This window comes from Pseudopodoces humilis, chromosome 9, assembly GCF_049639895.1.
Source record: "Pseudopodoces humilis isolate 2021_Gansu_Grassland_sample_001 chromosome 9, ASM4963989v1, whole genome shotgun sequence".
Lineage (NCBI taxonomy): Eukaryota > Metazoa > Chordata > Aves > Passeriformes > Paridae > Pseudopodoces > Pseudopodoces humilis.
In genome coordinates this window covers 13,082,069-13,351,730 of record NC_142208.1, presented here as the reverse complement: position 1 = coordinate 13,351,730, position 269,662 = coordinate 13,082,069, and the positions used below count along the sequence as shown (strand labels likewise).

The following is a 269,662-nucleotide window of genomic DNA, read 5'->3' as shown; positions in this document are numbered from 1 at the left end:
TGCAGTTCTAACCCCATGTAGAGCAAATCTATGCAGTTCATAGGGGACTGATGGATAATTAGTCCTCAGAGCTGCTGGAAGCCTCTGATGTGTGAAAAATTAGAACAACTTTCAATAAGCTTTCTTCTGCCACTTCCTTCCCAGTCACACCAGTATGTTCCAGTCATACATGTAAAACTGAACGTGTAGCGAGGCTGACAGCTGGTTCAAAGGCAGACACAAGTAAGGCAGCAACCCAAACAGCTTCCTGCACTGCTGGCTATTATCCTTGCTCTGGCCTGAGCTCCACTTTGCACACTGTGCTGGGAAAAGCTCTGGAGACCTGCCGACAGACTGCTGCATCAGCTTATCGGGATCAAACACAGAAAAGTTGAAGTTCTCTCTTTGTCTTTGAGGGCTCTTTGCTGCCTGGCATAATTCTAGCAAAGCTTTCCCTTTCATTCACACAACCACCACAGCTGAGGGGAGTTTGGAGGTGAAGCCAAGACTCACATAATAGTGAAACAGGAGAAGAAACATAATGGTAGAGCTCTGAGCTTACCCTTCCACAGCTCCAAATGCAGCAAGGCAAGGGAGCCATGACTGGACCCAAGGGTATCCAGACTCAAAATCTCCACCTTGACGTGGCTCCTGGTTACCAGGTTCCTCTTTTCTCCCTTTCATACTGAGGCCAAGGCAGGCAGGAAGCCAGCAATGCCCTGCAAAATCTGGATAGCACTTTACACTTCTGTGTAACAACTATTTTAGTGCTTCTTAAGCTTCTGTGCAGATGAAAAAGAAAATGCAAAATTTATTAGTGAACAAAATGTCTTTATTTTTCTTTAGAAATATCTTTTTTCCTGGCTTCTTTAGACTAGGCAATCGCTCTTTGCCAGAGGACACACACTCTTCAACTCCGGTTCTTTACTGTAAGAATAATACTTATTCAGACTAAAATGAAAGATTCCATCTTCTATATTGTGGCAAAATCTGTATGACAAATGTTCCTGCTGATAGATTCTGTAGCTATGCCAGCTAAGGAGACCACACTACAGCTCTCCACACTCTGCCATCTCCTAACAAGGCTTTCAGCCATGCCCTTAGTGCAATACATAGAGCTCTTGGGTCTCTGCAGAGCTGATAAGGAGACATCTAGATGTACATGCAGTTCCCAAGCTCTCCCTTTGCCCTGCAGTCCAAATACATAATCTAGTACTCCCTGAAGCCCCTTGGAATCCATACTCATTCTATAGGCAGTGCTGTTTTACATTTTCCTGCATAGTATTTTGCATTCACCTTAAGTCTTCAAAAATTCACAAATTGCTTACAGGGAACACAAGGTGATAAATTCACACAGGTACAGATTTACATGAACCAAAAATTCTAATTGAGCAAGAAGGAGACCATGGCAAATTACCAAGGTTGCAGAAAGGCAGTTTACTCAGTGAAGTCAGCTAAAGAACCAGCAGTACAGCTGGTTTCACACTGACCTCCCTGGCTTACATTTCACATTCTTCCTGTTGATGTATGTGTGTGTATATTCACATATATACACATGCCCACTTTAGCAAAGCAGCTGAGATTTTCCATTTTCAGTTGGACAATGCTTATTTATTTTATCATTCTGATCTCTTGTGCTGTGCAAACATTTGCTATTGGAATATCTGGAAGAAAAACCTCCAACAGGACAGTAATATGTCAGAGCCATACAGAACTTCGTAATTCCTAATTTACACATTGTGTGGTATATCTAAGGAATCTCTCTCATCTTACATGAACTTTTTACTTACCTGAGCTTGAAGAAAATGAGAAGAAATAAGAGCACAGAAGAGGAAAGAAGATTCCAACTGCATTAGCAGCCCATTGGGAGACCCCAATTTCCCAAGGGCTGCTTGTCCCCTCCCCTCGTCTCCAAAATGCTCCAAATGGCTGCACGGAGCAGGTCTTGAGTTCTGTAATTTGTAACATGGTATATTTAATAGCCACCCAGCACTCTACTGCTGCCACACCATAAGATTCATGGAGTCTGCCACCATCTACAAGTTGATTATCCCTTTTTATTTGGCTGCACTGGGCTTTTTTTCATTAGAGATTATATATTTTAATTCTTGTGTTAGTAGTAGGTAGCTATATATTTCTTTATTTTTTCTTGGAATATGGCTGCTTTGGGAGTTCTTTCTTTGCCTGAAGTTGCAAGAATTAGTATGATTCATGTTCTCAGCATTTTGTTGGGGATATAAACTGTGAAGCTTACCCTGTACATGACAGAAATACAGATTTGCTGAGCCATAGAATCATCAGAGTAAATCCAAAGTTGCATCATTCCCTAGTCTATCATATTGCTTTAGTCTCTTTACTTTGGTTGAAAGTTATTATTTAACTTTTAACTTGTAAGGCTGGTACACAATCACTTACTGGAAAACACCTTAAGGGAGGGATTATCTGGAAGCACCCAATACCCTTGTGCTCATGCCAGTGCTCATCCCCTGCAGCTCATTTTCAAACATTAAGCTTGTACTGCAGGTTAATGCACACATTCACCCAGCTAAGTTCTAGCCATGTAGCTGCTGCAGACAGATTCAGCTGGAAAACTCGCCCAGGAAGCTAAATAAATATTCAGGCAGTGAGCCCACACTGAGCTCCAGTCTGCCACAGCTCTGTTGATAGCTGTATTTCATTTGTTCAGTTTAAAGCTGGCTGCTGCTTCTTCTGTGTGTGAGATGCAGTGCTTTCAGTGCTGCCAAGAGACAGAAGGACAGGAGGGGAAGGCAGGCAGAGTGTGACCCACAGCAGCGCTCCCGGCTCCAGGTAACCATGCAGGACACACCTACCTCAGGAGGAGTCACACAACATCGGTTCCTTGCCTGTGGCACAGGTCACAGGACAGCACCACAGTAAGAATATCTTCACCATAGGGTGTCTCTGGAAGGGAACAGGAGGGGTCAAGAAAAATCACACCTAGAGCTTAGTAAGTAAAACCTGCTAGTGATGACCCTAGTTAGTGATTGGAGAGATGCAGAGGTGGAGGTGAAAACCTTGCACAAAGCTTAGCAGCCTGATCTGGGCCCTCCCCACCAGGACTGAAGGAAATTGCTTGAAATAAAGAGTGGGTTCTTAGCTACAAATGAGAGGACAGGTTACTGTGAAAGAAATTTGAGTTTGATGTCTAGCTTCTTAGTTCCTGTGGCTGGAAGTGTTTGACAATTTTCTGGGAAATTGCATCCACAGCTCTCTGCCAAGATGATCTGGAATGGAGCTAAACCTTGATGAGACCCAGGACCCCCATTTATTTCAGTTTTGACTGCAGTTATATTTAGCATAGATACACTATCTTAAAAATAATAATAAAAAAATCTCTAAACTACTTGCCAAAGAAAGTTTGTGCCCATATATGTGATTCTGTGTCATAACAACTCAGACTCTGCTCCGTGTCTTAATGACGCTCATGTGATATCAGTTATAAATGGGAACTGTGAGAGCAAGTGACACAGTGTATCTGAGAAGGAGTTATAAAAAAATATGCTAATTCTTGGAAGATTCTTGGAAGGAAATTTGAATATGTTGATGGAACTCTACAGAAAGTAACATATTCTTCCACAAAGACCTCTCTGTTGCCAAGAACCTCTTTTTACCCACCTAAAGAATTACTTTATATAGATGCAGAACTGGTGAGTGTTTTCACAAAAGAAAGAAAATTCTGTCTTAACTGTGTTCACATGCTCTTGGGGATGCAAAATCTTTAATCAGCCATTATGTTATACAGTTTTTCAGATGTCTCTTCATCTTTCAAATTCTGATAACTGAAACATGTTTAGAAGAAGAACAGCTATATCTGTAAAGACTTGTGCCTTTTTGAAAAGTCATGGCTAATGATAGTTTTTTAAAATGAGCTTCTCAGTACTCTGTATCCTCTAGAGGGCTGGTGGGAGGAAGGGATTACATGCATTCATGGCTGCTCCTGCTAGTTCATCATTCTACTTCTGAAAGCTCTTTATGGCTTTCTGAAACTAGCTGCTGTGAAAAAGAAAAAACAAATGGAGAACTAAAGCCCTTTCTACATTCACCATTTGCACATTAACCCATTAGCAAAAATAGAATGCTTTGGAATCTTCTTATGTAGAAAGCCCCTGTGTTCCCTACCTTGAGTAAAAATGGAATGGCCAAAATATTTCAGTTCAAACAACTCTGATCAGGGGATGCTAACTAGTCAGTCACATGCAATTTTTTCAAGAATGCTGAGTTTATGCAGATTGGTTTGGGTTTGTAAGAAAATGCAATACCTTTTATTATTAATTTTAATTTCTTTCCAAAGCATAGTGTTTCATACTACCTGCAGTGTTCTTCAACTTCTTTCGTCCCCCATGGGCTGTGACTCCTCACTATGTGTCTATGCAATGTCCAAGGCTCCCTCTCAAGAGGAGATTGTGCTGTGCAAATTCAATTTATCCAAAACCAGCTGTACAATAACCACACTACTCCATCTCAAGATGGAAACAGAGCTGTTTTCATTCACAATGTTATATGGATTATTTCCTGTGGTTTTCATTAACACCCACAAGGTAAATTGATGATTGTTCATATTGCAGTTGAGATGCAGTGTTAAATTATTCAGTATGGATGCTGTGATATGTAACCACGTATTCATGTGATGTGATTTTCATTCTTCCATAGACAAGCACAAACACTAAAGACCAGTGACAATGTTAATGAACTGAAGCACAGGTCTAATTGATTCCATTGGTAAAATTAAGGTAGTAGCTTATATCTCTCTTTTCTACAGCTTCCAAATTCATATAATCAGTCCAGGGTCAGTACTGTTGCCCCTAGACACCTTGCATTATGCAGCACTGAGAAAGCAAAATATGAAATAATGAAAAAAATCCAGAAATCGATAAAAACCCCAACAACAATCTTGTTAATTTGCTTTAACAGCTAACATATTTGTGCTAGAAATTAAGCCTCCCCCACTTTTTTCCTTTGAAGATACTGATAATACTGTCAGAACAACACAGAGAGCATGCATTTCTATTACCTAAAATACTTGACCAGAGACACTTCCTTCTCCTTTTTAAATCAGTTAACATCAAGACAAAAATGTAATTTTCTTTCATTTATGCTACTCAAATGAGGATGAAGAATAACAAACTGCAAATACAGAATTAGGGAATAACCCCACCATGTCAATTAAATGGACAGTGTAAGGAAAAATGTTAGTGAATTCACTATTTATTTTACAACATTTCAGTTTGAATGGTATATGTGGGAAAGCTTCTTATGTCTACTAGGGTTTTTCCAGAAGAAAACATTTATAATAGTTGTCTTGGCAACATGAGCTCTGTGGAAATATAAATCACAGCTTACAAAGGTTTTGTTTTTAAACTCTGAAATAAAACAGAAGAAAAATAAGATAACTAGGAGAGCAGAATTTTATGATCTTAAATGCATGAAATGACCAGACCCATTACATGTTAAAGTATTCCACCTTGCTTTGTGCTGATAAAACCTTGACTGAGGTAAAGTCTTAAACAGGAGCCAGGAGCGATGCACAGAAAAAGCTGTAACAAGCTGCATTGAGCACACATTAAAACAGGATAATAAGCAGGATAATAAGCTTAGAGGGAGAGAACCCTTAACAAAGTCAGAAGGAATTCAGAGTAGAATGTAGCAGACCGAAGGAACTCATGATTGTGATTTTTCAAAACCTAAATGTTGTTATAAAAAGCACGGTTATAAAACTGTTATAATAGTTATAAAAAGAACAGTTCCACATGGCCATCAGGATCCCAGCCTTGAGAAGCAATGCAGGGAAAGACTATAAAAATTCAGCTGAAATGCGGTGAAATTTTAATTTGTTAATTAATGTCTTTAAACGTGTTAAGAAGTTACCTAGAAAACCTCCTAACCATTAGTAATTTTTGAGACTAAACAAGAGATTTTGATTATTTGTCCGTGTGCAGAAATTGCTTCAAAGGTTTACAGAGCTGTAAAACATTCCATTGCAACCCATCACATATCTTTTTAACTGGAAAACCAGCAATCCCTCCCTCTTCTCTGCTGGGCAAGCCTGGCATGAAGCAGGGTGTTTACAGGGCTGCCATCCGTGTAACAGAAAAACAGGACACAGCTCCAGCTGAGCAGGCACACTGCCTGTCCTCCAGAAGTTGCTGCTGCTATCCTTGCCTTCATATTTACCTTTACTGAGAATCAAGAACTTAGAACAGGGAATCAAAGTCTGGGAAGCTTTCTTCTCCTGGTATTTTAATTACAAGGCTCATCTAGCAGCAATTGAAAGGGAGAGCAGAGGTATGTGTGACCCTGAGGGAGCCGAGCCTTTAAGGGCTGCCCCAACTCCCTACTCCCACCAGTAGTTTTTGTCCAATACCACAAAGAAAATATACTATGAAATTTCAAAGAGGTAGCTGAAACATTTCTAGAAACACAGCATGCAAACCTAATTTCAACAGGAAACAGAAGGTACTAAAATAGATGAAAGACAAATTCACCAACCAGTGATTCCAGTCTGGATACAGATGTCAAGAAAATTTTGACTGTGATTTCTGAAGTCCCCAGCCCTGCCATATCATACAAAGATACTATTTCTTGTTCAACTTTCTGGACAGCAGCAGTAGCATATTTCTAGCTTGGCACCAGCCTAGCAAGGACAAATACAGTTCCTTCTTCAAGCAATTACTAGTAAAATGCTAAAGGAAACAGCCAACTAAAGCCCACATGACACCACAAAGAAATCAAACAAATTTAACAGGAAAAATGCCATTCTTGTGATCCTATTGCTGCTGTTCCATTTAAAGCTCAACTGTGATCTAAAATGAACAAAAAGGAGTAGTCAATGGCTAAAGTTACTCTAAGTCAGTGAGAATTTAAAAAAATTCAGTAGCACTTTTTTCCAGAACTTTTCAGGACTTCCTTGATCTCAAAAACTCATCTCATTATAGCTAATGTTCTCAAAACACTTTCAAGAACCTTGATAGATGAAACCTGTCACAGAAGCAGCATGTCTGGATAGAAATCACTCAATGACCCAGTAGGACACTTCTGCTCTGTCTCAAAGAAATGTTCAAAACCTTCTGATCTTCAGAATGTCTCAACTTATTTCTGTAGAGGTAAAAAAAAATCCAAAAAAACTCTGTGTCTCCCTGCACTTTCCTTTATTGATCTTTCTCCTTTAGCACCTGTTAACCTAAGATGTGATAAATCGTCTCTGTGCAGTAGGGTAGACATGCAATGCACACCTGTGATCTCAAAACTTGCTCTTGTCTTCATCTCAGATGTAGGGAGGGATGGTAACAGCAGCTACAGGAAATGTTTGGAGTTTTTGCTGGTGCTACACATCACACAGTCCTGATGAGGAAATGAGGAACACTGCTCCCAGGCATGACCCGCTCGGCAGAACAGTCAAAGCATAAAGATTCAAAGGACATAAGGACACCTACTGAAGGTCTTTAAGGAAGGAAAGGCTTCCTCTGCTTGAAAGTATTATTTAGGAAGCTGGTACACTCTGAGATCATCCACCAACGCAGGTCAGACTGTTGTCTACTCGTTGCTTAAGAGTTTACCTTGGCTAAACTTGTTAAATTTAATCTGTCTTGAGGAAGCTGCTATCTTTCATTCTTCTGTGTTGCCCATTACAGAAGTATCTATGAAACTTTAAATTTGAGATGTACTTGTCTTCAATGCATCACAGTGAAACAAAGATAAAGTACAATTTCCCCCATTTTATTGATGGTTAACAGAGCTGAGATATTTAAGATTGTACCTAGGATTCCAGGAAAACTGTCAGAATGAAAAAACGAGCTCCATTCTCCCAAATTTTCATCTGATATGTGAAACTTCACTCCATTTAATGTTTTTTCTCTCTTTTCTCTTTTTTTACTATGCCAATCACAAGTCTGTGAGTGATTCTTGATGGAAACAGCAAAAGTGCAGGGGAAATAAAGCCTAAGATACATTTAGAGCTTCTCTATATACAACAGTGTAGCTCCTTATTTGTATGGGGATGGTTTTCATGGCCAGCAAAGTTTGGTTATGTTAAAACAAATCAGACTGTGTTTGAAACAGGTGTTTTTACCAGCATCAGTACCCTATGTACTGTGATAGCTGGATCATTCAAATATTCTGAAAAAAGCTGCAAAATTTGGTTTTCTTTCTCATTTCCAAGGTGGAAGAATGTATACTTATGTGATAGAAGTAAGAAGGAAAATGTTTAAGCTGGGGAAGACAAATGCTGAATTTTCACAATTGCCTGCAATAATGTGTTTTCAAAAGACTCTAGTCTAAAAACTGCTCTTTCACTTGCCATCTTGTCCTCAGAGACAGGTTTTGCTCATGTCGAGGTTGAGTGATCTCAATATCTGAAATGGCAGCATGATGACAAGCACAGAAGAGAATGAGAAATAGAAGCACTCGCTCTCTATTTCAATCTCTTTTCATTTGAAGCTTGCTGCTGATGCTACTGCAGATGAAATCATTATATTTCTGGTGCAGAGCCTCTAGCTGGAGACTCAGAGCTGGTAGTTCTAAGGAAAAAAATAAGTGATGCTGTTCACTATATTTTGTGATTGTCAAGAGATACTTCTGCTTCACTAATAGAATCCAGTGCAAGCTTGTTGGAGGAATTACCAGGCATGGGAAGATATGGTAACTATCAAAAGAATTTTAAGTTTCTTTACTCCAAACTTAAGCTGCTAAAAAGGTGGGTAGAATGTGTATGCATTCTGGAGCAGCTAAACAGCTGCAGGCATAGGAGACCAAACCCAATAGCAGCATTAAGGCTGTGAGCTAAGCATCAGCCAGCAGGAGGGTATCTAGCAAGAAGAGGTAGAAGAAGAAGGAAACACTCTCTTTGACTGGCTGGGGTCTCTCTCCAATGATTATCCCTCAGAAACCTTAATTGCCATTATTAATACTTCTTTTTTATTTCTCTCAAAACCCATTAAAACACCACGCTATAGCAGAGGATATAAAAGCTTGGGTGTCACAGTACAAAATGTCATTGGAAGGGCTGTTTTCATAATGCTTCTCATCATCAGAAGCAGAATAAAGACAAAATCACTTACTGTTTGGGGTTAGTGGAAGAAAACCAGTTTTGTGGTTAAAGTAGTATTTTCTAAATTTTTTGTGCTTCTACAAAGTAGCAACTATTCTTGAAGGCATTTGCAAAGCATAATGTGGTGTGACAGCTATAATCCTGGAACAAAAATGTAAAAGTAAGTTGCTACACTCCAGCTGGTGAAATAGGCATTTAAATTATTTCTCCATTGTTTCTTTTTCTGGTTTTTCTCTATAAAACTCTTCCCCCTTAGATCTTAGAAATTCTATAAACCTCAGAGCACTTCCAAGTGTAGGCATATTAAGTGACTTTTATTAATCCTTTACATCTGCTGATTGACCTTCTGTCCAAGTGATTGCTTTAAAAATATGGGCTATTTTCATCTAGAATTCAACATACTGTGGTGTAAATTTCAGATTTTATTTATTCTGTTAACCTGTGAAATGCTACACAACATTAAGTGCTCTGAAAAAATTCTGTTCCTGTGTGTATGAAAATAGATTGTCAGAACCAAGCAACAGCTTTAGAATAAATAACTGCTTTTCTCAGGTCTTCATCTGTAAATTAGCAAATTAATTGATAGCATTCATTTTATCTCATAGTGACAGCAGTAATAAAAATTAATATTATACATAGCTGAGATATTTTAAAGATGAGCCCATAGAAAAGATCATGAGGGGATATATTGCTATTTTGTCATCAGTAAAGATGCATTAAATTTTATAAGGAAAAAAATATATCTTAAATAATTTTTCATTATGGCTTGTCTGTTGGGAAAGGTCACCATGAAATAAGAAATTTCTATGATAAACTGATTTTGGACAGGTCTGTTGGCTGGTCTGCCTCAAGACAAACGCTAAGACCCCAGACTGCAAGTTCTTCCTGGCATCTCTTTGTTCTTAAAACAAGAACACACCGTGATAAATTTAACATGGAACCTTGTTTCCTTGTCTGTCAAATATTTTGTCAGCGTAGGCTATGCTGTTACAGGTCTGCTACACATTTCTGTGAGAGGGGATTTTAAGAACTGTTCTGTTTGAGCCACATCAAACTAAGTTCTCCAAACCTACGAAAGATATTATTTCTCAGTGTGGCTAATTAACAAGAGATAGGAGAAATCTAATGTTTTACCATAAGTCATTTTGTGTGCAAAGACAGTAATTAAAAAAACCCATAGAAATCATATTTATTGGTAGAATACCCCTCTCCTCCTCCCCCATCCTTCCCCTCAAATCCAATCAGAATTAGTCTTGCTCCATGAAGTTTATGGAGTTAGTGCTTATATGTACAGTAGTCCTGGCAGAGAGCTTCATAATTATTATGAAAAGTTTAAAAACCTTAACTACCGCTGTTCTGGATCCTTCAGTAGTAGTATCTAATGGCACAACAAAACATCTTCTCCTGATTTCAAAAGAATTCAGGATCACACCTTCTGGGAACAATGTTTTCCTGCTAATTATACTATGTATTACACAACATGAAATGAATTAGAGGCTTTGTTAATGGTCCCTAAAACAATGGCATCTTTGAATGTGAAATGAACTCAAAATGAAAAACAGCATTTTAAAATCCTAGCAGCATTCCAAAATTCTAATAGATTTGTAATATACTGTAAAGTATGGAACATTTATTCCTTATGTTTCTAAGACACTGTATTCTGATGCATTTTAAATACAATGAAGATATAACTACAGCTCATAATGGGAAGTGTTGCTTACCAGATATGATTCTGTCTTGATAAAAAACTCATACACTACTATGCATAAAAATCTCTTGTTAAAACACTTGCTGAGTAAAAATGCACACAGAGAAAAACACCCATTAGCTTTTCTCATTATAGCTAATGGCAAAACCTCATTGATTACAACAGGAGTTCTTTTCAGAGAGCATTTCTGCTTACTTTCACTGCAGGCCAAATTATACCTCTGTAATCTCTGGAACTCTCAGTATTTTCCATTGCCACATCAACAGCTGCTAGCAAGCGCTCAGCCTTTTTTCAAGTGCCTGAGTCTCTGCTGATGTCCCCAGCCAGCCTGCTCCATGGGGTCACATCTGAAATACACACATTCTGCTGCTTGAATTGTCATTTCCCTCCCACCTAATAACTAATCTCAGCAAGGATTTATACCAATCAAAGGAAAGATGTGCAGAACATGATTATTTGGGAGTAAATCTCTGCATACACTCATTTTTGGGATAGTAAATCAATTTGGTAAAGGTCAGTGACAAGACTGTTTTAGCTAAATCAAGATTAATTACTGAAATGCTAAGTAATAATTGAGTCACCGATTGAACTTAGACTATGTTTTAAAATATGTTTTCTGTTAATTTGATTCAAATCTGTTTTTATTAGGTATCATGTATGGAAAGGGAATCTATATACATATAGATACTCTTCTATATGTATATAAAAAATGCATGTTGTTTGCCATTTGTTGTGTGTTTTAAGTCAAGAAGCTTAAATTTTGGCTCATTATTTTTGCTTTCTATGAGCATGAAGAATGGGATTTTGAGTTTGTTCACATGAAGATACTAAATCCCAAAACTTCCTATCTGTCAGCATCAGTTGCTTCCCAAAAGCCCCCCTTTCATGGTCACTCACTCCGGAAAAATATTCAAAATATTACAGTTCATGTAGCCGAATGCAGCTATGCACAAAATAATAACATGTACCTTTAAAATTTGTGGTAGATCGTGGAGTAAAAAAATAAGTTAAAATAGTCTTAAAAATCACCCCCCACAAGGGGCTCCTGAAATGCAAAGCTTCCAAAAAAACCTGCAATAAAGATTTACACAAGCTCACAGGGAAATTGCCATTTGAGATCTCATCCAAACTCCCCTCTGATGGCTGTAGATGTAAACACATGTCCTGTTTTAGACAGGGATGTCTGGGACCAGGAAGATGCAAGGAGCTATCTACATGTATGGGGAACTTGTGAAGAAAAAAATGCCTATAATGTGAATTATTTTCATGGCTCTGACAAACTCTTGGCCAGGAATTATTTCTCTTAGCGCTGTCAGGGAAAGGCACTGATTGTGGCAAATTCCTCCTGTCTTCATGCTAATTATTTTCTCCTGTTCTGTGTTAAAGTTTCTGTACACTTTTCATTTGTTATCCTGAGTGAAATATTTTACTTTTTTTTTTTCCTGGAAATTCAGCTTCTTCTATTTCTTTGAAGATGACAGTAAGTTTGTCATTACAATGAAGTGATAAAATGTACAGTTCCTCAGCCCAGGCCATTTGCAGCTGTGGAGCATTACTTATAATGAGACCAACTGGAGATGCCAAAGGTATCATTAACCAAAGACAGAAAAAACTCCACAAAACTGCAGAACAACCAGCAAGATACATTTGCTGTTATTATTTTTCAGTCTCTTTTAATAAGATATGTTTTCAATGAGCCGAGCCAGAACAAATACTATGGCCAAACCTCAGCTACCTTGAAAAGAATCTATCATCAAAAAGACAGTCACAGCATTACCACTGCTGCCTGTAATGACAATGCACCTTGTACAAAGATTTATTTTTTAAGTTCTAACCAGATAAAGAACTGAAGCCATTATCAAATTGTTAAGGCTGCTGACATAAAGTATGCAGACAATTATTTTTGTACATTGATGGCTATATTTCTCACACAGGGTATTTAAACATGATAGCTGCTCTTTTGCTCCCATGTTGGATTTTCATGGACATTTATTAACTGTGCAGTGCAGCATATAAGCTTGTTGGATTCACTTTGCTAAGGGCTGGGCTCACGGTGGATTTTTACTATTACAGGATATGGTCTGTAGAAATTCATATTTTCCTACCTTGCTTTCTTCCATTAGGTGTTTCCGCAGGGCCTGGAGAACTGTTCTCAGTTGCCTGCTGCCTCATTGAAACAAGGGCAAGAGGCCTTGGGGACCCATGATACAGGAAGGCCACCTGTGGAGTTTCCTGGCTCTGCAGGGACAGCAGGGATGTGAGCAGACAGCAACACGAACACGTATGGAACACATGTGCAGAGTTCAGTGGCTAGTGATGAATCCCATCAGCTACTCACACATGCATTGCCTCTCTTTTTGTAAATTGCTTTGCATCTGCCATCTTACAGTTCCTTGTAGTTGGCTTTTGCTGATCACCTTGACTTTGGGCAAGTCACTTTTTCTCTCTTTTAGAGATAACATAGGAATAGACTACTGGCAACCTCCTTCTAATGGAAAACTAAGCACTTCCTTCTCCCCTTTGTTTTCTGTCATTTCTTTCTTAATTCAGAACTGGACTATTCCTCTCATGCCAGGGTTACTAAGCTGCCCTTACAGACCTCATGACAAATATTCTTTACTGCTTTCCTAAAACCCTAATCATTTTGCATTCATACCTTATGAAGCCTTTGACAGTGTTAACAAACACAGAGGAATGAAGTTGTGCCATCCCTTTTACAAAGGTTCTCTCACCTCTTCTCCAGTATATTACAGCTACCTGTGTGTCTACTAATTGCATTCTTTATTACAGTTCTACTAATTTGCCTAGCATGCAAATCAGATTTACAGTCAATCTGCAGTCATCCCTGAACCCAAGGGGGAGAAACCCCAGGCTCTGCCTCTGGTAACATTTTGAGGAACCCATAACATAGCACATTGCTACATGAACCATTTCTATTTAACATATTTTTGAACATGACGGTAAATAACCTTAAATCCTGCCACTCTACTAAGAGAGTGGGAGATTTCTGTAAATAAAATCTCTTTTATGGTATCTTCAATATTTCTCCAATTAATGCCTAGTTTAAAAAAAAAGTACAGCTGGAAGAATTTCTTTGATCACCTTTTCTCTGAATAATGATGCAGCCAATATATTTAGCTTTTCAGCAACGGCTTTTATCTTCTCTGACTGCTCCTTTTATACCCTGCATCAAGAGTCTGTTCCAAACAACTCCCTTAAAACCTTCCTAAGTTCTGATGTGAAAAAAACAGATTTTTATATAAATTTTCATATCTCTAATAGAATATCCCATATTTTAGCTTTAACTAGCAATACACATTGTTCCTTCATGGAAATAATCTCTATTTGGAAAGACTGAGCGTTGGAATTTTAAAAAAATTCTTACTTTACTTCCTTTACATGGCTGTGGAATCATGTTGACCTTTGAAGGTCATTAAAATAAAATAAAATCCTACTGCAGTGGGTTAGTTTCAACATTTCTCCCTAAAAAAAATGTTCTTTTTTATCGAATATATCTGCTAGATCTTGAACACTTCAAAATGGCAAGTCACAGCACAGTATGGAATGCCATATCCCACATTATGCTCATCATGCCATTTATGTAAATGTCATTATATGCCATGAAACAGTGCATTGTTTTATTTTTAATACATAAACCTTTTTTTTTTTAATGTGGTACGTGTTGACATCTCCTTTCTGATTTATTGGATAGCTTGCAATGGAAGTGAACACCAAATTCAATGAAACCATTTAATACAAGGAAGAAGAAAAACAGATAAGCATTCAGCGTACTAATTAGAGGAGCAGCTATTTTTTGGATATATCTCTTAGCCTGGAATCATTTTTCCTAGGATATTCAAAACAGATGCTCTTTTAATTAGAAGCAGAAAATGTGAATTTCGGCTAGCAACACCCAAGAGTACGCTTGAGTGTATTGGAGATAAAACACCCAGTTTACATAAGTTCTACCACCTTCTGTTATGTAAATGTCTGCTTATGTATACATCTGCTCGGTGGCATCGGCTCAGTCAGAACGTGTGCCTCTCCCTGTGGCTGTCACAGCCTCCCCTGCACGGAGGACAGACTGCAAGCCAATAAAACACCATCAGCTGCTCTTCTCCAACAACACTGCTCGAGACCTGTGGTGTTTCAAACAGTGGATCCTGGATCCCGGTGCCTGTGCTGCCTGTATGCAATTTAGATAGCTGTTGCTGTCGATGGCTATATATAGAACCAGATTTATTACTAGGGGTATGTTTCCAAGAGAGCAGATCCAGCCTGATAGGAGAAAAAAAATATTAATTCCATTGAGTTAAAAAAATACCTCCTGTAGCCTGCTTATCCTTGTCTCTATAGCCATGACAGCAGTAATAGATGTCTGAGAAATACCTAAGCCAGAATAAACCTCAGGAGAAAACCCAAAATGAAATGTGACCTCTCAAAAATTTTAATTTTATGACAGCAAAAATACAATAGCACTTTATTGCAAATGACAATTTCATAGACACAAAGAAAGCAAACCCATATTATCATCCTAGTTCACTCCATGTCTAAATGTGGACAAGAAGAATGAGAAGGGAAAAGCACAGCCTTGTTTACAATACTGTCTTCCTTGAGGTTCAGGCAGTCATTCCAAAAATAATAGCCAGCAAGTCACAACAAAAAAGCATTGCCTGGACCTTAACTTCTTTTGGCTCTACATAAGATAAAAGTTAAGTATAGCAGTTTTATTCCTTCACAACCCAGGGTTGTCCATGACAACACAGTTACCACAGTTCTTATCTTCCACACTGTTTTTGACTGCCTGAAGTTGCATTCTGTACACCGCATTTCCAAAGGCAGAAATACCCTAACATTTAAGCTTTCCCCTGGGTCAAGTCTCGGTTGGAGGCTGAGAGGTGAGTGAGCAAGAGGCTCCTTGGTGGTTTAAGATAACACAATCAATTATGAGACTCACCTAAGCTCAGCCAAGGGCCAGTATCAAATATTCTGAGAGCCCTAGAACCAGGGATGTCTATCAAAGACTGATTACTTCTGATGAGAGGGAAAGCCAACTTCTTCTTGAGCTCTTTTAGATATTTTGCAGAATGAAAAGAGGAACGAGATCTAATGGAATAGGGCTTTAATTGGCTCATCAATGCTAATGAGACCTGCAGTAACTAGATTGCTCAGTACCTTCTCACTGATTTGATAAAAAGGATTGGGTATTTAGGGTGTCCTGCCATACTGAACACAGGCACCACACCCAGACAAGCTTGAAGACCCTGGCCCTAAGCAAACCACAAGACTTGGAACACAGACTGTAGCTGCCTGTTACTATAGAGAGGACAGTGTGGGAGGCAAGCTGTAGAGTTTTAAATAGGTTTTTAAGACCTAGAAAAAAAGCCTGAGTCAACTGCAGAGAATAGGGAGAGTGAAGGGAAGGAAAACTGATATAGTGAGATGCATAAGCAGATTGGCAAGACTTGTGACAGTTGGTGCTTTCCTTAGAGCTTCAGCTTTTAGAATTAAGGGACTAAGGAGAGAGATTGATTTAATTTAATATTAGAATACTTTTAGCTCTTGACCAGGTCATTTCAACATTAAATTTGTAACAGCCTCTCTGAAATCACACATTAGAGAAAAGAGTAAATCCTTTAGAAAGGGGAAAAAAACGTTCAGGAGATGCATCATTTATACAACTTATCTATTGAGAAGTAAAATGTTCTTATCATAAATACAATCTTGTTTTGAATGTCAGTACTACTTTGACAGAATCACATGGAAGTATCAAAGGAACCAGCAAAGTTTTGGAGCACAGAGGGCTAAGTGAGAATAAGAGAAAATACGGTGTTTTCCTTCCATTGTAGCTGCCTTGGTATGCATTATTTTAGGGCTAGCTTCAAACTGCATAGTGCTGTCCAAAGTAAATCTTGAAATCACGGTAGTTGGGGCTGCAGTTTGGAAGGTGCACTATACATGTCTTCTTCCCAAGGAATGGCTTCAACTTTTCTATTATAAAAACATTTTTCTTTTAGAATTCAGAGAAATGAAAAGTGAATATATCCATGGCTGCCTGCTGATCACTGGGACAGCCTGAAGACTCCTGAAGCACTCTGCAAATACAAGTTCTTTCATTCACACGCAGGAGTTGTAAAACCAGCCTTATAGCTACGTTACAGAACAATAAATGGTCCTTTGGGCACGCCACAAGTCAAGCTCAAGGTCACACAGTTAAGGAGAAGCAGACCTTGGAATAAACCAGAACAAGCCTATAATTCCTGGTCCCTCTTGGTTGGCATTCTTTCCTATTCCTATGCTCGAGTCTGATGACTCCACAGCACTGTAAATACCAGCCAGTCCTTCAGTACAGAAGGACAGGGTTTGCTTTAATGCTATTTTTAGTTAAGCAGATCCCACTTTTAAATCTGCAACGCCTTCATTTTCAATATCGTGATTATGTTTAATGTTCCATAGGAAGATGAGGGGATTAGTATGAATCAGAAAGCACAATGCAGCGTAGGCAGCACCACGCTGCCTCCTGAAACACCAGCACACAGCAAGCAGGAGCTTCGGAGGGGGCTTTGCACGGGCAAAAGGCATTAGGCAGCTGGACGTGTCAGCTGGGTGCCTCATCAGGCAGCTGGTGCGAGTGGAAGGTCAAGAGCACATTTACTGTTTACTGAATTTGTAAATTACTAATTATTCAGCTCACTAAGCAAGGCAGGCTCATTGCCTGTGCGTGATAGTCCCCCTCCTGTCAAGCCTAAGCACACGTGGAAGAGAAGGAATTCTCAACTATATTTTGATAGATGGAAGTCATTAAAGTACCACAATAAAGGACATAAAGAGCTATAATGGGTAGGTCACTAGTAAGTGTAAGCACACTTCTGTGTTGGTCAGAGAACAGATATAGAATCCAGCTGGGCACTGAAAACAGCAGTTCTCTGTCTCTGCAGAGAGCTCAGGGGCTGCCTTGCTATCCAGGAGATGGTAGGATTTGGTGTCTGTGTCCATGGGAAGCAGTGGCCAAGGAGTCAAAGAGGGGTCTGCATTCACATTCCACTCTGGGAGACAGAGGCAGTAGCCAGGCAGACACCACCTCGGAGCCAGGGAGATTTCAGAGGTACTGGCCAGTAGAAGCTGTGGGAGCTGCACCACAAGGAAGGAGACTGCCAAGAAAGGAAACAAGGAAATGGTCTGCAACATGAGGGTCAGAAAAAAAATTGCATGGTGGGCTGGGCCTTGAACCAAGAAAACAGATTTGTTCTTTCTGTCCTGTCTGTCAGCAAAAGTGGTGATTTTGGAAACGTGCTACTCAGGAATTTGTAAGAAAGAGATCTGAGACAATCACATCATCACAACTAGCAAAATAAATGAACTCTGATGTCTTTTAGTCTGCCTCCATTGGGGCATTCAGAGATGACTGACATAAGGATGCTTGTGGCAGCTTCAACTGAATAAACCCAAATGAGAGAAAAACTTGGTTAGGTTAGCCAAGTGGCCAAATAGGCATGTCTTCTTCTCCAAAAGTGTATCCTTGCACAGGGAAATATTTGCCAAAAGAAGAATCAAAATGTGACACTTCTGGAGTGAATGGGACTAAAGGATACCCTCTCTACCAAGCCTCTGGATATATGCAATATCTCCCAAAATCCTTTATGAAGAGAAAAAAGATTTACCCCCTCCTGTACTTGACTGCTCAGACAAGACTAGGAGTGAAGATTAACAAGGTACTGGATCTTCCCAGGTTAAAGACAAAAAAGGTCAGGTAAAGAAGAATTATATATAAAGTCAGCATTTGTCATGGAGGGATGGAAATAGGGGTCAGCTATAGCAGACAAATGAGGCAGTGCATTTCTCAGAATATTGGAAAAACAGAAATACTCCAGGTGGGAGGGTGGGCTTGGAAACAAACAAAAATTTAAAAATCCTCAGACACTTATTCCAGTGGAAGGAAACAAAGCAGCAATGAAATCAGCTGTTAAATCCAACAGAGAGACTTTGGATAAACTGTACTCTTTCAGAAGTTTTACACCAAGGCCCAAGCACGCCACTCAATCTCTGCATATCACTAGAAGGCAGGCTGTAGGGGCAGTGTTCAGACACTGGAAGCAGGGGAAGTGAGGTAATGCATTGGTGAGAGGGCAGTGAAGACTATTCTGCTACATATGCCAAGAAGAGCTGGGTTTTGTGATGGCAACTTTCATTTCTCAATTCTGGCTGAGAATATTCTGCATCAGAAAAAGGATATTCACCTGAGATGACTTGGAAATGACAACACTACATAGCTTTCTCTTTTTATTTTTTTCTTTCCTTATTTTTAGAGCAGGACTACTTTAATACAGACTTCCATGGAGACAGTTCAAGACTTTTTCAATCACAGTTTGATTTCCAGACCCTGCATTATCCTAAAATGTATGAAATTGCATCTGACATTCTGAAAGATCTGTTTCAAAAGGAAGAGGCATTATCAGCTTCTCAAAGCACTTCATGCAGCTCAATTCCCAGTGGACAGATGGGAACACCAAGGGGCTGCCAAAGCATATCTCCAGTCTTGCAGCAAACAGAAAATGCATATGCATCTACTGGTTTGAGTATATGTGAAGACGTTCCTCTAAGCCTTCTCAGTATCATTTATTATATTAAAGTGTATCTCAATTGTTTCTGTAGGTGCTGTTCAAGCTATGATCTCGTGTCCACACCTGGTTGCCTGCCATGGCACTGGGACCTTGGTGAGGTTCAAATAGTCCTGGAAGGACTGGGGCTTTTAAGAAGATTTGAAAATCTCCCTGAGTCATGATGACATGCTGGGCAGCACATCCCCAGTTCTTGGAAGGTGTTGTTCCTACAAGGGACAGTGTACTCACAGGGTCACGGGTCAGCAGGGCATGGACCCCGTGTGGGAGCTGACTCTGAGGGGCTTGAAGAGGAGGGAAGGCAGCAGCTTACACTCTGCCTGATGAAAGTTTTAACTCCTACTTTAAAAGCTTTCAAGGTTATAAAAGAAATAACATTCCCAAGAAATTACTAAAGAGAACTATGGGACAAATTAAGCTGGCAGAACTACTGTGGAATAAATATGGTGCTGAAAGCAGAGGCAGAAGGGCAGGCAACTATTTCCTATATGCAAGTATGGCTGGAAACAGCTTCTCCCTTGTTTTCATCTTCTCTCAAGCACAAAAAGGGCTAAGTAAAATCTATACAGAGATAAACATCAAACCTAGCAGGCAGTGTCCATATACCCCTGGAGTTCAAGCATTACCTTGACACCCTTGTGCTTTCCACTTTTGTTTCTGTCTGAAATACATTTCAACTCAGTTTGTCTTTCAAGCCTAAAAGAATAATCAAGAAGTGAAACTTATAAGTGAAAAGCAGATTTAGAGATCCTCAGGCTGTTGAATAATGTGATCATGGATCTTCAGTTTTTGGAAGGAGCAGCAAAATGTGATGCACTAAAGACTTTAGCATATCTTTTCAGCAAACTGTACATGTGTTATGCTTTTGATCTGCTTTCTACAGAGAAAGACCAGTCACTCCCATCACAGACTGGAAGCTTCTTTTGAAAAAGAATGGGCAACAGCGAGATCTGGAGTTTGCATGAGTTGCTAGTGACCCCCTTTGCTGTTGTGTCAGAGGCTCTGCAGAACTGCCTCACCCATCCCCACACTGAGCTTTCAGAGGTCTGTTAGAAATCAACTGCAGAATAATTACTGCAGCACTTGGCTCCAGATCTAACTTGGAAAGTGCTAAGTCACCAGCTCTGCAAGATATAAATTATCACTTCTGGTCAGCTTCAATGAAAAGTATGAAACCCACAGCATCTTGAAAGAGCATCTAGACATAGCTTAAGTCCAGTCCAAATAAAATAAAAACACATGATGGAAGTGTGTAATGCAGTGGTTTGTGATGCCTTTAGGACAAAGGGGCAGATAAGGATGGCTTTGAGACTGAGCAGTACTTGTGCCATCCTGTGTATATTTCTTATGGTCTAAACCTGGTCTGAAAAGCCAGAAAGACTTTTATAGTGGAACTTCTCCATAATATTAAAATAAAACACTTTCCTTTTCAGAGTTCCATTCTTAGTGCCTGGCTGCAAGGTAAAAGTCACATCTAGACAGAACTACCGGTCTGGGAGATAAGCACACTAGAAAAAGTATTTTGGTTATGAATTGCTATTGAACATCTTCCAATTCTCACATTTACTAATATTCTCTAAGTGATTTCTGCAATAGGTTTTTGAATTAAAGACTAAGAAATTTAGTTTTTTTAAACCCTAGCCTTGCAAACCACTTGATGAATAGATCATGTGAGCTGTTTCCATTACTTTGAGTGAAACCAGGCTCCTTTTGCAAATAGTTGTCTTAGAGTTCAAGATTTGCCTTCCTTAAATACTTCTATTTGTCTAAGATTAGCTGTTTCCCAAACATTCTTTGCCATGATTTCTTAAAACTTCTTTGCTAAAATACTGCTAAGATGAGAAAACTGCTCATAGATAAAATTCTCCATTTTCTTAAAACAGAGACAAAATGTACTTTCAGTTATTTGTTGTACTGTGCTAACAGGATATTAATCAAACAATTAAGAAGCATTTATCCAGTTATTGTGCAGAAGCCAGAACTAAGTACCTCATAGTCTTATCTAGAAAATGTTTCCACATGGAAAGGGTGGACCAATGCTTCCATTTTATAGCCTAAAAGCAAGACCTAGAGAGGCTGAACAACCATGCAGAGATTGCCCAGAGCCTTTGAGTAAAAGGAAAACATAAACAGGAGCTCCACTGGAATGCCTTTCCTTTCCTGAAGAAAAAGGAAAACTAAATTACCAAGTGACCCTCTCCAAACAGCACCACTTGGTCACAGAGCACTCACTGATGCTTGTTGGATTGTTTCAGGAATATTGCAGGCATGAGTCTTTGTTTCAGCCTCCCTGACGCTTTGTCTAATTCCCAAATCCCAGTGGTACTGAGGTAGGATATATTTTGGCACACCACAAAAAGTTCCAAGCTATTGTGGAAGATTTACTTAGGTAACTTTTTGTAAAATATGCAAGAGTCATTACAAGTATCCCATTTACTTCTAACTTTGAAGTTAAAAAATCACAAATGCTTTAGCTAGCTAAATATTTATAATAGCTTGTCTTTATGCATGCAATGCATAATGCCTTCCAAGTACTTTAACAAGCTAGAAATAGAGAAACATCCAAAGCTGAAAGAGCCATATTTGGGGTGAAAAATGGAAATTGTTTAAAAACATCACATTCAGTTAGAAGAGAAGTGACACATTTTAATGTATGGGCTATTTTGAGTCAAGCAGGCGGTAAGGATTATAGTTAGAATTTGGCCAGAATATCAGACCAGGATATCATACTTGCAAAAGAGAGCAGCTGTCAGTAATAAAAGAAAATAAGCAATAGGAGCCCTCCAAAGAGACATCTGCACCCATGACCAGCCTGGAGGCTGAGCTCAGGAATGATCTGTGTACAGCAATCTCAGTGCTCCCTCCTGCAGTGCCCTACGTTTCCTGGTGAGGAAGCATTCCTTGAAATAAACACCTACTGTCCAAAATTGCCCACAAGATGCCCAGGGCATATAATGTAGTTGTGCTCATTTGTCTCACAAAGTTCTTGGAACATGGGTGCTCATCTCTCAGTGTAGGCTCTCCCTCACTCAAGCAGCAATGCTCCCTTTCCTACAACTTGGGTTTCTTCCCTGAACACCACAGCCCTTTGATATCAGCCAACACAGCAGCAACAGGTGAAAGGCCTGGGTTCTTTCCCAGTTCTTGCCTACAACTGCTGAGGATCTAAAACCTCTTTGTGGGAAGCTCACGGTGCTGGCAGGAACAGCCACAAGATGGGTATTGCAGTGATGATACAAGCTGTCAATATTGCCACTCGACAGCAGCTGGCAGCAAAGCCTGTCACTGCAGGCCTGACCTCAGCCTCGCCTGCTTGGGGTACTGGCAAATCAACTCCCACGTCACTAAATGCTATTTTCTTTAGTGGGAAAGAATGAAGGGGGACACATTTGCTCTGCAATCAATACATTTATCTGTGCTGTTAAAAATTTGAGTAGACAGGCACACAATTAATTTCCCAAAGTGCTTGAAAATTTACATTAAATTAGTTTATGTATATATATTCCATTAGCCAATTTTCTGCAGTTTATCCGTTTATGTATTAACTGTTAGGTGTGCCTGCAAAATGCAAAGCTTTATTCTCTATAAATCAGAAATTCCATTGTGGCACTTGCACCCTTTGGTTTTTTTCTCTGCTTTTAAAGTGTGTTTGCCAAATGCTGTCATTTTGTTTGCTGAAATTTCATGACAGATGCAGGACTGGTAGCACAATGAAAATGCATTTGACCATTTCTGTGGAGTCCCAAAGAGCTCAAACCAGAAAGACACAGGGGAAGGAGAGCAGGGAGAGCCAGCACTTCTCTCATGTTGCTTGGCTCTGGAGACTCTGCTGGGTGCTATAAAGCACCAAACATTCTGAGACCAACAAATAACAACAAATCTCTGTTTTGTGCCTCAATTGCAGCTCCAGCAGCTCCAGACCTCTCCTTTCACCAGACATGCTGTCTAAAAGCTGTTACAATAATGTTTTCATCCTCATATAACAGTTCTGGAAATTTTCCTACCTGGGCTGCTCAGGGGTCACAAATGAGATCCTAACCTCTTTCTACAAGGTTCCATACAAATTTACTGATCAGAAGCTACTGCCTGAGGTCAAAGAAACTGGCAAGGAAAGGCAAGTGGTGTTATTCTTCACCCAAGTGAGACAGAGAATGTCACTTCCTTGGGGTGGGTCTCCTTAATCTAGATGGCCCATGAAGAAAACACACTACAGAAGATATAGACAACCTGGGGCAAAGCTTCTGAATTTGACGTAGATTTATTCCTGTTCAAGGTTATTATGACTGCAATATTTTTTCCATTCCTTTCAGCCCTGAGATTTTCACAGAATACCTAGTGTCAAGCCAGACTGGCTTGCCCAGGATAATAAAAGACACTATTTCTCAGAAATGGGAGACAATTTTCTGAATCCCCACCTGGTACCTTATCATACCTTCCTTCCTTATTTCTGCATCTTCCAACATCACATCCAGTATATTGAAGGCAACCTTGGCTTTGAAAAAAGCTATACCTGTTATTTACAGACAGAATAGCTCTATCCTACCTTTTTCTAGTCAAGATACACATCAAGGGCTTGGACAAAGAAGGAAAAAAAGGAACTGAAGTAACTGTTTCAAAGCTATGTGGCTGACAGAAAACTGACCCATAATATAAATATGATATACATGTACAGATATAAGTGAGCACCTCTTTGGAAGCACACACCTGACAAATCCCTTGCAATCTTCATCTAAACTACTGTGGCTTCAGATGCACATATTCCTCCAGGACTCAGTATATTCACTGACTCTCAGTTAAAATAGAAAGGCAGCTACTATGCCAAAGGGAGATGTTGTGAACTGCTCTCATCTGGGATTCTCATTTATGCAGTTTACAGAAAGGCTCTGAAATGCTGCACACTAACGTGAAACACAAATGCTAACAGGGTACAATGATCTCTCACAAATGTCTCATCAATAAACATCATAAAGGGCTTGCGTCAAGAAATAGTACTCCATCTACACCATAAACAAACCATAATAAATAATGAAAACATAAGTAGGAGAGCAATAAGGAAGGCAGGCAGAAAGTACAAATAAGACCACTGAAACACAAATAAAGCAGCAAGGTTGCTGGTAAAAACAGGATATTTTCTATATAAGAAATTGTGCATATCTTTCTGCTACAATAGACATCAGTACTGGGGTTAGGAGTAAAATGCATGGATTCATTCTCTTATCAAGATGTTGGAGCATAGGGAACCAAGTCCTTTGTGTTTGCAAAGAGTCACTTAGAAAAAAGTAATTTGAATTCATTTTTAAGTGAAGAACTTGCGCATCTCACATTGCAATGCGAGTCTGAATTCAAAGAGCTTTTATTACTGCAGTGTAACTCACTCCAAAAAGCTTCTATTCTTGAATGAGTATATCCACTCAGTCCATTTTGGTTTGTGCAATCAACACTAAATTCACCTGACTAGATTAACTGTCTGAAGCACCTCCACACAGACAGACAGTAAATAAGGAAAGGAGATGCACCACAGACAAAGAAAAGAATAAGAGAGGACTACCAATCTCATTTTATCTCATGCTGCAGGTAAAGCTTGTCTCTAAATGTATCAGGTGAGTGAAAATGCAGTCCTTAATTCATCCAAAAAATGTATGAACCACCCTGGCACAGGGAATTAATAAGTTAGTATTCATAGGAAGAGGCTATTGAAAAACAGTTGAAGATAAAAATTGGAATCTATTTATTCTTGAGTTCGTAAAGGCTAGGCATTTTCTTTAATTAGAAGCAAGCATCCACATAACAAATGCAACCTTGTAACTTTTAATAGCTGGAGCATAATCATAATCAGTTGTGATGGAAATTCCAGATTGCACGCTCTCATCTCTTGACCTTGGAGTCACCATGTTTCTCTCTATCTGTAATTAATACCTTTGTGTTAGGGGGAAATGACTTTGTAGGGAAAGTCAATAAATACAGGCAGTCTAACGTCCTTGGTATTGTCACAGGTGGCAGAGGTTGTGTCTGTGTTTGAAGCTGCTGCAGCCCAGCAGCTGCGCAGGCAGCGCTCGTCCTTGGGGCAGAGAGCACTGACCACCGCAGGTCAGGGAGCAGCACACCCCATTTGCACACACCCTGAGGAGAGCTGACCTGCACAGCTTCATGCAGCTCCTGGTCACAGACTCCCTTCTGCCAGCAGAGAAAGGGAGGGGATGTTGGTACACAGAACCTGCTGGAAACGGAGGCTGCGGTTCAGCTGCCTTTCAGATGTCCTGTGTGCAAAACTGGAGCTACCCAGCAGCTGCACAAGCACTGATCTTCCAGCACCAAGTGGTGCTAGAGCAGAACAAACTGCAGCAACAGACTAAGCACCCACACGGTCCAGACCTTTCTCCTGAAAATTGCTCCCTTTGTTTCACAAAAAGAAAAAGCCAAATATTTACATCTTGTTGGAGAGAGGGATTTATGTCCCTCTCTGCTCTTCTCTGGGTTATAACTAACTGATGACTCCTCCAGCTTTGGCTGAAGGCCATGGCAACATCAATTATGTGGCACTGCCCAGCTTTATACTTGAAGAAACTCAATTTTACCTTAAAAAAGTCCCACAAAGCCAAAACACCCCCAAAACACCCCCAACAAACCCAAAAAGAGAAAGAAAAAAGAAGAAACCAAACCCAAACAAGCTGAAAAGCACCAAATTTATCTTTCACTGGTCTCTCTGCATTAAAAAAAAAAAAAAATCATGTTTGTGTCCCCCTACCCTTGCATTCCTCACAGGTCAGGATTGTTGGGCTGCTGAATAACAACAAAAGGCAGGAACAAGTTTTGCCTTTTGAGCTGCAAAAGAAACATTCTTGCCTTCAGTGGAACACGGGCAAGAGCTCAAACTCTGTTCTGGAAGACCAGAATAAAGAGGAGCAGAATGATGTGAGGAGTAAACTCAGAGAAATGCTGATTGTGAGATACTGAAATGTTATTTCCTGGAGTAATTATTTGCCTCAGTGAGTTCCCAGAAATCAGCCACACTTAAGGTAGTTTGACACTTCACACAGCTTTGTGTAACACAGCTCTCTGGTTAAGCTACATACTTGGAGCTCTAACGTGCCTCTCCTCTTTATAGCATCATTGAAAACATTTTGTTAGCCATATTTTAAAAATCCCACATGATTTCTTCAAAACTGTCTCTATTTGCTTGCTTTCTATCTGTAAAATAGGATACAACTTTCTATCTGTATGATGTCTGTAAAAAAACCATTAAGCTGTATAAAAAGGATTCTATAATCTTCTGGCATAAAGCACAAGCTCTTTCAAGAACCAGAGGCACTCAAAAAAAACCCCTGCAATTGCATCTGGGAATGTGGTGCTCTGTCTCTCACAGAGAATTTAGCTGTTGAAGAGGTTGTTTTAATTATTTTCCTGTCTGAAGGAACAGCTAACCACTCATTGACCTCCCTGCCTCATTCCCTCTCTCCAACACTCGATTTTGTACAAATACAGACAGGTAAGACCCAGGTAATTTTACAGCATGTCCATGGCGTCAAAGCAAATGCAAAAGTAAAGTGTAGCAAAATGGGCTCTGGGGCCTCCAGCAGGGTGAAGGGAGAAGCAAGAAGCGCAGGCAGAGTCTCAGTCCCTTCACAAACAGCAACCCAAAATGTAGAGAGCAAGCACAGCAGGCAGAGCTGGAGCGCAGCCACACTCCTCCTCACGCCAGAGCGAGACTGCTCCTCGTGCCCTTTGATGGTAGAGGTTAGCTCTGGGAGCAGGCACACAGTGCTCCCAAACCTGCACACCGAGGTGCCTGTAACTTGAATAAAGAAACTCAGAAGTGAAAGGTCAGGGCCCAACGCGTGGCTCGCAGAAGGAAAGACACGTAGCAAAGACTCTGGTGAGGCACTGGGACAATTTGCGTACGCCGCGTACAAGACAGCAACACATGGCACAGGAGCTTGTTGACAACTTCATGTCTGTATTGCTCTGGTGGCCAAACAAAAGAAGATGCAACTCTGTAGTTTTATCAAGTACAAGAAAATTCTGTAAGTCTAACTTTGGAAGCTGGTGCCTAAAAGTGTGCATCTTATCAGTGGGAAATATGCTGTATCTGAACCTTTAAAATTTAAAGCTCAAAGTCCAAATAACTAGACACTGGTATAATCTTGTGCCTTAGAAGGTTTCCTCCATAAATTTGTATGAATATACCGTAAAGGACTGCAGAGAGCTCTGAATATGTCATAAAAGGAAAATGATACTCAAGCTGCACATGTTTCCATAATGAGAAAAGCAATGTATTTGTGAAGGCTTATACAACAGTGACTTCTGCTGTGGAAACCTTGTCAAACCAGCATATCAGTTATGAGGGTTAAAACTCCCTGCTATTGCTCCCATTACTCAAAATACTGAATATGCTTTAAATAGAACTTAACAATATGCTTCTGGCAGGGGCATTTGAAATGTGACTGCCTTCAGATCTGGTTTTTGCTCCTATAGCAGGGAGTAAAGTGTTTCAGTGGGACAAGGATGCAGATATAAAAATCCAACCGTTCACTAGTCCCAAAACAAAACCAAAATCTTCTAATTTTCATGAAATTTTGAACACTTAATTTTAGTCACAGGTGGAACCTAAAGAGTATTCAGGACTTGCATCTGACATCTTGATCAGATGCAATTGCAGCTTACCTGAGTTAAAAGCAGAGGCAATTTTAGTGATTTCTGTTGTGCCTGCCTCCTAGGAACACTTAGGGATTTTCCTTCCAAGGAAGAGTGCAACAACATGTTTGACAGACTTTGCCTCTAAGAAAAAAACCAGAATATATTAAACAAAAGGCTTTGGAGGCTTGAAAAAAAATCTCTTGGTTCTTTTATTTTTTTTTTTTTAAATTGAGTGGTTTTAACAAAGAGCTTTACTTAAAATAAAAGAGCTCATGAATCCTCACAAATTCTAATACAGGCTTATCTTCTGGAAAAACAATTATTAATGAAGAAAAACCATCTGTTCCCATAAATTAAAACTGGTTAAATGTTGGAAAGTATTTATTTGACTAAACAAAAGAACTCTCTGCACCCCTTTATGTTTAAAGCCAAATATTCAAGCTTGTGTATTCAGGAATAGGTGGAAAATAAGTATCTGCACAGGCTATACACATTAAGTTAGTCTGCATAAACTGTCACAAAGACTTTCCATTTTAAGTCATACCTTTTATAAGAAGGACTTGACACTAAGCCAGTGAGCCTGATGCTCTCTCGTGCTTTTTGCATACTTGAGAGACTAGATTATTATTGTCTGGTCTCAACTAAAGGTCCGTGGCCATACAAGGCTTAGCATGCCTTCATCAATTTAGAGTGATTGTTATAAAGTAGCCCATAATAGGTGTCTGAATTTAACACACTAGAAATGTTGGATCTACAGATAAGCAATATGCAATACTTCTCAATCCCTTCAGAACCACCAATATTTGAAATCCCATTAATTTTGCATTATAGACTGCCACACACATTATTTTAAGATTCAGTTACTTTGTTTTTCCATGCCTTGCTTGGCAGCTTCTGATTTAGAGTCATCACTAGGGCTGCAAGTTCTCACCATTGATTTTGCTGATACCTTCTGTCTTATGGAAAAGAATGTCTTAGAATACATATAATTTGATTTTCATAAACCTAAGCATGTTTGTCTGCTATTTTTTTGTTTTGGTGTGAAGGTTTTTTCATTGTTTGTTATTGAAGTACTTCATGATTTGCAAAAAGAAATCCAAAAGAAGAATTTACTGCCAGGCTTGTGACCTTGAGGAAGACAATTTAAAACTCTGCTCTTAATCTTTCAAGAAAAACAATCAGTGCTATATACAGCATAAATTGACTGTAAATGAGATGTTGTAACTCCAAAAATAAATAGAATGTCAGAGGTGTTTGATGTGTGAGTTTGCATCAAGGGACAGGTTCTCAGATTTTAAAAGAATAATTTGATAAATGCAAGTCATATTCAACATGTTGCTGAAGAAATACTTTTTAGTGCTTTTTTTCATCTGTTATAGTTCCTGTAGTGCTGTATTAGCACACTGTGAAAAGAAACATTTATTCTCTCTCACATACCAGAAATAATTTTTTTCTCTAATCATTTTACAATCTGTACTACACACAGAAAAAAAATCCCCAAGCACAGCTTTGAATGATGAGCAATTATGTAGGATAACTCCTGTGTTCAGGAGCTGGCTTGAGACATCTTTTAAAGGGTACTTTCTTCTTCAGAAATTACTGATCATTTTTCATGAAAACAGTAAATACCAAGATGAAATAGAATAATGGTTTTCCTTTTCAGGAAGGTCTTGTTTCAATGCTTATTAAATTAAGTACTCCAATGCTTTTATTTTCCAAATGTAACTTTCAGGCTAATAATACCTTTTTAAGGCAGGTTATTAAAAATTATACACAGGGCTAAATAATTGAAAAACAGAGCATCAGGGGTTTGTGGATTTTATGTGACCCATCAGCTTTGCTCTGAACTACTTTGCCATTCTCTGTTTCATACTGACTAACAAGCCATATCTTGGTCAATTACTTATCTGTAGTGCCATTGATTTTCAAGACACATTCTTGGTGTGTGTGGTATCTGCAGAATTAGATTTTTAAAACATACAAAACAAAAAAAAAAAGAGAGAAAAATGCTCCACTCACAAAACTTGGAGATATATATATATGCATGTGTGTTAAAAGGGCAGTCCCATATTGGATAGGTTAGCTGGCCTAGCTTTCTTCCCCACTGAGAAACAGGACACTTCAGTTTAGAGTGACTGTAGAACCATGAATTCACACCAACAGTCTGGATGATGGGTTATGATGGAAAAAACCTTTATTTAAACAAAAAAACCACACCCCATAAATAGCAGGGGGTAACAAAAAGTCATAAATCCCAAGTCATTGAAATAGATGAGTCTTACATCTAATAAAACAAAAGCTCAAAGTAGTCTACATAATGAAGTACATACCCTGAGGCAGAAAAGTTAAAATAGTATTTTCACAGGAACAAGTATTAAGGTGCCACAGGTGCTTTTGGTCTGGACACCAGATTTTTAAAAATAAGGGAGTCAGATATTGAAAGTCTTGTTATCAGAGCACTAAGAACAAGAAAGAAAATAATTTTCAAAACTTGTCTTAATTGTTTCTGTTTCTGAGTAGCTCCTTCTACAATTAAGAGAGCTGAAAAAGGATTTAAGGGCCCACGACTTGCAACATTCACCAGTGGTTTGTTGCGGTTCTTGTTCTTTTAATAGTGTGTATTATAGGGTACCTGCATCTTGAAATGGCTGACATTACAGAGGGTGTAAAATAAAAATTGGGCTTTAGAGCAAGAGTAGGATGGAAAAAAAAACAAGACAAAAATGGCAACTTCTGGCAAATTCCTGCATTTCAGAACTCTTTATATGTCCTCTTGTAAGGTTAAAATTAGTATAATAATAGCTCATTTCTAGTGAAGGTCAGGCACCATCCGTGGATCTCAGTAATTTGCAGCAAGTCAATTCAGCTATGCCTCTGCATACCTTACCAATGCTGTGCTATCACAGAATCTGAACAGTGCAGAGGGAAACCCCAATCCATCCAAAGACCTAAGCCTCTGTAAGCCAGCAGAGGCCACAAAATCTTAAGATGGGTTTGTGGACTTTCTCAAGTTGTCTCCTGTTGCTTACAAAGTATGTCCTGCTACAAATGTGCCGCTGACACTGCTGGAAACACAGCAAGGCATCACTTTCAGAAACTGCAGACATGCAGACCCTGCTAAAACATTCCCTGAAACTGCTGGCTGCTGAATGCTGCAGCAGATCAGCCACTGCTGCTCGTGAGATCATCAACAGCGAGGACAACAAGTGTTTAAAATCAAATCAGTGATTAATGCACAACCACATAGAATGCTTTGTGAAACAAACAGACTTTACATAATGTCCCAAAATACTTTAGCATTAGATAACAGGGCAAGGAAGGGACAGATTAAGTTGCATCAGCAATGGAAAAAAGATCTTTGAGAGTTTAGATGTGTAAGTGAAGCATAAAGCAAGGAATGGGGCAAACAGGAAAGGCTGCACTGGATAAGGGACACACCTTGAAAGAAGATTTATCTACTAGTGATAGCAAGACCATAAAGAAAAGGGAAACTAAAGCCACATGTAGTAAAAGAAAGGGAAAGCTTGCAATGTATCCATAATATAGCTCTCAGAAACCACAGCCTCACTCCTAATCTGAGAGAAATTTCATGGAGCACTTGACAAAACTACGTCTGTGTATGGTTACATAGCAGAAAAGGGACTACTCAAAGGAAAAACACAGCAGCAACTGGTGATCAGAAATCCCATTTTGGCTCTGGAAGGCACAGAAGTGCCCTGTGGAGCCAGGACTGGAAGCATCTCGCCCGAGTTAACGCAGGCAGAGACTCAAAGCTTCCTTACTCCACACCATCAGGAAATGTCCTGAGCAGGACAGCAGAGCAGCGTCAACTTCAGACAGGAATTCAAGCGAACTCACGGCAGCTCCTGTCTTGCAGTTCTGAGGGAAACTCTGCCATGTAAAGACCAGGAGGAGGGGGAGGATATCCAGTTGATTTTTACAACTTCACTTGAATTATTTTGCAGCTGTAAAATAGTCACTCTGGCACAAAATATGTGGTACCACCCTGACAAATGAGTTCTAAATAATTGAACTGAAAATCAGTCAGAGCAGGTTTCAACAGATCACATTATAATTGCAGCTATTAACAACACATTTTTTTAATGCAGCACAAGTCAGGGTATAAAAGTATGAGAATTCATCTGAATCCTAGAAATATATTTTCAGCCAGAAGCTCTTCAAGGCCATACAGTTCACCAGCCTAGATAAAAGAGATACACATTTGCCACCACGGGACCAACCCTGGTGGTTGCTGAGGACGTGCAGTTTTCATCACCTTCCTGGAATTCAGCTCCATGTGTTTGGTTTCTTCAGCAATTGCACTTACTCATCTTTGCATCACAAACCTACTTGTTACTATAATGATACGAGCAATTGCTGGCACTCTCAAATTCTATTTTCACAGCAGAGGACAATTTTCTCTCTCTTACCTTAGGTTCTTTTGGCTGACTTTGCTGGAATTATCCTCTCAAAATGTCATAACTAGCAGTTATTTTCATCACAAAACTATAAAACTTACAATCACGTTTAAGCTCCTTGTACGTATTTAGATTAAAAAGAAACAAAAAAACCAGCGTTTTCAGCCTTTTGTTTCTTATACCAGCCAAAAGGACAAGCCTCTAACTCATACCATAAGTTTATCACAGTGGGCTACAAATATCATCTCAACTTAGTTAAAAAAAAAAATCTGATGATTGAGCTAACTACTGAACTCAAATGGTAAGCATTTGTGGACCAAACAGATTTGTCAAATGAAGGAAAAAAAAATAATTTTAACTGATTGCTCTTATTGCTAACAAGATAAGATTAATCTGCAGCAAAATGAGGTGCAAAAGCTGCAAACAAAAGGGTCACTTACTCTGAAGATCAAAGTCACCACCTTCAAAAAGCTGATCATTCCCTGCCTTCAGAGGAAGGGCATAGAGAATATAACATAAGGAATGTCATTACATTTGCACTGAAAAAAACTGTAAAAGAAAAAAAGCCATTGCAAATATAAGTGTGATTTTATCAAGAAACAGATTTTTTTTCAAGCTGTTGAAAGAATTTAACATTTTGACAGACTTGTTTCTAATTCTGGAGAGATATGAAGTATGTTTGTGAATTAAGAGTAAACTGATGTCTTTTTTTTTTTTTTAATGAAATTCTCACGTATCGTCAGGAAGACAGGAAGGACGTGAAATGAAAAAAGCCAAACTGGACACTTTGGAAGTGGGGTTTGGTGGGAAGGGAATTGTTTTGTTTTGTGCATTGGGTTTGGCAAGGGTGGGGGAGTGGTGTTGTTTCAGGCTTGGGTTGTTTGTTTTTCTTACCCAGCAGCAGCAGTAGTGTAGCTCTTGGACACTCGTTATAGTGTGAGCCAGTGAAGGAAAAGGGGCATAAAATGAAGATACTGAACCTTTGAAAGCTCCTCAGCCCTTGGTGCTATTTTCTTCAATATGGTAGACACAGAAAATATCTCAGTGAACACACACATTCAGCATATAATGTACTGTTAATAAAACATATCAATTAGAGATAATTCACCATAATATGAAGAGATTAGGCTATATAGAACAGAGATTTTTATGATTTGATTCTTGAAACAGTTATTACATATCTTCCTACATTTTTAGAACAAAGACTCATATTTTAAAAACCCGTGTGTACATCTGTGTTAACAAAATTTAGAATCACCTAGATATTCACACTTCACACAGGAGGATGAAACCTCTTCATCTTTAACAGGTGCATCTTGTAGAGGAAAATTAATTAAAATTGCTTAATTGAATGAGATCTAAGGAAATCTGAGAAAATTTTAATACACCTCACTGTTTTTCAAGTGAGTTAAGTACTAAGATTAAATAATTTTTTTAAAAAAAATTAAAAAACTCAAATAATCTTCCACACTGAGAGTCTACAAGCTAACTCCAGACCTGAAAATGTTTTAAATTTCTTTAGTCACAGTATGCTTCCACAGCTAACCACAGTTTATCCACAGCTTGCTTCAAGAAAAGGATCCATATAGACAGATAACTGATGAAGTTGTCTAAATATAAAGTTACAGTCCTCATCTAAAATGAAGATGATGTAAAAAACAACTACTCTTATGAAAGCTTGTAAGGAATTGCTTGTTAAAACAGAGATGAACAATTCCAGATTAAGCTGGTACTTTCACACTTAAGTAAGAGGATCCCCTATTCACCTGGTTTTTGGATTCATGCTTGCATCATCCATGTCGTGTTAGCAAAAGCATCTTAGCATCCTGCTATTCAAGGAGAATACTATTTCCAAGTATTCAAAGAGAGAAAGAAGACAAATTGAATAGCTAAAAGGTTTACTACCAAATGTTATCAAAAATGTACTTTTTTCTGTGAAGACATTTTCTAAACAAAATCACACAGAGTTCCCATTGGAAAAAAGAAACAACCAAATGAGTAAGAAATTCTCACACTCATGGGCACAACAGCCTAAGAAAATTTACAAGAAGAGGCCAAGCACCTTTCTTCTGCTGTTCAGCTTCAACTTCAGTTGTAGTTCTAGAACCTTCACTAGTTGCTGCACAAGACAAAAGTCTGCTCCATTGGGTATCTGTATTTTTCACAATATTCTCTTTAGCTTCCAAGCCAGTGCATATTTTCCCAATGTCAGTCTATTTTAACAGAAACTGTCTGTGTGAAGTGTAGGCACAGAATTGTAGAAATTACACGGAGCTTTAAACATAAGTCTAGAAAAGATTACAGGATTGTATTTTAACCATGAATACATCCATCAGAGACAGCCCTAGGAGAGCTGTTCAAGACTGCTTAAGGCAATGTTTGCATTCACTACAAAGGATTAGGATAGGGCCTCCAAATTTATCAGGCACTGAAAAAGAACCCTTGTCTGAGGTGGAGAGGTTGGCAGCTGTCACAGTGTAATTTTGGATCAGGCAAACACTTGCCCTGCAATTCAGGTCAATGTGAACACAATGCAAAGGTTTGAAAGCAAGCAGATGTTTGTCAACATATTAACAACAAATCATATATATGGGCTGCAGTATCTTCAACCATTTTGTGTCAGTTTAGCTGTGGAGAAATAAAGCTCAAATATTTTGATTTCTAGTTAACTTTACCTGCAGCCACACATGCTCAATTGTGGCTTGTAAGCATAAGGGCGAAATTTTCGGACTTTTTGTTTCTTACATTACTGCTTTGAAACTACCTTTAAAATACCCACGTAACTACATTCTTTATTTAAACACCTGGACAAAATTACTCATTCCAGAACAAGGGCTAAATCTATCTCTGGCATGTAATCCTATAAAAGAAAATGGTATATCAGGAAACACCTGATCTGAGCTAAAGGCATCTCTTCCTGTAGTGTTCAATCACAACCTCAGTTCTGCTTTGTTGTGATCAGATGTGCAATGTATGGCTGTTACTGACATGCCAGAACCTGCCTATTCTCATTTTCTTCGTGCCGTATTAGACGATGTTAGCACAGTGTGGTTTTTTCAAGGGCAGGTAAGGTATAAGTCCTCTCTTATGACTAAAGGCTATTACTAGTTATGCAGATTACAAGAGCAGTCCATTCACCAGCTGGGTTCATGCAGAAGCTGACTATTTGGCATCTGAGAATAAAGAAACTGATAAAGCAGAATAATAAAGTACATAACAATTATCTTCTCTAGGCTTTTGGATAACTCAGTGAACAAAGGAGGCTGGACTGTCTGAAGTGTAAAAACACAGAGCATTCTACAATGTGCCTTTGAGCTAATATTCTCACTTTTCCCCAGTGACACTCCCTTGAAAATATCAGTGAAAAACTCATTCTTCAGTTAAAGCCTCCATCCAGTCAACTGCATTTCCATTTGAAACTCTTAACACCAATGGGCCAGAACATTAAAAATGTGAACACAAACCAACATCTAACTTCTCGTGTCCTACAGTTTGTGAGCATCTCTGGTATTTATGCATCAAAGGATAGGCACGAGCACAAAACAAACTCGTTCTTCTCAGGGTGGGTATTCGAAGCTATCAGGTGGATATGCCAATTTCAGCCAGAAATTAAAACCTTATATGAGGACTCAACAGAGTCAAGAAGAGCATGAGCTCTATGCACCCATTACACACAAGTGAAGTTACAGAAATTGACCTTTATTTAGTAATCAGTTTCTTTAACTTTTTTTGATACAAATTGACATTTTCATTTAGTACAGAAAAATCCATGTCAGAACAGTACCTGTCTGTTTCAGTTGTACCACTGGAGTCTACTCTGATCTCAAACTTTAAAAAACAAACAAAACAAACAAAAAATAGAGATAAACAAAAAACAACTTCTGTCCCTCACCATGAGAAGTTCTTGGACTACTAATTCATCCATATCATTTCATAATTATTAATTTATACATACAGTATTGTAATAGTATGGTATAATACTATATAAAATACTATATATATATTTTTGATGCTTTTATAGTTCAGAATACTCTATATAGTATATAACTATATAAATACTATAAAAAGTATTTTGAACTGTAAAATAGCAACTGTAAAACAGAATTTAAATTTAGGCCCAGATCTTTCTTGAAGAACTGTGCAAGAAGTATCCCTTTTTTCTCTAATTATAAAAGCTGCAAACAGAAGCAAAATTACAGCCTGTAGTGTAAAACATAATGAAATGTTAGAAACAGTGACTGAGAAGCAGGTCTATTCAAATATTTTAAAAACAATTAAAATACAGTACCCAGGAAACATGGCACAAGAGACAGAAGAAACAGGTACAAAACCTGTGTTAGAAACACAGAGTCAGAAGTGCAAAAAACCAAAAAAGGAACTGATATAATAGAGTTTGGTACAACAGGTAAATAAGTATTGCAACCAAAACTAAACAATCACTTATTTTTTGACAGTGAAAACACTAACAATTTAGTACCTTTCTAAAGGCTTTTAATCAAAGCCCTAAAACTGTGTCTGCTCTTAAATAGAAACAGTCTATGTGAATGCTACACACTGAAGTACAAAGCTTAAGAATTACCCTGCAAAATTGCACCAACATAAGCTTTCCATATTTACAGTATCTAAAAGTGACAGAACACAGCATGCTAGGCCTAGTTTATGACTCTACCCCACCAGTATTTAATCCAGGCCCAACAAACAAAAATTATTATTTGTCAACACGTTAAGCTCGGATTGCTTAGATACATTATGACATTTAAATATTAGCTTCATGCATAAAACAAGAAACTATATCTTTGACAGACAAGCATTGACAGGATACAAACAGTGGTCTGCCCTGTGTAGGAGTGTACTTCCTTTTGAGCTTACTCCCAAGACGTACCGATTCAATCCCACGTTATTACCTGGTTGTCAAGTCAACAATGTGCTTAGAAATGGTAAAAATTGTAACTAAGCACATAAACTGTCCGCTCATACTCAGAAATTTCACTCCATTTTGAAGAGTTACCTCATTAAGTGGAAGGACACAGAGTTAAAAAAAGAACAAAAACAAACCAAAAAGACATTCAAGTAAACAGCAAGAACCAAATACTTTGAAAAGGTTTTTGTAAACGTGTCATTCTACAGGGTTTTGCAGCATTGTTAAATTCATTACTCATGGACAAGTACACGCAGGTCACACCCCTCGTGACAACCTGTCATGTGTACACGTACGACGTAAGAGACAAGCTCGGTGAAGTGATCTACCCCTTCCCACATGCCTTGTCAGGTCCTCATGTGTTCAGTGTTATCATTCCCCTTCATGAAACAGAAATCACTCATGGATATCTTTATAAAGACAGAAATGAACTGAGTCCATTGGATAGAAATTTAGTTGGTTATTTACATCTGGAAAGTAGTTTCACAGCAAAATAAATCTACAGTGGGCCAGCTGGGATCCACAGGACCTTGTTCTGTTCTTGGTCGACAGTTGTCATAATCTGAGTGCAAATGCTTGAAAGGGCTCCTCCCTGGACAATGCCTGGAGAAGAAGAAACCCCACATACAAATGAGACCGGGATAAAGAATTATGAGTAATTACCAAGAGCAGTCTTCTGCATTTATCTGCAAAGTGTTTATCAACAGGTAAGAATTAAGCAGCTCAACTTAGTATCTGACAGATGAATGTCTCTATTAAAAAAAAAAATAAACAGAGCAAAGAGGTCAGGCATTCAATACACAGTTTCTTCTGCTAGCTCCTAAAACAATCCAGGGAAGTCAAGGAACTGATGGCTATAATCAACTAAGACAACTGTTTTGTAAGTGGCCTCCATATACTATTTTAAGCGGCATCAGGTGGCAAAGTTTAAGTCTAAAGATGGTCAGAACCTGCTATAATAAACCTTCTCTGCTCAACATGTGGTGTTAAGAGTTTCATATTTACTGGGTAATATACATAGAGACTATAGCTGTAGCAACTAGACACTATTTACAAATATTAGAAGTAAATTATGAGCAGCTCACAGATCGCTGAGCTAAATAAAACAGCAGCGGTTGCTACTCCAATTCTTATTGTCAACTACATTCAAGGAACAAAAGGCCAACAGCAAGCAACTCCCTGAAAAATCAATTCACAAGATAAATGAACACCTTTTATTCTACCCTTGCTAAACATAAAACGTAAAATGCCACCACTGACACATGAGAGAACATATTGTCTTCAATACTTAAAATCCGAGGAACTTCGTGACTTAAGAAATATGTCAGCCAGCAAAGCCTCTGGCTACAGCTACCACTAATGCTGAAAAAGTATGGAAAGTCTTACACAGCTTAAGGCATAATTTTTCTTTTTGAAAAGAGAAAATATGATGTCACATAAATATATAATATTTGGCTCTGCAATATATACTACAGTTAATGATGCATAGTGACTTTGGATACAGAACACAGTAACTGAAAAGGTCTATGGAAAGTGATAAATGGCAGCGAAGAAGTGATTCAGATTACACACTGTGTCCACAACTTGGTAGAGGAAACAAAGCCAACCTGAAAGTCATTAGCCAAAAAGTGAACTCCATGAAGAAGTTAAAGAGCTCTTAGTAGTAGCTCTTACTAATTAAAGAGAAAGTGTGACCTATAGCTCCACGACTGACCTACCAGGTACAACATGCTTACATCTACCTACAGACTTATTTTATGAACAATATTATAACTTCAACAACCTTCAATGTCAGTGCAATTTGAACACCAACCCTCTCTGACTACCAGCATCTGGAAGTGTTGATGACAGCTGGAGTCCACTGCACACTGGCACCAACAGAAGGAGGCCCTTCCCACGGGGCATTTGAGAAGATACACATCAGACTCTCTTGGACTGAATGCCCCTTCCACTGTCAGGGTGAAACTAACATGCCATGAACGACTAAACAAGAAGCAGAAGACAACATGTGGTGATGCAATCTGGCCATGGGCACGTCAAGTTCTCCGTAGGTTCAGTATGTACCATGTAAAAAACATTTGTATGGCTATTACATAACATTTTATTGAGAACACAGGGCTTCTCTCAGGATGCACTGAGAAAGCTCTAAACTAAATACACCCCTGTGTCTCTCTGTACTTGGCAGTTATGCCTCAAAAATATTTCTGCAAGAATCTCATTGTTCAAGGGATGAAAAGTTAAATTTTGGCTAATTTAGGGTGTTTGTTCTTCTATTTAAATTTTATTGCCATGCACATCAAGATACATTCAAAAGAGTGGGGATAAAATTCTAGGTATGTGGAACCACATGGAAATATACTCTGAAATGAACAGAGACAGTCTCCAAACACTGTTTTTGTCCTCTAGTAAAAATACTGCAATCCAAGATTAAGTACATAATTTTATGAAGTTAAAAAGGCTTCTAAAGTTGAATTCAATTATTCCAAATTACAATGCATGCTCAAGAAACCTTGGACTTTTTTTTTTTCCATTGTTGAAATATTTAAAGTATGTCTCACAAATCACAAAAACACACAGAATTACAGAAGGGTTGAGGTTGGAACAGACCCTTGGAAATCATTACTTGTTAGTTTAAACAAGGGGTTTCTGTTGTTTTGTTTGATTTATACCTGTCAAATTGTCAAATCTTGACCACACTTTCTATACTATTGGCTAGTAATAAAACCTTCTCAGAACCTCTTTAGATCATAAAACTGTAACATTCAGAACAAAGGAGATTTCTATCTTGACATTTCCTCTCCTGGTAAAATAAAATAACAGAACATGAGCGTGTCAAAAGGGAAGGCAGAATGAAAAAAACCAAGGTGCTTATTGAAGGGACACTGATCTTTTGAATTAAAATGCAAATGGATTAAATTACCACTGTGTTCCTACTGAAAATATGATTAAATACTAACCTGTAAAGTACTTGCTATACTCCTGTTCTATTTTTTGAGCTGTCTCAAATTGTTCTTTGGAATGCTTCTGTGTAACTTTGTCCCTCAGGAAGATTGGGTCTTTTTGCTCTCTGAAAAAAAACCACAAAAAACAAACAAAAGAGAAAAAAAAGAATGAAACACCTTGTATAAGAGTAGGTTTTTTTAATGGACTTGAAAAGAGTGCCTCTAGCTGGGTGAGTACCAAAGGCTAATTCACATGCAAGCAGACTCCTAGGCCCAGAGTGCCATCTACTGTGTTTCAGCAGTATCAGCAGAGTCATCAGGATCACTTCAATGCCAACAAAATTTATTTGATTTCAGACCAAGATAGTATTTATTTAAAGATTCAGAGACTGGGAGGCAATTGATGAAGAAAGAATATAATTTTTTAATATTGGATCATCATGTCATACATGCCAGTAATCCATACACAAAGCTGGGCACAAGTACTGCTCTTCTAAGGGCTTGTGAAATATCAAGCATCAAGTAAATACAGTATTTCCATGTTATCATATCTATGACACATTTTTGAGATGCCTCTTTTTCTATTACACAAGCCCTTGAAAATAAAATATGAAAAAAACAGAGAAATACAAATGCTAAAATAATTATTTTAAAGCATAATTACTAAACTAACCTATTATTGCTGTGGAGCATTTCAGAGAAAGCCAATAGAACTTGCCAATATCAAAAAGGGAGTTTGTACAAACTTTTGGTGCACATAACAGGCAGACACACTACAGCTTATACTTATGACTGCCAAAAATCCCCACTTGACTAGTCTGACCTTTGTCACTTCCCAAAAAAAGCAAAAAGCTGTAATGGTCACCATTTCCTTTCCAAAGGGGGCCAAGACATGACAGTTCCATGTAGCATTTAAGTGCACAGTCCTATAGTGGTAATGAAATACACCTCATTGCTCTATATCTCGCTTCTACTTTAAAGCAGGGATACTTATCTTCTTTATTAAATAATAGTAATCAAATTAATCTACAGATCAAGAAGATAAGTCTTCAACTTGAAATATGAAGATAGCACAAGTATTAGATCTCATAGTAAAAGTGTTTCTCAATATTCATGTTGGGAGATTATGTTCCTTCTTGCCAAATCAATCTATCAAAATGTGTGAAGGTCTTCTCAAACATCAGGGGAGGGACTGGCATTTGCACATCCTGTGTTCTGTTCCTGGCTGTATTCAAACAGGAATTTCACAATTACTGAAATAACACAGCCTGAGAAGACAGTACATGTACTATGTGGCAAAAAGGGACTTCCCTTGCTTTGTTTACTGGAGAATGAAGGTGGGGAAGCTGAGGTTATGAATCAATTGGCACTGCATCCATCCCTTGGACCTTCTAAGATGAAGAACAGCTCTTTGTCATGGTCAACGCTTAATCCTCATTGGATCTCACCCATATCAGTCCTACATTGTACCACAAAGGTTAGCAGGAAAGATCCTCCTGAAGGACATTCAGTTTGGTCTCCGTGGATTTCTTTGAAATATTCACTTAATTGCCATGCAACCTAAATGAGGTTAAGACCATATACCTCACAGTGGGTTTTCTGAGGATTAATTTCCCCATTTTACAGAATCACAGAATGTTCTGAGCTGGAAGGGACCCAGAAGGATCATTGAGTCTAACTCTTCAGTGAGTGGCCCATACAGGGACAGAACCCACAACCTTGGTGTTATTAGCACCAGGCTCAGACCAACTCAGCCAATCTCAGTGGCCCATACAGAAGAATTATGATTTCTAGGATAAAATAAACAATAAAGGTAAAACAGACTTATTTTAAGCTAGAATAAACATCCCTGAACTATACCCCTCACAGACTTACTTGATTTGTTTAGCATTTTTGTAGCGAATAAAAATTACAATAGGGTAGATATGAACACTGTGGAGCCGTTCGATGGCATGAGGAGCGATGTCAAGCAGACAATGACAATCCTAAGATCAAACGTAAATGCAAAACACTCATTCAGTTAAAGAGCACAAGCACACATGCAAATCCCCCATTTCTTCCCCTAATTAAATCATAGCAACCCAACAGAATTTTGCCATACATGTAGCATTTTGGGACTACTGAGTAATTTGTACCCAAAGGATTTATAACAAAAGACAGAAGATGATAAACTGCAAGAAATTGCATTCATAGTACCAAAAGATACCATGCATTGATAGAAAAAAAAGGTACTTGAAGAACTAATGAAACAAAAACTCAGAGTGAAATATATGCAATACATTTTTTCAAAGTTTAAATATTCCTATTAATTTTCTCTTTCAGAAATCATAAGCAAACACAAGCATTAATAGGACTTTCCATGTGGTTTGATTGAAAACTGTAAGCAAAGAACAGACTTGAGGTAACATCTGTCTCCAGGATTATATAGTTATATTCTATATGACTGCCTTAAATGGAATAGGTAAAAAAAATTAAATCCTTTTTTTGGAGGGGGTACAGGATGGAACTTAAGAAAATTATTTCTACTTTATTTAGGAATACTGTAGAAGAATATGTACATTTCTAGTTTCTATAAAGGTGAGCTCATTTTAAACAGTCACATGCAAAAGTAAGGTTAAGTTTTATTTAGCAGCCTGGGGAACAGTTCTCTGAATGTCTTAAAGGATGACACTGTTAACATAATTTCCATCCCCCAACACAAGTATGTAAATTGTGGCAAGAACTACAGCATTAAAATTGACTCACCTTTTCTGTTATCTCTTTTATTGAAGCTACAGTTGTCACATCAAAGTGTCCACTCCTCCGTTTGTAATCGATAAACAGACAATCCTTCACACCTCGTTCAATGGCTTGCTGGGAAGCTTTCATAACCTCTGTTGCATAGAAGAGATCCCCTTTCATTACTACTCCTTAGGCACAGAACAAGGCTAAGAAGACAATGGCTGCAAATTCAGATTCTTGGGGTGTTATCCATCTTTGTGTTGCCATTTTGTGAATTTATACAGATGTTGCTATCATGTACTCTAAAGCATGAATAAGTTAGCTATATTTGCATACTTACCAAGAGGACATCTGCAAAATTTCCCAGGGGATTCTTTGACCAGCATGTCTTTCACAGCGTCAAGTAAAGGTCCTAGAATAAGGACAGGCCTAGGGGATGTACAGTCCACTTTCTGGACACGCTGATAAGCCAAACTTGCAGAATCTACATACACAGAAGATATTTAGTTGTAAAAGCATACTTTTCCTAGCATTCCTCAAATAAGCAGAAGCATCCTCATAGGAATTATGAGAAGACCTTCTCTGCAAGGGCAAAGGGCCCTTGACAAATACAAAATATGGTCAGTCATTATTTTTCCACTTGACAGCTGAAACTAGACATTTTTTTAATTGAACCTATTGTTCAATTAAAAAAAAATTAAACTCCTCACCTTTCCTAATCACCCCTAAAAGTGTAAACAATACACAATATTTGATATCTCTGGCTTGAAAGTAAGTAAGAAAGGAAGTAAGCATTGTAACCAACATGATTTTTCTAAAGGAGTGAAGAAATAAAAGCGAAGATTCTAAGTGGTGCACAGGATTTCTGTCTAGACTAAGCAACCTGGACAGAAATCAAATAGTTGAAAGGAAGGTCAAAACCATGCATCAAAAAGAGTCTCCCTCTCCAAATGAAATAGTAATGGTAATAGGTCTAGGAAGAAATTATGAAAATATTATTTTGAAACACACTGGTTTGTAATTTAATACAAAACAAAGTTGTTACTAGAGGTAATGATCACTATTTGTATTCAGAGTAATTAGAGAGTAACATCATTTGTTGTGCTGTGCTGCACCTGATTAAAAATGAAAGAGAAGCAAAGGCAAAGCCCTCCCAAGTATAACAGAGGTACTTGCCATCCAAGAAAGGAATTGAGTCTGTACTGATTGTATCTAGAGCCAATAAATCTTTTCCATCTTTGGAACCACTTCTCTTATGTTTATGTTTTCTTCTGAAGAATGACCTCCTTGCTGCTGCTGACAAAGTCTTAGACGAACTATTTTCATCTTTAGCCTCTGACATGCTGTGTCTCCTGTAGAATTCCTGATCCATCCTAGAATAAAGCAGACAAAAAGGCTGGTATTTAAAGTTAAATTTTTAAAATTTTTTGACAGTATCACAGCTGGTGATGCTGTGCCTGATGCACCCCAGGACATTGTCACTTCTAGTTTACTATTTTGCAGCATTAAACTTGATAGAGCAATATTTAATTCAATGTATGTTAAAATATGCCATCCCTAAAATGACAAATCTAAGAACTACTATCTCCCAGAAAGAACAGAAGCAAACAAGTCTTTTATACCACATCACACTCATCAGTCACTATTTTAAAGACAAACACTTTTCAAAGATGAATACTGTAGCTGAGGTTACTTACATATATTTACTGGGAATCTGTCCTCTTTCCAGCTTCTGAGCATTCTCATCCAGCTGCCAAGCCATCCAGCAACCAAAATTTCCCTGTGGTAGAGTGTCATCTACATATAAAATGTCATCTTTCTTAAAGCTTAAATCCTGTTCCATCTCTGCCACACGGTCATAAAGTGCTCTGGAAAGGAAGACAAACAGGTTCTGCAACGGGTCTCCATCAACTCAAGGGAAGAACACACCTTTTCTGAAAAATGTTAGCAGATCAGTGGCATTCTCTACATCTCAGGAACACATGAGTGAAAAGTGAAGACTTGCTATACTAGACTGTGTACTCGCTCTCAGAGAATAGCTGGATAAATTCATCAATTTCAACTTAAAAAAGCATGGAAAAATTTGTGTTCTCTCATATAATGGTCAGCATATTATCCTAACAGCCTTATGCTGCCATTACCAATCATACTCAAATACCTGATGTAGAATCCATCTCCAGGAAGCTCTTTTATCTTATTAAACTCTTCTATTCTGTATTGAGTCTTTATTTTGATGTTTTCTCCAGGCTTCAGCATTTCAAGATAAGCTTCCTCAGCTGTTTTATTTCGCATGTCAATGGACCCATACTGCGAAACACAAAAATAAACCTTTAGATGTGAAATTGTATTTTAATAAGCGATAGAACTAGGTGAGTTTGTAAAACATGCAAAATGAGCTTGCTTTTCTCACTTGCAGGTTTTATATATGTCTTGTCACTTAACAGTAGAGTTTGCACCTTAAGAAAGTCTAGCAGGAGACTAAAACATTACAGTGGAAAACAAGTGCAAACAGCAGACAAGTACTGTGAGAAAGCACCTCTAGAAAGTTTTCCAAGTGTAATCTGAGAATCATAAAATTCACACTGAAAAAAGTTAATATTTTTAGGGATAGCAAGTGGTCTGAAGGAAGTCAAACATGATTACAAAGCAAAATCTGGATACTAGAAGTTCAACGGAAGAGTCTCAGTGCTCACTTGTATCTGAAAAGCTCATAAAGATGTGTGTTTATCACCTTAACAGTCTTGACAAGTAGATAAATATTCTCATTTCAGATACAGAAAGCAGAGTCAAAGACACAATATATGGTTTTCCCTAAACTCTCTTTAGAATTTCACAGTGGTAAAAATCAATATTTTTCTCTCTTTTACATTATCTTTCATATCTTTGCCTTTCTCCTACATACAGCAACTGGATTAAACGCTTCCCATTTAGATGAAGGGAGCAGGTGTTAGTAATTACAGGTATGTAAAATATCTGTATTTGAGTCCTTAAAACTTTGGGGCATCTTGTGCTATCAACATTCACAGTTCTCCAGGTTCACATCATCCAACTCCTCATGTGCTGCAGCTAAAATGCAAGTCTGCTTCCTGAACATTCTTACCCAGGCTTTGTGGCAAGAGCTCACCACTCACAGAACATTCCACACTGTGGGACAGCACAGCACTTGGCACCTCCCTCTTTATACCATCCCAGCCATTTGTCAGTACACTGCAGACATTTCTGAAGTGCTTACCTCAAGTATCATGTCACCCAAGACTAGTCCATCAGGTCCTTTTGCTGGGCTGTCATCATCGACATCTGAGACAAATATTCCATACAGATTTCCACCACATATCTGGATCCCAAGATCGACTTGGGATTTTTTAACAACAACAATTCTGGGTTCAGGGGTCCTTTTGTTTGTGTCCACAGGGCCCCTTTTGACAGAAAGAAATAACACGCATACTAGAATTGAAAAACTTGCGGTGCATAAAATCAGCTTGCCATCTGAAGAATATATATTTATATAAATATTATTCAGAATAGGTCACCTACAGACAAAGTCTTAAATGACAAGCATCACCTTTCCAACTAAACCAATCTTGCAGGAAACTTCCTTCACTCCTTGCAGACTTGATGTTTCAGAAACAGTCTGAAAACTGTTTTTCAGATCCTGGGGTCCCCTGATCTGCTGACTTATTTCATTCAGACTCAGCATTCATAGAAGTACACTTCCTTTTTTCATACCCTTCATACCCACCCTGACCATTTATTTTCCTTTAAGACAAAAGTTTCACTCTCTACCTTAAGGAATTCCGGGGACTGGTAGTTGGAGTGGTTTGTTTGGAAGGGGGTGTCATTGTTCCTTCATCCTGTTCACTCACAGTGTCGATTACGGAATGATTGTCAGGCGTTGCAGCTCCGCTGCCTTGAGGGGTGGAATGATTACTCACAGGTTCCAAGCGAGAGCTATGACAGGGAAAAAAACAGAAGAAAAGACTGGTGGGTTAATGCCAAATATCTTCCACTCAAAATTTTTAATTTGGCTTTAAGTCAATTTTAGAATAAGGGAGATAAAACACAAATTCTGTAACTCAAATGGGCATACCAAAAAACATGTTCATCTTAAGTCTATGAGAAAGACAAAGCTCTGTTTTGAAGTGTGATCATGCATCAAAATAGGATGGGTAATTTCACCAGGTCATACGGTCCTATAGTTAAAACTGGAAATTCAGATTTTGGAAAAAAAATAAAAAAATATTTAAAAATAAAAAATATATGTTAAAATGTTATCATCCTAGAAGAAGTCATCTTTGATTCTAGTTTAATACATTTAGTATATTTAGTTTAGTATATTTAGGGATTATGCCCAAATAGAAGAGAATATAAATATATAAATATATATATATATATAAAATACATATATATATAAATATATAGATGCAGCAAGCATTCTTCTTCTGACAAACAGATATTCACACATTACTTTTCAAAGCAATCACACTTAACAGCACACATGTGCTCATGTTTGCAAACATATTAAGTATATAGAAGTTAGCTACTAGCTAAACAGTTGTGTGGACAGGAGAGCTGTCTTTTTCCAGGTCTAGCCAGCCTTACCTTGACCGTGAGTGATTGCCAAGCTGATACATGTGTGGGTTGTACTGAGCCAGAATAGTGATGGTGTCGCACTGCTGCCCAATGATTAGTCGAGCCTGTTGCTCTGTAGCATTTCTCAAATTTATTCCATTAAACTATGGAAAAATTGCACAAACCAGAATGTCAAGTTTTCAAATGGAAGCTAGCAAGCTCATTCTTTCAGTGTCCTAATTAGTGTGATGTCTAAATGCTCACTTATTCTCACTGGAGAAAATAGGAGAATGAAAATGTTTCTACATAGTGATTTCTAGGGTTTACTTCCTTGGAAGGAATCAGCATAATTTTCAAGTATTTTCTAACCTGACAAGGAGTTTAATAATATTATCACTGTTGAAAGACATATATATTCTGAGCTGTGCTATGAATATCACTGATTAAATACAGGTTGGTTCAGACCAACAATATAAGAAAATTCAGAATTGAAAGGAAAATTCAGAATTGAAAGATAAATTCAGATCTATTCAGGTCTATTTTAGTATCAGAAACATACTGTGCAACAGGTGCTTTAACATGATGTTACATTTATAAAGCAGCTCTGTACTTTACAAAATGCTATTCCATGTGTTTATCTAACACAGTAGGCACAAACATCATTGAGCCTACATGAGTAATTTTTTAACCTGTTATCTTAGCTAAGAATATGGCACAGCAACAACAGCATGAAACTTGGTAAAAGCCAGCTGCTTGAAAATATACTCTCCTTACCAGACAGAGTATGGGATTGGGACTATTCTGTTTTAAGTACTGAAACAATCTAGTTTAAAATTTAATTGTACCTATATAAGACAGGATGAAGATATACCATCTATATATACATACTCCAGATATACAATTATGGAATATTACAATAGAGGGTTCTCTGTTACATCTCACAGTGCACAAGGTTTCACAACATAGTCTTTTTGGGGAAAGCAGTTATGACTGCAGTCTGAAACTGATTTATTAAACCTTAGCAATAGTAAACAATTACCTCCAGTAACTGATCACCATATTCAAGGCCAGCTTGATGGGCAATGCTCCCACCTGTTACTTTAGAAACAAATATTCCACCATTTTCTCCGCTCACAATGGAAATCCCAAGTGGCTCAGAGCCCTTCTGCACTTTCACATGGCGTGGCTCTTCCATGTAGGGCCTTTTAAAGAGATAGTTAAAACTGAGTTGGAAAAAATTGCACTTGAACCATCACAAGATCAAAGTTTCATGCAGTATTTATGCCTGTCTGAACAGTAACAACAAAATAGCTTTGAACAGTTACTTAAAAAACCCCACTAATTGCCAATGGTCTTAAATGCATTCCTTTAACACCATGCAATGTACAGTGGCAGAAGTAAATGTACACCAGGTACGTGACTGCTCCAAAAATGATGGTAAATATGAATTATAAATAGAATGGTCATGAAGTTGATAGGAAAGAAGCTTCTAGACGCATATTATATGAAAGTAATTGAACCACTGTATATAATATGTCATTGCCAAACCATATTCCAGAAGGGTATGTTACAAATACAAATGCTGGGAAGTCTTCATGGCCAGTGAAAATAAACATAATGAATACCAAAGAGGTAAACCAAAGGACAACAAAGCACAAATCTAATATTTGATATTTGTATGCTGGAAAACACAAATTAGTAATGAAAACTAAGCAGTTGCAAACTCAAGCCATTAAGACAGCAGTTTGCATGGTAGCATTACAATTACCATGCAAATTCTCCTCAGGGCAATTATCCAAACGTAAAAAAAGCACAAAGTGCGCAATACTGCTCGAGAAGGACAACCTTAGATCAGGCCAACCTCAAACTCCTTAGTGATGAGAACCTAGGCCTAGGAGCAACAGGGATTCTCAGAAAAGACCTATTACGGAACAGATATCTGAAAGATGTAGAAGATTTAAGAAGACAAGAACACTTAGAACAGGACAAACAGTAGTATGACACTAGTAAGTATAACAAGAAAAAGGCATATACAGAAGAAAACCCTGATCCATTCCCCTTTCCTCCCCCCACATTTGGGATGTATCCACCTGTACACATGGGGCTGGTCCGTTCATAATGTGTATAAACGAACAGTAGACTTCTAAAACGTCCTGGTTTTCATCACTATAAACTTAAGAATGTCTACACAGCAAGAGGCATCACCGGGTGTTAACAGCTGAGCTCACTGTGAATGAAACAGCTTGGGCACCTGGTGTGATGTATTTTTTATTTTAATACCATTATACTGCATTTGACATACACTAATTTGAATGTTTTCTCTCCTAACATTTCATTATGTCATACAGATGTTCCCTAAACTGCACTAAATGCTTAAACTATTTTATTGTGCTGTTCAGAGACCTGAAGTTAACTGGACTTCACTCACAACCACTGAAGTGAGTAAGGCTGAGGAACGGTAACTTTGGGAAAAGCAAGATTTGGGGCTGAGGACAGAGGGAAGGGGACATTGTTTCATAACTATGCATATTGCCAGTCTTTGAAGGGATCCTTTTGGGGCCTTCTGCAGCAGAGGCTTAATAGTTTGCCAGCTTATTAATGCATATGAGATAAAAACTGTTGGCTGCTGACATGAACGCAAGCCTGGAACTCAGCCATCTCACATCACTGTTAGAGGTAATGCCCTCTGCAACTGCTTACCAATGTAATGAACCTATTCCTGATGCTCACATTTTTTGCATGTAACCTAAATTAACTAAATTCTGATAACTTGCAGAAAACACTATTTTATCACTCACTTATGAGCGTGCAAGCAATATTATATGAAGTTTCTTCATATCACAAAATTTACCAAGGTATATTTCTGCATTAGAAACTAAAACTGCATTTTTCAGAGCTTTTTTTATTGTACCTTTCTGCCTTTTCATCTACCACAACCATTTTTAATTTGTTTCATATTAGAGTAAGAAAGAATGAAACCTATACAGAGCACACAGGATCCTATCTGAGAATTCTAGTAAGTACAGAATGACAGATAACTATGCCTGTAGAGAAAATCAGTAATAAAGTAAAAAAGAATGATAACATTAAAAAGGTGTTTTATTTGATAAGCAGTTTTATCAAAATCAAGTGAAGCACTTTTCTATAATATTCAGACTGCCTGCCAGAATCACTAGACATGGAGTAGAGAAAAAGTCTTAATTTATGAGATCTTTTAATTTGCATTTAAATTAAAATAAACATAACAAACAGAAACAACGAATTTTTATGCATCTATGTAATTATTAATTTTATCTGAGGAAAGGCCAAGTGAATTATTTGTATTTTGTGGGAAACAGAAAGTTTATAAAACCCTCCAAAATTTAAACATTTCCTAGGATAGATTAAAGTAGCTACTTTCTTAAACTGAGAACTGTTTAATAGTTTGTTTTGCTTTAAAAGCCCATCACCAAACCTTAGAATGATACTCTTTTTAGAAAGTCAGCTCAGACTATGACTTACACATAAGCACAGAAAGAGCGATGGGGCTGGAATCTGGATGTACTTCAATAACATGATCAGCATTAACAAAAATTGTTATTTCCCAGAGATCAGAACATGTATCTTGTGCTCAAAGACACAAAGGTAGAGACTGCCAAAACCCCAGCTTGCTCAGCTGAACACTCACATCATTAGTCATGTGAAAGAGAAAAGACACTCTGACTTGGAATTTGCAAGTGACAATCAGAGGAACATTTATACGAGAACACGAGCTGAGTACATGCAGTACAAGTGTCACACTGAAGTAAGAAAGAATGTAAATTCACAAAAACCTCTTTACATTTCCTTTCAAAATAACACTGGTCATTGTATACAAGACATTCTATAATTGCTACAATAACTTAGTCACAAATTCTTCAAACAAGACATAAGTTTCATGTAACATTTTATGAACAACTTTTTATTACTACCAGAAAAGTTAGAATACAGAATATCCTCATAATTTATCATTCACATTTTTGTGGTCAGTTTTTTACATAAATTAAGCATACAAAGGGGTCTTGAAGTGGACATAAATGTAATCTAATTCAACACATCAGAGCTCCTTTACACTGCCAGAATGGCATTTAGCTGCCTTATTGGAAATAAAAGTGTGATTCAAATTTGTGTCTTACTGTTCTATGCTTTGAATTTGTGTAAACCTTTTCATACATTCAGTCTAGCCAAATCATAATAAAATGAAAACAGATGTCCGAGACTGATACTATAAGCAATGTATCTTTGAAATATTCATGGTGAGATACAAAGTCATTAAACACACAGCACGTGTTTTTAAGAAAGCTATCACGTTAGATTCAAATTCTGCAAGCAGCTACATATACACTGAATGCTATTTCTAGCAGTGGTCCAGGTACAGCCAAAGGGATCAGTCAGAGCAGTAAAATTGCATCTGTACATGTTCTGTACTGTTTGCAATAAAATTGCATCTGTACATTCCTCCACAGTTATATGCTAATTTTTTATGTTATCTGGTTATATGGAATCAAGGCACAGTGGTTGGAGCAGATATTCTGCAATGCTAAGGCACCTGATATTTAGCTATCAGATGTTACTAAGTCTTAATTTTGTCTAGATTTCCAGAGTACAGAACAAGGCTATCAAAAAGAAGCATGTGAGGTAGCTGAACTTTAAGGGTATATTCCAATTTAGACTGCTCTTACTCGGTGTAACCATTAGTCTGACATGGAAGAAACAAAACCTTAATGAAATCACTTAATTCTTAAAATCCACAAAAAGATCTCTTACATATTTTCTAAAGAAAAAACATTCAGTAACAGGACCTGAGATGCACCTCTGCACCTACATATTTTTCATTTAAATTAAATGTTCACATTACTTCAACTTAATAAAATAGAAACACAAAAAATTTCCTCAGACCATTTTTATTAAAAACAAAAAATGTGGGGACCTTACCTATCTTTTCTACGCTCTCCAACAGACACAGGGCTAATGGAAATCCTAGGTAATGTAGAAAGGGAGTTCTGAGACTGGCTGCTGGTGAAGGAAGACGTTTCCAAGTTAAGAGGTGACTGGGGAGGAGTTATCAAGCTGGGACTGCTACATTCTGAGTGTGACAAGGAGCCTAGGAAAAGTCAACAGTTGAGTTTTAGTATCCTGCATCTGTCATAGCTGGCAGATGTACTCAGACACAGTGAAAGACACCACACCCATCTGAGACCAGAAAGAGGACTGTCCACTATCTATTAGTCATGTAAGGGGCTTAGGAAGACCAGGTAACTCATTTCAGACAAACTTACTGTCCTCAATGACTCTGAGTTAAATTCACCCTCTCTAAGTGTGCAAACAACTACTGCCATTTTCAACAGGAGACAAGGTTACAGACAAGCTACACCATGAGCATGTCTGAAAAGCATGTTAAAGAAAAATAAAAGTCAGGATAGAAGTAAAATAAAAATCTAATATATAGGTTTGTTTTCAAATAAAATATTTATGTGCAGGCCTTCCCTTTATATAGGAGGTATATTATGCAACACCTGAAAAAAATAACAGAAGCCAATCACGAATCCTACACACAGAGACAGGAAAGCTCTAAAATTTCAAACAAGTTTGACATGTTTAGTTTGCATCTTTACCCTGGTTGTACCCTTCCTAAGTAATCTACAGAACAAATGCCCTGACACAGTTTGCTTCCTTTGAAAAGCTAGAGAAAATAAACCTCAAATTATTAATCACAAATGAAAGCTGTTTTTCAGAACTGTATTTGCCCAGTTAGGATAAGCACAGCACACAATACATTAAGGCTGCAGAACATTTGAGTGATGATGGCAGTGAAGAGTTGCTGATTGCTGTCAGCAAACTCCTGATTCTACAGCACTCCAACTACTGCTTGTCTTTAAATATCTTCCACTAAGCAATTTTGAGTGAAATACTGAAATATTTTCACTGCATTTCAAAGTAAAAGTTACAATCCATGATGCAACCATACACAAATAATATACCTAAAGAATGAAAAAAAAAATCCAAGTCACCTCACTGTTAAAATTTTCAAGGCATCATTCTACAAGAAACAACAACTGTAAAACATACAGCAATTCTGTATGTTTTCATTCATTCATTTCATTCAATTCAGCTTATTCTTACTTTTGTCTGCACTTTTACTCAGTGTGCCAGTACTTGAGCCAACTATCTGAAAAAACAACTTTCACTAGAAATTTTCTTTTCTTTTTTAACGTTTCTCTGGCAAAATGCAGATTTTGTAACCTTATCAAAATTGTCCTACTTAGACTGTGGTCCAACCAGATTTAACAACTGCAAGGGCTTTGATTTGATTATACTGAAAAAGTATGACTAAAATTACTTATTAAATAATTCACCTCTGTCAGAGCCCATCATGGACCTTGGATATCTTGGTGTTAAGGGGATCTTAATTCGTTCTGTTCTGTATTGCAAGTTACTTGAAGAACCTATTTTTAAAACAAGGAAAAATTAAAAAGACAGAAATAAAAGCAACTACAATTAACAAAAAAGTATGTTTAGATTGTACTTCTTAAATGACCATTAAAGTGGCCTCTAAATGATCAAGGCCAAACCCTTCATGATTACCCCCATAATCGTGAATATCATAATTATAGCAAATTATCTTGATTAAACAGTCAGTATAAAGAGAAGACAATGCAGCTACACAGCAAACATGCACTGTTCATTCTTGAATGAAAAGATATTTTTAGTACTTTCCAACAAAATCATACTTTACTCCAAGTCCAGGCAAGAACCTAACATCTCTGTTCACTAAGAATCCATGGGACTTTGCAAAGGGCATTCAAAATATTCTGGTTACATTCTGCTTGGATGAATACATCATCACTGATACTGGCTGCAAACTGTTATGCCCCTTTATCCTGCGCTTATAAAGCTACCATGCTCTACTCAATCTTTGACGGAACACAGGAACACAAACACATATAAAACCCCCAGTTATTACATAACTTAAAACTTAAATAAATCTAAAATGTTAAAACATCACTGCTACAAAGCATACATTTGCTTTGGTATCATTAGGCTAGGCATAAAAACATATTTACATGTCGATCGACTAAATGTAAGTATAATTTATTTTCCAAGAATACAGTTTACATTTGGCCATTAATCATCTTTTTGTTCAGGAGTTCTCTCCTTTTCTTTCTTCTCACCAGCTCACTGAACCTCAACCTTTGGCCCTGCTCCCCATCTCTCTAAGGATACTTTTAAAGAGTAACAGGCATGGAAAGGAGAACCCCTCACACACACAGACCATTTCAAAGAGGCTGTAAAGAACAAATTAAACACAGCAACTTCCAGGGAACACCTTTAGTCATAAACCCACAAGAAATGCAGCAAAGGAACACCAGAAGCCTTTAGGCTTTGCCAGCCATGACAATCCTGTAACATGGGTGCTTAAGGAGTTTCCCATTTATAATTTCCTCCAATATACAGGAGTCCCACAGGAAATAAATAAGAAAAGCTGGTTACCAAGTCTGGCACTAGATGGCAACGAGTTTGAGCCATGAGATGCTCTTGTACGTGAATTTTCAGAGTAGTCATTGGAGTGTTTATGACTTAGGTCCAAACTCAGGCGACCTTGATGCTGGGAACTACATCAAAAGAAAAGCAGAATAGGGCAACAGTTAGAACTGGGCAAAGAACCTGAGCAAACAGAAACTGGCCAACAAAAAGTTTTGGTTAGCCCATGTGCTGAATGAAATGAATGCTTCTCTCATTTCCACTTCCACATTGTCCCATCACTTTATAAATTATTAGAAACTAGAAGAAAAATAGCCTCGAAGTACTATAAAAAAGGAGAAAGCTTTGTTTGTTTTGGCAATGACAGAAAAAAGAGATTAGAAATCAGTTAATTAAAAAAAATAATTTCTTTGTCAGTATCAGTCAGTGGGCCAGAGGAAAACCTAATCCATCAGTTACTGAAAGACATGAAAGCAACTAGCACATGATGTATATGCAATAAGGTTTTGAGACCCCTGGATCAAAATAACACACAACTGTAGCATGTTTCACCGTACACTCTACAAAAACTGCTAGAAACAATTTTATCCTAATGAAAACAAAATTTTAGGGAGATATAAATGTTAAAACACCTGGGATGCAGATGCTGATGACATATTTGGCTGGCAACTGATGGGCAATTGCTGGTGTGAACTCTATGGCTCCAGGCAGTATAGATTGGATTTCTCATCACAGCAGTCACTGCAGGACATGGTGCTAAGCTTCTTGGTACTGTTCCTGCTTCAGATGATAAAAGTATATTCTTATCAATATTATTAGCATATAAAGTCCAGATTTAAAATATACTTGAATATTTATAATTATGTATTCTAACATTTCCATGTATGATATATAAAAATATTAGCATACAAATACATTATTAAGCACCATACGACACCTTTTTGATAATACATGCATGTTTAAAATCTTGTTTATAATTCTGCAATGAGTCAGTAATAAAGTGGATTATGTTACCAAAAATGAAGCCATTCACAGCATATGATTTTAATATGAGCTAGTAAATAAAAGATTTTCTGTTTTCAAGTACAGAAATTTTTTTAACCACGAATGAAAATTCTGCATTTAGTCATTCAACCAGCATGCAAAATTTTATTTGGCACTTGAACTGACTGCAGCTATAATTATTTTGGTTCCTCTCTTCTCAAAGAGAGAATTCTCTCTCTTCCTTCTCTCTCAGTGTCCCACTTCTAGTGTGACTTTAAATTAAAATATTTATTTCTGAAACTTATTACTCAAGCTGCTTTTTCAAGTATATTCATCCTTTAGTACTAAACCAAAGTCTATCTTAAAATTTCCTCTTAAATGAGTTGATAGCATAGAACATGGTAGAAAAATCTAGTTCTCATTTCAAGACATAGACTCATGTTGTCTAATATAGTCCAAAGTAGCTTTGACTTGCCTCAGTTATTGTGCAAAAGTATCATGCAAAGATAAAAGTTAACTACAAGGTTAGAAATAATACTTTTTATTTTTTTTCTACTGCCATTAAGAGAGAAAGTGAGATAAGAGTAAAAGAAATCAAAGAATAGCAAAAGCTTCTTGGTCTGAGCTACTCTCGTGCATGTCTTTTCAATAGACTGGGGCACCATTGCTTGAAGTTGTCCATTGTTCTGGGTACACAAATCACTGCCTTCATGTTCTCCAGTAAAAATAAAATCTTCCATAACTTCTAGAACTTACAGGAGTTTGGGACTTTACAAGAAGAGAGGATAAACTCATAAAAATCAATATAATCTGATTCAAAATTTAAGATTAATATACAACTGCTGAAAACTGAAATCTAAAACAAGACACTAAAGACGGAGCAATCTATCTGACAACACATTTCCCAAACGCTTCCTGACTATTTCAAATTAACTAGCATACAATATCCTAATTATCTCCCTAAGCACACCATTTAGTCTGTGCCAATTCAAAACCTGCTAGCATGAACTTCAATACCAAGAACTGTTCGATCAACTGAGACAAAATGCTGGTTTCTGTTCCACCTGATTATACTGATATATGTTGAGCTTCTTGTGAGTCCCCTCTTCAATATCTTAGTATCTCAAACACACTCACATTTAACCTTTCACTTAGATTAAGATCACAGCCAATTTGGGCACCCAATGTCAGATACCCCAAATGTTTCCAACAGGTAGAACTTAATATGTTTCACTTCCTGAATATCAGATTTTTTCCTTGGAAGAATTTCAGAAATGAAGCAGCTAAAGCCTGGGATACGTCCATTTACCTTCAAAAATACTGAAAATATTTTCCTCCTCAAGGACAGGCTACACCTTTTTCCACACTAATGTACTGAGAATTTCTCTGCACAGAAACTGATGAAACACAAATCCTTCAGCCAGAAATTGCTCAGCTTCCTCAGTGATTCTTAAACAGGATTCATTCCTTTACAGTCCAAAAGCTGAGCACACCATGTTCAAACAACAACAGACCATGGAAATGGGTTTTGTGAGCTGTGTTTAACACCACTAATCCCCAATATTGTTCAATGTGGACAAGTGCCTTGGGGCATTCCTAGAAAGCAGTTTGGAGTTCTGTCACTCACCTGCTGACATGCTGCCAGGGTATAAGGCAGCGGGCACAAAGCCATCGCTGTGCCTGGCAGAACGTTTTGGGGAATATGGTGCCCATTCCTGTAGCTCTGGAGACAGATGCTCCTCACTAGCTGGAGCATATTTCTGCACCTACAAGAACACAGAAATTTGATTACAGGAAATTGGTGATTCAAAAGAGTAAACCAGTCAAACTGTGGAACAATAAGCAACATCAAACTGCCAAGTATCTGTTCCAGAACGTGCCACCACAGTGCTTCTTACACATTTGTCTTTCAATGACGTCCTTTATATCCGTTCTTCCTTCATCCTACATTGCTATTTTTTATTATTTGTAATCTTCTTAGGCCAATATTTGCAATTTAACTGATACCTTTTATCAATGAAACACCCAGGATATAGTTACATTTGTTCTTTAAAATAAGGCTTTCACAGGGTATTTCAGCCACTATTGTCGCAAGTGTTTGCTATAGAAAATCTGGCTAAAAAGCCAGAAAGCATTTTTCTCTAACCTGCATTCTCAGATACATGTGGAGTAACCTCTCTTCAACAAGCAAGTAAGGTTTTAGAACTTCACAACTGCTGTTCTGTATATAACAAGTAGACACTGGTGAGATAAGAACATGAGAATAGCTCAGACATTGACAGTGACGCAGGAGAGCTGCGAGTGCAGGGCTCAGCACATGGCATTCACACATTTGAAATGCACAGCACAAAATATGTGACTGATGCATGTCAAAAGTGAAAAATAATTATTGAAAATGTACTTACAGATTTCATGATAGCAGTACTTTAAATGAAGAGTTACTGAGAGCACAAAGACTCTAAAAGGCAGAGGGTGCTTTCTTAGAACCAGTACTTGACAATTTTAATGTCTGCACTAATAATTGTTCCACCTACTATTCAGGAATTAGAGCGCACCTAAATGTATCAACTTATCAAAGTACACAAAATTAACTGTGTATATACACATCTAAGTAAAATGGCAACAGCCAATATGGCTACAAATTAAACTACATTGTCTTTTGCTATCACAAATACTACTTCAGGAGTGAATGCATGCAGACTGGGCACTACTGCCATAACAGCCTGATGTAGTTGCAAAGGACAAGGACAGTTCCACCAGAAAAAAAATGTTCAGAGTAACTGATGTCCTCATTTTGAGGCACAGCATCACTTGTGCTCTCTGGCCAACAACTTCAGTTACAAAGCTCTGCCTATTTTCTGGGTGGACAGGGGAAAGAGAAGAGAAATAAAAAAGAATCACAGAGCCTAGTTTTAATTTAATCCTGGAAACAAAAGTTAACTAATACATAAAGTAACCTTAGAAAAAGAAAACAAAAGAAAAGTCATTATAAATCTATTGTATCATTTTCTTTACTGCAAACCAACACCTACTTGCCACCTGTAACACAGCTTGGGCAGCATGTCGAAGCAACAGTAATGTGTCCCCATATATCCTTTGGTCTCCTCAACAGTGAGTGCCAAAACCACCCACTCTGTTCCAGCTAACAAATCTCCTGGGCATAAGTTCCCACCTACATGTGTCCTTGTTCCAACTGGCAATTCTTTACTCATTTCTCACTGTACAAATATTACTACAATTATAACCAGGGTGGTGCATATGCTCATGACAATGCACTACAATGAAGAATGGAACTCTCAGTACTAATGGATCAACTTGACATTCTATATAAAGCAAACACCCCGTATTCCAATGTGTTCAATATCTTGTTGTTATATACATGCTAAAATATGACATCGGAATATGCCCCCCTTCACTTCTTGCAGTGCAGCTCTTATGACCTTTCTCTTAGCCATACTGCTCCCCAGACCAAATCTGCTGATTATAGCTACAAAATTAAACTCCTGTGCTTTTCTGTCATTTGTTGTGCTGGTTTTGGCTAAGACAGAGTTAATGTTCTTCATAGGAGCTAGTATGGACTATGGTTTTTTGAGTGTGCTGGAAGCAATGCTGATAGAAAGGTATGTTTTAATTTTTTTGCTGAGCAGTGCTTACACAGAGGCCTAAAGCTCTCCATAACTATTTTTCCCAAAAAATGTTTGGGAATGCATAAGGAATGGAAGCAGAAAAAACAAAATGGGAGCAGACAAAAAAAAAGAAAAAAAAGGCATAAAAGCCTGCCAGTTGTTCTCTTACTCTAGTATTTTCGCAGGATATGGCTCTAATCCTGCACTACTTCCAATTCAGCTCTGCCATCTCTATTGCTTCTAAAACTTTCTGAACAGGGTGGGATTATCTCCAGGTATAAACAAGTAAGGGAAAAGAATATGAAAATCAAGTCATTACGATGTAATTATATTTAAAAAAATAACACTTCTATAAGCTTTGGTTTTCAGCTGGAAAATTTAAAAAAACAAAACCAAAACTCTATCTTCTCTCCATCAGAGCAAATCTGAGGCAGTGGATGTGAAATAACACTATTGATTGTGTCACTTTATATAATGCACTCATCTAAATAGGTCCTTCCCAGAGCACAAAAATTTTTCTTCTATCCACTCTGTCAAGATATGATCCACCATCTTCTCAGAAGGATTGTTTATTCTAACAAACTACATGCTGATTTTGAACTTGCATCTTATTCTAATGAACAGCTCACCTTTATAGTGTGAACACCCTTTCAGATAAGATGCACAGAATTATTTTGACACATAGAAAGACTTAAAAAGCCAACACTATGGGTGGTACATCTTCTTCCATTAAATTGTACAGTGACCTGGACAACCAATCTGATTTTTGTGAAATTTCAGAGACCCTATTTTCAGTTTTTCTAAAGCTGATGCTTTGCATTTTTATTTATGTCTTTTCAGGTTGTCAAAAACATACAAGAGCCCAGATGTTCCAACAAGCAGCATTAAAACCCAGGTATGGAAGTTAAGTAGAACACTATCTTTCTGTTTGGTGGCCACCACTTCCAGTTAAATACTGGAACTCCACATATTGGTTTTGTATTTTGTGATACTGCCAAGTGCCAACTGATCCCAACTTCGGAGGACCTGAATTCTGAGGATGGGCTATGCTTCTCCTGCTCTGGTACGTAACTGGGCACCCAAAACCACACTGCTAATACACTTCAAGCTTTCTAGTTTTGTGCTTCAATATACCAAGCTTCTACCTGAAGTGCAGGATTAGGAATGGGCACAGGGGTCATTTTATGTCTCAGAGCAGGAGCCGATTTTGGCCGTGGTCTTTTAATCTCTGGCTCTTCAACTCTTTGAAAACCAATGTCATCTTCACAGGATTTCCTTGAAGATAGGTGAGTGCAGTCAATTCCCTCCTCCCGATAATAATGCCCAGCGTTCCTGCTGCGCCCCTTGAGAGTAGCAGAGTCCTGTTTAAGTGCCAAGGAAACTGGAGCTTGGGCAGTGGCTGGGCTGGTGGGTGGTGATCCTGTTGTTACCGTGGACTCTGATGCAGAGCTTGCCTGCTGTTTATGTTTAAATTTGATGGAATCACTCCTCTTAGGAGGAGTTGGAGGAGTTGAAGCCACTTCAGCTTTTGATGGCTGAGGTGAATGGCCTGTCACCTGATTAGGGGAAAGGTAGTCCAGTTTTGGAGGAGTTGGTGGCCTTTTGAAAGTATCAGGGTCAAAGATAGATTTCCTTTGTTTTGGCTTTTTATACACAGAGAACTTTTCTGCTTCTGTTGCTGAGATATTAACCATGACTTTTGGCCAGGTACCACCACTATGCTTAGTTCCATGTCCTTTGTCAAATGCTGTCTCAACCACCATACAGTCAGTTCCTGTAGGTTCATAAGGCAGCCTCCTGTTGTCCAAGTCAACAGCCCCATAGCTTTGGTCCCCGTATGTCTCTGGGCTGAAGGAGCTGAGACTGTGTTCTGAGTTACTGTGGCAACTGTGCACCGTGTTCCTCCGAGAGTCTACTCGTAATGTGTTACTAGGGAAAGGTTTGTGATCGCAAAATGAAGTGCTGCCCTGATCGCCCTGGTCCTTCTTGCCATCCATGATGTCTGGATTAAAAATATCGGTCTGGGTTGAGCTGTTGAGTTTCAGATTTCTTTTATTTTGTGCTTGTATCTCTGATGCATGAACTCTACAGTTTGGTATTTTTTCTGAATCCTTCAAATTTTCAAATATATTCTGACCACTCCAAGATGAACTCTGAGGAAAAACCTAAAATAAAAACCACACGTGATCACCTTATTATTGTGTCTCATTTCTGTTTAGTATGAGTCATATCCTAGCCTCCTTGATTTATCTATACCTGAATATACACTTAATAATCTCACAATTCAAATCACAGTACATCAGATGAAATGAAGCTAGAAAAATTTTTGTAACATTTTCAGAACAATTCCAAAAGGGCAATCCCACATGGTGGCAGAAGTACTCAACTGTAAGTGAAGGGACATGCATTCTACTTCTGCCTCTGACAAGTGATGCCAATAAGATAACTTTCATTGCCCATTTCCCCTCAAACATTTAATCTTCTTACTTTCTTAAAACCTCAAGCTCTCTAGATCTGAAATCACAACTCAAAATCCATGACAGGCCCAGAACAATGGGATTCTAAACTCAAAAAGCAAAAGAGAATAAATATAGATAGAAATAGATAAAATAAATAGAAATAAGCCTGAAAATCAAAGCCTTGTACTTAATCTTCATGACAGCAAGAGTTCAGTTTTCTGCACAACTCTCTCCTGACTAAAAGCTAACTTTCTTCAGCCAGCAGGCAGTTTATCTTTCATGTACAAAAGTGCTGCAGCTCTGAAGCAAAACCCAAGAAGCATCAAGCAATTGTGATAGCATTCATTTCATCCGATCAGCAAACAAATGGGAAAGAAGACAGTAAGTTAGTCTCATATCCTACTAGATGGCACAAGAGCCTTACTTTGGAAATAACTGTTGAAGAAGTGTACCACCAGAGAAATGCATCCAGATGGTTGTCTTTTTCCCATTTTGACATACTCATTTTTTTCCATATACTCCTCCTCAAACAACTAGAATAATTCTGCCTAAGTTCAAGAGAATTCTGCAAATATAGCTTCTGCTACTCACCTTCATGAGTGACAGAGTAAGGGAATCCCTACAGTTTCGTAGCAGAGCTTCACATTCAGTAAGTGATTTATTATCTAGTGCAATGCCATTGATCTGCAGACAAAAGAAACCACAACAGACATCTGTAAATCAAGGGTAACAGGTAGTGAGGATTTAAGATAGATTCTCTCTGAGACAGGGAAAACACCAGTCTACACATGTGTATGTGACTGAAGTCTGGTTGATGCTTGTGCATTTTCAAGAGTGGAGAATGTGAAACTCCAAAGTCCAACCTGCAGCTCCTGCAGGACACAGGGTAACGCCAGCAGCTCACTCCCCGCACTGTGCAGCTGTACCAGCAGTGCCCAAAGCACACCCATCCCTGGCTGCACACACACCCAGGGACATACTCCTTCCCCAGAGCAGATGACAGCTGTGGAGCCAACAGTTACAAGACAAGGAACCTCTCATCCAATGAAGACATGCCTTTTTGGAACTGACCATTCCTAGTCAATATAAGAATCACAGATATCATGAAATATATGTTTATATATACAAATTCCAAGTGTGAAGAATAAGCTAATGCTTCTGACAAAAATTCTCATATGAACTCAGGAAATAAGCTGCACATTATATTCATCGCTTAGCATACAAAAACATTAATTTGGAATAAATATTCAGTGAGTTTACAAAAAGAACTTAACATTGCAAAAGTGAAAAATTAATTGGAATGGTTGGCATCTTAAAGAGTAGCATCAATGATAACTCTTCAAAATAAATAAAAATTTTAAAAGGCAAATGCATTTTTAAGACTTACAGCAATTATTCTATCTCCTACAGTAAGGGAACCCTCTTTGGCAGCTGGGCTTCCAGGCACAACAGCAGCAACAAATACACCATTTTCTAGACTGACCCCACTATCTGAAATACACAGAAAATAATTTGATTCAATTCAAATATATATGAATGCTCAAATGTACTTCTGATATATGCTCAAATATGTTATTGCTCAAATGGCATGTCTGACCTGCCTGCACAAGAAAGAAATATGACTACCAATCCAGCTGAATTTCAATTTCTGAAAACCTTTTCAAAGAAATAAGACAAACAAGGATTTTGAATATCCCAAAAATTAATATAATCACACGAAGATGGGGTTTAACAGACTTGCTTACACTCCCATGACCATTCCAAACAGGCAGTTAACTAGAGACAAGTATTTAAGAAAAAAAATTAACTAAAACCCACCCAAGGACAAAAGGAAAAATTGTACTTACAAGATAAAGCTATTATTAATAACAGCATTCTTGGTTTGCTTAAAAAAAATTAATGAAAACTCCTCTCTAGGAGGCCATTAACATGTAAATGTGATTTAAGCAAAGGCCCAGAGAACATGCACCTTTATGTCAAGCCTTATTTGGCTAAACAAACATGTGCCATTTACAGCCATCCTTTATAGTCATTACCTTTATGTCCAGAAACATTGATGTGAAGAGGAGTTATCACTCGCCCACCTAAAGACTTCCTTCGTCGAACCACCATATTAATAACACCTCCTCCATTTAAAACAGCTTTTATAACTTGCTTTTTATCCTTATTGGTAAGATCCACATCATTTATCTTCAGCAGCCAATCATTCACTCTGGTAGATACACAGAATTAGGAAGGTCAGTTATAAGCACACTTTGCTGGACACAGCACATGAATAACAATCCATGAAAAGGCATGCAACAGAGCTGATCTCAAGCTCATCCTTCACTACCTGGAGTTATCCATTCCTGAAAAAGCTTTAAATAGCAGCTAAATGAAAACCAGGACTGCTAGTCTGCACTTCACTAGGAAAAGTATATCCTCAAATCACTGATGACTACTTCTTGTTTAAAAGCAATGCTTTGTACTGAGGAGAGTTACTAAAAAGCTTCTATCAACACCAAGAACAGCAGATGTTCCAAATTATCTCTTGGTCTACTCTCCTTATCTCTTGCCCTCCCTCAATAACTTACCCTCACATCTTTTCCAAAATTTAAATAAATAGATCTAGGTTTGAGGAGATAATAACGGAGTAAACAGGGCACAGTGCAACAAAAGAACATTTCAAATTCTTTGAGTTTTAAGTGCTGAGTCAAACAGTGTTTAATTTCTGTAATGCTTTCAGGCATCAGTCTTCTCAGTGTGATTTCCTAACCAACATTAATAATACACACATGGCAAATGATAAAGAAAAAATAACTCCAAAAAATGAAAGTAACAAAGACAATGTCCAATATGCTCATATTTAGTTTATTATGATCAAAAAACCAACATGTATCTTCCAAAGTCAAAGCCTACCTTAACCGACCATCAGCAATACTTCCTTTGTCTACTTTGGTAACGAAGATCCCGCAGTCTCCAGGGAGGTACGGCTCATTCACACCTTCTGCCACATCAAAGCCAAGGGCTTTCAAGTCCATATCATCCTAGTAAATATTAATAACAAATGATTCCACTGCGCTGGCAAACAGTGTCTGTTAGCAAGAGGCATTTCTGCATGTTTGCACTATGTACTTGTATTTACAGGGTTCCTGCCTCAGGTAAGTTTGTATTTTTTTGGTACGTAAATATATAAACTCCCATTTCCATTAGTCTTCTGGCATTAGAACGATCCTTCTCTCTCAGATTAAGGCTTAAATAATACAAATGGGGAACTTCACCAAAGAGAAACAGAAAAGCAGCTGAGCATGTGAAAAAGCCCATTCAGACCCATATAACCTAATTCAAGGTACAGTGTTGGTTGTGTAACGACAAAACAAGATCATGTCTCCCAAGAAAGGGGGAAAAAACAATTGCCAAGGTAAGGAAGCAGCATTGTGTCTTAGTGGTGAACTCAGACAGACCTCTGTGATATGACTAGAGACCAGAAGTAAACAGGAAAGAAAGCTCTAACATTATGGGGAACAATTTCTAAATACAGATTTAGAGGTGATATTCTACCAAGCCTGACCCAAACCAGACCATTCTTGATGTGAAAAGTGACAAAAGTCTTTAAGAGATCATCCATTGAACAAAACATGGAATTTTAATGTAGTGCTTGCTTTGGTAAATTATAAGGTCACTGTAATGAAAAAACTGATCCAAAAAATAGTAATTTGGTATCAACTGACCACAAATTGATTTATTATTGCTATTTGCACTGTTAAATAATACACTCCTAAAAATCAGAGAACTCTGCTTGAAGCTGTCCACTGGATCAACCATCTCAGCATGCTTAAGGGTGATCATACTTGAAATTTAAATCCAACATGAAAAAAATTAGTGTCTAAAGTAGATTGTGAGTACAGTTCAAGTTTCCTTCTCAAAATCAGAAGAACATAATGTCTTCAGGGAGTACAAAAGATGCCTGATAAAAGCTGAGGATAAAACATGCAAAAAGATCAAGGATTTACAGAAAATAAATTGAGCTAAAGCTCACAAAATTATATTAAAATCCTTATAATTCTTCCAAAAGTCCTGTGTAAGACAACAATTTCACAGGGAAGAGCATGAGGCTGCCATAAAATAGGGATCAAGTAGGGAATCACAGTATCATTACATAGCATCAGAACTGAAAAGTGAGTATCATTTCTCTCAGTTTTGAGCTGAGTGATTACATATAACACAAGTTTAATCAGACAGGTGAAGTTTAAGCAAAAATAAAGGGACTGAAATACACACAACTCTATAATCTTGACCCTGGAATTCAAGTGCTGGTAGGTCAGCAAAGACTTTTCCCTATATTTGATCAAGGTTGGCACAATATTATTATTATAATTTGACAGCAGCAAGTGTAGTCCCTATGTTTAGAAAAGGGAAACACATTCAAATGACAAAGTGCACATACATGATCTCAGTGATGCAGACATGCAGAGCAATCTTTGGAGAAAGAAAAATTCAGTAACTGCACATGAATGGAAAATTCATCAGGCTGCAATGTTATTTATAACAGGCATATCATATGCTAGACTTGCTAATTAAATTAACACACAATGGAAAAGCAAAATTTTTAGTTTTCAGTTAAAACAGAGGAGATGGCAAGGAACAAAACTGATGGAGTTGATCAGAAGTGCTGAAAAAGCTTGGTGAAAGGGGAATTATTATTCCAGAAAGAATTTACAGATGGTGATTCTGATGGATCAACATTGGTACTCAGTTCATATTTTCAATATGTATTTCAAAATATAATAATGCTAAATAATATTTTTGTTTCAAAAAAGGAACATATTAGTGATTTTGTAGGGATGCACTGTCAGAACACAGATTGGAAGAGCATAAAGAAAGATGACCCCTGAATACTGCAGTAAAATACAAGGGATTTAATTTGACAGTATTTAATCACTAGAGGTTGTCATTCAGGAATGACAAAGAAATGCTGGTATATACAGAAGCTGTTACAAAAGAATTACAATCTGGAAGACTACCTGTGTATTTTATGTGTTAAAAAAAGTTACCATTAACAATGGGATGTACCAACCAAACATTTCATATAGAAGAGCATACAAGAATTACATACATTGCAGCAAATTAAAAATTTTAGACTACAATGAAATAAAGTGAAATTATATGGAGAAAAATACTAGTAAGATAATGAGAGGAAGGAGTGGTTATCTGGATTGCTAAACTTAAGAACTTTACTTAATATGCCAAAATAGAAAAAGGATTTAATTTTCTCTAGAGACAAGCAAGAGATTAGCATCTCCTTTCATCCCAGATTTTCAAACTGATCAGTAATGTTGCCCTAAAATACATGTTCACCATGAATAAGTACTTTTAATACTTTAAAATTTCAAACTAGCAGATCTGAGCAAAAGTAGGAGAAATAGCTTGGTGTAAAAGACTATTTTATGCATAGATTTTAAGTGTTGTTGCCAGTAAAATATGGGCCTCTAATATCACTGTTTATTTCACATTTTAAGTTTTTTCTGCCTTAGCACTGCAGTGAATCACAAACTTAAAGACCACTATACTCCATGGACCTGGGTAACCTGCAACATTAGATGTAGAAGCTATTTATATTTATGAAGCATATGAAGAAAATGATAAAGCTTGTATATAACAACTTGGTTTTATCAACTACTTTCATGTTGCTGTAACTTCACTTGGTGCTTTCATGTGCACCTACACAGTTCCTTGACAAACAATAAAGAATTAAAAAGACTAAAATCATATTTTTAATCTTACATAGTATTTAAAGACTATAATTAGCTTCAGAGTTATCCAATACACAAGACAATGCAGTGTGTGATTTTACTTACTCTGTCTTTTTCAAATTCTACCACTTCTGTTTCCCATTCCAGAGAATCTGTATCTATGGCTGAGTCATGGGAACTATGGGCCATCAATTGACGAAATCTGGCCTCCTTCTCCAATTGATTTTCCATCTTCTCTCTAGGCAAAGAAAATTACTACTTGCAGACACAGACAACCCCCTTTTAAATAAACTGAAAAATAATGTTATGACTGTGATAGATATTATATTTCTAAATCAAAAATCCAAGCTGTGTTGAAAATTTCCTTCAGCTTCTGTCCTTTCAGTATTATTGGTCTGCTATCAAACTGACTTTCCATTTTTATATATTGTCTTAACATAATCTCACATTTTTTGCAATATTTTTACATGGCTAACTGCACAACTAGGTTTCTCACATCTTCTAAAATGCATTTAATTTACCCTCAGATGATCTCTATCAGTATGTAGGGCATGATAAATACCAATGGCAAAACCTCTCCCATAAACCAGTGAGTAAACAGCTGAGAGGAATTGAGCTGCAGTTAATATGATTTCAGTGAAAGGATCCAATACTGCTTAAGTGCATCTCCACAGCACAAAGCTTACCCTGAGTCTCATTAATAAGATAAAACTGATACTGTCCAGCATAATAATTTCCATGATAACTAAAAATATAGGCAATGCTTCCACAGATGATAACATGAAAGCCTGCTGCCTACAGCTGTAACAACATATGGTTCACTTAATAACACAGCTAACAAAATGAAATGTTCATCAGAAACTTTCATGCAGTTTGGTCATTTCTCTAACATACTTCAGTTCCTTCAGTTCACGAACAGCATCATTTTTCTGCTTTCTCATGTCATCCAGATTGCGAAGAGCTTCAGCCAAGTCACTCACAGCTCGGTCTCTCTCCCTCCTTAAGTTGTCACACAAAGTTCTTCAAAAGAAAAAGGTTTCAATCTAGTTACTTAAAACCCTATTAAAGTAAACTGGTTTTACCACATTGTATAGTTAATGTAAAATTTCAAAGAAAAAGGATAAGGAAGAAAAAAATGACGTATGCTAGGTCTTAATTTTTTATCCCTTCATCCCTTTCAGAACTTTATTTCTACTTATCCTCTTTAAACTAGCAGAAAAAAAACTTATTTAAGTATTTTTCTTAGTCCCTTAGATATATTTAGTAGCAAATACGGTGGATACTTTTTGTGCATGTCCCCACAGGCAAAGAATTATGTGCAGGACTAGAGCTACAGCAGGATTATTAGTATAGCATGCCTAAAAGATGGCACGATTGGCTATTCCTACACAGCAGTGCTGTTAGACTCAAGGGTATTTACTAGAGACATTTTGGTTATGAAAGCACAGAAAACAACAAAGACCTTGTAAGGTGCCCTCAACATTTTTTGAAAAATGTCACATGGTGATGTGACAGCTAATGCAGAGGAAGCGCTGGCAAAACCCAGCCATGCTAGAACCACATCAACTGCGCAGCAGGTGTTACAGAGATCACTCAGGTATCATCTAGCAGTTGTTTACCGTATGCTTTCCCTTTCTGCAACAATCTTATCCCGCTCTTGAAAGGCCCAATCCCTCCTACACTTGGCTACTTCTGCTTCCTGGACAGCTTCCTTTAGTTCTTGTGACATTGCCTCATATTGCTTCCGAAGCATTTCAATTTCTTTGTTTGCTCTTTCTATGTCTAGGGTAGCAGAATCTTGTATCTAGGAATTAAGAAACACAGATAAGTATTTTAGGCACAATTTTTAGGTACATATGCACAAACAGCTTTTACTATCTGTATGTTGCCTGATGTATTCAATTACTATGGTTTCATGAAAAATACTCATTTATTTTAGTAGCAGCTTTGGAGGGTGGGGGTGGGAGGAAAGATTAAACCTACTGTAATGCATTTCATCCAGTAGCACACAAATTTGTTCAACTACATGAATAAGAATCCTCACTTCAAAATAACATCAGTGAATGTTTCATATTTCAGACATGACATTCTGTGCTTCAATCTTGTTCTGCTTAGCAGACAGAAAAAACCTTCAAGTGTACTTAGAAATCAGATGCATATAGAATATATAGACCACACATATTTCCTGCATTAACATCTGTTATTTACCCCAAGACAACAATCCCAAGACTTGGGATTCATACAGGTCCCCTAATTCCAAAGCAGTGAAATTGAAGAGCAATGGAATTTAAAGAAAATTTTTATTTAATGCTTCCTGTTTTAGATAAGAATTACTTCATTCTTAAGTTAACTTGTCACTCCAAAATTCCCTATTTTGAACAAGAGCGATGGTGACAACAGTAAGACAAATACACAAAGAAAACTCCCAAGCTTGCAGCACAATAACATAAGCCAACTACAACAGTACAGCTCACTAGAAGCTGTGGGCCTGCAAAAACTGCGTGTGGTTAATTCCAAGAGTATAAATGAAACTAATTATTCTAGACTCACAGTTTTACAATTTGGTTAAAATGCAAACTTTCTCTATTTATATTTACAATCAGAATCTCAATATGAAGCACAACTGCATTTCCTCCAAATGAGAATTTGTCAGTATGTCTTGAAGTACATGCATGTGTTTATATTTTAGAGTGACTTGAGGAAAAGAGGGGAGACTCCCAATGTGCCCAGATCTTTAATCTCTTGCAAGTTACTGACCTAACTAAGCTAAGAAGGAAAAAGGCATCAGTAAAGACTTGCAATACCTGACGGGCTTGATAATATTCCCTTAGCAGATGGTCTCTCTGGATGATAGCTTCTGTTCTCTCTTTCCTGGCAACATCTCTTTCTTCCTTCACTGTCTCTATATCCTTGCAAGCTTGATCAAGTTCCTTCTGGGCCTCAGCTTTGTCCTTCACTTCATGACAGTATTTTTCCAGTAACTCATTCCTCTCACAAATCGCTCGATCTCTTTCCACTAGAGCAGAGTTCAGTTCCTAAAACAAGATCCATTGTTTGCAGTGGGTTAACTTCAGAAGGGAATAGTTCATTTTTCCAACTGAAGACATGTCATGACACCTTAAAAGTCTAGAGTTTACCACTAAGTTCTGAAAAATAGGGGCAGATCACATTACATACAAGGAGTAGCAAAGAATATTAAGTATGTTATTAAAAGCATCACACAATCACATGAGCACAGTTGCTTTGTCAAAAGTAAGCAAGATTTTGGGAGCACTGATAATGCTGAGGAACCTAAATGAGAAAAAGTTATTAACCCGACTTGGTGTCTAAAAAAACAAAAAAGGTTTTCAAATATGGCAAAGGGTAAAACTATATTGCAAATATTTTCAAACAACTGCTTCAATTGTACAGGACTGAAATAATTTAGACAACTCAGCTACATAAGCATATTACAGCTTCTCCATAAGTTCTAAAGGAACATTAAAGTTATATGCCATTAAAATACCAAGGTGCTATAGAATGTTGAAGATAAAACTACAATATTCTATAAAGCAGAATGACAGTACATCTTAAGTGTGGAATTCAACTGCATTGTAATAAAAACAATAAGGCAAATAGAAGTGTTCCAAAATAAAATCTGCCCTTCTAAAATAATTTAAATTAGACTTCCCATTAGAAGAATGGGTCATTGGAACAATCCAGTTTCATGCCACTACATTTTCAGATGGCTCAGGTCTCTAGAAGCATTCAGTCAATGGCTACAAAGAAGTCCTCTTATACACAGGCACTCCAAGCTGGAAACTACTGATGTTTTGATTCCTAAAAGCTCACCAGAGACAGCTGACATCTCAAAAGCAAAAGAAAGAAAGGGTTGAAGTGCTTAAGGATAGAAAGACACCATGTCATTAACTTGATTTTCATTCTATTTACCTTTATAGTTTGCAAAGAATAAAATTGAATATTTAAAGCACAGATGACAATTGCATTTTGCTGTACTAACAGAATCATTTTTGAGATGTGTATCTAATTAAGGCTATTAACAATGACATTAAGAGTGCCATTTTTGCTGTAGAGTAGCAGACAAGCATTGAATTAATGACTCAGTAAGTGAATCTCAATTACCATCCAAGTGCTTTCAACATCAGTAAGACCTTCCTTGCTCAGTAACTCTGAAGAGAGAAAAATCCCTGAAATATCTGTTGGTGCAGACAAGTTTTAGTATTGAAAACAGCATTTTGCACAGTTTAACTACAGTTTGTATAAAATGTGCATTCAAATGTGTGCATAAAACTTACACAAAAATATTAAGTCTTTTCCCACAAGCAGCTGAGATGAAAGTCACCAAGGCAGAGGGAAAGTTCTCAGCACGACCTTCACTAAACAAGAATTTACAGTCCTTTGAAGTGATTGGAAAAAATACACACTACCACAGTTTAATTCAGCATGCTCAATATAAACCATCTGAACAGGAGCAGCCATTGCCTCCTGTGGTCAGTGGTAAAATTTCACCTGTCTTTTTCCTACATTTGCACAAAATTACAACTACACAGCACAGGGGAACGTGCCATTTGGTACTGACTAGAATAGCTTCTGTTTGAAAACAGCAGAGCAGTTTGAGTTGAATGATTCTGAATTTGTGTATTATTTTTATGTTTTAAGGAAGTTCTCACATCTGAAGATAACATAAGGACAAAACAGAACAGATCTGTTAAACTGAGGGGAAAACTGACTACTACTGAGATGAAACATAACATTCTAAGTATTTCCCAGAGTAAAAGATTACGCCAAACAAAAAATCCACCATTGGAGAAAGGAGAGGAGGAAATCTCTAACATCCAATCCTGGTGGGTTCATGAGAACTTACTCCAAAATTGTCCTATAGTGCAAAATAGTGCAAAATTAGTGCAAAAGTAATGAGATTTCTTCTATCACTTATAAACACCAGAAAAATTGTACATTTTAGATGCCTACTGAACCAATAAGTTTGGGCACGTGTGACTAATAAAAGCTTACATGTCTAACTTGGAAATGAACTGTCTGACCTCATCAGTAGCTGTTCAGATGTAATGCTTTAAAAAATCAACCGCTTCTCCATTTCAGTTGCTTTACAATTTCTCTAGAACAGCAAAGGTACACTAGCAAACACAAGCTTCAGGGAAGGAACTGCATTTAAAATTACGTAAATGGATTCAGTGCTGTTTTTAAACAACCAATGAGCACAGCAAAATTGGGCACTTAAAGGTGCCATATATCACATGGAAAGTGAGAGCCACTAAATTGCCTTTTCAGAGAGCACCAGAACACTTATGCACTGAGAGGACAAGCCCATTTACAGGAAACATATTTCAGGATACTGTTTCAAGTGAATTGATACATTGGTCGATACATTTTTTTAAATGTTTCAAACATTTTTCCTAACAAACCCACAAAATCCTGTATGCATTGAACAGGGCTGCAGCAAGCCAGCACTACCTGACATAAGAACATACCTCTTCACAAGCAAAAGAGCCACAGCTACAGGAAAGAAAAACGGGAACAAAAAGACATCTCAAGTATGACTATTTTACACCTTTTAGAATATTACAGCAGCAGTTATTTCTGCTTTCTGAAGGGCCAGTTCTGGGGGTGAAGAAAAGTACGTGTCTCTGCCTCACCAGCACCACACTCCCCAGTCCTAGGCTCTTGCTGATTCTTGTTCAAACACCCTTTAAGACAATACCCATGCATTTAAAATTTTAATTCCCTGCCCCTTAAGGCACTTTGGCAAATTACTCATAGTGCCACAATGACAGATAGAACAAATTGGAGAAGAATGACTAATTGTGGCTATTTCCGTGAGTATTCCTAACTAACCCTGATCCCACTGAAATCAATAGACATTTCAATTGGCTTAAAAGCTTTGATGAAAGTAGAAGAGGTATGAAACATACTAAAACCTCACTCACTGTAGAGCTGAATTACTGAGCTGACAAATATGAAGGGCTGGAAAATATGACTTCTTAAAACCAGAATTTAGTCATACTTTGAAGCTCTGATGCCACATGTCACAGTCCACTTATGTTCCTCGAAAAATGGTGTTATTTATTTAAAAGAAAGCTCCACCCTTAATTTTTTGTAAGAGTATTTTGTTCAGATGTAATGCTGTGAAAAGAGTAAAGTAAGATTTATAGGCAATGAATACATTTGCTTGTATCTATTTCATGCTGAATTAAGTATTTGTAAACCAAATAGTCAAGTGAATGCATGTCAGCGGAAATGAAAGTGAGCAGAAAACTGTGTTCTGCAAATCATAACAGCTTCATTCTGGCAGGGCTGTGACATAAGCATTTCAAGAACATATTGCTGAAAAATAGAAAGTTCTGGTTTCACACACTTTAAGGCATGTCTGAATTCTAAAGAAAAAGTCTTCAATATATCCTCTTTAACTTAGAGGCAGTAGAAGGGCAAATGAGTAAGAGCATGCATGTCAGCACAGGCTTTGCATAAGTGTTTGAGATGACTTGATCATGTGCCATCCTAAGCCACAGCAGATAGTATCCAGTGGTTCCTGTAGAGGTTAAAAGTTTAAAATAATGAATATTTAGAGCTATATTATTAGAGAGTGCATTACTTAAGAAGATATAAAAGACTAACACAGCAAAGGAAAGGATTTATAATATGCAGGACAGAATTAAGTCAAGTGTATAGCACATTTCAACTGGCAGGTACTCTGTTCAAACATGGAAATTGACAGTAAAAAGAACTGGTATAGGAAAACATCAGAATACAATTTCCTCTTTGCAATGCATTCCTATTTTCCACTAATCAGTCATACATTCCTGATTCCAGCATCAAGAACATATACTCATTTCCCTTCCCCACTAAAACAGTAGCTTCATACCTGTCTTAAAGCTTCCAGCTCTTCACTGGCCACTCGCTTCTCAGAAGAAGTGTTCTTCAGCTTGGACTCGGCGAGCTCCAGCTCTGTTTGAAGCTTATCTACCTCTTTGATTACTTGATCTCTCTCACTCATTATGAGGCGGTACTCATTGAAAACCGAATCCCTTTCTTCCTTGTATTTTTCTGCATCCTTGGCTGCTTTCAGCTGCATTGTTTTGAACCTTGTCACCTCTGACTGTAATCGCTCCATCTCTCTCTGCAACTCTTTGTTTTGTGCTGTGGCGTTGCTTAGTTCCTGCTGTACCGATTCAAACCTAAAACCAAGCGGAAACGCCAGTAAGACACTTGTTACTCATTTTCATACACTAAGGATTTGGCTGTGTAACCAAATGTGTCCATTGGTAAAACATAACCACAGAAGACTTGTTAGAAAATGTATTCTCTGTGCTGCAAAATACCCATTGCTTTAGGAATGTCAGTGAACCTTAAGGAATATTACAGAATCTCTTTAAGGACCGAACCATAACAGTTACAAGGAACCATTTATGAACGTGGAGAAAACCATTTTTTGTCTTTGGTCTGTGGGAGTTGTGTATCCCCCCTAACAGTCAATGAAAACATTCTTAACACACCCACCCACATATGCTCTCTGCAGTCCTTGTGTGTGCTGATGTCCTCCCTACCCCATGTGGTTAATGGTGTAGGCTGGGTGTGTTCTGCCCATAGCAGCTCCCTCTCAGTGAAACAAGACTCCCAAATACCTGCAGCCAGAGAACTCTGCTGCCAGCCCAAAGCCCTGTCTCACAGCCCCCCACAGTCTCCAATTCTAACACCATGAAAAGTTAACTTAAGCTTGAGATGATCTTCATTTGCAAACATTCCCTTATTGATCTGCACTTAGTATTTAAATAAAGAGATATATATGCGGGCTCACCATAAGTTAAAGAGTTTGTTTGGAACAAAGTCTGAGGTTTAACAAAATTCTGTTTGCATTTGACTTCTGTGCCTACAACTAAAAATAAACATAGGTCCTTTTCTCACACGAGTTAAACAATGGTTAAAATTTCTCATACAATTCCAAAACTGTAAATGGGAAACCCTTTTCATAAGAAAATGCACCATTTCTCCAAATCAGTGTCCCCATCACACATTCTAGAACCTTCCAGAAAATTTTATATAAATACACATGCTTACTCATCACAGCAAGATTACATACACTAGAGGAAAACTTTAGAAAAAAGATTAGGAAGGTATTTGTGATTCTAGCACAATGGAAATAAGATGCTACATTAGAACGGATTAGTCAAAGGTATCAAAATTCAGTTATACCTCCTAAGAGAAGATGAATATTGCTGCTGGAAATGAATTGCTGTGTCCCTTTGCTTCATTAGCATGTCAATCTGTTTCTGAAGACGTCTGTTCTCCTCCTCAGCCTGTTCCAGGCGGCTCAGATCTGTGTTGTGACTCGCGATCTTCTCGTTGTACCGTTTCCTCAGGGCATCATAGTCCTTCTTCACACCCTCCAGCTTGTCCATTGCGGTATCATAAAGTTTATTAAGTATCTCTGATGATCCATTTTGCTTCATAACCTTAAAAAAATGCCAGAAACTCTATCAATAACCTTTATTATTAACCAGTTCAAGAAGTTCAATTTAAAGTACATACATAAGAAACAAAATTAGAACAGAAAAAAAATATAGTGACTTGATGACCAAGATGGTAGTGGTAATTTGGGAGATGTCCACGAGGTGGCATTCATGATAGGTTGCCTGTATCCTCTGAATGAATTAAATAATTAATGAGAATAAAATCTGCCCAAAATATGTTATACACTCAGGCATATTATTTTAATATTCATACAATATTTCATCTGAGAACTTCCCACAGAGGTTTGTGTTTCAAAAAGCATACATAAAAGATGAACAGGAAGAGAAAAATCCATTTAAACATGAATAAAGCCTGACCTGAATCTTAGTTTTAAATTAAATTTACATCAATGTAGGAATCTTGCTGTAAATTGCAACACTGATGATACATGACCAGCAACAACATAAGAAAGCCCTAATGAATGTCAGCAAATCTAGTTCTTATTCACTCTCAAAAGGCAAAAAATATGCCTGAAAAAAAGCCTAAAGCTTTTTTTTTATTATTCTATGTTCCTTGTTTTTCTGGTTTTGTCTTTTAAATTGAAATCTGGCCCTGATAGAGCAGTGGGAAGAAACAGGAATGCTCTATGCAGAGAGGTGTCAGGAATTATATAATACTAACATTAGCCTACAGAGGTATATCCCTAACTATCTCAAAATAAAAAGCATTCAAAAACTAGAAGGAAAACAGAAGAAAACATGAGCTCTATAAAAATTTGAAACTCAACACACAGCAGCTATCCTACACAAATTGGTTCCTCATCTTTTGTGTCTTATATTCAGAGTAGGGAGCAGTTCCTGAGCATGGAGGAACCTGGGTGGCAGCAGACCAGAGGGGAAGGGGAGAGCAAGAGGCTGCCCACTCTTCATTGCCCAGAGGTAGAGGCTAACTCCTGTCACTGTTAATAAACCACTTGGCTACCCAGGCAAGATAACAGAGCAGAGACAGAAGTTCTGCAGCCTGATGCTGGTCTCCTTTAACTAAGCAAGATAGATAAAAGTGGCCCTGGAGCAAGACTGCACTTGGGCTATTTCCATGCACATCCCAATCCCCAGTGGATTCAGCAGCACGACCTGCACAGAGCTGGACACATGATTAGCCAGCATGCTTCAGTGAACCATTTCAGATAAGCTAAGCACGTGGTAAACTGCAGGCATACGTAACATGTAAATACTCTAGAAAGCTGTTTTCCTGAACACTACTTCCCAAATGAGTTTAAGAGCAGGTTTGAGAACAAATTATTTAGGAATTCAAACAGAAACAAACCACTTCTCACTGTCTGAAGCATATGAGGAATGTATTTATGTTGACAACACACAAAATAATGAAAGAAAAGCAGGACTAACACACAAGACATTGGATGGAATTTAGCATTAACTTGCTAACACAGATTTGCCAGGGGAAGATGGACACACCAGTGCAATAAACATCTCCCATTCAAAACCCCAATGAAAGAAAGTAAATAGTCCCAGCTGGCCCAAGGAACACAGCCATGGCAACATGAAACTCCATATGTGAGCAGCAGGAACTTAAGCTGGTCAGCTGCTACACAGCAAATCCATGACAATCCCACACAAAGAGTAATTTGATCAAAAGCTTTTGCTCTCTGAGGCCACCAAGATGTATTTTGTTCGCCTGACAACGAAACAACACGTCAGAGGGATCAACACTGAGTTAGACTAATTCATAGGAGAAATTACAGGAACAAGATAAGACTTTTGGCACCACGTCAAGACACCATGAATCACTCTGACAAGCTGAGAAATAGAGTTACACGATTTTCCCACTAAGAATCACATACATCATTTTCTTTAAAGGTTTAATCATGATGTTGACATGAGACTAGATTTCTTTAAATCAATCCTGACAATGATACTTCAGCCTCCTTCTATGCTTCCAGATAATTCCAAACTTCAGGTCAGAATGGCAAAATAGAATAGCCTTCACTCAGAGGTCTTGCATCCCTGCTTTGCAGACTGGGAAACTGAGGCACAGACCAATTAAGTTATTTGCCCAGGCTGACACAGCAAACCATTTCTGTTATCTTCTGAAATAAACCACTAAACAGTTTCAGACTGTAGTTTCTAACACTTGCAAGACAGTGTTAGAAAAATGGATAAAAAGAAAGAACAAACCTTCACTCCTCTTTGCACTACCTTCAAGCACCTCCTAAAGCACCATTCAGCACATCCAGCTTGCTTTGACCTTTGCCCCTCTTACCCTAGCAAATAATTATTTTGGCTCTCATAGATTTTGCTTCTGAAGCCTAATGTTTGACTTGCAAGTTTGCCCTGTGAATCAGCCTACACAGTGAACCCAGATACTCTGTTTAACCATTCCACATGTTACTGTAACAATTCTAACCAAACGAACAGACTTCTTCCTAGGTGAACAGCGGACCTGATACAACCAGTTGCTCCCTAGCATTACTCTTCTTCTAATTTTCAGAGTATGTGAACAAAACTGGCCTGGAGTCAGCCTGTGATATAAAGCTCTGAAATGTCCAACCCCTCCTTTCCTGAAAATTTTGTCATTTTGTTTCAAGTTCAAAAACATTAATCAACCATTTGTGATTCTTCCCAAAAAATCAACAACCATAGCATGCAAGCTTAAAGTAAGCCCCGCTCCCTAAAATACCCTAGGAAAAGTCATATTTTCAATCACTTTGCAGCTTCAAGTTAGATTTCTGATGCCTTTCTACCCATTTTTTAAAAAAATATCATGCAAATACCATCTTCATGTATACTTTTTCATCTCTGCATTTAAATACTCCTTATTCATTTCTTCCAGCTAGACAAAGAAAATCAATTCATAACCAAGATGTCATTGTCTCCCCTAACATTGTACAAGGTGAAGAGGCTTTTTTGGGAATGAGTGAGACACTAAAGGTAGCAATGCTGCATACTCAGGTCTCTCTGGGGAAGGAAGAAGCCCCGATCTCCTCCAGCACACACGCTCCAGGCCGTGGCTCACCTGCTGCTGCTGGCTGCGCAGGTCTGTTATCTCCTTCTGATCCTCGTCATGAAGCCTCTTCATCTCCTCACAGGACTGCTGCAGGTGATTGTGCTCCCGCACCAGCTGCGTGTTCTTCCTCTTCAGGGTATCCATGTCCTCCTTCAGCTGGGACTGGTCGCTCAGCAGCCGACTGTGCAACGTGCTGTCGCGGCACACAAAAAATGCTCTTAGGGTCCAACTTGCAAGGACAAAGTCCCGGAGTAATTAATTTCAAGCACGAGTTTCCTACCAAGAAAGCAACTAACTAACTCAGTTCTGCATATCTGTGTATTGCAAGCACCAGGAAAAAAAACCAAACCCAGAAACAAACAGGGATGTAAGTATGAAAATGCATGGATGTACACAGCACTCTTAAGCCTCATCAGAAGAGATGATGGATTTATGGCACATGTCAATGCCATTTCGTAGCCATTAAAAGCAGGCAGACAAACAAAAGCAGCATAATATGATGATCCTTGAGATAATAAGAATTATCCCACCAGTAATTTCTACTTTCTGCTGAGCTCCTCAGCTGAGCAGTAGCTAAACAAAGCACAGATGAAAATAACAAAAACTCTGTTGTGTGATACTGTTGCAAAAACAAAAAAAACCCACCAAACTACCAAAACACCTCCACAACCAACAAAAACGCACTATAGTTGTTTCAACTACACTCATGATAAAAATTTCCTCCAAAGTTCATTATGCCAGCTATAATTACTGAAAGAAATACACTCTTACTTAAACAACTGAAAGCCACATGAGGAGGCTGTCATTCAGATTAAAATTCAAACTACAAGCCTAAAATTAGACTAAAGCAATGCTGAAAAAGTGCAGATAAGTCAACTGGATGTATTTTACTACTGCAGATCAAAAAAGTAACTTTTGGATACTGACAGGTATTTCTATTGTTGAAACAGAATGATTCTACATAAACTCTCATACTTGCTGGTAAATATTAGAATACGTATTTATATAGAAAAAGTTTGCAACTAAGATATGTTACATTTCTTCCTTATGAAGAGAAATACCAATGTTTCCTGCACTGAATGAACAAAGCATAAAAAAAAGTTTCCTTAAAATTAAAACAACCTGTTAAAATAAAAGCATTTTCATAAATTATATTCCCACAGTTAAGCATATGTAATCTTCACATGTAGGTTATTAATCTGCTGTCATTCAGATTTCAGTGGAAGTGATAAATTCTTCAGAAGGCAAACTTTACTTTTTAAAAAGAACACAGGATTTTAGCAACTATTGCAGGAGAAAATAACAGTTGAATTAAACCTGAGTAAAAACCTCCACAGATTGTCACAAGAGCTATCACAATCACAATATAAGAGAGTAAGAAATTCCATTCTCTTGGATTATATTCTGCTCTCCAGCCTGACAGTAAAACTGTTAGACTGCAACTTCAAATGAATAATCAGGCTTTACTTTTTTCCCAGGAAGACACTGGGAACTTCTGTCTCAAATTCCTAAAAATAAAACAGGCAGTCCATACTTGATCATTTCAAATGGCCAGAAATATTTTATCTGATGCAAACATTGATCTTACAATTTAAAAGGAAAAACAGTATTAAAAAATTACTTGATTACCATGTTCTAATGCTATTTGATCTAGCACTGGTACTGGTGAACTCTTACCTTGTACAGCTTTACTAATACTTACTGATAAAAATCTGCCTCTTTTGCTGCTTCTTCACACCTTTTCAGTGTCTTGGTGTGTTGGTTCTGCAGAGACTGTAGGTCTGACATGGCCTTCATACACTGAATCTTCAGCCTTTCATAATCATGATTTGGTTTTGGACTAGGCCTAGCATGGGAAAAGAGTATGAGGTCAAACATCAAGTACTAAAGTGAATGGGAAATTATTATCCAATAAAAAATGCTATCACACAACTGTTGATATTTAGGTTATAATATTTATTAATTTAAATATTGACCAATTCCCATTAAGATGCAACCACTAATAAAAAGTCACTGACTTGAACTTATATTAGTTTTATATTGAGATGTAACATTTAATAATGGGATAATTTTGTCTAATTATCACTAACATGGCCAAAAATATCACTGAACCTGCATGTCCCTCTCTTCTAAGCAGCAACACTACCCCAGAACAGAACTCCCACTGACACAAGGACGGGTCCATCACAGCAGACTCACTTTCCTGTGCCACCACAGTCCAGTCCCAGTGACAAAGCCCAGAGCTGCAGTGAGGACAGGGCTGGAAGAGGCTGCCCAAGTCAGCTGGGCGTGCTGGGAGACCTGGGCTAAACAAAGCTTCTTTACAGGCAGCAGCTGGAGGACCTTGTTTAACTCCCTAGGAAAACATGCTTGAGAGAAAGACTTCCAATGGGATATCAAACACACACATCTCTGCTGGCTGTTTGACTTGTTTGACCAAGTCATTGTGCTGAATTACACACCTGATTGTGTGCTACCATATTCTTTCAGGCTACTATAAATAATGAGAAATCATGTCAGACTCTACCTTACATTTTCATAAGATAATTATTTTTAAAAAATTTGGGTTATTAGAAATCTCCAATGCAACATAATTCCAACAAGCATTTTTCAGTAAACTTAACAAAATAAAAGCCAAAATGAGGCAAAATAAATTTTTTACTCAAATTTCCTTTGGATGATTGGGAGAGAAATTTTCTAAAATAATCTACGTGGTCAAACAATTGGTAAGCATAGATTATATCTAGAATGTATGGTACTGGTACATGATACCTTTATTTGCAGATTAGAATTAATTAGATTTGGATATTTTGCTAGAAACTAAATTAGCAGGATTATATCTTCTTTCTTTGTAGCACTAAGCATCTAAAAGAGACTCTGAACTGAACTGTTTCTCCTCTGTACAGTCACTGGATTTTTGCTCCATTGAATTTTCGAGTTTCAAAATGAAGCTTCTGACATCTGTCCCTGTATCATCTCCTGGGTTTCTTATAACCCCATAGGCAATGTGAAAAAAACCAAGCAAACCACCAAAAGAGAAAACTAATGGCTCCAAAAGAAAACAATTGCTTTCTAATTTAACTCTGCTTGTTCTCATATCAGATTTGCTCCATTGCTGCACAGAGGACTCTTCCTCCCTCAAACCTCAAACTCCCCCAAATGGCTTCTCTGGAAGCACAGCCTGAAAAGCAATCAGAATTTTCTTTGCTTCATACAAAAAATAGCAACATGAGTTCTGGAACTGAAATGCAGCTGGCAATTGAATCAAAAGGAAAATGGCTTTGCACTACTGCAGTGGTGAGAGTTGTTAAAAAAGTAAAAATAATAAAAGAACAAAACTTAAAAAAAAGAAATGCCAGACACATCTGTTTCAGATTTTCAGGGGTGGGGGAGGTATGATATAAGGTACTTTTTGGCAACTCAGTTGCATCTGGGTTGCTGAATAGTGAGACCTTCGATTGTAATTCCTCCTTCTCTCCTTTCTCTAGAGAAGTGCTTCTGGGGAAAAACAAAAGACTCTTCCTTGATTAATAAACTTTACCAACAAATAAAACCTAAAATAATGTAAAGTAACCAAATGCTCAAATCATGTCCACAGGGTTGTCTTTTAGGGTATTTTTAAATTAATTCTTGAGAGGTACCAAAAGTAGTGTATTACTCACACACTATTACGGACATCACCACAAGTAGTGAAGGGTTATTCCTTTAAAATACAGACGTAGTTAGCAAAAGTTAAACTTGATTTGAAATGTTTACACCCTTGACAGAATCATTAAAATACAAGTTATTGATTTAAATTAGACCTTAGGGTGAAATGATTGAAAGTAGATACCATCTGTCCACCACAGTCTTAAATGACAGCATTAATTGGAGTACAGTTTAGCTCTCAGCTGTAACATTTCGTTTACTGAGATCTATTAACAGATGTTCATATTAAACTATTAGGGCAGTCTGAAAGCTATGGTGAAACTTGTTCTACAAGTCTAACATCTATCACATGTGTTTCATATATTGCTCAAGTAACACTGACACTATTTTTAAAAAATAAAACAAACAAAAAACCCAAAACAAAACCAAACAACCAAACAACCAAAAAAAAGAAACAAAAAAATCCCACAACCAAAACCAACCATCCAAAATGCAAAGCAACATTAAAAAAGCCAACAAACCGTCTATAAACACATGGAGACAATGTTTATTAGTTTATATATTAAAAAAATATATTTATTTATAATAATAATTTATTTCTTATTTAGTTTGCTTATTTAGGGTTTTTTCTCCATTTTTTAGACCATATGGAGACAAGTTAGCCAACCTACACAATGAGGAAGGACCAACAATACCACCAATAACATTCTGCATTCTACCTCATCTACATGAAATAAAAGCCACTTGGATATCCAAGGCCATATGTTCCACATTGATGTTCCAAGGCTTTATTGTCTCAGCAAGAAAAACAGGAGTATGGGAAGGTATATTGGTCAGAAGTCAAGAATCAAAACTGTTGCAAGACAACAGTTCAACTGCATGCAGTGGCTGACTCTTGTTTAAGCAAGACCACCAAACTTTTATGCTAAAATGCCCCAGAAAATACCAAAAATTATGATTTCAATAAAGGAGAAATATCAGTTACTACTTTGGAAGCACTTGTTCAAACATTAACAAAATTTAAAATGCTAGTGTCAAAGACCCAACTGTTTTTCTGATATTTGTATAAGAACTTCAAAAATCCTTTATGCTATAGTGGAATTACCCTGGCCATAAACAAGGCCATGGCAAGACTGACATTTATCTGATGCTCACAGAAAAGCTAATGCCAACCACAGGTCCAATTTTGTGGGCAATCCTACCTAACAGTTTCCAAGGACTTGTCATTTACTATTGTAATTGCAATAACTGAAGATTACAAAAAACCAGACTCTTATGAAAGACAATTTTCAGGATATTTATTTGTGTTGTGGTTCTCTTCTACTGTTACTATTATGTGAGTAATAACAGCAGGTTTAAGTCCATAACATGCAACTTGAGCATGCTAAATTATTTTTAATTAATTACTCATTAATTATGTACTTAATCTCCAGCGCACATGCACACACACAGCCACTGTCAATCCGCAAGCACAGCATGAGCAATCCTACTCATGTCCAGCAGGATGGCACATGCTGATCTGATTCAGCACATCACAATCCACTGCTGTGGCTCCTCTGCCACTGCTCTACACTTAGTCAACATTTGCTTGGAAAACAGCTCTCTGTTTTGCAACCTCCTCAGCCAGCACAGCCCAGACTGCAAATGTGCTGTGAGCTGTTGTGAAGCATCCAAGGTGACATGTCCAGGTCTGCCTCTGCACCACCTGTGTTTGGTACAGCCATAGTTACAGCAGCACACACAGCCAGGAAAATAAAGCCAGGGTAGTAAAAGTCACCATCCACATCATTATCTCTCAGCTTGTACACTTCAGTATTAAAGTTTACCAGGCTTTGACTCCTGGAAGGATGAAGATTATAGTTTTAGAAGAGGAAAGAATCCAAAAAGTAAAACAAATTCCAGTAAGATTTCAAAAACCATAAATGTGTATGCAGGTGGGAGCAGTGGTTGCTTTCACACTGAAGGAAAAGAATGTCAATAATCTTCATTCATTTCTCACTCTTCAAATACTTGATTGTTTGGAAGCCAGCATTCTCCATCTAATATGTATTGTCCAGGGACTGCCCAAATACAAGGTTTATTTTGATGGGTTGTTCTTGGAGCTGTAAACATTCATGCTTTATACAACACACAAATCCTACACTGAAAGCAAAGGATTGATTTGACAAAGAGAAAACTAGGGCAGTCTAGAGGACAGCTCATCAGAACTTTATTAATAGCATCCTGGATTATGCAGAAGATTGTGAGCTATAAAATCCTCTATTCCTAAGCTCTAGTAACTTCAAAGAAGAAATCCTTCTGTTTAACTAAGTAACTGGAAGCTGTGCAAAAGATGTTGACATTTGACAATTTTTTCCTTTCCCATCCCCACAATGCTTTGAGATGGTTACATAGAACATGATGCTCTTAAAGGAGCCCTCAGAACTCAAGGAGGGAGGAAGGGGACATTAAGAAGCTACTGAGTTTATAAAATCCCCAGGTTCTAAAAATGTCAGCTCACTGGTTCAAATCTTAATACAGACAAAAAGTTTAATTAACCACCTGATCACATACAGACACAGCTGATGAAGTAACAAAAAACAACAACAAAACATTAAAGTTCATAAAAGGTACATGATGGCAACACCTCCCAGAAAAACTGTTCATTGCTCTTATTCCAGAATCAGTGACACACAATTTTTTTCCAAGGTTCTATACATATACAGACAAAAAGTGCTCAGTGTACCCAGACACATTGAAACATTAGCAGATCTTTAACCCTTCAAAATAAACTAATTCTATTGCCTACTCAATAAAACCCTTTTTTACAATTAACTCATACTCTGAGTACTGTCTTCCTCATAACATGTCAGCCCCCAAATTGGAATGAGCTAGCCAAGCCTGCTGGCTGTTAAATGACTGAAAAAGAATGCTCAGTGAAGAATTCCTTATTCTTAACATATTTCTGCTACAAGTTTCCCAACGTATGTATACCAGAAAACTGATTTTCCAAAAAACACTTACTCCACTCAGTGTAAATCCAAACCCCTCTCTCCTTGCAGAAGCATAAGAATAGCTGAGATATTTTTCCTCTCCTCATTTCTGTTCTCCAGCCAAGTATTCAGAGCTATTTCTCTTTCTTCTCTCTTGTTTTCCAAACACCAAATACTTCATCCACTGTCTTTTTTCTCTTCCCACAACAAAACCCATGAAGTCTAAGCAACTTCTTTGCTTTCTTTTCTAGTACAGAGATGAGACCTTCTCCCCTCAGTCCCACAGAAAAATTGCTGGACAAAGTGGGGATAGGCACTCAACAGGAAGCTCTGAAACATGGATGTGGGCACTTCACCAGGATGCAAGTACATTACAAGCAACATATATACAATGCAAGCTCCTTATTGCTTTTCAGGCAAGCGGGTGTCAAGACACTTGAAAACACTATTGAAGACTAAATGAAAATGCTACATTTCCTTTCTGTTTACCTGCAGTCATCAAAAGTTGACCCTGGAGATGAAAGTGCAAGTTGCTTGCGCAGCTCGTCCCTCTCTCGAGTCACCTGACGGAGCTGGTATAAAATAGTCTCCAGCTTCTCACTCATTTGTCTCGTGTCTATCACGGGTGGTGGAGATGATGCTTTACCAGTCGTACCTGATGAAGAGAGACATACTTGGCAGTGAGCAAATGCCTCAAAACAACAATGCAACTTCACTAAAGAAATTAATGTTAATTTTAAAAAAAATCCTGTATTTCTGTCTGCAGAATCCTGTTCAAAAAGAAAGCAATTCATCTAAGTTTTCATCAGTGGGTTGAAAGAAGAATATCTCCAGTCAGATCCCATGCTAGCAGAATGGCCCTGTGTTGCAAGTTCAGTTTGCATGGGTAGGTTCCTTTCTTACTCAGGAATTTACAAGCAGCTTAAAAAGCAAGTTACAATTGCAAAGACCTCAGAAACTGACATACTGTCAGGAGTCATAGGTAAAAATGTTATTTAAAATAAAGGACAATGCCCATGCTTAAAAAAACCCAAAAAAACACGCAAAATTCACCCACATCAACTTATTCCAGTGATAGCAAAGAAACTGCTACAGGGCAGGGGCTCTTTTTCTTTTTCTAGCAGCACAGAAATACCATTCTGTCATGGGCTACAGACAACTTTTAATGCAATTCTATGCTTCCACATGTCACAATTTTTCAGTCTACTATGTGAAGTTAAGGATTTCACTGACCAATAAATCATGAAAACTGGGCTTCATTTTTAACAACATTGGCTAACACAAGCACATTACAATCAGTGCAACTGGACTACACATCATGTTTCCTCTAAGGGGCAGTCATACATTCAAGTGGGACTTTTTAATTCTCAGCTTTCCTAATATCAGAGCTGAACAATGATGTCCTCTCAGACAACTGTGAGAGCACAATGTTTCCTTCCCAAGAGAGGAGAGGATGGTATATCAGTTCCTAACAACTGCTGACAAATAATTCAACTCTAATTTTAGTTCTGCTCATTTAAAATTAAGCTGTAAATGTAGTTTTGCTCACATGTCTCACAGACGCATATGAGCAGACTCAAAGATCCAGGTCACAGATGTGAAAGTTAAAGGCTTAAACGTATGCAGGTGTTTATTTTCTACCCAGAAGAGAAATTTTAGAAATAGTTTGCAAAATTATACAACTGAAACAAGTTGCTGACATATGTATTAACTTGTTAGAATGCATCTTTATTAGGCCTATTTTTAGTTAATTAAGCAACAAAAGAAAATGCTCTCCGCTCATTGTCTTTCAAAGAAAGAAACTCCAAATTATTTCACTGGATCAAATGCTAATGAATTGCAAGGATTGTCTTTTAATCCCTAAACACACCAACTTTTCAGCAAAACTACCTGAGCTTTGAAGTTCCCACACCAAAATAACTGCAGTGTCAGGGCTATCCCATGTACAGCACCTACAATAACAGGATCCCTGCTTTTATACCTTCCAGCTGCTACTGCAATGAGAATTTATGAGCACAGACTTTTTAATCTGTTGCCTGTTGCCTAATAATGGATGCAAATGCTCTAATAGCAAACTGAAAAAACAGAAATTGCAGGAAGAATGTGCATTCTGGAAAAAGACACAAACTTGCATCACTCTGAAGAATTTTCAATGGAGGCTGCTTTTCCTACTACTTTGTTTCACTCCTGCATCCAGACAAAGCCATAAGGACACGGATTTCACGCTTCCAACATGGAGTTATCCTTTCTTTTACATGAGAAATATTCTACATATTTTTATGGCAAGAAACCAGTAATACATATGATACAGGGGATACAGAGAATAAATGAAGGAAATAACTAAATAGATCCAAAAAGTCAGAATATGTATTCATCTGAAAGAGTTTGGACTCATCAATGAAAAAGGAATTTCATAAACAAACTAAAAGGTAAAGGCAGACAAATCAAATTCAGGTACCTGGAAGCTGCATGGTCTTTGATAAATTCAGTGGCAACCTGCACATCATCTCACTTGAGCTGACACATCAGAGGATGTGCAACATTGAAAAAATCCCTTTCTCATCCTACAGAGAAGTTCAAAAGCTTATGTCATCCTGGGGCTGCTCGCAAGCAAAACAGATGAACAGGATGCAAGAGGTCAAGAGGAAGGAGGAAATGAATCAGGAAGGCTGCTGTGCTTTCCAGGAGGAAAGGGCACTGGATCTACAATGTCCATCTCCGTGCCAACCCCGCAGCAGTCCCATTGACAATGTCTGCGACACAAGACCTAGACAGGCACCCAACAGCTGCCCTGGGGATCTTTAACCACTGTAAAAGCAGGCCAGAGATCTACCTCTGCTCCTCAGCCTCCCTCAACAGCTTTAACAGCATCCAAGTGACAATATTCTCCAGGCAAGAACATTTGTGCACAGCCCCAAAACTGTGCCAAGAAAGAAAAGTCAGCTTTAAATAAAGACGGGTTAATTAGCCTTGGGAAAGAAGCTTGTTTCACAATTGTGAAACCATTTGTCTTAGTACCAAAAGGGGTTATTTTTCATTAACTTGTCAATTTTTACATCAACTTCCATCTCTAATGCAATCATATTTTTGACACATGTACACCTGTTAAGTGCTGTAAAAACACGGATCAATATGATCCAGTTCTGCCCACCCCTATCCTTAGTAGAAGACCAAAAATTTACCCCTGCTTTACTTCCTAACAGATTTCTATTTTCAATAGCTGTACAAAAGGTCTTATAAAGCTTAAATCAGATTTCTGAATGCTCAAAAAATAAGCACACACATTCAGTAAAACCCTTTTTCACCAGAAAAATTCCTGTCTTGGTTTCTTTTAAAGGAGCTTTTATAGCTGAATGCTAAAATCCTTTTATTGCATCTGACATCTTGATGCAGCAGAAGGAAAGTGACCTGTGCTTCCAGCTTCGTATTCTTTTTCCATCTGACTGAATATTTTACACAAAAGCACTTCCTTTTTGTACTTCAACCAGTCAAACGGATCTTAAAATGCACAAGCCCAAAGGCTAAACCTCCATTACCCAAATTGTGCCACCTTTCAGTAACTCACCTTCTTTCTCAGACAACCTGGATTTCTGAAAAGGCATTTACTGCAGCATCTGCTTTGATAAGCTTCACAACTGATTTCTGAAGTGAGCTGCACTTGTGTTGTGAGGACTGGGCAGGCTCCAGGTGAGCAGCCCACAGCAGGGATGTGTCGTGTGGAGAGAACGCACCTCACCCATCACACAGCACAGTCCCTAAGTCCTCAATGTGCACTCACTGAATCCAAAGTGAGGTTTTGTAGGATTTCCATCACAGGTTGTATAAAATAAATACCTTAAAAACAGAAGCTGGAGCAATCGTATTTCCCTGTTACAGACCAAATGCTGGACTTCACAGAAACCACAATAATCCATTCCTGTAGCACATACTGAATATAATCCTTGATGATTACTCTAATCAACAATGACTGCAGAGATAATAAGTCCACCCAGAAACTAATGCTTAAGAAGTTAGCTCCATATGTGGGGAAGGGGTAGTATATTTCTTTGAAGAATAACAGAACATTTTAACAGAAACAGGGCTGCAAAACTTATTAACCTGACCAAAATGTACTATAATGCCAAATGAGTATATTGTTGAGATAAGAAAATGGGCACCAAGCCATAAACAGCCAATTTTAAGAAATATCATTAACATATTTTGAGTTATAATAAACTCCTTGGTCTTTGAGAAATACACTTGTATGACAGATTCAACTAATTCAGAAGGCAATCTGTCACAAGCTAACAGAAGGCCTTAATTTTACAATGATTTTTCTTAAACTCAAATTTGTGGTCCTTCCTCCTTGAAAACAAACAGGAGACTACTCTTTGTACAGTCAAGGCTTTTACGTTGTTTTCTTTCATAAAAAAGAAAATCAACAGAGATATTCAGGATATTCTTTCTTCATGGCCTCATAAGTCATGACATAAAATGTTACAAAAATACTTGCATGGCATATTGCAAAGCATGATCAACAGGGTTTCTCCCTAAGCTAGGGAAGGTGTCCAGAGTAAAGACTTAAGCCTGATGTAGGAAAATACATTCTAAAATATTTACTTTCTTTCAATAATTTATGAGCTAGAAGAGGGTTACATTCTAAATTACATTCTAGTTGTCATTTAGATACATTTCTTCAGATATATCTTTTGAAGTGATCATGAAACAACAGAGAGCACAGAACAGAGTTGCAGGTGAAATAAAACATGAGGAAAAAAAAGCAGCAGTACACTGAGCAAAGAAAAATGAGAGGTAGAATAATGTACTGTAGAAACTGCTTCATCTGATGGACAGAAAAGCTAATAGATTATGAAAGCAGTGACAACCATGTAACATGCAAGGACAAAAGGATGGGTATAGCATTTCAGCATATTGTTTTAATTCAGAATACAAAAACCTAAACAAAGTCATCAGCATCTAAAATAAACTTTCAACTTCAGTAAATTTAAAACTATAGAAGGAACTGAGCAGTGGTTCTAGGAAGGTCTGCATAAAAAGAAATCCTGAGTCTAATACTACAAAATAGCAGAGGAGATGTGGGACAGCGGGGGAAAGGCACTCATCAGTTTGAGAAGTCCCTGCAGAAGTTTGCTGAGCTGAAATACAACTGAGTAAAATCTGTTACTATGACCAAGGCATGTACACCTGAAGCCTCTGGGTTCGAATTTACAGAAGCTCCCTGGCTCAAACCCTACTTTTGTCATTCTTAAAACTGTGTACTGAAAGTACAGCCTATATTGAAGTGTCCACACTGAACCCAAAGGGGACAGTGACTATGGGCACCAGCTGCACACCAACCAAGGGGACAAGCCTCCTCCAGCACTCCATCCTTCACATCTTCTCCTGTAGGCGCTGTGAGCATTAACTCATCACATCAACTTCACAGCTCCAGCAGAAAACCACTGTCACCAAAAGGATTCCTTAAATGCACAGACTGATACAGGGGCTCAAGGAGCAATGACAGATCCCATGCTCCAGAGGTGCTCTCTGGAGTGCAGGAGATGGGTATTCACATACACTATTTCCATTTTAATCACTGCACACCAACCAAATCATCACAAATTCCTACACGAAGCTGCCAAACGTTAAGAAGATAACATAATAAGCAAAATACTATGAAGCGGTCGGCTCTTTTATTACTGGTTCTCTCACCCCCAAAACTCCATTGTCCCTTCTTCAAAACTGTATCAGTATAAATGAGCAAAGTTAACTCTTTTATTGTTATGTTCCTTTGTTTTTGAAACGGCATGATATCCATGGAGTAAACTCAAGTACCTTTGAAGAGAAAGAACCCTGTGCATGACTAATGCAGAACTGCAACTGCCTGAAAATGGACACCAAAGAAGACAGCAATAACACAGTCATTCAGAATGGTTATTACTTAAGAGGAGATGTTTATTAACAAGCACACTGAAAATCACCTAGAGATTAAGGATCAATCCTAGAGACAATTACATGATTCACAAACAGTAAAATCAGAGAACAAAGTTTACTTTAAGTGTGTGGAAGAGCGTTTATTTCCAAGTTAAAAGTCTTGTTTCAAGCAAACTAAATGGGTAGTTTATTACACAGGAAATAAAGCTAGATGAAGAGTTTTAATTCAATCATTCAGACCAAATTTTACAGGAAAATGACTTCTGAATGGAAAGAGTGATTGGTGAGGAGGCAGAACATGGAAGGCAATTACTGCTGTAGAGAAAAGGACTATATGTGTCCCTTTATAGGATCCTTTTACTAGTACTAGGAACACTACCAGTACACCACATCCTTTTATAGGACCTTTCCTTATTCATTCATGGCCTTTCAGCAAGTGTAATATTGTCACTTCTTCCTTGGGCAAGAAATACAATGAGAGACTACCAGAGGCTGTCAGGGTAAAATAAATAACTCTTTCAGACAAGGATAGAGTGTTTATTTTTGATTGAAAGAGCATCATAAGCCACACCTGCAACTAAACAGTTCCTTCGAACAGTGAAAACAATTACTTTGTTACATCCAGCTGCAGAAAGTATGAAGCAATAAACTGAAATCACAACATGAAAGGACATAGTCAAAATGGCCAACATGAAAATGAGGAGTGAAAGACTAACATTGTTGGGAAGGAACTGATGGAAGGGTGGGAATGTTTGCTTTGGAGCAAGAATTAAGGCTCTCAGATTAAGCAACCTGAAATGTAATTAGTGAAAAACTATCTGTAAATAGCCTGTCAGGCTGATAAGCTAAAGAAGTGTTAAGCAAGGAAATACTGTCAGCTGAAGTCAAAGTTGGACAGCTTGGTAGAGACAGATCTATGACCACCTGATGGATGCAAGGAAAGGCATAAAACTGTAGAGCCAGTGCTCATTACAGACTGCTGTCCATGGCATGGGGCTTCAAACTAGGTGATCTGTAACATCCCTTCCGGCCCAAACCATTCTATGGTTCTGTGTAAGCTCCCAGAGCAAAATGTAGCAAAGTGATATGAACAGAGAAGAATAAGAAAAAACACTCTGGATGAAGAAGTGATACCATTTGCAAAGAACTGAACAGTAATAGCCTGTTAAAAGAGAAAGGTTTCTCTGCTAATACACAATGTGGAATAAAGAGGCTACAAGATTGACAGCTATAATCAAAACAATGCAAAGAGGTCTCGCTCTGGAAAGAAGAAATTTATACACTTGAAAAAAACAGAAGGTCTTTTCCATTCCAAAATTCATCTAATTAGGAATTCAGTATGCTTTAAAAGAATGGAAGAGTATGCAATGCCTTTCTGTTAAAGGAATCCTATTGTGGAGGATCTTCTCAGAGTCACAGCCTGTCACCTGCATTCAAGCTGCTGCGTTCCATTAAAAAACATTTCCTAAAACCAAACCAGAACAAAATCCAAACATCTGTGCATTGAGGAGGGGAGGAAAAAACATTTTTAAAGCACTAAAGAAAAACTCTGAAGCTTCATTATGATACTAGGATAGGTAAAAAATTGTCTTGATTCTAGAAACCATAATCCTGTCACGACATCAAATGTCAAATTATTAAGTGCTTTATACAAACTGACACTTTTAAAAATAATTTTTTAAGAAGGAGTCTTGATTCTGTGTTCTAGTCCTCTCTGTTATCATGACTGGTCAAGTGGGAGGGAGACTTGCCAGGGACTGTCACATATAGCTGTGTTACTGGTTTCTATCCAATTCCTAAGTGACACTGTTGTTCCGTGCTTGGCACGACAGGCACTGAATATCCATAAATAATTGTTCTGATATCAGAGACACAGCACTATAGTTCCGTTCAGAGAGTTTGCTGTGCACAGGGAGTGGGCAGATGAAGGATGCTTTTATTTACACACAAAAATCTTTGTCATTGGCCAAGAGCAAAGAGAAAGGAAATACAGAGAAAGACCATGACAATTTAATGAGGATTTGTTCCTTTGAGGGGACAAAGCTGGGGCTGACAGACAATGGTGTTATTACACCATTACAGCAGTTTATATTCTACCTCTTTTGGAAATAAATCATGAATATTTGCTCTCCATACTCTCAAAACTACCTGTTTTAACATGCATGGCATGAATATTAATACATCAGAAAGATTTGGAGGCAAGCAAAAGAGAAAAAAAAAATATTGCCATCTAAATTAATTTTGAACAATGAGGAAAATACACAAGAAAAACCTGCTGTCACTCTGCATTTTTATTTACATATAGAAATATGTATACATATACAGATACAAATAAATAAAAAGGCAGTTTCTCCTCCAAGGCTGCTAACCTGCCATTACACAGGGGGAAAACTGGCTTCCACTCAACTGCGTATGCTATCACATGCCCTTGAGGATGGAAGTTCATTCTTCTTGCATCCCTCAGGCTCTGCAAGCCCCACAGAGGCAGGGAAAGAGAAAAAAAGCTTGGATGACAACACAGTACTCAGAACAGACTAGCCCTAAGCTCATCTCTCAGTCACATTATGTAAATTGCATCACTCCTTGCTCTGCTCTTATATTGACATTACTGAAGACTGGGAGAACCCCAGAATATCCATCTGTTCCCCATACAGAAGCTGCTGGATAACTGTTCATTCATCCATGTTGCTGCTCTCCATGCTTGTTGGACTCTTGGCTTTCAATGACAGAATCAGAACTGCAAATACACCCAAGACTTGGGTACACCATGGGTTTATATAGTGATCAAATGATGTTGTCTTATCTCTCTTTTCAAAATCCTCACACTATGTTTTATTCATTGCACTGAGGCTGAGCCCATGTTTTCTCAGAACTATTTTTTAACAACAAGCTTAGTTCTATTTAAGATTAGTTCTTAGATCAGTGTTTTTCTGGAAAATAAGGCCATTGTTCTACATCTTAGCTTCATAAATTTACTCAAACCCAGGATAGCTGTAAAAAAGTATAGCAGCATCTCCATTTCACAACTTCCTGACTTACTTGGAAGTATTTCAGAAAAAGATCATTTAATTAAAAATGCTGGCAGCAGAAACCATCTCTAACAATAGCTAGGGTAATTAAGGTTTAGGAAGAAAAGAAGAAGCACATGGACATACAAGTCTCTAGTTACATTTATGAACTATGGAGTCTAAAGACTACATATGAAAGATGGTATTATCTCTCCTAATTAGACGATGCTAAGCTTAATTATCTGAAGATTTATCTGGGCATAATTAGTGGCCCCAAAACCTTTTGCATTTCCCCTAAAGAGTCAAATGTGCCAATCTGTTTCTGAGCTACTCAACAAATAGAATCAAAACCAGTGTTTTGAACACATCAGTAATAAAATAGATCCCTTCTCTTTCCTGTGAGGAAGGTCCGTGTGAGTGGGGAACTAAAAATACTCCTTTATATAGATGTGTGTGCACATATAACTATCCATGTCAAACTGAACATATTTGAAAGCTTTTGCTGTCTCCAGACCATGACGTGTTTACCCTTTTTCACTGCTGCATTCATTTCATAGGTTAAACTCACCATTTCTACTGCACAGAATTACCCTTGTGGAAATTATTTCAGTGAGATGGGGCAGAGTTGGGGGGAAGATGCATGTGAAATTCCTCAAATGCTACAGCATCGCAGAATTTGTTAGGATTCCATTCAAACGAGTCATATGAAGCCTTAGGGGAGCTGGCATGCTGGCAGACTTAGTTATGATAGTTTGTCATTCAAGGAATCAGTCAGTATTAAAATAATCTTTGAAGTGACTTGCAGAGATGTCTATTAGTATATGTCAGTTATTAAGCAATTTTTCTACTGATACTGGATCACAAAAAATATTGTCTCTTGTAGAACAAGACGTGAGGCTGAGAAACAGTTGGAGCAAAAATCAGACTCATTAATAGTAAGTCTGTAATCATAACATAAAATAAACATGCCAGCTTCAAACAAAGAATTCCCCTGGCTGTTACTCTCTTAAATATTAAATACCAAGCTCACATGAATAATTTGAATAAAACAAAATTACAGAGAATAGTAGATCACAATTTTTGTTTAATAGCAGGGCACTTAATTTTCAGGTCATAAAATAACTTTGATCACTGAGAACTCCAAAGACATAAATCAATTCTGAGGACAGCCTCTTATGTCAAGTGCACAGATCCAAATTCAGTATAAACTTCAGGATCTTAAAATACGAACAAAACATAGTTTATGGCAAGGAATGTAAAAAAAAAAAAAAAACAACCAAAATTAAGATTCAAGTGTGCCACTCCTTTTTAAAATGAGAAACATGGAACTAGACAGGACCACCTGCATTTCTCCTATCTGAGCCATCACTTCATCCAATTATCCCACAAATTAACTGGATTTCATTTTTGAATAACTACCTTCTTTAGAAGATGCCTTTCTGAGTCTGGTTGTCCTAAAAATTTAGGAACTTTTTTCTTTCTATTTCCAGTCCCCAGTTTATTCCCAGCAAATTAAATCTACCCTTCCTTCAGGAAGCAGCATACAAGTGCAGTTTTGAATAAAATCAAACTAATTCACAGCTTCCAGTATTTTCAGTAGATAGTTCATTCAGGCCTAAAATCTCGTTCCTGCTTGCTGGAGTTAAAAGTTCAACTCAGTGACTACAACAGATGTCTACCCACATCCTTAAAAAGACAACTGACTTGCCTGATGCTGTTGGGGAAGTCTGCAGATGCCTGACACAACATTGGAACTTTAAATATGCAAGAGGCTGCATTCCCTATCCAGGGCAAATGACTTTTACATGGACTTCACAACAGAAGTAAAAGTAAAGATGAGGAAAACTGACAGCTAATAGAGCTGCTCCATGATCACCTTGCGGACAAAACACCTCTAATAATGCTTCTTATACCTCCCAAACTTTTTCTGAGTATTTTGTCTTTCGCAAGGATTTTAAAACCAGAGAAAATGAAGCAATTAATGGAACACAGGAAAAAAATGCTAAAGCTTCCGGCCACTGTCAAAGGTTTAGAAGGCTATGGCCTTGGCTAACATTATTTATAACTTCTATGGTGCTTTTGACTCTGACCACAATTTTCACATTTACATAAATATATACTTACACATATACACATGCTTATATGTATTTTCTTATGTCCAGACTCGTGTAAACACAATGTTGCCAAGTTTACATCATTTTACTAAGTAACATAAAGCATAGATACATCATTTAATATATCCAAATGTAGCGGATTTTACATGCAGCAACTGCAGCCGGCCCTGAAAAGGCTTAGCTTGCACTACACAAAAGTACACTTGTTCCTGGTGAAGATGGATGGTTACATCTTATAGTTCAACTTCTTTGATTTTACGACCAGGATCCCTCTATCCTTCCCAGAGGCAACCTTAAAAACTCGTTCTCCCAGTTCCCAAAAGACACACTCATCAAGTTCTTATATTAATACTTTACTCACCAATGCTGCTCAGAGAACTGCTGCTTTCAGAGTCAGAAGGCATTATGGACAGCACACTGTAAGTAGACCCTAGAATCAGGAAAATAAACAGTATTAATTCTTCTCCCCCTTTTCCTCTCTCCAAACAAAGCAATGAATAATTTCCTAGATATTGTAGATGCCAAATAAATTTACTAAAATTACTAAAATTATTCCAATTACTAAATTAGAGACAACACACATCACTGAAACATAAAAATCTAGCAAGCAAAGTATAATTTGTAAATGAACATTGCACTGTGCACTAGGTAGAAAACCATTTTGGATAACATGGTAAAAATGAGCTCTGCAAAATATTAAATACGTTGGCTATTTCACACAGACTGAAAATACAGAGTTTCATGTCTATAACAAGAAGATTAGGAATGATACTTGGGACAAGCAGCAATCTATTTTGGTTTCTCATGTCTTTACATGTACCAGCTCCTAATTCATTGTGTAACTGATTTGTATTCTTATTCTCAGACTTCATTCAGACTTAAAAATTTCATTTAATTTGTAAATAAAATTTGCTTACATCAATTTGCAACTTTCAGTATCTGGTCTTAAAAGCAGCCAGTTTTCTCATTTATTAATAGATCATAGTGAAGCCCTTCATTTTAGCTATTTTAGAAGTATGCAAGGTTTTAGTTACCAGAAGAACTAGAAGGACAGGTCCTACTTCAAAACATTAACTAAACAGCTCCAGCATCCCTCACAGACATGATAAACACACCATAGTAAAGGCAGGGAATGATTATGTATGAATCCATTAGAAATCCGGCCTATTTTCAGCACTTGCCAGGATGTGAGAGCTGTGCTCACAACAGCCAAGCTCTAAGGCAGTTTCAATACCTCCAGGAGCTCACTTTCCTATAGTCCCTCCTTCTTATACTCCAGTATTTCTTTCTTCTAGTTTCTTTGAAATTAAGAAATAAAAGCTGAGAAGCAGCAGGAGTAACTGCACAGAACAGACTGAAGGAAGGATAGGCTAGAAAATAAGAAAAAATAGTTTTTGTTCACCTCCTCTGCCTCTTACTAGAGAAAAGCATGACATATGTAACTACTATGGTGTTAGATGGGTGAAAGAAAAGATGTAATAAAACAACTCTACTAACACAAGTAATAACAGAAAAATCAATTAAAAAAAGAAAAGAATTGAAAATAAGAAGAATTGCATCTTGAAGTAGACTGTTTAATCTGATAAATCTCTGTGAAAAATTATTTAAAATATATTGGTTAAAAATAATTCTATTCAGTTGTAGAGGATGTAATTTTTTTGTTCAGATCTTTAAACAAAATAGACAATGAGTATGTCACTGACTGGCTTCAGAAAAAACCTGCTGCACATTTTTGCTTCTATTTCAGACATTTTTAAATAATAATAATTTTATCTGCATTCCTATTTAATTAAAACTTACTAAAAGCAAAATAATTCCACATTAGCTACCACATTAGCTATATTTAACCTCCTTGCATATTCTAAACTCATACAACTTGCAGTATTTCTTGCAGTCTGGACACTGACTAGAATCAAAAGGAAAGTTGGAAAAAAACCAAATCAATATATTAAACAAAGTAGGACATCTTTATGACAAACAATGTGCACTGAGATTGTATCAAAACTGTGTGGGACACAGGCACAACAAAATCTTGTGCCAGGAAGTGACAATTATGCTCAGCAATTTAAGGCAAAATCACCCAGTTCCTCTAAAAGATTACATAGGAGTTCCACACCTAAAGAAACTTGTAGGGATTGTTAGCTGCTTTTGCTTTTAAGAGTAAAGAAATAAAAGACTCTAAATCTCATCATCTTAACTGATCTTCATTTTATTTATCTTCAAGACACTGATCCTCTCTGTCTCTTTGTCCTGCATTACAAACCAGAGACAGGACTTAGAATGAGTTAAATTCTGCTCTCTGCAATGGACAGAAAGGTTCTGTGAAGCTGACTTCATGAATGGAGAAATATGACTCCCCAAAGCAATGTTCTTAAAACATTAGCTCATATTTGTAGACGCAAGATCCGGTATGCATGGCATGCTATCGAGAAAACCTACAATTGTGAAGAGGGGAGGAATCATCTGACCCGTTCATAATTCCTCACTTCCAACAACAACAACCTGCTAACGTTGTTTGGTTTTGTTTTGTTTTTAAACTACACAGGGTACAAATCCATTATCTGTAACAAGTGCCACCTTTGTCATCAGAAGCAGCATTAGTAAGCATCAGAAACAACAAGTAGAGGTCTCAACACAGCTGCCACAGTATTAAAATGCATCTTTAGCTACTGTACTGACACCCATCCTTGTATTAAATCCTGGCTGAAGTGGCATTGTGCTCGGCATATTTTGCTTGCTCGAATTAGCAATACATCATTGGTACCTGCAAATGCTCCAAGAAATATTTCCCCACTCATTAGGATGCCTCCTAACATAAATGAAAACACTCCAAATCATCCCAACAGCAATTCAGATATGGGTAAAAAAAAAAAAAATAAATAAAAAAGAAAAAGGCACAGGCTAGTTTCTACAACCAAAGGCACTAAAACACCCTGTTTATTTGTGAGCTGCACAACCATGGTATTCTAATAAACTTGTTGAAAAATCACCCTTCCCCCAAAAGAATTTTCTACTTTATTTCCTATTCTTCATTTTTTCTGACTGTACATCTTGTCAAATTGCATGAGAAAAAAATAAGATCAGAACACCAAACCCAGTAAGAAGCCATAAATACCATCTTAGATAAATGTTGAAAGTGCTTCACACCTAGTTCACATGCCTTTCACCACACTTTTCCCAATAGTTGACTTCAATATTTTTGACTTTGCATACTGAAATCCCCCAGTGGTAAAACTCGCTACATTTGATTTCAACGAATCAATTTATAAAAATAGATGACATGTTATTAAAGTTCAAAATTACACCTTGCAATGACAGGATTCTGAGAAACACAGTAGAACCTATACCTACTTAAAAATAATAATAAGAAAAAACCCCAAACCCAACAATTACATCAACAATAAAAACCCCAAACCAACCAAACAAACAAACAACCAAAAGCACAAGCAAACCAAAAACCGAACATATCTTTTACAGATACACATTCATATGGAGAGCAAAAATGCATAACCAACACGGCAGACTTGCTTTCTCTTTTACTCATCCAGACATAAGCTTTGGATCAGCTCCTGGCCGTATTAAACAGCTTTGGCAGAGCACAGGGATTTAGAAACTGCTACAGTATATACTTGAGAACCTTAAGAAGCTCATTTCCTTCTGTTTTCAATAACTAGAGCAAGTAAAATTTCTTTAAGTTATTACTGTCTGTATTAATCAGATTACAGGAAGGCCACTTAAGAACTCACAAATTCAGGAAAGGAACTCATTGCTTGAGTGTGGAAACCACCTCCAGGGACAGCAAAGAACTGTGTTCCAGTTTGCCTTCATCTTTCACACAACAGCCACACAGAAAGAGTGATGTGTATTTTCTTTTCTAAAAAAGACAATGATGGAAGAAAGAGAAAAAAACCAAAACAAAACAAAAAACAAGCAAACAAAAACAATCAGAGAAGAGTCCTAAATAAGACAGCAACTGTCTAAACCAGCAATATCGTCATCAGCAATATCAAATCAAGACTGGTGGAATTAAACTAGTTAAACAAAATTAAAACAAAACATTTCTCTCTTCTGTCTAACTTCTGAATTGTGAAACACCACATAACACTGGAACAGTCACCTGTTCTTCAAGGAGAAACTAAAAAAAGCCAAGTCAGCTAACCTCCGAAACAAACTTACACTTGGCACCTCCTGTAGGAAAGTAGTATAAAGGATCAAGTATGATGTCTTCTATGATATTATTGAACGATTTGTGAGAAAAAAATACAGTGTTCAGGTTCAGAAAGATAAGCTGCCAATTGCCAGTACTACATAGACGCTTCTCATTCTCCTCAATACAAATACAAATATGCAGGCTCTGCTCATAGCTCTAAAGCATAGTGTATCCAAGGGGACTGGAGTGGCAAGAGAAGGGATAGGGATTCACCTTTACAAAACTCATTGCACATATGCTTTAAATCTTCTCTTTTTTTCTCCCCTCTTACCTATAATTCGACTCAGAGAAGGCTGTTTCATCTTCCAAGCTTCATTATATGAACTAAACTGTGCTGGAGTAGCTCTTCTCTCAGATAAACACCCTCAGCACAGGGCCAAAGAGACAAGTATACTGAACCTGCTTCAGTGTGTGAAGAACAAGGGGTTTATTCAAGGAGCACGAGGTGCTTTATCCCACAAGATGGGGATTGCTCAGGTCTTGGCTGCACAGCTCTTGGTAGGTCATCCATCTTTGGGGACTGCATTAAGATCTGCAGTATGGCTGACTCCTAAATTAAGCATGTTTTCTAACTAGGAACATGTAGCTTATCGTAGGACCGAGACTAGAAGGAGCCTTTGTCCATGCAAATTTCTTTTGCTACTTCTCTGTGTTTAAGGATGATGTTATAAAACCCCCCATGCTCCTCAGCTGCAAATTTCCATTGTTAATTAAATTCTGCTCTTCCCCACACCTCCCTTTGCAGTGCAGCGACTGTCAGATGATTCAACTTCTTGTCAGCAAATGATTTTTCTGATGGAAATCCAATGCACTGGATGAGAGGGCAGCACAACAAACATTGCTTTATCCACATCTCCATGCACCAAACCAAACTGACATTGGCAGGACTCCTACGTGCTGGGGGGGAGCAGTTGTTTGATTACAACTGGCAACGACCCAGAATTCAATGTTCCCTTTGCCTTTACAACAACAAAAGTGCCCAAGGAGCTCAAGACCGCATGGATCTGCCATGCTCTGTCTCTGAAGCTATTCCTTCCTTGGCAGCCTGTTTTGTCACAAACCACAAGACATGGTCACTGCTTGCAAGCTGTGTGACATTCAGACACTAAATCCTCATCTCATACAAAACCTTCAATTGCTTACTTGCTTCCCTCTGTGTCACACTTATTTCAGACATTTCACAGTCATTTACCTTGGAGGTTATGAGCAACTCCAAGAGCAAAGGTACAAACTTAGCAGTAAAGGTCAAATAAAAGTAGATGCCATTTTGACAAAAGTTTGCTGTTTCTTCCCCATCTGCTTTTAAACACGGCTTTGTAATTTATATTCTGTATATCTATTTTTAGGACACCATGAAAACTAAATGAACATGAAATGCCTTTTTAAATAATTAAGCAGCTAAAAAAATCACATTTTTTTATTTCCTAAATAGCTGAGTATGTAAAAGTTCTACAGAAATGGTGAGGGTCAAGAAGTTTATTTTCCTTTTCAATAAAAAAAGCTTTTTGTAATGAACTATTAATGAAATATTTAGATATTAATATTAAAAGCGCTGTTTGGAAAAATATAAATGCTTTATTAAGTCAGTCTTGAATTCTAAGTAATTAAAAATACACTCTTGTTAAGGACAGAACGCTCCACACATGAAAAAGGACTGAGGCACCTTTCTCTGAAACATTTAGTAAAAATGAACCTAAAGTCATATTTCAGTGATAATTATGATTTAATATGACAATTTATGTTAAGGCCTAGATTAAAAAAGATTACGTAACCTGCCAGAGGCCAGAGACATCAGCAAAGATGCCCTGAATTCAGTTCCTAGCTGTCAGTCAGTAGAGCATCAGATCTTCAACTATTAAAAACAACACTATAAAAATACCTGTAAAATTCCTATTTTCTTAACATCTGAACAAAAGAAATAGTCACTTTTATAGGCTCATACACAAAAAGCAAAGAAAAGAATAATTGATTATGGATTCTTCAATCTCAGTATTTAGTACAGATGGGAAAAATTTACATTTAAAATCAAGTTTTAGTAAAAATGCAGTGCAGATAGATGAAACGAATTGTCCCACATTCCAGTTCATGTGGATTACACAGGTTATACAACTTATTGTCAATGCAGCAGTGCCGTCTCCTGTTCTAAAACATGATGTGGCATTACAGCTGACTATCTTTTCTAACAACTACAGATATTTTTATGAATTATTTTTAACACAGATGCTTTAACAATTCCCATTAATGTATTTGGAGGAATCCATTCCACTTCACTGGTAAAAAGGCAAAGGTAACCAATTTTTCTTCCTTCTAGCTATCAGGAACATTTTAGTTGTTTGCTGGATTATGTATAATAAGCCAAAGATAAAAAAATAAAGAGAAAATGATAAAACATAAAAAAAAGCTTTTTTTACTCTCTGCTGATACTATCTACATTTTCTAAACTCATCTGAATACAGGTTAATCTCATAAAGCTATCTATCTGCTCTGAATATCCTGATTTCTACAACCCTAGCACACTGACATGGGCCAAAATTCTTTTTCTAACAAGAACCAGAAGAAAGTATTTGGATCTGCTCTCAGAAAGCAGCCCATTACTACTGAAGAACCAAACCAGCAACTGATTGAAGGAGTTACTTACACAATACCTCCTCATCCGAGCCTCTTGGGAATCCCTGTTCTGCTACAAGTTACAAAGCAGTTCACATCTACTCCTCTCAGGACTGCAAGAGATATATCAACACAACCCATCAAATCTGAACTATGTGGGAGTCACTGCTCAATGTGCCTCCTTGGAAATTACAGTCATGTTGGGAGATTCGACTTTTCCAAATCATACATCTCTCAAAAAGGTGGTTCATGTTACTTGATGTGAAATCTGGCATAATGCTGAAGAAACTTACTTGCAGCCTTGAAAGGGGATACACACTCCACTCCCCAACTAAGCCCTAAAAAAATGAACTCTCTTTATACTGCTCTTCATAGCATGCTTCAATATTCAACCCTCAGTCAGAAAAAAACAAGGGGGGAAAAATGTCCCAAGATAGTTTCATTAAGGTATGTTACAGAAGGGTTTTAAACTCAGCTTTGTGTTGTTACAGTGGAAAAAAACTATACACACTTTCATACAGAAGAGCACTCATATCCAAGCTTCCAAGCTTCTCCTGTTTCTGTTTACAACAATTGTTACTAAAAATGCTAAGAGAAAATACATATCTAAGCTAAATAATCTAAATCTTTTTTGCCACCTTGGCAAGGTGATTTTATTCCTCAACATGCAACTTCATTTAAGATAGCAAAAGTAAGGATGAACAAAAAACAAAGCTTTTTTTCCCTCCTAGTGCCGTAGATCAGGAAATCCTAGCAGTAATTCCACATTAAATACATATATATTTATTCTATTGGCACAAAGTACAAGACCATGCTCAGTAAAAGAGGTGTCAGCCCTTGTTACCTACAGACTTCAGGCCCAAGTCCTTTTCAGGACATCTGCAGTTACAGGAAGGTCATCAGAACTGTGTGAATTCTACTTGCACACACCAAGTATCATAGACAGGAAATGTCAAACCCATGGCAAAGTGACCAAGAGCCCTCTCTAAACCCAGACAGATTGGAGCTATCATTCTGTGTGCAGCTCTACAGGATCTTTCCAGAAATGTATTCGTTTTCACAAAGCTAATAGCTTAACCAGACAACTCTTGCAACTTCCAAGCACTGCTATGACTTCAGAAGGAGGGGTAGAGAAAGAAACAATATCAATTAAGAATATATTCCACAGACTACTTTTTCAGAAGACAAAAACACACATATAAAAAAGAAACTGCACCTACGCTCTCATCCAAATAACACAATGAAATATGTCCTTAATTGCTCTGCTGTACTGAGTGATTATTACAGGAGTCTATTACCTATGAACTATTTCCAAAAACAGTTTGTTGCAGAAATCCCCAGGCTGAACTTCATGTTTCTTCTGGTTACAGCTGCAGCACCCGCAAGAACTTCTCATCCCTCACCAGAGGTAACCCTAGGCTGTGACGAGGCAGTAACACCACAATAACCTCGTCCACTGGCACAGGCACCGCCAGGCTGTGGGAGAGCAGATCTCTCCCTGACACACACAGGGAATACACAGAAAAACAGCACTTAAGCTTCCTAAAGGCAAAAATAACACATGGAACTAAACAGAGCAAAAAGTCATCTTCCCCCAAGTACCAACTACAGTGCTCATGCATAAAATGTCCACTCTACCTGGGAGCTAAGAGCTGAGAAGGCTGGAAAAAAAGGAACTCATCTGGAAGCAATTATAGCTCGAATTCCCGCTTTTTGCCTCTTCTCTGGAGGAAACAAGTGCTGCTACTTTTCCTTCTCTCGGTCATGGCAGGACAAGGAGGAGACAATGGCAAAAGTTCTAAAGCTTATTGCACTGACAATGTAATGATAAAAGCCTGACATTGCACTCTGACAGGAAGCAGTAGCATTAGCATTACATGATAGCACACACTGAGCTATATGGAGTGAGTGCAGCTGACTGCCTCAGAGCCTCTGCAAGAGACACAGGCTAAAAATGCAGCAAATGCACTAGATGTCCAGCATGCTACTCCAAATGCAAATATCTAGTCCACTAAGATAGCAACTGGAGAGAAGAAAGAAAGAAAACAAGACTACAACACAGAAGTAAGAACATGGCATATTGGATGGCTCAAGTCAGAGCTGTTGAGGGGAGAAAGAGTGGCCTCTCACCCAAGAGAGGTGACTAAGGCAATAAGTAAGTCAAGGCTTGTCATGACTGGGAAGTCACCTGCCTGTCAGAAAGGTCCTGGTTTCTCCTTAACCATCTCTCATCTTCATTTTGGAGCAGAGAAACAAACGAAGATGCTGCCTCCCCATCAGCACCACTTGTCAAGCATGAAGATTGAATGGGGACAGTTTTAACATTCAGGTTCACCTACTGATGGCAGCAGAAACATGCCCTAAATAAACATGCCAGGTGGTTGGGCATAGCAGACTGCAACACTTTGCAACCTCTTCACTTAACCAAATAAACATCCATATTTCACTGATTCCACATCAGCAACAGAAGAGGCTTTGCTGTGCAGACTTCATGGCTGGCTTTGACACCCTTTTCTTCGGAATACTGGCTTTCCCTTACATCTTTTTCCTTGAACAGGTTCTGTAGATATTGGGGATTTTCCTAAAGGAGATGGTGTCAATAAAACCAGCTGCCATCAGGATCGAGTGTTCGTTCCAGTGTGATTCCCATTTCAACAACAGCTATGAGAACAGTGATGTCAAGGGTGTGCAGAGGACAGAAAAAACATGAGGAGAATGGTAGTGGGTTTAAGGAAAACAAAGGGTAAACATTCATTGCATCCATTGTTTTCCTCTTATACACATTTTCCAGCATGAAACACTGACATACAGTTAAACACAGACTAAACTATAATCAAAACCAAGTTCTATAAACTAAGAAAAGGTTTCTCCCTAAACAAAACCACCAAAAGCCAGAAGTGGGATGAATTACAGTGCTACTGCACCCATAACTACCAAATATTTGAAAGATATTACAATAAAGACGAAACTCAACTTCTCTGTAACATGAAAAACTGCTTAGGAAATGACAATGAAGACACAGGTTGAGAAGGATCACTGTTTACCACAGGATTAAAATTTCCTGTCATGAATTACAGCCATCTTCAACACTGCAACTCTTCTCTACAAGACATATTCACTGCTTTTTTCTTTATTCTCTCATAGTACTGCTGATGTTACAGAGATATTCTTATTCTACATTGTCATTCTATAAGTCAAGAATATTCAAGATATTTAAATCACAAACAAGTAGGTTACATTCAATCACAATTTCTCCACATCCACCTATTCTTATGTTGCTGCACAATTTTTAAAAATACAAAGTAGGGGGGAAAAAAAAAAAGAAGTCTAATTGAGTAAACTGAAGTATGTAAAAGCAAAAAGATGACTGGAGCTCAGCTCAACAGTTCCACACTTTCCTAAGAGTGCTATAAACCACAAATTCCTCGTGGGAAATACTACATCTTCTCTCTCTGCTTGGATAGTATCTTCCAAAAATCGACATTTTGAGTACATTAGAAGATATGTCAAAAACAACCGTGAATATTAGTTTGGAGCCATTAAAAAGTAGTTCACATTTCAAAATCCACAATGCAACAAATCCCAAAAGGGTTTTAATTTGTACAAAAGCATATAAGCATCTATTCTCTTTCACAAATAACATCATAGGAAAACTTCAAAGAAAATTTAAATTCTTCAACTGAAAAGAAGATTGATAGCATGTAGCTCTTTAAATCATTGCTTTCCCTTCCTGTGCTACCCTTTATCCTGATGGGAAAATAAATCCTGCAGCTTTTCACTTAAGGGCTAAATTTCCTTTTTAATTAGAGATGCTTGTGCTGATTCTGTTTTATTTAAAATGCAGAGATCCTTCCAGAAATACTTAATAAATCAGTACTTAAAGGAAAAAAAGAATGCACAAAATTAAGATAATTGAAATAAGTGGGGAAAAGAAACCCAAGTTTCTGAAAGTAAAAAAAAAACAAAAACCAAACAAACAAACAAAAAAGCCAAACAACCAACAACTTATTTCCAGCCAGAAGAAACATTTACAACTTCACAGACTTTTACAGAGGTCCAGACTTTTTTGATCAAGGGCAAAGTCAGATTACCTACATGCTACTATCTTCAGTATGAGAACAATGGGATGAACCAGAAATATTTCATCCCATGATCACTCTTATTTTTGGCATGTTCTCTGTATGTATCCAGTTACATATCCTGACAGGTGAGAGTTTCAGGTTGATCATATTTATTTATCTTTTAGCTTCATTAAGCATGCTTTTCTCCATTCTCTAGACAGATTGTGAGAGGGAAGGGTCTCAATGCACAAATGTACACTAGCACTTGAGAAAACAAAAATAAAACCCCACACAAACCCTCTTCAGCCACCCAAAGAGAGCTCCTCTCTCAGCCCCTTGCACTATTAACAGCTCCAAGCATCAGAGTCCTATAAAATTATAAGCAATGCAACAAAGTTGTTACCTTCAGGTAGGTGAACAGGGAAAAATACAAAGCTGGTGACTTGCCACCAGCTCCACATATGTAAAACCCAGAAGCTGATCAATATTTGCAACTATCCAAGACACACTGGGCAGAAACACCCCCCCAGGCATAAGAGAAAAGCTTTACAATTCAAAACTGAGCTCAGTTTGTGTATAAGAACCTGTTCATTCTACATCAAGAAGTTTGCCCAACAAAAAGCACAACTTTGAGTGCTTTTTGGTGATACCATCAGACAGCAATTATGACATGTCAAGAACAACCATCAGGAAAGTTTTGAAAAATTAAACCCTGAATATCTGAGCTACCATGGCCCTTTGAAGAGATGAGTAACACTCCTTTACTAAAAATCTGCATCAGGGAAGTCTGTTGTTTTGAACAAGTCAGAACAAGCCCTGCCTGGTTACAGAACTTACCTCCCTCCTGCTACTTTTAGGCTCAACCCCTGTAATCATTCCTAGAAGTGCAAATACTAAGTAAGCACTACTATTAATCACTTGACATTTGGGCACAGCAGATCAGCATCATCTGGTTTTCAAGGCAGGATGATTCTAGTCACAACTTAAGTGTTTTTAGAATGTCACCTCTCCCGTTCCTCAGCTAGAGCAAAAAAGGACAAGCATTTGCACAGAGTAAACAATCACTCACTGATTCATGCCTGCATGGCAAGTAGTGCTCTCTGGCCAGAATTCATCAGAAACAAAGTGTTGGCAGATTGGGAATTGGGATGCTTTGTCACACACAGAAACACAATTTCACATTTATCACCTACACAAACAAAGAGAAGATACAAATAAAAGCAGTATCCAGAAAATAAATACCAGTGATAATGGACAGCTAAGAAGAACATAAGATACAAAACGATTCAAAGAAATTGTGGAGCTAAACATTCAAACTGAAAGACTATACACAAAACAACCATTATATTTTACTGGCACATCTAGTGAGGCACTGGAATTTGCTTTGTGTTTTCAAAAGTACAGTGGCTCTTCCAAAGCATTCCCCTTCTATTGGATGGGGAAAAAAACCAACTACTAGAACTAGTAGAAACAGGATAAGGAAATCCACACTGGCACCAGCAAAGTTATTCTTGGTCTATTAGGACAATGGAAAGCAACAACCACACTCCATGCTCCCCCTACCAGTAGAAATCAGAGCCCTAAGGAACTTGCTGACTCCAGAACTATTCTCATCCCTCTGAAGTGAAGGTGTATTCTGTCTCCTTACATCTCACTGCAGAAACAGATCTCTCCCAGCTCTTCATCATCATCTTTCACAGCTTTCTGAGACACAGTGTATCTTCTTACTGAAGCCAAGCTCTAGAATTTTCCTACCTTTAATTTTCAGTTTGAATTAGCACAAAAAAAGCCAAGAATTTTCATTACTGCGGGGAGAGGGAGCTCTTACAATTTGTATTTTTGGAGACAAGAAAGAAAAGCTGTATTCTGCAAACAGAAACAAACAGACCAACTTTCATAGGACCAGAAACACCCTGTCATGTCCTTGGCTCCAAACACATGTATGATAATCTTTCAAAGCACCCATCACCTCACCAATATCCCCGTTTCCTACCTAGAAATCCTGTATTCTATTTTCAAAACCAGAAATCGTGCCTGTATTTTCTACTTTTTGAGCAATGAGGTAAGGAAAACACTTGCATACTTTTGGTTTGTTGATTGTTTTTCTTAATATAGAATACTGTATCTGGAGGATGTATGTTCATTAATTGGAAAAACTTAAGTATTAACTGGCAGCACAAAGACAGGTGGATTGCATATTTAATTTAATTTACCAAGGTGGTTTTTCTGTGTTATGCGTTAAACAAAGAGATGTCACTTGGAACAAATGACAACAATTTTCTGATGTAAACCTTGGCAATAAGGTAGCTTGATTAATTTCTTTAAAACTAAATTTAAAAAACAATTAGGAGTGTCACTGTTGATACACAGAAGCAAGATTATGTTTAGGCTTACCTTCCCAAAACTATGAACTGATAAAAAACCATTCTAACCTCCATGCCTGAGGTCAAGATCAACAGTATCTTATGCCAAGAGCTGTAGCCTATGTTTATAAGACCATGAATATGGATCTAGTAATGACTGAAAGTATTATTACTGGTTTTAAAATTTCAGATTAAAATTTGTTAAAACACACTATGTCCCATAGACTATACATGTATTGTTCTACCCATAAACAATGACAATAAAGAAGAGAGACAACAGATGGGTTTCGACAGCCAAAAGTTTTAGCCAGCAATATTAAACATGAAAAGAATAGAAATCAACCTTAGCAACTGTTAAATTACTGTGTATTTTTCCCAAAATTAATGGGAAGCAGAAAGCTTTCTGAGAAACAGAATCACTCATAGTAGCTCAGTCTGTTCTCTAGTGGCTATCCATAAACCATTGCATTTTAGTGAGTGACACAGGCATGGAAAAAGAGGATAAAAAAGAATGGGAAATAGGGTATTTGCAATACTACATGCTAATTAACAGCAGGAATAGGTCTGGAGAAAATGCTGTGGTGTGCAAGGAAATGTTCACCTATTGAGGAGTAACACCAATGTTAACACATTCTTTAGTGTTTTGCTCCCTATGCCAAACTTCCAGGGCGCTTGAAGGAACCTCCTGTGTCCCTGTGAATAGAAGGCCTAGGCACAGATGGCACGAAGTGAAAACAATGCAAAGAACAAGGGCAGGAGGGATGAGTGGGGAAGTTTTCTCAAGTGCACCCTGAATTGTGCTGTGGCATAAGAGCTCTCCTGCCACTGTGACTGCTGTTCTCATTGCGACAGCTCAGCCTGAAACACAGCTCCCAACTTCACACATCCACAACAAGAAGCAGGTATAGCATAAGAAAAATCCAGACACCAAATCACAGTCATTTAAGGCATGATAAATCTTTAAATGGTTGTCACCTTTTTCATGTAGTTTGGTATTAAGCTAAATTATGTTAACACCCAGACAATAAAACACCAGTCTGAAAACCAAAAATTGGTCAAACACATTGACTTTTTTCTACCAAAAAACTTCCAGCAACTCTAAACAAAAACATATCCTGGATAGAACAGCCTGCAGTTGCAATGTAGCATGCATATGCTCTCTATGGGTCTCGTCAAGCAACATTGAAGCTCTAACAGTGTTCTAAGAGGAAAAAGATTCATGACCCAGAAGCCCTAAAGAACAAACCACAACTTTTGTTTTAAAAAGTCCTGTTGCCTCTGTGTTTAGTTGTGAACAGCAGAAAATCTGTCAGCATGGCTCATACATACAAAGAAAACTGGAATGATAAAACTCACTCTTGTTACCAGGACAGACACTCCAGTATGGCAGTACTGTGGTTGTTAAAAAGGCAGGCCAATAAAATTCTGCTTATTGCCTGAATAGAAATACTACAGAGGAAGCTGCAAAAATTTTCTGAGAAGGATATTTAAGAGTGCTTTTAAATTGCTGGACAAAGGGATGAAATTGAGAACCTGGAGAAACCTGAGCTACAACAGAAGCCAATGTTCATTTGTCTCAATATTCCTGTTTCTGCTCAAACAACAAATGCTGTAATGTGAAACATAGCAAAGGCAAAATTTACTTCCCACATAAATTGTATGTCTCACATAAATTAAGTTCTAAGTCAGTGAAGCAAACAGTAAAGGCCCATTATCCCTGTCTCTGCATTTCCCTGCAGGCTGAAAAAGCTGCTGACCTCAAATCTTAGTGTTCACACCAAGGTGACAGAGATCCTCATTCTGTTTATTTTTCATCAAAACAGACAGAAGACCTCTTTATAACTTGTAGGAGACAAAGGATCCTCAGAAGCTGAGCCTCAGCACAGCATCAGCAGAAGACAAACGCTGTGCACCATCTAATGCTTATTTTCATCCTTAGTGATTTTTTTTTTTTGTGTGTGGAATAAGAAGCAAATATGCAGGATGAAATGCTACTCATGTTTCCAAAACTTTGAACCTTGTTAATTTATTGCAATTTGCTCATTTTGAAATCTGTTCTCACTACCGAAATACTACAGCAATTATTGCACCAGTGAAAGAACTGAGAACGGGTATTACTTCAGTTTCATACATCCATTAAAAGCATCATTTCCTTGGTCTGAATGTCTTGCATTGGTGTGTACATTACAGATGTGTCTAGGAACCTGTGTGTGTACACATAGGTACAAAAAACCCTGGAAAATGCTTCAACATCAACTACACATCTCACTTTTCTCATTAGAAGTATTTTTTTTAAAAAAAAGTTCAATTATGAATGACGGTTTCATAAAAAAACAACAGCTCTGAACTGCATCCACATTTATGCCTTCAATAGACCAAGTCTTCTAGAAAGGCTTGACAAGCTTCAGAATTGATGCTTTCAGCCATCCCCCACTTTTGCACTCTGTGCAGAAGCAACATTGTGACAATAAATTAAGTTCCACAGCAAAAGCTATGCCACTCACTTCATCCAAAATATAGGCTGCAGCATGTCCAAAACACAGCCGCTTCCACCTGATTCTACAGCTGCAAGCTCAAGAGTTCCTTACATACACTGCCAATACAAACTCTCCCGTGAGATTTCCAGGAAAAGTTCCACAAGATTTTAAAACAAGGAATAAAATAATCGAGGGTGTGGGAATGATGATACAGAAATGAAAACACTGTGTCTCAGGAAAGTGAGTCACAAGACCTCTGCTTACATACAAGTCGCTTGCAGAAAGCCCTGATGTCAAAGCCAGGTTTGCAATGCTTTCATTTTCCAGCCTTTCCTGCTGCTAAGACCATATCCTCCATACATGATTATAAATGGAGGAAGGTATAAATTGATGCTTCACAGTTGCACACTCAGGACTTCAGCATCACACCTGGAAGGATCTTTCTATCACATTCTATACAACACATATGCAGACCAATTACATGCTTGATATTTTTTCGACATGCCATTTTAGCTATTGGCAACCTGTTACCAGAAATCACTTAGTTTGTCTCTAGGAAAGCTGACTGCCTGGGAACCCATCTAAGACCTGAAAAGCTATCCAACTGCTCCAGGTTCTGTACAAAACTAAAAAGCTGATGTGGTTCAAGAAGAAATTACTTCACAGCACATATATATGACTCTATAACATGTACCCTGGATTGGTGATGACATGAACACAACAAAGCCACAAATATTTGTCTTGGAAGAAAAAAAAAAATCGTTCTTTTCCCCCACATTTTGCTTTTAATTAGTATACACACAAATAAAGGAAGCCCAGGTTGTTGGGACTTCAGCTGAAGAGCTTCCCATGCTGCTGAACGCTGAAAGAGGGAAGTAGGTAATGACACTACCACAATGAAACCACTAGGAAACTCTGATTTTGGCCACAGAATGTTTCACTTCCTCATGATGCACAATTCTTAGCTGGAACCTTATAAAGTAAAGGCTAGATTGAACATTCGACTTTGATTTGCCTGACAAAATGTTTTTCCTTCTTTAAAGGAATTTTGGCAATTTATTTCCATTAGTTTCTGCTTGTAAACAGCAATTTGCTGTATTTCACAGCCAACTTACTCAAAAGAACGGCTGAAATAAATCTATTCACTGTTCATCTAACCACAGATCAATGCTATGAAAAAATCAAACCCCTCAGAAAAGGAGAAGAGTAATATAAAGGAATTACAAAAAAGGAAAAAAGAAACATTACCCCAAATTTTTCACAACCTTTAACCATTTCATTTCCAAAACCAAGCAGAAAGCCAGAGGAATACTGACAAAGAGCCCATAAAGATACTCAACACCAATGCAACCCTCCACTTTCCAATACCTTTCAGTGAAGCTCTACAGTAATCCATTTCTGCTTCTGCTCTCTTCCAACTCATCTTCCTTCTCAGCTCCAAAGATTACAGGTTGATTGTACAGACAATATCTCATATAGGCTGCTCCCAAATCCTCCCAACCCAGCTAAGCTTTGTCATTATCACGTTGTTATTGTCTCATCAAGTCCATCTTCCACAAACAGGTCTCTGATTAAAGACAGACAAGTTTGCTTAATAGCCATAGCTATTATCACCTGGTTTCAGGTGCTGCCTGCACAACACTTCATTTTCCTTATTTCTACTATGTTACAGCTATAATTGTATTTGTTGCCCTCTTCAACATTGCTTTCGGGATGAATGAGATCAGCAGGCAAGCTCATAACATGAAATAAATCTTAAGCTTAAATTAATGCAAGCTTGAAAACAAAAGGTTGGAATAAGAAACTGTGGAAAAATAAAAAAGCACACAGGAAGTGTTATTACAAGCAACTGTATTACTTTTGCCAAGCACTGTATATGGACCAGCATATATTCTGTGACTATGACCAAACAATTGAGCTCAGCCCCTGTGGTTTAAAAATATAAGCTAATGCTGTGGGGTGGGGGCAGAGGGGCTAAAGAAATTATACTTCTGTATGCTCAACAACCAAGTATTACTGGAACACTGCTAGTCAAGCTGCAGAATGAATTTATATTAAAGTTATACAGTCAGCACTAACAATCCTAAGAGCAGTGTCTGAATAAATGAAACACAAATTCATGTCTTGCATGCCAATCAGTTTAGATACAGGTTCAAAATACTTCATGTGCTTCCTGGCACGGCAATATTCTTCTAAAGCAACATCTCTGTAACCACCCAGATTTTTGGTCTTCCAAATATTTGGAATCATAAGACAGTGTGCATATATCAACATTTTTCTGTTTAAAATTTTTTTCTTGATAATAGAACATTTATCAACTCAGGTCTGGAGAAGACATTCCAGTATTAGCTTTAACTATAAATGAGTAGAAGCCTTTGTCCGAAGAGAAGCAGTAAAAAACAAACAAAAAACAAAAAACAAACAACCCCCCCCACAAAAAAAAAAAAAACCACCACAAAAACAAAAAACCCACAAAAATCTCCAAAGAAAGAAACAAAACCCCCACCCTAACTAACTAACCAAACCTAAACCACGTTCTAATCAGCTTTTACAAGAAACCCCACTGGTATAAACTAAAACACAGCAGATCTCCTGCAATAACACAGACTGAAAGGTCTGCTAACTCGCCCAGAAACTCCTGCCACATTTCAGGCACACATTTCTGTGCACAGAGCAGACGCCTTCCCAGCCAAAAGCAGAGAACAGCCTGCAAACATTGCCTGGACTTTGTGCCGGTGCTGGGAAGGTAAGGCAGAGCTCCGGGCCCGGACCCCGCGGTCCTTGAGCAGCGCCACAGCCCGGGCACAACAAAGGGCTCTTGTTCCACGGCAGCGGCAGGCGGCAGCTGAACCAGTTGGCCCAGTACCCTACCGTGGTCTGTGGGACATCAAAGGCTGCCTGTGACCTAAGCAGACAATTAGGATGTGTGGGTGTAGAGTTACAGAGTTCCAAGAGGTCACTCACGGATGAATTTTAGCGCTGCAGCACAACCCCTTTATAAAGCAGTATTACTGGCTTTGCGCAACCAGCCTTCGGGCTGACCCCAGATCTAGGCAAGTGACTGCAACGCTGCTTTATTTTTTTTTTTTTTCTTCTGTATAAAGTTTACTGCAAAATTAAAGCGCAAATCCTGCGATGAGCTAAGTAACTTAAACATATGTGTAACAATTTTAGTTTGCAAAGTATAGATACTGTGTTACCTTCTCTTAAAGAACCTTGTAACCAAGTTCACCAAGACCCTGAAGAAGGAAGGAGGGAACAGCCGCAGAGCAATAAGCAAGGAAAACAATCACACCCTATTGACAGATACTCAGGACGCGGCATAAGGTGCAACACTCCAGCACAAAGTAAGGCTTGTCAGTTCTCTCTGGTGTAAACATAAATTCAAGAGATACCTCCTTACAGAGAAAACCAGCTGTGCTTTGTCCTCTGTTGAAGACATCACCAGCATCAACACCATCGATCCCACCACACAGCACTGCCCTTCTCACCACCTCAATCCCAAGGTGCTGTCACAGGACCATTTCTTCTCTCAGTTCTGCTGCTCCCCAAGACACAACTCTCCTGATTTAAGCACCAGTTCCAAATGTGCATGCCAAACTAATAAAGACAGACCTGAAGCAAGAAAAAACTGGGCCAAGATCACAACACCTCTATACCATACCAGTCATTTAATCACAAAGATGAAATGTTCCTAGATGATGCAGTAATAAAAATATCAGAACATATTTCTTTCTTCTCACTCTTATGGCTCCAGCGCTACAGCTAAAGATCACTTTCTGATCAGAGATTAGTCTGAGTCAGGTACTCTGAACAGTTACACAGATAACAGAACATTTGTGGCAGACCTTCATGCAATCCTGTACTTGGGGACTCACAGTGACAACAATCAGTATACCAATCTGCATAGTTTTGTATTTTCAAAATATATTATGTCTGGGGTAAAAAGCAACTTCATTTTCCCAATTTTTAAAGGTTCTTAAAAATTATTATCCCATTATTCAGGTGCTTAACAAAAGTTTTAAATAAAAACACTGAAATCCTGAGGTTTGAAAACTATCTTCATGCTTTTGCTTCAGTCCAGCACCTTCTATCACATTTAAGATTATTCCCCTGTAGGATAGTCAATAGCAGCAAGGAATCACCAAGCAAGGGCATTTAACTTTCAAATGCTGCCAAACTGGAATGCAACTGACACTATGAGAAAGCAAATTTTGTTTGCAAATTATCGCATCAGGAACTCAGGCACTGGTTTAACAACATCAGGGTCATACTTAATCATCTTAACTCATGCAAGCAGCAAGAACTGAATACAACCCAAGAGACAAAGTGTTCTCTTGCTAAAGAGGAGCATATGCTTATACACCTTGTTAAACTGGACTGAATCTTTCAAGTGATGCTCTTTGAGGAAGGTCTTTAGTATTTCCTTTTTTTTTCCTTCCCCCTCTTTTCTTAAGGCCTAAGAGGTTATCTTGCAGAAACTCACTTCAGCTGAAGAAAAATCTCCAGGTTCCAAACCACTATTGTTACAAGTTGAAAAAAAAGCAGCAAAGGAATCAAACAAAAAAAACCCAACACCAAAGTTACAATGTACTGCTTGACACAAAATTAATCAAAATTAAACATAAGTGTGCACTTTTCTCTTTTTCTTTTCTTACACAACTAATTGAACAGTCAGAATTTTCTCTGTTTTCATCAAAATGCATCCTGAGAGCTTCCAGAATGTTGCAATTGTTAATTCTTGCACATTTAATTAAATACTTCCAAACCACAACTTTACGGAACAGATCTATTTCAGTCAGGACACTATCAGAACAAAAGTTAAATGTAACAACCTCACTGTGGATAGTTCAATCTCCGTATGTTAGTTCAATAACTGAACCATATATTTCTGAAAAACATTCTATTTTGCAGAATAAAATTTGATTAATTACACTAATTAGAATATTATACACCCAACTCAAAGGGATTATGTCAGAGCTATGTTCAACAGCAGTAAATCTCAAAAGATAGAACAGCACTATTTTTCATAGCATTTAATAACCTTTGAAATGTTACTGTGATCACAAAAGTAATTTCTACTGCTTTTTCCTTTAATTAAAAAGCCAAAGAGCAAAAAGCAAGATGACAGAAGCCAAGAGTAAGATGAAGAAAGAAATAAACCAGATGGCATGGGAATATATTTATATATACTTAAGTTATTCACAAATTATGAAAAAAGAAATATCAAAATCTTTTCATTTGCCCTCTAATCAGTGTTCTTTTCTAGAAGAGTTTTCAGATATTTTTATGCAAAGAGGATTGTGAATTCTAATTAAGATATAGCTGTAAGCCAGGATCCTCCATCACACAATTAACCTTAAATCCAGCCTCTAGCCGAGCAGGGTACAGATGGAGATAGACAGATGTAATTACAAAGTCCGTCAGCAGTAAGCCACTGGGAGAGGTTGCAGGCTTTCCTGTATTTCTACTTTGTACAGGGTGGTAGGTTTTTTTTATCAAAATATACCAGGAAGACACAGCTACTGTGACATAGTCACAGCACTTTTATATTTGCTTGAGCTTGCATTGTATACTTTAAGGAACTAATTTTTAAAGAAAATTACAACTGCATTCTCATTTCTGCAGGCTGCACTGTCTCACAGAGCGCTGGAGTAGGTATTGCATTCCCAGCTTCATTTCTGTCCTTCAGGATCAGCTTCTCCCTTCCCTGTTTCAAACCTCTCCAACTGTAAAACTCTATTTTACCACCATTCTGAACCTGTAAAGTGAGATTAATTGTTGGAAAAACGTAATTTTTAACCTAAATTCTAAAAAACCAACCAACCAAACTAACCCAAAAAATCCATGCATTCACAGAAATTCACAATTTTTGTAAATTTTTAGATGAGACAATAATATCATGATCCATCTGTGAATCAACTTTTCCCATTAATTTTGTAACCCTATGTCTAAACATGGTAAACAAGTAGAACTAACTATCCTTCTATAATTTCTTACAGCAGGAGTATTGGAGAGGAATACCAAACAGCAAGGTGCAAGATGTAGTTTGGCATTTTCCACTAATCACAAAACCATGAAGAGTTTCTGCTTAGTGTCTGAAAACAGTACTAAGATTGCACATTTTGAATGTTATTAAGTTTCCATTTAAGATCTGCAAGTAGCATTTAAGCATAGCAAAAAAAGAATATCTTATCTTCATATAATGCAGTCAATTCACATCCCACCACCATACGTGAACCATTTGCTTATCTGAAAGCAGCAGCAAAGATTAAATTTGCATTAACCATTTTACCAGTTATCCCATCCAAGCTGGGGAAATCAGCTACACCTCCCATGCACTACAAAGGGCTTTCTTTAGGAGTTTTACACAGGAATTGAGAAAGGAATAACAAAATTGACAGATGTAATGGTAAAATGTTCAGACCCAAACTCTTAACTCTAGGGTCATGAAGTGACAAATTTAAGAACATGAGAGTTAAGGTATTCACGCACATTTTTAATTACGAATCACTGAATATCTGACATGCCAAAGACCTGGACAACCAACATCCTGACCTTTATGTTCAAAATTGTATGCCAAAACCAGATGTACTTCACTAGAGTGGCAACTACAACAGCAAGTAAACAGCTTTTTTAAACATTTATTATTATGTGTGGAAAGGAATTCTTTGTGCAAACTAACTTTTAGCGAGGACAATCTCAGCTATTTTACTGACTCGGTATCAAAGCACCCCAGAAAAGCTCACAGCCACTATGGCAGAGGAATTTCAACAAGTTTGCTCAGCCACCTTCTCCACATCACAGCCCTGAATCTCTAGGAAGATCATCACTCCACCCATGCCACAAAGCTGAGAGACCCCAATCCCAGGCTGGCTGGTGTGTTCTCCTCTGATCCTGAGCTCATGGAACACTTGATCTGCAAGGCAAGTTGAAAACCCCTAAATCTCACCTCAGCCTGAGCCCATGAAAGGTCACTTAGGTCTGCCAACAAACTCAGGGCCTAAGCAAGCACATATAATTTTCCATTATGCATTTTTTCTCCTCCTTAGAGAACTCCACCTGATTTTCATCATGAAAGCAGTCCTTGCAATCAATTGCCTCATACTTCATTAACAATGCATTATTCACATCCTGCTCTGAATAGACACCCTTTCCTTCTTCCCCATGGCAGAGAAGACCTTTGGAGACGATCATCCTGTGAACATTCTCACACTTACCTCCATGATGTTTGTTCCTTACCTTTGCACTAGGAAACTAATGCAGAGCAATTACCATCAGTAATGCTGGATGTTCAGCTTAGACATCCACAAAATGGCTGAAAAAAAGCATCAGAAGGCAGCTGGCAAAGAAAGCTTCTCTCTGAAGCTTTTTTTTCCTCTCTGCCATTTTTAAAGAGCATTACTTGAAGCTGAAATTGGTTTTCATACTAAGATGAAGTGAGCATTTTTAGCTTAAGCATTATCAGGTTCACTCTTAATGAAGCTCCTAATGAACACAGACCTAGAGCTGTTTGGAAGACTCAGAATGGCATTGTTTCCCCATGATGCCACTTCCAGACAAAAATACAGATAGACACTATATGTTGTAGTGCATACAGAATGAAACTTTCCAAGGCTCCACATTACTTTATTTAAATCCTAATCTTGATCTGGAAAAAAAAATTATAGAGAGAATGATATATATTTCATTGTTTTAATTAAGATAATTAGTCTATTCTTACTGAAAATTAGTCTTTGGGTAATTTCTGTTTAGGAAGAAGTCTGTAAATTTCTCGACACTGATATAAAATTAAGACAAAAAAGAGCCACAAAGCATTTTCTTTGAATTGTTTTTAAAAAGAAGGAAAAAAAACTCCTGTAAGTTCAGCAAGATCCGTGATAGGAATAAACACCTTGGGAAACTTAAATTTTACATTCAGAATGCTGCAGATATTAAGATGCACTTATTAAAACACCCACACAACACAAAAAAAACTGGTGGAGCAGAAAGACTAACTTCCATCATTCACTTCTGTTCTCTTATAAGAGAATTGAAGAGAAATTTTATTTCTTCAAGGGCTTTCAAAAAACCTTTCAGGAAATGCCTAGGCTCCTGATGTACCCTGCAATCCAATATCAGACACAGACAATTTGTTTCCCCTTCCCAACATACCACACCATTTACTACCTTTATTTATAAATGTTCAGAACAACTTCATTAACTAAAATAAGTCTGCAACAGGAACATCAGAAATTGGTGTTTTATGTAATTTTTGCAGGTCAAAATTTATGTAATTTACGGAAAATTATAATTTCTGAGTCTCACTGAAGAAGCTGTGCTTAACATAAGGATCTCTCTTAAGGTAACACAGAGTTATTTGTCCTATTAGGCTCTTTCTTATACGTTTATTTTCCACAAAGCATATAGGTAACAAAGATAACATGTCCTCTACCACAGCCATCATGAACAGACGCTGAGTACTCAGTGGGAAAGCTGAGAAGCCTGTCTTCACAATACACCACATGTGAACTGAAAAACACATGAGGACAGCAGAAAATGGAGAACAGAGATTAGCCAGCCAAATGAGACTCCGCTCCATAAGCTATCAATGTTCTGTTGAAATCAAGCAAATGAAGCACACTTCTGGTTATTTTCTGAAACAGATCACATAAAATGCAGATACTAGCTATATTAGACACTACTTAGAATTAAATCAAAGACCAAGGCCTCATGATCTAATCCATAAGGTCAGAAATCCTATCGCCTCAGTGATCCAAATTCACCTCTTCTCACTGTCATAAAACCAGGGAATTATTCTGAACACTATCTCTCACAAGCTACTATTCCACCACAATGGTTTAGAGTGGTTTTAGCTATTGCTGTGCATTTGCATTTTACACAGTAACAAAAATGTATGCAACCATACTTCAGCAAAGCCTAATTTAGGGGTGCACTTTAAGAACAAGTAAAAATATTTTGATAGGGGTAAACTATTTTAAAAGTCTTATCTACTTTCAATATATATATATATATTTTAAAAAAGTATTTCTCATTAAAAAAGGAGCACGTATTAAAAAGTTCCACACACATGAATGTACATATACAATGCAATTGGTGAGATGAATTCATAGAACTTTTTATGTGGATTTCCTCCATCGGCTACTACAACCCTGAGATAGGATCTGGCTTATGTGCCCATGAGAAAGATAAACAGACACAGGGCAAAGCCAATAAACCCCACACTGTATTGTTGCAATGCAGAGTTGCAGAAGAAGAAAAAAGACCTTCCAGAGATGCTGAGCAAGGTGCTGTGTAGCACCCTGAAATTCCTCACAGGAGAGCACAGTGCAACAAAGTGCTCCTCGCTGTAGCTGGGCAATAGCCACTGCAATTCCTCCAGTTCCACCAGTCTGCCTTTACCTTCTGCTTATCACCGGTATGAAGGAAATCAAGGGCCCCAGAAGACAAGCTCAGTATCAAAACCATACTAACAACCTGGCATTTTGCAGCACTTAAGAAATTTGCTATAGTTGGCTCCAAAATTGAGATTTGACATTCTAGACAATATAATGAGGTACTCCCTGACAAATGAAATTTTATGCAAATCATGTATGCACAGCATATCACTGAAGATCAACTCAGCCAGAGATAGAAAAACAGCTCAGCATTTGCACTGTGTTTTCTTCCAGTCCAGCACACACTACACACGGGTTTCAGCCTAACAGTGTTGTACAGAACAGGACTGCCACCAGCCTTGACAGACAAGTTTTTCTTGTATGTTTTTACTGATTTTCATATTAATACCAATGCTCCTGACTCCTACCAAGTCCCAAAATCCCGAGGCAGAAAGTACCTCTGACCTTAGTAGCAGACACTACTACTCCGTGTTATCAAGGAACGTTCTGCCCAGCCAAAACACTGCTCTGACACTTGTAGCAGTGTAGCCCTTGAAATCAACTCCTGATTACCTCAAAGATGCCAGGAAAATAGGAAAGGTTCATGAACCAGGATAACAAATGAATGTATCTGAAATACAGCATACTTTTAAAGTGCTGGCCTACACATTTTCAAGGCCAGAAATTTAGAAAAATATCTCACAATATATCTCTCAAAGTTCATGTCTGCAGTCTATACCTAAGTCAGCCTTGGGTTACTCAGAAGGGAGGGAGGCAGGGTTAACCCACTAAGGCAAACTAATCAGACTCTTAACCAAAGGTAGACAATACATGTTACAGAACGAGTCCCTTCCCAATATGCTTGAAAGTTAACTAGAAGCATCAAAACTTTAGATTTCCCCATCAAAAAAAGAAAGGACTGCTTGTGCACTGTCAGAGCAGCAAAGGAATGCTGTGGCAGCATATCTAAATAGAGAGAGGGAAATAGGCAACCTGAGCATCCTGAGGTTGATCGCCACAGAAAGCAGAAAAGGGATTGAACAAGTTAGATTTTTAATACACACTTCATTAGAAGAGGGGAAAAAAATACCAATACCTCAAGGTAAAACTAATATAATTGAAAGTGAATGCCCTCTTGAGAATACCTCTTTTGTGATCTTAAGAGGGTTTAGTACTGCTTTTTCTGCTTTCATTATTACTAAAATTCAGGTACCTACAGAGTTTATTCAGAGTCCAGCTCTACATCAGAAGTACATGATGGAACAACTGATGACAATAACAAAACAGTTCATCAATTACAAAGGAAAGCCTACTTTTACGATTTTTTGTTTGTTGGGGAGCTTTTGTTTGTTTTGCTTTTCTTTAAGACCTTAGCATTTTATATTATTTTTAACCACACCTACTTAAGTCAAAGGGCCCTTAAACTGAAAGAGCAAAAACACGCCCTACATTCAATTAAAGCTTAAGCAAGCTCTCAAATAACATCGCTCTTTCTCATAAAAGTGTTCAGGAAAGAAAAACCAGGCTGGAAATTCATGACTACTTTGAGTATTGAGAAGTGAAGTTAATAACTGGGTATTTTTGTTGTGCTGATGCACTTAGCCTCAAATAAAACCTTTAGATAACCTGATGTCACCACCACTAAACACACACTCTTGCTCACCACCTGAAAACACATCATCATGACCTAAATGTGAATTAGACTTTCTTAAAAATCACTGCAATGTTCACAAGATTATGCATGAAGTGTTTAAGAGAACTTTAAAACTGAATATCAAAATTTACTGAAAGAATTCATTAAAACAACATCTGTCAATCTTCTGTCAACTTCTAGTTGAAGAACTCCCAACAATTCCATCAACTCCTCTTTCTGCAAGAGAATCGTAACTCTGGAAGGCAAACTCAGATTATATAAGATTATATAAGTGCTCCAAAAAGAGCTAGATCACATGGCTACCCAAGTCTCAAAATTCCCCCTACAGTGATTTTTCCACAGAAGCATGCAATAGAGAAAAGCTATCCACAAGAAAACCAAATACAAACAAGAAACAGAAACAATAAAGAAGATAAATATAGCTTTATGCTGATTAAAAACCCCTTTGAACATCTATGTAACAATTTAGACAGCTTGGTAATTTTGACAAGGATACGTTCTACACCAGCTTTATTTCCCCAACCCAAAAGTTCTGATTCCTCTACAGAAAACCATACTCATGCTTGTCACCTGGTCTGTTTCAGAAAAAGAGAATATATTTGAAAAGGGATTTTGGTGCACCAGCATCGAAAGAACACAGTTCACTTAGACCAAAGGTGAGTTCACAATTCCCACTACATTTCACATCCATCCTCAAGGGAAGCACCTTTCTTCCTACACCACAGCTACCTCTTCCCACACAAACTCCATTTTGAGCACTACTGAGCAGCAAACAACCATCAGCCTCACTTTCTGAGGTACAAGAGGTACTTTACTGATGACATTGTTCAACCCAGAGAGCTCAGTATGCAACACCTGGATTCTGCCAACATTTGTGCATGCCCGACCTGATACATATAAACAGGGATTACTCACATGCTGGAAGGTAAGTACACGAGTAATAAACATGTTCGTGAATCAGCAATTACGTGCAGGTAGAATAAAAAGCCAAAGCAAAAGGAAATTTTTAGGAAAGCTAGCTCTGAAGTAAATTTAAAGAACATTGTCTTTGAGGGTTTGGAGGTGGGGAAGAAGAGTTTTTTGGTTTATCATCCAATACATAATAAATTGTCAACTACATAAAAAGTCTGCAAAAAACCAACCCCTCAACTCTCCAGTTGAAACACTTCATGGTTTTACATTCATACTTGCTTTTTTTCTCCAGCTGCAGGTCAGCAAATCTTAATCAGGGTGATACAGCCTATTTAAAATACAATGCCTTCATCAGACAAGTAGAAAAAACCCCATGATTTTCTAAAATACAATGAGCAGCTCTCCAGAGCAAACATATTAATGCTGTGAACAGCAAACTACTGAGCAGCTCAGCCCATGAACTCTGAAATTAGAGTTTTTGGAAGCTGTGAGGAAGATGAAGGTGGCATTGTATATATGAAATAGGCTGCCTGTAACTTCCTCTGACACGGGTTTGGGCGAGAAAGACCTTCCAACTGTCGTATGTTATCCTGTACTGCCCAGTAATCACACATTGTCGAGAAAAATATTGTTCAGTGTTCACCCCAAGTGGCCAAGAAGTGCTTTCATCAGCTTCAAGGGCCATCAGTTCTCGCTATCACCAGCTTCTGAAGCCTGGAAAGGGTGCCCCATGGAGATCAGACTCTCTTGAAAAACAGCTGACAACAGGAGTTGATGCTGGTATTACCCCATCAGCACCAACACACCTGCTAGTGCACCACAACCTGTGGTCAGCATATAAATATACCTATTGCACATCACACATTGTGCTCTGGCTATTTTGAATTGTTTTTTAAGTAACAGCATTATGGTCCTCCTTCAGTATTTTAGTAATTATGTTTTCCATTGACAAGATTTAATATACCAGAGTATCACTGAGAACTCCAAAAAATGGCCCTTTCAGAAGAGCTAGGCTCCAACACTTGGGACAGACTAACACTGGTCTCTTGATAGGACAGCATCCTTCTTGTCTGCTTCTATTAGAAAAGCACTGCTAGCCTCAAGCCAAAGCTCAGCCACTGCAAACTTGCTAGCTCCTACATCAGAATGATTCAGTTCTAAATTGCCACCGCTCACAAAAAAGCAGCCAACAAGACTCTCATCTTGAAGGTCACAGGTAATGTTTCACCATGAACTGCTCAATATAGCTCAGTAGCCCAGATGTCTCAACTACATGCCTACAGCTCTTTCCACAAAAAGCTGTATCTACAAACATGTTTTTCTGTCTGCATCAATCCTATGAACAGCTTACATAAAGAAAAGTTTTAGCATTACTATATGTACAGCATTTTACGATTCTTCTTATGAAAAAAAATCCACAACAGGAACTAATTGCTTCACACTAACACCCAATATGTGCTGGTAATTTATCATGGCTTAACCCCAGCCAAAAGCAGGACAGCACTGAACAGCTCTGAAAGATGCCTCTGTCCTTGGGATTTTACAGCATAAGGAATTGTTACAAGTAATTTATTAAGACTTACTGATATCTTTCTAACGACTGAAGTTTTGAGTAAGGAATTTTAATGCCAGAAAGTAATAATTAAAGTAACAATTAACAGAAGCAAGGAAAACTAAGAAGCAAAAACCAGGAAATGAAGATTAAAAAAATCCACAAAGTGGTAAAGGAAAGCAGCAAATGGGGAAAAAAAGAAAAGGATACTTAGCACATACTTAGCTCATACTACAGACTGCTGAGAGAACTGGAAAGCCCAAAGTCACTACCCTGTGTGGTGGCTTGGTTTTCACTAGCTAGACAAGGGGTCCAAAAAAATCTGACAAACCAGGACTGATTACAGCTGCAGGAGAACAGTGAGACTGAGAACAGTAGTTAAGCTAAAGATCTGAAACCTCTGAGACAGGCAATCTCTAAGTTACAGAAAGCTGTTGGCTTTCTTTAGTGATCATGTCTAATTTTGTAAGACACCAAGTCCCGCGTGTGTCCAAAGCAACTTGATAGTTGGATGCATCAACACCACAAAAATGGTTATTATTCCCTTGACTTGATGAAAACAATGTCCCCGGGAGTTTACTGTGGCCAGCTTTCCTTCCACTCCCTGCCTGAGCACAGCAAAAATGTAATTGAGAACTACCACCCTTGGGATTTATGAACTACTAAAACATGCATTTCCTTCTTTGGAATTGAGAGCCTACTTCCATGAACTTACTATTAGACATTTCATTGGGAATACCCATCTGGACACTTGCCAGAATCTTCCTGAGTTTTTTCAGCCTGGCAATTCCATGAGATACCAAAAATCTGAGATCATCAGAAGACACAGGTACTGCTAAACAACCACTGGGTATTTTATCGAGTTTAATTACTGCTCAGTGCTGCTGAGGAGCTGCACTCCTCCAAAGGTGACTTCTGAACGCTGCCTGCATTTTCATCAACACGACTTAAGAAATCCTGCAACAAGACTTGCGTAGCTACCCTGGGAACTAATAACAGGCCTGGAAAAACCCAAACATACTGCTCTACTTCTCCCACTCTCCAATTTTCAGTGACAGAAGGGAGTATAAATTGTACTTAATTGCAAAATTGTCAGTTCAGTCCTTGAGTCAGTAAATCGTGTTTTTACAATTTTTCCTCATTCTCCCCTCTGTCCTTTCCCAGGGAATGCATTAATTCCCATCCCCTTGAAAAGGGTGTCTTCTCCCCCTACCTCACCCAGAGACTCCTGAGCTCCCCTTTCTTCCACCTTGCTCCTACAGGACAGCACATCCTGCCTCCCCATCTCACACCCTTCCTCCAGAGTCTCTCAGCTCCTCACTAGCACAAATTCTCCTTTAGCCACCCACCGGCCGATGTTTTGCAGGGATCAGACAAAACTATGTGAGAGATGGGAAAGAGGAAACAAAATGTGGATGTCCCAGCACCAGGTCCAAGCAATCATGATTCCAGCTCTTCAAGGTCAACCCTGGAATTATTGCATTTCCTGTGGGTCTCCTGTGATGATGTCAGAGAAGCAGGTCCCAGCTGCTATCTCCTATCTCCTAAATTCATACTTACAGAGCTTGCCTTTTGTGTTTGGTTTTAAACATGCTGAAAGACTTGGAAGTATTTAAAACTCTGTGATTTCAAATCCCATAGTTTGAAACAACTCAGTTAATTTTTTTAATATACAAAGCAGACAGAGGAAGTTGAGATAATCCCTCTAAAAAGAGGAAAAAGCTGAAACTTTTTTCCCTACTCTTAAACATGCTCACATTTACTTTTTAACTCAGAATTAACACTTTATGTCTGACCAAACGCAGAAAAAATAAGTCTTAATCAATAATATTAGAAAACTTTTCAAAGTCAATCTACAACCATCTTCTTCCTTTCTTTCCTGCCCTTTTAAGATCTTTTTAATTATGCAGTCAATTTTGAGCTCTAGAACTTAAATTCTCATCTTGAAACTGTTAAAGAAAACACCTTTAAAGCCTAACACATGCTAGGCTGACTGCAGCTGGAGTGGTACAGGAGACAAACTACTAATACAAAAAAAAAAACCTGTGAACCTAAAATTTTATTAACTGTGCAAGCTGTAACAAAGCTTTTGAGTACTCAGTTTCAAGATAAAGTGTGCCTCTGTAGCCCCACAAGCTCATCTCAAAAACAGATTCCAAGCTTAATGACCAAACCTGCCTTTTTTCCATCCTTGTAGTATCACAAAAATGCAAGTATAAAGCTCTACATTATCTGAAGAAATCTGAAGACTTCATAGGTTCCTCAGATTTCTATTCTGGTCTTTTAATTACATTTAAAGAAAACACATCTTCATAGCACTTGTCACAATGAAGTACCTTCCACTGCATTATTGTCATGGACACTTTTTATGAGACAAACTCACATTATAGCAATAGTAAGAATGAAACATTTTCTGGTTAGCTAGATATATAAGAGACAACAGAATGCTCAGAAGTAATTTATTTTCATATTAAAAAGGATATGCAATTCCATTGGGATAAGGATTTCCCAGATGCATGATGGAGGTCATTTGCCAAATCAAGTATTTAATGGTAATCTATAAGTTCAGCCCCAAGTAAATAAACAAGAACACTTAGCACACTATTTAAAGAATTCATCCATGTGCAAAATAGGAGGAGATTTTAAATCAGCCAAGCAACCACTCTCACATGAGCAGAGCAGAGTCAATTTCTCTCAAATGTTTACAAAGAAGTGCAATGTAGTAATCAAAGGTTTTACTCAAGGAAGAACTAAAGTCTCCAAACATGATTAAATGAAACAGAAAACCCCACTTGGTTTTAGCTTCTGCTTTACAGAAGGTAATTTCCTGTTTGATTTTGCACTCTTAAGTAACACTGTTGGCCATATTATGCTTTACTTCTAATTTGAGAAAACTTAAAAAATATACATTTTAGTAGAGAAACTATACAGTTTTCAGTTTAAAAACTGCAATTAGAAGCCCCTACAGAAGTTAAACACATTTAAATGGTTTCTGAGCAGGAGGAAACTCTATAAAGATAAAAAAGCTCCTTGTAAAGTAGAGACAGAGTGAAAAAATCTTTCAGCAGCTACCAGGACCCCAGTTATTTCCCTTGAGCAGTCTGCCCAGCTGTTTACTTCCCTCTGTGTGGCACAGATAAATACTTATAAAAGTGTCAGCTCTACATTGTGCAGCCAGTCACAAGAACTGCTGGTATAAATAACAACCTGAGCTCCCATCAGAGTTCACACATCGCCTTTAAAAAACAAAAGGAGGCAATATTTTAACAGAGAAGGAAAAAACCAAAGTAATGGTACAGCTTGCACATGTTAAAATGGATGAAGAAACATTCAACCTACTTTAGTGAGTGGTCTGTATGCTGATTTCTGAAGCTTTGAACAAGATTATGTTTCTAAATTACCTTCTCACTTCCCTCACAACAGCAGCATGCTGGAAAAAAAAAAAATTAGCAAACTCCACTACAAGACATTACTGATTAAATCATTTTCATCTCCAGCAAGCATTCAGGTGATGTGCATTTTATTAGCCTCCTCTTCCAAACAATACTAAAATTACATGTACCACTGTAAGCTACCATTTTTACATACACTATTGGTAATATAAAAAACTTATTCAACTCTATAGGTTCAATCAAAGGGATGTTTGATATACATATTTTTTTGCTTTTAAGAATCAAGGCATTTTATGTAACATGGACTGTTTCAATTGGGTATTTCAAATATATAATCCAACACTTCTCACTGCCACATGTACATCTTACTTCTTGCCAAAAAACAAAAAGTGTCCTGACTCATCCACCTACAGTATCTCCAGTGTAGAGGAGTAAAACTCCCAAATGGCATGAGAAGAGCAGAGGGGTGGTCAAACTCCCTACAGGGAGATATCAGAATAAAACCAATTACAATAAAATAGCTGAATACATGTTCAAACAAGAATCTTTCTATCAGTCACCCTCAAGCATTAACTCTTTGTAAAACACATCCAGGAAAAACTCACACAAAGACCAGGAATTACCAGAGTGGACACACAAGCAGTCTCATTATTAATTACCCTAACACCTCTTCAGGGGCGTGCTGGAATACATACAACAGAATTTGAAGGTTCAGATTCATTACCTTTCTATGGTTTTCTATTAATTAGGCTCATTGTCAGCAATCTCCTGTAAACTAATTTTAAAACATGTTTATCACAAGGAAAACAAATCCATAAGTCTCAAAGTTGGCTCTTTATTACCACTGATAAACGAAAGCAATAACATTTAAAAACTCATCACATCAGAGAAACACCCTTCCCCACACACAGATGTTAGTTTAACTCAGATTAAGCCTCCTGAACACAGTCAAAGAGGATATAGCTCACTTTGACAATCAAACTATTTTTCCTTCTAGAACTCAGTGTTGTGAGACATTCTTCAATTCCAACTTGCATTTTAAAAATGAAGACTATTACTACATCCAACATATACTTTATTTTTTTCTACCTTTCACGTTTTACATCTTTGATTCTAAGCCTGGGGAGTGCTGGAAGTCCAGCACCATTAATCCATCTCCTCAACAAGACAAGAATGTGCTTTACTCTAACCATACAAAGCCATCATGGGTGCCATTCTGGAAGGCAGTGAGTGCCCTCACCTCCCATTGATGTCAGACCACATAATGTTTCAAGTATTGAGGTCTATTGTTCCATCCATTTCTCCCCCATCTTGTGAGGTCCTGCCATATAGAAAAGGCCATACACAACAGTACACTGAAATAAAACAAAACCTAAGACCCCCAAGCATTTGTGTTTACAGAACTCTTACTATCCACAGCATAATTCAAGTAAGGGCAGAGTACACAGTGCAAGCACACACGCAAGGGCTATTTTCCAGACAGAAGCAGCTCTTAAATGGCTTTGTTTTCTTAAAGGAATGGTATGGTTTGCAAGAGTCGAGAAGCCCTCCCAATGCACTTCCTTACATAAATAGGTAGGGACACTGAAAATCCCAAATGCAGTAACAACACCAAAGAGAGACCCCACATGTCTGGATCAGTCAACTTGGTCGCACTGGATAAGAATGCCCACACATCACTATAATACAGAATTACCATTTACTCCAATTTCTCATTTAGAATCAAAGCTGCACTTGCAAGGCCTTGTGTACCGTCACCTATTGTTATTTTAAAGCTTTGGTTTGTACACATGAAAGTAGGCTGCGACTTGTTTTGGAGGAAGGAGAACAGGGAAGGACCTGTGGATCTAAGCCCAACTTTCCTAAGGAGGTATTTCACACCCAAAATCTTCTCGTCTGGATTTGCAGTTAAATCAATGTTCTAACCTGTTCCATTCAATGATCTTCCCTGTTCTAACCATCAAGAAGAGTTACAACAATATAGCCTCAAACAAACGCACGGCTGTCCGGAGAGAAACAGTTACAGTATTTACTCAAAGGCACATCTGCTGGAGTCCTGCCAGCCGGCCAACTCCGGCAGAGTGGCTGCACGGGGGAGGTTCGGTTTTGCCCGGTCAAGAAGCGCCTGTGTAACACCTCCGGCGTTGGTGCTCAAGGGAGAAAAGCCCCTTCGGGTTCGGTTTTCCGAGTCCCCAGGCGACACGCCACTTCGGGGAACGGCAGCAGCCGCAAGAACCCGGCTAGGCTGGCCTCTCCAAAGGGCAAGGCGCAGCATCCGCGGCACCTCTCGGGGACCAGCACCAGCGCTCCCGCCAGAAAAAGCGAAAGGGTCGGAAGCACAAAACAAGCATCGAGAGCCCGAGAGCAAACACGGGAGAGTTTTATTCTCCACCGGAAAAGGAGGACCCCCGCCCGCTCCTTTCCCACCTTCGGGCGGGGGGCCCCGAGGGGCCCGCACTGCCCCGGCGGGGGTGGGCGGGCGCAGCCGCTGCCCTCCTCCTGCTCCCGCCCCGCGCCCCCGGCCCCACTCACCGGCCGTCTCGGCCGCGGCCGGCGTCCCCGCCACGCCGTTCAGGTAGAGGATGGAGAGCAGGTGGGGCTGCGTCTTCTCCAGGGCCACCCGCAGGTCCTGGAAGTGGTCCCGTTCCTTGCCCAGCAGCAGGGCGATGAGCAGCTCGGCCTTCCCGCCGCCCGCCGCCTCCAGGTCGCGCAGGTCGCGGGGGCCGAGGGCGCCGGCGGCCTCCAGCAGCTCCACCACCTTGTCCACCTCGGTCATGGCCTGCGCCAGGCTCTGCCGGCACTGGGCGAGCAGCTCCTTGTGCTTCGGCTCCATGGCCGCTGCAGGGCCGCCGCCGCCGCCGGCCAAACTTCGCCCGCCCCCGGCCCCGCCGCTCCGCCACCGCCGCCCCCGGGGAGGCGCGGGCCGGGGCGGGGCGGGCGCCGCCGGCCGCCCTCCTCCGGCAGCCGGCGCCCCCGCAGCGGCTCCCGGCGAAACTTCGTCCGGAGAGGAGGAGCGGAGCTGGGACAGGACCTGGGCCGAGGGCGGCTTTGCTTTCTCCTCTTCCTCCTCCTCCTCCTCCAGCAGGCGGGGGGCGAGCCGCCGTCAGGGGCTGCTGCTCCTCTTCCTCCTCCGTCTGGCGCCCCGCTCGCCTCCTTTCCGCCCCCCCGGGCGGCGAAACAACTTCTCCTCCTGCTCTCGCCCGCCCGCGGGAGGGGACGGCCGGGAGCAGGAGCCGCGGGGAGCGCCGCCGCCTCCCGGCACCCCGCACCCCCGCGGGGCAGTCGGGATAACTTCTCTCCGCCGCTCGCCGCAGCCACACGGCCGGGAGGGGGTGCGGGGAGACGGGCTCAGCTCCAGGCGCCTCCTTTCATCGGCGGGCGCACGCAGCCATATTGGCTACACAAAGCTGCCGCCTGCGCCGAGACGGGGCTGCGGCATCGCATCGCCCGCCCCGCGCCGCCCGCCCGCCGCAGCGGCCGCCGCTCCCCCGGCCCGCCGTGGCCCGGCCCGGCTGCCGCCCGCCCCCCGGCCGTCAGTCAGGGGCGCCCGCCGGCCCCCGTGCGGCGCGGAGCGGGGCGGGCCGGGGGATGGACCCGCGGCGCGGCCTGCGGGAGGCTCTGCCGCTCCTCCCTCCGGGGCTCCGCCGGGCCAGGACGGGGTGCCCAGTCCGGGTGTCTCGGCGGCGAGACAAAGGCGGCGCTGCCGCGTTGGTGACGGGCCGGGGCCGGGCGGGCCGTGCCGCTGCCCTCTCCCGAAGGCGGGAGCGGCCGCCTGTTGAGGCTGCCGGCGGTGCGGCGGCGGGGCCGGACTCGGAGTCTGCGGCGGGCGGCAGCTTCGGCCGACAAGATTTACTTCGTTCTAAACCGGGAAAAGCTAAACATCAAAATAATAACAGACTGCTTAGGGGCTTTGTCCATTAGAATTTGCAAAAGCTAAAGTTTGCAAAAGAGATCGAAGCAGTAGTAAGAGCTGTTGGCTCATCTTCTTTGTAAATTTCTTCAGCGTTTCATGAATGACCAGAGACCAGGTGATTTACAAATACAGTACAGATGTATCCGGACTCAGCCGTAGCAGGAGGACGCAATTGTTCAGCAAAGAAATAGGAGAGTTACAACTTTTCTGTCTGAAAGTAAATGGGCTGCCGACATCACTTGCACCAAATGTTACCTTAATTTGCAGACTGCACAAAGGCCACAAGTAGTTCTCTTAAATTTTATAAATTTTTAATAAATCTTAAATTCACATTTCATACGTTTCAATTACACTGAAAGGGTTTTACTGGTAGTGGTGTTAACCAAGAAGGAACCCCAATTATCTGACAGTCTCCGGTCGAACCAACTCCGTGGTTTATTTAGTGTCTAGAGATCTGGACTCAGTAAGGTACAAGGGAAAGCCTTTGTTCTTTAAAATTTCCTGTTAACGCACCCATTGGGAGAATTCAGGTCCTGAACTGAGTTTCAAGCTACTTCATGTAGCTCAGTAGTTGGTGATTTCTTGCATGTGAAAACACTTTGGGTTACATGCATAATTGTGCTATGCATTCTACTTCTGGTCAAGGCAGATAGAGAATAAGAGGAGTTAGGGACTATTCTCAATCTTAAGTCATTATTTACAACAGTACTTGGAACTATGGGGTGATTTTGAATCAAGTATTTTCACAGTTGGTCCATTCATTTTTATTTAATATTCTTGTAGACTAATTCTAATTTTGCATCCATGTTTTTTTCAACAACTTTCTTTGCTACACAAAATACACGGAGATCACCTTTATTGTCTAATGACTAATGTTACAAATTCCTGCAAACTATGTTAGTTCTAGTCTATTTGAATTTATCAGAAAATCTGCCTATTTCTCTCTAGTAAGTTGGGCAGCTTAGCCGGTCAAGTAACTGTACATTCCGCAAGTACTAGTCAACAAGTGTGCATTAATTGCTGGCTTCACAGCACGGGTAAGAAGTGAAAGCTGCCTGGCATCACCCACTCGAGCAGACCGCCCTTGGCCAGTGCCAAGGCAGGTCCCTCTGTGCCTGCCACAGGACAATGCAATGCAATGTGCAATGGAAAGCTTTTGGAAGGCACATGCACAGGAAGACTGAAGAAAGATTGCACAAGTTATTCAAATATGTCTTTTTTTAAAAGGCTTTCTAATCTCAGCTAATCTCTTTTAACAACATTATTTTATTGTGTATGTGCTTAAACAGTTTCCTGTAAAGGAAAGGAAACATGCCATCAAATTTCATTACGATGAATTATGTTAAGAGCTCTCCTTTAGGTCGATGCAGCAGTTCTCTGCTGTTTGAAATAATAAAGACAATCTTGGTTTCTGTCTTCTGCCTGATTGAGCACTGAAGCGCACCTTTCAGCAGGGATTGCAGTAACACAGGAGTGGCATCGTCCAGGCAGGGCATAACCTGACTATCTCAAGTCTCATTTGAAAATCTAGAGGGAAGTGTTTGCTTTAGGTGCTCTACTCCTGCCTCTCCCAGAGGTGAGACTTAGTCCTTTGCCTTCTCTTCAAAACAAAACATTCACCTTCTCTTCATGCCTGCCCCAGCTTTTGCCTGCAGATCCACATTGCCTGTTGCCCTTCTCAGGCAGTGCCAGGTAGCAGGTTGATTGGTAGCAATCCCTGTTGTACCAGGTTCCTTTCTGGCAATGCGGTTTCTGCCTTTTTGTCATATCCGAGTCTCTAACACTCCATTTGTCTTGCAAATAGCAAGTCTGCTCTTGGAAAAATTCAAATTTCTCATTGCACAAATGTCTCTTCCATGGGTCCAGCTGTCAGAACCTTGCCTGTCTAAGAGAGGGACCTTGCTGTTACCTCAGTTACTTAACTCAGTGCAGACCTTCTCTAGCAAGTGCAGGGAAAATCATCATAAGACATAGGTGTACTTTGAAGACTCAAATAATGAAAATTCATTATGCCAAACTTTTATACAGTGACCCAAATTCAGATCACTGCAGTACCCCAGAATGATGGTATTTTCTGATAAGACACCCTTTAGACATATCTAGGCTTTAAAGCAGGCTTCTCAAACTCATTTTAATGAAACTTCTTATTGGACAATAGTCTTTTGTGCAAAATTAGTTGTCACTCCTCTGCACCTGCCTGCTTATTGCTGCCCAAGTTGCAGCAGCAGCTCTGCTGCTGTAGGTTTCCTGGTAAATCCCCTCCTCAAAATCTTCAGTTTGAACCAGATTCTAACGGCCAAAAGTAGAGGGTTTTCTTTAAGATTAAAATATTTTTTAAATTAATTTTAAACACATGGGAGACATTTTGCTTTTTGGTATTGGAGCCCTTAGGATACAGCTTTTCAGGCTCCAGTGGCAGTCATGTAGCCTAGAAATGGTGTTGTAACAAAAGCTACGCTTCTCATGTAATCATATGAATTAAACAACTGTGGTTTAGAGAAAAAAATTGAGAGATTTACCATAAGTTAATGGAAAGAAGGTTATGCAATCTCCAAGACAGGCATATGAAAAATACAAGTCATCACCAAGTTAAGATTAGAGCTCTTTAGGTACAGCATGAACACCACAGGGACTTCGTCATAGGTGGAACACAAAGCACTAGCAGCTAAGCAGTTCTCAACAGCAGCTCATTTTTTCACATTAATGTAACTGATAGACAATCAATTAGCACTTGCAGGATAGGAAGGTGCTGGTTTAATGTTCCAGCAGATCAAAGGATCTCATTTAGCCATTAAAAAAATCCAAAACCATAATGTGAGCAGTCTGGGCTGTGCCCAGAGAAAATATTTCACCTGGCAGTATCGTATCCAGGAATGGGCTATGCCTATAAATTCTGAAATCCTCAGAGCTCCTGCTGAAGCTGCAGACTGAGGGAGCTGCCGTTGGACAGTCACAGAAGTACTAGGATAATTTGTCTTCCTAAATATGTGTAACAGTGAACTTCAGGAAATGGTTTAGCTCTTTCTTCACTGAACTTCTGAGACATGCCATATGAGGGAAAGCAGACCAGAGGATTATATTGCCACTTTTTGCCTTCTTTTTTTTTTTTTTTATGTAGCCATAAAAGCCTACTAGCCACTTCATCTTGTACTGCACTAGGCAGTTTTCAGATAAAAATTATTATGGTCTTTTCCCACTCTGGGCAAATTAAAATGAAGGAGACAGTTATTTCAGTCAGCTTCAACAAGCTTCAAGGGAAAAAAACCACTCTTTTGCAAAAGTTTTTAGATTCTCCCCCCCACCCCAGGCTGTTCAAAAAGCAAATAAAAAATTTGTTTTACTTAATCAACTTGTTAAAAGAGAAGGAAAAATCCTTCCTCAAGGCCAGAACAGCTGGCAGGAAGGGTGTTTGTTTGTTTGTTTGGGGTGAGGAGGGGGAGAAGAAAAGAGTAGGTAAATCTCTCCTAAAGGAGCTAGGAATACACACAATCACTTCTGCTTCTCAGACAACTGCTTCCAAAAACAGGCTGCAAAAGAAAACCAGAAACCCTATGGAGGCACATTGGTGGTGGTCCTGCAGGGGTATAAGATTTTGAGCTTTTGTAGTGAAGACACTGCAAGCAAACCCCAAGTACTCATCTGCATAGAACAGACCAGGGGCATGATTTGATTTTCTTTGGGAGACTGGGCTGGCTTGTGATGTGGTTAACTTCTATAAGCAAGCAGATGTTAAACAGCCCCTTTCAAAGCTGCTGCTTGCAGTTTGTTATTGGTTCAGTTTCTAGGCCTCTTTTCAAGTCAAGGCAAGAGATTATTTACACCAATCATTTGCTTTTACTTCTTTTAGCGCTAATGTAACGGGGAGATAAAAGCAAATGGGTGCCCTAAACATCCACCTGCAACTTCTATAAACAAGCCATGCACAAACAGGGAGCTTGTAAGAAGAAAACCCAAACTACAGTTGAAGAAGATAGTCAAATATAATAGTAAAGACTCCAGAGAATGCCTCAGCACATTTTCACCAGCTTCATTGGTTTTCTGTTAGCAATGAGTATTTTTCAAACCGGATTTGAATTTCAAGGCTCTTGAAGAAGCAAAGGTATTTCCTTATGTTCCATCTCTCAGCTCTGCTAAGAATTACATATTCACTCTTAACATCAAGTAGTTCCCCTGCTCACTGCCGTACAAGGGTTGAAGAGTTGAATCCATGTCAAGTACAAGGTAAATTTTCCAGGGACTCCAGGGGCAGTGCTTTAATCGTGGCACAGCTGAACTCAAACAAAATGGCTCCAGAAAAGTCCATATTCCTCAAAAATTCCAGGGTAGTACAAGTATCTCTAGTCCAAGCCCAAAGAGCTCCCTGAAGAAATGGAGACAGGTGTGATGCAAATGTGCTTCTCTCTGTTTCTCTAGATACCAAGCAACACCGGTCTTTCCTCACAAGCGTGAAAAGCTCATCCCACAGCTCATCTATTTTGCAATGTTTAAGCCAAGGGGATAACAGAGGAGGCAGCCCATTTCCTAAAAAGCCCCAGAACCCAGCAGATCCATATTTGAGAACAGACCAATACTCAGATGTGGTTGGACTGGAAAAGCTCATGCATGGAAAAAGATAAACAGTATTGTAGGGAGCTGGAGGGGATTATTATTGCTTCATAATAAATGCTCCAGCATTCTGAATTCATCTGGATTATGATACAGGAGAAGCATTCCTAGTGTACTTTCATAAATTTTGAGGAGTTTTACAAATGCCTGTGAAAACCAGATAAAGGTAGATGGTCAGAACATTGAAAAATATGCTGGACTTGGGGCAAATCGTGTGTTATAGCTAAGACTTGAACTGCTACCTGACAGTGATACATGGATTTCTGTTTACATAAATACTGCATAAATTTGATATGCTTCTGATTGGAGGAGAAATTTTTACTTTTAATATTGCAGGATATTCCTTGGACAGGAGAGGAAAATTATTTTTGTAGGAAGGAAACAGCACTGGGATGACAGTGAGAACAAAGCCAAAGAGAAACCCTTGTACAGCTTGCTGTAGTCAACTTGCTCAGACAAAGCAGACCATGGATCAAGATGAAACATAAAACTGAAGGGTGTTTAAAATGACAAAAATACTGGGCTTAACTGAAATCAGTTCTATTAACAATACCAAATGTGAAATGAAGTAACTCCTAAATTATACTCTCATTTGAAAGGCAAAAGTACCACAGTCTCTGCTTCAGCCTACATGCCTTGGAGGGATGGGAAAGCCATCAGAGAGTTCCAGAATGAAATAATGTCTCAGCTTGGCACAGTCACAGCTGCATTACCAGCTTCTACAAGGTTTGATCATCCAGTTTAAAACGGACTACAGATCTTCAACTTATCTGTATTTTTCCCCCATGTAACACAAATGTAAAAATTAAACATTCAACAGTTCAAGTTAGTATTTTTACAAGAAAAATAGCACTAAAATAATTTAGAACTGAAATTTTTATAAATTCCAAGATTTGTCAGAATTGAACAACAAGCAAACAACTCCCAAAACAAACAGAAAATCCCCACCTCGATACTATATGGAAAAGAGCATATCCAGCATGGCCCAGAATAAGGAGAAACACCTGAGACAAAGTCCTGAGTGGCACGGAAGTCTTAAAAAGGATTGAGGTTAAAATGATTCTTCTTGAGTCAAGTCTACAGCAATGATATTTAGAGAAGAGTTGCTCAACTGTTTGAAACTTATAAAGATGCAGTAACTGGTGGGAGTTTGATGGATAGAAATATTTAATATAATGCATATATCAAAGCTCATCCAGTTCTGCTGAGTTCTCTAATTGGTTTCCAGGGGATTTGGATTAAGCCCCAGTTTGGTAATAAAGAGACTGTGCAAAAGAATAACCAAAATAAAGTCTCCAAATCTGCTAGGGATATTCCATGAAGGATAAATACACTTCATCAGCAAGGCAAGCCAAATATTATCCTTTTTACCATGGGCTATTTGTACTTTTAGAATTTTTTTCCCTTAACTCACTTTCAGAGCTGCCACCCTTCCCTTCCAACATCATTAATGGCAGCCAAGAGCTTCACTTCTTTACCCTCTCCTTTTCCAGCTGAAGTCAGTGTCTGTCTTGCAGCTGACTTCAAGGGCACCAACTACTAGCCTTTTTGGCTTTTTTTGGAAGATGAAAGAATGAAAAGAACTATACACATCAGATGCTAATCACATTCTTTAATCCCCACATCCTGGCAATGTTGTTTACTAAGTACTCCTTACATGTATGATTCCACAAGCATAGTTCCTTCACTCACCTTGATGATGCTATCAACTTTCACAACCATACTGCTCAGGAGAGACTATTCTGATTTCATAGTCTTTAAGAGAATCTAAAATAAAGAGAGTGTAAAGATTTCCCCAGGTCTTGTAAGTCTGTGGCAGCAACAGTTAACTGATTCTACATTTGCCAGCTACCTCCCAAGCTGCTGTGCTGCTCATCCTTCCCCACGCTTATTTTCAACAGAATAGATAAGCAAGGGAGAAGACATTTGCACCAGCTAAGTAGGAAGGCTGAAGAAGAAAGCAGAAACAGGCTAAAGACGAAAGTAAGTGGAGATCTAAAGGCCTGAATACAGTTTTAGTGCTTGCAAAGAGCCACATGAAACAGGGATGCCTTTCATTTCAGTTTAAAGTACAAATATATTACCTTATATAACAAGGTAATTTTTTTGTCAAAAGTTATTTGTCCATAGCTGTAATTTTGATGGCAGTAAATTTCCACATCCAGATGTGCTGAGGAGATGTTTCTTCCTTGAGTGGTTTAATTATCCTCCAGGCAAGTGTTCACGGTAACCTTGCATGGCTGAGCTGAGTCCAGCCAGTGGCACAGTATGGTTGACACAGCACTGCTGCAGGGAAGCAGTGTCACCAGCAGTGACAGTCACTACAGGTCCAGAAGGGAGGAATCTGGGAGAAACAAGGACAAGGAGAAAGAAATAAATGCAAAGAGAACTAGAAAATGCACAGCAGTAGTATAAGTCAGAAGAACTATGTGACTTCTGAAAAATAAAAGTTTGTAACTGGAAAATACCTGCAGGAGTGGAAAATCTGGAAGAATGGCATAATGGAAAGGGAGCAAGTTACTCTGGGGGCTTGTCAAGGTGCCTACATATACAGCAGACTCTTTAGCATCATTGAATTGGAGAAGTGCAGGGATCAGGGCAGAGTAAGGGGTGAGGTGTGTCCTTCCATCCCGTGAAAGAGATTCCGTACTCACTGTGCCCTACAGAAATGAGGCACACACTGTCCCTGCTTCAAACCTGCACCATGACAGGGCCAGAGCCATCCTCATCACTCCTCATCACTCCAAACACCAGCATCAGCAGTTTACCACGGGGGCTGTCAATCAACCTGAGCCAAAGAATCCCCTGCCTGTGACACATCAGGATGAATCACACCACACTAATCAATTCCCAGAAGCCAACAAATCCTGGAATAGTAAATCAGGAAACAAGTAAAGTCTCGCAACTGATTCTGACATTTTCTGGGACTCCTGAAGTTTAGCAGCACAATATCACCATTGCTTTTGCATTTTTTGGCAGTTAACTTTATTTTGCTTTCAAAAATCTACAGAATTTAACATTTAAAAGGGATGCCCACTGAGAAAATTATCATGTCAAAAGTATAAGCAACCAACCTACACTTTCACAAAGAAGAGAGTAATATGCCTGTGATTAATAATCCAGGTACCTGCTCCTTTTCCAACAGCTTCATTTCTGGCCAACACTGTCTCCACCTGACAAAACACCTCTATCACGAAGGACAACTCGGTATGAAATCTTGAGGGGTACCCTAGCTTTCTGTGGACCCTGAAAGCCACAGTGAGAGAGGCACCTGCATGTCCTCTTTCTCCCATGGACTAAGATTCCTCTGCACTATCTGGTTCCAAAATCAACATAAAAATTAAGACAGTTTGCAATGAGTATCTGCCAGCACAGTGCTACCATCAACAGCAACATCAGAAAAACCTACATAGAATAGCTTTCCTTCCCAGACTTCCTTGAATTACCGGTCTGCTCTTCATAGATGTTGTCACCTCTTCTGGGAAGAGACACAACGAAAGGAATGTACTGGATGTAATTTCTGTCTCTTGTCCCAGTAGCATGACTTACGTATTATTAAAACCACCTCAGGTAAGGATTTTCTAGGAGTATTTCTGATCTAACTGCAGGCATCAAGACATTTTAAAGGATTCCTACTTGCCTGCTAATTATTGCTACAATCTTCCACATGAGCGGTACCAGAACCCATCAGGAACAGCAGTTTTTACACTTAACAGTAACAATCACTGTAGTTCAGCAGCTGTAATTATGCACAGTTGGTTGAAAGAGCTTTATAACTAAAGAGATACAATACCTGAAGGAATTAATTCAGAGTTATTGCTCATTATTAACAGTCATCTACAAAATGAATAATGATTTAACTATTGTTTGTCACAGCCACTAAGAGCAATCCCCAGGACAAAATGACAAAATCTTAGTTCTCAGGAATAAATGAATACCTGTCCTTTCCCCAGCTATTTCCATTACTTCACTAGGACTCCTTAAAGAGATTATGTTTATCTGTGTCACTTTACCCAGCTGCCATCTCCGCTTCTTCTCCAAGCAATCTGAATTTCTCCTCTGCTTCCAAACACATTTGCTTATTTCTGCATTTCCTGTCTTTTCAGCCTTCTTCCCTTTATCCTCAACACCTGCAGAAACCATCATATTCCTGCACAAGATCAGGCCTATCTGCTGTCCTTGCTTCCAAAAAAGTGTGCAATTATTCCTGATCCTGAAGGCTTGGACTCACAGGACAGACTGTTTGGATGAAGAACCATCACCTTTTACCATGTGACACAGAAATAATGGTGGTGGTTAAGGCAATGCAGTGTCAGAGCAGCTCAAGGCCCACAGAACCCCTAAGCACAGCCAGCCGATGCCAGGTTCTCACCACTGTGAACTGAGTCACAAATCCAACAGGAACCAACAAACCACAGACACCCTGTAGCTTTCAGACATTCAAGTGGAAGTCATCTTTCATAGACCTTGCTGGTTTCAGCTGTCTATACACAAATAAGAGCACCTGTTTCATATTATTTCCAGTCCTAACCCTTGGTCTCCTGCATCGATCAGCATCACCTTCAAATGTTTTTAATGCAGCCTCGCCTTGGAGTCTCTAGCAGCTGAAGGATGTGAGACGCTCCTGAGCCAGCTGCCAGAACTTCACGCTTCAGAGCAGCTCTCAGAGCTGGATTTCAGCTGGAGAGACTGAATGCAGATTGGAACAATCTCGGGTGCATGGAAAATGCAGAAGACATGTCCCCACTCACTGCAGATTTGCTGTTCTATCACTTTCCAGGAGCAACTCATGACATTCTTTTAGAAATTACTATAGCCTTTACTTAAGTACTGCTTTTTGATTGTTTGTTTTAAAGCCAGATAGACAAAAGATATGCAAGTGAAAATTTCACCAATTAATGACAGAATTTAACAACAGAATGACTAGGTTGGACGAGACCTCCAAGATCATTGAGTCCAACCCATGCCCTAAGACCACAACTAGATCATGGCACTGAGTGCCACACCATGCTTTTTTAAAAAGCATACATGGACTCTGCTTTCTCCTAAGAAAATACAGACCCTTTATCTCCTTCCTCATGTATGTAATTTTAACAGGTAACTTTCCCTCTCATAGTTACATTTCAGTCCTGATACTGCAAAAAACCCATTTTTATTAGAAGAAAAAAAAAAAAAAAGAAGCTGCCCAATACATCTTTTCTCAAAAGAAAACGCTGCTCTCTAGTGGAAGATGACAATATGTTCTAATTTCATTAGAATTAGAAGGAATGGAATAAATTTTTCATTTTATCAGTTACATGAAACATTGATTCATTTTCAAAAGCACTGAAACACAAAAGTAACAGGTTTGTTTTCTATGAGTCATTCAGATTGGCCTGTGAGATTTTGGTATTCATTCTTCAAGATAAACTTGCTATGCATTTATATCAGCACCACACTCCCATGCAAATAACTTGCCAAGTATTGGTGCATTAAAATATTAACATAGCTTAGAATTTGGTCCCTTTTAGTTTTTGAGTTCTTAGACAATACTATAATAGGCAAATTTTTCCTTTTTTTTTCCTTCCAGCATATTTAATTACCAACAGACTTTCCTAGGTCTGTATATAAAGCTTAGCCAACCATTTCAAAGATAGATTAGCTACCTGCACAGAGTAACTTAGGCAAATATGCAAATACTGCAAATATGAAAATCTGTATCCTGTTTGCTATGGGTTTCTAAAGACATTCCTGTCTACAAGCACCGTGATACAAAATTGAGGAATTCCTGTTGAAGTGGTTCCTTCAACTTCTACTGAAACAGTGACAAATGGTCACACATCAAGGATTATCTGTCCTGAAACAGCCCAATTTTATCCTACTTGTAGTTAATTTATAAAACACAGCACTTCGCTTTTTCTTTAAGCACAGATAAGCAAAAAGAGGAATAGCCCTCTCTACTAAATTTCAAGTTATGGACCAAAGCAGCACTATTCTGGATTTACTTCCAACTTTCTGTAGTCATAAGAGGAAACCTATGTAGCACATGCAGCCCTTTTCTTCTCTCTCTGCAGATGAGATATGTGGGAAGCAATTTCCTCATAAACACACCAACAAAGTATTTCATTTTCATTTAATGAGAAGTTTGAATTTATTTTAAAACAGATGGAAAAAAAATGATGAGAAAGCAGGATATGGAAAATATTTGAAAACTAACTTATTTCTTGAAAATTTCCACTTAACTAATTTTAATTATCACACTAATTAGAAAACAGAAAAATGTGAAGAACAGTGTTTATTGAAAAAAAATTAAACCCAAGCTAAAGCTAAAAAAATTAATAAAAATGTTAATTTTAATATTCAAGAATTCAATTTCTTGACTGTTAAAAGTGACCCTTAAATAAAGCTGCTTATGAGTGAAATCCAACAGCTAATTTGTTTACTGACTGTACAGGGAGCTCAAACAATAATTACTAATTCAGAGTGCTCTTGTAAACAATCTATTTTTGGTTGAAACACTCATGAGGCTCAGAGCATGCTATGAGGACACTACATAGTGACTTTAAGCAATATAGGTTTTATACAATTTATTCATTTATGTTGTAAATACCTGAGATTTAAGCTCAATAATTCTCTGCTGTTACTAACTAAGTAAATAAAAGAAATGGAGGTTAGCTCATCCATGAATTAATTATGCAGAAATATAATAAATCCGTAAATAAACACAAGGTTCACATATTCTTTACCTCCGCCTCTTTTTATTGTTAAAATTAAGACAATGATAAAAGATGTAATTTTATTCTTAATTTTAAAACACACAAGAGTGAACCCAGCTTTTAAATAGGTAATTTTTCTAGATTTACAAAAAACCAAAACCTAACCAACCAAAAAAACCCCCCAAACTGAACAACCAAATAAAAAACCCAACCAACCAACAAAAGGAAAAGGAAAGACATGGTTATTTGTTCCAATACAAACTCCACCCATTTGGACCGTGAGAAGAATCTTTATTCACAAAAATGTCAAGCACTATCAAGTAGGATTTCCCATGATAAAACGAAGTACTTAACCACAGGAAAGGCTCATGGGCTTTCTCTCCATGAAGCCCCTACCCATGTTAAATGTACATCTTGAAAAACAAATAGACAAATCAGTAAGTGGTAATCTCACTGAGATCACAAAGAAAACTTTAATTTATTCTGAAATTTCTATTGCTAAAACAGAGACAGCAAAATATATGTAGCTTTTACAGCAGATAATAAATGCATTAAATTCTCCACCTTCACCCTGCCAAAATCTAGGCAGACATAAATCTCAGCATCACACTGAAAATACAAAATAATTTGAGAATAGCTGTGTTGAATTTGACATGAGATGTTGTCTGCATGGAGGATGAATTAAAAAAACAGACACAGTGGCACCTTAAGACTTAAACCAATAGATTCACAGTCTCTGAATGTAGCCTTACACTTTTGGTGGACATAAAGAAAAACTGCAGCACTAACTTGTTCATCTTCAAATGCTAGAATACTCAACAGCCAGCTTCTACTTCATGAGAGCACTGCAGCTTTTTTCTCTACTCCATTTCTCTCCAACCATGTAATGAGCACACATCCAAACATTGCTAACTAAACACTGAGACACTTTCCCTCCACAGCACCACAGTAAATTTAAATGTACTACACTGAAATTATTTGAGATCTATATTCATTCTGGAAACTGCTTTAGTGGACTACAGCTAGAACTGCTACCAAATTATTTCATGGAATGCATAAAAACAGCATCCCCTTCAATTTCTACTTTATATAATAAAATAAAACTAGGTTGTTAAGATGATCCTGCTCAATTATAAAACCTTCCCAAAACTACAACTGCTGTCAGTTACTGATTCCAGCAGTTCAGCAGTTGCTGTCATACGAAAAGCTATCTATAATATGCAATATTCTTACAATAGTCTTCTCAGAATTTAGCAGCGTCCACAATGTACAGTTTCTTGTAGATATGGTCCCAAAACAGAATCTCAGGGAGGAAAATAATTTACTGGATAATAACTTGGGATAAAGAAAAACCAATTAAAACTACCAAAAGCCAAGAGCAAATATTTCAAACACTTTGAACAGCACTCCTGAATTCACTATGAATTAATCACAGGCTCAGTTCCAGCTTTCTGAAGTTCCTTTTCTTAACAGCTGCATACCTCTGCAGCTCCTGTTGAGAGGACATTTCCAAGAGCAGTCTGGGAAAACTCACAGAACTCTTGCAATTCTTCTTCAATTTAATTTAATTTTTTAATAAAATCTGAATACACGTGTAATAAATACTGAGTTAAAAACAGCTTCCATCCATTAACAGTAAAAGAAAAAGTGAAAATTATCACACAAAATAGAAAATGTTATCAGGTGAAATCCACTGGAAATTTGTTTCCACTCTCTGGTGCACTCTCCTTTCAGGGTCTGTACTAACAGGTGGTGAACAATTGGGGGAATTCTTTTCATATTATTTCACCTACCAATTCGCTCCTATTGATACACATAGAATTGATAATACACTCTTTTTAATTTAAATTACGTTTGCTTACTATTTCTTGTTTTGCTATCTTGTTTTATGTCCAAGTTCTACGTAACAATGGGAATATGAAATTCATTATGATCAAATATCAGAGGCCGCTTGGGAGGGGTTGATTCTTTGTCCGCTTTGTGTAACAGTTTAAAAAGTCCTGTTCCAATATTCATTGGAATTCCCATGATGATGCACTCAGAAACACCTAGGAAAAAACCAAATGAACACGATGAACATTTGAACAGTAAGGATTTACAAAACTATTTTCATTTACCCATTCTGTTTTGTGTTGCCTACAAAATGTTGAACTTCACATGTAAGGACCAAAGCCTGTTTACTAGACAAAGTTAAATGTTATGGCCATCCAACCAGTATGTTACTTAAACAGTGTTAAATTCTACAGCAAAAACTCCACCTAACCTAAACATCTTCTCCAGTAATGAAAGCCCTTCAGGTTTGTTTTTAGAGAAGACTTGTTCTATGCAGTGCCCATAGCACAGAAGATGCAAGGCAAACTTACTTCATGTTCAGTCTCTGACTCAGTACTAAGGCTTCAGTCAGACCTGGCAGGGTTCCCTTGAAACCTCCCTAAGTTCCCAGTGAGAAAGGCACAGAACTACTTGAGCTGTAACACTCCTGGCATTTTCACCACTCAGAAAGAGCTCATTTTGAAGTGAAATATTGAGTCTCTCCCAATGAATTTGGGTGGTTATAACATTTTCACTCCAATGTGCTGGCACTTTTGCATTCCAGATCTACCATGGTAAACAACTGTTCCAAAGAACTTTCCACACACAAATCAAGCTCTCAGATACCAGTATTTCTCAGCATACATTTTTGCACATTCTCAGGAGTATAACTAGATTGTCCTTCACATAAATGTTTAAGAAGGTAACAATAAATAGCTGTACCTTTGAATGCATAAAGGACGAAATCAATTTGCTTAAAATTCTTACTTGATTCATAATTTGAATGTGTACGAATGAAGATTCAGAAAATACTGTGCACAAAGTACTGTTTAAAACTGGCTACACTAAGGTCACCTTGACATACACACAAACTAGCTAACTTTAACATAACACATGCATATTTTCTGTATTTCATTAGCACCCAGAAACTCCCAATGAGCAATTCCAGCTCCAGGAGGGTAGCCATTGCATAAACAGATCTTGAAAAGGGTGAAACCTGCTTTACTTATTTTCTCCGTTTAATCTATTAGATTTTTTAACAATTCAGTCACAAAATATATGTAGCTTAAAAGAGAAGAAAATCTGAAATGAATGGGGCCAAAGGCATTTAAAAAAACCCCAAAATTATTTCAATTCCAAATATTAGAGCACATGGCTAAAATACAAAATAAAGAGACAAACAGAATGCCAGGACTCATTTACTGAGCTTTCTGTTTGCTGTATGTATATGGACATGCATACACTTGTGCATATGTAGCCATGTATTGTCAAAATTTAACAGGTTCTTTCATGAACTCAGTAAGATGATTCAGTGGCTGCTAATGCACTTAAATTTAAAACTCAACAACAGATACATTTAAAAAGAAATTTCTGACAATAGGTATCCTGTCTGCTGTTAATGAACTGAATATGGATAAACAAGGCTTCTAATTAAAAAACAAAGACCCACAATTTTAATCTGTTTAGATTAGAACTAAATGAAAAAGTGAAGAACTTGGCCTTTATTTCTAGGTACAAGTGCCAAGTGACCTAATCAATCAGGTAAGAGTGTCATGTTGATAATCTTCAGCTAGGCTGAGATGTACCTGTCTTTCTACTTAGCAGGAATGAAAATGAAACCTGAATACTGAGTGAGGTACTAGATCTATTTGATAGCTCTAGGTGTTGAAGATACACAAACTTTCACAATTGAAAAAACAGAACTATTGACAGTGGGACAAATTTCCTAGCATTTCACTGAAATGTAAGGTGAGAAGTAAAATCAAATTACTCCAAGTCTACTTTAAGAAACATCAAATACCCAACTGACTTCAAGACCTCAGTCAGAGATCAGAAATAGAACACACAACAAATTTTTAGGATGAATTAGCTTCAGACCTGAAGTTTTTGACATACCAGCTGAACAGGAAGCTTAACAAAGACAAAACTTGAGTGCTTTGAAGAGGTATTACAGATGCTAGCTAAAGATCACAAAGTGAAACAGACTTTGCAATACCTACCACAAACAGAATCCTTCTGTCCAAAGTAGGCAGCATCGAAGAGATGGTCTGCAGTCTTTTCAAAAGAAGCCAGCATCAACACACTTTCCTTCATTTTTGCCAGCCCAAACCTGGTAATGCCCAGCACTTCACCCTTGATTGATGGAAAAACCCAAAGAGTAAGCCTGAGTAAATAAATATACTACCTACAAGTCAGTATTGCCATAATACACATAATGCACATGATTCACAGATAAACATCTGGAAGGTTAATAGTTCGGTAATAATCAATATTTACATAACATATAAGTCATTATTCATATACAACATAAGCTGATATAAATGGTTAATAGATCTTGAATATTGAATAGATCTCGAGTACTGAAAAAAATCAAAAGAAACATGGCCACAAACTGCCACAATTATAACTGGCTGCTGAGCTACAAACTTCAGCAGGATCTGAGAGCACTATGCTGAATCTACTGCCTATTATCTACAGGTAAATCTGACCTCATCTGCCAGGAGATTACAGATGATGCTAAAACTTCATTTTTTCACTCTCCAGAAAAAAAGGTAATTAGTTTTTTAAACTAATTTGACTTGTTTGTGCCTATGTTTGTTAGAAACATTCTGATTATACCAGATTGCACACTGAAGCCTAAGTCAAAAGTACAGGCAAAAGAATGCATGTAGGAGCCCACCAAGTTTGAAACATAGCACTCTGATGCCCTTTTCTACTGCTGTGCTGCAGCTTCACAGGGTCAGTCCTTGTCACTGGTGCAGCTCAGTACAACAAAACTCTGCAGTTTTGGAACAAATCAGAACTCCATCCATTTCACCCAAATTAAACCCTTGCACCCTGGCAGGCAAATTGCAAATTCTTACTTCACTAAGTGCACTGAACTTTAAAGGAAATCAATCAGTAAAGACCAGATATGATTTTGTACTAACATATTGTATAAGACTGTTCATATTAGCTGATTCTATTTATAATGTCTGTATCCCTTGCCTCTCACATACGGTGCAGCTGTTACAAACCACTCCCCGTGGGGTTTTCTGCACAGCAAACCTTGAACTGCATGCATGGCTACCCAGACAGTTGCTTTTCACACCATCATTTTTAGGATTCCTATTTTCAATATGAAATTATTGTTCTCTACTCATTATATCAATTTGTTTTCAGTCAAAATAGATCCTCTTCCCCCAAAGAATTAGAGTAATTAAGCATTTTGCATAAAATACAGATAACAGTATTAGGTCAGTACAACTTTGAATTCATTAAGCCCAGAATTAATTTCCATCTCCTGAGCTCACCCACCCTTCTCAAACATGATAAAATTAATTTTTATAAACAGGCTAATGTAACACTTAGAAAAAATATAGTACAAACCTTGTAAGTCATTAGATCAGACAATAACATAACATGTCTCCTGTCAATGCTCATGCCATGGTTCACCATTGTATATTGAATCTCATTGATAATAGTAGTTCGAGCAGCTTCGATTCCCAGAGTTTTCTCCACCTACACAAGAGATTGTTACATGATTGTTGCATGTTACATGAATGAAGAACCAAGAGCTTGGAGCAAGTATATTCCTGGAATAAATACTATCTGATAGCATATTGATATTCCATATCTTTGACTACCCTTTTGAAGTTCTCCATTTGAAAAATATTTATAGAAACAGCTTATTTGAAGTGAACAGTGCTGCCAGTGATTTATACTCTTGTGTTAATTCATTCTGACACGTATTAGTGAAATCAGGCTTCATTCCATAACAACTGCTGCATCTGAGCATAAACAAGCACTTGTATTAAAGATGCTATGGGGAAAACCCCACAGCACCCATTTAGACATTACCTCATAAGTGTTGTTAGAGGATGTTTTTGTTCCTTTCACTCCATGAGTAGCCATAACAGCTCGAAGATTATCACCTTCAACCAGAAGTTTGTATTTTTCCTTTCCACTTTGTTCATCAACATGAATGACAGCTCGGGAAACCTCTGGTATGCCTTGCACTACAACCTTCACAAAACAAAAGACCCTAGTAACTTTGATGTATACAGTAACACAATATAAAAAGTTAGCAACAGCATTTAAACCTGTGGAGAAGGTCTAGTATGTAAAGGCTCACTCAAAAGAGATATGAGTAAGGCTTCTTGCTCTTAAATACACTAGTGCAAAACTAACACTGTACTATAAACCTTACTCACTATCTACATTTTATATTTTATGTCAGATATTCCCACAATCAGGTTGGGAGTCTGAATGGTGGCAGACACATGCAAATAAAAAGGCAAGCTGCTAACAATAAAGATTCACTCATCTCTGTTTTTTAAGTCCAGAGTAGACAGTCCCTTACAGAAAGCTGAAAAAATGCCAGATACTGTCATGTGGTCCAATTCTAGTTGTAGCTGGAAGCAGATGTATGAATGAAATAGTTACAACTGCTGCACTTGGAGTGCTTGTTGTAAGGGAAATATCAAAGCTTCCATTTTATTTGCAAGTATTAGTAAAGGATGGGTTGGTTCCAACAGCAAGGCAGTACCACTGACTAAGAGTTACTGACCCAGCCTGTCTTCACTGTCAATACTGACAAGAATTTTTTCATCTTGCCACCATGGGATAAATTATTACTACTGATTACCTCCCACAAAAGCATGAAACAGCCTTTGCTTTTACCTTAGGTAGCTCTTCCTTGAGGGACTGCAATACATAATACATGGAACTCTTGCTATTTTCACGAGGGGTCACACACACAACTGCTTCTCCATGGACAGCAACATCCCCAGGCTTCACTCTGAGTTTAGAGATGCAAATCGAGTAGCGCACAGTCTCTGCATTCACCTGTGGCAAAAGGCAACCAGCAAACACCACAGTTATCACAGCAGATATCAATGTGCTCAAAATAAATGCAGAAATCTTTCAACAGATTATAGAATGAAAAAGATAGTAAAAAAAATCCCCAAATATTCTCTTCTAAATTAGTCTTAAAAATTGCATGAAATATGATCCTATGTTGAGGGTACCAGCCTGTACATTAAACAATGGATGGAAATGGCATCCCTGTGTTTAGCAAGACATAAATGTATGTTCTCTCATTTACAAATAAAGGGGAAATTATCCACCTTGGCAGGAAAAAAAAAAAGATGTAATGTAGCCACACAACATGCATCATTTACTTCCTTTTTTCTAGCTTCCCCTAGTGTGATTACTGACACAGGATTAAGAGACATATCAAAAGTATAATCTGTGTAAGAACCGAACAACTCACCTCTAATCTCAGTAGTCTAATGCGCTCTAAAGACAGCTTCACTAGGATGAAACAGTCATCTGGAAGAAACACTTCCTCAATATATTCAGAAATCTTTAAGAGACAAGGGCAAAACAGTTAGCATGCAAAAATGGCTAAAATACCCCATGGCAATTGGCTAATGCTCATATTTAAAGCATCAGCAAAAATACATTTTTTTTTACCTCTCCTAACAAAGTTTTCTCAATTCTTCCTTTAACCAGACGGGCAAAATCAGGATCATCATCTTTGTCCAACTGTGCTGTTATAATAGGGGTGCTACAAGAATAAACACACACACAAAAACCCAGCTAAGAAATTGTTCAGCTGGAGTACAGATGGCAACTTGAATTACAGCCTGCCTTATGGAGTTTCTCTCTTATCTAGAGCAGTATTCAGTAAGATAAAGAGATCTTCATCTTCCCCAGGTATATATAAGAAAAATTACTGTTCAGGTACTTCAGGCTGGTAAAAACAAGCAAACACAAAAGTACTAGCAATTGTTTCCATGGCATATATTATTCTAGTATTATTTAAGCATGGCTTCATGCATTCCTAGAAATAGGTATGCTTCAAGTACTGCTAAGCACCAGAGCCCTTCACAACAGATGAGACATCTAAGGAAATATTATACTTAATGAATAATCACTTTCCTTTATTTGCTTTTCTCTCTGGGCTTAAGTATCACAGTTGGGCAGACATCAGATTCTTCTTGTTTGAGTATTTGCACTGAATGATGCCTAGTAGATTGTTGAGGACAGGGAAATATTATCATGTATTGCAAATTTATCCATCAGGTTTAATTTGGGCAAAGGAAAAAAAACCCCAAACAAATAAAAATAATATTAGTACCTAATAGCCTTAGAAGCATTAATGATTTCTTTGATCCTTGGCACACCCAAAGTAATGTTCATTGAAGCAACACCAGCAAAATGGAAAGTCTTCAGAGTCATCTGTGTGCCAGGCTCACCAATACTCTGTGCACAGAGAGCTCCTACTGCAGAACCAGGCTCCATCTGTGCCCTGATAAAAAATATAGAAAGAGATATGGAACTGAATAATGTATAAGATCCCAAGCAAACAATAACAAACTATTCTGGTAGATATATGAGAAGCTTGTTAATACATTATTTCAGTAAACATACAAGAGAGAGGTTGAAAGGTCACCAATTTAAGGCTGATCTCATGCAAAGCAAGAAGATGCCCTGTTATATAAGCATTCCTCAGATGGAGTATAACTTCCATAACAAATTACAAAATGCTTCTCCTCTTCCTCCTGAGCATCAATCACTAGATCCAGGATTCTCCCTTTAGGGAAACCCCATATGCTAACATTTACTTATTACAGTAAAAATGATGATTTACGTCTAAAAACATTTAAGACAAATGTAAACAAGTACTCCTAATAAGGTAAAGCAAAAACCTGGTAATTGCTTTAAAATAGTAAAGAATCTAACACATTCATGAATTTTCTAGAAGAATAAAACATTAGGAAACAATTGATGCAGGTAGACCACAAAGGAGAGATCACTCATGGCTGCATGTGAATGTCCAAATCCAAGAAGTCTAAGTAAATGAAATAAATCTCAATGGATAAAGAGACTAGAACATCCACACTAGCATTATCCTGGTAAAAACCAAGAATAGCAAACAAAGGATCCTCTGAGTGCATAACAGATCAAAGAACATTTTAGAACAAAGAGCAATATAACTCCTCAGACTGTGTAGATAAGAATAGCTATCAAGACTCATATGAATTTGAAACTCATCTATTCAGACTTTGTTCTGTATGGACTTATTGAAGGTTTTCAAAAACCTTCTGCAAGAGGGGGAGGAAGGAAACATGTCTGGCAGTGGGTGTAAGATTGTGAAGTGTTTAAACAATATCCTCCCTTACTCTGAATCCTATCACTTTTGGCTTTTACCAGAATCTGCTGTCAAAACACAGTCTGTGGATACAAGTAATGAGTAGCTAAAGGCTGAAACTGTGCTTGTTGGTATAACTATTACTTCAGAAGGAAGGTGCTTAAACACAAGCAGATAGCTTTGCATGCTCAAGAAATATAAAATGAAAAAAACATTTTTTTACAGTATAAAAGGATACCAAAGTCTGTTAATGAAAGGATCTGATTTTGATTCAAGACAAATGTAGGAACTCCACCTGTTAGACCTCTAGAACTTTTGCATAAGACTTACAAGACTCAACTCTGCCTTAACAAGCACATCTGTAGACAGTAATTTTTTTTTTTTAATCCTACCTTTGTCTTGTAATGTTTATGTCATTGGAGCCAATTGTTTCTAAGTCTTTGTACTGCATTCACAACAGAACCAGCACTCATACAGTAAAAACAGCAAAATACACCCATAAGTCACCAACAGAACAGCAGCACTGAGAACACTGCAGGGCAAACACTCACCTCATGTATTTGTCTCTACAAGTCTCTAGAAACTTCTCTAGTTGTGTTGGAGTAATCCTATCCAACTGATATAAAACTCTTGGCTGAAAAGAAAATGGAATAGTTGGAAAAGCAACGACTTATGAAGACTGAAAAGAAGTACATCATTACCCCATTGAAACTATTTACCTCTGTTGTGCCATTGTCATTAATTCCATACTTGTCCCTAGTTTTTTTTATCTTCTCAGAAACACCTTTGATGAATTTTTTAATTTCCTGAAATCACATTAAAACCACAGTAAGCAAAGACATTGCCTCCATTTGAAGTCAACAACAGTAAATTATTTACTTAACCCTCCAAATATTTACAATAAATTAATAACGCACAATATGAAGAGAAGAACATCAAAATTTAGACAAGCACATACATTAGAATTTAGCAAACCAGATCGACTTTCATGTAGCCACAAATCAGTAGTAGTACACGAGGACTACGGTCCATGCTGAATAAAAAGCATCCTTCCTAAGCACACACTGACAGTTGAAGATACCTGACTTGATACCTGGGCTGATCCTTCCTTCCTACTTACTGAAAATGATTTAAAAACTTAAAAAAACCCAACTCAAAATTCTTATTTTTTGGCAATACTGACACAAATACATTCTTACTCATATCTCAGTATTCAAAATAGTTGAAATGGAAAGATTGTGGTGAGAGAGGAAGTATACAAAGTATATCTGCTGGATAGATTTGAGATACACTTTATTTATGAGAAAAAACCTCAAAACTATCATATACATGTCAGTCTTTACCTAATATAATTCAAATAACTTCTCTATGCTGTGGAGTGGTCTTGCAGATAATTGCATTTAAAACATCATAGTACACAGACCTTTCACTATCTTACCAGGCTTACCCAAAATAAGTTCTAATGGTCTTTACTGGAACATAACACTGAAACAACTCTGTTAAAAAATATCCAACATTTATTCTACAAAAGATCATTCAGTCATTCCGCTTGGGATATAGACATCTATACATTTCATGACACAAGAAGTCATGAAATACAAGATCCGTGATTAAACTCCTCCACAAGCGTAGACTCAGTGCAAGTCATTACCATAACACAAGGTCATCAAAACCAAAATATAAACAAAGAGCAAAAGGAAGTCCTTCCCATCTATTTCAACTATGTTTTAGGAAAACCTCAATTGAGAAACAAACACTTGGATTTTTTTAGAGTCTTTTTAAACCCTTTCTACCCCATTACTTCTACTTAACAAACAGAGTGATGGTTACACAGTATCACCTCTTCTGCACTAGGTACCGGACTCCTTGCAACCACCACAATCAGACGAGCACTGACAATTACTTGCAAAACTACGTGTCTGAGGGACTGTCTTTTTATTTTTTTTCACAGCCAAGTTCATAAAATCATTATGAAAACACTTCCATTACATTCTAACAGAATTCTCACTCTCAGAATAACAACATTCTTACTGGCATTCAAGGTCTTCCCAGAGAGTACATTATTTTCTGTGAATACCAGAACTGAGTTCAAAAGGAAGAACAGACAACCAAAGTGCTGTTGGAATGGATGCTTCAAAGTTGCTTCCCCACTTGGATGACAGGATGAATACTCAAGTTTTTGCCCCTTTCTTTTGCCCTGCAGTAAGTAGCATAATTCACAAAAAAATACATTTGGACATTTTTAAGGCTTTTGACCCCAAAATATTTGCAAAAACTGATAATGTGATTTATTTCCTAAAATAAGTGTTTAGGCAATAATATGGTATTAGAGAAATTTATCTTTTTATTACAGGTGCACAAAAAAAAGGAATGTTGCGGAACTTGCAGAAGACTTTTCCTCTTTGACAGTGCTTGAGTTCCAAAGTCCTTTAAAAAAACATCCAAACAACTCCAACACAATAAATCTATCATTATATGTAATTCTGAATAAAGTACTCAAATTAGATGTTATTTCCATACACCAGAGTCAGAAAAGGTGGAAGATAAATCTATGAAGACTTATATTTCATTGCCAAATTTTTATTCATGCAGAACACCTAAAAGAGGAAATTACTTATTCTTCTTGGATTTCTGGCATCTAAACTATGGATTAATTTTTTGCTACAAATGGAATGAAAATAACTCATCTTTGCTGAGCCTATCTCTCTCTATGGATTTATAATCTTTAGTGCAACACTGTACTCTATGAGCACAGCTATTTAACTTCCAGAGTGGATTCAAAAAATCATTGATTTTTTTTCACAGCTTCCAAATCCATGAAGTCTTTGTCTGGACCAGATTAACAAAAAGGCACCACAGGGGTTCAGTAAGATGTGGTTCAACACAGGCCTTGTCAGCTCCTACAGAGATGCTGTTTAGCCTAAAGGACGGTTCAACTGCAAACCTCGTGCTCGCAGGGCTTGCATCAGGTGTCCCAGCAGCCAGCTTAGTGGGATCATTTACACACCAGGAGCACTGCTCACATTGCAGTCCTTGCAGTGAAGAAACCACTGGAATGCACAGTGGCACAGACAATACCACGAGATTCAGCCAAAAGCTGCTCCACTTGGCGCAGACCCAGTAGGCCAACTCTGAATATGGCAGCACTGACTGGCTGTGTGCTGAGCTTTTTCTGTGTTTGCAACACACTCCCAGCACTCCCATTCCATCATCTCAAAAAAAAAGCACAGAAAAATAACTGATTTTTTTAATTGTGAGGGCTTTTAAGGATTTCCCCAATTCCAGTCTGAATAAAAAAAAATTCCCTTCACCTATACCTTAATATACTCGAATATGTTAAAATATTACTATAATTAACTGTGCCAGCCAACAGTCTGCTTTCTCATCAGCTGAATTTCCTCCAGCAAGGGCAGACTGCAGGAAGAAAGAATGCTGCCCATTTGGATGAGGCTATTTAGACATGTGTAAGCTATTTTACATATGTAGAACATGCTATGTTCTGGACTGGATAATTATAATAATTAATTCCTATAATAATAATTATAGGAACCTCCTACTAAAATAACAGGACTATAAAGCATCTCTGTTCTGGAATGGAAAAGTGGAGGAAGGAAAGGTAAACACCAGAAAAACATGCTCATATCCCTAGAGACTGAAGGAATGACTTCTAGAATGAAGTGTCAAGTACTGAAAGAAAGCTTCCTCAAAATCCTTCAATTTATTAATTCACGTATCACAGTTTCCACATTAAGAAAGTTAAATAATTGTGATGAACACCTATGTTGTAATTAAACAAGCAGTAATGTATATATGCTAATCAATTACTTTAGCACTATACACACATCTTTAGCTAAAAAGCACTAACATTAATGCTCACACAATGCACACACATGCTACAATTACCTCATTATATTTTTCATAACCTGTCTCAGTTAAAGCCTTCAAGGATGAACAGAAAAAAAAAAAGGAAAGAAGAAAATTTAACTATCTAAAACTTAAAAATCTTAATCTAATTATCACTAAGGTGAGGTAGCCATATGTGTGTTTCTGAAATTAATAACATTTATTTAAACTTTCATGATATGACTTAGAAGATGCATACCTCAAATAACAGCTTTATCCCCAAACTCTGATATTAAATTATTTGATTTCTTTTCCTTGCATTTAAGATTTACAGCATATTTCAAATATGGGTATAACTATTTTTTCAACTTGACTCTATCAATGGACATGCAATTCAGGTTTACCTTGTACTCTGAACCACTCTGATCTATTAAAAAGAAACCCTTCAAACACAGGTCATTAAATTCATCCTGTTCTCATCACTACCAGAAATCAGAAGGTTCATCAAGATAACAGCTTTATATGGAGGTAAGGTTAATTCTACAGGCAGGTTAATTCTACAGTTTTGATCAGTGATTCTCAAGGAAATCTTGAGAGTGGCTGCTCTCATAAATATTAAAATTGCCCAATACTCCTTCAAACAAATTGAATTTTACAATTCAAAGTGCAAGCAGTCATGTGAACCTTCACTCACCCTTAAAACCCATGTAAGTAGTCTCCAAGACAGGCTAAAGTCCTGTCCTTAATTCACAAGGAAAAGTTAATGACAGTGTGATAAGGAAGTGAGATAATTACCTGCAGAAAACTTTCTTGGCAGCAAAGAAATTCATTCTTCTTCATGATGGACTCGGATGTTAACACCAATTCATTTTTGCTAAGGGCTGGTTCACTTCGGCACGGATAGACAGCCTTCACAGGAAAAAACACGACTTCTTCACAGACAGCACATGCACAAAAACTCCATTGCAAAGACACAGAACACATATGTAGAACTGAGTAACAGCATTCTTTATTTCTGGTTGTGTCTTTTCGTAGTTTGCTTAATGAAGACTTTTTTTGGTTGGTTTGGTTTACTGTAGTATACTATATTAGACTATATTATACTACATTAGACTACTGTGTAAAGAAGAGCCACATCCACTCCTACTTATTTCTGCAAATCTGAAGTACACACCCAGACATTTCTAGTTCTACCCATTTATTACACTCATATTACAGAAATCTAAACAGTTATCTCAGCAAAAGGCTTTTCTCTGGTGGAAAGGGATCACAACACACCAACCAGAAAACTAAAACTGAACAATACAAGTCTTCAAACATCACAATATTACTGAATAACCACCAGCCAGTTCAACTCAAGAACATCCACATCTCAATTTAATAGAGAATTAATCTATGCAGTGTACCAAACTAGTACTCAAAAAGTAGCAATTTATCTAGTGAATTAGGTATTAGGCCCTAAAACTATGTTCAAGCACAGAAAGAAATTTTACTTTTCACAGCTTATACATGGTTTGGTCTCTGTACACGAACTGGAAAAAGTATCTATTACTCTTAGAACACACATGCTGAAAAGACTGACCGAGACCATTCAAAAAGGCAATTTGAAAATAAATACTGCCTGAAACAGTTTTCCCCATAATTTACTACTTTCTTCTCCATGCTTAACAGTATTTTCACACTTTCAAAAAGGATTTCAGTAATCCTTACCCTGATATTATCTAGAACTCGCTTGAATTCCAGTGGTTCATCCTTCCCTTCCATAGCTGCAGGATCCAAGCCATCTCCTCCATAAATAAACTGTATAATGTCACCAGTAGAACTTCTTACTGTTAAATCATACTGTGAGCAAAGATCTTCAAGAGATTTCACCAGACGTCTCTGAAAAGGAAAAAAAAAAACCAAGGAAAGTAAAATGTATCTTTTTAAATATAACTGTTGATTTGCAATACAAGAAGTACAGGAACTGGACTCAGGAAATAAATCTGACAGTGATGAGCAGGCATGAAAACCTATTTAAAATCATGCATTACAGCCCTCAGGATTTACTGTACATTGCACAGAACATGAAAGTCAACAAAATTTCACGCAACAATACAATACTCCACATTTAGAATTGCACTATATAGAAAACCTAATGCTAAGCTGCAAAAACCTATTGTAGTTTGAAGGATTTATTTGGGTGGGTTTTTCTGACATAACATTCATATTCTTCCAAGCAGATTTATTTCTCAAGGGATACAATACTCTTGTATATGAAAGCAGAACTACTTGTTTTCACTGAGAAAAACCAAAGAGGTCACCTGCCAAAGCCATTTTTCTATCTGGGTTATTTGCCTCTCCTACATTAACTCCTTATATTGGGAAGTTCCTTAACTACCATATTCCTTTGCATTCCCAAAAGGAAAGCATACTATGAAACATTTTAGGTTAAAAACATTTTTACTTGAAGTATGGACTTCATTGTTCCTTGAAAGTAAATTAGATCACCTAAAGTAGACTATAAATTGGTATTTTTTTCTCAAGCATGATAAAAAAGGTAAGATAAAATAAATGCCATGATTTTTTTTTTTTTAATTTCAAAGTCCAAGTGTTAAAATTCATTGATACTGGAAGAAAGTTGAAGAGGAAAAGTATTTTGCAGGTTGCTTACTATATTTATATACATCTATAAATACTTGCACACATGCCAAGATTACTCCATTAGTTTTGGAGACAAATGGTCTAATTAGTCACCCACCCCAAAAGGTGTTTTTTTTCTGTCTTTGTACAGTTACTTGTGTATCTTGGAATGTGTTCCCAGCCCCAAATTATCTTGGCTTTTCTACTGACTGTTACATTGGGAAGCGGGCTATAATTTAAGTACTACTTAAATGTTGGAACAGAAATCTTGAGACTGCACATAACAGCAAGAAGCTTTGTTGGAGGGACATTTATTTACAGCCAGAGACACTAAAGTCTTACAGAACCAGTCTAAGTCTATACGGCCAAGGTGCCTCTTACCAAGAGAGAACAGACATTGAAAGGGAGCTTTAGCTGTATTTCTGTAATCACTCCAGGTTTAGGAGCACACTACACAGAAAGCAGTTGTCAATAGCTGCACAGAACAAGGACTTTTACAACCCATATCCAAGAGGAAATAGCTTAATACAAGCATGTTATTGTACCATTGGCTAAGGTCTCACAAACTCCACACCTTCTGAAGAACAGAGCAAGCCATGTATTTCACAGTATAAATTTTTCTGTTACATTGAAAACACACAATGTTTGCACTTCTCCCTGATCCATCACCTCGACATGCACATGAGAAATAGCCACATTTTCCAAGACTGATAAAACCCTCACTCTGCTGACAGTTACCTGCATATACCCAGTTTCAGCTGTTTTTACAGCTGTATCAACCAGACCTTCTCGACCAGCCATTGTGTGGAAAAAAAATTCAGTGGGAGTCAACCCAGAGTAGAAGCTGTTTGCAACAAAGCCTTTTGCTGCAGGGAGCTGCAGGGAAGAGTGGGAAAAACACAGTTAAAATGCAACAAGCATTCTGTATGTTACAGAAAGACATGGTGCATGTCATTGGAATTCTATCCCAAGGTTAGCCAATACCCCCACCAACACAGGACAATGATCTCAGCCCTGCTTAGCTCTCAAGTTCCATATTTGTTTTTCAGATCTGAATAAAGGTTTCAGAAACCCTTGCCTAGTTCTTCCAAACTAATTTAATAGTTTCTCTTTCCCCCTACAAACTTTGTCACACTTCGAGCTATTCCTTCCCCAACACTATACCAACATTCCATTAAACTTGAAAAAACTGAAAACACAAGTAGGAATGTTCATTTTGCTATGGTAGTTCAAAGGTATTTGCTGAAGACTAAGGAATCCAGGAAAAATATAACTGGGGATATGTATATAATTAATTTTTTGGAATGGTTTGCCCTCACTCATGAGGATAGTTCTTGCCAGTGAAATTTATACAGGCATCTCTTTAAGTCAAAAATTACTTTTTGTTGTTATTTAACAAGTAATGCTTTCTAAATCAGAAAAAAAGCTAGAGCTGAATTTTTTTTCTTTTTATTTAATCCATTAAATATTGTTTCTTTTTCTACTTATTCAGTATGTTACAGAATGCAGAAGCTGAATTTAGACATTTAATCACATATGCCAGCGTCATAGATACCATCTGACACTTAGCTAACACACTAGCTAGACTATGGGCTTATACCTAGAACCTTTGTAGTGTTCATTAGATTTCAAACAGCACTTTAAAAGAAATTAATCTCACTGAATTCTATATATAAGTGCATGAGAGTCATTATTGCTTCGTGTGGAACCGAACTGAGACATGAAACACTGAAAATAACCCACTGTACCTATCCTGGTGGAAAAGGAGAAAAACCAGAATGGTTTATCTGGCATGTCTCACCTATTTATAAAGACACCAACACACATTCAGCAGTTTTCCTGGAAAGTATTAGTGCAGTCAAATATAACACCAGCAAGAAACTTGAAAAAATTATTTTTAGGAATCTCAAGAGAACCAAAAATGTATCATCACCTCACTTTAATTTTACTAAATTAGAAAGATCAAAGCAAGGCTTAGCTGTAAAAAGTCAAGCTAACTAGATATCCTACAGCAATTCAGAACACTGTTGTTAGCTCTCAAATCACACAAAACACTTGATATTGACCATATATGATCCTTTTCCTTCAGCATGTCACGACAACACATTTTATCATGCTCTCTTCTCAAAATGGCTTAAGCAAACTTGTTTCACTTCCCTTCAAAGTCCATTGTAAACATCCAGAATTACCTTAGAATGCTTCTCAAAGTGAGGCAAGGACCTATTCTCAAACCCATCGGGAACACGGGACCCACTGATAGCCTGCTGCCCCACACAAGCAATCATCTGGGATATGTTAATGAAGGAGCCTGAAAAACAAAGGAAAAGAAAGCCCCTCACTCACAAATGAGGGATATGCTGCTTCCTTGATGAGCTATCTTCACTCCCATGAAAATCAGTTGCTTAACCTCATAACTGCTCAACAAAACAGAACTGCAAGAGTTAGAGAAGTTTTTCTGTAACTCATCCTGTTCATTTCAGCATTTATGCAAAGGCTGGGAATTAAGTTTATGATACAGCCAACAATATTTAACTTTTTTAAAATTTGGGTCAAAGACACTCATGCCGTAATTTGGCTCCAGTCCTTATATTATCCTGGGGTGTATTACAGATTGTGTTTTACATAGTCCATGATCCTAACCTATGTATTTTGCTTCACAATTTCTTCAATAAACATACTTCCAACAATATTTTTCATAAAGCATTCAGTGTCTACCAGGACTCCTAGAACAAACTAAGTCCCAGAGAACGAAGCCACTAATTCAGAAGGTTTGTTTGCTGAGTATGTTGGCAAACAACGCCTCCCCATCACCCCCACAAAAATTATACACCTAATATATTCCTCATTTTAGATTTCAGTATTTCTTTAGAAGACAACATGTCATTTATAAGGCTTTCCACAATTTATTAGACAGCTAAAAAATGCAAAAGTGATTTTTTCAAATTCTTGAAGGAAACAAATGAAAACTCACTCAAGAATTTGAGGGACCTCATAGTACCTTCCAGTGCCTAAAGAGGGGCTACATGAAAGTCAGAGAGGGACTTTACACAAGGGCATGTAGTGATAGAACAGGGGGAATTACTTAAAACTGTCAATTGTTACTAAAATTAAGACACAAGAATGTCAGAACATCAGCTTGATTCTAACTATACCCAACCTGTACTTACTGAGCCACTTAAAGCAGCTATGACATGAACTTGCACAACTGACAGTATAGAACAAGCTATAAGGATGGAACAAGTAAGTTTCATATAAGTGAAGGAGTGAACAACCTTCGTGCCAAGTTCAGCTGTCCCTACCTTTAGAACCACAGAGAGCCATGATCAGGGGACTGTTGCTCTTGTCCAGTTCTCTAAGACAGGCACTGCCAGCATGATCTCTGATAACAGATAGTTCCTTAAGGATTAAGGCCTGAAATACAGTATTTCAGAGGTTCAGAATTTGCTAAAAAACACTACCACAAACAATTCTATTACTCCCAGCAACACCTTCAGTAGTCACAGGGAATTTAGAATACAGTAAAGACAAAGAAACCCAGTTTTTGCTACAAGTAAAACAGTTTTAAATTTCAGCTTGTCTAACTTCCAGTTTGCTGAAGAAAATGTCTCTGTTGGGGTAAGACAGGGGGAATCCAGGAACATGACAATCTCTTATCAGCATCAAAAACATCAGCTAAACTGAGCATTGCACTAAAGGTTAAGTCACACTGTGCTACATGGAAGATAACCATGAAAATCTCGATCAATGGAATCAACTCCATTACAATTACCTGTGTAATTCTATTCTCTTGTATCACCCCATTCCACCCTGGAGGATTTCAGTTGTCCTGTGTTTAGCTAACATTTTTAGATGCACACAAGCATCTTAAGTCTACACAGACTCAGCTCAAGTTACATGCCTAGGGACTGTATATGCTTGTATTTTTAGGTTTCAGAAGACAACTTTAGACTTTACAATGTACAAGAATGTATTTGTGAAGCCTCTACTCCAAGTGGATAGTGAATTAAATTTAAAATTTTACCTCTAGTGTCTCTTCTGCAGTACAACCAGGCTGCTGCTGCAGCTTGCCAGTGTTCAGAGCTTCAATATACTCGTCACATTTCTTATAGCCAGCATTCAGGAGCTCATACTTAGCTTTTAACAGGCCCTGCCCAGGGGTTACATCACCAATCCCAATTGAAAAGCCACGATTAGCTATTATTAAAAAGAAAATAAATTATTTTTATAGCTCAATCTCATATAGAGGAAACAAACCCAGGAAATATTATTGGCAACTTTCAATTTTGCCTCCCACCATGTGACCACCACAAGCACTTCATACCCACAATAAATTCCCTGTCTATCAGCTTCAAAACCAGCTTATTTTTTTAAAAGCACAACATGTATTCAAAGCAAAAATCTGGCTTGCTCTTTATTTCAGCATTAAAGTACTATTTTACAAGGAAATGTACTTACAAAGATAGACTGGAGCAAGTCTGGCCAGACGTGACATGGCATCCGCAGCTTCCACCTGGCCCCAGTCTCTCAGCAAGATGTAGAAGATGTTGTTCTTGGATCCTGAGCCCAGTGTTCCTTTGTCCATACTGCCGCTCATTAACTCGCTGTTTTGAATTGTGACATCTAGAAATGAAAAGGCAAAAAGAATTCACCAGTTTTCTAAAACATTCACTATGCACTACTAATCATTTATGGAGAGAATTTTGAAATACAAGCTTTGTCCATGCTCAATATTTTCAATGTGCATTTAGGTATCATCTTCTTGAAGCACAAATCCCTGCTCTTTAACTTATATCAAATGAAAACACGATACTGGGTTTTCTTGAGACTATTAAGAATTTGCAGAGAACTTTCTGAAGAGAATCACTATGCCTTCAGATATGATTTTTTTTCGGAGAACTGAACACAGTCAACAACAAAATCTGTAAGTTTTCCACATCATGTGCTCCTGTTAAACTCAGAAAAAAGAAACTCTTCCCATATTTTCTAAAATTAATAGACTGTGAAATAAAGATATCTTACGTTCACAAGAGTGTGAGCAGGATTGCTTTGTGACCTTTTATCCCACAGTATTTACAAGCTGAAAAATATTGCTCCACCATGTTTACAACCAACTTCATAGCACAGAGTGTTATTCTCATCTACAGAAATCACTCTTATCTGTAGAAAGGACTTGAGGGCCAACTAGGATATTCTTTCTCAAGACAACATTGCATGACAGTATTAGTGTAAATCAATGACTCCTTAACTTAAACTTGTGAGCAGCAAGGAACCAGCCTAACTTTGCCTGTTCCTTTCCAACAGTCACCACATGAATGATCAATTCATTCTAAGCTAAGTCTTGCTCATCTCCTACAGCCTTTTCAACCACGGGGCTTTGCATTCCATCTGCCACTGATGTCCCTAAACGGAAGGACATGGATGGCTTGATACCCTAGGGATTCATCTTCTCTGCACATTCTAACTCTTTTCAGTGTTTGACTTGCAATTCCTGCATTACTATCCCCCATCAGTAGACTAAATTTTTCCGTTTGCCCTCTGAACAACCACTTCCTAAGCTTTGCTTTCTTCTCTCTCACCTTCAAACACTAAGTTAGCATCATGACAAGCTGAGCGTCATACAAAAGACATTTCAGTTTAAGAAAACATGTTTAGCATGACTTCAACTCTCAAGAAAAACTGCAAGATTTTATTTTTCATTTCAAGAACACTTATGTCAAGTACTGCTTCAATGCCTACAGTGAGCTCAGTAATTTCTATGACTTCTTTGAAGACTTCCAAAACATGGCTTTAGAAATGTCACTTACAGGAATCATTGTAACACAGGTCCTCTCCTTTGCCACAATACTGCTTGCCCTTTGTTCGTAGGTTGGCTTTTACAGGACAATCATCACTGGGTTTGAGAATGAGGCTGAAAACCTGTTTTCCTGTCCAGAGTGTTACAGGCTGAGAGAAACAGAAGAATAAAGATTACAAGTTTATGCTACAGTTACAGAAAAAGAGCAAGCAAGAATCGTAAAATTGCTTTATATACAGAACATGTCTGCAGAGATTCATACCTGTAGAAATGCATAGCAGCATTCCTTTGAAAAATATTATCCACTTTCATAGATTTAAACCCCCTGAGTGCTGAATGGTTATCCTTCACAATTATTTCTTTATGAAGTACCTTTGATTTAAAACTTTAGGAGCTTAAAGATTGATGTAATGTCGCACTATATTGGGAACAGCAAGAAGCACAACACAGACTCTCTTGTGAGTTGAACAGGAGAGCAAGGTTTATTACCCCAGATCTTCTTTCACAGACAAATACGTGAAGGTCTGGAAAGGTAAAACCCTTATTGATCAATGAACTAACACATCACCATCATTCATCAGTGGGGTACACCACCCCTCGACCTTCTCTTGCAAGAAAACAAGAAACTGACAAGCAACACCTGCAAGGCTGTCTTCTATCTCTAAGGATTATTTTGATTCCTCCTTATGATTTCCCAGGCCACTTTCTCAGGTTAGTCTGAGAAAGTTATGTGACTTGCTTTCCCACAGACACTGCTTGCATTTAGCATCCATAATGTAGCATCACCAGGGGTCAAAATGACACAACAGAGAAAGTCTTAGTAACATGAAAAAAATAGTTTGACACACCTTCAGAATTGCTGGGGGTGGAAGACGAACTTTGATCTTTTCATCCTTGCCAACCAGGATAGAAGCAATAATTTGACAGGCTTTGGCTCGATCAAAAAAGGTGTCTTTCAATGTTAGAAGATAGGCACCTGGAATGAAAAAAGTAGCATGACAGACTAAATTTAGATTCAATTTAAAAGCTATTGCATACTCAGTGTCACTTATTTCACTCTAATACTAATCAGCTACTTACTATACAAAACTACAATAGTTTAGAAAGCTTTAGCTATAAATCCTTTCCAGAATTTTTTTTTAATTGCTCCACACTAAATATCTAAAAATTAGGTACAGTCTATTTCTATAACTTATTCTCTTGCTCTCAGACTCGATTTTATAAGTGAAATAAGGCCTTGGCATTTGTTTTTGTATGCTTTCTTTCTTATGTTCATCACACATTTCTCAAAGAATTAAAGACATTGAAGGTACATACTATAGGTCAAAGCTAATGTTTATTGACTGAAATCAACTCCTCTTCCATAATCATAAACAGTTTACTTTGTCTACTGAACACAGACAAAGATTTCAAACTCATTTGCAGAAAAACACAGCAAAATACACTCAAAGGTAATAATAACTGCAGCTACAAAGGTAGAGAGCATCAGAAATTACTCTGAGAGCATCCTTGTATTTCAGGAAAAAAAGGGCCTTTTTAATAATTAATATTTATTTTTTATTTAATAATTAATAGTTTTTAATTAATATAGAAAAATTCTGAAAAAGCAAAGTGATTCTGAAGGAACAACTATTAGATCACACAGCTCTGAAATAAGCTCATACACACCTGTGAGGAAATCTTGAATAGCAGCAATAAGAGGTTCTCCATTTCTTGGTGTTACCAAGTTTGCTTTAGTCTGTGTGACACAAAAAGATATGCATTTGAAGACACTGATATTCCACTTACTATTCAAAATGGAACCTCCCATTTAAGAAATTTATTTTATGGTGAAATGGTCAAAGCTTATTCTAAATTGAGCTACAGCTTTCTTCAAAAAGATAGAAAAAATAAGCCAGAAGTTTCAGTTCACTTCAGTCCATGCATATCTATTGAGAAAAGTTATCAGAAATTACAATTTACATATTCTGTTTCCAAAGCAGAAGTGGCAAGTAACTTGACATGTTTTGGTAGGACAGGGAACAAAGACAACTATAGGGATCTACTGGAAAACTACAAGTTGTGTGGTCCCTTCTGATGGGTAACAATCAAGCTACCTCTGGCCCCATGATCTTATGCTCTACTCAAACTACTGCTCCAGTTAATCACCCCTGCCTGTGGAGCGGTTTTGCCAGAACCCATCCCACACAGACCTGTATCAAACACTGGGGGTGTTCTTTATAAGCCCACAAGTCAGTTCAGTGAGCTCCTACAGGCTGCAGCCAACAACTGTATGGGCACTTCTGAAGCAGGAGTTACCTTTAGGTAACCCTAAAGGAGCAATGGATTGCTCACCTCACCTTGGTGCTACTGACTCACACCACTGATAAAGCTTGCAACCATCAGGTCCCTATTTATCTACCCTCCCTTCTCCCTTTCTGACCCTGCCTTATGAGCCTATTCTCTCCTGCCATCTTTGGGAAGCTGCCTTCTCCAGTACAAGCCAAGGATTGCCACCTCATTTCCAGCTGGTCCATCTACAATTCCCAGGCTGTCAGAGCAGAAAAAACCAGATGGATCTGCTGGTAACAGAGCCACCCTAGTCCGGTAGCAATCACTAAGGACAGTCAGGCAGAAACCTACTGGTGCCATCTACTTACACTGCATTTTCCCAAGATGTTAAACCTCAGGCTATTAGATTACCAGGATGTAACAGTCCTAATTTAATCTGAAGACCTTTTTGCAAAGTTATAAATTATCCACACTCAGTAATCTCGATAGTATTTCAGATTTCACAAGCAAGTTAAGAACTAAAGGGCTCAGCCCATTTGTGACCAGCAAAATCCCAACACGAGCATTTTATCTACCCACCCCCATTAAAACAAGTGCTTCTGCTTTTGCTTCTTCTGTCTGAGGAAGGTGAAGGTTCATCTCATCTCCATCAAAGTCTGCATTGTATGGTGTACAGACACATTCATTGAACCTGAATGTCCTATGTGGTTTTACTCTGGCCTGGAAGAGGAAAAAAATAAATAAATTAATGCACATACAGTCAAGCACGACTAAAAAAATCCATGCCCAAGTGCTTCCCTGAAGACTTCCTTTTTATATTACAAATATGAGTCAAAATTCCTGATTATAGGATTTAACCGGGAACTGACAGAAATTGCACTCACATTCTTTTATAGAAATGCAGCTAATAATTTTCATTATGAAGAATTTATAAAAAGCCCAGAAGACAACGCGCTTTGTAGAGATCACATCAACTCCACAAAAATGAAATGCTCACACAAGAGATAGCGAGGTCAATTATGGCTCTTGGCAGAAGTGTGCACACAGCATCCTGCCTGGGTACACATCATTAACACACACAGGCACAACTGCACTGCATTCATCCTTGCTGCACACACAGTTTCAGCAGGAGCCGTTTATTTTTGCTTGTGTGAGACAGAAACACCATAGAGGTCAAGTGCCTAATATTCCAGGCTGCACTGTCAGTGTCAGCCTGTGTGCACTCACAATGTGAGCCATGATGCTCAGCTTGTGCAGAGAGGGCTGCCGGTTGAACAGGACAATGTCGCCATCTATCAGATGTCGCTCCACAATATCACCAAATTTCAGCTCCTGGGCCATCTTCTCTCGGTTCCCATATTTCAAAAATCTTCATGGGAACAAGTAATAATGCAGTCAGAAGATACACAGACAGTAGACAGAAAGACAACTAAAAATCCTTTCCGATTTTATAATGCCAGCTTTTCCATTAAATGCTGGAGTATTTGTATTACAATAACTAGAAGATGAAACTAGCGTGGACTGAACATCATTTGCTGCTATTTTAAGCAATGAATGTATTTTGACATTAGTCAACAAAGCTACAGTGGTTAGAACATTAAGTAAGAAAGAAGTCCATTTGTAAATACACAGAATTTATTTCAATTGTAACAGAGCATAGGAAGTTTCACTCATGTATAACCCCTTCTCCCTACCCATAAACTGACTGCAGATTAGGTCCTACATGAAAACAGCCAGTACAACTTGCCCAAAACCATCTGTTTTCACTCATGTCTGTACTACACCCTCTCTTACAACTAAGATAGACTCAGTCATAAAAGAATATAAATCTAATTGCAATTCAACATCATTAGTATGTGCACTTTAGTTTAATTGCAAAAGACTACTTAAAAAAACTGTACACTATACATGAGAACAGAAGACAATTCTTTTTCTACTATCCCTTATGAAAGATTCTGCAGATATAACTGCATTCACATAGTAACAAGAACAAGTAGATGGGGAGAAATGAAAAGTGAATCATTACAGATAAGCATGATACCTTTTCATCTGGGTGTGCCTTTGCTGTATGAAGTTTGCTCCAGGGTGAACATCAGGACCATTACAGACAAGTTTCCTCATAAAATTAATATTTGCTTTGTTCACCTGTTGCATAAAGACTTAAATCAGAAACAAATAGAACATGTTTCAGGATCTTGTTTTTACTGGTGGCTTTTGTGTTCTCAAATTTTAGGCTCAAGTGACAATCCTCCTACACAGCCTCTAGCTGCTGAGGGGAACTCACAGGAAGGAACAGAGGAGGAAAATGTCAGCCTATCAGAATATCAGAGGGAAATTAAATTAAAAAACTGGGAGGGAAACTTAAAAATAAAATACCCAACCACTCCTTCATACAAATTTATGAATGAGTTGAAAAAATATGAAGCAAAACTCTTAGTTCCAGAGATGTCACTCCTTATACCACATCCCGTCAGCACTTGCCTATATCCAACACTACAGATCTTTATTTGCCAGCGGCAACTGGCATAGCATCACTAAATGGCATTTCAAACACAATGTAATACATTCATTCCTTTTTAGAGTGAGTAAAGAAACAACACTGACGTCTGACTTGTGGAAAAAAAAGGAATAGAAAAAGCTTCTGAGTCCTATGCTACTTACCTTTTCAGGAAAGGTCAGTATTTTAGCAACATGAATAGGCACTGCTACTTCATCTATTCTTAAGTTAGGATCAGGTGAAATGACTGTTCTGCCAGAAAAATCCACTCTCTTTCCAGACAGATTGCCTCTAAACCGACCTAAGAAAATAAATCAGTTAAAACTCTAAATAAAAATAGTTTTTAGTGTTAATAGTGTTAAGACAGCACATTAGAACAATCTTTTAAGGTACAGCACTGAAGTGCAACACAACGGTAGCAGAGAGACACTTGGCAATAGCAAAGATTTGTGGTTCAATTACAAAAAAATAATTAAAGCAATTTTTTAGACAAACCTTGCTTTCCCTTAAGTCTCTGAACAAAACCTCTGGTCCACTTTTTAGGTGCCATGTTGAGGGGTATTCCAGAGAGCTCACTATTAATATACAGGGCACACTGCAGTTGAAGAAAATCCCAGTCCTCCATAATCATCTGTGTTTTGGCTCCTGATATCCTATGCTAAACAAAATAGTCATCCAATTCAGAAAAGAAATATAACACATATCAAATTAGCCAAGAATTTTACTGTTATGAGTGCAACTCTACCTCTGTAAATAATATCATGAAGCTTCCATTGATTGGAAAGAAAAAGGGAAAATTACTTTGTAACTGGATGCATATTGCTATAGCATAAGGCCCATCACAAGGGAACCCAGCAAAAAAAACCAAAAAACAAACCTTTTGACTAATATGGGCTTTGAATAAATGCTTGCAAAATTAGGTATTTATTTAAATTACATTTTTCCCAATATACTTAAGCTAATATAACTTAACAGACAGGAAAAACAGTAGTTAATAATTTTTCAATCATCAAAGAGTTAGTACTCAATTCATTTTGTCTGCCTGGCAAAGGAACAGTTTTGAAAAGTGTGAAAAAGTATTTTCTGGTAGAAATATAAACAAATGATAAAATATCAAATCATCTTTTAGCATCAATTTGATGACTAAGCTAAATTAAACCTGATTTCTCAAGAACAGATGGTGGAATAAATAAAGCACAAGGGTGTAAAAAAAGAGGCAAGTCTACAAGACAAAAAAGGATGTCATATTTTCATTGTAAGTGACTACTCAAAAGGTGTGACAGTCCTAGAAGAGAAGAAAAAAGAAAAATAAGAAAGAGTTAACAGACCACAGATTAAATGAAAAAACATTTCCCATAAGAATCCCAGCAGACCTTCAGCAGGTCCTACACCACAAGCAACCAGTCAGCCAGCTCCATCTGAAGTGAGCTTCTCCTGTATTTCAGTAAAATGTCCAATGACACAGAAATATAGCACCAGATTGTAAGCACTAAGTCCCCTTGCTACATTCAATTCTACATAAATCTTTCTAAAGGCAAGTCTCAGAGCATGAAGGCTGACTTACCTTTTTTATTACGTCATTGAGGAAAATGATCTCTGTCAGCTTCATTGTCAAATCATCCTCATTGGTGCCAGACTTCAAATCACTCACAACAGAGGGTCTGATGCACAGTGGAGGCACCAGGAGTCGTGTGAGGATCAAATCTGAAGGTTTACCTGCTTGTGGGTTCATCAGAAGTAGAGGGATGTCTTCCACTGGGATTCTTTTAAAGAGGTTCAATACTACCAAAGGATTCAAGTTTTCCTAGAAAATCCATTGGGAAAATGGGGAGAAAAAGCCATCATGTCAAGTTGCAATGCTTCCCCTCCTCCCCTTTACTGAAGTTCAGAAATAGCCTTTTTCAACAGCAAATAGAGAACTGTTCATGCAAACAAAACTATGTTTTGGTTTGTTTATTTTGAACCAATGCTTTTGGCATTTCAAATGTTAACCTGCTATACATTCTTTTCCTCAATTTTTTCCCTATATATGTGTGTTTACTTCTTATCATGTTTTTCTATTGCCTCAAGAGTTAATGGAGAGTATTTCATTATTAATAGACAAAGCAACTCAATTAACATCCTACAACAAACTTACAAAGTGCATTTTTCTGAAATGTAAAATGAAACAAAGTTTTCATTTTATTAGTAAAAGATCAGTATTTTAGAAACTATCAATACTCCAGGAAGTATTACAGTACTTCCTAGATATTTTTCAAAACTTAATTTCGCTCGTCTTAGTACAGCTATTGCTGTATTCACTGTTTTTTCTATCCAAGTAGTACCTGGCGATCTTTCCAGCTTGCAAAGAACTGACAGAAACAAAACTGCATACAATGAAAAACTAATGAAACAAAAAAGTTAGCAAATTAAGCTTCCTCTCTCCTTCTCAACATTAAGAACTTCTGAAGAAAAAAAAAATTGTGTATTGGAATTAATACCAGAGTTACAGGGAATCTATATATACATTCAAACTTTATATGAACCTGTGTTTCTTCTTCCTTGTCTAGTTTACTGAAGCATAACACACCAAAAACATCCCTTTCTTTACAAGCAGGTAATGGTGTATCAGAAGATGGTAATATACTAATTTTCTCAAAGTTAACACTATTGCATTGGATACAAACATTCTTCATGTATCTTTTGGTATACAAAATTCTTGGATCACCCCAAGACTTTAGCTGATACATTGCAAATGTTTAAGGAGTTTTATTTCATGCACAAAAATTAGCAAAAAATTTAGGTTATAACAAAATTCACCTGAGCTCTTCCCAGTAAGGGTTCTACTTCTTTGTTATATTCAATGGCAGTTTCAAAGGACTGGAGAAAAGTAGATACTATTGGATCTACGACTTTCTTATTTGTCTTGTACTTTTCATGTATTATTTTCAACAAACCACACTTCTTCACAGTTCCTGCAAGGAATTAAATATTGATTATCTTGGGATTTTCTTTCAAAATAACAAAAACACCAAACAAAACACCACCAAACCTTAATCAAGTTACAGTTTCAAAACAAGCTAAACCTTCAGTGAACACAAGAATAAAATAAAACTTTATCAGCTTTATTAACCAGTTTCCTAAACTCACAGAAGAACAAAAGGACAATCAAGTTATACTTTTTTATATTTTTATATGGATGGCTTGGTGTATCTACATGATGGTGCAGCTTCTGAGGCTGAAAGTAGGTGGTTTAGCCCACACGTTAATTCAGCTTCCCCTTATTCACAGCACATATTTCTAAAGTAGAAGTTCCTACACTAAAAACAGGACTAAGGAGTGCCATTTGTGAATCATACCAGTACCTTCTGAAGTAATTTTGGAAGTGAATTATCAGAAAAATCTGATAAATATTTTCATGTCATGCAGGTAACATTATTCATGAAACTTCCATAGACTAGTCCAAATGCTCAATTTTTTTTACTGAAGAATTCTGACCCATCATGTAACTTTTCTAAATGCCCCCTATGTGTAGATAGGGCACTTATGATAAAGCAGCTCTCCTTTTATTGAGTGGGTGACCATTTCAACAAAGAACCCACAATTTCCATGAGGTACAAGTGTTAAGTTATGGATTAATCATCTACTATAAATTTGCAATACTCCAAGTCCTTAAACAGCAGTAACTCATGATCTCTGTAGATGAAAAAACACCAAGACATATTTTGAAAACCAGATACAAACTCTTACAAAAATACTATGCCCTGAAGAAAGAATAATCTTAAGAAAGGTAATCTAATACAATGATGAAAAATTATGCTCACTCAAAATTACGAATGCTATCAGTGCTTTTATGTGAACGTATTGATCACTGCCAATAGGTCACAATATCTTTAAAAACAGGTTAAAAGGGGCTTTTTTTTGTCATTATTCAAGTATCAAATATTGGTTACTACCATGAAACAAGCAACTAGGAAAATGTCTATATCCACACAACTGAGATGTGAACAGGCATGTGTCTGGCCCTAAAAATGCAATTACCTGTTTCTTTAACAAAGGTCAGAGAGAATACCCATTAGCAGTACAATGAATGAGCATATCCAAGATTTGGATACTATCACAGCCATTAAGGTAAAAACCATCAGAGCAGATAACTTCACAAACTGCTCATGTCAATACTCACCATTAAAGGCCCCACAGTAAGGACAAGTGGTTTTTTTTCGACACTTCTCAGACACTTTCTTTTTTAGCCCTCTCTTCTGAAGATATGTAAGGCCAGGTCGTTTTAGGTAATCTAAAAATTGCTTTTTTTCTTCCACTGACAGCATGATGTGGCAACAGGTTTTACAGATCATCTTAAATGTAAACACGTATAAACACAGTTGTTTGAGGGACACATTCAAAGATGCAACCTCTTGAACTACAGCTTAAGTTCTCCAAAACAGTGAATTTTTTTGAATGAGATACTACTGTCTTGATTGAAAGACCAATTCACATATTAGAATACACACTAAAAAGCACATGAGGAAAAGAAAAATACAGTCAGTGAAGCAAATTTTTAGCTAAGCTCCACAGGGGTCTCAAAAATTCATATAGCGCAAACAGCTTTGACTTACTGGGGTGTTCTACAAGGGAAATTATCCTTCATATATTTAATTCAAACTGCATAAAAATTATAGATTAAATTTATTGGTCTGAAATTACATATGATATCACTAAAATTGGTCTTCAAATACATGTATTTTACAAAAGAAAATGTACATAAAAATAATTAATAATGCAACCTTATTCTGGCTTTCTCAATTACTTTCAAGCATCACCTTTCCTTTTTTAGGCTAGAAACTGACAAGTCACGATCATGTTTACCTGCAAGATGCCTATCACAGCTTTGAAGTACCCAACATGAAAACAAGGTAGTTCTAAGTCAATGTATCCATAATGCCCTAAACAATCAGCCAGACTTTTCCCACAGGTTTCACAGGGACGGTCTTTTTCACTGGTTCCCTTTGGGAGAAGGAAAACACACACACACAGAAAAAAAGGCAGCTGTAATTGATGGGATAGATACAAAATACAACAGTTTATAAGCTAGTCAGGAATGCTAGTAGCAGAGCCACTCCTTTTCCCCAGCATCAGAAGCATGTCAGTGGCATTATAATCACTCAGATCCTTAAGGAAAATGTTTTTTACACACAGCCCCAGCTCACACCAGTGACCTGGACTTACACAGCTCTTGCAACTGATCTACAGCCCATTAACCTACACTGTGGCATTTTGGTGACACATGTCTCTGCATGTCCCAGCAGTTTAGCAGAAAAGTAACTTCCTGCCTCAAGAGAATGCATTCCTGCCCTCCAAAAGGATGAAAAAGTAGCTGGCACTGTAGCTAATAGTTTATGAAATTCAAGTAAAGACTCATTTGAACTTACTTTGGACAAACAGTACATTTCAGTGACCCCAACTTTTTTTTAACCACTCCAGCAACTCCCCAGATAGAGTTTGGAAAACAAAAGAAAGGTTCTCACCATGCGATGGTCCAGCACTCCATACTGCAGTGGAGAGTGATGGTTGTCCTGACTATACAGATTTTTGCTGACCACTTGAATGTGAGCTTGCTGACGCATCTCTTCTGGAGATTTCATGCCAAAACAGATGTGGCTTCTAGGACAGGAAATTTCAGATGTATGTAAGGGCATATATACACATATATAGGCAAAACCACAAGTATACATGCAAGCACCCCAGAACTACACAACCAATTAGGTTGAAAGACCTCAAAGATCACAGAACCCAATCCATGACCAAACACCACCTTGTCAATTAGACCACAGCATTGAATGCCACCTCCAGCTTTTCCTTAAACAAGGGACCGTGACTCTATCACCTCCCTGGGCAGACCATTCAATGCCTAACTTTCTGTTTCATTTCTAACAATGCCACCCTTTCTGCGAAGAAATTCTCCCTGATATCCAACCTAAACCTTCCCTAGTGCAACTTAAGGCTATGCCCTCTCACCTTATCACTGGCTTCCTGGGAGAAGAAACCAATTCCCAGCTGGCTACACTCTCCTTTCGGGTGGTTTTAGAGAGTGAGGTCTCCCCTGAGCCTATTTTCTCCAAGCTGAACATCCCAGCTTCCCCAGACGGTCCTCCTCCCCCCCGGGCTTGTGTCCTAGACTCTTCACCAGCTTCACTGCCCTTCTCAGGACCCCAAAGTACTCGAAAACAATGCAAAACTAGCTAGAATGATTCAGAATATTGCTGAAACAGGTTCTTCCAGATAACTATAAATAATAAAGCTGCTTTACGGTGAGTTGGTGGCTTTTATCTAAGGGATTTATCGACCTTCCTGGGCATCCCCACAGCTGGACACAGGCATGGCTACTCGTGTGGGACAACCCCTGTCCCAGCGCTCCTAAAAGCAGAGCAGCCGTGCCATGAGCTGCCCACCGCGGCCCTCCACGCCAACACTTTCCCAGCTCCGGCGGTTCTGCCCCGCCGCAATTCTGCTGCTCCCCGCCTCAGCCCGCGGGCACCGCACGGCCCCCACTCACATTTTCTTGGCCACATCCGTCTCCCTGAACTGCTCCTTCACCATCGCGGCGGCGGCGGGGCCCGCGCGGCTGCACGCGGAGCCTGGGCCGGGCCGGTGAGCGCGGCCTCCGCCCGCAGCGCCCCTGCCGGCACCGCGGCTCCGGGGGTACCTGCACGGAGGGAGCCTGCCCCGCTCTCTGGCAGCCTATTCCCGTGCGCCGTCAGCGCGCAGCAAAGGATTCGCTTCTCACGTGCAGGTGGAACTTCCTGAGCACCGCCCGCCCATCGCCCCTTGGCCTATTACCCGGCCTCACGGAGCCGAGCCTGGCCCCGCTCTGTGACACCCCTCCTTGTCTATGCACATGAACGCGGGCCCCTCTCAGTCGTCTCTTCTCGAGGCTGAAGAGCCGCAACTCGCTGAGCCCTAAGCAACTCCTCAGCCAGGGCAGCGCCGCCACGTTCAGTCCGTGGCTCTGCGCGTCCCCACAGCAGCCCTGGGTGACCCGCGGCGGGACCCCCAGGGCGCACGGCGGCGCCGGCACACGGCAGGGCTGACTCGGGCTGGTGTCGCCGCACGGCGGTCACGGAGCTGGGCTTTCCCCCGGCAGGACACGGTGCCACCACCGCCCCGGCTGCCCTCGAGCTCACAACGCCACGCCCCCTGCTCCTTGCCGCCAGGTCCGGCTCTGGAGAGGACAGCCCCACGCACGACCCCGCCTTTTCCCCATCCCAGGGAGGACCCCGCGCCGCTTTATGATTGGCCGCGGGGTGGCGCCGTTCCTTTTCTCTTCCGGTCGCAGGAGCCGCCGCCGCCGCCATGGTGAGTGCCGGGCCCGGGCCCCGCCATCCGCCCCGCGCCGCCGCCATCCGGGCCCCGCCGCGCCCCCGCACCGCCGCGCCCCGCCGGTCCGGCCCGGCCGCACCCGCCCGCGGGACTATGGCGGACACCGAGCCCGGGCTCCTGCGGGCGGGCCGCCGCGCGTCAGTGCCCGCTGATAGCAGCCAGCTGCGGGGTGAGGGCCGCGCCGTGCGTTCGGCTGCACCGTGTCCCCGCTCCGTCAGAGCAGCGCCGGGCTCTGATAGTGCGGTACCAGGGTGCAGCTCTGGTGGTGCTAGGGGGCTGCCGTGGGTCACCCCAACCTTTATCGCGGCTGCTCCTGGCTGAAAGCGCTGTGAAAGTAGTGGCGTTCAGGATTTTAGGAGAGATTTCCACATTGCATTAGGAAGGGCACGGCCAGCAGCTCCAGGGGGCTGAACGTTTTCAGCTCCAGAAAAGATGACAGAAAGACGACCTTACTAGTGTCTATCAGTATTTGAAGGGGAGGTATCAGAGGATGGTGGCAGGCAATAGCATTCGAGGCAAGAGCAGAGGCTGATGCACAGGAAATGCTACCTGTACATAAGAAATAGCTTCTTTAATGTTTCAGTGCGTGGTCACTTGCTCTCTTCTATATCCTCGATTCCCTTTCACCTTCCCCTTTACGCCCAACCCGCTGCCGTGTCCTTATTCTGAGGTCAGGTACTAACACACCGAGTACCATGGTAAGTGTGCAATTTACTGGGAAGACTTAGTAAGCTTCTGTGGACCCACTGAGCTGTTTTTCCTTTCAACCAGGAGCATCCCGAAATCTTGGGTGCTCCCTTGTCCTTAGAGGGTGGGAGGCTGTAGAGGTGGTAACATTTAGGGCTTAGTTTTAGCATTTTAATGCTTCTGTTGCGTTGTATTTGGAATTGAGATCCATGTATTTTATTAAAAGCTGCTTCAGCTTTTCATGGTAGTGAAGGTGTATATGTTGGAAACCGGGAATGAGTTTGTCAGTTTCTCACTGTATTACCTAAAGGTGTTTTCTGTAGTCCAGGACCAGCCCATTTAGGTTATGAGCTCACTGTCAGTATCTGAGGCTCCTGGCTGTTGCTGTACCTACTGTGCAATATTTATGCATGTATCAAGTTTTGGTTGCATTTGTAGCTATTGTTTAGTTTTATTTAATGTTTTCTCTTGCAGAATGACACAGTGACCATCAGAACCAGGAAGTTCATGACCAACAGACTTCTGCAGCGTAAGCAGATGGTAAAAGACAACAGAAAATGGCCTTTATTTGTTTTGTGGTTCTGAGCTGGAAGAAGGTTTAGCCACTATAAATATGGTACCCTTAAAGTCTCCAGGGTTTTTAAGTTAAGAATTGTAAGAATGTATTGATTTAAGTGCGTTGGTGTATGCTCAAGGTAAATCTGCATGGTGAAGTTGTACCAGTTTGAGACTGGATTTTTGGGAAAATTTCTGCACCAAAAGCATTATTAAGCATTGGAGTAGGCTGCCCTAGGAAGTGGTTAAGTCATTCTTCCTGGCAGTATTTAGAAGATATGGTTTAGTGCTATTGAAATACTAGACAGGATTTGATTTACTATTGGATTTAATAATTTTAAAGGTATTTTTCAGTCTAAATGACTCAGTGAAACAAGAAACTTTTGAATGGTTTTGTATCAAATGAATAGTCATTTCTGCTGCTGAAGTGGGTTAGTTTAAGTGTTGAGCTCATGGCAGGATTGTAGCACCTGGGGGGGCTTTGTACTGAATATTGATGTTTTATCAACTTGTTAAAATTCTTCTTTAGGTGATTGATGTTCTTCATCCTGGGAAGGCCACAGTCCCCAAAACAGAAATCAGGGAAAAGCTGGCAAAAATGTACAAGACAACCCCTGATGTAATTTTCGTCTTTGGCTTCAGAACTCACTTTGGTGGTGGCAAGACAACTGGCTTTGGCATGATCTATGATTCCCTGGACTATGCAAAGAAAAATGAACCAAAGCACAGGCTTGCCAGGGTATGTTTTCTGGTATCTTGAAAGCTGGATAGGTTGGAAGTGTTCAGTTACTCAGGATTTGCGTGTGTAAAAACTCAAGTTTTGTTAAAGTACAGTTGCATGAGAGCTCCTAAAATAGCATATGTTAACTTCTGCATTTGCAAAATAGGCTAAGCATGTTTTTATTCTCTAATTGGGAAGGCAAAACTGATAATACCAGAGGTGTTTAACAGTAACTTTTAACAAAGCACTGATAGATGTCTAGAATAAGCATAAGAAATGGGGCTAATCCATGTGCTACTTCAATATTTATCTTCTATGTTGAATCATTCATTAGTTAATGATCTTGCTTTTTAGTTAATATTTCAAATTGAAACTGTATTTGAACATTTCAGAAAGCGCAGAACTTAAATTCAAGAGTTGTTAGTAGAGGAAACAATGTTAAAAGCAACTTTCAATTGTTCTTAATAGCATGGCTTGTATGAAAAGAAAAAGACTTCCAGGAAGCAGCGAAAAGAGCGTAAGAACAGAATGAAGAAAGTCAGGGGCACAGCCAAGGCAAATGTTGGTGCTGGCAAGAAGGTAGGATGAGAATATCTTTTAAGCTAGAATGAGCATATGCCTTTGAAATGTTGATTAGGAATTCTTCATCAGAATAACGTTGTTTTTCTTCCATTTTTTTTCCTGTTCTACTGGATAACAGAAGGTAAACTGTGTGTTGTATATCTTGTCATCAGCTCAGTAGCTTAGTTTTGCTCCTCTCTGCTGCCAGCCTAGCTGATATGACATGAAACAATGCTTCCTAAATTACTGTTTCCTATGTGTCACTTGAACTAAAGTTAAATTTCGTAAATCTAACAGTATTGCTCTAATCACATAACTCAGTCTTGCAATACACACAGTAGATAATCTTAACGCTTGTCACTCAGGCTGCCTAAACCCCTAATGCTTACTCCACCAAGTTACTGTTGGTACACTGTTACTTACCCAGGTAAGTTTGTTAAGGGTGTGTGGTGTAGGCAGTGAGGGCAGGGTGTAAATAGAAATAAGGTAGAATGCCTTGGGGTTTGAGGGACTGATGCCCAAGGTAGTGGAATCCTTCTGTGGTGAGGCTAGACTAATGCAGCACTCCTGGGCTGTAGCTAGGACTTGATACAAGCAGGTTAGAGGGAGGCAGATTTCCTCTATCATGAAACAGAACCAAAGTTGAGGAATAGGTTGGGTAGGAAGCCAGGCACTTTTTTTCACAGTATTCAGTCTTGTGATATATATTGAATAAGCTGTGCAGGCAAGTGTTTTGGTGTTGTTTTTTTTTTTCCAGGTGTTTTAGCAAGGGGAGAGAGAGTAATGGGTTTTGATGCTTATTTCTGTAGATGTGAAAATACCTTGATATCTTGAACTTTAGTAATCTTCACTTTTGCTTTTTTTCCTACTTTCTTGGAACTCTCCATCAGAAATGAAGTATCTGCAGGTACTGGAAATGAGCATGGATTTGGTGCCTGAATTATCCATCACTGAAATGGGTCCATTGTTTTAATTGAAGCATTGTACTGCCTTGTATGCATGTTTGATTTAAACTTAGATCTGTCGTGTGAGGGTTCACTTAATTACATAATGAATTTCAGTTGTGTGACTTGGAAGTAAAATTTGGCTAGTAGCAAACCAGACTTTTTGAAACAAGTGAATCAACTTTAAAATAATTGCCAGTGAGAAGAAATCCAAGAAGCTGGATATTGTTGATTTATGGCATGGGTTCAGTCACTGCAGGATCTGATTCAAAGTAGTACAGTGCAATTGCATGTGTAACTTGACCACTGTGTGAAAGTAGTGGTGTATATGAAAGCTAAGTCACATCAAACTTGGTGCATTTGAGATGGTGCCTGGAAATGGCACAGTTGTCAGCATTAAACTGTATTTAATTATTGTCCTGCAGTATTCCAAGTTAAGACACAAATTATAGTGGAATTGGAAACCTCAGTGAAACTCAATATTGCAGTTAGTATGGAAGTGAAGTTCCTGTTATCCCTGGGTGGAAAAGAACCAGTGTTACTGACAGTTACTAGAACAGGGAACTGCTCTACTAGAAAACATTAGGAGCTTTCTTCCTTTGTGCTTTAATGTGGTTTTAATAATGAAGTCCTACAATGGTTTATGGCACAAAATTAGCATTTGGTATAGTAGTGACAACTAATGTACACTCTTCGGTCAGTGGCAGAGTCATTTCGTGTTGCACCAATGCCTGTAGTTTGGAGGAACTTCTTCCTTTTAAGACTTTTTGAAGATAGCTGTTGTTGAGTGTTAATGAAAAGTGATCAGATGACTCACGTGAATTATTAACAATGTCCAGTTCATAGAAGCTCTCGTAAAGCATATCAACAGTTCAGAAATGGAAGGCAAGGATCATGCCCTGTGGTAATTATGTATGAGACATGACTTCTGTATCAAGTGCTTGTCAAACTGATGTGCAATATTAATCATAGGTGAACTGTGGTTTTGATAAGAGATATTTTGATGTCTTTTAAAATGATCTTACAGTTGATAAGTATGCATGGGTTAGATGTGACTTGTGTACCAGATCTGTTAAACTTTGTCTTGTCACTTAAGATAAATTTTTTTGTGCACTACCTGAACAACTTGAGAAGAATTCTATGCTGCATTATAGAAAAACATTTGTGAAATTCACTAAGCTTTGTCTTCAGAAATCCATGTTCAAAGATCATGGTGTGGTATGGTTCATCATCCTTATCACAGCTCTGTGGAGGAATTTTTAATAGGAGCTCTGGAATACGTTTTCGAGTCCACCTACAGAATCTGTGAGAATTATTTTGTCTTGTAAATGAGTCAGTACTTGATTCTGAGGAATGTTCAGGCAAGTGTATGTTGTTCTGAAAGTTACATGTGATGTAGTCACGAAAAACTCAGACATAACTATGCTGATGTCTTGTTTTCTTTGATGCTTCCTTTCACTTCTCACTCCATTAGAATTGCCATTCTTTTCCCTGCAGTTTCAAGAGAAGTATTCTAAAATATTTTCTGTTATTTAATATATTCTTTGGCTCTAGAGCTTTCTGAGCATGCTAAAATTTGAAACAAGTATATGTGGATGTGCCTCACCTGGTCTTTGCATGCAAAACAGTGATACTGAAATGCAAAAAAAGCCCCGCCCTCCTTTTTAATGTCACAGCTGTAGCTGTGAGAGCCTTTGACTGGTGAGGCTGTCAAAACAGAAGTGTGGATGGATAAGCACTTATAAGCCATTGTAGCCGGTAGGTATTATTGAACAAGCAGTTGCATTCTGAGCATTAGTTAAGTTCTAAATAGCTGTTGAGTTTAAGGGAGTAAGTGAAATCTAAGTTTTCAATCTCTTCAGTAGTCAAAACTTTGAGGGTTTCTTATTACATTTCAGTGTGGTTAATTGAGAAAAACAAGTTGTAGTGTCAGTAAAAACCCTCGAAGTTCAATTTTCTACAGAAGTAGAATTTAGATAAAATTCTTACTAATTGATGCTTTCTCTTTTTCAGTAAATGAACATTCTTTGGGTGGAAAACAGATAACAGGTATGTCTTCAGAATGCTTTGTAAGGGCTGGCATTCAGAAGTGCTGTCATTATGATAACAAATCTGAGGTTGATTTATGCAAAGACTCGAGTGCAGACAATAGAACCCAGTGCAAGAGTTGAGGCTAAGAATATTTACAAATCACTTTTGCACTTACTGCTGAGTTGGTAGCTTATGTGACTTTGACTTGCATGAAATACCTGATTAAGACTGAAATAATGCATCAGGTACTTCACATTTACTGTTATTGAAGTTGCTGATTGTTTAGTCTTACTGTAAACAAAGCTTATATTTTTCATTTATAGGTATGCTTAAGAGAGGATAGACATTTGAGTTTTGTTGTCTAAAATAGATTAAAGTAGCATGAGACCTATTTTTTGAACAGACATACGTTGTTTTTTTTACAGGTACTTATTTCAAGTAAAATACAAACAAACAAACAGGATACTCTTACAGACAAGTCAGGCTACATTTTTATATCTTTCCTGCAGAAACCTAAGTGCTGTGGTCTATAACTGCTCCAGAAAAAACTGGTTTTATTACAAACTATCTGAGTGACTCAGTTGGAAGGAACTTAACCAGTCTGTCTGGGAGCTGATATAGTGAGTGTGATGTCTTAAACAGAAAGCTGTCAAAGCAGTTGTAGCTTGTTGATCTCTTCTACAAAATTGCTGTAATTTAGGCTCATTTATTGCCATGGCAATGCTGGGAAATTTTGAACTTTATGCTCTTACAAGAAAAGCAGTTTGGTTCACCTGACTTGTTTGGGAAACAGTTTTTCAGGCTTTATAAAAGTACAAGTGTAAGAATTGTTTCAATTGTGTGTCAGTGATCTATTTTTTCCTTTACAGGAATCATTCTATGGAGAAGTATAGAATGAATTACTCTGGAAAGCAGAAGCTGCTCATCTGACATCAAATAACATCTGTCATTTGATTTAACATCAAATAAACTCTGTCAATAAAATACTGGTTTGCCTTTTAATTTTGATTCAGAAGCTAACATTTTGTAAAGTTTCAGAAATTCAGTATAGGTGTACTGTTTGCACTGGATTAAAATCTTTTAATAATTAAACAAGTCTTGTTTTGAGTATCAGTTTGAAGTGAACCACTCCTTCCTACACGTGGTAGTAGGAGCCAGTTCAAAGCAGGCAGTGTTGGAGGTAAACATGCTTTTGGTCAAACTGTGGTTTGCAAAGGTCCTTTTGTTTGGCTGCCTGTTTTATATAGATCTGTAGAACACAGTGGAAAGGAGAACAAAACATGCAGACAGACACTTTAGAGCTGCCTGCTTCCATGGTTAAGGTTTTTACTAATGAAGGCATTAGGAATGATTTGTCTTTGGTTCCTGAGTTGTCAGGACAGGCTCTGGGGTCTATCACTGGTCTGCAAGCTATGTGGCACATCTCTAATTTTTCATCTGGTAGTGTTAAAGGAGCCATTTAAGAGAAGTGTGGGCAGTCTGTTGCAGATGTTTTGAGGAGTATGGAAAGCAGAAATTTTGTACTTTAAATAGGACTGAAACAGACTGGGCAGCTCTAGCAACTGTGTTAAATAAAGCTCTGATTTTTTCACCCAAATGCACTATTTTTGAATTGCACTACCTTTGTACTGGGCAGCACATTGTAACAGGTAAAGTACCTCTAGTGTTTGAGGGAGAAAACCAGCCCTACCGCAGCTAAGAGTTGTTAAAGGGTTCAAAAGGGACGTTTTACAAGATCTGCTAAGTATAGATGAAGCACTTAATGCCTCTTGTAGTACCTTCAGTTCGAGTCTTGAACTGTGTTCAGCATCATCACCCTGTTAGCTGTGCAGCTCATAGCTGTGGTAAACCCTTCCCATATGGAATGTTCAGCACGAAAGGAGAGAGGAGTGGTGCTATTTAGTGGAACTGAACAATCACTAGGGGGTGGTGTGAACACAGCAATGCAAATACAAGGAAGACATGTGGCAATTTTTCATAGAATAGGCTGAAAGGAGGCCAAATTGTACCCTGCCAAAGAGGTCAATTTCTTTGAAAACATGCATTTAAAATAGTTGTCTGAAGAAGCTGAGACTTGAAGTAATATGCTTGTTTCACTCTTGGTTTGAATTCAATGGAAACCATCTGTTTCAGTGAAGACCATAAGAGTTAGTGTTTTCCAAATGTTTACTGCTTGGAAGCTGTAGAGTGCTGGCACAAATTCTAGTTGCTCTTTTCAGAAGCCTTACCTTAGTTCTATACAATCAAGAAAGGACCTAAAACAGGTGCTTGCATAAAGGTATGTGGTATAAAGTGCCTTGTGTAGGATTAATGTTTTGAGTTTCCACAGTAAACAGCATTGTTCCAGGGGGGTCTGCCTCTAGAAGAAATTACTTGGAGTACTGAAGGTTAGCTTCTTCACCTTTGTAATGTCTTACATTTTATTTTATACAGATTTGTGTTAACTGCAAAGCAGATGGATTGAAACAGTCACAGCTTGGTGCTGTATTTTGGTATTTAATGCCCCATTTTGATTGAAGATTGACAGCAAAAACATGTAAATCCAAAGAACAACTGACTCTTGTTGCATGGTTGGGTTATAACCTCATATCTATAAGCTGTCCTCTGGTCTTGTAATGTGAGGCAATAAGCAGTAAAATTAGGGAAGGGGTTAAAATGATACAGAATTAACTGATCAAATCACATCAGACTGCTGGAGTTTTTCTCCCCTATTCTGCAGCATTCTGTGTTGACAAGGCTGTCCTTTTCTCCTATCATTCTACCTGGAAAATGTCAACCAACCAAAGAGCTGTCACAGGAATCTTTGTGCTTCAGCAGCTGGGAGTTGTACACAGCTCTTCATGTAAGGTTTGCTCTGCCAATGTTTTGCCTCTGCACTCCCGTCTCAGCAAGGTGTAGCAGGTGTTCTGTAATTCATTTTAAAGCATGCGTTGTGCTGCAAACACTAGGTTAATCCCCTTTCCTGTGGGAGGGAAAACAACTAAGTGGAGCAAGAACCTTCACTTCTTTCCCTTCTGTGTGCTGAAGGAACCCTTTTATTTCCTGCTGATCTTGGCACATCCCATAGAGGTAGTGCCAAACTAGAGGTAGTTTTGTCACTGTTACCTGTTTGGCCTGGCCCTCATATTTCAGTATCTTAAAAATTGTATCTATTTAACAAGTCTGGAATCCAGATTAGAAGATGAAGGAATTTTGGAGAACAACTTGTAAATTAATCTGGTGGTGAGCAATCTCAAATTTATGTATGTGTAAAGTCTTGTATTAATCACCATTTATAATGGCTAGGGCTTATTGGAGTTGCACGCACAGAAAATGTTGGTGTTTTCCTGTAGGAAGGACTCAAAGTTGTATAGCAGCTCAGGAAGAGGAGTGATGCAGAGTCTGGTGGGAGGAGCACAGGTTACTGTCCTGGCTGAACAGAAAAAGAGAGCTTTGATAAAGATGAAAGACAGCAAAATTTGGCACCACCTGAGTGCAATGAGGTGGTTTTGTCTAGGGACCAGCTTGTAAGAAGTTTGAGAACAAATACTGGGGGGAAGAAATGAAGCTAATACCAACAGTGGCTTGAAATGAAGGAGGCATAGTATGCTTTGAGAAGACTGCAGTAGCAACAGTCAGCAGAATGGGCAATGTGGGTTCTTTCTATTGAGAGAAGATGCGTCATTTAAGGACTGAAGTATGTAGGTCACTATAAAATCTGCTTGCAGCAGGCAAAATAAATTGTTCATATTATTCTGGTCAGTTCCTGTAAAAAAAAAGAGTTTCAATGCTGTTGTTTCTTACACAGAATGTTGTCCGGTAGCAGCTGTTGATGATACTAGATTCATACAACGAGTTTGAAACTCCTGCTGTGAATGCTTCCTGCTCCTGTGCTTCTATTTGAGCAAAATGAGATCTAGTTAACCATTTTTTTTTGAATGCGTATTTTGATACTGGTAAGAGAAAGATAAGAGTAGTTAATTATTTTTTATTATGAACGCTGGCAAAATTTCACCTGAGCAGGTGAATTTTCCAATATAGGTGGCAAAAGTTTCTTTTGTTCATCAGTGTCCCTAACAGAACAGCAATAGGATTAAATTATTCCTATGAACATATTTGTGGTAATGCATCTAAGATGTAAAAGAGAAAGATTTAAGTGAACTTTTTACAAATCAGTGACAGGAGCAGGCACATCCAAGTACATTCATGTCTTTGGACACCTTCATTATAAAGGGATTAAATGGAAAATTTGGTTTGTTGCTAACATTTTTGAATTCTAGTTACATCTTAAAAATATGTGGAATTTTGTCCACATCTCAAATTCCTTAAGTTTCCTCTTAATTTATTCCTCCCTGTAAAGGCTGTGGCTAATGAAAGAGCTGCAGAAGTGGCTAAAAGACATCCTGTGTGCTAGAAGGTAACTGTGATTTCCAAGAGCTGGCCATTGGCAGCCAGTACTTCTGACAAAGCTCCATCTCCTTTCTGTGGCTGCTGTTTGTACAGGGAGATCTGAGGTAAAGGCAGGTAATGTGCTGGGGCAGAGGATTCAGAGCACCTGTGCCTTCTCTTAACGCAGTAGATGTTGCAGCAAAAGTGATGAGTGCAGTGCTTCACTGGGGTGGATGATAGCAGTTTGTACTTGTGTTCATTGGGTTAAAATACAGCTGTTATTTAATGAAGCTGGCCAGGCTGCACACTGACCCCCATTAGGAGAAACATGCTTCGCTGCCTTTCATGATGATCTGATTTGATTGTACTGGAGCTGCTGCCCTGCTATCATTTTCTGTCAATTTTTGCTAGCCTGTTTGTTAAGCCAGGCATCATTTGTGTTGATTTGATAACAGGTTTCAATCACTGATAATAAAACTTTTCTGTGACAGATGACCTCAGATCCATATCTCCTGCACAGTGTTGGCTGTAAGTAGAAAATTGGGACTGACACTTGGCTTTTTCAATGTTTTTTGTCTTGTTTAATGTCCAATGTAAAAAAAACCAATCAAACCAGCTTAATATTTTTAAATAAAAAGAGTGGAAGCAGTTGAATTTTTAAAATGTTGGTCAATAGTTCTTGCATAGCTTGTTTCCCTGTTGTCTTCATAGTGTGATGTATCCTGCCACAGCCAAGAGGTAAAATTAAGCTTCTATTTTTTTTTTTTTTTGTTAGGCAAATGATAGGGTGTTAGAAAATACAAAAACTGAGACATTTAATGTTTTAAGTACTTGTTTTAATTGATCAGTTCTAGTTATTGTAGAGAGGTTGATTTAGACCCTACATCAGGGCTTTAGAAAAGGAAAGAATAATGTAAGGAGGACCTAGGACTGGGAGAAACTGCCTCCTATTCACACACTAATATTTAACTTATATGTTTTTTGAGCAGTTAATTAAACTGAAAATTTATTATTCCCAGCAGGGAACTGCATAGTGCTTGTAAAAACAAACACAGAAGGGCTGTACTCATGCATAAACAACAGAAAACAGGGTGAAATTGAATTGTCCAGAGTCAAAAAAATGCTGAAAAATAAACATCTGTCATTAAACAGTAAGTGCAGTATGCATATTTTCTTTTTTCATTGTCATTAAACATGAAAATCTTCATGTGTGTTGATGTCTGTTAGTTGCCTTTTGTGCTTCTGACTTGGGCTTTTGAAAAAAAATAAATCTCCCCTCAGCATGGTGAATGATTGCTCTAAAATCCTTTATTTTGGTTCAACAATGTTTTGGCTCCTGGCGATTCTTTGTTGGTATGAAGTGTCTGATGACCTGGGTGAAAACCTCAGTGTAGGACTAAAAAATGCTTTTACAGAAGCTTTAACATGGTGTGCTGCACAGACAGACCTTGGGGAGCCTCCTTAGCACAAACTGTCCTGCTGAAGACAGGTGAGGCGCTCCTACAGTCCTGGCAGGACGTCATTGGACGACCTTACAATTCCCTGGACAATGCCCTTCAAACCTGCTTTCAGGCCAGCCCTGACTCAGATCATTGGACAAGATGATAATTGTAATTCCCTTCCAACTGAAATAGTCTATTCTATGTATTTGCACAGAAATGTATTTGTACTTATGCCTTTAAAACAGTGAGGCACTTAAAAAAATATCCTCCTACTTTATTCTTCTGTGCTTTGTATGTGAAGTGGGAACGCTGGAACAGTCCAGACACCGTGTGGGGATTAACTTTTGTCAGTGATGATAGATAAACATAGTTTTGTGCCCTTTTAGTATCACAGCTCAGCTGTTCCTATATCTGGCTGCATAACTAGGGGCATTCTTCTCGGAGGTTTATAACTTGTATCCCTGTGTTCATTGGTGAAGTTATTTGGCCCATAGCACAAACATCTTGTCCTTTAATTGCTTTGTGTGATTACTACTGATTTTAATGGTTTAGAAGTGGGGGAAGCTAGTTAGTTCTTCAATCTTTGATCTTTTGCTGTTCCCCTAAAGACTCCTGAGGTTTCTTTAACCCACAAGCCTGCTTAGCCAAGAGAATATCTTGTCTTTGTTCAAGCTGTGTATGGACCCAGTGGCTTTTTGTTTCTTTTATTTGTTCTGCTTGCAGGTGCTTTTTCTATCTTTACATTCCCATAGACCATGTAAGAATGATAATAATCACAAAGCTCATATAAAGCAATTTAATTATCAGTGTCTTTCCTAGTGGTTCATCAGTGCTCCATTGAAACCTCTGTGGGTACAAGCACCAAAAAACCCAGCAGAAACCTGAAGCTGCTGTCTGCAGGGCTGAGGGAAGTTTGTAAAGCATTTTGTGTTGCTGTTATGGGGATGAAAGGAGACAGACTGTATCAAGGTCTATCAAGATACTACTCTTCTTCAGTCCTACATTAACTGTGTTTTTTAGCAAAGATAAAAAATAATTTCTGATGTAGTGAAGCTTCTCTTGCTTACTTCAGCTTAGTTCTCCCAGACTTTTTGTTTTCCTTTTTTTCAATTCTTTTCTTACTTAAGTACCTGTCTTGGGATATGAAGTGCAGAAGCATGTGTAACGTTTTTTTCATGGGGCTTGCTGAGGAATCAAAATGTTTTTATCCAGCCATTTTTAATCTACACAAAATTCAAGAGCAAACACCTTGCTTTTCAGCAAAGGCACATACAAAAAAAATCCTAGGTTTTGAAAGAGGTGGTGCAAAGTAACCCTTTAGCCAGCAGGGGACTGTAGAACCACGTATCACACAGTTATGCAAAAATGTTCCTTCACAAAGAGTAAGGGAAAAACCCATGTACCAAACTATGTAGTCGACATAGTCTCTTAAATATGGTAAAATACTGAAAAGGGAGGGCTCTTTTCATTGTTTGTTTCTCATTAAGGAATTTAATTTGCCTCAGGTTCCCCTTGTCGATGAAAATCTATGGGAATTTTGTTTACATTTTGAAGCACATTGCCAAGAATAGTACTTCATATGGTAAGTATACTGAACCTTTTGGGGAATGACAACTCTACAGAAATGGTGGTGCATTCCCTAAAGGAAAATATACTTCATTTGTAATGAACATTATGTCTGCAGAAACTAATGGCACAACCTCCTATTCAGCTTATGTAAAATAAAACAGGCCCATATGTTGCTGCTTTTAGGGTTTGGGTGTTTAAATTAAATGTTGTTTAATGAATATTCAAGTCCATTTGCTCAGAAGTTGTGCACAGCGTAGCATCTTTTTCCTCTGTCTTTGGTCTTACCTAGAGTATTAAGCCATTACAAGAGGGTGCTAAAGCTGAGGCATCTGCTTCTAACTAAAACTTGGGTATTTAAAAAACCAGAGCAGATGAGAGGGTAAAGAAAGGCATACAGTAAGAGGATCATATTATTTTTTTGTTTTGTAATTAAGACTGAGAATGGTTTGATATACATGGCAGCCTCTGAGAAGCAGGAACATTCACGGTGCTATTACAGCAGCTGCAGTTTGGGTATGTTATTGTGGCGTACTCACTCCACTCCCACTTCCCACAGGAGTTCATTCAGCTTCTTCTGTAGGTGTGGGCTGATGCCTGAGCTGTGCTGGGATGCCTGAGCAAGCTGCTTTCCTGGGACATTTGTGTCCCTGTGGGGCTGAAGGGCTCCACGCCTGGGGTGGGCGGATTGACCAGAGCACTCCGTAAAAGGTGGAGCTCCTGTACTGGCAGTAACAAGGCCTCACCTTTGATCATCTATCCCCTGCTCAAAGTCAAGTAGAAATATTAGAAGTCTGGAAGAGTTCCTCTGGAAGCCAGATCTGTCCTTTTGACTGCCCTGACATACATTTGGCATTGATCATCAAAGGTGAGCAGTTACTTTGAGTTGGGAAGGAGCGACAGCTATAAATGGGTGGTGAATTCACTCTCATTGTGCATTTACTTGCTTCTATTTAATCGATTTTTTAATTCATGAAGGCACTCCTGGATATGTTTAAATTAATATCTTTTCAGGAAAATGTCTCAATAAGACAAAATGTGAAATAGATACTTAAATGTTTTCATGAACTTTATCTCTGAGTCCAGAAATTGACAGCACTCTCCTCTTTTTTAAGTGGCAAGGAAAAAAATCTCATTAGAAGACAGCTGGAATGTAAACACAAATCACAATAATTGGCTTTTATGTATTTTCATGAGTGTTCTTCAGATGTTTGTTTTTACTGCACAAGTGCAATATTGTAGATATACAGTGAAGCCCTCTTCAGAGAATAATTGATACATGGATAAAATACTTAAAAATATTCCCTAATGCTGTAAATCTAAATGAAGGCTGAGACTATTACATGAGAAAAACAAATCCACAAACTCTCAGATTCTTTAAAATTCTGTTATTTGTTACATCTTCCCTGGCCTAAGGAATTCCAAGGTGTCCTCTGAGCTGGGTTGTTAAGCATTAGTGCAAAAGAAAACAAGAAATTGCCTGTCCAAGGAGATGTTACCTGAAGATAGTTAACCTGTTCTGGGGATATTTGCACACAAAAATTCACCACTTACCCGTCTCTTTTAGAGTACTTGTTAGGGATCTCCAATTAGAAAAAGAAATCTCTACATACATTAAAAAAAACAAAAAATGGAGTTAACAATACCATCACTTGTCTACAATGTGAATTTTTGAGATGAACCATACTTTAATTTCTATTTAATTTCTAATTTCAACAGGAAATTACTCTGTTCTGGCTACTGCACAAAAAGCAGTGAGACACAGTTCTACCTTGAAACACTGATTTTATTTTGCATCTCAATTCTGAACTCTTAAAGCTTGAAGTACATAGAAAAATACCTTTCTCTTTTGAAAACTTGATATGGTAAAGGAAAGCTTTAGTAGGATAAGCACTTATTTTTAAAATGTATCTATACGTTAAATATTTTTCTTTTACAGTCTTTCTATGTATATTCAGTGAGTATATTGAGTCACTGTAGTGAAAGAGTTCTTTCTGATTTCAGCAGTTCTTATGTCTTTGGAGCCAACCCAGGACCACAGAGGGAAATGAACTGTCCCACGTTTGTCATCAGTGGGGGCTGTTCAGTGGTTGCCATCAGCTACTCTCTTCTAAACCCTCTATGAGCACAGGGGTTACCAAAAAAATCCCCAGAATGCTGGGATATTTTTTGACCCAAACTGCACTGCAGGTGGGTATATGTGTGCATGTTGAAATTTCAGGTAATCTGCTCCTTTTCACTGTAAGATGAATACAGTTATTCTATATTATATTGATAGGATCAGGAAGTACACATGGCCTGAAATTACTAGCAAATGGCTTTCCAAGTTGCCAGTGTCTGTTTGACTTCAAGTGTCTATACCCCCTCTACCCCACACCATGCTGGTGAATTCAGATTCAGGATTTAACTGACAATTCCCATTTTGTTTTCCTATGTTCCTTCTTTTGAAGGACTCCCACCCTTCACCAGTTACAGTCTGTTTAAATTGCAGAGCAAAATATTCTCCAAACACCAGGAAAATATGAAAGACTTGCCTTTTTTTTTTCCCCTTCTCCTATCACACTTTAAAACAGACTAGCTCTTTCTTCTTCACCTTTCTTCTTGTCAGCTATAGCAAACACAAACTGTCCCTAAGGAGAAAACAAACACTTGCTGTGGTATGCAAACACTCCATGACTTCATGACATCAGTGCTAACATGGCTTGTTTCAGCACCAATTTAAACTCATCCTCCTGCACCTTATGTCTTCTCTTCCTGGCTATCTATCCAGCTTCTTCCAGGTTTGTCATATTAATCTGGCACCCACCCCTTTGAATGCTACAATGCGTTATCCCCCCTTTTCTACAGTAGTCTGCATGTTAAAACATTGAAATATTTCTGCATCCTCCTTTGTGCTCGGTAGGAAAGATGAAAGAGGCCGTGGAGAACAACTGTACACCATGGATCCAGCCCTCAGGATAGGAATGGTACTGATGACAACCTGTCAAAATGCTGAACTTGTGTTGTTGTTTGGATGAAAGAGAGAATGCAAATGAGGGATAAGGAGAAAATGAAAGCTTCAGGATAGGCAAGGGGGATTTTCCAGCAACAGAATAGCAAACACTGTCAGAACACTTGTGATTACAAGTCATATAGCCCTCCACAGTTGGGAGCCAGAAATGTCTCCTCCTCATTTACACTTCTTCCCAAAGACTTTATAATGCCTGAAGGAAAATAAATCTAGACAGATTCCACAAGCTACAGAAGGTAGATCTGCTTTTGAAAGTCTTAGAAACAACTCTTGGACCCTGTTGTGTACTACCTGCCAGGAACTCTCTGGTGTAGACTATGAATGTTCACAAATTTCCAAGACATTTTGGGTTTGTATATATGGAAAATTGGCATTATTAAAAAAATAAATAATTTGGCACATAGTTGAAAAAATTAATAAATTGGTGGAGAGGTGCAACACCATGTTGGTGCTCTCACTTGCTTTCAGATCAACTTCTAACAAGTTCTCTTTGCTAGATTAGACAGTTAAATCAACACTGTTTTCTGTAATAATTGACCTTCAGGACTATAACTGACAGTAGTAGTAAGGCTGCACTTGAGTGCTTTGTGAGACTAAAAGATGTAATAATGTCTAAATTTGTTACATGTATTTTCATGCTTTACTGTAGACAAGAACAAATATGCTGTAAAACCTATAATGTTTTCTGAAACACTGTCAGTAATTATGCTATGTATGAAGAAACCCATTCCCTCACATCTCATGGGTGTTTTTAGGGAGGCAAGAATTCTGTTTCCCACCCAGGTTTTAGACATCAAAGAGCAAACACAATCAAAAAAAAAGGTAAGCAGCACTAGGTAGAATCACTAGAAAAATAAAAGCTGATTCTCTCCAGTCCTGTCTTTTTCTGTGCTATTTCTCCCCACTGCCTTGCAGGTAGGACATTAAAAAAAGCTGTATACAAGGAATTGAGAATAATCAGAGCACAGCAGTCTTTCTTGATTTATTACTTCATTCATTAATCCATATATAAAAAGCAATCTAGGACAAGGTTCAGAAATCCTCAGTCCTGACAGGTTCTCACATATTTGATAAATGATTTTGCTGTAAGAGACTTGTAGGGCATCTGCAGTAAGTTCTGCTAAGATCTATTTCCCAAAACATTTTTACGGTTTCATATCAAATTAGAGGATATCTCATAAATGGGTGATTGAATTTCTATCACTTGGATACAGGTGGAGGAGTATAAACAGCCAGCACCAAAAGAAACCCTCAGCTTCAGGACAGCCCATTTGAAAATGATCCTTGGAATAGTTTCCTCTTTCAGCCCAAGTAAGTTAATTGCCATTGAGAGGTTTGAAGGCACTGATATAAATATTACTTTCTCTAACTGTTAAAAAGGAAGAAGCACTGTGAGATATGCATTCCATTTGAGAACGTGGATTCTTAATATTAATTTGAGAGAGCTGAACCAAACTTTTGTGGCAGTCACACAATCTGAGTGAAACAAGCTGCTTAAAGAAGCTGTGGATGTCCCATCACTGGAAGTGTTCAAGGCCAGGCTGGGTGGGGATCTAAGCAACCTGGTCTAGTGGAAGGTGTCCCTCTCCATGGCAGGGGTGCTGGAATAAGATGATGTTTAAAGTTCCAACCCAAACTATTCTATGATAATTCTAAAATCTGAACTTTAAAAACAAGTGTTACATTAATCTCCTAAGTATATAAGACCCGGAAGCTCAATCTTCTGGTTTTTTTTGACTGTTTTGTTGAGACAGTAACAGTTAAATTTGACAACACCAATGACTGATTCTTTTTCTTATTCTTGGCAACCTTTTAGTTCTACATCCTTTGTCGATTTCTCCAAAAATTTAATATAAAATATCTTCCTGAAGATGAGATGGAAATTCAGGGATGCTGGTTTGTAATGCAAGCTTAGCTGCAACATCACCTCTATCTCTGCAGTGAGTATGGTGTGCTGTAGATCTCCAGCATGTGTTTAAATTCTCTCTGGATATACAGATTATTGCTGCTGTGCAAAGGAAATCTTTTTACTCCCCTTGAGTAATATCCCCCAGCCTTATGCAGCCAGGCAGTATTTATCAGAAAGTCATTACAGCTGTTTTGTTTGCATATGGCTTTCATTCCTCATATTTTAATGTCTGGACAGTATTAGCTCAATTAGTCTAATGAACAAGTAGGTCTTCTGATATTTACTATCTAATTAGTTTATTGGCCTTGATGTAACATGCTAGGTCTATCTGTGCAATGTGTCTAGCCAAGTCTCTTCTGATGAACTTTTCTATTTTGGCTTAGCACTTTTTGGAAAATAAAGAATGGGCTACGTTCTGCATCTGTTTTCCTAAAGGATGTCAAAACAATAAACTCCCCTAGAAAAGATGATATTCTTAGCCTTCCAAACTCCCAACCAGACAACTCAGAATCCCTTCATGTAGGGCAATCTGCATGTGTTGGATTACACCTGTGAGAGAGACTGAAATATAGAGCCATCTTTTGATTTCCAGATGATACATGGCATGCAACAGCAGAAGTGGAGAACAGCACCGTTGAATGTATACCAAGAATCATAAAATGCTTTACTATATGCTCTTCTTTCTCCAAATGGAATAAAAGAATTAATGCTTAATAGATGTTAGTTGTATAATTTATTATCTACTTGAAAGTGCTGAGATCTTACCGAAAGGAGCTCATATCAAGACACATGCTCTGTGTATGGAAACAATGAGAAAAACTGTGATAATGAAACTAGAGTACCTCATACCGTCTCTTAACAAGTAGAACAACAAATTCAATTGCACCTTTTTTTCCCCCTCCCTATTTGTTCTATGAAAAGAAAAGGTAGGTGTTTTATCAAAAGCCTCCTCCCAGCAGGCTGAAGAGCCTCACAGGTTGGCCAGTATTAGCCCTAAGGAGAGGGGTGGTAACTCCATGCAGCTGCAGGTGCTGATTCTGTCCAGGCCCAGCTGCTGCCCCTTCCCTGTGCCCCAGGGGTTGGGAGGGCAGTGATGCAGCACAGCTCCTTTTTATCAGAGCCAGGTGGGACAGGGAGCTTTTCCTGCTGCCAGCTGGGGGGCCTGGCCTTCCTACCCCTATGGCTGCTCAGATCCTGCAAGCCCAAAGGAAGGGGGAGCAGGAGTGGGTGGCTGAACATTCACCAGTTCACTTCTGGATGAGAAGGTGGAAGAGTGACTGCCTAACTGAGATCTTTCTGAGTGCTCTGGGGATTGATCACTTACCCTGAAATTCAAGGAGAGCAGCCCTAAGAAGCCCTGAGTGCAAATGTAGGAAAACTTGGGGATTTCTGTTTAAGACTGCAAGAGCTTCACTGCTTGTATTCAGAAGTTGGAAATTCTTAAAAGAATTTAAAAGATGCTTAAAATAAAGAGCAAAAAAGTTAAATGTGTCAGTACAATAGTGTCTCTCCTTTTAAATTAAAAGAGGCAGCTTCCGGTGCCTCTAAACTTCAAGTTGTCCTTTGCAATGTCAAAAATGAGTAAATCAGGATGTAGTTAAGTAAAAAGGACTTGATAAGTGGGTGAAGCAAATACATTAGGAAAAAATATTTATAAGTAAGGCTGCTTTTTTGTCATTGTTTCTAGTTATTCATCCCTTAGTTTTTTACTCAAAAGGTGGCTTTATAAAAAGGCCTTCTTTGGTTCAGTCAGTATAGAAAGCTAAAATTTGAGCTGGTGAAATTTCTTTAATAAGTTGTTATTTAATTGTAAGCATATCTCACAATTTGGAGGCTGTATATCTCTGCTTCTTTCAAGTTGTTTTACTTGGTGATGCCCTGCACAGCTGTAGGGTATAAACTCAAGACATGTAAGAATTGATGGTTTAGTGCACATGTGACTATAAAATTACTGGTCCTTTCCTTTTTTATTTTTTCCTCAGTGTTGCAAGAAGTGTTGTGAATTCCAGGGAAATCTCAGGGTTTGCTGTATATCAGTGCTAATGGTTTAAGGAGTTTGCCTTGAAGAAAACTTCCATTGCTTTCTGGTCCCGATTTACTCAAACAATAAAAGATATCAAGATTTCTGAAGACAGACATTGGATATTCTTGTTAGTGAGATGTTGTGGTCATAGGAGCTAAAGTTATGGTTAGGCCCTATAATAAGGACAAGAATCTGTTCACAGAGCTTGGTAGTGTACCTAAAAGGTGTTCTGAGCAAGGGATGCTCTGCAAATTTTCCTATTGAAATATTTGCTGGAGCAATTCAGTGACCCATCCTTAAGAGGAATTGGGCACAATGGGCTATTTTAGCTTTGGGGCCTTTTGCTGCTCTCCAGCAGCATCACTGCTAATGATGCTGAATGGGCCATCCCAAATAACTAGCTACTGGAAGCTAAAGCAATTTGTGAAGCTTCTCAGAAATGTTTGCGGAAACCTTGGGTAGATGCACAGATAGATATGAGAGAAAAATCAGCCTCTTATTATTTCATATTTTATTTACATTCATAGTGTACAGAATTGATTAGTGTGTTGTCATAATTACTTGTTTGTGCTGCAGTCATGAAATGAAAAAATGCACAACTGAAGTGCAAAGATGGGAGATAATCCTTGGGTAACTGTTGCTTCCTGGCTTTTGGGTATTTATTTTATTTTTTTGGGCAGGAGACTGGAGAAAGACCTGGCCTTTCATATTACCAAGTCTGAGAAGTCTTGACATTAATTATAAGTCAGGTATCTGATTCATTAAATTGTTAACTGCTGTTGTATTTCACAAAAATGAAAAGAAATATGTACCGAATGCCTCTGTGCTTATGGGTAGGAATATGACACTGTTACTGGTGTTCAAATAGTCATTGCTGTGCTTCAGGATTAAGATAAAAAAACCCAAAACCCACTTTTCTTATAATGTTTCAGAGCACTTATTCTATCATGCGACACAGTTGGAAAGTTCAAAGAGTGAACTGAACCTTTGTAAACAGATACACAGGAGGGAAAGATTTGTCCTGATGATTAAACTTTTTGAAGCTGTGTGATGTTCTAAAGAGGACAGTCTATATTGTTAGGCACTTCTGAAATACTTGAAAATGTGGTGCTGTGTTTCATTCTTGTACAAGTATTTGTTTCTGAGGTGTGCCAGCATGTTAGTGTGTTGGAAAGCTGCTCTGATTGCTGTACTGGTAGTACTGACTGACTGGGATCAATAATGGTACAATCAAATATAGTATAAGCACTGCTTACCCTTCAGCTTTGCATCTGGCTTTAGCAAAATGGGAGCATTCTTCTTTCTGAAATTTTCACTTTTGGTGCCTTTCATTCTCAGCTAATGCTGCTTCTGCTGTATTCCTGGAGTTCTATGTCAGCTACGATGATACACCTCTAAACCAAGTTTGGATCCTGCTTTGTAAACATTTATAGGTGTTTATAAATTTGCCCCAACATTTCTTGTTGTCTCTGTGTGTTAATAGAGTAATTTTTGATCCCTTCTACTTCATCAATATACACTCACATAAATTCATGTGGCAGTTTAGAACCAATTAAAATTTATAAGCCACAAATAGTGAGTGAAATTCTGAGGATTAATTTACTCACTGAAGTATTAATCTGTGTAATGTAGTAGGTTATCCTTCAGTAAACCTGGTTATATGGAGATAGGGGGATAGATTTCCTTGCATGTTTTACTGTAAATGCAGTAATTGGTCCCACTGGGCTGTTGAGCTTGAATGGTTACAGCCAGCAGTACCACTGCAGTCTTGGTATGAACCCTGGGAATGAGTACCAGGTTGTGTTTATCTAGCAGCATCCATCTTGCCTTTCATTCCCTTCTCAGACTTGGAGATCAGGAAAAAAAAATAAAATCAAATTAATAGAATTAATTAAACTTGAAAACAAAGAAAGTCTTTGATGTGAATATCAGGAAGTACAACCTATTATCTTTACCTGTCCCAAATCTCTGCTTTTAAAGAAGCAATGGGGAAGGGGTTGGAAAAGTGCAGCAGTGACCCAAAATTGCATAATACATTTGGCAGAAGCAAGCTCCTCCATAAGGCTTGTGAGTTAGGATCCTTTTACACTTGGAAAACCTAATTGATCAAGCCTAGCAAATCTGACTTTTGTTAATGGGTTTTTAACTATCATTTATTCAGCTAATGATCTTGCTGATAGGGAGCAGGGACAGAAAAAGATTGTGGCTTATGAGGGCCCACAGGAAAAGCTAGTGCCTGATCCAATGGTTTAATTTAGATCCCGTCCTTTCTGCTTCAATATGTGCTTCCTTTCATCAGCTTCTGCCTTCTTCCTGAGTTATTAACTGTGAGCTTGCAATGGAAAACCCACTGGAACTCATGTGTGCTTAAAAAAATATATAAGCTGGGGAAAAAAATGTGACAAGGGGGTCTGGAAAGATAATTTTTTTTTTTTTTCTTCTGGAAAGACCCAGTTGGGGAAAGCAAATAAATAAATAAATATGCTGCAGGAACTCGTATCTTGGGAGGTTTCAGGACTGGCTTGCAGTAAAAGTTCCCCTCATAAAAGAGGATAAGCCTTGTGTTCAGCCTGTCTTCATTGCTGTTTCTGGCTATGATTTGGAAAGCCGAAAGCCAGCATCCCTGTTGTCTCACTTTATTGGGTTTACCTGCCATATTCGCTCTGACAGGGATAATGCTGAAAGACCAAAACCTGCTGAATTGCATTTATCTGCCTGGCATGTGAGTTATCCCTGTCCAATCCCACAGTTCTGTGTGGTGTGTGTCAGTTCATGTGGAACAGAAATACAGGTGTAAAGAAAGGCAGAATGGCTTTCTGCAGGTAACTCCATGTCAGCTGGGAACAAGTTCACAAGTTCTTGGTGGGCCCTGCCCTGTTTCCTAAGCTGTGCCTCTTCCCAAGCCCTCCTTCCCAGCCCCCAAATGTCAGGTCCTTGGGGAACTCTGTCCCTTGAACAACTTGAATCTCAAAGGAGGTAAAAAACACAGTCTGGGTACTGAGCTTACCAGGTCCTCACTGTCAGATGAAAAAGCCTTGTTAATGATGCATATCAAGGAAGTGGGCAAGAACTTGTTGGTTTGACGTCTTCAGGACCCATACTGGAACAGAGCCCAGAATAAAGGTTTAGGATTTAAAAGGGGTTCTTTTAACTGAAGATCATGACACTGTACACTCACTGGAAGACCCTTGATAATGCTGTCCAACTTTAAAAAGTTTTAAGAATTAAGAAAATAGGGTCATATATAACAGAGGTGCTTTTCAGCTGAAAAACAGCAGCTTGAAAAGGTGCAACACAAAATCTGCTGTTAAGAATGGACATTACCTGTTGAGTTTCATATATATATGGTAGAATTGGTAAATTCTGTGCTAATCAGAGTCTGGTTTTTAACAATACTTTGTTTTGTACTGTAGTGGATTGATCCTGGCTGAATGCCAAATGCCCTCCAAAGCTGCTCTCTCTTCCCTACTCTGCTGGAAAGGAGAGAAAATACAACAAAAGTTCATGGGTTGGGATAATCACTCAGTGACTGCTGTCATGGAGAAAACAGACCCAGCTTGGGGAAAACTGATTTAGTGTAATCAGAGTAAGGTAATGAGAAAATAAAACCTAAATATTCAAATGCCTTCCCTCACCTGTCATCTTCCTGGGCCCAGCGTTACTTCTGATTTCCTCTGCCTCTAAAGTGAATTGTTTTTCTCATGTACTCTTGCTGCCCTTTCCAAATGCATTGTCCATTTCCCCTCTCTCCATTTTTGGGTATGCTAACTCAGGGGTGCTACCAGGTGATGTCTTGGAGCTGCCTGGCCTTGGCTCCATCAGGTACGGAAAGCTTCTCTCAGCTTCTTAGAGAAACCACCTCTGGAGTCTCCCTGTGACCAAAGCCTTGCCACATAAACCAATTATTGTCATACATTTTCAAGTAATTTGGGGGAGAAAGCTACCTTGTTTCACACTAAATTGTTAATAGTAATTCTTTCTCCCACCTTCTTTGTCTCCAGTTACTGAAACTTGCACATATAGTATTTTTGTGTGTGCTGCTTTCTAATTACCTGCTATGAGGTATTGCTATTATATTCCTGCAGAGAATAATAGAAGTTGGTAGAGATTCATAAAATGCATTTAAAAACCCTCTAATGAACTTGTGAGTGTGGGGAGAACAGTGCATTTTTTTGTTTTAGCTTTTTAGATGTCTACATCCATTCAAATAGTGGCATTCAGGAGGAGGGGATCTGATTAGTATAGTTCTGTTCCACGGCATTACTTTCATTGGGAGTGAGTTTGGTAAGAATTGTCTTCTCCAAAGATTCCCATCATAAACACTAATGCTTGTTCTCAAACTTGGTGATTTCTTTGTAATTGTTGTTGGTTTTCTATTTTTGTTACTCAAATTGAGTCACTTATATAGATTTTTTTATTGAGTATCAAAAAAGAATTCTCACTTGCTGGAAATAAAAATGGAAGGAAATGGCAAGTATGCAAATACAACTGTGAATACTGTGGACTTAATTTTCTCTTGCAATTATTTCCTACAGTCACTTTGTATTTGAATGAATCATGTTTTTTTCTTGATGACCTGAACTGAAATATTCTCTTACCAAAGACTCTCTGTGACTTTTACTATGAAGCAAAATGAAGATTCTTGCACTTCTAATGTTGAGCCTGAGTGGTTGGTTGGATTCTCTACTGGTGAATAACTTCCTTTTTGTTTGGTTTAGATTTTCACTCAGATGTAACAGGGTAAGGGACCATGACTCTGAAAGCCTTGTCTGGCCTTAAAGGTATTTGCTGTGGATTAAGATGCAGGATGAGCTGGCTGATATCACTCTTGGCAAACATTGCTCTAATTGCCAGGATGGGGAACACATGGAATAATGAGCTTTAATCCTTGTTAATAATACAAATGAAAGATGCAGGTCAGCCAGCCTTGCTTGTTAGAAGAGCCTGATTAATCAAGCCTTACCTTTTTTGAAAGCAAGTGTTGAAGACTGATTACTGCTTTTTGACCAATGATGTTTGATTCCCACCTATTTTGTCTTGACCTTCATTCACCATGAGCTTCATTACATGTTAATAGACCTCCATGTTTTTTGCATGTCAGAGAATTGGGTTGTCAGGCAGTATTTCTTCCTTTCTGCTAGCCTGTAATTGCTGTTTGTGCCCCTGCACTTAGTCTGTGCTTAGACTTGTGGAAGGAGGCATTTATTGCAGGCGTGGGTCTGTGTGTGTGGGCACACAACTGGTGCCCACGGTGTGAGCCATGTGCTCACCTCCCTCGTGGCAGACTCAGACACTGGGGGTTGCCTATAGCCATTGGTCAGTGGAAGCTGATATGCCAGGCTTCTTTCTACAACCCTGGCTGGGTGCCAGAACAAAGGTCCTGACTTGGAAATGTCATATATGCTTTCTTTTTGATGAGGGAGTTGCTGTAGGTCATGTGGGCCCCCCCCACCTTGCCCCAGGCCCCATTCCAGCTGGCTTGTGCCTCCCAGCTGCAGGCTGGTGTTGAAGTAGTCAATTATCATCATGGTGCTTTTGCTATTGTGTCCTTTGCTCTCCTGGGATGGGGAAGATGGTGAATTAACCAGCTGTTTAGGGCTCCTCTGCTGTCCCTTGGCTCTGCCTCGCTCAGCTGCTGCTCACAGGTTTGCTGTGAGGCATGAGAGAAACCCTCCCCAGCACTGTCAGACTCTGTGTGGTTCTGTGTTCCTGCAGTTTGGCTCCTCTGCCATCTGCTGTAGGATACAAATGAAGATCATACAGTACTTTGTACTGTGATAACAAATGTCTTCTGGTATTTCACATCTACCAAAGAAATTTAGGTGTGTGCACATGGGAAAATGTGTTTTAATGGAGTTTTCCATGCAGCATCCACATAATTATCTTAATAAAAATGTCTTTTTAAAGGCTTTTTAATGAGATTTTATAATATTTTCAAAGTATTCAAGCTCAGTGGTCTTCATCTTTTGCAAATGGAGTACATACAGCAGTATGTTCTGCTACCAGACTTGTAGTGAAGGGGAGGCAAGGCCAGCTTTGCCTTTAGCACTTGTTTTTCAAGCTAGAGCTGCTTCTATTTATAGCCACCTCAGAGTTTAAAGGCAGGCTTATTTTACAGGCTGGGTCATGAACTGCTGTGTTAGATAGACCCAGAGCTGCTGCTATTGGTGATATTTCCCTGGTCCTAATTTCTTGTATCATAGAGATCTAGCCAGCTTTACACTTTTCCTAATTGTCTAGGTGACTTCTGGGAAAAAGAAAAACCACCTCCAACAAAAAACTCCAAACCAAAAATCAACCAAAAAAACCCTAACAAAACAAGCCCCAACCTAAAACTGGTTTGGGAAAAAGAAACAATGAACTTCTAAAGCTTTTGTTCTTGATGAATGATAATTGAATTGCATATTTAATGTGAACAAATGACTTGGATTTGCTGCGTTAAGTCTGCATGCAGGGATGAAATGAATATATTGCAGTGGGATTACTTCAGAAGTTTTGCTTTAACAAAACCCAACTTGTATGTACCAATGAGTGTACCCTAAGTTCTACCACAAGGCTCTGTATAAGGCCTTTCAAAACCATTGTTAACTTGAGTTAGACTCTGGGTTTTTAGTTCAATTCCTGTACTGCATGTAAAGTACAAGTACAAATATGACTACTGTAGAATGGAAGGTTACTTTGCCTTTTTTGTGGGGACTTACATATTTAGCTACTGTCAGCTTATATCACTCTTATCAGAAAGCGGTACAATAAAGGTCTGGCACCTGGGCAAGTGCAGAATTCACTACATTTGAGCCTCAGGCTGCTAGTAGCCTCAGGCTCAAATGTCTTGCAATTGAAACAGTTTATAGATTTATTTGTTTTGGTACATGCATATGTAAGGGTAAAAGAGAACTAATTTACTTTTGACTTTTTAAATAAGATGATGGAGAGGCCTGGTGGCAAAACACTGAAAGCTGTTTTCCATGGAAAGCAAGGCATGGGTGTAGGCTTTTCCAGGCTCCTTGGGAAGGCCAAACCCTGATGACCCTGACTGCCACCAGCTAGGAGCTCTAATTGGTCAGTGGGCTGCTGGCACACCTGTGCTGTAGGTTGCACGCTCCAGCAAGTCTTAGCCATGCCAGCTCTGTAATCCAGTTGGCTCGGGGGAAATCGTGTCTTGAGTAAGAAAAATGAGTGTGTGGGTTCTGGAGAGGCCACAACACAGTGAAGTCTTAGGAACAGTTTAAGCTGGTGGTTTTCAGTGGGATTGAAGCATTATCAGTAAGTAGCTTCTATATTTGAGTAACTATTTATGTATATAAATTGATATCATTGCATTTGACCAGGTACTATGAATATGCACGTGGGATAGTGGTTAGGGAAGGCATGAAGGATTCAGAGCTTCACAAAGCTCAGGCTCATGCTCTAGACACATCCCTCACAAATAGAAATATATTTGGGTAACGTGTAAAACTGTCTTGTTCATTGATTGCTCCATGAGACCTTCAAGGAGTCAGTCACGCATGCAACACAGGAGAACTGTACCACTCTGAGTCCTTACAAGTTAACTCTGTGCTGAGCAAAGGTCCCAGAGATCCTCTGTCATCCAGATTTCAATGATTCTTTAAACTCTGCAAGTTGAAATTCTGCCCACCAGAACTGGAGTTCCTTGTGCATTGCATTTCAGGTGAATCTTGGGTACAATTTGAGCTTGAGAAATGAGATGTGTCCTTTCTTGAGCTGCCTGTTGCGTGTCCCAGTGCTAGTCATGATTTCTTAGCTAAATCCTCTGTGGAGAGAATCACTACCCCATCTGCTCTTCAAGCTGCTTGTTTATTTTTAGGTTCATGCTGCACTTGGGCCCCTTCCCCTGAGGCAGGAACACGCTTTGCCTCTGTGACAGAGGCTTAAAACATGAGAATGACAGTACTGGTTCACACCAGGCAACGGCGGCATCGCTCTTTCCCCCGACTGCTCAGTGTATTCTGATGGCCTGAAACACTTCCTTGCCCAGACAAAAATAAATATGTGCTCACATGTAGATCATGGTAAATACTTTGATTTGTCCTTATTCAGGGAAACCCAGATTGGTACCAGCCAGAAAGGTTTAGTTTTTTGACTTTTTTAAACCTTATGTTGTGAGCAAACATAAGTGAACAACTTTCAATCTACTAGAAAAATTAATTAATATATTTTCGTTCTTGATACAGTGGCAAATTACAGGACTATATTTGTCTGCCTTTTCAATTCACTTTTTTAAAACAGTAATATGGTATGCTATTCTGATGCTCTACTTTTACAGCTTTTTACATAAGAAAATAAATATAAATGTGTTGCAATAATAAGGATTCATCATGTTCATCATAGGTGTCAAATGATTGTCCAGTCTTTATGTCTCTGGATGTATGTTAAAAAACATAGAAAATTCTCACAGTTGTACTTCTTGGATTCATTATTGTTTTGGCATTATTATAAAGGGGCTAATTCACTTTTTGGAACAACCTTAAGGAAACTGTGATGTAAATGTTAATTGTTTTTAACTCCCTATTACATGACTTGGTATCATTAATATTTAATGGAGTCATAAGATTAATGCCAGTGTTTATTTCTAAAAAGGCAGAGATGCTGCAGGACAGTCTTTAACTTTGCTACTTCAGAAAATATCACCAAGGAAAATATTCAAGCTTACAAATATGCCTTTCCTTTCCCTTGCCTCTCCTGAAATCTTTCTATTCTCTCATTCCTTATTCCTAAAAATAAGCCATAGGGCTCTAATAGCGACACTGATTAAATATGCTGCTCTGTAATTTATGCAAAAGTGAATCCCAACAGGAATCAGAGACTCTGAAAATCTGTTGTGAAATAATTATCCTGAATGACATTGTAGAAATGGTCCATGAAGATGTTGTCAATAATGCATTACATAAAATTTGTTTGAAATAAACCTTGAAAATTACATGATATTCATAGGAACCCGAAAGAATTATCAGTAAACAAATTTAATCAGCCTGATGTTATGCATACCACTCAACCTCTTATTATCTGATCATCTAGGTTTTAGAATACTATGGGGAATTGAATGACAATTAATACTGAGAGCTGTAGGAGCTCATGTGGTGGTTGCAGAACTACCTTATTTTCTCAATTTTTGCTCATCTCTGTTGATCTGCATTAATTTCTTGCTGCCAGTCTTCAGTGATGCCCACTGATAGTGTCCTGGCTGCTGTTGCACCTGTTCCCCTAACAAGAAGGCACTTGTAAACAAAGAATGAACCCACTTGACAATGAAATTCTAATTTTTCCCACTTATGCAGAAGTGTTTATACCAATGTCTAGGCACTTCTGGTTGTGATATCAAAACTGCATGTGAAAATGGAACTCGGACTCTGAAGTCAAGTGCAAGATAAATTGTGCACTAGATCATGTAGAGGTTTATTGATGCTTCTTTCAGGAAAACACAGGACTGATCAGCACCATTGCACATCAGCTCAGAAGAGAGGATGTCCACTTTTGTTTGCTGAAGTCAGCAGGAATTTTGCCACTGACTTCACAAGGAGAAACAGGACTAGAATTGGATTTCGTGAACTCTGTTGTATCAAGCTACTTCTTACATCTAGCAAGTTTTTCTATAAGGCGAAAAAATAGGCAAGAGGACTTCTTAGGAGCTTCAAAACTTCCTTTCAGTAAATGGGAATACACGCAGAATTCTTTAGCCTGTCTTTCTTATTTAATAATATTAATTACACATGTGCTAGCTTCTGGGACAGAGCAGTGGTATCCACTTTTGGTTTTGGTGTGCATTGCTTAAAGGGATTTTTTGTGAATGTGTTTAGATGAGATCATTTGATATTAGAACTGTGCAATGATGTACCTGTTCAAGATAGTGCTTCACTTAATCCATGAGTTTGGAATATGCAGGTGAGAATGCTGCTAAGGAAAGCAGCATCCTTTCACAGAGACGCTGTAAGATTTTAATGAGAAATTATTCCTTCAGACTGCTTTATGTCAAGACAGCAGAAATGCAGCCACATGCAACTGTAAAAGACCTTGAAGATCAACAGTAGGCAAACAAGTCATTACACAATATTTTCTAGCTTTGGCCAAAGGCTGTCTAATGTTTAGGCAAGTCACAATAGAAATGACTTAAAGAAGTCATTCATTTAAGGCAACTTCAAATGATGAATTTGTGATTTCTAAAATATACTTTATTATTGACGTTAGCAAGATGTGTTCTAGTAATTCTTTTGGGTCTTGAAATGTATTTCTGAGTCATTAAGATAACCAAAGTTTACAGGCTATCTTGTATTTAGAAGCTGTCATATGATAGTTAGAAATATTTTTTCTTGATGGTAGGGTTGTGAAGGAACTTGAATGGAAATACCTTTAGCTGTGATGCTTAGCATGCTGAAGGAGGATAGTATATGTTAAACGTGGCACCTGTCCATAATGTATTTAAGTGTGTACCACTCTGGATGAATATTGGTCAAAACAATATCTGCTTCACAGAATTTTATTTCAGGTCTTTTTCTTTTTTTGTTTCAGTCCTATTTTTGTTTTCCGTGTTCAGTAGTTTTACTTTTGCATCACCTTAGCTGAGTCATGGAAACTTAGAATGAAAGTTAAATACTGCAGGAAAATACTTATTTTTTCTGTTCTTAGAACACTGAAAAAAATCATGATGTCATATTAATTTAAAAAAATACATTCCTTCAGGCCTGAAATCAGTTAAATTGTGAGGGACAAGATAACATTACCCAGATAAAAATGTCTTAACCTGTCTCTGAGGGATGATGACAGAGGCCAACCAGCTGGTATCAGGAGGAGATGTGATTTAGGTCTATATAACTGTATCTATTTGAAGTGATGTCTTTGCTTAAGTGACACAGATTCATATTAATAGAGATAATATTTAGTGCAGTCCAATTCCTGGTTTTGCTAATAAAACCTTTATGTTAGTAAGAAGGGAGAGATAGGATAGGATAGCATTTAGGACTAGGCACTAATTTACTATCACCTGGATGCCTTGCTAGGTTTTGGGGAATCCTTTTGAGTTTTATTATTTATTTATGGGGAAGAAAAAACACATTTAGACTCAAGAGCGCTAAATGTCACCCAAGATGGATAAACTTAACTTTGAGGAAGAGAAAAACTGTGGTTTGAATTACAAGGCTTTTATTTTATATGTACCAAAATCAAACAGCAAATTAGTGCTGGGTTGTTTTGATTCCAAGCTATGGGTGATCCACATGCTTGGAGGTTAAAGATGTTTGTAGCTCTTAGCTTTTGCCAGAAATATCAGTTGATGTTTGCTGGTATCCTTGCAGTACAAAGTTGCACAGAAGCTCCTGTTGATGCATGGACTGCACTGTTGAAGCTAGTAAGGAAATCTCTAAAACTCCCTTTATTCAAGTGTTTTAATGAAGCAATTGGTCAAAGCCCCTTCGATGATGATTGGGGTTGACAGATCAGTACTTTGCAGATGGTGAGGGACACAGTTTTCAAGTCATTTGTATGACTTAAAATATCTACCATTCTTTTTTTTTTTTACCAGCTGAACTGAAGTGCTGTGTATAGAAATAATGTGAAATTAGGTGCTCCTATCTTGTTGCCATTAATTTTTTGTGATGTGCTGTTAAAATCAGTTCCCTCGATGGAAAAATAACTATGCTAAACTGCTTCGTTAACTATGCTTTCTTCTACCTACTAAAATTTGAAAAAAAATTATTGACTGTGAGTATAGATAGATGGGGTTCCTTTATTTTTCCACATCAGTAGGAGAAACTGATTTTAATCCCAAATAAGATTTGGAACAGGCCATTTAGCTAAGTTGTTCCATGTAAAGTGCTCAGAATTGAAGCTCCTCCCATTAGGGGCCATTTAGAAATATCTTGTCTGGTGATTAACATTTTAACTGTCCAGTATTGTTAGAGAACACAAGTCTTAGACTGGGTACCAGACTCTTCTCACCCTGAAAGTACTTTGCTTGTCAGAGACACTTTCATTGCCTTGTTAGCTTCATGAAGTTAATGAGACTTGGCAGCTGTGGCACAATGGTGAATGAGAAGAACCTACTATCAAGGTCATGGTTCACTACTGCGTGAAACCTGAACAGGACATCCTATTGCAGTGTGTATTAAACATAGCTGAAGTATTTGGTTTTGGTAAGGGAGACATGTGGAAATACTGTCTTGAGCAGAACAATGTCATCTTTCAGTTTTAAAAATTAAACTTTCATTTCTTTAATTTTTTCCCCTTTCTTTCTGCTGTGTTAGCAATGCCACCTTCATCAAATTTTATGCATGCTTCCTATATACACATTTTGCCAGACATCAAAAGGGAGCAAAAGAATTTCAGATACTGACAGGCATTTGGGTATTTTGTTCTTCAGTTTTTCTGGACTTAACTAAACCCTTTTGTCTCCCAGTCTTTAGTGCCACTGTCAGCTGGCCTTCCTACTCTGCTACCTTCTATTTGACATCCTGAAGCTTCCTCCCTCCTTCAAACTTTCCTTAGTCTTTCCTGTAATTTCTGCCTGACCTTCCCTTTGAGAAATAATTGAATCCAACAATATGTCTTCTGAGTGAATATGTCAGTTTTTCAAGGCATATCTGTCATTACCTTTGGTATCGTTCAAGTACAAGGCCTTTGCTCGTCTTGGATTTTTGTTTCTCTCTCTTCTGTAATTGTTCTAATTACCATTGCCAGGATTGGCTTCAGTTGAAGAACCAGGAGCCAGGTTTTGTGTGTCATAGCCTCAGAAGGGCTGTTAGCTTGGTGTGCTCTGCCTGTCAGTTACCAGCCTGTGCAACTCCCCATGAACACGCTCTGCTCACCTTTGGATCTGAGGCTCACCCATGCGCCAGGTTAGGTCCTGACACATGGGCCTTTGGGGGCAGGCTGCTGTTATGGCTGAAGTCAAATTACAAACACAGGGGATGAGTGAATCTGCCTTTTCAAAAGCCAGACTTTCAGGCTGTGAGGTAGTGCCATCACTTGGGATGTGATGAGAGTTTGTCTAGTTAAGCAGATTTACTTGTTGCTTATCTAATTCTGTGTTTGTTCATATGTGTTTGTTCTTGTTTTAATCTTATAAAAAAATATGTGAAATTGGAAGTGGTTTTGTGCTTTACACCTTTATCAGACCTATTTATACACATTTTTCAGTGATCAACTGAAACTTAATGCATTTGCAATGACATAGTCAAGGAAAGCATTGTCCTTTTCATGCAATGTTCTTGGGAGCCCAAAGTAAATACTATTCAGGCAGTCGTAGCTGATGCACTCCAGGAAAGGTCAAACCTATTGATGAAGGCCTAAACTATTCAGCAAATTCTTGTTATTAACAGACCTCTGAACAGAAGAACAAGTCAAAATGTGTGTAAATTCATAGAAAAGCTATCCATGATTACTCAGCCACTTGTACTCAGCCTAATATTTCTACAGCAACTGTGTTGTTGCTTCTTCTGTTCCCTGACCCAAAGAGCTAAAGTCATAGTATTCTCTGTCTGCCTTAAAATAAATACTGCAGTCAGCTGTGAGGTGACTACTTTTGAGCAGTGAGTAGAAAAAGTGTTTTATGTATACATACTGATCATTAGCATTTAATTTGTATGCCTGAATGACAGACTACATACACACACATTTAGGTAATAAATGTAAATATATGTAAAATTTGACACACTGATATGAAACCTAGTCCTATAAGCACTTACTAATGCATCAGTTTATCTGTGAAATTAATGTGAATAAAATCTCATAGTAGTAAAAATCTACATTTTTTTTATGGAGGCTTACAGCATCTGCCCATGAGTTTGAGGAAATGTTTCATGCTCTTGAGGGATGACTGTGTTGAACGAGGGAAGTTAATACAGCCTGTGGTAGTAAGTGCCACAATTTGCTATTGACTCCATTATCACTGAAACAAGGTTTTGTACCTTTCACAAACGTGTATATCCAGTTAAAAGTAGCCATAGATAGATAAGAACAAGCATCCCAATTCTTCCACCTTGGTTTGCCATGATTGCTGTTTGGTAACTCAGTAGATGCCATGACCATTGATGTCATCTGAACTTGTGGACTACAAGCAGAAATACTGTAGCAGAGCTGGCATGTTTTACTCCAGGTTCACTTTTGGTTCTTTTGTAAAAACATTGCCTATGTGTCAGTTGTATCATGCTGCATTTTAGTAAGAGATGACTAAAGCATCTAAGTGCTTCAACCAAGTACTCAAGTAGTGAGGATTTTCCTACTGTCACTGGCAGTAGCTCTATGAGAGAACTTCAGGGATGAGAACTATGCTCTCGGTCAAAACTGAGCTTCTGTACTTGGACTTATAGTCCTGTGTAAGAATTGAATCTTTTTCTTTGGGAGAACAGAAACTTGCTAGTGGGCTCAAGTGTCACTTGAGGAAAACATGATGGTATTGTATGTGGCAATGTCATGGTGTTTTTATTGGCAATTGAATTTCAAACTGGTGGAGATGTATGAAGCCTCAGTTACGAGACAAGTGTTGTTCTAATGCCAACTGTCAACAGTTTTCTCTTTATGCTGCAAAATGTGTACCTTTGGAAAAATAAGGGAATAGGAGTGGAGGTAAAGCACAGCACAGTTTGTTCCTGTTTTTGACACATTTCTCATTTGTGGAGTTTGCAATACAAATGCCTGCATTTGCAGAAGCTCACAATGCTGCCTGGTCCTTGTGATACATTGTGAGAATAAGCAATATGTACTTCTTGAGATATTTTTGACCTGAAAACGCTTGTGAAACATGATACATGTATAAAAATGTGTCCATAATACCTCTGAATGATTGGCTGTGGTAAATAATACCTTGTAAATTACAGAATAATTTAGATTGGAGGAGACCTTTAAGATCAACTGTTAACTCAGCATGAACCCATGTCCCTAAGTGCCACGGCTGCATGTTTTCCCCTCCAGGGGTGGTGATTCTACCACTTCCCTGGAGGGCCTGCTCCCATGTTTGATAACTCTTCTGGTGAAGAAATGTTCCCCAATATCCAATCTAAACCTCCCCTGATGAAACTTGAGGTCATTTCCTCTTGTTCTGTCACTTGTTGAATGAATGATATGAAGCAACCCTACCAGTATGAAGATTTTATAAATGATTATGGAAATTCTTGCAAGGGTTTGGCCAGTTACCAGGTTAGGTAATTGTATTAAGATTATTTTTGATCACTCTATTTATTGCTATTGTTTTTAGTACCTGAGAAATTTGCTACCAACTTAAACTTCTGTTAACATATTTTTCCACTGATGGGTAGTATCTGGTTTCCCCTACCAGGTGTAGGATGCTCAAGCTACAAAAAAATAGCATACTTGTTAAGGTGAAACAAGAGAAAGATACCTTGGTAAAAGGTGCAACAGCCAGGAAAGTAGATGCAGACACACAGCATATCTTGCCTCTAATTTCAGATGGCAACTGTGAGGTAAAATGTCCAGGGAGTTCCACCTAATTTGAATGCTTACTGTAAATAGAACTTGTAAGATGTATTTTATTCTGGCACAATGAAAGCAATGTCTTCTAGAAATTAGGACTCTGTACTTTGGGGAAAAATAAATATGCTGGAGAGGAATGAAAACCCTGTTAAAGTGATTGGAGATACTACCAGTCTGATTCTGATCTGCAACTCAGTTCTTAAATGAATATTTTGCAAACCCTTTCAGACTTGTTTTTTCTTGTACAGATTCAAAATCAGGGACAGATTGTGTATAGTCTTTATTAAACCCCAAAAGCTGAGAGTCCCATATCTCATTGTGATATTGATGAAATCTGTGCTTTATCCATGTTCTTATAGGAGGAAAGAGAAACTTAGTTATGTACCTGCAAAATAAAGAATGTAAGGAAAAAGTCACCAACATCCTCTGAAATGTAGTGACTCCAAGGGCTTTAGAGGATGGTATGTGATTGAATGGTGTTTTTATAATCTAGCTTGCTGTTCTGTGTGAAAAATGTTTCTGTATATAAAGTGTATTTCATACTCAAATATACATAGGCACACATCTGAATAGATATTTATATGAACTTGTTTGAGCTGTTAGTGATAGTAACTATATTTTTAATTAAATTAAACCCAGTCTGTATAATTAGTGGATTTTGCCAGGACTTTCTATAACCTGATATCAGGATTGAGAAATACTGGAGGTAAAACATGCGTAAAGATGTAAATTTTTTCTTTGAATTCCCATATCATATATCCTTTCCAGACATCCTCTCAAACATGAACTGTAATTGGATTCCTTGGTTGTGCCTTTTGGGGGAAGCAATATGTTAGATTAATGGCACTTTTTAAAGTAGAGTGCATCAGGAGAAACTCTGAAGACTTCCAAATTCAACACGCTTTAGTGAAAACAGTGGTTGGGTGGCAGAACAACTAGATTGCTAGTGTGTGTTTGCTCATCTCTTTCAACTTGAATTATAATTGCACTGATCTGTTTTGTTCCTTTCCCCCCACTCTTTTAAATAGCACTAAGCAGTTGTTTTTATTTCAAGAAGCGTTTGAGAGACTGACAACCCTATATTTCAGTCACAAGCCTTGTAGGAAAATAACCCACTACAAGTTAAAGCAAGTGAAGATGAAGGTTGGGTGATGCTAACTTGACTTCCCTCAATAATACATGTTAAAACTGGGAAACAGAATGGAGTGTGAGTCATCAACAACAAACACAGCCCAATGGAGAATATAGGAACTGCAGAAAAATATTACCAATAAAAGGATAAGAAAGCTGCTGAGGCAGGAAAAAAAAAAAAAAAAAGACTTGTAAATGAGGATTTAGGATGGGTGGGGTTTTAGAATAAAAAATGCTTAAAAATAATTTGGTTTATTTTCAGTTACTAAATCCAAAGTAATTTAATTACTTGGTGTGGTGTGTGTAGGATGGTAGAAGAATAGAAATAACAAGTGCTGTCTGATTTCCAATTGGTATTACCTGTTTTGACTATTTCCCACCATTCATCAAGCTCTTGACTAGTCCATTACACTGCCACTAAAAATAGTTGAAGATTTCTTCTGTTTCCCACTAGGTATAAGGGGTAACCATTTTTACCTTCAGAATTGCTTAGAAACACTTGCTTTGGAAATAAAGTGGACTACTTCTCAGGACTGGCTGTGGAGGAAAGTCATTCTAACAATGCTTTGGGAATTGTGTGGGCCCCAGCACAGACTGTACACATCACCATGGACTTCACGATCTCACTGACTGAGAATTCTGCAAAACAAGGGAATTCTGATGCTTAAAACTCTGTGTATTTCAGCATCTTGCTGACCTGGCATTCTGGTTCATTCCCACAGGTTGTTCTGATTCACTAAGCAAAGAAAATTAGAAGGTGAATAGCAGAGCAAAGTAAATAGTTCTCACATCTTGGTGTTGTCAATGTATACAACAAAGCTGCAGGAGAAATAAATCCTTTATGAAAAAGATTTTAGTAATTCTAAGGTCCAGAAGTCTGTAATGCCTGGGAAAATGAGTTGGTTAAATAGGAAATGAAAAAATAGTTGGTAGTTGAAGTCCACTCTTGCCTCTGAAATCTCAGGTTTGATGCTTACTGCTCCTAACAGTTCTGGCTTTATTTTATAATTAAAAAAGCTGTGAGCCTGAACTTTTTAGGTAAACATAAGCTCTCTGATTCTAACGTTTTGTAATAAAAGTAAAAAAAATTGTGCATCTTAAAAGCGGAAATGTAAGCTGACAAATTGAACCACAGTGTTGTCAAAATCAGTCTTAGGAATCTTTGATCTTGATCTGGATTGAAGGTTTTGAAATGTGGGGTCTTCCAGTCAAACCCGACAGGGAAATCTTTTTATGCACCTGTGGCTCACTTAACAAATAAGAACCTTTTCAGTGAAATATGCTATTTCTGATGCATATTCTGAATAAAAATGGAATGAGAATGTAACTGAGAATGGCCCTCTTGTCTCCCTCTCCATATCCATACCTGTTTAGCCCACTGGTCTGGCTTGAACGTTCAAGCTCTGCTCTGTGTTTGAGTCAAATTATTGGAAGGCTGATTTTTCCAACCCCAATTGTGTTAAATGATTCTATAATGTTAATCAAAGAAAAGCTGAAAGACACTATTCCAGTGGTTAAGACCTTGCCTGACATATAGGGAGAACATGAATTCAGCTCCAGAACTGGTATATATACTACATCCACAGAAAACTAGCTGCTGATCTGCTTGTTATCCACAGATGATTCTGTCTGTCCCTGTTACTGTCTGGAAAAACACTTCAAAAGGTCCTGGAGCTGATCAAAGACTGAAGAAATCAAGTGAAAGGGGCCCAGAATTTTTGGCAAAATGCACTGTTATCACAGTTAGCCCTTCTGGCAATACTGGATTTCCTGGTTTAAAACCATTCTGGACTTGCTGTTCCCATCACTGCTGATAAATGCATTGATCCCGAGTGCCACCAGCTTGCTATCTCTCATGATTATTCTATTCTCCATTGAGTTTTTCGAGATTATTTAGATATGCATACCAATTCTAATAAGTCATTAATCCATGTACTTGCATTCCTCCGTAAATTTTCTACATGAGCGTTTATTGTGTAGCTGTGAAGGTATTTGTTTACCTATGAGTTAAGAATCATTCTCTTGTCTCTGCTGCTAAATTGCTGTGAGTGATAACTCAGATGATGTATGGATTTAAATAAAAAGTGGAAAAGGGACAATATGTTACAATGGGGCACAAGTTGATTTTCTCTGTTTTGCAAATGCCCACAGAGGTTGGTTCAGTGCTGCTGCCCAGAAGCTGTGTGGGATGGGGGCTGTAGCTGAGCTGCCAGACTAGTCTATTCATCCTCTCGGGGCAAACCTCAGACTTGTTTGCTGTCTTGATGCCGGTGCTTTAAACTGCTAAAACCCTACAAGTCAGTTGTGGACTGTGCCCTGCATCCAAGATGCACAAAAGTGGAGCTTAATCTTGAGTTTCACCATAGTTCATGTCTTGGAGAAGAATTTCTGTGCCTCACATAGTGGAAGGCCAGTCTTTTTTTCTGTGAGATGTAGAGGTTTTTGCCACTTGGTATATAGCAAGTGAGATGGTAAAACCTGGGGGAGGGTATTAAGATAAAGAGAGAAAAAGCTTCCAAGTAGCTCTTGACAGATGGTGCTTGAAAATGAGTATCTCTTTGGCACCATGAATGCTCCCTGAGGGGTTCTTCATTCTCCAATTCTTTCCCCTTTCTTTTTTCCCTTCGCTTGCTCCCTGACACTTCCCTTCATTTGCTGTAATTTAAATGAAAGCACAGAAAAGGCATATTTGGTTTTAATATGTAAAGAGCTACTCCTGAGTTTGAAGCAGCCATTTAACATGCAGGTTGAGTGAAAATAGAAATGGAGGCTGGGGCTGCTGGCTGTCAGTTCCTGCCACAGCAGTCGCTGCCATTGCTTGGCTGCTATCAAAGATTCATCAGGGGGGAAGTCTCTGCTTTGCAGACAAAAATAACAGATGGTCGTTCGTGTTTGCCTTACTCCGGGGGCCTCGCCACAATACACGAGGTCCAAGAGAATTTGAATTACTGGGGGTGGCTGCTTTCTCTGTGTGTGTTCATGCATATTTGAACAGATTTTTTGTTTTTGGATTTTATAAACTTGCTAATGAATTTAATGATGGACCTATAGATTTCCTGAGATGCTTACACGATGTGTTGGTTTTGAAGTGAGTTTTAATTAAATTTTCCAGCACTCATCCACAATTTAGCACTGTTCTGTTGCAAAACAAGCTTCTTGCCACAGGTGGCAGGGCATGGATGTGACTCAGAAAAAAAGCTCTCCCTGCTGCCAACCCAAATAAACATGGTTCATTTTGGAAAACTACTGATCACATTTTTGTCTTCAGAAAACTAAATACTGTATAGGCAAAATAAATGTCAGTTTCAGCATAAGGTAAGTAGAACAGAATAGGATAATTAAATTTTGAAATATCTTACTTTTATCTCTTTAAATGTGGATAATTTTTTTTCTTAAAACTAGTTGGCTTTATCTTTACAGAGAAGTTCTGTTATGTAAAATTTAACATTAAACTCCTCAAAAAGGTACTTCAAATACTGTGCATGACCAAAGAATGTGACCTTTCACCTTTTTGTCTTAAGTTTTTTAAACATTATTGCTTCCAATTAAGTGACTTATTTGGTATTCAGACTTAGGTTTTTAAACCTATCATTGTTAGAGTGTATATGTGAGCGTGCAGTCAGTGTTATGTTGATCAAGTTTATGAATTGCAGGAGCACTGATGGGAAGTCAACCCCAGATCTAGACCCAGTCTATTGCTTGTTTCCAGAAGGATTCTGTCTGAGACTCAAGTACTAGCTGTGTGTATTTGGTCAACTTGTGTGCTGGCAGTTTGTGTTTGGTATCCCCGCACAGGTGGGTGTGGTGGTCATGCATGGACCACATCTTATACTGAGGAGCTGTGTGCCAAGGCAGCGGTTCTTCTTGCTTGACTTCATACTTAAAGAACACTGAGCAATGGCTGGTAATCACAGGATATACTGAGTTTGAAGGACTGAGTTCAACTCATGGCCCTGCACAGAACCATGCTCAAGAGTCACATCATGTGCCTGGGCATGTTGTCCAGACACTCCTTGAGCTCTGTCAGGCTTGGTTAAAACCCTCTACTAAAAAAGTCAATTCGTTGTTTCCAAACAACAGCAATAAGGCTTGGTAGCCTGTTTGGATTCTGTGGGTCCTGACTCCATTTGTCTGCTTTTGCAGTCACCTGATCTGCAATCATACAGAGTTGTGTGAGCAAGTCCAATATATAGCCTACCGCAGGCTTTTGGGATGTTTTCTTCTCTCAAATGGCTGGTGTGGCCTCAACTGGGCACTCCACTTGCTTTCTTCATGGCAGAAGAGGAGATAGATGTATAGACAACTAGGTGGTGGTTGGCTTGCTTGATTTTAGGAGTGAATTTTATGCTAATATAGTGGCTATTCAACCGTGACTGAAAATGCATGTAATTTGGCTTAGATTCTTTAACATGGTTGGCTGATTCTAAAGTTAATTTTGCTAGATGAACTGTGTAATCAAGTTGTACTCTACTATGAGATGTGTACTCTGTGTATAGGTGTTTGGTAAATGAAAGTTATTACTGTAATTTTGAACTCTGTAGACCTTTTAATGTCAGAAGGAGAAAGAAGCTGGTTTTGCTTTGGTTGTTGTGATGATGGCCAAGAAAATCTGTCAACAAAGATCTTAGGGTTTTAATTTTAGATTTGCAGAAGCATAGCCAATTGGTGAAATATTTGTTTTGTTAGTCAAGCTTTTTAAAATCTGTGAACAGACAAATTAGAAGACAACACAAAATAGCAAAGTTGAAGGCTTGTTTGCTCAGTGATGAAATTACATACTCTTTTTAATAATGCTGATATACAGAGTTTTCTCAGTAATCCTGCTCTTAATCCTGCTTCTGGCTCGTACACAGTGATGGTCAAATGGAAAAATCTGATTAACAATTAGACTGATGCTTTGTACCAGTTGTAAAGTTTAATATTTGAACAAGTATTTTCTGGCAAAATACTAGCTTTGATTTTTAGATGACTACTAAGAAACTTTCCAAACTCTTATGCAGATGAAAAAAAAATTACTAACAACCCAAATAAGTTCAAGTAACCTTCAGTGTCAGTACTTATTTAATCCAAATATGATGACAAAACAGTCCACAGCAGACAAGAACATGGATACAGTTTAGAATTCAGACACCTGGACTTCATGCCTCCCTTCAAATAATGCAAATTTCCTTTTTGTGTGTGTGTGTAGAAATGTTTCAAGGAAATATATGGGTTTTAGTTATTGATTTTTTTTTTAAAAAAATTCCTCTCCAATTGGAAGATATACTAAAACCATCTGCACACAGATGATAATTCTTCAAGCATTTCATTGTCCTTTTCGAAGTAGTGTTGACTGTCTTAGTATTTAAATGCTTGTAGAATATTTTGTGACCCTGAGATGATAGGACTGTAAGTGTAGTTTGGAGTAACTTGGCCACTTACGCTGTGGTTGGAGATCAATCCTCCAAGAGTTTACAGCTATCACTGGTTTACTATTTAAATTTTTTCTTATCCTACATAGAAAACATACAACCCCAAACATAACAAAAACCCAACCCAACTAGTTGATCTGTTCACAGAACTCAAACCAGCAAAAAGTGTTCGGGGATAGGAAAACTCTTTATTGTTCATCAGCTTTCATCTGCTAGCTCTATAATTTCTGTCTTTTGAGAACCTTATAGGTGTTGTTTGTGTATTGGTGACAGACTGCTCTGGATCCCAGCACCAGTGAGCAGTATTCATTGATCTGTTATTTGGAGATGGTATTTGACACAGTGTATTTTGAGAAGTTCAGTTTATAGTGTTTATGACCTGAATGCATGGTGGTGAAAGGGTCTGGCAGAAATAGTTAAAGGCTATTAGGTTCCTCACTAAACCACCAGATGATTTCCAATTCGCTAATAAGGATGGGTAGATTAGCAGGTAGTTCATGCAGGAAAGCTGGAAAGGTTCTTTGGCAATTGGGGAGAGCAGAACAGGGAGGGCAGCAGTCTTGAAAAGAATTTTGTAGGTGTAGCAGCTTTTACTTGGAGACAGAATGAAAATTTAAGTCATAAGAGAGTCATAAGATGTGCTGGTCTATCAAGCTGACTTACAAACAAATATCTGATATGGATAAAGCTGTACCGTCTGCTGTATTTGCATTTGTTTAGATTACCAGTCATATTGTCTTAAAAATTCTCTGAATCTTCTAATATGTAAAAGAGTATGTTTTGAAATAAACAATGGTAATAAAGAACGACAGTTTCTCTTTGAATTCAGCCATAAATATTGTTCTTAGCCTCAATCTGCCATACTGGGACAAAGTCAATTACTGGACTTAGCTTTCCTCCTCTTTTAACCAATTATGTTAAACTGCCCATATGAAAGTGGTCCTGTTTGTTTACAAACTAATGGACTGTTATTGAATTTTGGGAGTTAAGAAAATAGGAAAGAATAAATTGCCATTGCTAAAAGATGAAGAAAAACAGCAGTAGGTAAACCAAAGAATAGGACTTGAAACACCTTTGTCTGCAAAACACTTGTGGTGTAATTATCTACTGTGTGTGAGCATATATCCCCTCTGACTGCAGAGAAACCTGTCACTCTCCCACCAGTGGGACAGGGGAGAGAATTGGAAGGGTGAAATCCAGAGACCTCATGGGCTGATATAAAGAGAGTTTAACAGGGAAAGTAAAACCACAAACAGAATAATCAATTCTCCGCTTCCTATGGGCCAACAGGTGCTCAGCCACCTCCAGGAGAGCAGAGCCCCATCCCACTAAAGTTGTGAAGACAAACACCATCATTCCACATTCCCCCTTCATACTTCCATTCCCTTTATATACAGAGCATGATATCCCATGGTCTGGAATATCCCTTTGGTCACTTTGGATCACTTGTCCCAGCTGTGTCTCCTCCCAACTTCCCATGCACCCTCATCTTCCTCACCAGTGTGTCAATGTAAAAAGCAGAAAGGCCTTGGCTCTGTGCAAGCCCTGCTCAGCAACAACAAAAACATTTCATATTATTAACCCTGTGCTCTGCACAAAGCCAAAACACAGCCCCACACCAGACACTGAAGAAAATTAACTGTATGCCAGCTGAAACCAGCAAAGATGTCTTCCAGGAAAAAAATATTGTTCAAATTGGGCTATGGTTCCTCAGACCCAGGTCTAGGGATGTGAAGTCTTATAGAGCTTTGTGATTACTGTTGAGATACATAAGGTCCTTGGGTTAGTCTGAAGGATTTTTAAGATGTTCTGGAATGGGCAGTTATCTAGGCTAGGATTTAATGCAGCTATCTGCTTCTGGGCCAGAGTTTGCTGGGTGGTTCAGGTTACTGAGATGAGCTAAAAGGATGGGAGTTAGCAATGTGGAGGAAATAAAGATGATGTATGTGACCCATCTGGTTCAAGTGACTGGTACCTCTGTGCTGCATGGCCTGAATATAGAAACTGTGTAGATGTATAAGGTTGATGATGTTAATGAAAAGTGGCAGTTCCACATCTCTAGTGCCAAGTGCATTACTGAATAATTCAGTCCCTTGTACTGTACATTTCATTTCATTTCCCTTATAAAGAGATTTACTATTTGGCACAATAATTCTACTGCTGTCCTTGTCACAGTTTGCCCATAGGAACGCAATAAGGTGTGCATGGAAGCAGGAAAGAGATTTATAGGAGATTAAAGCTACTCTGTTCTCAACTATTGTAGACTTTATAGATCCTTGAAGCTAGTCTAGTTTATAGATGAGAAGGGAAGAAGTGAGAATGCCTGTTCAAATCAACACCTCACACAGCAGTTCTTCTTAATGCATGTTATTCAGATTGTGAATTTTTGTAAGGAGAAGTTCTTTTGAGTGTGAAAAGTTATTTCCCCAGGAGTTTTTCTTGGTATTGAATACGAGCTGAAATTTCCACCTACCCAACTCTTTCTGTGATCTTCAGCTTCTGCACTAAATTTGGGCTAATTAGTATGAGAACCAGGTGTCTGAATGCAAAATAATCTAACAGTTCTTTTGAAGCACAGTTGACAGTTTAAACTTACTGGGTTCCAACTTGGGAAAAATCTTAGTAGATCCCACAGTTGAAAATGTCATGCAGGAACTTTTAAGACCTATCAGGTGCTTCTTCCAAGTCCTGAACACCTATTGAAAATACACTGTTGTTTTCCTCTTCAACGTAACTTACTGACATCCTTTGGTATCAGGGAGGAAAGCAGTGTTTGTGCTGAAGGTCATGGCTTTAATTCTTATCCTGCATTGGCCATGGACTTAAACACAGCAGATAACGGGATCTTTTTTGTACTATATTGTACTTCACAGAGGGCTTTTTCAAGGAACATGTTCATTTAACTGTATTATGAAAGTACAGGCTGTTGCTTTAGACGGTGTTGGTGCATTGCTGTTTTACACAGTAAGCTCAAATTATAGTTAAAATTGGTGGAAGGAGGTCTAGGGAAGCAGCTCAAGGTGCTTGTGACCATAGTACTGAGATAATATTGTCTTGCAGTAATCCTTAGGCTTTACCAAAAGTTAATCAAGTTATGGTAATATTTTGATACTTGAGCACTTGCAAGTAGGGAAGCAGTGTTCTTTCTTTTTGTTTTCTTTGTAAATAGTCATAGGCTGTTACATGCCTTTTGCACTGCTAATGGCAGTGTTTTATCTGTAAGTATATAGGTCTCTACATTTAATTTGATGGATTGACACCATAAGTCCTCAAATTTCCCTCAATTTTTTTGCTATTCCTGCCTTTTCAATTGGCTCCATATATCCAACTTTGAGGTTGTATCTCTGTTTAGTAAACAAGTGAGGAGATTAATTTGAGTTATCCAGGGTGGCATTCAGCCATCTGTTCAACAGGATCCCTGGCTTGCAGAGTTGCTCTTCTATTATATGGGTGGTTTGTTTTTCAGATGAATTTTTTTGATAATATGGAACATTTAGTAGGCAGTCTCATGTTTTTCCTGATATTACAGAGCTTGGAGGGAAGGGTATGGCAATATGCATAAAGGAGTCAAGGCAGCACACAAAATGGCTGTAAGAACTTATAAGATGCAGAAGCAGGTGGAAAAGGGAACAGGATTTCTTCAGAGGCAGATGGAAAATGGCTGAGGACTGGAGAGAAGGGTTATATTACTTAGCTATAATCCTCAGCTGGACTCCCTACATCTAGGATCAGAGTAGTGCGTCTTATGTGGGAAAGAACTTTAAATCTTGCTGTGTTCACTTGCTGCTGGCTTCTGGGGAGAGCAGAGGTAACCTGCTAGTTTTGAGTGAGTGAGCTCAGGTATAGGAAGCAATTGAGGCACAGAAGCACAGAGCATCAGACCTGTGGAGAATAACCTTGTTTCTGGTACTAAAATGAAATACAGCTTCTTAAATGCAAGTTCATGTGTTTCCCCACTCAAGGACATTTTGTAGTTCAGACTAATACTCAAGCACATGCTTAATTATCTATCTGCATAAGGGACAATCAGCATAATGAACAGTCAATAAGAAAGGAAAGCATTCTCGACTATTTGACATCATGTAGTGACCCATGTCTGTTCAAATAACTGTTTTGTTAATGCTGCTGGCAAAGTCAGATATTGAGGTTAGCTAACCCATGGTTAGTGAATTGGGAGCTGTACCTTGGACAGCAGTGATTCTGTGGACACTGAGCTGGGAGCTGTATCCTGGACAGCAGTGATTCTGTGGTCTTGGTAACGGATTAGTGACTTGGTATGAGCTCCAAGTGCACTGCAGTGAAAGATGTCCAATCTGAACCTTGAATGGGGGAGAACATCAATTAGGGGTGACTCTGTGCCTTTGACGCAGTTTGCCAGTACTGGAATGCTTTGCACTCAATCCGAATTTGCAATATACTGAGGGGAGGAAGGAGAAAAAAAAGAACCATGATTTATTTGAAATCTATTCTTCAGTGATTGATGTAAGGATTTGTTTGAGTGGTCAGAAGGATTAAACAGTACCTTGGTGGCTGTGTGTGGTACCTTCACTTAAAGGAAATTTTTCTAGAAAATTCCCATTTCATCTAAATAAGCATGGATATCTGAAAGCTGAACCCAGAAAAATTCAAATTAAATGGGGAATTTTTGCTAGGTGAAGTTGATTAACTGTTGAATCAAAGTGTCAAGGGAACTGTAGAGTCTGTTTGCCTTAATTCCCTCAGGTAGGGACTAGAAAGTATAATTTGATCAAACAAGTTTCTGGCTTAAACATACAGGCAATTGGTTAACGTTTTAAGTGCTATCTCAAGCAGGAAATTATATTACTCTGTAATGGCATCCTTTGGTTTTAATATGTCTGATCAGCTGGTGGAAAAAAGAACAGAACATTTTTCTCTGTCACTGAAAAATTAAAATTCATTAGAATTTGATCTAGAGAATAAAATAATTTTTGTAGCTTTTCATGTAGCATTTTGTTTCTGAAGAAAAACAGAATTTCTGTATTTCTGCAGAGACAATCCTATTTCATCAAAAGCTAATGTATCTTGTGTGTGTGTGCATACTCTGTATTTTGAAAATGCATTTCAAAAACAATGTTGTAACAGTGGATTGTTGCATATCTGATAGCTTAAGATCAGGAAGAGATGACTGAAGCTACTTGGTGAAAGGTGTATGGTGTTTGTTTACCACCCACTGCTGTTCTTTTGAAACACATCTGTGAGCAGAATATTCTCGAGGGATGTTTACAAAATAAGCCAGGAGCCTGTCAGCCACTCAGCCTTTTCTCTGTGTTCTGGTGAATGAGTTAAATTTCCTCTGTGTTTTTCTATCCCTCTTGTAACATAAAAAAAATCTGAAATCCACAGCAATGCAGACAGCTGGGAACCTGGCAGCTCAAGTATTCCTTTAGGAAGAAAATTGGCCTGGAAAAAATCTTCTCATGCTGGGAAACTGTGCTGTCTTGCTGGAATGCTGGGAGCCTCTTACAATGCTTTCCCAAGCAACTCCTAGATAACATCTGCTTATTGCTAGAGAGTTCTTCCTGAAGTTCTCAGCTTTGTGCAGAGGGGTTTTTTTGTAATGTGTTTCATCTTGCTGGCCTTAGAGGTTTTCATTGACTCTGTCTTTATTGAAGCACACAATGAGCAAACTGCTTCTGCTTACATGTGATTCTTTCCTTGCTAGTGCTGCTTTCAGGAGCTTTTCTGTTCCTGCTTCAGGAACAGTCCCTGTTTTGAAGATCAACAGTGCAATTCTTCATTGGAAATGAAAAAGCTGTTACTTAAAAAGAAAATAAAGTATCAAACCATCATCGGATACCTTTTGTGATGCCAGCTTTAATGGCACCTCCTGCCTGATTGAAATAACATTAATTATGGGCATTTGAGTTTAAAAATATCAGTCTGGAGATCACTTTTCAGCTCTGGACTTAGTTACATGTAGGCTTTATATTGCATTTAATTTTAATTTCATTTTGTTAGTAAATTTCTGTTTGAAAATGATAAATTACTCAAAGACATTGTATTGTCTCTGAACTTCTGAATTACTCCAGTTTTAAACATGGATTGTCTGCTTTACTATAACCTTTATTATTGAAAGGTGACAACAAAGGATCTGTTTCCTTCATTGTAAATAAAATGGAAGTAGGTGCAATAATTTTCATATAGTGTCCTCTTAGGCAAATGATAAACTTAATTTACCCATATTGTTTATCAGTGCCATTTTGTAACTTGCTGAGTATTTTCTGCATCAAGGGTACAAAAAAGGTGAAACAATAAGCTATAAGAATGAAAAAAAAAAAACCTGCAACAATCCCCTAGCCAAACAAACAAGCAAAAATTTTGAAAGCCTTGTCCTAGACTAGAAACACTAAAACTTACCTAAGTGCTGTGAGAAGTGGAAGATACAAACCCAGAGGAGTGCAATTTCAGCTATTTGATGTCTCAAGTCAGTACAGGGCTATGGTTTTAAAAAAACCTGGAAACATCCCAACCAAACAAGTAAATGATGTGAAATAAGCCCCAAAGCAAACAAAGAAAACCCCCAGCACAACAGAACCAGCTGGCTCCAGTCTGTTGGGCTCGCTCTGACCATTTGTGGTCCCTGGGCTGGACTGGGCAGCTCCCGTGTCCTGCTCTGGCCTGAGGGCAGCAGTGCCTGCAGGCCAGTGCCCGGCGGAGCCTGTGCCAGCCTGGGTAGGCCATGCCAGGAGAAAAAGGAGCAGAGATGAGCAATGGAGGAGCAGAGATGAGCCATGGAAGAGCAGAGATGAGCCATGGAAGAGCAGAGATGAGCCATGGAGGAGCAGAGATGAGCAATGGAGGAGCAGAGATGAACAATGGAGGAGCAGAGATGAACAATGGAGGAGCAGAGATGAACAATGGAGGACAGGTGAGCTCCTTTCCCACAGGAGCAGTGGAGGGTGGGTGAGGCTCCCTCCTCCACCCAGCGCTTGGGTGGTGGAAGGCCTGGAGCAGATGGGGGCTGGGGAGGCTGATGGGGACAGACTGGGCCTGCTGTGTATGTGGGGTTGTGCTGACAAAAGTTGGCTGAGCTGCTCTGGAGTGATGGAATGGGGCCAAAGTGTGATGTCCCCATGAACTGGGTGGGCTGGGGCGGCCTGACGCTGCTTTGTACTGTGGCAGAGCCTGCCTGGCCTCACCTGCACCCTGCTGACAGCAGCTGGAGCAGCTCTGGGTTTCCACTTGCTGTAAACAGGAACATCAACCAGGCGTATCTTTGGCTGTGCAAGTAAGTTTGATCATACTTCTTTTATGCTTGTCAATGTATAATCCTATCTTGGGATGCCCTAGAGTTTTCCAATGATCTGGGAAAGGATGAGCATGAAGGCAGCATGCTCAAGTTCTTCATACATGTGGATTGAAAATGTGTCCTTGTTTGCCTGACCTTGTCAGCACAGATACGGTTCATGAATCAGGTTTCAACCACTGCAGATGTAAAGCTAGCTTCCATCAGAAAAACAAGGCAAATACGGGTATTAACAGTGTTTTACAGAATGTAGTGCTATTAATTAACTTCTGAGCATTTCTCTGACTTTTTTTTGCAAAGGCTTGATGGGATTCTGTCTCGTGGCAGCTGTCGTGTGAAGCTTCATCCTGCAGTTGTCCATGTGAATGAATGTTGTATTTAGTGTCATGAGTCCCAGCTAGGTACTTACTGGACAGTGAACAGGACCAGCACTAATTGAGATGTCACACATCATGAAGCAGTTATTTATTGCATTGATAACAGAGTTTTTTACTCTGTTTCTTTTGTAATAACACATTAGCAGCAACTCAAATGAAATGTCCAAACTCTCAAGTTCTGCAGAAGTTCTGAGGCAAAACCACAGTGATATGTTATTACCTTTATCCCCCACCCAAAAAAAATATGTAGACTATTAAGCATTCAGAATCTTGCAGGAAAGAATGACCTGTGACTGCAGGGGCATTAAAAATTTTATGAGGGACCTTTTACAAGAAACCTTGGGTGCAATGACGCTATCAGTGGCCTTAGACTTCCCTGCATCTCAGTTATTTCTAATTTATTCACCTAGGACCTTGATTTTGTGCAACTAAAGAATTTCAGGACCGTGTAAAGGTGGTGTATCTAAACTACAGGTTGAGCATGACCTTCAGGGCTTTTTTTTTTTTTTTGCAGGCTGGCAAATACTGAAGGGAGGTATATAATTTTACAAAGGTTCACTTGGAAGGAAGCAGTGCCTCAGTCCCAGGTTAGCTGCCTTAGCCAGGCCCTGATGCTTCCTTGCAGATACAAACCACTTTACCATGCCCTAACCTTTGATAGGGTAGAAAACCACATGATGCAGCTTTTACCATTGGAGTATGAAGAACATCATTTCTGGGACCTTCAAAAGGTTTGTACTAGCGGTACACACTTGGAACAATGAGACTCTGATTTATGTTCTGCACATGTACCTGCTATTCCTATTTGTGTACAGAAAAGCTCCAAACAGAAATTGCATAGGCAATGTACAGATGGTGATTTGTGAGAAAAATTGAGATCACAGATTTTCCAGGAGAGAATTTGATTGGGAAATGAATTATTGACTTAGTGTATTAGGAGATTTCTGTTGTGTAGGATTAAAAGGAAGATTTGGTTCTGTGTAAATGAAAGAATATATGGTACTTTTTCCTTTTGAAGATGCTACCTGAACTGGTGAATCAACTCACAGTTGCGTTGTCTATTCATCATTTTTTGCATGAAAAGGTACTATGCAGTCTAAAAATATTCTAGTGATTCATTTTCTATAGATTAATTGCTGTTTCAGTATGAAGTTGTTGCCTATTATGTTGCTGCAGTTTAAGAATACTTTAAATGACACTAAATATTTAAAGTTACAGCTCCTAGTGAGTTGTTTTCTTTTGGTTTGAAGTGTTTGTAAAACGACTTTTATGTGGTTTTATTTGACATATAGTATAGAAAATTCTCTTTTATTGTATAGGAAAAATTATATCAAACCAGCAAAAAAATTTGCAAGAACACAAGCACTTTCAGGAGTTGATTTTGATGAACACTGAGTATTTTCTTCCTGTGCTTTTGGCCATAGTATATCTGAATTGCTGACAGTTAAGTAATGATCTTCATGAAGTTTAAGACTAATATTTCTTTTCCTGCAACTCATCTATCCACTGAAGATGCAGTGTACTGCAAAAGGGTAGTCTTCATCTTCAGTCCTTACTGACTCTTTTTAAATTAATGTGTTGAACTGCTAGTGCTCCTTGGACAACAGTGTCTGCATCTAGTGGCAGAACTAGCCTGGCATAACTAAGAAACAGCTTATTTCTGTTCAGCAACAGAGAATGCATGGCAGCTAAAGTTCCCCAGTACTTTAAGTCTTGCAATTCAAAAACAAGTGCAGTGGTAATCTGGATCTGAATGTGTCAACAGGAAAAATGGATCTGCCTGCCCTGAGCTGATGCCTGCCATCTCACTGCTGTTGGCTACTAAGAGCATCATAGTCACACACACGCTCTCCTCCAATCCCAAAAGGATCTTAATGGTACATTTCTATCATATTTTCCCCACTGTATTTAATCTGTAATTTCCATCCACTTATTATTGCCTCTTCACATACAAGGCCATTCTATGCATATCTATGTGGCTTTAATTTCTGTTACTGAAGAAATATTTTAATCAAAATACCTGGTGATATTTGTTAACTGCCAGAGACAGCGGGGGGGGGGGCATAAATCTTCTCTCTTTAGAGCAAAATGTTAATGTGGTAGCTAGTAAATATTCCAAAACATCCTTTGATCAGAGGGAATAACCTGTGAATTTCAAAAGGTGGCATTTAATCTTTCCTATGTGCCCTACATCTTTAACTCTCCTGGTCACAGCAAAGTCATGCCATCAACTCTGAGATTATTATTTGCTGGCAGATAATGATGTTCAAACCAAGTATACAAAATGGCTTTGTAAATCAGTGAGCAGACTTTATTGCTTGGAATTGTTGCTCCTGCACACAATGGCATTCCCTGGGGTTCCCTAGAGCAGGGCCTCCTCCATATGTTCTTGCAGGCTGCAGGAGCCATCCTTGCAGTGAAAGGGCTGTGCTCTTGACTGGAGACCCAGATGGAGGGCTAAGGCAGAAGTTACTGTTGCAGTCAATGTCAGTTCTGGTGGAAAGAACTTGGACAATGACTTTTTCTATTTTGAGATTACTCCAGCCAATCATTTGTTGTAAACACAAACAGAATCTCCAGAGTACAAAAATGAAACATTTTAGCATAACAATCATGGGGTGGAACAGAGAGTAGGCAGTTTGTTTATACTTGAAGGACCTCAACCCAAAGGCTGTGGTATTGCAGTGTTATTTTGATAGCTTCTTTGACATAAGGAAGTGTGGGTCAGTCTTTAATTTGCCTCTGGATGGAGAAGTACTCCTGTTGGGTATAGCTAAGACGGGAGCTGGTTCCAGGAGTTTGCAAATAGGGAGCTGAGGTTACTCTCTGTGTCACAGGTTCTGAGATAAAGGCATGTTTCAGCACATCTGAATCAGGACAACTTCTGACCAACTTAGTATATAATCCACCCCCCACCCCCCCCCCCCCCTTTTTTTTTTTTCCTGACTCGGCAGCTTTCTTTACTAGTCTGCTTCTAAGATAGATCTAAGTCTGTGTGAATTAAACAAAACAAGCAGACCTCCTTGGGGAAGACTTGTCATGCACTTGCCTGCTCCAGTCCCTCCTAATGGGTGAAGTCCTTCAGGAGCTTCTTGGAGCATGGGTCCTTCCCGCAGGCTGCAGCTCTTCACAAACTGCTCCAAGTCGTGCCAGCAAGCCTGCTCCAGTGGTGGGCTTCTCTCTCTACAAACTTTTAGTGGATCGAGTATGTCATTATGTCAAAGTCCTCAAACATGTAGGTTTCCAATAGAATATTAATCTTATTAATTAATATTAATTAATTATTATTAATCTTAATAAAGGAAAGCTTAAGTCTGAAGATGAGAGTCTAATTTCTTTGTTTTACTTATTTTGCATGGATAGAACTCTGACTTTATGGCTTGAAACGGTCAGAAATCTCCTGTCACTGCCTGTTTTGTATGCCTGTTGATATTGCCGCCCTGCAGTCTGTTTGGTCTCCCATCTTAGACATCAGAAATGGAAACTGGTGAAGTACCTTTCTTAGTTTACTGGAGTGGTGGAAGATCATCTGTAATTGGTAGAGTCTGACATAAGTTTAAAAAAACCCTTGCTCTCAGTGAAAAGAAAGCTTTTCTCTTTGGGGAGGAACAGTTTTTCCAGCAGGCTTGTATAGAGTTATCAGAGTAAATAGATATCAAATGTATTTTCTCTAGAAGGGTGGTCATGGCAGGTAATATTTTCTGTGTTCATATACTATACTGAAGATGACTTTGGAGTCAGGAAAACACCACCATACTTGTTTCCCATGCAGCTGCTGTGCTGTGTGGTTCCTGTTAGAAGACTGGTGAGTCAAATGTGTTAAATAGCAGTAGCACTGCTGTGGATGCTTTGGGAGTGTGTGTTCTCCTTGTACTTCCCAACCGAAGTGGTTATCTGTGTAGAGGCTGCATCTCACTAGCTGAGAAGGAAAAGTGTCTAGTGTAGGTTAGGCTCACAATGAAAATGCTAATTATTTCACTTTTACTAATTTCCTTTTATTTCTCCCCACTTTGTTTTTCAAATTCAACTCAATGTTCATTTTTCCTGGTTAAAAACAATAAAGACAAAAGCCACAAAGGAATCATCTCTCAGGTGAAAAAAAAGTTACTTGTTTCTAAACTACCAATGCATACATTTAATCCCAAACTGTGAGAGAGAAATCTGGGCAAAATAAAATAAGATGGAATGAGGGAATTTAAAACAATGCTTTCTGCTGTACTTGTAGCTCTCCTCCAATACTTGCTTGATAATACTTCAGTTTTCTGCTGCTTCAATATATTGTCCTACTGAGCGTATTCAAGAAGTACATCATGTGAGGATTGTTCTGTGGCACTAACACTTCTGTTGGGATTCTAGGACAATAAAACTAATATGTAGACTTAATATCTTCATGGATTAACTGTTTAATCTGTTACTTGCAAGTTACGTACACTTGTAGGTAATTTATCAAGATTTTTATGTATATGAAACATGAAAAAACCCAGAACTATCTGCTGAATGCAGTAGGAGTTATTTTTTGAGCAGTAATCAGTTTAAGCACGTTTGACAAACCTTTTCTTTAAATTCAGTGCTTCAAGGCTATTAGGCAAGTTTTCACATGGTGGCAATGACAATGAGAAAACACATCACTTGCAGTAAGAAGGAGTGCCACAGTACTGGAAGCACAGCAGCAATGTAGTGATTAAATAGCATTTGTTCCCACAACTCCTGCTTTGCAGCACTCTTTCATTTATTTATTTAATGTGTCACACAATGCCGTTGCTCAGCTAGAGGCTAAGAGGGAATGTAGGTAGACTGCATACCTGCAAGAGAAGCAAGAGGCCTGGAATGCTCCATCTGGAAAACAGTATTTGTAATACAAAGACAGGATCCTACGTCTTGTGGCCCTGGTGTCCTTGTATTTGCATCAAGGCAGCAGCATGGATCAGTTCACTGCGGCAGCAGTCCAGCTGATGTGACTTGCATTATTATCAGATACCTGATTGCAGTCTCTGGGTGGATGGAGGGTGGGACGTGAGGAGCATAACAATGTGTGTGCTGCTGCTGCTGCTGCTGTGTGATAGTAATCTGTGATGAGGACAGAGGCTCGCTCAGCACTGCAGAAAAGTTTTATAAGGACATGATGAAACTGCTTTGTGAAATTCTGATTGTTACGGGGATTTTGAACTCTGATGTACTGGCAGCTTGTCCGGAAGGTGTTTTGACAAACATATTTAGGCTGTGCAAAACCAAGAAGGTACAGTGCTTCAGTTCTGAAATGGAAGGTTTTTTCTGACAGAGACTTAACATTTAATTTGAGACAAACATTGAGATTCCAAGGCTGAAGTAGTCCAAGTGTTGGGTTCCAATGTGGTATTTAATGATTTTTCTTTTCAAAACATTTAAAATTTCTTGCATAACTGTGCCAATAAAATCGGTGACTTTTTACATGCTGTGGTAAATTGTTCAGACGTAGAATCTTGATTTTCTGTTTATTGATCACAAATCTCTGTGGTCTTACTGTTTTCAGTGGAGCAATTCCTGGCCCATACTGATTTCAGACTGTGCAGTGTGGTACTCAGAAAAATACTTTTATAAATGGAATGTAATTGCCAAAACATATTTTTGGAACACTTAGGGGTTAGTAGAAGAAAAATCCTGACATGAGGTCTTTGCCTTGATAATTCCATTTAGAAATGAAGACAACTGGATGAACAAAGAAAACTAACAAAAAGAGAAGGAAAATAGAAGAAATTATGTCATGGCCTTTATATTCAGAGCAGAAGAAGCTTTTCAGATATATAAAGCAGCAGATCAATGCCTCAAACTCAGACGTGTAGAAGTCCTTTCTATAGTGGAGTGCTGCATGTACTCTATTGGCCTGGGGGAGCCAATCAGGGAAGGATATTGCTGGCTTCTAAATTGGTCCCTCAAACACCTATTTAAATCAGAAATAACTCACTTAACAGAGGGAGGACAAAGAAAAACCCTTGCAGTTCCAAACCACTTGAAAAATTTATCTGAGTGGCTAAATTTGCATTGCAAATCCCCTTGTATCTCTTGTGTGAGTTGATACAAGAAATTATGTTAGATATTCAGAAAGTGGAACAGTCATCTGGTAGGAGGAAATAAACTTTCAAATGTTTTGTTTTACTGTCTTAGACATCTGTAAATTATTGAAATGCATTTTTTGGAATGATATGCTCTAAGACAGTTTTATTGCTGTTTGAGTAGAGCAGAATATAGGTGACAAGTTTTCATCTTCTTTACCTTGTTAAAGCTTTTTTTTTACATTATGTGAAAGTGCTGTCTGGGCCTGTGTACCCAAGAGCAGTGTCTTACCTGCTAGCCTGAAAATGTCAAAGAGAAACAGAATTGCTTATAAGGAGAATATGCAACAAATTGTGTGGATCATGAGTTAGGACATTGTCAAAGACAGTAAGTGCTGAAGATGACATGTGCTAATGAACAGGACTTAGTCATAGCCCTTATATTGCGATGAAAACATTGGAATGGGACTATGAAGTTAGCAGTCATACTACAAATGTTCCTTTTTGGGCTTATAATCAATTTCTTACTGTTATTCTAAGCAAGAGGTTTTTTTCCTGACTCATTTTCCCTCAGGTGTTTTCAATTCTATCATTTTCATGAAGACTTCGTAGTTGCTGCTTGATGAACATTTCCAGTGTTACAGCAGGAAAAGGAGAAAGCAGTCATGTAAAGATGTTTCTGTCATGATAACTAAATGACTGGTTTGTTCTACAGTATAAAGTTTACATGTTGTTTTGATAATATATATTTAACATTGGTTTTGTTTTATTTTTCTCTGATAAAACTTGACTGTTCACTCTTAGAGGAGGAGCAGAAGAGAGTGAATCCATACCCTTTAGGAAAGAGGTTTTCCTCTGAGACTTAGGTTGGTTTGTTTTGTTTTTCAGAATTGCATAGACTGTAGATTTGAGTCTGAGCAAAACTTCACTTAATTCTGGAGGAGTTATTTTCAGGTTTGTTTTCAAATGCAAGTTCTGTAAGACTACAATGGCTATATTTTTGAACTCATCCGATTACTGTATTTTGAGTAGTTTGTAGTAAACACAAAGTTATGTTCCTTTGAACAGGTGCAGAGCTAGTACACCTTTTCCACTTGTGCACTGTATTGCAGTGAGCTCCCTGGATCATCCATTCTCTGAACTGTCCTTTGTGAGCTACCCTCTGATTCTTTGCTGAATTATTTATATCTTGATTTCAGCATCCCCCTTAGACAAGGCACTGTAAACTCCATTACTTCTGTTGCATTCATAGTAACAAAGTGCAGGGTAAAACTAAGTGAATATTTCATAGTAGAATTTGAATTTGCATTCTAGTAAAGGAAAGAGAAATGTCAGTGTATTAGGGATATGAAGAAGAAAACCACATTCCATGAAAGAAATTTTTAATTTCTCTGTATTGGGCGGAGCCGTATTTTATTTGTAAAAACCATCTAGTTTGTGAAGGTAGTGTTTCAGCAGAATGTCTTATTCAAAAGTAGGGGTGGTACATTCAGACACTTCCTAGTGTTTGCTCTTTCTCAGTTTTTACCAAGTAAACTATTTGTGCTGGTTCTCAATGCTTCTGTCTATGCTGATAAGGCAGTGTTTAAAAATAATAAATAATAATTTAAAAATGTATAATAAATAGAAAATAATAAAAGCTAATAAATGTCTTCAAATGCAATGAAAATACATCCAGGTCTAGTGAAGTTTTCAAAATAGGTGGTCCCAAGCATAGGCACAGACTTAACCTTAGATCTAAATTCAACTGGTAATCAGTAGATATATCAAGCTGATAGCTGATGAGAAACCAGGTGCACTAGATTGTTTTGCTTTGTCAATATAGACTTAACACACTCTGTTCTTAACTTACATGCAAAGGGAATTTGTCTGTGGTAAGAGTAAAGCCATGATATTTCAAAAACTCAATGCTATGCTTGATCCGTTAGATGCTTATGTGTATGGCACTCCTATTGTTTCAATGTCAGTGTTATTTGCAGTGTTTTGAGAGTACATTATTTTTGTTGCAATGTACATTAACTTCCTATATTTAAAAAAAAGTTACTGATTAGTAGAATTTGATAAAATCCTATTTATTTAGCTAGGGTGATAATAAGTACCTTTTTGTAACTCACTTCAACTGACAGGCAGAAAGCAAGAATTCACCAAGTAACTGAAACATTTTTCAGTTGCAAAGTAATTTTTAATGAGGTACATTTTGTCTGCTAGGAAGAGGAGTGAGGAAGGAAAAATAGCAAGTACAATATACAAAAGGTTCTTTGTGTTCCTAATACTGGCTGACACGAGAAGCTTGCAAAACAAAACCAAATCTTTTGCAATGGAAATGAAGTGCATGTACAAAGAAGGGACCAAGGGTGAATGGGAAAGCAAATGAAGTCGGTCATGTAGTTTCGTTTGTACCTGCTAAAAATGAATCCTTTTAGTTGAGAGTTAGTAACAAGTTGTATGCTTCAAGAATTATAACTAAACTGATGTGGTCTGTTTGCATTGGGAAAGCAAAGAGTAGAAAAGCCATCTCATCAGTACTACTCTTTTTCAAAGCTGGGTGTTAGCTGGGATCTTTGGGAGTTTGTTCTTTGGCAGGGCAAGCCAAACTGTAGCACAACAAATAAAGAGCAGTAGAACTGGCTCCTTGCAGGGATTAGAACAGATTTGTCTGCTATCACACTTGCAGATACTCTTTAAACAGCTGTAGCTTTGCTAAATTGTGGATAGTTCTCCAGTGTCTTCATGGTGTTCGTAACATAGCAGTTGTACAGAAAAACTAAGAAAAGCCAGTGTCCCTAAAGGGGACAGAGGAATCCTCCAACTTCATTTGAATAAAGGGAGAGAGTCTGCTGGGGTACATTCCTGCAGGGTTTTCTTGCTTGAGATTTTGGAGGGTGCAGCCTCCATTTCTCCTAAACTCCCAGCTGCATGTTGCCCTCTTCCTTTCCCCTTTGGCTGAGGTACCAGGAAGGTACAGCTTTCCCAAACTGCCTACCCCATATGCCCCTTTCAGCCTGTCGTTTTACACGAAAGTTCCAAAATTCAGGCTTGTGCAGACTCACTTGTCTGTTTCAGAAGTCAGCCTGCTGCTTGAAGTTAGTAGAGACGTTAAGCCCTGTTTCAAAGACATTCATACCCATACCTTCACCTTAGAATTATTTGTAAAGACTTTATCACACATCTTCTCTATCACAGTGAACAAGGACTGTTCAGTGGTTTGTTACTTTGCTGTTTCTTTGGCTTTGAGACAGAGATGAGGCTGTGTGTGTTATGTTTGAAAAAACAGTTTCAAATTTCTGCAAAAAGAGGTTGTGTAAGTTCTTGGTTCTTATCACTTGCTTTTAGATAGTGTACTAGAGAAAGACTACTCCCAGCTGTGGTCCTGTATTTTCCCTTGAATTGAGCAGTCCTTTCTGTAGCAGTTAGCTAATTTTTGGGAAAGCATTCTGTCTTTGTGTGCATATGTAGCATTCATGCTTGATTTGGGATTTTAAATGATGTTGGTCTTGACAGCAAATTAGTGTGACAGATACACATCCTGGTTTATGAAGAAATAAACCTGTTAAATTTGGCTGTACTGGATTTTAGAAGCTCTTAATTTCTTTTGGACAAAAAAAAAAAGTAATTGGGTCAACTGAAGAGTGGCTTAGATGTGTGTTTTTTTTCAGGTGCTAAGTCTTTTATTAACACAAGGTAAGATTTTTGAAGCAACTTCAGTAATTCAGTCGAGCAGTATCTACATAATCTGTTTTAGTGGTTTCAGGTCTTCTGTGACCCAGTTTTCTTGCATTAAAATTCTATGAGTACTGATGAAGCTCAGTGTTCTTATTTTGGCACAACTGTACCTTCTTTTTAATATAAATTTTATAAATTTTATATAAAAATTGCTCTTTTTATCTCTTCATAGTAATAACATGGATATTTGTGTGGTATATCTGGATTCGTCTGCACTGGCTCTGTTTTGAATGTTGTTTCCCTTTTTGCGTGCCGTGCTTTTTGGAAGCTGCAGCTGCTGGCCTTTCCTGAAGTTCTGCATTTTAATTCCTCTTTGTCACATAACGACCTCTAATGCAGCCGTCGCTAGGTTCTTTAGCCAAGTTGCAAGAATGAACGGGTTCTTTGTACAATTTGCCTTGTATGCTTACCAGAAACTAAGCATGTCGTAGCCTTTTCTGTTTCTTGTTTTGCACTTGTGCTTCAGTGTGCTGTGTTTTTCTGGTGGGGCATTCATTTTGGTTTAGTTTGGGGTTTTTTGTTCTAAAACAAAGCAAAAATTCTATTGAGCAATGTCTGCCATTCTAAATGAGGGCTCAAGTTGGATAGTCTCTCATACTTCCTATATTTCAAAGTGATTAATTTTTGCAAATGGTTTTGCTCAGACAACAGCAGCCGGTTCCTATGTCTCAGAATGTTAGTTTCTGACTGCTGAGCTCAGATTCATTGAGTAGAAATATTAAAGCTTTCTGCAGCTAGCTTTGAAGTGGAAGCTTAACTTTGCAGATGAGAGTTTAATAGGAATCCCAAAGGGTAAGGTTTATTTTTAAAGCATATTTGAGAAAATAAAAACCATCAGAAAATGAATTTAAAATATTTCCTTCAAGATACCAGTGTATTAATTGATGATATTCAATGATATGAATTACTACTCAAAACCATTTTTTTTTTTCTATAAATGATTCCATTCCTGTGCTCTAGGCCCAGACTACTCTTCACAGAATTTCTACCTGGTCTTTAAAGGCCCACTTGTTGACCAAGCTCTTAAACCCCATGCCTTAGATTGTAACTGAGGTTTCTTGGGCTGCAAGTAGATACTCAAGAAACACTTTGTGTCGCCTTGCAACAGGATATCTAGATCTGGTTCTGTCTTGTAACTGGTCAGTTAAGAAAAATGCTTATAGTACCCTGCTTTGAAAAGCCTTAGATCATTGAAATTAGTTTTGGAAAGGGAGCTAATATGGCTCTGAAAACTCTGAAACTTTCCAATTTAAAACTTGATGTTTTAGAACATTAGGCAGCTGTGTCTGTCTAATTCTAGTCTGCAGCATTTAGGGTTTTTTCTGTTTGTTTGTTTTTTAAATTGCAAACAGCATATTGTTTGCTTGGACAGGAGCATTTCATGGCAAGTAGAGATGATGTCTCCAGAAGATAGGAGCTAAACAACTGTGGTAGATACTTGTTTACTTATAGTTGTGAATGCATGAAAATAAATAACCAACACAGTGGGAGAAAATCTTAGAAAGTATTAAAGACATTGCAAGATACAATAACTTAAAATAGGAGTAGTTTAAGGTTGTATTAAAAAATATTATTTCAGCTGCGTAAACACATTTGAAGAAACTACCACAAAATATTTCCAACAAACGTCGTGCTGAGGTTTTTCTGAGTTGAATAGACGATTTTTAGTGGTTTTATTTTCAAAGAGAAATGTCTTCATGGTGAAAAAAACTTTTTTTCTGAGACTATGGCACGTTACAATAGATGTTAGGCTTGCCTTGAAGCAGAAGTAAATAACCCTAAATAGAGAACATAAAGCATTAAATTGTTGACTGTCAGTCCAGTGCCTTCACCACAAGAACTCAAAAATTCATCTTGCATGCTGTAGATAAAATAGTGAAGCAATAAGCTGGCCTTTTTTGGACATGTGCACACCAGACTGAACTGGAAATAAAGAATACTTCAGAGTTGTTTTATTGTTTATCTTGGGGAACAAATAATTCACTGCAGAGGAGAATGAACTTCAGATAAGAGCCCTGACAGTGATATAGTATGATATAGAGTATTACCACTTTATTTTATAGCATCTTTGGTGAAAATGATATCTCAAAGTCTTTGTGTGGTTAGATAATAGATATATAAAGTTAAATGGTAGCAAGGAGAGAGGAATTAAGACTTTTAAGGAAAGAGGGGACAACTGGTTTCCAGACAGCATTTAGAAGATAGATGGTATGGTAGAGACTCTTTTTTTTTAAAAGAAATGTTTTTCTAGATGTGGCAGGTAGAGTGGGAAAATATCTATTTAAAGAATGGCAGGCAGAGATGTGCATGTGTAAACAGACTGCTGAAGTTTGCTCCTGCTTTCCAGTACCCACTTGGTAATGCACAAGCTGACTTTGGCAGTTATTTACCTAAGTTTTTTCCCTTAGACCTAATTTCATTTGGTTATATTTGTGCTTATGGGAGTTAAATAATTTCTGACCCATGCTGATTTAAGTCAAGTAAAAGCAGACTGTTTTATTCATGTGCCTCACTCTTCATGGTGAGTTTTAGCTTTTGCTTCCCTTCCTTAGCTTTTTGGTAAATTTCCCTACAAGACTGTCCTGGGCAAAACAGTCTTAACTTGGAATTTTATTTTTTGCTCAATTTGTTACTGGTTAACATCATCTGCACTTGACACCTGATACAGACTATTCAATTCCTGACCTGGAGATGTTTTTCAGAAGCTTTTGCTCAGCATGACATTGCGCTGCATATCGGAGAGCCTCTTCAAAACTGAAGGTGGATTGAGCTGTCTGACTTGGAGAAAAATGCGAACATGTTAGGGAGAAATTTATTTAACCTGCTGTTTCTTGTCCCTTTAATTTGGTCCTAACTGAGAGTATACACAACAAAGGCCACAGTAAACATAATAATAGCCTTTCAAGCTGTGCAAATGTGTGAAGTAAATGCAATGTGTGTGTTGTCAGGATGTGCACAGTATTGCCTTCTGTGGTGTAGTCAGATGGTCTGTGGCTGCAACTGCCCAGATATCTGCTGCTCACTTAGCTACAGAGTTTAGGTCATATGGGGTACCCTCAGTATTCTATGTCTGTTTCCCTGTTTTGTACTGGGTAGGAGCTTTCCTGCTCCTGCCCATAAACTTCCATTTGGAAGACTTGTCCCAGAACAGGTTCTTTCACCAAGTGCACAAGAGGCCAATCCCCACGAATTTGGGGTATTTGAACAGAGGTTAGCCAGTCTTTGCTTATGAGGTACCAGTATCTTTGTAAACCTGCTTGCACGAGCTGCAGCCTTGCTGTTAACACAAGTATTTGGAATGGATTCTTACTTGAAAAAAAATTTCATGGAAAGTTTTTCTTCTCTGTGTCTTAATGTACCAACTCACTTCTTCAGTGTTTGATGAGAGTGTCAGGGCTTTGCACTTCAACACCATAAGGAATTCTCATGTGATTTAGTGGTAGGGAGAGTGAAGTCCAGGACTAGGGTGTATGAAAGAAAATTATTGTCTCTGCTATTTTAAGCAGTAGAAGTATGATATTGTGCTGTTTCAAAGCTGTAAATCACTGTTAAATATCCATGGACACACATTACATAATTTACAGCTGTTCATTGCTCACTGAAGGCTCAATGATGATAATTTGGTGCCAAAAATTGTTTATATAGAAATTTAGTTCCTAAAATAAGATGACAGTGTTATGGCTGTATCTCAGTTTTCTAATGTCTTAATAATGCAAAGGATATAGCTAATATTGTTTGTTTATTTTCCTGTATATACTCAATCCAATTCCTACTGAACCATTTTTAAATGTGTGAAATTTACTAGCATGTCAGCCTTGACATAAAAACTTATTCAGCAGGTTCTATTTGAATATGAATATGAATATGAATATTCCATTCACTCAAATTCAGTAATAGTACAGTTGCTGCTTCAAAATGAATCCCCAGAGCCAAGCTAGCAAAGGATACCTGGAAAACATGAAACCAGGGTCTAAATGGGGCTGATCTAGCCACATCTGCACTCTTTGACTGACATCCTAGTTCCACAGCAGTTGGGAGATACTGACAACAGGATGAACATGGCACATGTTTTGTGGAGATGATTAAATCAAACGTTTTGATGACAGTCGTGACAAACTAATAATGTGAGAAAAAGAGATCTTTTTCCTTTACCTCTTATTTTATAACATGGCTGTCTAGATTTGAAAAGCAGAATGCAGTTTAAAAATTAAATTACTGGTAAAATAGTTTTCTTCTGCAATTTCTTTCCAAGAATAAAAACTTAGGATAGAGTTGAAATTAATCTTTAATGGCAAATGGATAGAAATGACACCAAGATCTTCTCATAACTAAAGGATATCTATCCAGTGTTTAGCTATAAATCTTCAGTGCTCCTAGGTTCTTTTTAGGAAATCAGCTGTTAATCTATCTAAACATTAGCATTCTAGTGATGGCTGGATAGAGGGGAACCAGGTCACCGAGAAACCATTAAGAAAAGATAAAGATAGCAGATTGTGTATATTCTGTTGAGTATTTTCTGATTTGAATAACACAAGACAGAGAAGTGCTTTACCAAAATGAGTGAACATTTATAACTTTTTTTTTGGTAGTGCCTGATGAATATACTTTGAATATGTGATTCCTTTTATACCCTTTATATATTATATATTTATATATTTATTATATTTATACCATTCATACTGTGCAGTCCGGATCATGTAGCAAACTTTTAGATGATCTGTCACTGTTGTGGTAGCTCTGCTGATACTGGCATCAGTGTGAGAAATTAATGTGTTAGCTGTTGGCATTATTGTGCTTCTTAGAGCCATCTCCAAGTGCTGTAGTGTGTTTATTTAATTTTGCTAAAGGTCGTTAAAGCTTGTTGGTATGTTCTTGTTTCCCCCTGTTGATTATATTGGTATGGTCCCAGTTGTCAATTATGTAAACCCCTCCTATTTTTCCTGAATGTTCCCTGCCAGTCACTTTAGCCCTGCCCCTACTCCCTATCCATCATTGTAAACCCCACCCCTTCTTCCAGACCCTTCTGTGTCAATCATTTGTCCCTCGAGGCCCTACTGGTTAGTGTATCTTGCTCCCTCCCTTTGTGTATTCCTATTGGCCCTGAATTTGTGATCCTATCCCCTGATTCCTCCCCTCGAGATTCCCCATTGGTCTACGGTTTGTACCTGCCCGTGGAGATCGGGCTGTACTTAACCCCCTGCCCGGCAGTGCTCGAGGCTCTCTCGGACCTGATTCCTTCTGGCATGGGTCCCTTTTTTCCCTGTCCTAATAAAACTGTTGCTGAGAACTTCAATCTGAGAGAGACTCCTCTACATTCTTGCCTCCACCTCTGGTGCCGTGCACCACAGAGCTTGGGGCGGCCCAAGACTCTGGAGGTTTCACTGAGGGACAAGCCTGCTCCCCAGTGATTCCCCACTCTTGGTGCTCACCTGCACCAGAGTGCAAAAGAACACCGTGGAGCTAGCCGGAGCTCCAGTGCAGTGCCGCGTCATCCAAGCATCAGTGGGGCACTGGAATTACATTAACTCATGTACACTGCTTTATGGACTCTGCAGTTGTACCAATAAGGCTAGTACAGTCTCAGGAAGTTTGTCTACATACTCACTATTAATATAATCAAAAATGATCTATTTAATATAGAGGAAATACTTAATACTTCACAGAGCTAAAGATCTAGAGGAGATTAAAATATCTTCATGCACTTTAATGCACTTTCAAACAGTTAATTTGAAGATTTTCAAAGGTTCTGCAAAGGGAAAAACTCTCGATGTTCTATTAGTCCTTTGCCATAAGTGCCTAGATGTAATACTCTTGAGAAAATGTACCTCTTTTTGCCAGGTTCTTGTAAGAATGATGGAAGTTTATCCCAAATTATTGTGGCTTTGTACATGAAATGTTAAATCAATTTATCTTAGCATAGTATATAAACATAAGCTACTTCTAAATGTCTACTATAATAATAAAGCTGTGTTGAGGTCTGAAATGGCTGAGGTCTAACTTGACAACCATATTTCTGGTGTGATGACACCTGTGCTCTGGAGAACAGTCAAAATAATGAGCATATTGTTGGTATCCTTGTGCAGGGTTTATCATTTCGTTGAAAAACTGTTCTTGGGGCTGGTTTTAGTGTGCTGATAAATGGTTTCAGATGTCAAAACAGGATCCATATCAGAAAGTAATGGCTTAGCAGTCTCATTCTAGATCACTCTAAACAGTTTTCAAAATGCTGAAGTGTTTGAAATAGCAGAGTATGATGATTGAAAAACAACCTCAGCTTGGTGTATATACTGAAATGCAGCATTACGTGACAGTGAGAGTGGTTCATATGTATCTGTGTATTTGTTTAGCATTTCTATTCCTATTCCTAAATGCTAAGTAAGTGTGGCAATCAAAACTTCTGTCTATAAATTCAGAAGGCAGAAATTAAAATGTGTAATTGATAAGAATAGCTGGACAGAAAGTGAAATTTAGGGTAATTATTGTGCATGTTCCTGTGCATCATTTGGAAGGGTCTTTTTCTGGTTCTCTTGAAATGGAAATATATAGTTAGTGCAATAATTATTTTCAAGACTTACTAATTAATACTTAATTGGCATCTTCATTGATAGTGTTAAAAACATAAGATGTGGCTACTGCAAACAGTGTTTCATCCAATTTGATGAACCATTAGGGAATCCCTTGAAATAGTATTTTTAGGGTGTTGATTTAACTGGTAACAAATTCTAGAAGCAGATGTGTGATCTGCATAGAAAAACAGCTGCTCCCAGTGTTTGTAAGAATACAAAGTCTACCTGCACATCTTGTAGTAGAGTTACCTTAATCCTCTTTTTCAAGTTCTTATTGTCTCCTGGATTTCATGCAGACAAATGAATCAAGCTTCTAAAGACTGGAAGGTGACAACATTCCTCAAGGATGTAGAGAGGAACAGAAAAGGAATGGTTGGGAGGAGCCAACTTGGAGTAGAATGCAGAGGGAGTTTTGTTAGGGGAAAAGAATGGCAAGTTTTGATCATAGGGATGATAAATATGGAAGACAACGTCTTAAGTGAGCCCAGAGGGAAAGATGGACTTCTGGTATAGAGGTATTGAGTAGAACAGGTTTGCCTGTAAGTCAATAAGGCATTGTCGGAATAGCTTGATTATACGTTATTTCAAACATACCATTCACTATTTCCCCATATAAATTAAATTAATAATAGCTGGCTGACATAAGCCCTGTAGCCATAAAACTCAAGATTCCCCCTTAATAGGCATATGAGGGACTCAGAAACAGCATGTAGCCCTTCTGCATTTCTGACCTTACATCTAAACAAAGACCAGCTAAAAGGAGAAGGGGGGTAGGCACTTTGGGACACTAATTCAACTTAATGCTGAGTAAGATTGAAGCTGTCTCTATTGTCAGTAAAGTATATTCTCCATAAGGTCTAGGAATAATGACATGTTGCAAATTCATTTAATTTTAAAAGCTTGATGAAAGGTAGAATTACTAGAAGCACTTCAGGTCTAGTGTGGATCTTGGGTCTGCATTTTTTTTTCTTAACCTACGGACTCACCAGGCAGCAGTTACTCTAAATTAGGGCTTTTGCTTTAAATGTATAACAACCTGGGTACAGATTGTGTTACTCATGTGGAATCACCCAGAGAAGAAAGCACATTAATTATTTTAGTGGTTTGTAATTTTCCTTCGTAATAATTCTGGGTTAAAAAAACTCCAATTTTAAGAAAAATGAATAGTCCTGTGCACTTACATTTCTTTCGTGCGGAGTCTAAATTTTACCCATACAATGGGTGTATAGGGCAGTAGTAGAAAAGTGAAATGTAACCCATTGTCATAGCAGGCATGAGCTCACAGCCTGTGTAATTACCTATCTCTAGCCAGGCTGGAAAAAACCCTGTAACCTCAGAGTGAACTCTAGCCCTGGACCTCTACACTAAGAGTGGAGAAATGCCATGCTCCAGGAGTCACTTCCATGAAACACAGCATCAGAATATACTCTCATAGGCTGATTTCCTCCTGAAGGCATGGACATTGGTTCTTAATTTATATTGCAAATGTAGTTTTCTACAGATTAGTTTTCTCAATGGATTCCTCAAGGCTTTAGAAGGTATTATAATGCTATTTAAAAAAAAACAAAATTGAAGTATAATTTGCTATTAAAGGCAATTATGATTGCTGCTGTATAAGAACAGTCATTCTTGGAGTCTACCAGCACATTAGATATTGCTGTTAAGGCATTTCCACTATCAGAACTCTCAGTCATCCTATTTGTGCTGCATCCCAGTCTCATGTATGTTCCTCTATGCTGTTTTGATACAGATACTGTAAAATCTTCGCTATCAACTTTGCTTTGGCTTTGGGTAGACCTTTGTGCATCTTGTTTCTGTAGCAGACTTCAGTGGTCATTAACTTTGACTAGTGACAAAATAATTTTTCCCAACCATTGATCAAACCTTTCTATTCTGTGCAGCAGTCCTAAGGTGTGAAGTGGTCAAGATGTAGCAGTAAATAATTCTTTGGATTTTCATACGTGATCAGATGTGCAACTAGGCATGTTTGCCACCAGCAGTGGCCTCTGCTATATAGAGAAATTAGAGAAACCCTCAACCAAAAGGGAGACACTCGTCCACCTTCCACCAGGGATGGGTTTCTTAGGACCTTCTCTGTGTGAGCCATAGTGCTGGAGAGGCTATGAGTCTGCTTTTATCAGTTCTTGGCTGTTCAACTGGGTGTGTTGCCCAAGAGATGGCATGGAGATTTAAGGCTATAGAGATTTGGGATGGCTCCTCTTGGGCTCTGCCTGCCTTTTGACCTTATCATTTGTAAGCCACCTTTGCTTGCACTCAGGAAAATGCAAATATTTGCCGAACTTCCATGGTCTTTACATAACACCGAGTTAATTTTTTGAAAGTAATAGAATGTCATGGGAAAGTAATTATTATTTACCTGATTTACTCCAGATAAGGCCTTTAATTAGCACTTACAGAGTGTTTTTTGTACAGATATTCTTAGAACAAAAAACATTGCATGAGTTTTCACACAGCCTGTTTACATTCAGTCTGATGTACAACTGTGATTACAGTTAATTGTGAACTCTGTTTAAAGGAGTAAGCTGTATAGGCCAAGTTTTATGACTGATAAATGCTGAATGTTAAAAAAGCAGAAAATTCATGTATGAGCGACAGCTCACTGTACCTACCACGGAGAGAAGTAGTGATGATTAGATATCTCACAGATTAAGTACTTATGTATTTAACATGTTTCCTGAACAGAGATCAACTTATTCATGCACTTCTGCTAACCATCCAAGGGCATGGGTATATCACAATGAATGTAGTTTTAATGGTGACATATAAAGCTTTTTGTTCAGGAAGGACCAAGGGGCAGCTTGTTTTCAAACGCAGGAGACTCTGCAGTAAGGAAATGTATCTGAATGTAATTCAATAGCTCTTTTACTTCTAGCACCAATGCACTGCTGGAATGTAGAAGGTTTGGTTTTTTTTTACAAGGCATTCATTAAAATATTGTTTTATGTTAGGATTTTGATGTTGTTATACACTGGTAGATCTTTCCTGTAATGTGCTCCAAATGAAGAAAGAAGAAAATTTTGCATTCATTAGCAGTTAGAATTTAAAAGCTGGTAAGAATAAGTTCTGTTAGTCTCTTAAACAAAACCACTGCAACACCAAGAGCTTGGAAAAGTATTCAGACCAGACTTGCATTTTAATGGGAGCTATGCTCCTATTCTGCTTCCTTAGCCTGCCCCCTGCCATACAAACACAGTGTATTGGCTGCTGTCTGGGAAAGGCACCTGTCACCTATGGAGAGAGAGAAGCAACCATAGATAGCTGGGGAGGGGTAGTTGGTGTATGTGTCATTCTGTGCCAATATGTGATTCTGTTTTTCATTAAAAGCTATTTCAACACCCGCAAGTGGCTCTTGTTTTTCTTTTTGCAAAAAGACAAAGAGATCTTTTGTTGTACAAGTTTAACCTAAGAGCAACCCATTGAACACACTTACTTTGTCCTAAAAGTCATAATTAATTGTGTGGTTGGAAATTGTGTTACTGGAAATATCTTTGTGTAGTTTTGTTTCTTGAGCAGAAAATCCTTGCTTCTCTGTTTAAAATATCAGTCCCTACTGAGGCCTAATGACTCCATAATGAGCAAGTAGTCTTTTTTTTTTTTTGGTCCTGTCTGAATAGCTGTCAAGAGTAACTACACGTACACCGTTCCACAGCATGTCTTTCATAGAAGTGACTCAGCAGGGATGTTCAATTCTTTGACCTCTGACAATCCCTTAAACTTGTGTAAAAGAAGAAAAATTTCCAAATACGAATGTTCTCGTGATGGATTTTTATAGCTGCTACTCTATGTGTTTCAAACTGGTAAGTTCAGTTCTTAATTCTAAGGAGAGGATCAAGTGACAAGAGAAGTGAACTCTGTACTTAACTCACAGCTACCTTCTGGAATAGTTTTTCCACAGCTTGACGTTTCCCTTATTGTAAAATATATCACTCCTCATGCATTAGGCTCTTTTAATTTCAGAAGCCTGCTGGGATTGATGTTTCGTAAATCCATCTACATGTGTAATCCTTTCCTATTACTTGGATAAATACTTTGACTCTCCTGCTCCAAGCCAGAGAACTAGAAAAAAATGGATCAGTTCTTTCATAGGAAAGGAAAAAATCTGTCTACAGACAGAATCAGTCATCTCTTTCTAATCTTTTGAAACTATACAACTGAGTAATATGTTTGGGTTTGTTTGGGTTTTTTCAGCGGAACTGAAACAGAATTGGGAAATTATTTCTTGGAAAACCCCCGGCCTATAAAGTTACAGGGTATTTTGCTCCAGCTTCAAGGGATTTTAGATCTGTAGTGCAATTTTAATATGCAGACATCCTTGTCTAGTCATCCCATTGTTGCTACAGGGTGTTCTATGCTTCCATCAGAAAGCTAACATCATTTACACCTGTCTGAGCTAGTACATTTGAATTTCAGAGTGACTTTGGGGTAGCTATGTATACAGGTTGCCAACCGATGTACCAGAGCTGTGGTAAAAAGTTTTCTCTGTAAGTGCTCACTAATTTGTCCTTATGTAAATATGAACTGGAAGCAGTCCCATAATGTGTTGGAGTATAATTTGCATGACCATTTTGTTCACAGCTATTGTAATATGATGCATTCTAAAAATCCTGTCCTTCTCAGTACTGCTTTCTACATAACATGTTTATGTGAGCCCTACCCTAGATAAAAAATGCCAGAGACAAAACAGACTACTCCATCACCTTCTTAACATGTTTATATAGTTATAATTTGTCCTCAAATAATTAGTAGGGATTAAAAGTATGTTTTCTGTTTGTGCCTTCTTTATCTTAACCCATACATGTCCAAATTGGGTTTGTCCCAGGAAAACTTTTATTATTATTTGCATGCTAGTTGATATGGAGCTGGAACCTCTCTGCTAGGCTCTGGACAAGCCTATATTAGAAAAGAATTGGTGCCAGAGCTGGAAAAAATCCACCATTAGACCCATCAACCTCATTTTTCAAGTAAAAGACTCAGGTGGCCCCTTTCTCCTTGTTGGGTGGCACCAAATACTTCCTGCACTTGCAGTGTGATGTGTTGAGTTCTACCTAGGGAGAAGTACAGGAGTGCTAGAGGCCAGTTAAGTCAGAACTTTCCAGAGAACACTAAAATGTAAAGGATCTTATTGCAGGACATGTTTCAGATGTGCTTATGAAAACCATATAAATGGCAAAGGAAATGGGGAGATTATGCCAAACACTCATAGACAAGGGGGTCATGTCTCTCTCCCAGTCACCACCATCTAGTGTCTGATGCACTTGAACTATGTGGTGTGTCCACGAGTTGATTGTGTGCTGGTTTATATGAACACACAGCTCTGAAAAGGGATTTTATTTTTCTAGGTTCTTGTTTTCACCTGTATTTACATTTGGGCTGGTTTTTTTTCTGGGGTAGAATTAATTTTCTTCATAGCTATTATTATTAGCTGTGTTTTGGATTTGTGCTGGAAATGGTGTTGACAATATAAGAATATTTTTTGTTACTGCTGAACAGCAATTCCTCAGAGTCCTGCTTCTCACCCCACCCCACCAGAAACAAGGCTGGAGGTGCACAAGAAGTTGTGAGGCCACAACAGCTAACCCCACCTGATCAAAGAAATATTCATACCATATTGTGTGATGCTCAATGTATGAAGCTGAGGGGAGAGGAGGAAGGAGAGACATTAAGAGTGATGGAGTTTGTTTTCCCAAGTCCTCATTTTGTATGATGGAGCCCTGCTTTCACAGGGATGGCTGAACACCTGCCTGCCCATGGGAACTGGTGAATCAATTCCTTGCTCTGATTTGCTTACACGTGTGGCTGTTTCTTTTTTCTAACTTTTTTATTGAACTTGCTTTGTCTCTACCCACAAGCTTTCTTACTTTTACTCTTTTGATTTTTCTCCCTGTCCCATTGTGTAAGGGAGTAGATGAGTGACTGGGTGGTGTTTAGTGTCCTGTTGGGTTTAAACCACAACATTTTATGAAACAAAAAAACCCCCAAACATTAGTAATTAGAGGGAGGACACAGTTTTTTGCTGAAGGATGATACATTCAATCTATTCTTAAGAGATGTCATAAACCAAAGAAAACACAGGATGAATGAAGGTTTTTTTATATACTTTTTATATTTATGGTGTACAACACTCTTGCCAAAAGTTGCTGCTTCTCTCATCGACCTTATATGCCTCAAACTGACAGTCATTAGGATTACTGTAATAAAGGGGACCCTGAAGAATATTAAAATGAAGCTTGTGCTAAAATATGCCTAAGCTTTATAGATCAGACCTAGCTAGCACTTTAAATATCCTTTTGGAATGAGAAGAGTCCTGTAATATATAAAGCATCAGCTTAAAAATTGCCCTCTGGGGAGAGAATAAGCTTGGATGTTTTGGTTTGGATTTTGATTTCTGTAAAGCAAAAATGCTGTGGGCAAATATGAAATCTGAAATGCTGCTCTGGGAGATAACACTGTACTATTTTTTCAAAAATTGGTTTTGCTTTTTTGTCGGTTGTGTTCACACCCCACAGCCCCCTGCCCATTACACTTGGAGTTTGGTGAGAATGTTGTTCCAGAATTCATGAAATTGGAAGTAGAGATTTCAAAATGTGGCTTTATCACAGAGGAATTATTCATCTTAAGGTTGCTGATGTTTTTCTCTTGCAAACAAGGGGTTAAACGTCATAGGAAGTTTGGCTGTGAATTTGGACGCTGTAGTCTAATTGGATTTCATTTCATGTGCACGTTAACATAAGCTCTAAGTGGGTCTGAAGCAGTCTAGCTGATGGATGGCTTTTCTTTCAAAGGTGGCACATTGCCACTGGTGCCAGAGACTCCTTAATGCACTAGAGGAGATGTAGCAGGTGTGATGTTCTCTCCAAAGGCTTGGAATACCTGCTCTGTGTGGCTGAAAAAGAATGGATGTATCCATATTATGTCTTGTGGTTTCTAGCATGAGTCCTGTGACAGTTATGTTTTAAAATATGACATACAAAATAAATTTTTTTACCAGGTACTGATTTTTCCTCTAAAGTACAACTAATGGCTGAAACTACTCATTCCTGTGTATATTTTATTTGCTATCAGCATTTTCCACTTGGCTGGCTTAGGCAAAAAATAGGCAGACAGAATAAAGCCAGGAAATTGTGGCCAAATTGGCAATATCCTGAATCCACTGCCTGCATCTTTTACATCTGCCTTGAACTTGCATGGCATCAAAACTTGTATGTGTGCTTTCTGAAGAATGATGCCCTTTTCAAAGAATAAAAAAGATTAAAAATGTCCTGGAATTTATTGGAAGGAATGTGCTTATAAAAGGTCCTTGGGCATGACTTGATACCCCTGCAGTTTGAAAACAAAACCACAAACACACTCCTCCTCCCAAAAACAAAAACCAACTGGTCAACCACTCTCCCCCATCTCTCAACCCCCCAGTTTGTTTTTCTCTGCTAATTTAGACATATTTGTATGGCATCAGTTGCCAGTATTCAGTATTTTCAGGAGTAGGAAGGCAAAACTGTAAAAATTGTCACTACTATTACTATTGGAGTTAAATTTCATCTTACCATCACTCTTGGCTCTTTCTAACACTAGCTGCTGATAACTGAATTTCCACTTCTGGTAATTTACTCAAACTGCTTACTAATGCAAAACCAATGAGTCCCTAGGTTTATTGATCTGTTGGAGTAAACCTCTTATCTAAACATGGAAAACATAATGTAATGCTCATTTTTGCATCCTATTCTCTAGTGTACATAAGGTTAACATAATTTTCCTTGTTACTAACTGTTGAGCAGAGAGGGAGAATACTAGAGATGTGGTTAGGCATTCATAGCTAATGTAGATGTATTACAGTTACAGCTTTTAATCTGAGTATCTGTGCACTTCTGGCTTGAAGATGTGCTGATGTTTTTTTCAAGGAATGGGTGTGGGTTTTTTTTTTTTTTTGTCTATGTCCATAGACAGTGAAGTGGTGAAGGGCTCTGCCTGTTTGCTAATGATTTGGACTTTAGACTAACAATGTCTCCATGTATTTTCTGGGTCATTTGGCTGAACAGAGGAATGAAATCTTTGTGGATTGCTACCTTCAGAGGATACACAAATCTCGTTGCATGAAAAATATGAAGATAAAGGACTTGGCATGGTTGGAAGGAAGAGAATGGGTGAATGAATTGAGATAGACATGTTAAGCTAGAAAGTTAGGGAAAGGTGAAGGGTGAGAAAAATTTAAAATAGGAAGAGTAAAAAAAGAGAAGAATTGAAATAAGTGTACCAAAGGGACAAGGAGGATTGACAAGAAAAATATGTGTTTGTGCTCAGTACTACCAGTCTCTGCCCCAGGCAGAGAGCAAGGCAGCAGTGTGGTGATGTAAATTAAGCCTCATACTTCTCTGATACAGGAATGCTGAATGCTATTTCTTAAACTTTTTATATCCATTGTCTTAAAATACAGTAAGTGGTCAGAATGTGCTTTTTAGAACTTGCTTTGGAGTGATGTTGCTTCTTTCTTAATCTTGGAAGTTGTTTTCCAAGTAGTTTGAAGAAGCATATAGAGCCTTGCAAAGGATACATAAACCCTCATAGTCTTTTTTTCTTTTTGTTTTTGTTTTGAGAAAGCACAATTACTGCTTCATTCTTTTTCTTTTTACTTGTGCTTTTCGAGAAAGCAGCTGTTGGAGTATGTGTTCTTAAGCTGCTTTGTAAAGAGTCAGGAATCAAAGTAGCTCCTTTTGACATGCATAAAAGCATTCATGAGTATTCAGTAATCATCACTGCTGTAACATAAAAGTAAAAATTAACAGTTCATTTGTATTTTTAAGACCGTAATCTGAAATACTGATTTGTAGAAACTGAATATGAGTTTGCAATTAAAATCAACTACTCTAACACTTCATTTGTATCTGGAAACATATATTTGTGTTTGTTAATAAACTGATTTCTTTGAACTGCTATTTACAGTCAAGATGAACATTTTTAACAATTATGATTCACATTTGTGATTTGTATTATGGCTTCAATGGTGGTTTACTGCAGTTGGTGATACCCCTTTGCTGCCAATTACCCAACTGCAAACTCACAGGATTTTAAATTTATTTTTCACATAGTGCCTCAGCAGTGAGAGAAAGAAGCTTAGTCACAAACAAATCAAATGGGCTTGGACAAACACTGTACATTTTTTTGCTGTGAGAATTCTGGAGGTAGTTCACCAACTGAAGGCAAGAATTATTTCACCTGATAGCTGTCTTTGAAGTTACCTGCCAGGTGATTTCCCCACTAGACCATGGACATCTTGTAGAATTGACTGCGCAAAAAGGACTTGCTCCATAACCACTCTCTTCTTGTAAGTTGACTATTGAATAAATAAGCAAGTTTTGGGAAGGATTTTCAGACTGGCTTTCCAAGTGGCTGACTAGTAATTTTAACGTGGACATCTAGTTGAGAGGAATCCACAGAATATCTTTTGCACACATAGATACCTATATACACATAAATACATGCATATAATGTATATTCCCATAGGATACAGCAGTAACAAATATTTTATCAAAACTTTAAATATGTCTGTGTATGTAGTGACAATGGGGTTCAATGGGTTTATTAATTTAGTTACTGGATGATTATTTGGATTGTACTATAAAAGTAAAATCCCCAAAGTGCAAGTTAGTTCTGCAAATATAATATTGACAAAGAATATTATAGATACAATGGTCTAGATAAATTAAATTTTAGCTGTAAGAGAAATATGTTACCGTCATTAAAGGCATCAGTACCCAAATTTTTAATGAGCTGCAGGCAGTTTCTCCTTGTTCAAAAGAAGTGGTTTTCTTCTCTTATGCTTTTATGCAGAATTGAAGCTGTGCTGACTGGGGGAAAAGTGTATCCTCTCCAGGTTTCTGTAGGTAGCCATTACTGTCCTGATGTAGGGGATTCATAGGTGCAATGATAATGAAAAAGAAACAATGATCAGTCTAGCTGCATTTTAGGCACTCTCTTTCAGAGGCCATATCAAATACACATGGATTCAAAACACAGATTGTTTCTGTCTTCATCTTAAAAGCAGTGTTAGACTTTTTGTCCTAGCTACTCTGAAAGTGTTCTCTTGCAGGACTAGTTGTGATAATATTTGTGACTAAAGTAAAGCCATTTGATCTGTAATCTGTCTGAAGTGGTTTTTATCCCTCCTTGATATTCATATTATGAAGTCAGATATTCTTAGCATTTATTTTTCTAGTAAAATAAAGCTGTTCACTCTCTACTCTTTGCTGACACTCCCTTTTTCCTAATCGCTGTAAGAGGTCCTCCTTGCATTTCTTCCAATTGAAATTGTTTTTTCATGAATAAATGTGACAAAAACTATGTACTACTTTAAGTGACATGTTACTGAAGATGTATATAGATGTGTTCATTGGATAGGTCCTAAAGTCAGAGTATCAACCTGCATAACTCAGAGCCAGTTTTATTCCTAGTCTGCAAATGAATGCATTAAGATTGATCCTAGGTAGCATCCAAGAATCTTTTGTATTTAGTTGTTGAGTACAAATGGATATTTTTAAAAGTGGTGCAGAGATGGTGGCAATGAGGATTATAGGCAGCTGTATAGCTTTTAGGTCTATGTTCTCTCTGCTGATAAAGGAGTTAAGTGTGTGGTTTATGCTGCTGTGGGTGGTGGCTCAATGAAAATACTCAGAAATTTTAGCAGAATTTTTTTTTTGTTCTTAGTCTTGGATGTATCTGGTATACGTTCATAAAAAGGGGTCAGTCTTTCAATTTTATTTTCAACTTTGGGGGCCTGTTGTAACACTTAGGAAAAACTGCTACTTATGCCAATAGTAATTTTGTTTGATTGGATGTTGCAAAATTTATTGTAGTTTGGAACTTCTTCCTTGAAACCCAGTTACCCTTGTATAGTAAGAATTAATATGTTTCCATTACAACTTGCAGATTTTGACAACTTAGCCTTTCTAAGTAACACTGTTTCCAACACACACATACAATTTCATTCCCTTCTGCACGCCATAGAAAGCAGCCTTTTCTATAAATACTCTTCAGGTTTTTTGCTTTCTTCTAGGTGGCTGGGTGGAGGTAACTTTAGTGTGACAATGAAGGTACCAATAAACTTTTATATAGAGGGTGAGACCCTGAGCAAATATTCCAAGCAGAATTTTGTATTTGTTCTGCCAAGTTGGGGTAAGGAAGGATTTACGTACCCATAATGTGTTTCAGTTCTGTTGGCACACACACTAAGCAGGAGGAAAACACTGTAAGTTTCTCTACTGGGTTTGTACAAGCATACTTATACTGGCATATGTAATAATATATGCTAATTTAAACTAGTGGTGTCATGGACAGTTTTATTAATTGCATTGGAATACACTTTAGCACTCCTGAATATGGGAGGCTGTGGTAATTGCCAAGTGAGTTCTCTTTGGCTACAGCATTGTGTGATTTCTGGGTCACTAGTGCAGTCAAAAATAAAAACAAAACTTGATGTTTAGCTTTTCAAGATAACCTGAAAGCTAGAATTAGGAACTGTATTCTTTGACTGTTTCTTATAATTACTTCCATTTTATTGATGCTTCAAAGAGAATGTTCAAATGTTTTTTAATTGGGGATTTAAAACAGCACTGGATTTAGAAACTTTCACCACATTTTGATCTGTACGGCCACGTGTTCAATCCCTCTTTAAAGGCAGCTATTTCCTCAAATGTGTGAGTTTGTACTCTTCACCTTACCTAAGGTTAAGGATGTTGCCATTAATGTTTCAGTGCCTCATCAGTTCATCCATCTGTATTAAGACATTAGAACTTTCTTCTTTTACTAGGAAGTTTTCAGATTTGATTCCTTTAATATCTACAAAATACTTCCATAATCTTATATGAAGGAGCTAATCAGTGCCAAGTGTTAACAAGCCCAAATGCTCTGAAATCGTCTAGTACTGAACTCCAGGTATGAACAATGCACTCTTTTTAACACACAAGTTTCCAAGGAAATAGTTTACCTGGAATTGTAGTACGTTGGGATTTTTTAATGTTAGTGGGAAGGCTAATTTCTGTGCAAACATGAACTTTTGTATCATAACAGCATGAAGTTTTATACTCAGTCACAGCAATAGGGCTTGAAAGAGTGCAGGGGCATGGAAAGCCTGAAGGCTTAGATCTCACCTAGTGAAAAGATATGAGAGCTTAGAGCTTAGTTATTCAGAATATGAATAACTGTGCAGGGGATATTGTAGCAGCCTTCAGTTTGGTATCTACCTGATTTAGAGTTCCTTTGCAGTGAGCCAGCGAGAAGGGCTCCTTAGGGACATATGAAAATCTGGCCCTCCAGTATTTTCAGCTGATCTATCTTTTTGAGTGAAGTCAGTTCACAAGATGGAAAAGTAGTGCCTTAAAATAAAAAAATAAGGGGGAAAAATTGCATGATAGATGTACAAGTAATTAATGGATGCTTTTTCATTACTGTCATTACTGCTGTGGCTTTTCACAGTTTTACCTGTGACATGACATGTTGAACTGCAATTTCATCACGATTTAGGAAATACAAATCAATCAGCATTTAATCTGTTTTTACAAAATTAAAGCCATTTAGAGGTGTGCTTCAAAAATTAGTGATAGTAGTAGCACAGAAATATCCTTGGTTCTGTTAATAACAATTTACATTTATGCAGCATTTTCCATTTATTTTTGCTCATTTCATTCACATTGTATTTTAACTGCTAGGATGACAAGCTTGTATTGAGCAAGCTGATTCACCTCTTAGGTAGATGTGGTGACCAAATGGCTTGCAGCAATTGCACAGCTTGGTGGAGGTGGAACTTTTAGCCCCAGGTAAAGGATCCAAATGGTGAAAGCAGATGCTGAGAGCTACTCGGTTGTGATTAGATGGGATATCAACCTGATGCATTTGATCAACCTAATACATTTGGTCAGCTTCAACTTTAAGACATTTATGGAAGGGTAGAAAGCTTGTTCTATCCAGATGTGGGGTGAATATGTTGTTTCAATATATTTAGCTCACTTAAGGTGGATTTTACCATCATGGGCATAAAGAAACCTAGATTTGTTTTTAACTCTGTGTGTGAATTCAAATGCATCAGTTCATCTTTCACTGTGTGAAGTGCTATGCTCGTTTCTCAGGATCCTGTGAAAATTGTAGGAAGACCACCTTAAAAATGTCCTGTGTCTCACATCTGAGCTGTGGATATTTTAGGAATTAATATTGTCTTTTGGACATGTGGTAGGTATCTCTTGAACATATTTTAAAATGTTTTGTCTAGTTATTTGTCTCATTCTCATCACCACAAAATGTAAATGCCAGGTTAAAGTTTCCTACCACCCTGACTTATAGTTTACAGTGGGATTTTCTTAGTTGTTTTTAAGTACTGTAGAAGCATCTTGGGAATTTTGCAGTTGATTTCTGTGACACACAGGTTGTGGCAGTGCAATTTATTCTGTTTCTTCAACTGCAAACCCATCAATCTGGAAACTGTAGGAGGTTCTTGTTAGAGTTGCAATAGTAACATATCACAGTTGTTAATGAGCTGTTCATAAATTAAGCTCCTAAAGGCATTCACATGTGAGCCTATCAATATCATCCTATGAGGATCAGTGTTTGTATGAGGATTTTTTAAACACAGATTGCTGCCTATTCACTGATCTGGGTGGCACTACAAAAGCAGATAGACACTAGTTCCAGCGTCTGGTTCAATCAGACTATTTATGTCACTCTGAATGCAGCAGAGCTCTGTTAAATGATGTTTGTTTGTTTCTTTGTTCCATTCTCTCTATAGCTCTTCAGTCTCTCCTTTGGATGAAGGTGTTTGGCTGTGCAATACTTGATTTTGGGAGGTGGAGAACGGGGCCTGCTGGCTGGCACTGTTGGGCAGGTTACAGCAGGTGGCACTATTTGGTGACTTTTGCTTAACACCGTTAATTCTTTCAGTGCATATGTGTATGTTGATATATGATCATTTTTTCAATTGGATTTTTATGGAAACACTAAATAAGATAGCTAGTCTGAAGAAGCAGACACATATGTCCTTACTCCTAAGGAATAGTAACAGCTCCCATATACTTCAGTGTAGATCAAATGCATCTAAGACTGTTCTGTGTTATATTGTTAATAAAGAAAAAACCTATGGAAATAATTTTTGGACTGATGCTTGGACTGGGTGTGCTGGACTCTTGTGAAAAATTCTGGAGGAGTAATCATGTTTAACTTCCATGTATCAAGGGTTAATAATTTTTAAAGGGCTTAGAGGTCTCTACAAAAAGAAAAAAATGGTTTTTAACACATAGCTTTGTTTTTAGGTTCACTTTAATTTTGTCATCATGTCATGTGAGGTAAAGCAAAGCCTGGTCTTGCGAAGATGATATCTCTGTTTATAATGGAGGGGAGATTTGTTGTTACATTGCTTTTCCAGTGTGGAAACCTACACAATAAATGTATATTCTTATTAAATACACAGATGAAAAAATGTGTCTAGGTGTGTGCACATATGTATTAATTTTTAAAGTCTCTCTATCCTCACTAGTTTTGCAGCTGAAAGATTTCTTTCAGCCACTTGACTAACAGGAATGTCATTAAAATAGAACTGATCTGATTAGATTTGCACAAAAAAAAATAAATGCAATTTTCAGCTTATTTCATATTAAGTATGGCCATTTAACAGTTAAAAGTGTCTGAAAATCTACAGATAATTCTTTCTATCAAAAATAAGAAAATGGTGTGTCTGGGGGAGAGAAAGCAGTTGCCAGCAAGCGCTGGTTTCTGCCACTGCTCTTTTTCTAATGTAACAGAGTTATTTTTAGCACCAGAAAGTGCAAAACATGTTTAAGAGAAATAGGCTGGAAAATGTGACATTGCACAACCCATCTTTGTGGGTGGATGAGGTTTCTCTATCTGGATTGCGCTGTTTGCTCTCATTTGCATCCTCTTGCTGAGTGTCATGCTCTTATGAATTACACATGTGTTTGTGGCTTGGAAGCCCTATGCAAGCATAGTGGTATGACAGGAAAATATATTTAGATGGTATGACATACAAGCCAGTGATGATGTTGGGATCAATTTTGTAAGAAATAATTCTTCATTATTTGACTCAATAGTTATATTTTGTTTATCAACCTTACACTAATAGCAGAGTTAGATTGGGAAGGATGCATTTAACATGGTATTAAATTAACTTTATATTTAACAGGAGTGGGAAAAAAAACAAGTACTTCATGTTTACTTCTAAGGATGAACAGAATCATTCAGTACAGAGCAGGGAAAGGGGGACTGGAGATGTGTATTTCCTTGCATCCTCTATTTTCAATTCTGCCACTGGCCTCTTGGGATAAGTGTTTTCATTTCTGTATGAGTTACATGCCTTAACCTTTAAAATGGGAATAGTGGTTATGAACTTTTTGTTTACCCACTTGTACGTGTTTGGATGAAAAGCACTGTGTAATGGTTTATTAATTTTCATGTGTTTTGCTTCTGCCATCTGCCTATTTGCTGGCCTGCTTATTCAAATGGAACGACCTGGGCTACACCCTGAATTTTTTTCATCTTCTCTTCAATGTGTCCAAAATTGAGAGCTTGGATGATGCTGATGAACTTGATGAACTTGGTAACTTAATCTTAGGCAGAAGGAAGCGGTTTCACTGAGGACTATGTATTTACTAGTGGTCAGAAGATTGGGGAGTACACAGAAGGTCTCTACTTCTCCAAACACAGTAAAAAGGAAGTTGAGGGGGAAGATTTGCATGTGTATGGCATCTGCAGTTCCTATGATCTTCTGGTCAGAAAGGGAGCATTTACCTCCTACTTGCAAATACAGCTGTTTTCCTCACTTACTGATTCACACACAATTAATTTACATGTCTTCCAGGTTAGTCTTACGGTTATTCTTACCAGGTGGAAAATGGATTCCCAGTTTGAGCACTGGGAAAGACACTGTCAGTATTTTTCTTGTCACACCATCAGTCACTGTGATAACTTTAGTTCATTCTGCCTCCCGTCCCTGTCCCCATGAATTCCTGAATTAAAGATATTTGACCTCAGTAACCTTAGTTGTATTTGACCATAGTAGTGAGCTATTAAGTGCTTCTAGTCCTATCACATCACCATCAGATGTTTTCTGTTCAGGTATTGCAAACGTATAGTACAGAAAATTTGTAAAATTCTTTCTAAAATAAGATTTTACTTTCCTTCCTCTCTGTTCTTTTTTATCTACACACACTTTTTCTTTTTGGAGCTCTTTTGTGGGGAGCAGGGAAGGAATGATAATCTCTCTACTGGGAAAAGAATCAACATGGCTAATTTCATTCTTTCCTTGAGAGAGTTCACAAATAGGAACGTGACCTTTGGAAGCAAGCTTTGCTTTCCTTGATCAGGAATATAGATGATTTACCATAACAGTATTGAAGAAGACCCAAGCAACACCCATACATAGACACATGCCAGATGCTTAGCAATTGAAATTATTTGCTCAGGCTGCCTTCATGCCTTGATGGGTGAATGCAGGGATTCACAAAACTTCTCCACCAAGAAACCTGTTGTTATTTTGCTTCTTAGCTCTGATGGAGGTCAACCTAGAATATGAAGAGAAATAGAAAATGTAAACCATTGGTTCCTGTCCTATATCTATTCACACTTGGGAGAAGTCATGTTTTTGCTGTCTTTTCCAGTAAGTGGTGTCCAGATGCTGCCTTACATTTAGTGTAGCTAGCTAAAATCAGAACAGAAGTATCTGTGAGGGAACTGAGCAAACAAAGGTAAAACAAAAACAAATTCCAAACCCCAGAAGATAAAAATTATTTTTTGAATTTAAATTCACACCATATTACTTCTTTTAACATGCAGGTTGTTGTTTTATTTTTTTTTAAGTGTTTTGTTTTGTCAGCTTTGGGTGCCCTAATACCCACCACTGCCAGTTGCTCAAGGACAGATGTTTAAATCTTACTGCAAAATTAGTGTCTCCAGTTGGGTGCTCAGACATGCTTTTAAATGCACAGGCCAGATAATATTGCTCACTGCCCATTATTCAGTTTCCTATTTTCACAGCTTTTATGAGAATATGAATGATTAAATCTCAAAAGAATAAACTGACAGAAGTTTGTTATCTTAGAGCCATTTGTAAAATAACCACTTTGAGATGCTTTATGGTTTACATAGCATTGTGAATATTAGTATGAATTTCTCTTTGCTTCTGCAGGTGCTGGTTTGCAGAGACAAATATAACCTCCAATTCCCAGCACACTGATCTGTCTAAACACAATTTGACATGCATTGCTATTAGCTTAGCACCTTATCAAATAATGTGCCCTGATAGAGATAAAAGGTTTTACAACCTTACCGCCTTTGTTTCTGTGTGCGTTCACCCACAGAGACAGCTCTGCAGCAGCTAATAATTAACACAAAAGACAAAGACAAATCTATATGGCTCAGTGTTGGAGGGTCCAATGTGCATGTTAAGCAGCTAGGGAAGTGAAATCTACAGCAAGAGGGTCTAAAATGGGATCTTCAAATGAGGCTTTAAAATGAATTGAAGTTGGGCTTTGTAAGTCTCATTTTTACATGATGGAGCAGATGTCAGAGTGTTGTCTGGAAATCAGCATGGTTCTATGTGTCAGAGCATTTACTCAAGTCTTCAGAGAGGCTCTCTCTGCTCTGTTAGCTGTAACTCTGTGCTGCTTTGCATTCCAAGTGTAAGCAAAGTATCTGAGGAAGGAATTAAGTGTTCTGAAAAAAAAATCACCAGGGTGATGATATAAAATGTTCACTGAACTGAACCTTTCCTTCCTTGCTAACTTTTGTGTCTTTGTGGGTATACACAGTTTTAAGTGGTGGCTTGGGGGACTAAACACAAGGCCATGCTGGCTTTTTCTATTTTCCATTCAGAGGCCAGTGAGGGACCCTCTCATTTTCTTGAGTCATCCAGCATCTTTAACCTCCCTGGCAACAGAACTGTCATCTTAGCCAGACTAGATATTCAAAATAGGAGCTGTTTTGGCACGAACAAGGTAACTGTATAACTGGTCCAGGATTATACAGGATTGTGAAACTGTTTGGTTCCACTCTACTTCCAAAATCTATGCAAGTACTTCAAAATTAAGAATCTTGCTCATGACGGCTAAAGCTCTCTTTCATCATCTGAATAAGTCTCCAGGCCCAGTTAATGAAAACAATGGGATTTTTGTCATTTTAAAAATCAGAACAAAATTCTAGCTACCAGTAAATACTTTTATTTTTTTTTCAGTAAAATCAATTCAAGACAGACTTTTAGAGATATTTTACAATGCAAGTACAAATAGATGCCATGAGGGATTTTCAGAACTGAGTGTCTTCAGGTGCTTTTGAAACTCAATAATAATTCATCTGTGTTTTAATGCTTATGAATGTCTCTACAGTTTGAATCTTCGTTCAGTTCAAAATTTGCTTGACAATGTATTCAGAGGCATGTTATTCTTGCTCCTATTAAATGTGAGCTATCAAAGAAAATGATCCTTAAGTTGAGAGGATAATGCTGAAGTGAAAATATTTAGGAACAAGAGAAACATGGAAATATGTGACTTTGTTCCTAATAAAATGATTAGGAGAAACTTAAGTTTATTATCAATTGTATTGCTACACTGAGTTTTAATTTATCACTGCATCAAAATAATAAAAGGAAGCCAGAAGATTCAAATGAGTTCAAGCTGTAAGTGGACCACAGAGAGAGTAGGAAGTATAAGTCAGGGAGAAAACAGTGATACTTGAAGGATGTCTATGGAATGGACGTTTCACTTGGAAACATTATGGTGTCATGTTGATCCCAACATCCAAATCAGATTTGCATAATTATAATCTGAATATAATTGGCTGAAATTTTTATAGGAAGGCCATGGAATTTTGGTATCCGTTTTCCACTGATTTTCATTAAGACTTTGTAATCCTTTGGAAGTCTTATTGGTGTTGTTTTTTAATTCAAATTTTCCTGTAACTCATCTCTGAACATCTTGTTAAGGTAAATTTGCATGCTGTCTCTTTGCTTCCTGATGTAGCTTTCCAAAGAGAGGTTTTTCCCTGGTGTTTAGCATTTGATGTCTGAGGAAGCTGCTTAGAGATGTCTCATCTTATGTCCTGACTTGACTGACAGTGGTGACAATTAGTTTAAATTTTGTGAACCAGCACAATATCAAGCATGTTTTGTGTGCTGTAGACATGTAATAGTAGGACCCAATCCTAATTTCTGTGGATCTGACAAATGTGCAGTGGAAGCAAGGCTGCGCTGCTGCTCATGGCCTGATTAAAACTTTGGTTTTAGTTGTGTGTATATGTGAAAGCCTTAGTAGTACAACAAATGTGTCAAGCCTTATAAATTCCCCATCCCAGCAAGTGCAGAGGTCTGTGTTTATCAGCAAGACTAGGCAAAATGGTGAAAAAAACCCCTTCTTACCAAGTTCTTTTTACCTGTCTGAAATACAGCAGTTTGGCCTCTTTTTGCTTCCTAAAGCATTGAACAAGATTCAAAAGCTTGATTCAAAAAAAACCAGCTACCAAAGCTGACATATTAATCTTGCCTGAGTTAAAAAGAAAAATGGTAGAAGACTATATGGGCGTGAGTAGCTGCTTGCCTGTGATTTGTGTGTTCAGCAGCTGTCTCTTCTGAAGCACCAAATGTACAGTGCAACAATGTCAGGGAAGGAAGATCCCCCCACAAGGTCAAGGTATAACACAATCTGTGTCCCTGTTCTTTGAGCATGCTGATAAAACCAAGTAAAGGAAGAGGATGGAGAGCAGGAAGAGACCTGCAAGAGCAGTGTTGGGCTGGGCTGATGACAGGCTACTGTCCTGAACCTTCTTGGTGTAATTTTCTTAGCTTCAACTTCAGACTTCAATCACTAAAATTTTCCAAACTGTACAGCAGTGTACAAATTCTGAAGTTTCTGCAGCTTCAACTACTATTATTCTCAGTCACTTTATTTGCAAAGAGAAAGCTTATAGACTTTATACAATCTTAAAAATAATTCCATTAATATTCATTATCAAGATGGTTATGCACCTAAATTAATATTTTATTAATATGATGTATTTTTGTTTTAATATTTTCTGTTCTATTACCTGGTGAAAAACTGTGAATTTTTCCATTTCTGTCATGACCAGCCTGAGAACCTCCTCATCTTTATTCCAGATTTATAGCTCATGGAATGAGGAAAGATAAGTCACTGGGTTGTGATAGTTCCTCTGCCTGACCCTGCTCTGGCAACTTAGCTTTGTTTCAAGGCTTTTATCTTGTGTGTGAAGCTTTTTGGAAGCAAGGTGAAGCATGACATTCTTGTAACTCCAGTGGTCCTCTCACGTGATTTCACACTGCAGGGCAAGCTGTGCCTTGGAAGCATTCAGTCCTAGAGCATTAAGTCCCTGAAGAGAAGATTAATATTAACATCAGTTTCTATTTGCATTGTAACAACTTAGAATTGTTGTTCAAGTGCAGGAGCCCTTTTGTGAACTGCCCATATGTAATAAAAGAGTAACTCCAGCATCTGATGATACATTGAGGCCAAAGTAGGTGAGTGCAAAGTGCTAGAAGCGAAATGCAACATAAACCAGAGGTGATAAAAACTAGTGTAACAGCAAGGTAGAGTGAATCTTGTTGTCTAAAAGGTAGCAAGCAGTAAGAACAGAAATAGAGCCTCAAGACCCTCCCTGGAAACTACAAAATGAAATCTGAAGCAACAGTTGTTTTGCTGTCTCATGGAAAGTACAGATGAGGACTGATGCAGAGGAACATCATGTAGCTTTTGACATCATCTTTTTTGGCCAACAGCCAGATCAAATACATACAGGCCTGTCCCCTGAGCTATTCAGGTTCTTCTGTGACTTTGAAAACCTCCCTGGAGGATGTTGGGATATTTCTTACTTTGAAGAACTAAGGGAGGAAATTGCACACACTATAGCTTTTTTTCTTCTTTTGTCACTCAAATTTTGTTTTGTTTTGTTTTTTATTGAGGAATTATGATTTTTATCTTGTGAGCTTTTTGGTGGATGCCCAGTGCCACCTTGAGCAGTGAAATTTTGGCTGTTAAAAGTAATTGTATTAAGGTAGCACACAGAGGTGAAATAATAGGAACTAATGGTAACTCTAACTTGGATGTTCCTGCTAAGTTTTAAAAACGATTATGTTAAGCAAGGAAGCTTTTGATTAAATTATGAAAGACATGATCTCTGTGAAAATTTTATGATTTGTTGCATTTCAAATCAAGTTAATTCATTCCTATGAATGCTTCTTCCTTTAGTGTCTTGGAGTTTCACAGACATAGTTTTGTGACCATTTGCATAATTATTTAAATGGGCAATTCTTTGTCCTCCATCCTACTTTCCCCCTCAGGATTTCTTGATTTTTTTTTTATTTTTTTTTTTATTTTCTGCAATCTTTTGAAGTCCAGCCCAGGATTTCTGGGGTGTAGGTATTGGCTTGATTAACTTCAAAGCGACACACCGCTGACTATCACATTAGCTTGTCACTTGGCCTCCAGCAGACACTGCAATTGTGAATGGAATTGAGTAGCTCTACTGGAGCTGTATTTTCTTTTTTTTTCTTCCAGAGAAATAGGAAAATAATTAAATATGAAGGTTCAACAATGTCACTCAAGTATATGTTAGCTAATACTATCTGCTACCATGTTAAATGTAGAGAGGTATATGATGCCAAAATATATTTTGTCTCATGTTTACTCTTTTGCTGCCCCAAAAAGAACCCCAAAGAATGTGGAACTTGGCAGAATTGTAATCAAATCCCCTTCCCAGGACTTTGGGGTTTGAAACAACATGAGATGCAGACTTACTTTTTTAATTTTAATTTTTTTTGGTAAACTGAATTGATTGACATCTAATAAACATCTGTCCCTGTTTTCTGTGCAGTACTAAAGATCCAAAGGTCAATGTAGTGTATGACTGTAAATCATCAATCACATAAAATCATTTTTATAAACAACCTCCTAATGTCAGCTGTATGATACAATTACCTTACTTGCTGTACTAGTTTCACTACCTTATTGTTGTAATTAGAGATCTCAAGATATCATCTGGCCCTGGTAATAGATGTCTCCTAATGTTTAAATAGGAATAGAGGTAATCTGTAGGATGTGAAAAATTTTCCTGATACATTGACAAAGATAGCTGTGAGTTTTTAGGGAATGAAGACATCTTCTTGATAGAGACTATTTCAGTATGCTGTTTTGGGATGATATGGCTGTATCTTATTTTACCGAAGAAACCCCTTTTTCTGTCTTTAATTTTTGTATGCAAATGAAAGATACCCAAATGCAAGCTCATTTAAACATGACTAGATCAAAGGTCAGAATGCACAGTCTGTGAAAAAGGTTTATCTTTCTGAGATCCAAAGCAGACTTGCTAGTGAGCAGCATTATTTTTAATTAATCTTCAGAATGTGAATTATATAAAGACAATAAGGGAAAACATGTATTTTGAGTTCCATGAAACTGAATATATAGTGTGCTTGTTTGGATGGTAAATACAGAAGCCTTTAGAAGTACTGTATATGTTGGACAAGAGTATGCACAGGTACTCTCAGAAGTGTTTCTTTTGTTGGTATTTAGAAATTAATGGAAATTAATGAGCTAATTTCCATTAACAAATGATCTCATGACATGAACAAATTTGGCCAATGAGTTTTTACAGGGCACTTTAGGTATTTTGATGATACAAATACACCATGAGTGCCTCTGTCAGCCTGTTACTCATTTGATATATTTCAGTTGTTTTAGAAAGGCTGTCTCTTGCAATGCAGTTCCATGCCCTCCATCTTTTGTGGTTTTCTGTACAAATGAAACTGTACATGTTATGTAATAAAGCCCTGTAACTGACATCTTTAATGAAAGGGGAAATGAGAAATTAAGAATTCAGTCCTAGGAAAGCACTTGCATGTGTCATTCCAGAAACCAGGGCTAACATAAAACATTCCAATTAATACTGAATACTGCATATTATTTGATTACAATTCAGAAAACTTTTTTTTGGTATGTCGCAGTAGGGTGGCTTGATTTAAATCACCAATTTTAATCATGATTTAAGTCAGCAGGCAGGAGCCCTGTATTTAGATAATTAATTTTAATCTGTTCTTAATTATTTTCCTAAAGAAATTTCAGTCCTGTTGGTAGGTATCAACAATTAAAACACACTGATTTGCAAACAGATGCAATCTTGTGGTAATAATTAGTAATATATTTTGTTAATAGAGAAGGTATATTAAAATACATATGTGAGTAATAACATCACATACATTTATTCATATTGTTTGTTTTTGCATTTTTTAGTATTAGGGAATGATGAATTATGTTTGTTGTCTGCTTTGAGGATACTTTCTTAACTAGGTTTTTTTCAAGAAGCGTACTTGGTTCATGAAATGTAAATTAAATGATGGGTTAAGTTACTTAAGGAAAAAACATATAAGGAGATGGACATGATTTAACAAAGTACATACTAAAGAGGTGAGACTTAGTTCTCTTGTTCAGTAACTATTGAATATGCACTAGTTGTAGTGAATATCTATTCTCAGCACACTGTATTTTCAAAAGTGTAGATACTGCAAAAAAATCCATCAACCTATCTTTAGATGTCTAAACAACTTTCAGTGTCCTTACCCATATATTTCAGAATTTTAGAGCTTGCAGTCTTATAGTCTTGTGTATCTTTTATTAAATTTACAGATGGAAGAGAACACCATCTCTTTTGAAAGTAAAATTGACTTAATAAGTTTAACCCAGTGAAGAAAACATTATTTCTATTTTTAGTAAATAAGAAAAGATGTGGCATTAATATGACTGATAAAGAAGGTTGAAATTATTTAACCCTGCTTATTAAAAAAAAAAAAATCAGGAACATCAAGAGAACAGAATGTTTTTGGAAGAATAAAACAAAAAATGACAAAAGTTCCTTTGAGAAAACAGTTCTCCTACAGCTGTGTTTCTCATGGCAGTAACTAAATGGATATGGTAAAAACGTTTAAGGGGAGCTTTATACCATGTTATATCAACAACCTATGAAATAAAGATTCCTGTTTGCAAGTGAGACAGTGGCACCTAAAACCTTGTCATGGATAGACTGGTTTAATTATCTACTTGGCAGCAATACTGTGTAGTTTAATGAGGAAAGAATACACTTTTTCTAAAGTCTGAATTCATGCATTTATTGCATGTGTAATTAAGGAAATTTCAAAATATGTATAATATACTGTAGAAAGCTTTAAATAAAATAGTCTGTGCTTATTTAATAACCATTGTTACATTAGCAACCACTAAAGCAAGGAAACGAATTAGGTTTTAAATCCAAGTTTTGCTGTAGATCACAGCTTTGAAGAAAAGTAATGGGAGAATCTGTAACAGAGAGATGTGCTGTATTAGGTAGGCTGAATGGAGTGATGAAATGCTTTTTTGATCTTTTTAGATGATATTTTTTTAAAAAAAATATATTTCTTATTGCACTGATCTTGATAAGAGAACAGTAGTTGAGTTCCTTCTAGACCTAGATCCTAGGCAAGGCTAGAGATGGCACTGAATTTCCAGGAGCTGTGCACTTTCTCTGTAGCAGTTGGCTCCAAGAGAAGTCCTTCCTACCCATACCCAGGAGGAAGGGTTTGCATCAGGGCTCACTGCTGCCACCCATCATGTCTGCACTTGGACCTTCCCAGCTCGGCAGCCTCGGGCAGAATGAAGCGGATCCATGACACACAGCTAACCCTTCCAGTATCACTCACTGCCCTCTCCCCAGCCCAGCTTTATCACTGCTACCTGCTAAACAGGATGCCTGGGGGTTTTGAGCAAAGCTGTGCATCTTCACGGTAAGGGAGCCTTTCTTTAGGTTGGTGGCATTTACCATCCCAAAGGAATTGCACCTTTTTCCATGAAGTAGTATACCTGAAGGGGGTAGGGTGGGAATATTTTCATCCTTTTTCCCTATGACTTCATGAGAAACCATATCACCTGGTGCTGATTTGAACAGTCTTGTGAGCTGGGGAGGAAGGCAAATCTGCATTCCTTGCACTAAGACCCAGGGAATGATCTCAACTGTCATGTCAGATGAAAATTCATGAGTCTATTCTATCACAATGTGAGACAGCATAATAGAATATGGGCTCATTCGTAAAAATTTCTGTTTTCTTCCCCTGCTACTTGTCTTTTTAGCTATTAAACAGGGTTAAGGGTCCTCTTGTCACTTTTATTAATACAGAGAATCTACATCAAGGAGATTTTTTGCCCTTCTATTCCTTGAAATTTTTCTCTCAATGCTAAAATTAGAAGTGAAGATGAAAGCAGAAAAAAAATAGACATTGAGAAAAGGATAGATACTCAGCAGCTGTTTTTCAGGAAAGAAAACTCAATGGAGATGATATATGTCAGCAGATAGTTTAGAGACACTTCTCCTTCCTGCTGATTGAAGAGAGGGAAGTGAGATGTAAACAGTAGATCAGTGGCCTAACCGTGGAGCATGTTAGAATAGACTACAGCCTAAATCCTTATCAAATGATCTTGAATAT

General features: G+C 38.3%; 3 protein-coding genes across 11 annotated transcripts; 1 reads left to right on the top strand and 2 right to left on the bottom strand.

Moving 5' to 3' along the window:
* Positions 1–36,099: 36,099 nt before the first annotated feature.
* On the bottom strand, positions 36,100–132,465 carry DLG5 (discs large MAGUK scaffold protein 5). 6 transcript variants are annotated; one of them, XM_014250438.2, is made up of 34 exons: positions 132,155–132,465; positions 97,379–97,447; positions 86,472–86,637; positions 81,065–81,208; positions 79,372–79,555; positions 76,081–76,340; positions 74,753–75,065; positions 70,677–70,907; positions 69,492–69,676; positions 68,767–68,892; positions 67,978–68,110; positions 65,039–65,166; positions 64,177–64,352; positions 63,528–63,631; positions 62,732–62,824; positions 60,827–61,846; positions 57,683–57,821; positions 55,704–55,851; positions 55,081–55,202; positions 53,946–54,035; positions 52,525–52,693; positions 49,433–49,510; positions 48,611–48,773; positions 47,602–47,735; positions 46,786–46,950; positions 46,235–46,418; positions 45,161–45,309; positions 44,700–44,870; positions 44,179–44,375; positions 43,343–43,486; positions 43,027–43,154; positions 42,157–42,266; positions 40,297–40,406; positions 36,100–37,942 (listed from the first exon to the last, which is right to left on the bottom strand). In XM_014250438.2, the coding sequence occupies exons 1-34, from the start codon at positions 132,453–132,455 to the stop codon at positions 37,839–37,841; spliced, it is 6,138 nt and encodes a 2,045-aa protein (XP_014105913.1). In that variant the 5' UTR covers positions 132,456–132,465; the 3' UTR covers positions 36,100–37,838. The 6 variants fall into 6 exon arrangements, with proteins under 6 accessions (XP_014105913.1, XP_014105914.1, XP_087915899.1 ...); XM_014250439.2 differs by having other exon boundaries at positions 55,704–55,848; XM_088059773.1 differs by lacking the exon at positions 132,155–132,465 and adding an exon at positions 129,570–129,599.
* Positions 132,466–140,272: 7,807 nt separating this feature from the next.
* POLR3A (RNA polymerase III subunit A) lies at positions 140,273–178,215 on the bottom strand. 3 transcript variants are annotated; one of them, XM_088059821.1, is made up of 33 exons: positions 177,564–178,215; positions 176,536–176,671; positions 175,877–176,014; positions 175,194–175,365; positions 173,831–173,985; positions 172,596–172,835; positions 171,527–171,689; positions 171,196–171,332; positions 170,576–170,679; positions 169,762–169,903; positions 169,114–169,254; positions 167,932–168,001; positions 167,112–167,239; positions 166,274–166,412; positions 164,925–165,089; positions 164,491–164,663; positions 163,769–163,880; positions 162,659–162,777; positions 161,208–161,345; positions 159,558–159,728; positions 158,643–158,756; positions 157,908–157,943; positions 154,724–154,810; positions 154,556–154,638; positions 152,991–153,161; positions 152,324–152,417; positions 152,121–152,213; positions 151,529–151,693; positions 150,707–150,871; positions 150,236–150,367; positions 148,867–148,999; positions 146,698–146,883; positions 140,273–140,484 (listed from the first exon to the last, which is right to left on the bottom strand). In XM_088059821.1, the coding sequence occupies exons 1-32, from the start codon at positions 177,605–177,607 to the stop codon at positions 146,735–146,737; spliced, it is 4,209 nt and encodes a 1,402-aa protein (XP_087915947.1). In that variant the 5' UTR covers positions 177,608–178,215; the 3' UTR covers positions 140,273–140,484; positions 146,698–146,734. The 3 variants fall into 3 exon arrangements, with proteins under 3 accessions (XP_087915947.1, XP_014105754.1, XP_005520540.1); XM_014250279.2 differs by lacking the exon at positions 140,273–140,484 and having other exon boundaries at positions 144,858–146,883; XM_005520483.3 differs by lacking the exons at positions 140,273–140,484; positions 157,908–157,943 and having other exon boundaries at positions 144,858–146,883.
* A 63-nt stretch (positions 178,216–178,278) lies between these two features.
* Positions 178,279–184,872, top strand: RPS24 (ribosomal protein S24). Of its 2 annotated transcripts, XM_088059878.1 has the most exons (7): positions 178,279–178,363; positions 179,549–179,614; positions 180,159–180,368; positions 180,819–180,929; positions 181,802–181,818; positions 183,869–183,904; positions 184,756–184,872. In XM_088059878.1, the coding sequence occupies exons 1-5, from the start codon at positions 178,361–178,363 to the stop codon at positions 181,805–181,807; spliced, it is 396 nt and encodes a 131-aa protein (XP_087916004.1). In that variant the 5' UTR covers positions 178,279–178,360; the 3' UTR covers positions 181,808–181,818; positions 183,869–183,904; positions 184,756–184,872. The 2 variants fall into 2 exon arrangements, with proteins under 2 accessions (XP_087916004.1, XP_014105753.1); XM_014250278.2 differs by lacking the exon at positions 181,802–181,818 and having other exon boundaries at positions 178,280–178,363.
* Positions 184,873–269,662: the final 84,790 nt, after the last annotated feature.

Excerpts from the sequence above, each read along its gene's own strand:
- DLG5 (XM_014250438.2), bottom strand. The coding sequence starts at position 132,455 with ATGGAGCCGAAGCACAAGGAGCTGCTCGCCCAGTGCCGGCAGAGCCTG. Across the intron at positions 46,951-47,601 it reads GGCAATCACTCACGGTCAAG|CTCTCGCTTGGAACCTGTGA; the intron begins GTAAGGCTGGCT and ends TCCCTGTCATAG. Across the intron at positions 43,155-43,342 it reads ATTTTGCAGATGTCCTCTTG|AGGTTATGAAAGCTTCCCAG; the intron begins GTAAGTATGCAA and ends TCTATGCAACAG.
- POLR3A (XM_088059821.1), bottom strand. The coding sequence starts at position 177,607 with ATGGTGAAGGAGCAGTTCAGGGAGACGGATGTGGCCAAGAAAAT. Across the intron at positions 161,346-162,658 it reads ACTTTGAGAAGCATTCTAAG|CTCCCTGCAGCAAAAGGCTT; the intron begins GTAATTCTGGAT and ends TCTTCCCTGCAG. Across the intron at positions 157,944-158,642 it reads GCCAAGAAAGTTTTCTGCAG|GCTTTAACTGAGACAGGTTA; the intron begins GTAATTATCTCA and ends TCATCCTTGAAG.
- RPS24 (XM_088059878.1), top strand. Across the intron at positions 179,615-180,158 it reads TTCTGCAGCGTAAGCAGATG|GTGATTGATGTTCTTCATCC; the intron begins GTAAAAGACAAC and ends ATTCTTCTTTAG. Across the intron at positions 180,369-180,818 it reads CAAAGCACAGGCTTGCCAGG|CATGGCTTGTATGAAAAGAA; the intron begins GTATGTTTTCTG and ends TGTTCTTAATAG.